The 288,358-nt window shown below is 41.0% G+C and overlaps 4 protein-coding genes and 1 pseudogene across 11 annotated transcripts; 2 read left to right on the top strand and 3 right to left on the bottom strand.

The window, feature by feature from the left end:
* Positions 1-30,195: 30,195 nt before the first annotated feature.
* Positions 30,196-33,674, top strand: TMEM177 (transmembrane protein 177). Of its 2 annotated transcripts, none has more exons than XM_061612973.1 (2): positions 30,196-30,443; positions 32,569-33,674. In XM_061612973.1, exon 2 carries the CDS (start codon positions 32,583-32,585, stop codon positions 33,522-33,524), a length of 942 nt encoding a protein of 313 aa, XP_061468957.1. In that variant the 5' UTR covers positions 30,196-30,443; positions 32,569-32,582; the 3' UTR covers positions 33,525-33,674. The 2 variants fall into 2 exon arrangements, with proteins under 2 accessions (XP_061468957.1, XP_061468958.1); XM_061612974.1 differs by lacking the exon at positions 30,196-30,443 and adding an exon at positions 30,459-30,596.
* Positions 33,675-35,233: 1,559 nt separating this feature from the next.
* On the bottom strand, positions 35,234-41,640 carry LOC133378187 (fibrinogen-like protein 1-like protein). The gene is made up of 3 exons (XM_061612972.1): positions 41,567-41,640; positions 41,280-41,481; positions 35,234-36,123 (listed from the first exon to the last, which is right to left on the bottom strand). The coding sequence occupies exons 2-3, from the start codon at positions 41,464-41,466 to the stop codon at positions 35,471-35,473; spliced, it is 840 nt and encodes a 279-aa protein (XP_061468956.1). The 5' UTR covers positions 41,467-41,481; positions 41,567-41,640; the 3' UTR covers positions 35,234-35,470.
* Positions 41,641-64,009: 22,369 nt separating this feature from the next.
* On the bottom strand, positions 64,010-97,945 carry LOC133378186 (fibrinogen-like protein 1-like protein). Of its 3 annotated transcripts, XM_061612968.1 has the most exons (5): positions 97,801-97,945; positions 95,884-95,964; positions 70,356-70,411; positions 67,373-67,538; positions 64,010-64,928 (listed from the first exon to the last, which is right to left on the bottom strand). In XM_061612968.1, exons 1-5 carry the CDS (start codon positions 97,823-97,825, stop codon positions 64,267-64,269), a joined length of 990 nt encoding a protein of 329 aa, XP_061468952.1. In that variant the 5' UTR covers positions 97,826-97,945; the 3' UTR covers positions 64,010-64,266. The 3 variants fall into 3 exon arrangements, with proteins under 3 accessions (XP_061468952.1, XP_061468954.1, XP_061468955.1); XM_061612970.1 differs by lacking the exon at positions 95,884-95,964; XM_061612971.1 differs by lacking the exons at positions 70,356-70,411; positions 95,884-95,964.
* On the bottom strand, positions 81,343-81,461 carry LOC133378480 (5S ribosomal RNA; annotated as a pseudogene).
* Positions 97,946-98,127: 182 nt separating the features above from the next.
* Positions 98,128-270,683, top strand: PTPN4 (protein tyrosine phosphatase non-receptor type 4). Of its 5 annotated transcripts, none has more exons than XM_061609185.1 (27): positions 98,128-98,849; positions 145,526-145,680; positions 149,893-150,000; positions 160,137-160,179; positions 160,287-160,365; positions 170,212-170,256; positions 170,891-170,943; positions 172,579-172,699; positions 173,159-173,246; positions 176,372-176,460; positions 182,750-182,813; positions 189,808-189,980; positions 193,373-193,441; positions 198,077-198,211; positions 201,327-201,485; positions 213,105-213,267; positions 214,551-214,634; positions 214,717-214,773; positions 217,187-217,343; positions 225,668-225,834; positions 227,082-227,172; positions 227,263-227,324; positions 236,295-236,441; positions 243,096-243,224; positions 244,486-244,634; positions 248,496-248,631; positions 255,266-255,552. In XM_061609185.1, exons 2-27 carry the CDS (start codon positions 145,543-145,545, stop codon positions 255,530-255,532), a joined length of 2,973 nt encoding a protein of 990 aa, XP_061465169.1. In that variant the 5' UTR covers positions 98,128-98,849; positions 145,526-145,542; the 3' UTR covers positions 255,533-255,552. The 5 variants fall into 5 exon arrangements, with proteins under 5 accessions (XP_061465169.1, XP_061465171.1, XP_061465170.1 ...); XM_061609187.1 differs by lacking the exon at positions 255,266-255,552 and adding an exon at positions 266,721-270,683 and having other exon boundaries at positions 98,130-98,849; XM_061609186.1 differs by lacking the exon at positions 98,128-98,849 and adding an exon at positions 115,294-115,315.
* The last annotated feature ends 17,675 nt before the right edge of the window (positions 270,684-288,358 follow it).

Genomic DNA, 288,358 nt, shown 5'->3' with positions numbered 1-288,358 from the left:
CTCTCTTCACCACCTATTTCCAACAGGTCAGCAAAGGCACATGTACCTGTAGGGTGCTGATGTAGCACCCTCTCCTTCAAGCCTACTTTACTTCAGCTTGACTTCTGGAAAAGAACAAATATTTAACTGAAAGCCCCATAAAAAAAAAACCCTAAGGTAAGGGATGGCAATTCATCATGTGCTCTTAAGTCTGTCATAGGGCTAGGGGTACTTCCTATTGTGATATACTGTCAAGCTGTATATGTTCAATATGCTTTCTCTGCCTTTCCCTAGAAATGCTTTGCTTCTCATGTATTTACAGGGCTTGAAATTGTTTCAATGTGTTTGCTTGTTTAAAAAACTGGAAGTCATCCATGTCTAACTGCTAGGTCTCAAGGCATTGTAACGGCATCCTCTGCTGTGCATTCTACAGGCTTCTTTGAAATGATGGGGATTTTGTTCTTTTGCTTTGGAAGAGTATCCCACACTCTAATAGATCAATCTGAAAAACTCTCCTTAAACCTGAATTTCTACAATAGCAACTAGTAGCTTAATTAATAGCAACTAGGCTTAATGGACAATATAAAAACTGACAAATCACCGGGCCCGGATGGCATCCACCCGAGAGTTCTCAAAGAACTCAAAGGTGAAATTGCTGATCTGCTAACTAAAATATGTAACTTGTCCCTTGGGTCCTCCTCCATGCCTGAGGACTGGAAAGTGGCAAATGTAACGCCAATATTCAAAAAGGGATCCAGAGGGGATCCCAGAAATTACAGGCCAGTTAGCTTAACTTCTGTCCCTGGAAAACTGGTAGAAAGTATTATTAAAGCTAGATTAACTAAGCACATAGAAGAACAAGCCTTGCTGAAGCAGAGCCAGCATGGCTACTGCGAGGGAAAGTCCTGTCTCAGTAACCTATTAGCAGAGCTTGGAAAGGTTACTTTTTTTGAACTACAACTCCCATCAGCCCCAGCCAGCATGGCCACTGGATTGGGCTGATGGGAGTTGTAGTTCGGAGGGGTAACTTTTCCAAGCTCTGCCTATTAGAATTCTTTGAGAGTGTCAACAAGCATATAGATAGAGGTGGTCCAGTGGACATAGTGTACTTAGACTTTCAAAAAGCGTTTGACAAGGTACCTCACCAAAGACTTCTGAGGAAGCTTAGCAGTCATGGAATAAGAGGAGAGGTCCTCTTGTGGATAAGGAATTGGTTGAGAAGCAGAAAGCAGAGAGTAGGAATAAACGGACAGTTCTCCCAATGGAGGGCTGTAGAAAGTGGAGTCCCTCAAGGATCAGTATTGGGACCTGTACTTTTCAATTTGTTCATTAATGAGCAGAATTAGGAGAGAGCAGTGAAGTGGCCAAGTTTGCTGACGACACTAAATTGTTCAGGGTTGTTAAAACAAAAAGGGATTGCAAAGAGCTCCAAAAAGACCTCTCCAAACTGAGTGAATGGGCGGAAAAATGGCAAATGCAATTCAATATAAACAAGTGTAAAATTATGCATATTGGAGCAAAAACTTCATTTCACATATACGCTCATGGGGTCTGAACTGGCGGTGACCGACCAGGAGAGAGACCTCGGAGTTGTAGTGGACAGCACGATGAAAATGTCGACCCAGTGTGCGGCAGCTGTGAAAAAGGCAAATTCCATGCTAGGGATAATTAGGAATGGTATTGAAAATAAAACAGCCGATATCATCATGCCGTTGTATAAATCTATGGTGCGGCCGCATTTGGAATACTGTGTACAGTTCTGGTCGCCTCATCTCAAAAAGGATATTATAGAGTTGGAAAAGGTTCAGAAGAGGGCAACCAGAATGATCAAGGGGATGGAGCGACTCCCTTACGAGGAAAGGTTGCAGCATTTGGGGCTTTTTAGTTTAGAGAAAAGGCGGGTCAGAAGAGACATGATAGAAGTGTATAAAATTATGCATGGCATTGAGAAAGTGGATAGAGAAAAGTTCTTCTCCCTCTCTCATAATACTAGGACTCGCGGACATTCAAAGAAGCCGAATGTTGGAAGATTCAGGACAGACAAAAGGAAGTACTTCTTTACTCAGCGCATAGTCAAACTATGGAATTTGCTCCCACAAGATGCAGTAATGGCCACCAGCTTGGATGGCTTTAAAAGAAGATTAGACAAATTCATGGAGGACAGGGCTATCAATGGCTACTAGCCATGATGGCTGTGCTGTGCCACCCTAGTCAGAGGCAGCATGCTTCTGAAAACCAGTTGCTGGAAGCCTCAGGAGGGGAGAGTGTTCTTGCACTCGGGTCCTGCTTGCGGGCTTCCCCCAGGCACCTGGTTGGCCACTGTGAGAACAGGATGCTGGACTAGATGGACCACTGGCCTGATCCAGCAGGCTCTTCTTATGTTCTTATGTTCTTATGTTCTTATGTTCTTAGGAGAGATAACTATTGAAAGGTTTCTGCAGGTGCTATTTAAATACTAGGAGTCTTTCTCATTTGATAATGCTACAGTTAAAGATACACTAATACAGGCTCCATGGAGAGCCCTTTAATTTAAAAATGATTCCTCCAAAAAGGAGGTGCATAGCTTAAAAAGCATAGCATTCTATGGGCACTCCAATCCCACAAACTTGCTTAACCTGCAGTGGTGCGAGAAGTGAATCAAATCGTGAAGCACTTCCAGAGTGTTGTTATCTTCAGGTGGGATTCAATCACATACTGACAAATTCAGGTTGCACAATTATAATTGATTGTGCGGTCTTGCACAACAAACCTGCTTCCACAAAAGATAAGACTTTTTGCAATAAGGAAAATGATCTGAAAATGTGGGCAGTGTTTTGATGCAATGTCATCTAACTTCTCAGACAAATCAGAATGAATGCTCACTAAATAGCCAATGTCATCTAATCTCCCTGCAAACAAATCAGGATAAATGCTCTTTAAAAAAAAAAAAAGTCATCTGGAAGTATCCACAGTTAGATTAAAGGCACAGAAACTGTGTAAGTGATAGATCCAAAAAAATGTTAAACAGACCAAGAGTATGGGAAGGGGGGTGCATAACAGGTTAAGCTAGATAGCCCCCTATGAGCTTTTTTACCTCAGATTATGTTTTGTGAAAGGATTTCTGAGGGTTTGAGAACATACTCAAATTGGTCTTGTTTTTGTACAACAGTTCTCCAAAAACTGTACGTTTTCAACATTTCTGATCCTTGCAGCCCTGTCATTCAAGCTTCTTCCATTACCACCTGCTCTTGTCAGCATGCTTCTTATGGTGACCATGTGCTATACACTTCTTGACCAGTCACAAAACTGGTAGCTTCCTTTACTTCCCTTTTCAGTCACATACTACATGGCTCAAGGTACAGCAGAGGAAGTTGATGTTGGGCCCTTCACACAAATAACTGAGCTGGATCAGAGACATTTCCCCAGAGTATAGACTCATAGAATAGTAGAGTTGGAAGGGGCCTATAAGCAGAGCTTGGGAAAGTTACTTTTTTGAACTACAATTCCCATCAGCCCAATGAACTGGCCATGCTGGCTGGGGCTGATGGGAGTTGTAGTTCAAAAAAGTAACTTTTCCAAGCTCTGCCTATAAGGCCATTGAGTCCAACCCGCTGCTCAGTGCAGGAATCCAAATTAAAGCATACGTGACAGATGGCTGTCCAGCTGCCTCTTGAATAACTCCAGTGTTGGAGAGTCCATCATGTCCATAGGAAATTGGTTCCATTGCTGTACTGCTCTAACCGTTAGGAAGTTTTTCCTGATGTTCAGCTGAAATCTTGCTTCTTGTAACTTGAGCTCATTATTCTGTGTCCAGCACTCCGGGATGATCAAGAAGAGATCCTGGCTCTCCTCTGTGTGATAACCTTTCAACAGTACTATCCTATCTCCCCTCAGTCTTGTCTTCTCCAGGCCCACTTCTTTCAGTCTCTTCTCATAGGGTTTTGTTTCCTGTCCCCTGATAATCCTTTTTGCCTTTCTCTGCACTTGTTCAAGTTTGTCTGCATCTTAAAGCACAGTACTCAAGATGAGGCCTAACCAGTGCAGCCACATCACACTATTGGCTCATATTCAGCTTCTGATCAGCAATTCCAAGATCCTTCTTGTGTGTGGTATTGCTGAGCCTATCTTATAACTGTGATTTTGGTTTCTTTTTTTAGGTGTGGAACTTTGCATCATTCTGTTGTTTTCAGTCCAGTGCTCCAGTCCATCAAGATCACTTTGAATTTTGTTTCTGGCTTCCAGGGTATTACCCATCCCATCAAATTTTTTGTCAGCTGCAAATTTGATAAGCATCCCCTGCACCTCCTCATCCAAGTCATTAATAAATATGTTGAAGAGCACTGGGTCTAGAATCGAGCCCTGTGGCACCCTGCTCATTACCTCCCTCCCCCCCAGTTTGAGAAGGAACCTTTGATAAGCTCTCTTTGAGTATGATTCTGTAGCCAAGTGTGGATCCACCTGATAGGTGTTCCATCCAGTCCACATTTAGCTAGCTTGCTAATCAGAATATCATGGGGCACGTTGTCAAAGCTTTGCTCAAGTCAAGAAGTCCACGGCATTCCCAAACTCTGTCAGGGAGGTTACTCAATCAAAAAATGAGATAAGATTAGTCTGGCAGGATTTGTTCTTGACAAATCCATGCTGGCTTCTAGTAATCACTGCATTGTTTTCAAAGTGTTTACAGAATGACCACTTTATAATCTGCTCCAGAATTTTCCCAGGGATTGATGACAGACTGACTGGTCTTTAGTTTCCAGGTTCTTCCTTTTTACCCCTTCTGATGATAGGGACAACATTATTTCTATGAATATGTGAAGTACAGCAACACTTTGCAAAATTTACACTAAAAAACTCCAAACATAATTGTGGAATAATGGCACTGACTTCTGCAGAATAGTCTCCAGTGGACCTCAGAAGTGTCTCAATTTGCACAAGATAAAACAGTGTGAGGTGAAATATATTCTAGCAAAATTCTAGGTGTGCTCTATGTTTTTAATTGATTGTGAACACCTTGCCTTAAATAAAGTGGTTTAAACATAGCAGGCTGAAAACATGCATCCTCTTTTTTCCAACAGCTAGAGTCATTGATTTTACATCAAACTGCAGTTTCAGATTCAACTGTTAATGCACCCAAAATAGAAATAGAATATAACCTCCAATTTGAAACACAAAAGGCTGTCTTCACCATCATATGACATTGACCAGTAAAAAGACTTTGAAATTAATGAAAATAAATTTGACACAGATTTCTAGGATGAATAATGAGGGAAATAAAATTTTCTAGTTTAGATTCTCTGTAGAAACATTAGTAACACAGGAAAGAAGCAAAGTAAGAAGAACACCAACAAACATACAAAAATATAATTCTCCATCTTTGGAGATGGCAGGTGTTGCCACCACTCACCATATGCTCAGAGGCACATGTTACCAAATTCTTGCAAGCTACACAGCAAGTGGATTGGACTGTGGAAGACCAACCCAAATTGTGTTTGCATTTTGACAAATTGTAGGGCAGTACAATATCTCAGAGAGGAGGTCAGGTCTCCTGCTCCCCTGGTGCATTCACTATAGCTGCCCAATTTCCCTGCTTTTTAAAATTTGATAGAAATATCTGTGGGCAATAGGTACGTTCTTAAACCACAAAGTTTTTTGCCTATTAGTGAATCTTCAGTGTGGGCATGAAATGTTGAGTGTCTGTCAGAGAGAACACACACAAAACTGGAGGTCAGGAATGGAGAATTACTCTGGACAGTGTTTTTTGTGATGGAACTCACAGACATGGAGAACCAACACTTTTTTCTTTTGGCTCCCCATGCTGGCACCCACAACATTTTGCTTCATTTTTTACAACAATAACAACAACAAAGCCCTGCTTCTGGAGGATAGCATAGCTGACTGGCTGGAACAGCACTAGAGGTTGCAAGATTTTGCTGCCAGTACTACTTGTTCCTTCCAATGGAAAATTTTATGACCCCATGTTGTTCAGTATGGTAGTGAAAAGAAGCTACACAAAGGCAATGTAAAAATGTATGCATACGTAGATGATTCTTTGGGCATGCAGAAAATCATTACTTGATTATGAAGAACAAAAAGTAGCCAACCCCTACCCTCCTCTCAAAAAACCTGCTGGTAAGGGCTGAACAAAATGCCTGGGACTTCTGTAGAAGGATTTTTAGAAACAGCTAAAAGGCCTTACAGTGACATGAGCCTCATGAAAAAAGAACTCTTCAAGACAGATTGGGAAAAGTGGGAATTGACCCTCTGTGTTCCTCAAGTTGGGGTCTGAGTATACAGCTGGCTATGCAGCCGGTCCCAAAATGTCTCCTCGTCCTTTGATCTACATTACTAAAGCACTCAGGTTCAGGGACAGCTGCACATCAAGATCCAAACAGAACAGGAAAGGAGGGTAACCCTCTACATGTGATGTACCACTTTAAAACAGGGGCAGAGAATATGTGGTCCTCCAGATGTTATTGGTCTCCAATTCCCATCAGTCCCAGTCAACATGGCCAATATGCTCAGTGATGATGGCAATTGTAATCTGAATATCTGGAGGGCCAGAGGTTCCCCAATTCAGGTCTAAATCCTTCTTCTTATACTGTACTATTAAGGTTAATTGCTACACCACTATCCTTCCCACCACCACTTCCAACAATCACTTTAGGATTGAGTCCCCCCCAAAGATCCTTGTGGGCTGCTAATTTCCACCTACTTATGCAAGTTTTTGACCCAAGAGTCTATTGCCCTGGCGATATGAATACCATAACCACATGATAGCACCACAGGAAAGCATTGACTCCTACACAGTTCTCTCTCTCTCTCTCTCTCTCTCTCTCTCTCTGTGTGTGTGTGTGTGTAAAAAGAAGATACACTTTACACAGTATCCTGAGTCCACCAATGTTTGTCATAGTAAGCACATGAAGTATGAATGGGAGATTAAAGTTTTCACTTTCACAATGGACATGTAAGAGGCAGATGCATGTGATTGTTCTCTCATGCACAATCATCCCTGAATGTTTGGGACAGTATACTTCCTCCTCCCTCAAGAAACAGTATTGGAACACTGGTTGACTTGAATTGCCATGTAAAGTGTGAAATGGCTATAAGATCAAAACCATGGGAGGGTCAGGACTGCTGTTGATTCTGTTATGACTCACCACTGAAACTGAACTGCAAATGACAAGCTGTGCACTTGGACTAATACCCATTGCTTTCATCCCAATTGAACTGTAGCCACGAAATATTACTGGCCCACACTGTTTATATATATTATTCCTGGGAAGGGGTGAATGAAAGCATATTTTCTTTTACTTCTTTACTGGCTTTTATTACAACTGCCACTTTACTAGATGGGCTCATGTAGTGGCAAATTTAACATCTACAGATTCAGAGTATTTATGTGCTCCAATGTAGCTTTATTTCTACTTTTGTGGGCATTAATTCATTAAGTGTGGGTGTATCTCCATTTTTCTCTGCACACACACCTTTTTTGTGTATACAATTGCTCAGTGTTTAAATATTGCTCCATGGCTAACTAAATGCCATTTCTCATGTAATTTGGAGTCTCATGCATTGTTCCTGTTGCTCAGTTCTACATCGGCACATTACTTGCTACAATCCACTCAACAATTATCTACCAGTTCATGCTGAATGTAATGTTGAGTAACAGAAGGTGGCAGTGGATACTATTCAGGACCATATTTTGAGGGCTAGCTGTGTTTTCTGTATGAGTATAGAGCCAAGAAACACCAGAGGTAAAGCCTCTGTCCTCACCACCTTGGAAGATGGACCAGTGCACTGGTGGGTCTACTCCTCAAACTGCTATTGGTGGGAGCAGTTTGTGCTCAGAATCTGGGACAATAAAAACTGGATGGACCACTTCCAGATGAACAGAGGCACCCTTTTTGAAATTGCAGGAGGCAGAGAATCATTATGCAGGAAGCCCTGTCCATTGAGAAATGTGTGGTTATAGTTGTATAACTGATTTTCGAACTGAAAAGACTACAGTTCAGAATCACTCACAGGGTCCACAGTGGTACAGTGGTGATCCTGGGTGGCCATCTCCTGAGCAATGCATTTAAAAGGTCTACTTTCCAGTGGCTGCTGTAGTGCTCGTCCTGTGACATTATAGTAATACAGCTTGACCCTCCAGAATATCGCCACAATTGGCAAAACCACACACCCCTGAAAAGATAGGAGAATAGTGCTATGGACTATCTGTACCTTTGAAGCTTCTCTTCCAGCTTTAAAAAAGTTGGAATTTCTGCAGTGTTCTTTTTTTTAATGGAAGATTTCAAGAGTGTATTTGGGAGGTGGCCCAGGAAACCTGAGGCCCTTTTGAGCTGGGTATCAGATCTTCTGCCCTTTTCCCTCCCTTTTAAAAAACTTTAAACGTTGTTTATGGGACAGCAGGGCACACTGCAAAGAGCGATGCTGGTGAGATCCCAAATACATGCTCTCTTAATTTGCCCAGACAGAGAGACAGAGAGATCTGATATGCAAATTTTATACAAATTTGTATCATGGGTCTGTGCCTCAAGTCCTTTTTAAGTACCTTTTAAAGTTTCTCTGGCTGAGAAAACTTGGGAAGATGACAGCAATGTGCTAACCTTTGTAAAATACATGAATGAGACATAGAAATTCCATATTAAACAGCTAGTGAGAAAGCAGCCAAGTCTATGCCCTTCAGTGTGATGTCACAAATGAATGAAAATGGATAGGGTGAGGACTTGAAAAAGCCATTAGGAGCAGCATATTGTCCTCTAGTGTGTATTAAATATCTCCAAGGGCATTTCAGACACCAGTTGGTGCAGTTTTGCAACTTATCCTGAGTATTGCCCTTGATTATTACTCCAGTCTACTCTGTAGCATCTTTAGGACAAACCAATTTAGGCTGCAATCCTATACACACTAAGGCTGCTGTCCTATGAATACCTACCATTGATCTTGGTGGGGCTTACTTCTGAGTAAATATTTGTGGGATTAGCTGTGAGATGGCCCCTTTAATGCCCCCCCCCCAAAAAAACAGAAGTCTCCTTTCCTCCTCATCAGCCTGGTTATAGAGAGGGGTAAAACCAATAAAAGATTTCCAGGATGTAAACCATGTTGCTTACCTGCAAGTAAGCACCACAGAGAATACAGACTTTTTGAATAAAGGTGTACAGAATCAAACTTCCAAGGTTGCAGTCCTGTGCACATCTACCATTGGTCTTGGTGGGGCTTCTGACTAAAATGTACATGAGATCATGTGAATTATGAAGTTTGGGGAGAAAAAAAGAGACAATACTCTGATTATGTTTGGGAGGGAAAGGGCGAAAAAATCGTTAAGAGGTCAGCCAAGATCCTCAGCAGTTTTCAAGTGGTCCGGGGGGGGGGGGGAATTGGGAACCACTGACCTAAAGGTTGTTCTACATTACAACCTTCCTACACAGAGAATCTCCATAGATGAAAATAAGTGTGAAGTACAGCACAAATATCTCTTCCATTTTGAGTATGTTTATCAAGCAGCCAATGCATACAGCAGTTGCCCAGTCCATGGATTTGTCAGTTTTCAAATGTGGAGGTTTGGCACAGGTGCCTTCTATTTTATTATTTAGTAAAAAGGGAAGGCCAGAAGAAAAAGAGCCACTTGTGTATGTGTGGGATTGTTTTTTGGGGGGTGGATCCAAAAAGGAAACAAAACACAACAAAGAGAGGTCCCTATAAAGAGAACCGAGTTGAGTGCTGGAGAATGAAAAATATTCCAAATGGACAATGAGATTCATTGTACCAAAAGAGACTCACACAGCCAAAGGTTTCCAATCTCATCATTTGAAAGAGCCAGCACTTTGGCTCTTTACAGCAGTCAACAAAGCCCTATGCAGAAAGAACAGACTGAAGAAACAATTGAAGATCAGGTATAATCCTAGATTGACTTTTCTGTCAGTTAACACATCAAAATATTTTTTTCACTAAATGAATAGCATAGAGAGCATGTCCTATAGCACCACCTAGCAGGCTGAATGAAAAGTTAATTATGCACCCTGACCAACAATCAGTAATGTTAAAACACTGTTAGATTTAGCATATCACAGTTTGTTTATATAAATCTTTGGTACAGCTGCATTTGGAGCCCTGTGCATAGTTTATTTCATTTCAGTGTTTACCCCACTTTCCTATCTGGAAGGAAGCCCAAAGCAGCAAGAGCAAACAATAATATGAAACTACAATCAAACAATATGAAATCAAACAATACGAAAAGTTTATAGTAAAAATGCTGCAGTAATCTCTAAAGTTTAAATTCAGTGCAATGTAAGAGTTCTTGTCAGTCCATCTAAAAAAAAGAAAAGAATATGGTAGAGCTAGAAAAGTGCAACCAAAATGATCAGTGAGTTGAAGCACCATCCCGAGGACTTTTTGGATGAACAAAAAGCTTGAGAGGGAACATTAGGAAAAATTATAAAATTAATCATCTAATATCGAACAAATGGTTTATTGATTCACATATTTATTGAAGCTGTAAGATCTCTGTGAAATTTCTATACACACACACAGAGAGAGAGAGAGAGAGAGAGAGAGAGAGAGAGAGAGAGAGAGAGAGAGAGCTTGGAAGATTACTTTTAAAAAGTAATAAATTACAGTTACAGTTACATGGCCCCAAAAAGTAGTAATTATCATTACAATTGCCGTGCTTTTGGCGCTCCTTACTCTGCTGGTAAGAGAGGGAGGCAGAAGCCACTGCTCAAGCTTTCTGTACCAAACACACACACACACACACACACTTTGCATGCCAAACACACACACACTTTGCGTGCCAAACACACACACATCATTGTCTCTCACCTCCGCAGCCAGGTCTTCATGTCCATTTTGCCACTGCCTCCTTGCCCTCCGGCTCTTTTCTCCCTCCACTCCCATCCATTTTTAAACAATTGTTTTCTCCACTCCACCCCATCTCACTCTCTACCTCCTCCCTCGTTGCCTTTTATAGAGCACGAGGGAAGAGCGATGCTGCACAGAAGCCCAATTTGAAGCACATGATTTTTATCCACCAATGAGAGGATCAGAAGACGTCCCCTGCTCCCCCCCAAGTAATGCCCAAAAGTAACACTGGAAACATTAAAGTTACAGCTTAAAAGTAATCAAATTATACCTCATTCTATTACAAGCAAAATGTAATGCAATTACCCACTTGTTACTCATAAAAGTAATAAATTACAAGTAATTCGTTATTTGTAACAAGTTACTTCCAATCTCTGTGTGTGTGTGTGTGTGTCTCTCTATCTATCTATCTATCTATCTATCTATCTATCTATCTATCTATCTATCTATCTATCTATCTATCTATCTATCTATCTATCTATCTATCTATCTATAAACGTAATTGTGATTAACCAAACAGAGGTTTTTATTGTATTAACAAAATGTTTCAGCTTCCGCCTTCATCAGCTGCTAACATACAAATGCTGTTACCAAGGTGGCAGTTATAGAGCTTTGAGGATGGAATGCTCAGAGGGGCTTCATTTGCAGAAGCTAAGTAGTGGTGGTACTGTCCTCCAGGTTCAGGCCATGTGGTGCCAATGTGTCCAGAGAGTATATCCAATAGTTCTCCCTTTTGGTCAATGCTGCTGGATCTGCTGGCATCTCTATCGCTGTAATGGAAAAGTCCAACAGGCTGTGACCCTCGATGTTAAAATGCTTTGCAACTGGTTGCTCCACTTTTTTTGTCAAAATTGCCGACTTGTGGTTCCTGAAGCGCATGCATAGTCAGTTGTGGTCTTTCCTACGTATTGGATATGACATCCTGGTCTTTTGCACTCAATGATGTAAACTATATTGCAGGACCTGCAGGTGATGTTCTGTTTGATGTAATATGTCCTGCCTGTCCTAGTGCTTGTAAAAGTGGCTGTCTCCCTGAGGTACACACAGGTGATACAGCGTTTGGAGTGACAAGGATGAGACCCTGGATTGGTGATAGGTGGCTTAAGCACAGCTCTCACCAACAGTCTGCGCAAATTAGGAGGTTGGCGAAATGCTATAACAGGAGGCCTGCTGATGGCTCTGGTAAGATGTTCAGAGTTTGCCAGCAATGGGTAGCTCTCCTTGATTGCTCGGTGATAGTTAGGAGATGCTGGATGGAAATCTACCACAAATGGAATCCGTTGCTCACTGCACTTTGACACCTCAGTATGATGGAGGAGGTTTTCTCTGGACAGAATGGAGGCTCAGTGGATGTTGCAATTCATAATATGTGGAGAATATCCTGTTTGAAGAAGGTGTTCTTTAAGTTCACTGATCCTTCTCTGGTATTTATCTTCAGTGTTGCAAACAAGTTTGATTCTCAGAGCTAAGCTATACACAATGTTCTTCTTTATATGCCTAGGATGGCAGGATTTCCAGTTTAAATAGGTGTGGGCATCAGTGGGTTTGCTGTAGAGATCAGTGGCTATTTTGTTGTTTTCAATGGTAAGAAGGACATCCAGAAAAGGAATGTGCGGATTGTCATTTGTACTATTAAATGTAAACTTAATAGAGGGATGGACAGAGTTGATGTAATTTTTAAATTGTTCCAAACTCTCTTTACCATTCGTCCAGACCATAAAGATGTCGTCAATGTATCGCCACCATATAAGTGGTTTGTTGATGGCCTTTTTGAGGATCTCCTGTTCCAGTTTACCCATAAAGAGATTTGCATATGATGGAGCCATGCGAGTCCCCATAGCTGTGCCTTGTAGTTGCAGGTAGTGTTCTCCATTGAATGTAAAGTTGTTACAAGTCAGGACTGAATCCCATCATTATGTGGTATATTGGTGTAAAGAGATGTGACATCTAAAGTAGCTAGTACAGTATTGTTGTGGAATTGATACTGCTTGTTTAAAGACTCAATTTTAAGCAAGAAGTCCTTGGTGTTTTTGATATACGATGGGAGGTTTTGCATCAAGTTTTGTAAATTTAAGTCAATGTACAGAGAAATCCTTTCAGTAGCTGTGTTGTTACCTGAGACAATTGGGCGACCAGGATTGTTGGCTTTGTGGATTTTAGGCAGCATGTAAAACCTTCCAGGGGTGGGATTTGGATTAACAAGGAGATCAGCAGTTTCCTCTTTAAGAAGTTTCCTACTTGTAAGGTTTTGTATAGATGTAATGATACAAGTATTGAGATCTATGGTGATGTCTTTCTCAAGAAATTTATATGTTGTTTCATCCTTTAGTTGTCTTTGACCTTCTGCTATATAGTCTGTAGTGTTAAGTACCACAACAGCACCACCCTTATCTGCAGGCTTGATGACAATATCCCTTCTCATCTGAAGGTTCCTCAGGGCTATTCTTTCTTCTTCTGAAAGGTTGTCATGAGTAGGAGTTGGTGTGTGATTGTTGATGACTCTGTTTATTGATGAGAGAAAGGTTTCTAGGACTGGATTCCTGTTAATGTTCGGTGTCCATGTTTTAGGTGGCAGAAACTGTAGCAGAGGATCTCTATTGTAGAGGTCATTGTTGTTCTTAGAGTCATCTCCCTGTTCTTTGACTGCTGAGATGTGTTTATATACCTACCTCTAATTTGTTTTTAAAAAATTTGGTTTCTTATTTAAATTAAATTTCTTGTTCAAATGGTCTTATCTAGGGTGTCCAGGTGTTCGGTTTTCACCCAGAGACTCCTGTTTTTGGGGGTCCTCTCTGAGTCTCTAGGTGAGTCAACTTAATCTCTGGACTCTTAGCTTTCATTTAAAAAAAGTTTCTAGGAGATCTCGTTCAAAAGATATAAAACAAAATGTCACACACACACACACACACACACACACTTCTGCTAGTACTGGCTGCTCTAATCCCTGCCCTTTCACATTTTTAGCCAATAAGTGAAGTCATGGTTGTGACTAACAAAATTTGTTGACCCCTGACAATACCTAAACCACACTTCAAGTTCTGAGAACGGTTTCCTTTTCCTGCTTGTTTCACATCAGGAATTCAGTAAATTGATAAATTTATAAAATTTCAGCTATAAGTTTATACTTTATGTTTATACTGTACTGTACTTTCTCTGGACAGGATTGGGACTTGCTTCTGAGTAAATATGCATAGGATTGCACTACAATAGAAGATCAGAGAAAGATCTTGGTGGGCATACACAGTAAACAATTTTAATTATAATTACAATAAAAGCATGCATGCAGGGTTTTGTAAGTACTTGCAAAAATGGCAGATTATACATTTTATCTTTCAAATAATTTTTGAAGAGATGTTTTTAAAAGTGTACATGCTGCAGTGTTATACTTTTCTAATTAAGGAGTCAAACAAGTTTAAATTTTACTGGACTATTGAAGAGGGCAGCTTATTTGTCTTATTCATAACCTGTTTTGAAAACCTTCCCAATATGAAGCTTTCTGGGAGTAAAGCTGTGGTGCTAATTCCACATACCCAGGAGTTAACCCAATTGAATACAGTAGAACTTACTTTTGAGTAGACATGGTTAGGATTGCTGAAAATCAATGGGACCTTTGAGTGAACGTAGAAAAGGACTGTGTTGTAAATTTTTCTCTCCCCCTCCAATCCTTAAAAAAAAAAAGCAGGTAGCGCTTACTTAGGTGTCATTGCTTTTATTTGGCAGGAAACTAATACTTTTTAAACTATTATATGGGGTGTATGTATTTTTATATCTCCAGTGTGTGTGTATATGGAATATTTCCAACAACCCTGTGAGGTAGCCTTGGAAACCAAGGCAGCTCACAACAAGAAATAAAGCCATTTAAAATCCAATAACCATAAAACAAGTATAAAACAATTGCAAAACTGCTTAAAGTGGTATGATTCTGAATTTTGGATTGGGTGAGTGAAGTTCCTTATCACTGAATTCCAGTCCTGTGCATGCTTCCTTGTTTGAGTAAGCCCCATTTAATATATTGGGACTTGCTTCGGAGTACACATGCATATGACTGCACTATAAATATCTTTACAGGTTGTGTAAATAATAAATATATTTGACATTCATGCTTATATAAATATTTTCTCATACTATGTCTTGATATGTATATGATTTCACACTATGGTTGTACATTATTATTATTATTTGTTGTTGTTATGTGCCTTCAAGTCAATTACGACTTACGGCGACCCTATGAATCAGTGACCTTCCAAGAGCATCTGTCATGAACCACTCTGTTCAGATCTTGTAAGTTCAGGTCTGTGGCTTCCTTTATGGAATTAATCCATCTCTTCTTTGTCCTTCCTCTTTTTCTACTCCCTTCTGTTTTTCCAAGCATTATTGTCTTTTCTAGTGAATCATGTCTTCTCATGATGTGTCCAAAGTATGATAACCTCAGTTTCATCATTTTAGCTTCTAGTGACAGTTCTGGTTTAATTTGTTCTAACACCCAATTATTTGTCTTTTTCGGAGTCCATGGTATCCGCAAAGCTATCATCCAACACATATTTCAAATGAGTTGATTTTTCTCTTATCTGCTTTTTTCACTGTCCAATTTTCACATCCATACATAGAGATCGGGAAGACCATGGTCTGAATGATCCTGACATTACTGTTCAGTGATACATCTTTGCATTTGAGGATCTTTTCTAGTTCTCTCACAGCTGCCCTAGTCCTAGCCTTCATCTGATTTCTCGATTATTATCTCCATTTTGGTTAATGACTGTGCCAAGGGATTGATAATCCTTGACAAGATCAATGTTGTCATTGTCAACTTTAAAGTTACATAAATCTTCTGTTGTCATTACTTTAGTCTTCTTGATGTTCAGCTGTAGTCCTGCTTTTGTGCTTTCCTATTTAACTTTCATCAGCATTCTTTTCAAATCATTACTGGTTTCTGTTAGTAGTATGGTATCGTCTGCATGTCTTAAATTATTGATATTTCTCCCTCCAATTTTCACACCTCCTTCATCTTGGTCCAATCCCACTTTCCGTATGATATGTTCTGCATACAGATTAAACAAATTGGGTGATAAAATACACCCGTCTCACACCCTTTCCTATTTGGAACCAATCAGTTTCTCCATATTCTGTCTTTACAGTAGCCTCTTGTGCAGAGTATAGGTTGAGCATCAGGACAATCAGATGCTGTGGCACCCCAATTTCTTTTAAAGCATTCCATAGTTTTTCATGATCTACACAGTCAAAGGCTTTGCTGTAAGCTATAAAGCACAGGGTGATTTTCTTCTGAAATTCCTTGCTCCGTTCCATTATCCAACTTATGTTTGCGATATGATCTCTGGTGCCTCTTCCCTTTCTAAATCCAGCTTGGATGTCTGGCATTTCTCGCTCCATATATGGTAAGAGCCTTTGTTGTAGAATCTTGAGCATTGCTTTACTTGCATGGGATATTAAGGCAATAGTTTGATAATTACTGCATTCTCTGGGATACCCTTTCTTTGGAATTGGGATATATATTGAATGCTTTGTGTCTGTGGGCCATTGTTTAGTTTTCCATATTTGTTGAAATTTTTTTGTCAAACTTTGGACAGATTCAGTCTCAGTAGCTTGTAGCAATTTTATTGGTATGCCATCTGTTCCTGGTGATTTGTTTCTTCCAAGTATTTGAAGAGCAGCTCTTACCTCACATTCTAAAATTTCTGATTCGTCATCATATGTTTCCTCCGTGAATGAATCTCTCATCCTGGCATCTCTTTTATAGAGTTTTTCAGTGTATTACTTCCATCTGTCTTTTGTTTCATCTCGGTCAGTCAGTGTGTTCTCCTGTTGATTATTCAATATCCCTAGTCGCGGTTTAAATTTCCCTTTCATTTCTCTAATCTTTTGGAATAGGGCTCTTGTTCTTCCCTTTTTGTTGTCCTCTTCTGTTTCTATACAATAACTATTGTAATAGTTCTCTTTGTCCCTACGTACTAGTTGCTATATTGTTGCATTTAGGGTTCTAACCATGTTTCTATCTCCTTTTGCTTTTGCTTTCCTTCTCTCTTTAACCATTTTAAGAGTTTCTTCAGTCACCCATTAAGGTCTTTCTTTTTAGCTAGAGTTATTGTCTTTCTGCATTCTGCCCTGATAATGTCTCTTGCTTCACTCCATAGTTCTTCTGGTTCTCTGTCAACTAAGTTTAATGCCTCCTTATTTGATCTTTATATTCTTCTGGGGTGTTATTTAAATTGTATTTTGGCATGATGATTGCCTTGTTGTTCTTCTTTAACTTTACTCTGATTTTTGATATGACCAGTTCATGATCTGTACTGCAGTCTGCTCCTGGTCTTGTTTTTGCAGAAAGTATGGAAGTTCTCCATCTTCTATTACCAATTATATAATCAATTTCATTCCTATATTGGCCATCTGGTGATGTCCATGTGTACAGGCGTCTTTTTGGTTGCTCAAAAAATGTGTTTGCAAGAAACAAATTATTGGCTTCACAGAATTCAATAAGTCTTTCTCCTGCTTCATTTCTGTCTCCTAAGGCCCATTTTCCCACAATTCCTAGTTCTTCTCTGTTCCCTACTTTTGCATTCCAATCCCCCATGATTATCAGCACATCTTGTTTTGGTGTGTGATCAATTTCCTCCTGTACTTCTGCGTAAAATCTCTCCTTATGCATTTGCCATTGGAGCGTAGACTTGGATGATGGTTATGTTATTAGGTTTCCTGTTTAATCTAATTGGTATCACTCGCTCAGACCTTGCATTATAGCTCCTAATTGCTTTTGCTACATCACTTCTCACTATTAAAGCAACCCCGTTTCTTCTGAATTACTCATTTCCTGCATAAAATATTTTGTAGTTGCCTGATTGAAAATGTCCCATTCCCGTCCATTTTAATTCACTCACACCAAGTATAGTAATGTTGATACTTTCCATTTCTTGCTTGACAATTTCTAACTTTCCCTGGTTCATGCTTCTCACATTCCATGTTCCTATTGTGTACATCGTACAACTCTGGACTCTCCTTTCGCATCTGTGAGCATCAGCCTCTTGGCTTACTTTCGGCTTTGACCCAGCTGCGGCATTAGTCACAGCGCTACTCGTACTTTAAATTATTATTTACAAATTATTATTTCCTCTACATTTTAAGTCTGCCCTTCTTCCTTGAGGTGGTCATGGTCCCCCTGTTGTTTTCCCCGAGGGGCAGATTAGGATGAAAAATGGGGTGTAGCCTGTGGTCACCGAGTCAACTTTGTAGCTTATTTCCATTTTAAAATTTAATTAAAATAATTTATATGCAGGCAAAGTTTATGAAGTAATGGAGCTCCACATAATACATTTAAAGCATATCCCACTCGCATTTAAAGCACATGACTTCCCCCAAAGAATACTGGAAAGTGTAGTTTCCCCCTCACAATTATAGTTCCCACCACCCCGAACAAACTACAGTTCCCATGATTCTGTGATGGGATTCATGTGCTTCAAATGTATGTTGAATGTGCTTTAAATGAATGATGTGGATCTGCCCTAGTATGCTCTGCATTCATTAGTGATTTGAAAATAACAATTTTAAACGATACTTTTTAAAACAGGGCTATAGCTTGGTGGTAGGGCACATGCTTTGCATGCAAAGGTCCAAAATTCAATTTCTGGAAAAGACTACTGCCTGGAATCCTGGAGAGCCAATGCTAGTCCATATCATCAGTACTGAGCTAGATGATATCAAATGGCCTGATTTGGTATAAGGCAGATTCCTTTGTGCCTAAAACAGGAAAGAGACCCAAGGGCCACAGTTACTCTGAAATTTATTTATGTGTTTTATTTACAACATTTTACAACTTTATTCTAAAAAACCTCAGAGCAGTTTACAGAAAGAATTAAAACAATAAAATTATTGGCAAAAACAGTTAAAGGTATTTAAAAAAATTCAGAATGATAAAACCAACAATGAGCTAAAAACAGGTTTAAAAAATGCAATAGCTTCTACATGCCTGGGTAGGCTTGCCTAATCAAAAATGTTTTTAGCAGGTGCTGAAATGTGTAGAATGAATAGGCTGGGAGTTCCAAAGCGAGGTACTGCCACATAAAATGATCAATTTCTTACAAGAGCAGAACAAGTACTGTGTGGAACCTGTAACATAAAAAGCACATCTCGAACTTGGCCTGGTAGCAAATGGACAACCAGTGCAGATTTCAGGGCAGAGGTATTATGTGCTGATAGTCTCACTGATGTCAGCAATTGTGCCACAGCATTCTTTATTAACTACAGTCCCCAGGTCAGGTTGTGCTGCATGGGGATTTCTGTGACCTTGGCTGACTGGCTGCCAGTAATGTTTTAGTTTTGGTTAGGAACCCTGAGTGGTTGTGGGATGCTGAGTTTTTTGTCTTACTCATAACAATCTTGTTGTGGTTGGTATGGTATCGCATTTAGGAAATCATCACTGTCTGTCTTTTTCTTTTTCTATTTGCATTTCATTTACCTCTGCCCTTACTCCCTTACATCCATAGAAGCAACAACAGTGGTTCCATGGAGTCAGCTCAACCCCCTTAAACCCACTGATGATGCACCTTGTTATTTGCATCATGTTTTGTTTCTTGCCTAATAGTGGTAAAAGAGAATTCATATACTGGGAAGTGTGACTTCAATTGCTGATGTTCCCAAGCTACTCCATATGAAGGTAAACCAAATCATGTGTGTTTTCTTTCTGTCAATTATTACTCAGTGGAATTGGGTTGACTGTCAAATTGTGTTTATAGCAGCCCACAGAGAAGGCAGGAAAGAGTAGAAAATCTTCTTACCTCTTACTCATTTCTCAATGAGTCAGGGAGGGGGTGTTGCTGTGGTCTATAGGAGCTCCATCTCCCTCTGCAAGTACCCTGTCCATCTGACTACTGGTCTGGAGTGTTTGCACCTTATGTTGGGTCAGCGGGACAGACTGGGGATTCTGTTGGTGTACCACCTACCCCGCTGCCCAACAGACTCCCTAGCTGAGCTGATGGAGGTGGTCTCGGGTGTACTGTTGAGATTCCCCAGACTGTTGGTTCTGGGGGATGTCAACATCCATGCTGAGGCCACATTAACCCAGGGCGGCTCAGGATTTCATGGTCTGCATGACAACCATGGCACCGTCCCAATATGCCATTGGCCCAGCACATGTAGCAGGGCATACTCTAGACTTGGTTTTTGCATCTGGACATGGAGTTGGTGATCTGAAAGTCCCTCTGTCATGGACAGATCACTGCTTGCTGAAGTTTAGACTTACAGCGGCTTTTCCCCTCTGCAAGGGTGGGGGACCTATTAAGTTGGTCTGCCCCCAGAGACTAATGGATCCGGATGGTTTCCAAAGGGCTCTGGGGAGTTTTCCGGCTGATAGGGCTAGCGCTCCTGTCGAGACCCTGGTTGAACTGTGGAATACAGAAATGACCCGGGTGGTTGACATGATTGCTCCTGAGCACCCTCTCCTGTGTAGAGCTCGTATGGCTCCATGGTATACCCCAGAGCTGAGAGCAATTAAACAATATAGGAGACGGCTTGAGTGCAGATGGAGGCGAACTCCTAATGGATGCAATTATACACTGGTAAGTGCCTATGGTAAGCTGTATTTAGGGGCAGTGAGGACAGCAAAAAAACAATATTTTGCTGCCACTATCAAATCATCAATCTGCTGCCCAGCAGAGCTCTTCAGAATTGTCCGGGGGCTATTACACTCTGGCCCCAGGGACATGGTAGAACCATCTGAGGCCCGCTGTATGAATTTGCTAGGCACTTCCAGGATAAAATCTTTAGCATCCACCAGGACTTAGACTCTAGTGTTATAGCAGGTGAATCAAGCAAGGTATCCAGAGCACAGCCTTGTCCCAACTTCTTGGATGAGTTTCAGTTGGTGCAGCTTGAGGACATTGACAAGGTGCTTGGACAGGTTTGTGCAACCACTTCTGTACTGGATCCTTGCCCTTCTTGGCTAATAAAGCTAGCAGGGATGGAACAGCCGGCTGGGCCAGGGAAGTGATTAATGCCTCTCTGCGAGAGGGGGTGGTCCCTGGCTGCCTGAAAGAGGCAGTAGTGAGACCACTCCTGAAGAGGCCCTCCCAGGACCCAGAAAATCTTAATAACTATAGGCCGGTAGCAAATGTTCCTTTCCTGGGCAAGGTGCTGGAACGAGTGGTTGCAGGCCAGCTCCAGACACTCTTGGATGAGACTGATTATCTAGATCCATTTCAGTCGGGTTTCAGGCCTGGTTTTGGTATGGAAACAGCCTTGGTCGCCCTGTATGATGACCTTTGTTGGGAGAGAGACAGGGGGAGTGTGACTCTGTTGATTCTCCTTGATCTCTCAGCGGCTTTCGATACCATCGACCATGATATCCTTCTGGGGAGACTAGCTGAGTTGGGAGTGGGAGGTACTGCATTGCAGTGGTTCCACTCCTACTTGGTGGGTCGGCTCCAGAAGGTGGTGTTTGGGGAACATTGCTTGGCACCCTGGACTCTCCAATATGGGGTTCTGCAGGGGTCAGTTCTGTCCCCCATGCTGTTCAACATCTACATGAAACCATTGGGTGCGGTCATCCGGAGCTTTGGAGTGCATTGCCATCAGTATGCTGATGACACACAGCTCTATTTATCCTTTTCATCTTCTTCAGGTGAGGCTGTCAATGTGCTGAACCAGTGCCTGGCTGCGACAATGGACTGAATGAGGGCTAATAAACTGAGGCTCAATCCAGACAAGACTGAGATGCTGCTAGTGGGTGGTTCTTCTGACCGGATGGTGGATGTCCAACCTGTTCTGGATGGGGTTGCACTCCCCCTGAAGGAGCAGGTTCGTAGCTTGGGGGTTCTCCTAGAATCATCTCTGTCACTTGAGGCTCAGGTAGCCTCAGTGGCACAGAGTGCCTTCTACCAACTTCGGTTGGTGGCCCAACTACATCCCTATCTGGACAGGAATAACCTGGCTTCAGTTGTCCATGCTCTGGTAACCTCCAGATTAGATTACTACAATGCACTCTACGTGGGGATGCCTTTGAAGACGGTTCGTAAACTGCAGCTTGTGCAAAATGCAGCGGCCAGATTGGTAACAGGGACCAGACAGTCCGAACATATAAAACCGATTCTGGCCCGCTTGCATTGGCTTGCCTCTATGTTTCCGAGCTCGATTCAAGGTGCTGGTTTTAACCTATAAAGCCTTACACGGCTTGGGACCACAATACCTGATGGAACGTCTCTCCCAATAAGAACCCACCCGTACACTACGTTCAAGATCAAAGGTCCTCCTCCAGGTGCCTACTCCAAGGGAAGCTTGGAGGGTAGCAACAAGGGAGAGGGCCTTCTCAGTGGTGGCCCCCAAATTATGAAATGATTTTGCTGACGAGGTGCACCTGGCGCCAACACTGTTATCTTTTCGGCGCCAGGTCAAGACTTTCCTCTTCTCCCAGGCATTTTAGCATGTGTTTTTAAATTGTTTTTATATTGTTTTGAATTTTAAAATTGTGTTTTAAATTGTTTTTAAAATATGTTTTTAAATTGTGTATTTGTTTTAATGTGTTTGATTGCTGTAAACCACCCAGAGAGCTTCGGCTATGAGGCGGTATACAAGTGCAATAAATAAATAAACCTCTCTCTGCAGTGAAGGGTCAAGTCTGTAAAGAAGTTTGGAGCAGCCACATTAAAAGGTAGGCAGTGCATTCCAAGCAGGGGGTTGTCAACCCGGCTTTGATATGGATATCTTTGCAGAGAATCCCTAGTCAAGCCTTACCAACAGCACAATCCTAACAATATCTACTCAGAAGTAATTCCTGTTGATTTCTATGGGGCTTAGTCCCTTAGTAACTGTGTTTAGAATTGCAGCCTTTAGGGGCATCCATCTCTTGAGTGCTCCCATCTAACATCTCCACAACATTATGCTTTCTTCCTACAATGGCCTTCTGGTAACTGGCCTGGCCTGAGGACACTTAAACCCTTCTTGCCAGAAGCAAGTAGGCTAGATTCAAACTTTCTTACCCAGGCTGTCTAAGCAGGTGAGAAGGAATGATCCCGTCACTCCAGCTGGACCTGGACCTCATTTAGCTAAGATTTCTATCCTAATTTCTAATCAGAGAATTTGTTTTGAGTGGTATGCTCCAAGCAACTGTGGTTGATGCTGAATGTATCATGCTTAATGGCATCACTAGGGTCCACCCCATGACATCACTAGGACACGCCCCTGAAATCTCAGGATTTGGGATGCTTCTGACCTGGCAACCCTAGTCTTATCTGATTCTAAATTTGTATGACTACAGTGTGTAACCTGCCCTGGGGTCTTATGGTGCAGGGTAGGTAAGAAATCTTATGCTGAAAAAATAAAATACTAAACAGTCAAGCAAAGGGACCATTTGGTTAGATTTACAACTGTTACATACAGTTATTTACATAACATATAAAGCCCAAAAGGCAGGCCCTTTCTTTTGAGAAGAGATGTTGAAGAACATGGGGATCATAGGGGCTGCTACAGAAAATGGGCTCTCTTGAGCACCATTCCTGAACTTCTGAGGGCAGTGGAACCACCAAGAGTCCCCCGCCCCGCCAATTTTAAGAAAGGAGGCAATTTTTCAGGTATTTGGGGCCTAAGTCATTTAGAACTTTCTAACACTAATGTGAGCTCCTTGAATTGGGCCCTGAAACAAACTGACAACTGGTGAAGCTGTTTTAAAACAGGAGATATACACATTCTAAATGGAACCAGGGAGTTCTAAATGGGAGTTCTAAATGGCAGACCAAAGTTCAAATAGGAGACCAAGGCTAGGAAGAGGGACCTTGGGCCAATCACTGTCTCTCAGCCTAACATTACCCTACACATACAGGCCCCATCTGCAGTATACATGTAAAGCAGTATCATACCACCTTGCTTCCCTCAAAGAATTCTGGGAACTGTGTTTTGTTAAGGGAGCTGAGAGGACCCTCCTGCTTCCCTCACAGAGTTACAATTCCCAGAGTTGCCTGGCAAGAGGGATTAATGCAAATTGTAGTGCTGGGGGGGGGGAATAGAGGGCTCCAAACAACTCTCAGCACCCTTAACAAAACACAGTTCCCACAAGTCTTTGGGGGGGGGACCATGACTGTTTATAAAGTGGAATGATACTGCTTTAAATATATAGTGCAGATGGAGCCACAGTGTGATGCAATAATTCAGTCTGAAAGTTACCAAACATGGAGTACAATTCCCAAGTAATCTCTGTCCAACAGGGGCCATAGCTGGCGAACCAGCCATAGCTGGAAATAGGCACTCCTACCCACCATGGCCACTTGAGCCTCCAGTGATAATGGTGGAACAAGAAGTACCCCCAAGCTACAGACCTGCTTCTTCCAGCGGTGTAATCTCCATCCAGAACACACAGCCTCCCCACCTCTTGGAACCCAAAAACTCTATCTTACGAGGTTTCGGTTTCAGTGCATTGGTACACATCCAGCCTACCACCACCTCCAAGAATAGCAGTGCCAATAAATATAACTGTGCCAATAAAAATGTGTTTTCTTAAAAACCAAGAACTTGCTAGGGAATGCTGTGAGAAACTTGGGTAACAGTGAGAAACTTGCTCTTGATCATATAATAAAGCATACAGAGTTCTGTGTTCTATTACAGAACAGAGTGTGCATAGTTTTCACAGTATTTTGAATATATTCTCAAAGAAGATTCACATTACAGTACATAGGAGAAGGAAGGTTAATCTTGCTGTTCTTTCCAACTCCCCCCCCCCCAAACAGATCCAGCTTTCCACTGCTGGCTTTTGTTTTTGTTTAAAATGGCAAATATTACAAAATAGATATTCACAAAATAGTGCAGCTTTCTTCAACCCGATGCCCTCCAGATGTTAATGCTTTCTCTTCAGAAACAGTTCATTCATGAAGAAGGCAGTTGTAGCACAAATAACCACTTCAGGACATGGAATAATGGGCTCAAGTTAAAAAAAGCCAGATTTCGGCTGAACATTAGGAAAAACTTGCTGACTGTTAGAGTGGTACAACAATGGAACCAATTACCTAGGGAGGTGATGGGCTCTCCAACGGAGGCATTCAAGAGGCAGCTGGACAGGCACCTATCGGGTATGCTTTAACTTGGATTCCTGCATTGAGCAAGGTGTTGGAGTCAATGACTTTATAGGACACTTCCAATTCTATGATTCTATGTCAACCCAGACACAGTCTCAAAGGAGGCTGCAAACACCCCACAAAATTCTTCAGCAACCCTTCTGATGGGTAAAAGGAATGTAGTTGTGATTATTTTCTGAAGCGAATTGCCCTTATTGCATACCTGTACGCTCACTCACACACACCTTTTAATAATATTAATCCCATAACAAGGGGATATAACAAAGCAGAAGGCTTCAATAGGGCCTTCAGAGAGAGGGACACTCTCACAGAATACCCCTGCTGTTGGAGGTCTCTTCCAGCATGTCTATGATATATGGTTGTTCTCGCGGGTTGCACAGCTGTCGGTAGTAGGCAGTGGCAAGCCAATTTCCCAGTCAGCATCCCAAGCCAACTCTGCAGCTTCTAAGGCACAGTTAAATCAAACATGGATACACACCTTAATGTGGTGACAGGGTTTGAAGAGTGTAGAAGAAGCTGAGCAATGCTGTCAGGAGTCTAGACCAAGAGGCTAGACTCCTAGCAGGGGCACCCAAGGTGGAATGGTCAAAGCCATGACACCAAACTAAGATGCATCCAGACTCAGAGGAAGACAGTGGTAAACCACCCCTGAATACCTCTTACCATGAAAACCCTATGAATAGACTATCCAAAATGCAACATGAGATAATGCTGGAAGATGAGACCCCCAGGTCAGAAGGCACTCAATGAGCTACTGGGGAAGAACAACAGACAAGTACGAGTAGCGTTGTGACTATGGACACAGCTGGGTCAAAGCTGAAAGCAAACCCAGAGGCTGATGCACACAGATGCGAAAGGAGAGTCCAGAGTTGTACGGCGTACACAATAGGAACGTGAAATGTGAGAAGGATGAACCAGAGAAAGTTAGAAGTTGTCAAGCAAGAAATGGAACGTATCAACATTACTATACTTGGCGTTTGTGAATTAAAATGGATGGGAATGGGACATTTTCAATCAGGCAACTACAAAATATTTTATGCAGGAAATGAGAAATTCAGAAGAAACGGGGTTGCTTTAATACTGAGAAGTGATGTAGCAAAAGCAATTAGGAGCTATAATGCAAGGTCTGAGTGAGTGATATCAATGAGATTTAACAGGGAACCTATTAACATAACCATCATCCAAGTCTATGCTCCAAGGGCAAACAGAGAAGAGAAATTGGAGAGATATTACGCAGAAGTACAGGAAGAAATAGATCACACACCAAAGCAAGATGTGCTGATAAGCATGAGGGACCGGAATGCAAAAGCAGGGAACAGGGAAGAACTAGAAATTGTGGGAAAATGGGCCTTAGGAGTAGAAATTAAGCAGGAGAAAGACTTATTGAATTCTGTGAAGCCAATAATTTGTTTCCTGTAAACACATTTTTTGAGCAACCAAAAAGACGACTGTACACGTGGACATCACCAAAAGGTTAATATAGGAATAAAATTGATTATATAATTGGTAGCAGAAGATGGAGAAGTTCCATACTTTCTGCAAAAACAAGACCAGGAGCAGACTGCGGTACAGATCATGAACTGGTAATATCGGACATCAGAGTAAAGCTAAAGAAGAACAACAAGGCAATCATCATGCCAAAATACAATTTAAATAACATCCCAGAAGAAAATAAAGATCAAATAAGGAACAGATTTGAGGCATTAAACTTAGTTGACAGAGAACCAGAAGAACTATGCACTGAAGTCAGAAACATTATCAGAGAAGAATGCAAAAAGAAAGTTAAAAAGACCTCAGTGGATGACTGAAGAAACTCTTAAAATTTTTAAAGAGAGAAGGAAAGCAAAGGCAAAAGGAGATAGAAACATAATGCAACAATACAGTGACTAGTTGTAGGGACAAAGAGAACTATTACAATAGTTATTGTATAGAAATAGAAGAGGACAACAAAAAGGGAAGAACAAGAGCCCTATTCCAAAAGATTTAGAGAAATTAAAGGGAAATTTAAACTACAAGTAGGGATGTTGAATAATTAACAGGGGAACACACTGACTGACTGAGATAAAAAATAAAGAGAGATGGAAGCAATACACTGAAGAACTGTATAAAAGAGATGCCAGGATGACAGATGCATTCATGGAGGAACCGTTACGATGAAGAACCAGAAATTTTAGAATGTGAGGTGAAAGCTGCTCTTCAAATACTTGAAAGAAACAAATTATCAGGAACAGATGGCATACCAATAGAGTTGTTACAAGCTACTGACACTGAAAATGTCCAAAGTTTGACAAAAAAAATTCAACAAATATGGAAAACTAAACAATGGCCCACAGACGGAAAGCATTCAGTATATATCCGAATTCCAAAGAAAGGGGATCCTAGGGAACGCAGTAATTATAGAACTATTGCCTTAATATCCCATGCAAGTAAAGTAACGCTCAAGATTCTACAACAAAGGTTCTTACTGTATATGGAGTGAGAAGTGCCAGATGTCCAAGCTGGATTTAGAAAGAGAAAAGTTACCAGAGATCACACCGCAAACATACGTTGGATGATGGAACAGACCAAAGAATTTCAGAAGGAAAACACCCTGTATTTTTTGGATTACAGCAAAGCCTTTGACTGTGTAGATCATGAAAAACTATGGAATGCTTTAAAAGAAATGGGGGTGCCACAGCATCTGATGTCCTGATGCTCAACCTATACTCTGGACAAGAGGCTACTGTAAGGACAGAATATGGAGAAACCGACTGGTTCCCCATCGGAAAGGATGTGAGACAGAGGTGTATTTATCACCATATTTGTTTAACCTATACACAGAACACATCATACGGCAAGCGGGATTGGACCAACATGAAGGTGTGAAAATTGGAGGGAGAAATATCAATAATTTAAGATATGCAGTCGATACCATACTACTAGCAGAAACCAGTAATGATTTGAAAAGAATGCTGATGAAAGTTAAAGAAGAAAACACAAAAGCAGGACTACAGCTGAATGTCAAGAAGCCTAAAGTAATGACAACAGAAGAGTTATATAACTTTAAAGCTGACAACAAAGACACTGAACTTGTCAAGGATTATCAATCCCTTGGCACAGTCATTAACCAAAAGGGAGACCATAGTCAAGAAATCTGAAGAAGGCTAGGACTGGGGATGACAGCTATGAGAGAACTAGAAAAGGTCCTCAAATGTAAAGATGTATCACTGAACAGTAAAGTCAGGATCATTCAGACCATGGTATTCCCTATCTCTGTGTATGGATGTGAAAGTTGACACTTTGAGAGTGTCAACAAGCATATAGATAGAGGTGATCCAGTGGACATAGTGTACTTAGACTTTCAAAAAGCGTTTGACAAGGTACCTCACCAAAGACTTCTGAGGAAGCTTAGCAGTCATGGAATAAGAGGAGAGGTCCTCTTGTGGATAAGGAATTGGTTAAGAAGCAGAAAGCAGAGAGTAGGAATAAACGGACAGTTCTCCCAATGGAGGGCTGTAGAAAGTGTAGAAAGTGGAGTCCCTCAAGGATCGGTATTGGGACTTGTTCATTAATGACCTAGAATTAGGAGTGAGCAGTGAAGTGGCCAAGTTTGCTGACGACACTAAATTGTTCAGGGTTGTTAAAACAAAAAGGGATTGTGAAGAGCTCCAAAAAGATCTCTCCAAACTGAGTGAATGGGTGGAAAAATGGCAAATGCAATTCAATATAAACAAGTGTAAAATTATGCATATTGGAGCAAAAAATCTGAATTTAACATATACGCTTATGGGGTCTGAACTGGCGGTGACCGACCAGGAGAGAGACCTCGGGGTTGTAGTGGACAGCATAATGAAAATGTCGACCCAGCGTGCGGCAGCTGTGAAAAAGGCAAATTCCATGCTAGCGATAATTAGGAAAGGTATTGAAAATAAAACAGCCGATATCAGGTTGCAGCATTTGGGGCTTTTTAGTTTAGAGAAAAGGCGGGTCAGAGGAGACATGATAGAAGTGTATAAAATTATGCATGGCATTGAGAAAGTGGATAGAGAAAAGTTCTTCTCCCTCTCTCATAATACTAGAACTCGTGGACATTCAAAGAAGCTGAATGTTGGAAGATTCAGGACAGACAAAAGGAAGTACTTCTTTACTCAGCGCATAGTTAAACTATGGAATTTGCTCCCACAAGATGCAGTAATGGCCACCAGCTTGGACGGCTTTAAAAGAAGATTAGACAAATTCATGGAGGACAGGGCTATCAATGGCTACTAGCCGTGATGGCTGTGCTGTGCCACCCTAGTCAGAGGCAGCATGCTTCTGAAAACCAGTTGCCGGAAGCCTCAGGAGGGGAGAGTGTTCTTGCACTTGGGTCCTGCTTGCGGGCTTCCCCCAGGCACCTGGTTGGCCACTGTGAGAACAGGATGCTGGACTAGATGGGCCACTGGCCTGATCCAGCAGGCTCTTCTTATGTTCTTAAGTTCTTAAAGTTGGACAGTGAAAAAAGCGGATGAGAAAAATCAACTCATTTGAAATGTGGTGTTGGAGGAGAGCTTTGCGCATACCATGGACTGCAAAAAAGACAAATAATTGGGTGTTAGAACAGATTAAACCACAACTATCACAAGAAGCTAAAATAATGAAACTGAGGTTATACTTTGGACACATCATGAGAAGACATGATTCACTAGAAAAGACAATAATGCTTGGAAAAACAAAACGGAGTAAAAAAAGAGGAAGACCAAACAAGAGATGGATTGATTCCATCAAGGAATCCACAGACCTGAATTTACAAGAACTGAACAGGGTGGTTGAAAACTGATGCTATTGGAGGTCGCTGATTCATAGGGTCACCATAAATCGTAATCAGCCTGAAGGCATATAACAACAACAAACATATGTCTGCAGCTTGACAGAAACAGAGGGATTGGAGGCATGAGTCAAGACATTCCTCTTTATGGCCTACATAGAGTTAATTTATTTATTTAATTAATTTGTATCCCGCCCTTCCTCCCAGCAGGAGCCGCATATAAAACACCGCATATAAAACACAAAGAGGTTATCAGCGTAACCCTATGCTTGTTTACTCAAAAGTAAGCACTGCTGAATTCGATACAGCTTACTCGTGAGTAACAGCATAGGGTTGCAGTCTTAAAAGGAGAGGCGATCTCAAATTATTTCTACACAAATAATATCTGCAGGCATTTCCTTTCTTTTCTCTTCACCCCATTTTTTGCATTTCAGTTTTGCTAAATTAATCTCCGTTGTAGCTGCTGCGAGTCTTCTTTAAGTGTAATACACGTCTGTCTTTCTCTCCGCCCCATCCTCCTAACTAAGGATCTGCCTGTGGGCCAGAAAATGAGAATGGAAAGGGTTAAAAACTCTGAAAAGGGCCTACAAGGCCTCGGGGCTTTGAGCCCCATTTTAGCGACAAGCGTCCTCGTCGCCAACGCAGCCCTGAATTCCCGCTAGCCGCTTTCTCCCGGGGCCGTGGAGCACGCCGCTTTCACGACAGTTCACCTTCTTTACGGCACCCACGTGTGTTTTTTTCTTTCTGGGATGTATATGAAAGCTGCTGCTGGAGTGTGGGTAGGTTCCAGTGCGGTTAGAATTTAGGGTGTTGCTAAAAGAAGCTTTGGTCCGTTTGTGTTAGAAGGTTAGGGTCCCTATCTTTCATGTGTGCGTCTGTTTCAAGTGATAAAAGGGAGCTGGTGAAGCTTTTTTTTTAATGCACTTTTGCAGGTAATAGCGCTTTGCGTTGTGCTTCAGAAGAGTTGTCTCCAAAACGGAGGGGGGGCGCAAAGGAGCTGAGGCATGAATGTAGTTAGATACAAAATTAATTAATATTGGTGGAGTGGATCCTATAATTCCTATAAACTAGGAATAGTGTAGATTGCCTTTTTGCCTAATTGCCTGACCTTATTCTGGCAAATTAGTGTTTAAGGTAGCATCTATTTTATGATCTATTGGTGTCGCATTGTAAAAATATGACAGTTATAGTTGTACTGCAGGGACATTATACCAGCCTTATAAGCATGTACTGTTGTTACTTAGGTTCCTTCTAGTTGATCTGTTTATTGAGTATTCATTCTGATTTGTTTGTGAAGTGGTTATACAGTGTCACATCAAGCAATTGTTATCCCATTTCCCTTTTCATTTTTCAAAAAATCCAGTGGGGGAGGAATGGGTTTGTTGTGCAAGAGTCCAAAATCTGAATCTGTCAATTTGTTATCACTCCAAAATAGAAACAGTCTGGAAGTACTCTTAACATATTGTGCTTTCAGATGTTTGCACAAGAGGATAGTGTGTAAAGGCAGTAAATGGTGACTGTGCAAAGTGAAGTACTGTTGAAACTGTGGCCTGCCTACTTATATATTCCTTTGCAGCAACTGGTGTTTAGACATATTACCACTTTGCTACACTGCTATATGCTTGAAAGACCTATTTCTGCTGCAGCTGGTTGGTTTGCAAAAAGGAAAATAGATATCAACAATCTTTAGGTGACCTTTCTGATCTCTGAAGTCCTTACCTGGAACATGATATTACTGCTGGATACAGTCAGAAAACAAAGTTTATAGACAGAGTAATAAAATATGTTCAAATAAAACAGGCATTTCTACCATCATTATAACTTTATAAAAATTACTGGGCTTTGTTGTGTGTGCCAGTGTAGTGCAATGCTATATATATGTATTGACCAGCACTTCCTCCAAAGAGCTCATGACAGTGCATATATCATAGTTTTCTCACCACCAATTTTATATTCACAACAACCCTGTGAAGTAGATTTAGTGAGTTAGTGACTATTCCAAGTTAAACCAATGAACTTTATGGTTGAATAGGGATTTGAACCTGGATCTCCAAGTCCTAGTTTGACATCCATTAGACAATATGGGAGAGCCAGTGTGGTGTAGTGGTTAAGGTGTTGGACTACAACCTAGGAGACCAGGGTTTGAATCCCCACATAGCCATGAAGCCCACTGGATAACCTTGGGCCAGTCACTGCCTCTCAGCCTCATAAAAACCCTATTCATAGGCTCGCCATAAGTTAGAATCAACTTGAAGGCAGTACATTTCCATTTTACACAATATGGGCTCCTGAAACTAACTAGTGACAATGTATTTAGTATTCTACAAAACTAGGAAAACAAATAGTAAAGCTGGTTTTTTGAGATACCAAAGTCTCTGCCTTATAAAATGGAAGGTCCAGACAAAACAATAACCTTGGGAAATGGAGTCGATATTCTAGCAACTGACTTGGTGTTCTGGGGCCCAGACTCCAGCTCAGCCTTGTACACAGTTTCTTAGACAAGTTTTGTCTCACTGGTTTGCTTTCTTTGAAATGGGTTTTCAGTTTGCAGCAGGAACTCTGGGATTGAAGGAGTGGTTTCAAACCCCAGCGCTGCCTTTTACTCTGCGTTTTGAGTGAATAACTTGTCATTTCTGATTAGCCAGGCTCCCACTGCAGCTGTGATGAGCCATGGACTCATGGCAGCCATTTTGGTGGTGCCCACAACAGTTTTTCAAATGTCCAAATGTACTCATGAGCTCCAAAAGATTAGTGACCCCTCAACTTATAGTATAAGCAGCATTTGTCATGTGTTTCTGATTTCTGAATGTAAATTCCTCTGTATATTTAAATCAACAAGGTGTTTTGAGCAGGAATTGAGATTATATGCAAATATATTAATTCCTCTGTCTTGAACATGAACAGGTTGGAAGCTGAATATGGCAGTTCGATTCCTTTGGAAGACAATGGCCATTGTGGAGAGGCACAGGACTTGTTTTCTGGCAATTTCCTGTGCTGGACTTTTTGGTGCTAACCTGACTTTTCACATCTTACCTGACAAGACAGTCAAACCATTGTATCAGGCTTGGGCCAAGGGGAAACCAATGGAGCTTTCAGAAGAATTACAGATCCTCTTCAATGACACCCTCAGTGATGTCAGAGTGAAGTCGGCAAACAATTTTCAAGCCTTTGTGGCCTTCAGCTTCCATCCGGTGAGCGCTGGACTTCCATGGCTACCTGCAGGCTGTGTTGTGGGCATCCCTGCCAATTTCATTGGTGCAACCAATGATGATGATAGGATTAGCAATCACATTGTCATGGTTGAAGGCAAAAAAGTGGATTGGGAAAGCACAGAAGGCCTGGCTTTGCAGGAAGCCCTGACACTTTCTCCAGAGGCTCAAAAGTTTGCCATTGCAAGAGAGCTCATGTACTTGCAAAGCAATAGCTCCTTTGTATGTGCCGTTGTTGCCCCCATTTGTCTAGCTGGGACTTACATCTCAGGGATAGCCATAAAGCAGCTCTTGGGCTTGTATTCTGGTCCAGTGCTCTTACGAGGTCTTTACAACATAGCTGTTGTGGTGATTGGATTTGTGGGCTATTGCCTCTCGTATGATACTCTGAGTCGGGCAATTGATTATAGGACAGACAGAAATACAGCTTCCGTTTCCACCAGCTTTGCCAGAGGTGGGGTGGAGTTCTATAATAAAATCCTGTCCCAGAACAAGACTCTTCGTACACTCATGGGCAAACGAGGAGACCAGATATATGCCCCAAGTGGTAATCTTTTCCCAAGATGCTCATTCAGATTAAAACATGTGCCATACACTTCCAGAAGAGACTTGATTATCAATATTTTAAGCATGCCACAGGCAAAGGGGTGAGGGCATGATTTAATTTTAAGCTTGTAAATTATGCATTCTCTTTGGAACACTGCAGCAATTCCATTTTGGGGAAGAAATGACTTTATTTTATTTTTCTTTCTTTATTCATTTGATGCCTGTCTGAAAAAAATTAAAGACACGTCAAAGGTTCTGTGTCCTACGTGCCTCTAAATTCCATCTTGAAACTCTAAGGGAGTGTTACTTCCCAAGCACTGAGCTGGAAGAGCTAGCATTCCCTTTATTTTGCATATTACTTTGAAAGAACATAAAGTGCACAGGTCAGCATATAGGATGATGTGATCTTGTTAATATAAAGAGTGAATGGTGTGCAGTGGTGTGTATATTCTGCCAGGTATTTATTTATTTATTATTTGATTTATATCCTGCCCTGCCTCCCAGCAAGAGCCCAGGTATGTGCAAAACTGTTGTATAACTTGGGCCCCATCTGCACTATACATTTAATATATGGACTGCCTTCAAGTCGATCCCAACTTATGGCATACCTATGAATAGGGTTTTCATGGTAAGCGGTATTCAGAGGCGGTTTACCATTGCCTCCCTCTGAGGCTGAGAGGCAGTGACTGGCCCAGGGTCACCCAGTGAGCTTCATGGCCGTGTGGGGATTCAAACGCTGGTCTCCCAGGTTGCAGTCCAACACTCTAACCACTACACCACACTGGCTCAAAGCAGTGTTTAATTGATTGATTTAACAATCAGTCCCTCTTCCCAGGGAACTCTGGGAATTGTAGGTAAGGGTCTCCTAACAACTCTCAGTACCCTTAACAAACTATAGTTCCCAGAATTCTTTGGGGGAAACCGTGACTGTATAAAGTGGCAAAATCACATAAAGGCAGTGGGAAGTTTCTACCCTCATGAGTTGAGGAAAGTTGAATATGTGCTGCCCCCATGTGACAGTATCTCTGAAACTTTCAACACAGCTTATGATTGACCAAGGCAGTTAGGGCTGTGCATGGGTCTCTGTTGCCCCCCCCCCAGTGTATACCTGCATCTCATGTAAACTCTCTTCCTCCATTTCACTGCCTTCATGTTATTTATTATCCTAACCACTACCATAACATCCCATATTCTTCAAAAAAAAAAAAAAAGCATAATTCATCCCACAGGACAGAGTCCCCACAGTGAATTTGCTAAGCCCTTTCCCATAAGTTCCTGCCGCTGCATTGGCTCACAGCTAGGCATGTATTGTGCTGAGTGCACTGCATTATGCCTTCCTGCTACTGTGAGAGTGAGATCCTTCTGTGTCTCTTACAAAGGCCCAGTGCACAGCTTTCCATTGTGTTGCAGGAAGGCAGGTGTAGGGAACCTTTGGACATCCAGATGTTGCTGAACTACAACTCCTGCCATCCTTGGGATTAGCCATGCTTGCTAGGGCTGATGGCAGTTGTAGTTCAGCAATGTGTAGAGGCCCAAAGGTTCTCCACACTTGCAGTAAGCTCACAATCAGGCGGGGTGAATGGAGGCTCAATAAAATCCCTATGGGATGTCCTGTTGTGGATGTAGGAAGGAATGGATCATACCCCAAATCTTGCAAGAGTTATGCAAAGTTCAAAACAATGTACAGTTAATTGGCATAATGAAAGTTCTGGGTGCAGAATTTGTGTGAGCTTTCCTATGATTCTTTGACTGAGGTGATGATAAAATGAAGGATTCCCCCCCCCAAAAAAAAAGACATGGTCAGTTCTAGCTGAAGAACTATTTTAATAAAGAACTGGAAGAGTTTACAGTAATGCAATCAGAAAAAAAAGTTATACAGAAGTATTGGCTTGTAATTCTATCACAAATACATTCCCGCGTCACCAAGAGTTAGCAAAAGAAACCAATTTTTAAAGATCAAAAAGCAAAGGAATCTGCAGTTATACTGCTGTGTCCCCCATCCCCCCAATTCAACACTGCATCAGTTCATGACATTAGAGACTGAGCACATTCTAAACCCTGCTGCAATACATGTGGATGGGCTTTAGCATCATAACTGAGCTTCTACAATTCTCATCACATAATGTTTCCCAGTGAATCTGACCTTTGCGATTTAGTTGTGCATCAAAGCAGGAGTCATACCACCAGCACCCTCCGTGGACATCTGCACAATTTTCGAAGGTAGATCTGTCATTGTCTTTATCTTTACAAGAAAACTTCATGTTGTCATGCATGTTTTTGGTCCGGGAAGAACTAAGAGAGTCGCCTGCATTACCCTCATAGGTCCCTAACTTCAGCATATATTCTTTGTTCTCATTTCTCAGGACAAAGCTATCATATTCTGCATATCTATGGTTGCCATCAGCATCAGCTAAATTTATTCTGACTTTATACCATTTCTGCTGGCTAATGAGGGAAATGTACTCAGTGCCCAACCAGTGGTCTCCCACCAAGTTTCCAAACCCATACTGATAGGTTGTCCAGGTCTCTGACCATACGAGTTCAGTATTGTGGGTATTGTGTTGGATCACTGTCCACCCATTGCATCCATCCATGTGGCACCAGACCACAAGTTTGATGCTGTTCTCTGGACGTATTATATAAAGGCCGCTCTCCCGGTGGCCTGCTTGGAACATTTCATCACAGTCCCGCATGTAAGGAATAGCTAGGGAACAAAAGATTTTTTTTAGATAATCTGTTACAGCACACAACTAGATTCTGTGTTATGCATCACCTTAGAGCAGACCCATTGAAATTAACGAACCTGTTAAGCATGTCTATTAACTTCAATGGGTCTGTTCTGAGTAGGTCTAGCGTTGAATGTCACCCTATGTATATAAGCCTTGTGAGTTCAAATTCCCAGTCAAACAAGTACATCTATATCTGATGCTGAACTGTAAGAGTTTTGAAATCTTTTTTTCAGTCACCTGCATAATAATTATCAATCTGTGATAGAGGGAAGGAAGATAAATCACTATAAATGATTGCACTGGGATTTGTACTCAAATTTTCCAGATTGAATTTCAAAACATTTTCCCCTGAAGGCAAAGCAGCACATTACACTAGCTGCATGTAACATTAACCCAACACCATTCCACTCCAAAGCATTCTTCGAAGAAAGTGATTTGAAATGGTCCTTCTTCCATCACTTCATGGCCAATCTCCCAGTTCTGAGGATGCTTTTGAACACAGATGTGGACTTCCAGGTCCTGCAACCAATCCATTATATACGGTTTGCCTTGCCAAACTGTGGATGCAGCTTATAGCAGGGATGGGAAATCTATGGCCCTCTAGATGTTGGGCTCCACCTCCCATCAGCCCCAGCCAGCATGACCAGTAGGCAGGGGCAATGGTTTCTAGCAAAGGGCCAAAGGTTCCCCATCCCTTATTTAGAGAGAGATTCTTTCCTTTTGTCTTTGTAGGCCCTTTCTAGCCTATAAAGCCCCATTGCTTGGAAGCTGCTGGTTAGAACAGCCAACTTGTACCCCTTGCTTTCTGGCAACTCTGGAAGATAAAAAGATCTCAAAATGTTTATCCCCTATCCAGTATTGCTCAGGCCTTTCCCGTTTTAAAATAGGGGGACTAATTATTTTTCCTAGCAATGAAAATACTAGAAACCTAGATCAGTCCAGGGACCAGTACACTGCCTCACGTGGTGGCCTGCCTCATATCCTGAGTTTTGTTGTCTCAAGGTGCTTTCAGGCATGGATGATTTAGCAGCACCAAATTGTTGCTGTACTTCTTTAAGCAGGAAGTGGGATAGAAATGGTTAAATACACTCTCCCCCCCTTCACTGCACTCCAGATTATTATTCCCGACTTGCAATGGGGGGTGGGAGAAAAGATGCTCAGAAACAAAGGATTATGGGGAAAGTGTGAAGAACGATCATGAGAAAGAGGTAAAAACTGGAGAGGTAAGAGAAATGAGTTTGGCGGCAGCAGGTGTTGCGATGAGGTGAAGTGAAAACTCAGCTGGTATGGTTTTAGTTGCCAAAGCTGCCAGGAAAGCCTGTCCCCATGCTATTTCTCATTTGCATGAAATAACTTATTCAGAAATGTGTCAGATCTCATGGTTCTTTGCCTATTTTGGCAGCAAAACCAAATATGTGTGGTATCTGTCACGAAAAGAGCAAATCTTTAAAGCTTATGGTGTATAGATACCTTTAATGAATATCTAGAGCAGAATTTCCAGCGAAACATTCCTTAGTATAGTCCTAATACTGCCTGCCAACATATGTTCTCATCATCTGTCAGAGCACCTCACCAGGGGGAATAGTTTTCAGCCTCCTTCATAGCTCTTCTTGTTGTGTTTTGTAAATTCTCTTCTCTTTCTATTGACTCATGCAGCTTAAGCCATTCTATCCCACCAAAAGAAGGCTCAAACGTCCCTAGCTGAAACTGCAGCTAGTTTTGCCACCTCCTAAATACAAGCACTTGAAATATATACTACTCTATATAACAGCTACAGAATATTATTTATTTATATATTATTTGATTTATATCCCGTCATTCCTCCCAGCAGGAGCCCAGGGCAGCAATATCAATATTGAATTGATATTCAATATCTGAATATCAATTTCAGAATATCTATTTGGCAGGGTTACTAGCCATTCACTTAAATGGTACTCCTACTTTTTTCAAGACAAGGACAAAAGAAACTTTGGCCACTCTTTAATCGTGTGTGGTACCTGTTATTTAGGCCACTGGATTTAGCTATATTTGCTAAGCAAACCTTAGATCCATTTGAATTTGCACCATCATGCATGATTAAGGTTTTTAGAAATGACAACTGATGAATTACCTCACTCTGCATTTAAGAACCTAAGTATTGCTAAGAAATGTATAGTACACTGTGTGTGTGAGCGAGAGCGAGAGAGAGAGCTGCAACCTTGTAAACTCAATATACATAAATTAAGCAAATATAGACAATTTTCACAGTGAGCATATTATATTATTTGTTGCTCTTCTAAACCACCTTTTATTCAAACAAATCCCAAAGCAGTTTACAAATAAATAAAATAAAAATAAAAACGATTGATGAAGCAATTTTAAACAAAAAGAAGCTGTAAATACTGTGGTGAGGGGATATGCATCTGCAGACATTATACTCCCCAAATTCCAAAACCTTACATCTAATCAGTACCACCAAAAGCCTGAATGAACAAGTGTGTTTTGCTTGGAACTGGAAGCCGATCAGTGAAGAAGCTAACCACCTCCAGGGACTGGGGATTACAGAGAAGGTCTTATCCTGTGTCACTGTACAGCAAACCATCCCTGCCAACAGGATAAGAAGGACCTCGTCTGCCAATCTCAGGGTTCCAGTTGGCTGGTTAAGGGAAAGGCACTCCAACAGGTATTTTGTCCCAAGCCATTTTGGGCTTTGTATATATTAATGCCTTAAATTTCATCTGGTAACACATAGGAAACTAGTACAGACTACGCAAACAGGTCTAATATGATCCTGCATAGATGCTCTAGATAGCATCTTCGTGGCAGTGTTCTGCAGTAACTGAATTTTCCATACTGTCTTTAAAGGTAGCCCTGTGTAGATCACACAACAGTAATCCTGATGTAAGGTTACCAGAGCATGTAGTACTGTGCCTAGATTCTCCCTAGGAACAGCCAAAGTTGACAAACCAAACAGGGCTGATACATGGGACTCCTAGCCAGCAAAGCCACTTGGGCTTCCAGTGACAATTATGGATCAAAGGGTACCCAAGCTACAATGTCCTTCTTTGGGGGAACGTGACCCCATCTAGAACAGGCTGTTTACCCAGTTCCCAAACACAAGAACTGCCTATCAACCCTGCCTCTGTCTTGTCAAGATTCAGCAACAGTTTAATGGCCCTCATCCAACCCATAACTGCCTCCAAGGATTGGTTCAGTGTCATCACAGTTTCATCTGTTCAGATGGTATGGAGAGATATAACTGGGTGTGATCTGTCCACTGGTAACATCATGTCCCAAATTCCCTGTGGGCAAAAATATAAAAACAAAAAACATGGGAATGATCTCCTATACGTATTGGGCCCATGATGGACTCAGACAGCCATGGTTGTGATGGATGGCCATGAAGTGCTGAACTGGCCCTGATAAGGCAGCCTCATCCTGTTTGTTGAGGCTCCTCAGTAAAACTATCTGGGGTACTCCAGCACCACCTCTGAGACCACCTCAGCCAGGGAAGCTGTTAGGCAGTGAGGTCGGCATTACAGCAACAGAATCCTTGTTATATCTCTTTGGCCCAACACCAAAAGTAAATATTTTAATCGGTGCCCAGGCACATTGTTTTCCTAGCAAGAGAGATGGTATATTTATGAATGGTGGTGAATTATAAGGGAGGGTTTGTCATTTTACACAATTCAAACATTTTTCAAAAGTGGATTAGACACAGATTGGAACCCATGATATACTGGAGAGCATTCATGAATGGAGGCCAAGGACCAGAGCCTGCAAGTGGCAGTTTTCTGAGGGAATGCACCCACTCCTTTAACTATTCCACAACCCACCGTTCCCTAGTCAGGTGTCCTACAGATGCTTTGGGCTACATCTCCCATAATCACAGACTATTCGCCATTCTGACAGGGGCAGGACTTTTGAAGTTATAGCCCAAAATATCTGAAGGGTACCAGGGATGAGGAAGGCTGTCATAATCCTTGCATTTTTCCTCTGTCTTTACTCCTTTTGTAACTACAGCAGAGGCTATTAGATGGTGCCTCGTTTTAATAATAATGCTGTTTTTGCAACACTTTTTTTCTCCAGTAGCTGAACTACAAACATATATAAATATTGGAAACAAGAACAGAGGACAAATTCTTCTCTAGAAGGTGTTGTTTACCTCATAATTCTTGATCTTCAGTGACATGAACTTCTCTGTGATGATGTTATAAAAACATGTCATATAATTCTCAATGGATATCAACAAACCATATAGGGATATTTTATATGGTGAAGCTGCTGAAATCTCAGCATACAATTTGAAATGTGTTTTATAATTTTTCATTAATAATGGTTAGGAACTGTATCCATCTAAAGAACCACCATACATCCTTAATGTTTAGACATTTGCTAGGTACTTAGGAGTGACTGGAAATTGTAATCTGAAAATGGAGACCAATAATCCAAGAGATTATTTAGATATTTCTACAAAGATTATATTTTCAAGCTGTTTAGAAAATGTGAATTCAGGCAACATCATCTGGAAACTAAGAATAAAATTAAGGAAAAACCCAAACTGAAATTTAGACACAACATTTTGAAAATAGTTAATTCGTAAACCTACTGTAAATGGGGGAATGGAATATACCTTTGCAAAGAGTACTCCAACAGAACTGAGACTGGGTGTTCAAAGTCATCCACCCCCCTGTTGGCATTCAATAGTTACTGGAATTCACCAACTTAGAAAGGAGAAATAAATAAATCCAGGGGAGCATTACTAGGGGAAAATTAGGCAGACAGCAAGGCATTAGGAAAGGCATAACTTTACAATAGGGATGAGCAACCTCTGGCCCTCCAGATGTTGCTGGATTCCAACTCCCATCATCCACAGCCAACATAGCCAATGGTCAGGGAGGGTGGGAGTTTGAGTCTAGCAATATCTGGAGGGCCACAGGTTTCCTACTTTTGCTTTTCAGCATCTCAGCTATATTAGAAATAAAGGTTGCTCTTGTCTGCTTTTCCATAATGTGTTTCCAGTTCAGAATACCAGAGTTTTTAATCAATTTCTTTAGAAGTTATTTTAATTTTTTTAAAAACCTTAACAAAAACAAACACAATTGCATAACTAACAATCATGTAACATTACAAATAATTAAATATAAATTACCTTTTCTTCCCACAACAGTTTTCCAGTTCACAATTTCAGTGGCATTCTTGACCATACCTAAGTTGACAACTTCGCTGAGGTGTTTCCTCAATGAAGCATCATCCACTGGAACACCATCCATTGAACTTGTTAAATGGATCAGGAAAAGAAGAACAACTGTAGCAAGCAGGACATTTGGGGGATGCATTTTGCAGACAGAGATCTGAAAGAGGCCAGACACATGTTAATAAGTGGTATCTGCAAAAGGTTCTAACACCTCAGGTGCAACTGACAGCTTGATAACTTACAGTGCTTTTTTGGAGCTAAATTCAAATGGAGAAAGTGCAGGTTCCTCATTTATGTTTTATATCATGAAGATAAGATCCTGGATGACTAAACTTGTTACTGGTTAACTTTAGCATGCAATATTTGCCAATGCTGAAAACGATCACCATAACAGCTGCTACACTCTTCAGTGCTGTTGACTTTCCTGCCATAGTGCCTTGCTTGAATTGCAGTTTGTTTGATTATACTTTGTAAAATCAATATAACATGTTTCCCAGAAGCATCGTTAAGATGAGGCATTTTATAAGAATTAAATGGTCTTTGTAAGTTAAGACAGAAAGTCCCTGAAAGACAGAAACCATAGCTTTCAAATAAATATTCAGTTGTATATTAGCCCAGTGCTAATGAGGGAAGGTGTCAGGACCCCATCCAACTAGACCCTGAAGAGATCTTTTTGGAGGAAGAGACTTGGGACCCTACTTCAGCTGAAGACTGGAAGAACCCACAGTAGTCCAAAGACAGCCTGAAGAATCCCATCTCATGTTATGTTTGACCTGTCCCCCCTCCCACAGCAACCCATTTGACTCTATCCTAAGCCCTGCCTTGATCCCCAATTCTACTGCATTGGTCCCCAGGCCTCAGGTGCAAAGGTGGCTGACGATCCAATAAGCAGCATGTCATTGCTGAGTGTTCATTTTGCTGCCAGACATCTCTTGCTGGGGGTCTATGCAGGAGAAGGGAGACGACCCAGCTGTACGTAGTGACTTGGTAGAGGAGGAGTTGGCAGTGACTATCTGTCTCTTTCATTCTTCTGTGGACCCTGAACAACTCCTTTCTGAGCTCATTAATCGTCAGCTTTTTCTTAGCTAAACTTCTGCTCTGACTTCAGCCTCAGCACCATCTGTTGGTCATTGACATGAGGGTGCCCTCTGTGAATAAATACTGATACCAGTAATGAAAGAGCTAGTATAGCCATATAGCTCTTGGGCATGCCCAATGGGATCTGATTCCCTCCACTCCTTTGAACAATAGACATCCCTGCCATATAACAATCCATGTGAAAAATCTCCATTTGAGAAATAGAAGCTCAAAGTCCCCTTATATTTGCACAGTATTGGCTGTACAGTGGTTGTGTCCTTGCCTTGGTGTTTTGACAGGGTTCTCTAAGATTTGCACTGTGTCTGAACATGTCAAACACATCTCTCTGTCTGTGGCATCCTTTTGGGCTGGATTGTAAATATTGATCTGTGTGAAGTTGATGGATAGATGGGTTTTTTCCTCCAAAAGAATAAAGTCAAGGTACTAAATGAACATTGTGTATTTTTATAGCATAGATATGAAAGGATTTAAAAACCAGGAATAAATTTATGGCCTATGGTCCTTAGCATATACAATAATAACCAATCCTATGTGACTTCACAACACTGAAAAAACAATGTATATAATAACACATCAATGTATTTTAAAATACATAGCTGTGCTGACCCTAACCTTGCAAAGACTGAGTGAACTACAGCAATGAAATACTAAGATATGATTTCCCAAAACTTTGATCCTCTGTAGATGAAAATGAAGATGAATTTGATGTTTACAACAGATTATTACAGAAAACATGCCAGATACATTTTGACTTCCAAAGTTTTTTTCAGTGTCATATGGTTGGAAAGGGGCATCTCCTTGTAAATGAGCTCAGAGGGCAATTCATGTGATGTATTATGCTGCTGCAGAATTTTGTAGATTAAGAATAGTCTTACATGGTTTTTCCTTACAGCAAATGATTAGACTAGATGGTCCATCCATCTTCTTTTTGTTCCTTCCTTTTGGCTTTTGAGCTCCTTGCAACAGATTCAGTGGCTCTGTTTTGAGCTTCTGCCTCAAGAAGCAGTCAAGTTGCACATTAGAAAATCCATGCTCCTTTTAGCTCTCTGTAGACTGACTTCTGGTAGCTGAGCACTGATTTTAAAAAAAAAAAGATCAAGAAACATCAAATGCAAGTGACAGCTGGACCCTTTGTTCTGAACAATTAATATGCCAAAGCATTCAGATATCTTCATATGCCACCTGAGTAGGAAATGTCTGAGTTGCTCTCAGCAAATGTACATAAAATACATAGTATGGGTCCGTCCAGACACCCTTTTTAGTGTGTATTCATGATTTTTATATGTTTGTTTGTTTATGTTTATATTTGATTTATATTTGCGCTCATGATGTTATCTGGGCAGTTTATATATGATCCCACTTTCAATACTAATTCTGCATGCAAAAGTTTTGTGGCAGACATACTGCTTTGTTTCCAATTAGTGCATACCTGATAACTTCCTGCTCAAATCATGTAACTTTTCAAATATAAGTGTTCAGGGGAAAGGGAGGCGTTTTTCTGCATTTGTTGTCTATAGTGCAAGAGTGTAGTCCCCAATGAGGTGTCCACCGCAACATCTGCTGCAACTTCTTGAGAACGGTTTCAGTTGATGCGGCCTGATGATCTAGACCAGGTGCTTGTAATGATGCGGCCAGCAATGTCTCCTCTTGACCCTTCTTGGCTTATTAAAGCTTGCCGAGGGAGTTTAACCAAGTGGATCTAGGGTGTGGTCAACACATCGTTGTGGGAGGGAGTGGTTCCAGCTGCCCTGAAAGAGGCAGTGATCCGACCACTCTGGAAAAAGCCCACCCTGGACCCATTGGTCTGCAACAATTACTGACCGGTCGCAAATACCCCCTTCTTAGGGAAGGTGTTTGAGAGGGTTGTAGCGCAGCAATTGCAAGTACTCTTCAATGAAACAGATTATCTTGACCCGTTCCACTCTGGGTTCAGGCCTGGATATGGGACTGAATTGGCCTTGGTTGCCCTGATGGATGACCTTTATTGGGAGAAGGACAGGGGGAGTGTGACCCTGTTACTCTTACTTGATCTCTCAGCAGCTTTTGATGCCATTAACCATGATGTTGAGCCTCTGCTCACCCACGAGGGCTTGGGAGAGGGAAGACATGAGCTTCAGACTCCCCAGCTGCCAGAAGGCGTGGAAGACGCAGGAGTGGTGGAGTCTCAACAAGACTTTGGGAGGGAGTGTGAGGCTGAGTTCGGGTCAATTCCCACAGATGGTGCGATATCTAAAGAAAAGAGCGTGCCACCCCCAGACAGATCAGAGGAGCCGTTGGAGGTTGCCTCTGAGCGTGCATTAACTCCCTCTTCACCGAGCGGCTCAGAGGAGCCTCCAAGCGTGTTTCCACCCCCCGACCTAGAGCTTGTTGCTAAGGAGCCAGTTCTTTCAGATGAGCCGCTGGAGTCACGCCCCCCGTCACCCTGCTCGCGATGCCGTGAGAAACGGACAGGACAGAGGTCGGACTTCCGCAGGAGTCAGAGATTACGATCAGACTTTCCCTACTTAAGACTGCAGCTTTCCGGTTTAAGCTGCTGAGTCAACTTCCTACATATGTTGCAGAGCATGTCTAGAGTGTAGTTAGGGATTCTAGTGAGCTAGCGTAGAGATTCTTATGAAGCGCACTGCTTTTGATGTATCCATTACTTTAATAAAACAAGAGGTAATTGTACCTGTGTCTCAGCCTTGTGGATCCCGCTCTGAACGGGACACATAGTATCCTGGGCCGACTTGGTGAGATGGGTATTAGAGGCACTGTTTTACAGTGGTTCAGATCCTATCTCCAGGATCATTTTCAGATAACAGGATTGGGTGATTGTCTTTTGGCCCCCTGGCAGTTGTGCTGTGGGGTACCGCAGGGTACCATCTTGTCCTCCATGCTGTTTAACATCTATATGAAGCCCTTGGGAGCGGTCATCAGGAGATTTGAGGTGAGGTGTCAGCAGTATGCTGACAATACCAAGCTCTATTTCTCTGTAACATCTGAATCGGGAGAGGCCGAGCAAGCCCTGGACCACTGCCTGGACTCGGTGGTGGGCTGGATGAGGGCCAGTAAACTGAGTCTGGATCCTAGTAAGATGGAGGCTCTGTGGGTTGGTGATTCCCGAGTTCAGATAATTGATCAGTTGCCTGCTTTGGATGTGGTCATCCTCTGAAAGAGCAGGTCCATAGTCTCGGGGTGCTCCTGGATCCATCTTTGTCACTAGAGGCATGAATGTGTCAGTTTCAGTTTCTCATTTGTCCAGTCTTAAATTCACTTCTCCACATCTCTACATCAGTTTGCAATTTTTAAAGCCTTCATGAAAATTAATTTTTGTGCAAATTTCTCCTACTATACACATTTTATATTCAATTCTAGTATATACATTTTTTCCAAACCAGTTTTCCTAATATAATGTATTTTTGTATGTTATTTTCACCAATAAATGCATTTATATGCATACTTTACCATAGTATGGGCACTTTTGTACACATTACTTGGATGGAAGACTGCATTGCAAAATTCAGATGAATGCAAATTTCAAAGGATGGCTGTATTTTTGGGTTGTTTTGGAGAGTGCAGATTTGGTAAGTTCACCTTTAAATGCAAAGCGAATCAAAAATTTTCTCCATCCCTGGCTGTGACCCTCCACGTTGCTTCTCTGTCCTCCGCTGTTCAATGCATCTTTATGGCTACATTTCAGACATAATTTTTAACTTATTACATAACAGAATGAATTGGCACAGTTTCATTTGTAAAGTACTGGTCAGATACCCTAGGTCTGGATATTTTAATTACATGTATAATAGAGCTATTTTGAAATGTACGCTGAAGATTGTTAGAGCCATTTCTGCAACACATACATGACAGGTTTGTAAAGAGACTAGCATTACTTATGCATCTGATTAGGCTATAGTACAACTTGAGCTCAACACACACTCCCAAGAAAAACCGTGGTACTCAGACAAGAAAGTTTTCCTGTCAGGTTGCATTCCATGTTTGCTTACACATAATGCTCACTGACTTTTGGATCTATATTCTTATTACTGTGAACATCTCTCTCTTGCCTCCAGAGATAAAATGTGCCCAAGACAGTAGAAGGGAGGAAAACTGTCCAAGAAGTTATGTAAAAAGCTGCACGCTGAGTGCTAGCAAAAGGTCTGGTATTCCCTGCGTGTTGCCTGTTCATAATTACAAAACTCATAATAAAACAAAATGCAGCTAAAATTGTAAGAAATGACATAGCAGGACTCCCAAAAAAGAGGGCTGATTCAAAGAGCATTGGCTAGTCTGGAGAATAAATCATTCAGGATAAAAGAACATTAAAAAAAGCATAAGGAGTGTCCTGCCAGATCAAATAAAAGGTCCCATCAGATCCTGTCGACTGTTTTCAACAATGGCCAACCAGATGTTTTCAGGAAGGGTACCAGGAGGGAAAAGGCAATAGCTTTCTCTCATAGGTTGTTCTCCCACAGCTGCTATTTAGAGATGCACTGCCACTGAACTTGTAGATTCCATTAGATATCATGGCTGATCCACTTTTTCCACATCATTCATAATTTTATATCAGGACCACAGCAGGGCCAAAGGATTAAAGCCCTTCTCACTTCATGCCACAGCCCTGATCCAGCTTGGATCCCTCTGTGCCTACTACATGTGGGTTTTAAAAAAAAATCACACACGGCAAAATGACATGAATAATGTCACTGTTCACCTAAGGAACCTGACACAGTACAATAGATCATATAATAATTACTTTGATCCTCACTCTTTACCTAAGGGAGCTAATGCAACACAACAAATCATATGATCATTACGTTGATTATGCAGTCAGTATGATAATGCCAATTTGCCCTTATTAGATCCTGGTTTCAATTTATCAATGAAATTGGTTTGGTTAAACTTGACAGTATAATAATTGACATGACACTTCTTTGAGATTTAATTCCTGTTGTGATTATTGCAGAGTAGATTTTCATCTTGCTATAAGGAAGACAGACACTGCTGCAGGGTTTAAACTGGACTTTCACTTAACGACACCAGCCATTACTTGTTACAACAGAAAGAAGGGGGAAGGAGAAACTAAACTCACAACTCAGGAAGGCCACTTAACTTCCGGGGCCTGTATACATCAACCCTCTAGTGGCTGTTTCTCTCAGCACATTGGTATTAATTAAAGACTGTTGCTCTATTGCTTATTCCAACAATGATCAGTTTATTTTATTTTATCTGAAGTATTTATATGCTGCCTTTTAGGGCATAGCCCTCACAAAGAAAAATAAGTTCAAATTCGTAAAAGTGTGGAATATGATAAAAAGCATGTTATCTGCAGACGGTAACTGCATATATATATACACACACACACAACCTTACTAGCATGGCATAGTTCTTATAGCAACTGTGAATGTGTTTCATTTGTTAACTTGGCAAATGTATTGAGTCAGACTGATTCCAGGTACAGAACTAAATAAACAAATTTTAAAAAGCCATAAAAATTCCCACCATCATAATGAAGTTTTCATGAAAAATCAGCACCTACAATTATGATTAGATGGGTCTGTTTAGCTTTTGCTACACTCCCATCATAAATCCACAGTGAGCAAATAATTGTGCTATTAACATTCTTTCCAGCTGCACCTAGGCACCAGGAGTAAGGAAAATTGTCTATAGAAAACTTTGCATAGTTGGTTCAAGACAAGAGATTAACTGCCACCCGCATGATCAGCAGAACCATGTAGTGCTGCCCTTGCTCAACTTCAGATGGTGGATGGGGAACAAAATTTTGGAATACTCCTCATATAAAAAAAATGGATATATAGAAAACAGAAACAAATTCCGCTTGCACAGTGGAACCTCCCCCTTCCCCCTATGCACCTCTTAAATTTGTTCTGGGGGTTACCCCAACCACCCAGAAAGATTTGGGGATGGTCCAGCACATGCAGGGGGGAGTCCCATTGCGCAAGCGGAAGTTGTTCCATTTGCATAAGGATTTCATTAAATACTGCCCTATGATTAAAAATAAGCCAGTTGAAATCCAAGGATCAGGCTTTTCTTCACAAACTCATTAACTTGAGAGGTAGTGGGCTCTCCAACACTGGAGGCATTCAGGAGGCAACTGGACAGCCATTTGTCGGAAATGCTTTGATTTGGATTCCTGCATTGAGCAGGGACTTGATGGCCTTATAGGCCCCTTGCAACTCTACTATTCTATGATTCTATGAACTCATTTGCACTAGATTCCCTGCTGCCACCTTCCACAATGACTTAGTTTAATTTCACTACATATTCCTTAGCCCAGTGGTTCCCAACCTGGGGGCCAGGACCCCCAGGGGGGCCGTGAAGTAATCCAGAGGGGGCCGTGAACAGTAAAGAAATGAATTATTTATTATTATTTTTAAAAAGTCTTCACTCCTTTTACACTATCTGCTTTCCACTGCCACTGCAGGTGACGCCTCCCCCTTGCTCCAAACGAGAGTGGAGGCCTTTTGCTGAAGCGCCAGAGCTTCTTTCAGGCGCACTAAGGGCAGGCATCTGCCTATAAAATACATGGCAGATGCCAAAGGAGGCTGAGGATGGAGCTACCAGGAAGAAGAGGGGATTACTATCATTGATTCCCGTCTCCTTGCACTGTCGCTACTGGCAACGCCCTTACTTAGAATGAGAGGAGAGGGCTTTTTGTGAAGCAAAAAGAAGCAAGCCTGCAAAGAAAGGCTGCTTTCCCCCTTCCTTCCTGGCAGCCAGCCTGCCTCCCTGGGGGGAGGGGGTCACAAAAAAATTTCAGCTTATAAACGGGGTCCCATGCTCATAAAGGTTGGGAACCATTGCCTTAGTCCTTAAAAAGAAGACTTTATCTGTGGATTAGATTTTTTAAAAAAAACGGGAAAGGATTGTAGCTCAGTAGTACAGCATCTGTTTTGCATGCAGAAGGTCAGAGTTTCAATCCCATGCCTCTTCAGGTTGGACTGGGAGAGACTCCCTACCTGAAACCCTAGAGAGCCAATGCCAGTCAGTGTAGACAATACTGAGCTAGATGGACCAATGGTCTGACTCACTTTAAGGCAGCTTTCTATGTTCCTGGGATATTTGGTTTCAACTGTGCCATTTTCAGTGGAAACTTTGTGCTGTATATTTAAAGAGCGGGGCACTACCAGGCCTCACACACAGCATGTGCGTGGGTGTGATCTGTTTGTTCTTAAGATATCATATTTACAATAGGCATCAAGTTCTAGAAAGATAGCATACCTATACAGACATACAGACTATCTGACAGGACACATCATGTTGGCAAACACTGTAAATGAAGAATATTAACTCGAGGTTAGAGAGATAAGGAAACTGAGCAGCAGATCCGGAACCGAAATGCTCATTCTATACCCTCTTAGTCCTGTTTTATCTATCAGAATTGACAAATGACTAGGATACTGATATATAGACGACATAGATATATACATGTATATTCTCCCTGTAACAATGATGTCACAAGGAAAAAACCAAAGCTTGGAAGATTACTTTTAAAAAGTCATAAATTACAGTTACAATTACATGGCCCAAAAAAGTAGTGATTACCATTACAATTACAATTGCTGTTAAAGGAACTGATTACTTCCATTTTTTTCAAAAGTAATCACTACAATTACATTTCAGTTACTTTTTTAAAACAAATTGCCTACAGGGTGCTGGCCTTGGATGCTACACATCTAAGTAGCCTAAAACAACATTAAAAATAAACACACACATACAGAGGTAGTAGAATAATTATTTTTATCCATAATTTTTATCCATGGTGGTGTCTTGGCTGGTAAGGGAGGTGGGGAGGTATGCAGAGGCCACTACTCAGATCATTGCACATCAAACCAAGTGCAAGCCCCCCACCCACACTCAGCCAACAAGCATAATCTCTCTCGCTTAACCACCTGGACCCTGCTCTGCCATCAACTAAGAGACACCCACCCAAGCAAATATTTTCCCCTGAGATGCAAAAAAGTTAAAATGCTGCAAATTCAGCACAGTAGCCAGAAAGGGTGGTGGAGGCCATTTTGTGTGCCAATTGCAAACACAATATTCACATATACACACACATTGTCATCTTTCACCTCCACAGTTCCTTATCTCCATTCTGTTGCTGCCTCCTTCTCCTTTATCCATGTTAGAATCATAGAATCATAGAATAGTAGAGTTGGAAGGGGCCTATAAGGCCATTGAGTCCAACCCCCTGCTCAGTGCAGGAATCCAAATCAAAGCATTCCCGACAGTTGGCTGTCCAGCTGCCTCTTGAATGCCTCCAGTGTCGGAGAGCCCACTACCTCTCTAGGTAATTGGCAGAGCTTGGAAAAGTTACTTTTTGGAACTACAACTCCCATCAGCCCAATCCAGTGACCATGCTGGCTGGGGTTGATGGGAGTTCTGGTTTAAAAAAGTAAATTTTCCAAGCTCTGGTAATTGGTTCCATTGTCGTATGGCTCTAACAGTTAAGAAGTTTTTCCTGATGTCCAGTCGAAATCTGGCTTCCTGCAACTTGAACCCATTATTCCCTGTCCTGCACTCTGGGACGATCGAGATAAGATCCCGGCCCTCCTCTATGTGACAACCTTTCAAGTACTTGAAGAGTGCTATCATATCTCCCCTCAGTCTTCTCTTCTCCAGGCTAAACATGCCCAGTTCTTTCAGTCTCTCCTCATAGGGCTTTGTTTCCAGTCCCCTGATCATCTTTGTTGCCCTCCTCTGAACCCGTTCCAGTTTGTCTGCATCCTTCTTGAAGTGCGGAGACCAGAACTGGACGCAGTATTCAAGATGAGGCCTAACCAGTGCTGAATAGAGGGGAACTAGTACTTCACGCAATTTGGAAACTATACTTCTGTTAATGCAGCCTAATATAGCATTTGCCTTTTTTGCAGCCACATCACACTGATGGCTCATATTCAGCTTGTGATCAACGACAATTCCAAGATCCTTCTCACATGTCATACTGCTGAGCCAAGTATCCCCCATCTTATAACTGTGCATATGGTTTCTTTTTCCTAAGTGTAGAACTCTGCATTTATCCTTGTTGAATTTCATTCTGTTGTTTTCAGCCCAATGCTCCAGCCTATCAAGGTCCCTTTGAATTTTGTTTCTGTCTTCCACAGTATTAGCTATGCCCCCCAACTTTGTATCATCTGCAAATTTGATAGGCATGCTTTGTATCTCCTCATCCAAGTGGTTAATAAAAATGTGGAAGAGCACTGGGCCCAGGACCGAGCCCTGTGGTACCTCACTCGTTATGTCCACCCAATTTGAGAAGGGACCATTGATAAGCATTCTTTGAGTATGATTCTGTAGCCAGCTGTGGATCCACCTGACAGTTGTTCCATCCAGCCCACATTTAGCTAGCTTGGGGCACTTTGTCAAATATCATGGGGCGCTTTGTCAAAAGCTTTGCTGAAGTTGAGATATATTATGTCCACAGCATTCCGACAGTCTACAAGGGAGGTTACCCAATCAAAACATGAGATGAGATTAGGCAGGATTTATTCTTCATAAATCCAGGTTGGCTCCTAGTAATCACTGCATTGCTTTCAAGGTGCTTACAGACTGACTGCTTTATAATCTGCTCCAGAATTTTTCCAGGGATTGATGTTAGGCTGACTGGTCTGTAGTTTGCTGCTTCCTCCTTCTTGCCCTTTTTGAAGATAGGGACAACATTAGCTTTCCTCCAGTCATCCGGCACTTCACCAGTCCTCCATGATTTCGCAAAGATAATAGAGAGCGGTTCTGAGAGTTCTTCAGCCATTTCCTTCAATACTCTAGGATGCAGTTTATCAGGCCATGGAGATTTGAACTCATTCCAAGTGATTAGGTATTCCTTGACCATTTGTCTATCAATCTCAAGCTCCAATCCTGCCCCTTCTACTTTATGTTTCCCGGGAGGGTCATAGACCCTGTTTTGGGAGAAGACTGAGCCAAAGTAGGAATTAAGCACTTCTGCCTTTTCTTTGTCATCTGTTATCATTTTGCCATCCTCATTGAGTAGCTGTGCCACCATTTCTTTTCTCTGTCTTTTACTATGGACATACCTGAAGAAAGCTTTTTTGTTGCTTTTAGCATCCCTCGCTAGCCTCAGCCCATTCTCAGCTTTAGTCTTCCTGACACCATCTCGGCAATTCCATGATACCTGCCTGTACTTTTCCTTTGTAGCCTGGCCTTCTTTCCACTTCCTGTATGTGTCCATTTTTGTTTTCAGGTCATCTCTAAGCTTTTTGTGAAGCCACATTGGCTTCTTCTGCTGTTTCCCCCCTTTTTTCCTTGTTGGAATTGCTTGCCATTGCACTTTTAGAATTTCCTTTTTTAGAAACTCCCAGCCATCTTGGACTCCTTTTCTCATTAGGGTGGCTTGCCATGGAATGGTACTTACAATTGTTCTGAGTTTATTAAAATCAGCTTTCCTGAAGTCCAGGATGCGCGTATTGCTACTCTCAGCTTTTGCTTCTGTTAAAATCAAGAATTCAAATATGGTGTGGTCACTTTCCCCCAGAGTTCCAGTAACAGCCACTTCATCCACCAAGTCATCTCTATTGCTTAGAATCAAGTCCAGGATAGCTGATCCTCTAGTTGCTTCCTCCACTTTCTGTAGGAGGAAGTTATCTCCAACACAAGTCAGAAATTTCTTGGAGGGGCCATGTTTGGCAGAATTTGTCTCCCAACAGATATTGGGATAATTGAAATCCCCCATTAATACTACATCATGCCTCCTTGAAACACTGGCAATTTGCTTTTCAAAAGTTACATTCTCATCTTCTACTTAATTGGGTGGTCGGTAGTAGACTCCAAGCACCACATTCCCTTTATTACTTGCTCTATTAATTTTAATCCAGATACTCTCAGTGGAGCTACCAAGCTCATCTTCCTGTATTTCTGTGCAGGGATATATATTTAACATATAGCACAACTACACCTCCCTTTTTATTCCTTCTGTTCTTTTTGAACAAGTTGTATTCTTCAATTGCTGTATTCCAGTCATGGGAATCATCCCACCAAGTTTCAGTTATACCTATCAAGTCGTAATTGCTCTCCTGTATTAAAAGTTCAAGTTCGTCCTGCTTGTTTCCCATGCTCTGCGCATTAGTATACAGACATCGAAGACCATGTGATTTATGGCTTGGCTTCCTTACTACATTTTTCTGTGGACTGTTACTGGGCCCTATTAGAGCTGACCTCTCTGGTCCCGCTTCTGTGCATAAGCCTTCATCAGTCGTTACCACGAAGTTTACGTCTTCCTCCCCTTTAGGATTCAGTTTAAAGCCCTCCTGATGAACTTCTCCATGCTGTGGCCAAACACCTTCTTCCCAGTCCTTGTAAGATGCAACCCATCACTTGCCAGCAGTCCATCTTCCAGGAACCATAGCCCATGGTCCCAGAATCCAAATCTCTTCTTGCGCTCCGGCTCCTTTTCCCCTCCACTCCATTCTTCACCACCACCATCCATTTTTTTAAACAATTGTTTTCTCCACTCCACCCCATCTCACTCTCCACCTCCTCCCTTGTCGCCTCCTACCCACCCACAGAGCATGAGGGAAGAGCGACGCTGCACAGAAGCCAAGTCTGGGGCACATGATTTTCATCCACAAATCAGAGGAGCAGAAGACTTCCCCTGCTTCTCCCCCCCAAGTAATGCCCAAAAGTAATGCTGGAAACATTACAATTACTCCACAAAAGTAATAAAATTACTCCTAGTTTTATTACAATTAAAATGTAAAGGAATTACCCACTCATTCCTCAAAAAAGTAATCGATTACAAGTAATTCGTTACTTGTAACAAATTACTTTCAAGCTCTGGAAAAAAATCTTTCTACTTTTTATATTGTTAAGGTAATTTGAGGGAAGCACGTGAGATTGATGCATGTTGGGGGCTCGGCAGGGCATTTTTTAAAGCAATTGTTACTGAGTGTGTGTTTTTTCTTCATTTATATGGCTTGCACATGGAAGACCTTCTACCGTGTACAAGCCCTGACATTTTGACTGAGGCGAAAGTGGTTCGAATGGGAGAAAAGGGGAGTGAACACAACCTTGCAAATGCATTTACACAAGTTACTAGCCTAGCAAAATTCTTAATATCCTGCCCACCCACCAGTAATTACACAAATTTTAAATAATCATCATAATCATCATCGCTAAGACTCTAACTTCAGAACTTAGAAAAATTGGTTAAAAACAACTGTTCTAGTATTACAAAAAATATATATTTGGTAATTATTTTTAATAGTAAGAGTATTTAAAAAACTTGCATAGCACACAATAAAAAATACAAACCCTGAATCCTCTGATGCCAGAACTTTAAGATCACAGAAGAGTTGTTCTGGGATTAGACAGGACTGAAAAGAAAATTTGCTATTTCATTTTTATATTTTGTAGTAAAAGAGCAAGGCTTTATCTTTCTGCAAAGGAGGTTTTTTGCCCCCATCCCCCCGGCCCTCAACATCTATGTAGAATCCAATATGAATTTGTATTCTTGGTTCATTGATTAAATTTTATGTGTCCATTTGTGTCCACTGGGTGTCCAAAAGCTAGGACTGGGTGGACAACTATTACTTAAAAATGACTTGCTGCTGGGTACAAGTGTCTGCTCTTCAGATTGTTTAAATCAGGGATAGCAAACCTGTGGGCCTCCAGACTCCAACTCCCATGTGCCCCAGTCAGCATGGCCAATGATCAGGAAAGATGGAAGTTGTAGTTCTGCAACATCTGGAGGGCCACAGGTTAGTCAGCCCTTATTTAAATACAAAATTATTAGATCCAAATGCAGGGATAACCAACATGGTGCTGTTAGACTCCAACTCCCATCAGCCCTAGTCAGCATTGTCAATTGGACTTGTAGTCCAGCAACATCTGAAACGTCACCAGTTCCCCATCACTCTTCTAAGGTCTTTCTTCCTCCCGTTCCCATGCACACACCACAAGCCCTCATGACATGCAAGCTTATAAATATTGTTGCAAAGTTGGGGATTAGGGAGAGAATTAAGGGGCTAGAATTACTGTTGGAGACTACCTTCTTTGTTAGGGAAACTACAGGTAAATAGCCCACAGTCTAGGAAATACCTGAGAGCATCTTTGGAATATGACAGCCACTTAGATAAAAAGACATTACTTTCTCTTGCCCTTCCCCAAGTAAGGATGATATAATCTAAGTGTCTGTGAAGGAAACAAAGCCGCTGGTGATCTCTTAGAATTTCTTACTTCTCAGAGTATTGGTTTGTCTGTAACAATATTAAGTAATTTACTAATGCATCAAGGAGGGAAGAAGTAAGACATGTATTTGTGCTGATACTGTATCATAAACATGTTTATGGAAAAATAAGTCCAGCTGAAACTAGTGGGGTTTACCTCCAACTACCTGTGCTTAGGGGTTGCAAGAAGCTTTTGTCTGAATTCTCCTCATAGGGGTGACCATAGTATATCTCAGATCCTTTGATTTATTTGAATATTTAAATATCTGAAGCCTGGTGGAATGAGACTGATGACTGGGATATAAGAACTGAAAGGGATAAGATATTTAAAAGAAAAAGACTCAACAGGAAGTCAGAAGGTGTTGTATCACATGTAAAGGATGAATATACATGTGAGGAAATCCAGAAGCTAAAACAAGATCAGCACAGCGCATGTCTTGTTTCTGTTATTTGGTCTGATTGCAAGTGTTGCCACCACTCACCATATGCTCAAAGACACTTGTTACCAAAGTGGATTGGACTGTGAAAGACCAATCCAAATGGTGTTTACACTATTACAAATTTGTAGGACAGTACAATATCTCAGAGAGGTCTCCTGCTCCCGTGGTGCATTCACTATAGCTGCCCAATTCTCCTGCTTTTTAAAGTTTGATAGAAATGTCTGTTGGCTGATTGGGTGGGTGGGCACTGGGTAGAGGAAAAGCCCTTTCCTTTCCAAAAGGAAAATATTGTTAACAGTATTATTATTTTTGGTTCCTCCCCCCACCTTTTTATTCTACAGCAGACACATGTAGTTTCCCACACAAATTTAATTTAAAATTGTGCCTGACCACATCCACACCAGACCTTTATTCCACTTTAAACAGAGCTTATTTATTTCCCTCACAGAACTACAGTCATCAGAATTCTCTGTGAAGTGGGGCTGACTGTTAAACCACTCTGGTCACTGGAGCTCTGTCAGGGGAATAGGAGTCTCTTAACAACTCTCAGCACCCTTCACAAACTACACTTTCCAGGATTCTTGGAAGGAAGCCATGACTGTTTAAAGTGGAATAAAGGTCTGGCATGGGTGTGGCCCCTGATTAGCCAAGCCAAACAGGGGTTAGTCTGGCTTTTAGAACACTGACAGTTAGTTCTTACTGAGCATGACTGCACTTATTGTAGTCTCTAATGTTAATTTTCTTAATTCAGCAATGCATTTGTCATTTTTAAACTGCAGAAGATGAAGGCCAGAATTTGGGGCAAGGTCAGTAATAGGATTACAGGTACACTGTGAACATGGCTGATTTTTTAATTAATTTCAACAAATTATGAGACCACTGACAGAAAAAAGTCCAACAGAGGTTTGGATTTCTTTTACTCTTGCTTTAGACTTTGAACTCTCGATTCTCTCTGGGTGTTTTGTGTATTATCATGAAAACCTGGAGGGTTGTTAAGCAAGGATTTCTGAGTCTAGGACTATAAGTTTTGTAAGATTTAGTTTTGAAATGAGCTTATGGGAAGCAGCAGAATGGCATGGGGAATATTTTCAATTTAACATGGTGGAATGTGGAAAATCTATGCTGGCTATAGTATACGTATACACCCACTTTTGTGGCTGTATAATACTCAAGGATAAGAGAGTGCAAAATGGGTGGGAGCTTCTTAAAAGTGAGATATCAAATGCACAATTGCAAACCATTCCAATAAATAAGACAGAATAGGAAATATCTAAAGAAACCAGGGTGGCTAAATAAGGAGCTCTATGAGGAGTTCACATTTAAAAGGAACATGTATAGGAAATGGAAAGAGAGGGAACCCATCAAGAATAGCACTGGCCCTGTTACAACCCAGGGGAATCAGGGGAATGAGTAGCCAAAGCTTTTGGGGGAAATATCAGAAGGGCTAAACCTCAGATGAAATTGAAGCTTGCAAGAGATGACAAAACAACAAAAAGGCCTTTATGACTATATTTGGAGCAAGAGGAGGAGGAAGAAAATAATAAATAGCTACACTGACAGGAGATGGAGAAATGTTAGCAGGTAATGGAAAGAATGTGAAACTGCTCAGCTCCTGATTTGTTTCGATCTTCTGTCACAATGGAAACTGGCTACATATATTCCATACATTTTTTAAAATAACATTTTATTGAATTTTTAGCATTAACAGATGACCCTGTAAACCTCTCTGATGGAATGTTCAAGGAAACCAAAATCAACAATAAACAGTAATGGAGTACATTATATCACACCATACATGACATTGAATATAGCATACTTATTTCACTGATCAGTACCTTGCCCTCAAGAAAAATAATAGATACAAAAGCATAACCAAACTTTCATGATGAAGAATCCCTGTGAGAAGAGACATAACTTCTATAGGGAGACATGCGTTCAGGACCAGGACCAGGGGTATCTGGGCCCTTGGGCACCAGTCTGCCCTGGGCCTGCAGAACCGTAGCCCCAATACCCTCTCCCAATACAGGCAGTACAGGGCTTTAACAGGCTCACTCACCCCACCTACCCCCTGCTTCAGTGTGCACGGGCTGTGCATGCACACCTGCCATTACCCAAGATCACGGCAGGGGTGTCAACTGCTTAGCGATGCCCCTATCTTGAGTGATGGCAGGCATGAACACAGCATTTGGGGTGTGCACACTGATGCACTAATAAACCTGTATGGAGTGTGTGTCTCGGAGCTCTCATCTGTATGGGTGTGTGTGTGCCCGGGAGCTCCTCCTCCATGATTCACGGCAGTGTGAGGTTGTATGGCCCAACACTGCCATGGATTGCAGAACGGGAGCTCCACCCTTTCACCCTAAGGATTCCCCCCCCCCCAGGCTGCAGGTGCCATCAGCCAGGGCCCAACCTGGGCATGCACTGGCACGTTACTGGGGGTAATACAACATTCAAATAACACACTATACATTTAAAGCACATTATTTTACATAAATAATCCTGGGTACTGCAGTTTACACCTCACAGTTTACAAATTGTAGTTTACAATTGCCAGCACCTTTAACAAACTACAGTTCCCAGGATCCTTTGGAGAAATAATGTGCTTTCAATGTATGGTGTATATGCAGCCTGTGATCAGCCTGTCAAAAACAGCTCAGACAATTAAGAGCAATAGTTGTTGCCAAAGATAGGTAAAGAAATGGTATGGGAACAGCTGGGTACTCTAAATGAATTCACCTCTTAAGGGTCTGACAGATTGCATCCTAGGATACTTAAAAGAACTTTCAGAGATGCTCAAAGCCTGTGTGTATGTATGTGTGTGTGTATAAACTTGGAGAATTGGTGGAGGGTGCCTAGTTTGGAGAGAGGCAAATGTTGTCCCCATCTTGAAAAAGGAGAAAGAAGACAATTCAGACAACTCCCAAACGGTCATCTTGAATCTAGTACCTGAAAGGTTTTCAAACAGATCATTAAGCAGTCAGAATTTTTTTGGGGGGGCAGTATGTGATCTCAGAGAGCCAGCATGGGTTTCTTAAGAACAAATTGTGCCAGACCAACCTTATCTGCTTTTTATAGAGCTACTAGCCAGTGCCTGCACAAGATATTGTGCTGTCACATCCACTCCATCTTCCCTTTCTCCTATCTTCTCCTCCATTCGTCCTCCTCCTCTCATTTTTTTTAAAACTAAGTTGCAACAGAACTTGTAGCTCTGCAGCAGAGGCAGTTTCTCTCCCAGCCACCTTACCCAGAATGCCTTGGTTTAACACTCACACCTTGGTCTTTCCTCAGAGTGAGGAAGAGGGGGAGAGAGACAACTCTGCTGGGGTAATGGCAGCAGCAGAGCCAGCAAGTGGGTGGTGACACGAGTGAGCAGGAGGGCCAGAAGGAGCCAATTTGCAATTCTCCCAGACTTGCTGGCTGGAACAATTGTCTCAGTTTGCCTCAACATAGCATCAGCCCTGTTATGACCCTGGTAGATCAGGGGAATGCTTTGGACATAGTATATCTTGATTTTAGGGAGGTTTTTGATAAGGTCCCCCATTTTATTTTTGTTGGCAAACTGGTAAAATGTGGGCTAGAAGGTGTTACTGTTAGAGGGGTTTGTAGCTGGTGAATAAATACCAAAAGACTATTAATGGCTGCTCATCAACACTGAAAGACGTAGCAGGTGGGGTGCTGCAGGATTCTGTCCTGAGCTTGATGTTTAACATCTTTACAAATAACTTGGATGAAGGAGTGAAGAGGAGGCTTCTCAAATCTGCAGATGAGTCTAAAGTGGGTGGGATAGGAAATACCTTAGAAGATGGAAACAGGATACAGGACTTTGAGAAGATGGAGAAGTGGGCCAAAAAAAGAAAATGAATTTCTTCATTTAGCTAGGGAGAATCAGATGCATAAAAACAGGATGGGTGACACAAAACTTGACAGTAGTTCATGTGAAAAGCATCTCGGGTTTTAGTAGACAAAAGGCTAAAAATGAGGCAGCAGTGCAATGTGGTGGCAAACCAACAAACAGAAAAGGCTAATGCTCTTCTAGATTGCTTTAACACAAGTATAGTGTCCAGACTGTGAGAAGAAATAGTGGCAATTCTATTCTGATTTGGTCAGATCTCACCTAGAGTAATGGGTCTGGGCACTGCCATTTAAGAAGTATATCAACAAACTGGAGCATGTCCAGAAAATGGAGACAAAGATGGTGATGGGCATCAAGGCCAGGCCCTGTAAAGAAAGGTTGGAGGATATGGGTATGCTTGATCTTGAAATGGAACTATTAAGAGGCGATGTGACAGCCATCATCACTTATTTGGAGGCACTTATATGGCAGAGCAATTTTTTTTCTTGCTCCAGAGAACCTGAACAAATGGGTTTAAGTTACAAGGGAAAGTATTTAGACTAGATATTATGTAGATATTTCAGACCATACTGCTATTTGACAGTGGAAGAGACTGCCTAGAAAAGTGATGGATTCTTCTTCTTTAGAGGTTTTTAGGAAAGGGTTTATTTATTTATTTATTCCTTGATTTATATCCTGCCCTTCCTTCCAGCCCAGGGCAGCAAACAAAAGCACTAAAAAAAATCAAATCATCATAGAAACAGACTTTCAAATATATTAAAACAAAACATCTTAAAAAACATTTTTTTAAAAAAGCTTCAAGACATGTTTTTAAAAAAAGGTTAAAAACATATTGTATTAAAAAAGGATTAAAAACATATTAAAAAGTAACATATTAAAAAGCAAAACAGACACAGACACAGAGTGGGATAAGGTCTCTACTTAAAAGGCTTGTTGAAAGAGGAAGGTCTTCAATAGGCACTAAAAAGATAACAGAGATGGCGCTTGTCTAATATTTAAGGGGAGGGAGTTCAACAGGATAGGTGCCCCACACTAAAGGTCCGTTTCCTATGCTGTGTGGAATGGACCTCCTGATAAGATGGTATCTTGAGTAGACACTCACCTGCAGAGCTCAGTGATTGACTGGGTATATAAGGGATACAACAGTCTTTCAGGTATCCTGGTCCCAAGCTGTATATGGCTTTGTACACCAAAACTAGAACCTTGAACTTGGCCCGGTAGCAAATTGGCAGCCAGTGCAATTCTTTCAGCAGCGGGGTGACATGTTGGTGATACCCAGCCCCAGTGAGCAGTCTCGCCGCCTCATTTTTCACCACCTGCAACTTCCGGACCAACCATTACAGTAATCCATCCTGGAGGTTATCAGTGCGTGGACAACAGTGATCAGCTGTTAAAAGGCACTCCTAGCCACTGAGGTCACCTGGGCCTCTAGTGACAAAGATGGAGCAAAGATGGAGCACCCCCAGACTACGAACCTGCTCTTTCAGAGGGAGTATGACCTCATCCAAATCAGGCAACTGATCAATTATCTGAACTTGGGAATCACCAACCCACAGTGCCTCTGTCTTGCTAGGATTCAGACTCAGTTTATTGGCCCCCATCCAGCCCAGCACCAAGTCTAGGCAGTGGTCCAGGGCTTGCAAGACTCTCCTGATTCAGATGTTACAGAAATAGAGCTGGGTATTGTCAGCATACTGCTGACACCTCACCTCAAATCTCCTGATGACCACTCCCAAGGGCTTCATATAGATGTTAAACAGCGTGGGGACAAGATGGTACTCTGTAGCACCCCACTGCACAACTACCAGGGGGCCAAAAGACAATCACCCAATGCTATTCTCTGAAAACGGCCTTGGAGATAGGGTCTGAACCACTGTAAAACAGTGCCTCTAATACTCATCTCACCAAGTCAGCCCAGAAGGATACCATGGTCAATGGTATCAAAAGCTGCTGAGAGATTAAGAGTAACAGGGTCGCAGTCCTCCTGTCCTCCTTCCGATAAAGATAATCTATTAGGGCGACCAAGGGCGATTCAGTCCCATATCCAGGCCTGAACCCAGACTGGAATGGGTCAAGATAATCTATTTAATCCAAGAGTACTTGCGATTGCTGTGCCACAACCCTCTCAATCAGCTTACGTAAGAATGGGGTATTTGGAACCAGTTGGTAATTGTCACAGACCAATGGGTCCAGGGTGGGCTTTTTCAGAAGTGGTCAGATCACCGCCTCTTTCAGCATGGCTGGAACCACTCCCTCGCGCAATGATGCATTGACCACACCCTGGATCCACTCAGTCAAACCCCCATGGCAAGCTTTAATAAGCCAAGAAGGGCAAGGGTCGAGAGGACAGATTGCTGGCCGCATCATCGCAAGCAGCTTGTCTATGTCATCAGGCCGCATCAACTGAAACCATTCCCAAGAAGTTGCAGCAGACATTGCACTGGACACCTCATTGCAGACTACAGTAGATGTGGATGGAGGCGAGCAACTTTACCATCAAAGTGCCTTGCAAACAATTCACAGTCCCATTAACAAATCAAAAGAAATGCTCAATAAAGTCTGGATATAATCTAACCTCCATGTAAGCTTTGGGCAAGCAAATCCGGATGAAATGCTCAATAAAAAGGTTGTCTAGAATGGCCTTTACCCTGAGTCAGAACAGTGGTCCATCTAGCTCATTACCGTTTACACTGACTGTCAGTGGCTCTCCAGGATTTCACAGCACTACCTGAAAATGCCAGGGATTGAGCCTGGGATTTACAGCTCCTTTCCCATTCTTGTAAAGTGGTTCATAAGAAGGGAGGCGATGTTCTTCATAATCTGGAAGCTGAACACTCAGAATAGATACCTGGATAACATTTCCTTATAGCTCTTATCAGGTTATTCTTTTCTTCTGCAGAGGCAGAATTCCTACTAAGATTTTATGAGGGGAAGGAAAGAGAGTGAGAGTTCAGCGAGAAAGAGTGAAAGTTCAGCCAAAGAGACCATATAAGGTAGTTTTTTTTCTTTTTCGTTATGGACTGTCTTGTCAATATATCAGGAATTTTACCCATATAAAGTTAAAACTGTGTTACTTAGAGAAGCTAACTGTTGTCTTAAAAGAAGCAATATCCAAGAACAAGGGTTAATTTTACATGACTGATGAACCACATTGGAAGATTGATCACATTTGCAACAACTGATGTGTCAATATGACTTTTTTAAATATATTGCTCTCTTACTTCACATTCACGCAGGTTCTCCAAAAGAGACATTTCCCTTCAGCACAGAAAGGTTTGGCATATGTCTGTAAAAGGTGGAGGCAGAAATTTCCCAGGGAAAACACCCCAAATTGTAGAAGGTGCGTTTTTCCTGAGTGCCGATATATATTGCATTTATTTAATGCAGGACTGGCTAACCTTTTTAGACCTGAGGGCTGCATCACTCCCTCGCAACCCCACATGCTAATGGTGGGCACGGCCACCACAGCTGGCATGTGCATGTATGCACCGCACATGCATAACATAGACATACCTATGATCACCCAGTGAGCTTCACAGGTGAATGGGGATTCTAATCTAGCAATCCAGTCACTATACCATTGTTTTTTCTTTAAACCCTAAAGACAAAGTTTGTGTGGTGTAGTGGTTAGAGTGATGGGCTAGGGAGAACCAGGTTCAAATCCTCATCTAACTATGAATCTCACTGGATGATCTTTGGCTAGCCAGTAGCTCTCAGTTGAACCCACCTCACTTTGTTGAGAGGATAAAGAGAAGGAAGAAACAACTGTGTACACCATCTTGAGCTCCATAACTCCTATGAATAAAGGAGGCAGAGCTGTAAGCCCTTTAGCATGCTGTTTATCTTGTCCCTCTGATGTGATGAGGGGCTAGACTATCTGTAATATTTCATATTCACAAGTAGTAACCCATGACCCTCAAGAACATATTTTGCACCTCCAATATAGGAAATGGATAGTTAAATCTCATACATTTCTATACATATCCAATGAGATTTATTCACAGGTAAATATGTATAGGATTGTACTTAATCTCAGGTTTGAGAACAACTTTAAAATTAAATCATTCCCCACTTTTGTTTGTGCAGAGTTTATTTGACAATGAAACAATAGCCAGTTCTATTTTTTTATTGCAGGTATTTGTAAATCACAACGAATTTTTATGTTTTTCATTAAAAGCACAGAGATAAAAACATTTGAGCTCTGTATTAGCCTTCTGTTTTAAATAAGCCACTACCTTTTCACACTCAGAAAAGTGTAATAGACTGTTATGATTCTCTTCACTTCAGCACTGGTATATATACCAAGTCAAGATTGGGGCCAAAATATTTAATAGTTGTAGTGAGAGGAAGCCTTTTAAAGCAACAAGAAACAATTAATATCTTGAAGGTATGTTGCAGTTTTTTCCATTTGGTCTAATCATGATGGATGCTAATGTACAGGGCTTAGAGTCTGAACACAATCCCTTCCAGAAAATGTGACTGGTTAGGAGGCCTGAGTAGCAGTTATCATACCACCAGCCACCACCATTATCTAATGCACAGTTCGTACCAGCCCTCCGGTCATTATCCTGGTCTTGGGTGGAAAACCCCATGTTGTCATGGATTCCTGATTCACCTATAGTGGTCAGTGCATCTCCAGCATTCCCTGAATAGTTCCCTAGCCTCAGGGCATAACCACTATTTTCACTATCCACTTTAACACTCTGGTATTCGGCATACTTAGTTTCCCCATTACGATTGGTTATGACAAATCGTGCCGAGAAGGGGTTCTGGTTGGTTAAGAGGTGCATGTATTCATTGCCAAGCCAGTGGTTTCCCATCAGGTCCCCAAAGCCATATTTATAAGAACTCCATGTCTGTGACCAAGCTGTCTTTTGGTTGACATCGTTTCGGTGCAGGACTGTCCAGCCACCCCCATCATACTCCATTTCACAGTAGACGACCAGTAAGGGAGAGTATTTGGGGCGGATGACATACAGGCCACTTTGCTTCCTGCCACGGTGGTAAGCTGCCCTGCAGTCTCTTGCAAAATATTCTGAAACAGAGAAACCAGACTCCTTTTAGTTTCTTGCATGCACACACATGACAATTAAATTCAGAAGCAATTCAACAAACTGAAACTTTAGATGTGTCCACACTATGGCTTTTCAGTTCATTTAATTTTCTGCCATATCTTTCAGGGTTTTTGCCACTTTATTCTGATTTGTCCTGAAATCTCTGTTCGCAGCTTTCTTTCTCTCTCTGACTCTGGAATGTCACTATTGTGAGGGAGGGATTCAGACGCATACTGGAAATTTAGGTTTGCACAATTTGTGTGGATTAAAGCACTCCCTTGCCGTAGCACAACAAATCCCCACTTTTTTAAAAAAACACAAACGTTTTGCAGTTAGGAAAATAATGGGAAAATTCACTGAAAAGTGAGGGATGAATGAATGATTAATAGGAAGACATATACACACCCCATAAGCAAATGAGGATGAATGGTCATTGTCATATAACCTTCTTGCAAACAAATCAGAATGAATGCTTAATGAAGACTAGACATAATCTAACTTCCATGTAAGTTTTGTGCAAATCAGGATGAATTCTCAATAAACAGGTCACCTGGAGGGGCCTTTTCTTACTTTTCTCTCAGTATTTTCAGAAAGGCACCAATACTACTTTTGGGCAAAGAGATTTCTGATCATAATTGTTTGAAAAGGGAAACTGAGGGTTAGGACAGAAAACAAGTTTACGAGGAATAAGTTTTCTCAGAAGGCTCAGTAATAAAATTTCTCTAAGACACTCTCTGATTGGAGATAAAAGAGGCTGTGGGAGGAGCAGTGGGCACCCACTGTGGGATTTACACTATGTGAAATGTAGCATAACATCCATTGTTACTTTTAAAAGCAGAACTATAGATCATCAGGTCAGATTCCCTAAAGCCAGCCAGTTTGATAATTAGCACACTTTGGGGCTAGTCTAAGTTTTTCACAATCACATGATCATAGGAACATAAGCCCGGGGGGGGGGATTGCTCTTTTATGATTGCTGCCCTGGGCTCCTGCTGAGAGGAAGAGCGGGATATAAATCAAATAATAAAATAAATAAATAAATAAATATTATAGATTTGGGGTGGTGGTGTTAAAAATGAGGTGCTGTATCTTTAAAAGTACTGTGGGTGCCGACACAAAATGATTGACATGGGTAGCAAAAAAAGAGGTGACAGTAGCACTATAAGCCATACATGCTCAATGAGGTGTTTCTGTTCAGAGGGCCTTTGAAGTGTCTTCTTCATCTCAGTTACTGCTGTGGAAATCGGGCCTACCAGGAAAGAACTGAATCTTAAACCCTGAACAGTTTGGATTGAGTAAGTGAAACATTAATAAATCATAAGGGGTATGATGATTTATATGTTTGTTGAGCAGACAATTCTCTCAAGTGTTTGGGGGAGGGAGGGTTTGAAAAAATGTTTCAGGGTTTCTCCTTTCACATCTGTATCTCTTTGTACCGCTGTTTAGAGGAATGGAAGAAGATTTTCATTGTTCAATGGCGTAAAGTAGAAGAAAAATGGTATATAGATATAACACAGAGCACACCTTATTTTAAATGATAGTGAATTCTACTTTAAAGGAGCCACAACAGTGAAAGCCCACCAGAAGCAGGATGTTCAGTATGGTGGACCCTTTAATAAGGAATTTACTACCATTTAAGATAAGGCATACTCCAGCCATCTATGCTTTCAGATGCATACTTAAGGTCATTTTATTTAGCCAAGCCTTTTCTGAATAAATTTTTAAAAATTATTGTCTGCTCGTTATCTTCTGGCGTTGTCCTGTTACTTTAATTATATTATTTCTGGTGTGTATTTTAGACGTTTTTGGTTTTTGTGAATTACACTGCTTTAATACCTTATAATGTGAGTTGTTTATAAATCATTTTAATTTTTTTTAAAAATGACGCATTTACCACTCACTGGCAGTAGTGCCATCAGGGCCGGACTTCGGGACAGAGGTCCGTAGCCCCACTCAACGGAATAAGCAGGAGGGTCCACAGCAGGGCTGACTTACCACACAAGTGAAATAATACACCATTAAGACCAGAGTTTAAAATTATCTATGAGCACAATTGGCAGCTGGTCTATTGCTACATAAGAGTGTTCACCTAAGATGAAGATGCATATCCCCTCCCTTATCAGATGCATCTGTTAAGCTCAAAGGGGACTAGAAGCAATTCACAGTTAGTCTCACCATCACCGGTACATGATCATCATAAGTAAATGGGGAAGCTGCGGCTCTCCAGATGCTTTGGCCTACAACTCCTATCAGCATTAGTCAACACAGCCAATGGTATGGAATTATGAAAGTTGTCATCCAAGAACATTTGGAGAGTCCACAGGTTCCCCATCCCTGTATCATGTAGCAATGCAATGTTACCACATATATTCTCTGATTACATTTCCATATACCTTTTGGGTAATGTTTCAATGCTTTATGTTACCTGCATAAATCTGAGATTTTTGGGCATTTATCAGGGAGGCAGCATCCTTGTTTGTCACCATATGTTTGTTGCCAATTTTGGGGAGCAGCTCATCCTTAGTTGAAGCTGATGAGAAATAAATGAGAAAGCACAGACAAAAAACGGAGTAAAGTAGCATCTTTGGAACCTGGGGAGGAAGAAGATTAGACTATGAACATATAGAATCAACATCACTAAATTCCTTAGGAAACTACTATGAATAATTGCTCTCTGACAAAAAGCCTCTTTCAGTGGAGGAATGCATCATCGTTACAATCTGCAATCTAGTGGCCTTTTGTATTCTGTGAACATTTCCATATATATAACACCTTCTTATAATAATTTCTGCAACATGGAACCAAACAAAATATGGAATTAATGCAAAAAAATGAATAGGAAAGACTAAAAAAAACCCATACTTTAAGAATAAGCTAAGAATCAGATGTAGAGTCACCTGCATCCTTAGCCCCAATCCCTGAGATTTGTAATGGGATTATTTAAAAAATCCAAAAATGAATAAACACTGATAATAAATTGTCAATGTTGGGACTTTCCCCAATTACCTAAAATGGAGTGCTCTGTTACTCTGTGCAGATGATCATATGCCTGATCATTTCCACTTAGCGCTAATGGTTCAATAAAGCCTCAGTAGTTTGAATAAACTACTGGAATAAACGGACAGTTATCCCAATGGAGGGCTGTAGAAAGTGGAGTCCCTCAAGGATCGGTATTGGGACCTGTACTTTTCAACTTGTTCATTAATGACCTAGAATTAGGAGTGAGCAGTGAAGTGGCCAAGTTTGCTGATGACACTAAATTGTTCAGGGTTGTTAAAACAAAAAGGGATTGCGAAGAGCTCCAAAAAGACCTCTCCAAACTGAGTGAATGGGCAGAAAAATGGCATATGCAATTCAATATAAACAAGTGTAAAATTATGCATATTGGAGCAAAAAATCTGAATTTCACATATACGCTCATGGGGTCTGAACTGGCGGTGACCGACCAGGAGAGAGACCTCGGGGTTGTAGTGGACAGCACGATGAAAATGTCGACCCAGTGTGCGGCAGCTGTGAAAAAGGCAAATTCCATGCTAGCGATAATTAGGAAAGGTATTGAAAATAAAACAGCCGATATCATAATGCCGTTGTATAAATCTATGGTGCGGCCGCATTTGGAATACTGTGTACAGTTCTGGTCGTCTCATCTCAAAAAGGATATTATAGAGTTGGAAAAGGTTCAGAAGAGGGCAACCAGAATGATCAAGGGGATGGAGCGACTCCCTTACGAGGAAAGGTTGCAGCATTTGGGGCTTTTTAGTTTAGAGAAAAGGCGGGTCAGAGGAGACATGATAGAAGTGTATAAAATTATGCATGGCATTGAGAAAGTGGATAGAGAAAAGTTCTTCTCCCTCTCTCATAATACTAGAACTCGTGGACATTCAAAGAAGCTGAATGTTGGAAGATTCAGGACAGACAAAAGGAAGTACTTCTTTACTCAGCGCATAGTTAAACTATGGAATTTGCTCCCACAAGATGCAGTAATGGCCACCAGCTTGGATGGCTTTAAAAGAAGATTAGACAAATTCATGGAGGACAGGGCTATCAATGGCTACTAGCTGTGATGGCTGTGCTCTGCCACCCTAGTCAGAGGCAGCATGCTTCTGAAAACCAGTTGCCGGAAGCCTCAGGAGGGGAGAGTGTTCTTGCACTCGGGTCCTGCTTGCGGGCTTCCCCCAGGCACCTGGTTGGCCACTGTGAGAACAGGATGCTGGACTAGATGGGCCACTGGCCTGATCCAGCAGGCTCTTCTTATGTTCTTATGTTCTTATGATAACTGTAGAGATGTATTGGTTGAGGTTACAGCCTGGCTGCAGACCAGAAAGGCTATTCATTTTTGTGTCCTAATTCATAACTTCACTTATTTCCTAAGCTCCATACATGGCAACAGAATAGTAAAACGGACTGGATCAGCTTAGGTTCAACTAATTTAGAATGCATTCCAATACGTCTGCTCAGAAGTATGTCTCCTGGAAAAGTTACTTTTTTAAACTACAACTCCCATCAGCCCCAGACAGCATGGCCACTGGATTGGGCTGATGGGAGTTGTAGTTCAAAAAAGTAACTTTTCCAAGCTCTGCCTTTAGTTCTGTGGGGCTTACTTCTAGGTGAGTGCATATAAGACTCCAGTCTTACTTTGGATCTAATCCATCTATTGCCACAGAACCAATCAAATTTCTGAGGACTAGCTTTGGCTTACCCAGGGTAAAATCTGAAGTGCTTCAAACCAAAGTAATTAGAGATCATGATGGAACAGAAGAGCATGAAGATGTGTACCATGACAACTGTATAATGCCACCTATAATGTAAATTCAGTAGGACTTACTGTGCATAGTCTGCCCCAAAATTTAGCCAAAGGCACCATCACACTTACCCTGCCATTGCTACTGATCAAGTAAATCAGACAAAGACTGAGCCTGCAGCCCAGGTTTTAATTACCCAATAACTGCAGACTATCTAATGAAAAGTGGAGTCAGACTGAATGTAACCCTATCGGTATGGATGTAATTAATTTAAAAAGTTAAAACTGAACGATTGTTTCTTCATTTCTCTTGCTGTCTCTTCCTAACTTTGGGTTGTAAGATCTTTAGGTTAGGGACTTCTTTTAACTTCCCAAGTATTTGATACCCAGTAGGAAACTACTCTGACCAGCTAGAATGCTGGTTTTTTAAAACTTCACCAAGAATTTTAAAAGTAACACAGAAACCACACAAATAAATAATAATAATAAGGGCACAGTCTGACATATCATTGATCTTAAACATGGCAATTTTGTTCTTTATGACAAACAATAGGGGGAGTGGGGTTGTACATTGCCCTTATGTTTAATAGCATGCTAGAGTTATGTTTTGAAGAAAAATAATTAAGAAGCAAATATATGAAGGGTAGAAAATGGAGTTAGAGCTTACCTTGTTTGTTACTGCCTTCTTAGAGGCAAGATTGCATGGTCTGAAGAAGGCTCCTCCTGACAAAGCAAATGAAATTTATTTGGCTTAAATGCTAATATTTTATACTGGGATGGGCAGGCAAAGCAAATAGTTAATTATAGATGTTTGCACAAAGTGGTACTGGAGGCCTGGTCATGCACGAACAGCTTGTAAATGGGTAGTCCAACAGTATGGGATATAATCTGAAATAGTTCCTGCTGCTCTGAGGTGTGCCATATGAACTGTAAGTGCCATAAAGGATGTGTAAAGGATGAATTATGTTTGCCAAGTAATTTTATCTTTCTGTCAACAGAGTCAATGTGAACCGGGAACCTTTCTTGAAGATGAATGTCCACCTATGGCTTTAGTTCACATGAACAACCCAAACGTTTGCAGTCTGGGTGGAGGGCACACTAAACATTGTAGCTCTACAGTTGCACAGTTTGGGGAGGCATACTATTAAAAGGAAATCTTCGGGTGGTTTCCATCTGCCACATCATTCAACAATTAAAATTTAATTAAGAGGTTGTCCTCATACTCTTCAATGATAATTGATTATGATGTCAGTCCCTTACAAGACGTATGTGCCTGTGTACACAAGGTAAGCCTAAGATGAGAGAACCTAAGATCTTTTCTGTGCAGATATAAATCCTTACACAAACACATGCAGTAGTTTTTCTCTAACTCATCTCTTGACAGTTTCTGCAATGGTTTGGGGGTACATTTATAAAGAAAAGGCTGCTGGTAGACATTCCAGTTTAAGTTGGTTGAAAACAAACTAGAGTCCTCAAACGAAGCACATCTGGAAAAGTATGTATCGTAGTGGTGGAGCGGATGCTTTGCATGTCAAAGGTTCCAGTTCCAATTTGGTGACAACTCCACATAGGGCCGGGAAGGACACCCTGTCTGAAACCATGGAGAGCTCCTGCCAACCAGTGTAAACAAACCATAATGAGTTAGCTGCACCAGTGGTCTGATATGGTGGTATCATCATCATCATCAGTACTTCTTTTGGTAACAAAATGAGGCGCTAGAACTCATCTTGATGAAATAGCCATGGGTGCCAGCCTAAAACGTGTGCCACGGGCAATGAAAAAAGAGGTAGGAACTGTAGTTTTTTGGGGGGGGCTGCACATGGGCTTCTGACAACAATTTTTGGCATCTTGCCAAACTACAGTTAAAGGATTCTTTGGAGGATGCCATTTAAAGTGGTATAAAACAAATCTAATTGTAGCAAGAAGAACCAGTTTAAATCAAGGTGACTGAATCATTAAAAAAGGCTGATTTAAATCCTGTATGGAATCTTCTCCTCACTCCATCTTGGATCTAGATTCAGACTTTATGACTACAATATTAAGCTTTTTGTTGTTGTTGTCCTCCTCCACCTGTACTTCTGTGTTTGTTTTGTTTAACATTCATCCTGGTGAAGAATTCTAGAGAATTCTTACTCTGCCAGATGTCCAAACTGGATTTAGAAAGGGAAGAGTTACCAGAGATCATATTGCAAACATAAGTTGGATAATGGAACGGACCAAGGACTTTCGGAAGGAAATTACCCTGTGCTTTATAGATTACAGCAAGGTCAAATGCAAAGGGAGATACTTGGCTCAGTAATACTACATGTGAGAAGGATCTTGGAATTGTTGTTGATCACAAGCTTAATATGAGCCAACATTGCAAATGTGGCTGCAAAAAAGGCAAATGCTATTTTAGGCTGCATTAACAGAAGTATACTTTCCATGTGAAGTACTCGTTCCCCTCTACTTGGCACTGGTATTATCTATCCCAATTTTGTATCATATGCAAATTTGATAAGCATTCCTTGAACCTCCTCATCCCAGTCATTAATAAAAATGTTGAAGAGCACTGGGCCCAGGACTGAGCCCTGTGGTAATCCACTCATTACTTCCTTCTAGTTTGAGAAGGAACCATTGATAAGCACTCTTTGAATACAATTCTGTAGCCAGCTGTGGAGCTACCTGATAGTTGTTCCTCCAGCCCACATTTAGCTAGGTTGCTAATCAGAATATCATGGGCACTTTATCAAAAGCTTTGCTAAAGTCAAGATACATTATGCCCATGGTATTCCCATAGTCTACCAGAGAGGTTACCTGATTAAAACGCGGCAGCCAGGTTGTTGACGGGGACCCATTGGTTCGCGCATATAACACCTGTCCTAGCCCGCTTGCACTGGCTACCTATTTGTTTCCGAGCCAGATTCAAGGTGCTGGTTTTGACCTATAAAGCCTTACACGGTGTGGGACCGCAATATCTGATGGAACACCTCTCCCGCTATGAACCTACCCGTTCACTTCGTTCAGTATCTAAGGCCCTCCTCCGGGTACCAACCCATCAGGATGCCCGGAGGATTGTTATTAGATCCAGGGCCTTTTCTGTAGTGGCCCCCGAACTATGGAACAGCTTACCCAAGGAGATACGCCTGGCACCTACGGTACTTTCTTTTAGGCGCCAGGTTAAGACCTGGTTATACTCCCAGGCATTTTAACGTTCATGTTTTATATTCAATGTTTTTTACTCTACCTTGTTGTGACCTTGTATGTTTTATTGTAACTTTGTATTTTAACTCTGCTGTTCACCACCCAGAGAGCTATTCGCTATGGGCGGTCTATAAATAAATAAATAAATAAATAAAATGAGACAAGATTGGTCTTGCAGGATTTGTTCTTGACAAATCCATGCTGGCTTCTAGTTATCACTGCATTGTTTTCAAGGTGCTTATATACTGACTGCTTTATAGTCTCTCCAGAATTTCCCCAGGGATTGATGTCAGACTGACCCTGTAGTTCCCAGGTTCCTCTTTTTTGCCCTTTTTGAAGATAGGGACAACATTAGTCCTCCTCCAGTCATCTGTCACCCTCCATGAATTTGGGAAGATAATAAATAGTAGTTCTGAGAGTTCTCCAGTCAGTTCCTTCATTACTCTAGGATGCAGTTCATCAGGCCCTGGAGATTTGAACTCATGAAAATATTCGGCTGGCGCCTCCAGTCAATCCTAACCCCTTCCAGCCAGTGAATCTGAATGTTAGCATCACTTTGCCCCTTAGTTATATAAAAATAGGAATATATCTGATCACTCCGGTGGGTAGACTGAATGATCTTTCTAGTGACATATCCAGAATAACATCTCTTGGAGCTAGGGCTGGATTCCAAAGTCTGCAATGGTTTCCTATCTTCTGTCCCCCACTTTTAAATCCATAATAACACACACAAAATCACCTTTAAATATGTGGAGAGCCGCTCATTCAGTTTTTAAGAAGTATAATCATAAGTTTAAGAGGCTTTTGTTCAGTCAATTTTAAACAAGCTATTTTTAAAAAATGTGCACAATATTTTTTTAATAATAAATTTACCATCTGATTTAATATTTGTATTTAATAGTTAAATATTTGTTTTTAATAATCATCTTTTATCCATGCTGGTTTGTAGTGAAGATATTAGTGTGTATGTGTACCCACCAAACCAATTATCGCATAGCCTTCCACTAATCTGTTGGAGAGGAAAGGGTGGATGGTTTTAGTCCTCTTCCAAGCAGCTTGTTGAAAGTGACAAAGTATGTAATCCTACTAACCATTTGACTCAAGATATATATGCAGACTTAATTCGGCATATGCTCCATGTCAGTTCTTTCGCTTCAGCTCTGAATCATTTACACTGCTCACTTTGCTCTTACTAACGGATTCCATGGCAAAGATGTATTCTTTTTGGCTATACTGCACAGACCAAACCATAGACCAAACTAAAAGACACATTGCAGATCAGTTCTCCCATCTCTTTAATACTTTTTTCTTTTCTTTTTAAAAAGTGGGGAAATAAATTAGATTTGAGCCACAGCATTGGGAGAATGAGGTTAACCCTTCCCCCAAAACATTTTTGCCAGTCTAAATCAATTCCCCTTTCAGCTGCTTTTTAGAAAAAACCCAATCACTGATTTTCAATGTGTCTTGTAGTTTGGGCCTTAGAAATTAAGGACTTTTGCTGAGGCCTAATTCTGCAATTACATGAATTAGCTTTTGAGCTTCAGAAGAATATCTCTAGACCACACTGCCTCCTAGAGGCCCTCTTAAATCAGTGCACCACATCCTGCTGCTAAAATCAAATGGCAGCAAGTTTTCCAGTTATGGTGTAAGGAACACAATACTGGCTTTGCCATGGATAGCAGAAATTTTGTTTTCCAGGGCTTATTAATGCATCAGACAAATGCATCGTCATGGTCTAACAGTCAGACTATCTGCATAAACAAAGAATACCAAATCTCACCCAGTGACATTAGCTGTTCTATTTACTTCAAAAAGAAAATACTGTTAGATTCTGATCCACTAATTACATTTGACAGAACATTTTCCCTGGTTGAAGGAAAACAAGAACAGCCTTTAGTTTCTGTGTGGGAGCAGAAATAATCGTCTTATGGCACCATCTGATTGATTCTGTAGGTCTACCAGAACATGTTACAAATGCATAAAGAATTAGTTTATGGAGAGGGATAAGAGTTAAAAGAGATATAAGTAATATTACAACAGAATGGACAGGAATCTAATGCCTGATTCCTCCATTTATTTTTCTATTAGGCTAGGGTACCAAGTATGTGAACAATTAATGATCCTGTGCACTATGTATCTGTCAAATCCATGGTGGTCATTGTTAGATTGCTTTGTTTGGACATCTTGTGTTCTTCTGTCTGATCCTGGGAGGAGTCAGCACCATTTTGACCCTGCTATAGTTTTGTGACAGTTATCTCTCTTGATCATCTTGGAAGTTATCATGGAGATAATCTTGTCTAATCTCTTGCACCAAAGCAGGGTTCTCTAAAGGAAATTAATGTTGGCTAAAGATTTATTTGGTCCTCCTTGGAAGCCTCTACTAGGAGACCTTCTCTTACATCCATAGCCATTTTCCCCCCTCGACCAAGCACTTTTATAGTCCAAATACAAGAAGGCAGTGAGCTTACAACCTACAATTCTACACATGGAGGCAACAGAAAAGTGGAGAGAGAGGTTAACTGTTAACAGGAAAAGACTATGTGTTACAGTTATCTAAGTTTAGTTAGAAGGAGACTTTAGAGGTGTGAGTCAAAGGCCTCCTCTCACAGCGTCAGCTTTTGACATGTTCTACTGTATCAAAAGTCTGGCATGGAAAAGGTAGGTTTCAAGGAGTCTGAAAGAAACAAGAGAAGTAGAATCCTGCAGGTGTTATGAGAGGTAGTTCCAAGCATAAGGGTCAGCAAGGGGAATAGGACAGAGTTGTTTGAGGGAGCAGGATGAGGGTAGTAGAGTTGGAGAAATGAAGATCACAGGCAGGGACATCACGGGATATGAGAGAGGCAGGGAAAGGCAAGGGCAGAGAAGGCTTTAAAGATAAGGATGAAAAGTTTGCTCTGGATCTGGGAGCCAATGTAAGAATATAGGAAGGAATTGACTGGGAGTGTTGCCAGAGGGGAAGAAAGTAAGCCAAGTATCAAGGTCTGATAAACTCTCTACTTGATTGTACCATTGTCTCTAAGAGTGTGCAGAGTTCTTCAACCTTGGCTCCCCAGATGTTGTCAGACTACAACTCCCATCAACTCCAGCCAGCTTAGCTAATGACCAAGGATGATGGGTGTTGTAGTCCAACAACATCTAGGGACCCAAGGTTGAAGAACAGTGGTGAGAACTGTTTCTGTATACATTCTATCTATTTTTATTTATTTGTTTGTTTATTTGTTTATATCCCACCCTTCCTCCCAGCTGGAGCTCAGGGCAGCAAACAGAAGCGCTAAAAACACTTTAAAACATCATAAAAACAGACCTTAAAATACATTAAAACAAAACAATGCATTTTTTAAAAAAGCTTTAGAAACATCTTTAAAAACAAAGGGTTAAAAACATTATTTAAAAAACACATATTAATAAGCAATTTTAACACAGGCGCAGACTGGGATAGGTCTCAACTTAAAAGGCTTGTTGAAAGAGGAAAGTCTTCAAAAGGCGCAGAAAAGATAGCAGAGATGGTGACTGCCTAATATTCAAAGGGAGGGAATTCCACAGGGTAGGTGCCGCCACACTAAAGGTCTGTTTCCTATATTGTGCAGAACGAACCTCCTGATAAGATGGTATCTGCAGGAGGCCCTCACCTGCAGAGTGCAGTGATCGACTGGGTATATAAGGGGTAAGACGGTCTTTCAGGTATCCTGGTCCCACGATGTATAGGGCTTTGTACACCAAAACTAGAACCTTGAACTTGGCCCGGTAGCAAATGGGCACCCAGTGCAATTCTTTCAGCAGCAGAGTGACATGTTGGCGATACCCTATCCCAGTGAGCAGTCTCGCCGCTGCATTTTGCACCAGCTGCAGCTACCGGACCAACCTCAAGGGCAGCCCCACATAGAACACATGACAGTAATCCAGCCTGGATGTTACCAGTGCATGAACAACAGTGGTCAGGCTATCCCGGTCCAGAAACGGCATCTTGTTTGTGACGTTTTAATATCTATTCAAGTCCTTCCTTCCTTGAGCTTCTTTTCTTCAAACCAAACAAAGCTGGTTTCTTGAACTTGTCTTCACACAATGTACTTGCAAAACCTTATTTTTTATTTTATTTTATTTATTTATTTCTACCCCGCCTTTTGGCCAAAAGGCCCTCAAAGCGGCTTACAAAAAATAAACACAAATATAAAAATACATCAATAAAAACAATACAATTTACAAAAAGCAGCAGCTACAACTTCCAATAAAAGTACATTAACAAACCACAAAGCGAACATCAGAAGGGTAGCAGTGAACTTTGACCGAGTGCTCCTTGTGGTCTTTGCTGCTCTTAAACTCTTAAAAGTACGCTGACAGTCTTTTAGTAATATATACAATCTTCTCTCTAGTGCCAAACAAAGAGGAATTTGGTCCATGTTGGTTCTTAACCTGATGCTGCTCTACTGCTTTGCTTTTTATATGGCCTATATGTTAGTCTTTCAATTGTGTAAGTTGCTTTGTGTCCCCTACTCCCTTGTGCCATCTTTGTTATAGTCTTCAGTTTGTCTACACTTATTTATATATTTATTTATTGCATTTGTATACTGCCCCATAGCTGAAGCTCTCTGGGCGGTTTACAACAATTAAAAACATTAAAAACAAATATACAAATTTAAAAACACATTTTTAAAAAGCAATTTAAAACACATGCTAAAATGCCTGGGAGAAGAGGAAAGTCTTGACCTGGTGCCAAAAAGATAACAGTGTTGACACCAGGCGTACCTCGTCAGGAAGATCATTCCATAATTTGGGGGCCACCACTGAGGAGGCCCTCTCCCTTGTTGCCATCCTCCGAGCTTCCCTCGGAGTAGTACACTTGTCTTAGAGCAGTGGTTCCCAACCTTACGGAACCCACTTTAGAAGCTCAAATTTTTTTGTGATCCCCTCCCCCTAGGGAGGCAGGCTGGCTGCCAGGAAGGAAGGGGAAAGCAGTCTTTCCTTGCAACCTTGCTTCTTTTTGCTTCATAAAAAGCTCTCTCCTTTCATTCTGAGTAAGGGCATCGTCAGCAGCGGCAGTGCGAGAAGACTGGAGTCGGTGACAGTAATCCCCTCTTCTTCCGATATCTCCACCCTCAACTTCCTTTGGTGTCTGCCATGTATTTTATAGGCAGATGCCTGCCCTCGGTGCACCTGAAACACACTCTGGTGCTTCAGCAAAAGTCCTCCCCTCTCATTTGGAGCAAGGGGAAGGTGGAGCAAACAGTGTCCAGGCAGTCAAGACTTTTTTTAAAAAACATTAATTAATTCATTTCTTTACTGTTCATGGCCCCCTCTGGATTAATTCGTGGCCCCTCTGGGGGTCACGGCCCCCGGTTGGGAACCACTGTATTAGAGTATAGCAACAGAAAATAGATTTTTAATGTCTACCTATGTGTGCTATGAATGCCTATGATGCCATTATAATACACTGCTAAATCATGATCAGTTTGTCATCCATTACAGCAGTCAATCCTTCTCAGCAAGGAAGTTATCTAATATAGCCCATTTTAAATGTAATACTTTATTGTTAAATGCATATAGATACAAAAAATTATTACCAACGGCTTACAGTTGAGTAGTATAACAAAAGTCAAGAGGAACAGGGAAGGGAAGAGGAAAAACTAATGTAAAATCAATAAAGTGGTATAGTTAATAATAAATAAATAAATAGTATGCTAAATTCCTTTTCTTTCTTTACAAGGTACAATATAGTTCTCCAATTTAACAAGAATGTCTGGAATCTAAAACTTAGCCTGTAAAGGGCTTACAGCCTCTTCATTTTATTTTCATCTGCAAACTTTATGGGCATAATAGGGCTAAATCACAAACAAACAAGAATATACCCAAACCTAATCTCTTCAGGCCTGAACTGATGCTTCAATCTCAGAGTGGCTGTAAAGTTGCTGGTTCATAAAAAAAAAACATTGTTGACACAGATGTCCTTGCACAGAATTGCAGGCTGCTGCTTGTTCATGTGGTCCATGTTGCACATTCCAGGGCATTGCATTTGTTCTGGTCTGTATTATTGCAGAGAGGTAAAATGTTGTTGGCATAACCACAGATTCTGAACGACTAGGCCATTGTATTTTCATAGGCGCTGGTGTACTTTTCAAGGGCACTGCTGCCAGTTGGCACCCTCCGTGATGACATGATAGAAGAAAGCAGACAAAGGACAACAGCTGCAGCAAAATCAACATCAGCAACAGTTTGGTCAGTTTGCTGCTGTAGCCACTCTACTTTCTGAATAAGTGACAATTTACTCATCATGGCCTGACACAGTGTCAGGTGGTGGTTGGCATTCCTTAGAGAATAAATTCAAAGGATGTATGCTACATCCAAAAACTTCTTAAAGTATTGGCATTCTTTATGATGCAAAAATATTTGGGGTACAATACTAAATCACATTTTAAACTGTTTCATTGAAATCAATGGGATTTGGTTGCAAGTAACAGTTTTTAGGATTGGAGCACCATACTAAAATATCCAAACAGTTTAACTCAAGGGAAGTAATGTCTAAGTAGGTATGTAACTGCTGTCACGTGCCAGAAGTCTACAGTCTATTAATTTGGGGATAGAAGCCCGACATAATGAAGCCACTTCTCCAGTGGCCTGTCCAAATCGAAAGAAGGTAAATTTGCATCTACAGGTAGATCTCTGTATCATGCAAGGTAGATCAGCAATGATTTATGACTCTCAGTTGTTTAACAATGGCCACAATATGACTCACCCACCCCACCTCCAAAAATTATACTGTGAAATGAAAAAAAAAAAACTAGGTGGGTAACCAAAAATGGTTTTTTGTGTGGAAGGACTGTGAGCTCAGTTTAGTTCTGGTCCTCAAAACAAATCCCTGGGTTCAGAATTCTTAAATTCTAAGTGTATGCTTTTTGCACTGGTTAGTAAATTGTAGTAAAAAAACAAAGTGCATCTCGCAAGCCTTTCATCTGCCTTTCCCTGATCTAGATAGTGTGTGTTAAACAAGGCTCACTCAACCTGTAGCCACTCTCATAGCTCATGAGGACAGAATGGCATGTTCCACATCCACTGTGCATCTTCAAAGCCTAACTCTTGTTCCTCATTTGAAAAGTGGAGCCAGGAGGGCACAGTTTCCAGTGGAGGATCAGCAGGTGGAAGGAGAGTGCATAACCCTTCCCTACCCACTGTTTCCCCCCTCCAACTTATCCCTCTCTCTCCCTGCTTCCTCCTTCCCTGAGGGATTCCAGACCTAATGCATTAAACAGCTGGAGGAAAAATAGCTGGGGTGGGGAATCTTGGGCGGAAACAGTGAGGAAGGAACAGTTACGCACCTTTCTGCCTGCTGCTTCTGTATTGGAAATTGTCCTTATTTTAAGATATACTTGGCAAGGCCCATGCCCCAATAAGGGGAGAGCAAGGCCAACCCCTGGCTCTTCCTGTTGCTTCTGCTTCTTGCTCACCATTTCACCTACCCTCTGTTGAGTGAGCAGACACTGACAACGCAAGCAGAATGAGCAGTAACTCCAACATGCCTTGTCCTTTCCTTCAAGGAGGGGGTGCAGACTGGATCCAGAGGGGAGCTGGCATGCAAAGATGGGCAGTAGCAAGCATAGCAGAGGAGAAGATGAGAAAGGTGCCCACTGAGACGATCTTGCCCAAAGGTCTCTCCAAAACAGAAACCAGTATTGCTACTAAAGTCTGCTACAGACACATTTTGGTAGTATTACATTTGAGCTGCTTTTTTCATGGCCTTCCAAAGCAGGGATGGGCAACATGCAGGCCGGGGGGGGGGAGAAGACTAATTTTATGTGGGTAGCAAAGAAGGGAGGGAGCCAGTGTGGTGTAGTGGTTAAAGTGTTGGACTACGACCTGGGAGACCAGGGTTCGAATCCCCACACAGCCATGATCACTGGGTGATCTTGGGCCAGCCACTGCCTCCCAGCCTCAGAGGAAGGCAATGGTAAACCCTCTCTGAATACCGCTTACCATGAAAACCCTATTCATAGGGTTGCCATAAGTCAGGATTGACTTCAAGGCAGTCCATTTCTTTTTTTTTTCAGCAAGGAAAGGGGAAAACTGGGAAAGGGAGTGGCAGACAAAGAAAGAGGGACAAAATGAGTGGCAGAAAGACAGAGAAACAGGGGTGGCCTCATCTATTTTTGGTTCCAGCTCCATCCTCCACCGGTATGTGACAGTTGAGGGACTGTGGCCTTCAACAGAAAAAAAAAAAGATTGCTTACCCCTGTTTCCTCCATAAATTGGTCTAAATAAATTCCTTTTAAAAAAGCACCTAAGCTAGTATCCATCACTATATCCAGCAGGAGTGAATTCCATACATTAATTATATATTGTATTTTCATGTTCCAGATTGTCCGTTATACAGCCTTCTGCCCTTCCTCAGTAAAGTATTGTTGTTGTTATATGCCTTCAAATCAATTACATAGGGTTTTCATGGTAAGAGGTATTCAGAGGTGGTTTACCATTGCCTTCCTCTAAGCCTACGGCACCCAGTATTCCCAAGCGGTGTCCCATCCAAGTACTAACCAGGGCTGACCCTGCTTAGCTTCCAAGATCAGAAGAGATCAGGCTTGTTCAGGGTAGTATGGCCATAGGCCAATAAAGTATAAGCCAATGAAAAGGAGAACACAGAGCCTGGTGCACTGCAGTCAACAACCTCACTGTTGAAATTCTTTCGAGCAGTAGTTACGTCTCATCATATGAGACAAGAAAAAGACATGCCACTACATGCTACTTGACTGAATTCCCAACACACTTAATGACATTAAGAGTAAGATCAATGACAAGAAACAACATGTTATATGCTTGGGTAATTCTTCCCAATGAGTCAGGAATTCTTCAATCACCAAATCCAAATATTTCATCTATGTGCTTTGCATTCCCCACTCTAGTTGTAATTTTTTGGGGGGGGGTTTGAAACTTCCAGAAAAATGTGTATGTAACAGAGGGAATTTGGTCAGTAAGACCAAAGCCACAGAGAACAATTGGAATTTGCTCTATGTGAACCAAGTCCCAGCAGCTAACCACAGGAAGTTCAGTGAGATCATTTGTGTTTTGTAAGGCATTAGCAGGTTTTGGTCATCAAACAGAAACTTTATCTGGAACCTCAGAATGCTGTGCAACTGAGGATGGACACAGGCAACCATTTATCAAGTGATAATTGACCACTATATAATTTCTTTACCCAGATTCTTGCTTCCTCAAACTCTGCTGTTGCAAAATTCAGCTAACAGATTCAAGGCTATTGTGATAATAAAATCTTTAGGCAAAATATAATAATAGTCTTTTATTTTTCATTTTCAAAAATTGAGTCCTTGCTGCTGTTTCCATACATGCTTCCTATAGACAACATATACTGTATAAAAGCTAGTAAACATTTGCCATAGATTATTTATTATTATTATTTATTTATTAAATGTATATCCCACCCTTCCTCCCAGTAGAAGCCCAGATGACACAGACCAATGCCACATCTGTAAAAAAAAGTGTCATTTCCTTATACTGGACAAAAGTGTAATTATGTGTCTCTCATAAGGAGTGACTGTTGGGTTACAGTCAGCTCCCTGCCAATTAGCACTATATTTAATTGGTTAGCAGGTACACTTAATTTGTAATGATTTTCTTCAACTCCATTCCCAGCCTGCACTCTAAAGCTCTTAGAGCACATCAGAGGTTTTGCAGTCAATACTAACCAAGGTTAGTCTTTAAAAATCAGTTCAGGAGGAAAACCTAGATATTCCATTTCAAGCCCCCTGAGAAACTCATAACCCCTTTACATAACACAGGGCAGGTTCACTAATTTCCAGCCATCAGAATGGAACAAACTGTCCTTTGATTCATGACCTCCAGAAACCAAATAATGTGTAATGTAATTAGGGCATTAAGGTGGGAAAGTGTGCATCAGATCTTTGCTGGCAGAACTGTGATGCATTCAGCTATTTCTGCCTTCGTGGAAGGCTAAATGTGGGATAGCATTCCTGTGCCTTTAAGACATTCACAGAAAAGTACATATTGGTAAGTGCAGCTTCTCTCCTACTGTGTTAGTACGATAGGAAAAGCTGTACCTACAGTCTAGGTAGCTATTAAAGACAGAGGAGACTAGTTTCAAATGGAAACGTGGCAATTGACCACCCTGGTGTGCAGACAATTTCAGCATACTAAGAATAGGAAGAGAGTCCTGACCTTGGTAACCAGGGATACATGGAAAAATTAACTCCAGAAACATTCACAAATTGGAATGTATGCAGCATGTCCCCATTCATACTTGGCCACTGGCTAACCAGCAAAGATCAGTTAGTCCTTAGTTCAATCTGCATCCCTCAGAAGGCAGGCAATTGCATCCAGAATAACTTATTCATGTAAGTGAAAGCCACCATATGGAATTGGAGAGCAATACTCCTGCCTTGTGAGTGCTATTCTAAAAGAACTCAGTCTCCCAGCATGATTGCATGGGTCTGCAGTTGGCTGGCAGTGGTATTAAAAAGATACATCTGATGTCACCCTGAGCAAATATAGCCAAATATTGCATATTTGCCAAACTAGCATCTGCCCCGTAGTGCATAAAGCATTTGTTCTCTGCTCCATTTAATGGAGCACCACTTTCAGCTTCACTAAACAAATGTAGTCTCGAAAGATGGCCCACGATTGTCCTGTGGCTGCTGTTACATGGCTTAAGGATTGTTGCAATTTATGTCTAAGTTACCACAGCTTTCATACATGATAACTTTCCTATGTAGGGAAATCAAAATATAGCAAGTCAAGGAATTTCAGACTGTTTTTATTTAGTGTGTAAAACTGGCTACTTGGAGTTAGGTCAGCTCCAAGAAACATCACTGCAAGTATGATCCTCAGTTCTGACTGAAATGACTAATAGGGAAAGAACCTCGCCCCCGCCCCATTGCTTGTCCTTTACAAAATTGTAACTGGTTTTAGCAGACCAAGGATTTCCCCTTACTAAGAAGTGCCTGCAAATAAAAATATACACCAAATAAGGGGTTTGATTTCCCCTGCTTAATTGCATCTTTTCTTCTGGCTTTTGCATTTTAAATCCTGACTAGGCTTTGGGGCACTACAGCACCTCTACAACTCATACAAGAAAGAACTGATGATTCTCCAGTTCTATACCAAAGACATGGTCATTCAACTATGATCACCTTTTGATTGCACATTAAATATTAAAATGTTGCTATAAGTGCAGAAATATTACATCAGAAGCTCCAGCAGAAAAGTTATGCCAAAGAACAATAGAATCACTAATCTTCCCCCCCCCCAAAAAGCACACAAGCTTATCTGAAAATCTCCAGCAAGGCCACACCCTGAAGCATTTCTCTGAATAGTGTAGGTAAAATTATGCAACACTAATTGCAGAATATAATTTCCCTTGATCATTCATCTAATGTTGTCACAGGAGATTTCATTGAATGTACCTCCACTTAGTCATATACATAGCTTGCTCACTGATATGAGAAGTATAGGAAGGGCAGAATAAGTAACCCTTTGAATAGAGGAATGTTACATTCCATTGTAGTTATGGATATGGAGAAATAGGTCTTGACAAATTATTCCACATATCTGAGTGACATACAGCAAGCTTCCTTCGGACCACCTCTCATTACCATTAAATTTATAACGGCCCATTTGTTCAAGATATCTGACTGTTGTTTTGCATAGCATACAGGGCTAAGTTCAAGGTGTTGGTTTGGGTGTACAAAGCTCTGTGCAGCTTGGGACCAGGATACCTGAAATATCGTCTTACCCCTTATTTTCCTAGCCCGTCACTATGCTCTACAGGTGAGGGCTTCCTACAGATACCATCTCATCAGGAGATCTGTTCCACACAACATAGGAAGTGGACCTTTAGTGTGGTGGCACCTACCCTGTGGGATTCCCTCCCCTTAAATATTAGATACCATCTCTATCTTTTCGGCGCCTATTTCCTTCCTCTTTTAATAAGCCTTTTAAGTAGAGACCTTATCCCAGTCCACAACTGTGTTGAAACTGCTTTTAAAGACGTTTTGCGTTTGTTGTTGTTGTTGTTATGTGCCTTCAAGTCGATTATGACTTATGGAGACCCTATGAATCAGTGACCTCCAACAGCATCTGTCATGAACCACCCTGTTCAGATCTTGTAAGTTCAGGTCTGTGGCTTCCTTTATGGAATCAATCCATCTCTTGTGTGGCCTTCCTCTTTTTCTACTCCCTTCTGTTTTTCCTAGCATTATTGTCTTTTCTAGTGAATCATGTCTTCTCATGATGTGTCCAAAGTATGATAACCTCAGTTTCATCATTTTAGCTTCTACTGACAATTCTGGTTTAATTTGTTCTAACACCCAATTATTTGTCTTTTTTGCAGTCCATGGTATCCGCAAAGCTCTCCTCCAGCACCACATTTCTTTTTTTTTTTTTTTTCAATAATTTTTATTCAGATTTTCATAAAACATACAAGACAAAATCATAAAACATTCAAAGACAAAAAACAAAATCAAAAATAGTTAAACAAAAAGAAAAAAAGAAAAAAAAAAAAACAAAAATAAAAAATAAAGAGTAAAATATTGACTTCCCATTTGTCAAAGATCAAATCAGTTATAAGTCTATAATATATAACAATCCTGTCTCTTAAGTCATATTATAAAATCACTTTCCTCCAGTAGTTATCTTACTTAATCATCAAATCTCATAAACATTACTTTATTCTTTCCACAAAAAGTCAAAGAGAGGTTTCAATTCTTTAAGAAATATATCTATCAATTTTTTTTTCCAGATAAGCATATCGATTAATCCATCTCATTACTAATTATGATAATCTTATTGTCATAACCATAGTCAAAATAAACATTTCAATTAATCCATCACATCAGAATCTGTTAGGTTCAATAATTTCAGTAGCCATTGTTCTATTATCTCTATTAGTTCCATTTTCCATCTTCCATCTTCAGTAGTCTTGTTAAGTCCAGTAATTTCAATATCCAATCTTCCATTATCAGTATTCCATAATAATCTTGCTGTCAAAGCCATAGTCATATAGTAAGAGTCTGATGGGGATTACCTCTATCCCAAATATTTTCTTGCCATCCATTCTGAATAGGTTGCTGAAATACTGCTGTAAAATCATATCTCTGTTCTTTTTTTCAAAATACACTGGGTCATCTCTTAAAAGTTTTTCCATTGTCACATGGCTGCAGATAATTCCATAGATTTTCTCTATATTGGGCTCCATCACATCATTCCAGTCCAGAAGATTATCCATGCCATTGATAACTTTATCTCTAGAATCTTCATTCATTTCTTCAGAGATAACATTGAGTTCCAAACAATAGATTTTATTTCTAAAGTCCATAGACTCCAAATCTTGTTCCTGTTCCACGTTGGTTCCAATCTCCGGGATCTCCTCTCTCACAGGGACCCCTATTCCAGTCTCCAGGGTCGCCTCTCTCACAGGGACCCCTGTTCCAATCTCCGGGGTCTCCTCTCTCACAGGGACCCCTTCCAGGGTCACCTCTCTCACAGGGACCCTTATATCTTTAATCTCCTGCTTCATTTTACTCAATTCAATTTTCATTATCTCAATCTCATCCATTATTTTCTGAAACATAGTTATTTCCAGATTTTCAGCCACTTTCTTAATTGCCATTTTAAAAGAAAAATATAGGAAAACCACTTCTTATTTCAGCAACAATTGGGTTAATACTCCAAACTTGGTGACATCACAGTATAAACAGAGCAGACAGCCTTATCTCTCCAATAGTTAAGTAAACAAAATGCAGTTCCCAGGATCGAAACAATTAATGGCAATCGTCAAGAAACAGATTCGTCAAAATAAAATAGACCAAAAAGAGAGTAGTCTCAAAACAGTATAATATTTTTCAAAATAAAAATCTGGAATAGAAATCCCTCTTCTGTGTATATCTTTAGAATGCAAATCCAGGACAGCTTTTTGCAACAAAAACAGAGATAAGCTATTAATTAGTGCGTAGCAGAGAGAAGTTATGGCTCCCCAGTGAGATGTCAAAAACTGATCAATCTGGCAAATCTCTTTTAAACAGCAACAATTTAAGTCAAGTAAAAGAAAAATATAGAAAGAAGGGTGCTTGCCTGTTAATGCGTTCTCTCTTAGAAGATAAGGTGAACGTTCGCTTTATCAGATAGAGCTTGCTGTTAAAAATCCGTCCCACTTTCGTCGGCTGGACCTCGTCCCATAAATTAATGAGATCTGGTCGTCCCAACAAAAATAGGCTTTGAGGTTAATCTCTTCGTTTCTCCCTACCCGGGAGAAGTTTAATCAGTCAAAAAAAAAAAAGAAAAAACTGACTGATATATCTGAATAAGCTTCTTTTGAGGCAGGAGCCCGTCTCAAAAGCAGGCACAGGCTAAGTCACCCTTCCCGGAAGTCCTCCAGCACCACATTTCAAATGAGTTGATTTTTCTCTTATCCGCCTTTTTCACTGTCCAACTTTCATGTCCATACATAGAGATCAGGAATACCATGGTCTGAATGATCCTGACTTTGGTGTTCAGTGATACGTCTTTGCATTTGAGGACCTTTTCTAGTTCTGTCATAGCTGCCCTCCCCAATCCTAGCCTTCTTCTGATTTCTTGACTATTGTCTCCATTTTGGTTAATGGCTGTGCCGAGGTATTGATAATCCTTGACAAGTTCAATGTCCTCATTGTCAACTTTAAAGTTACATAAATCTTCTGTTGTCATTACTTTAGTCTTTTTCACGTTCAGCTGTAGTCCTGCTTTTGTGCTTTCCTCTTTAACTTTCATCAGCATTCGTTTCAAATCATTACTGGTTTGTGCTAAGAGTATGATATCGTCTGCATATCTTAAATTATTGATGTTTCTCCCTCCAATTTTCACACCTCCTTCATCTTGGTCCAATCCTGCTTTCCATATGATATGTTCTGTGTACAGATTAAACAAAGAGGGTGATAAAATACACCCCTGTATCACACCCTTTTCTCTTGGGAACCAATCAGTTTCTCTATATTCTGTCCTTACAGTAGCCTCTTGTGCAGAGTATAGGTTGCGCATCAGGACAATCAGATGCTGTGGCACCCCAATTTCTTTTAAAGTATTCCATAGTTTTTCATAATCTACACAAAGGCTTTGCTGTAATCTATAAAGCACAGGGTGATTTTCTTGTTGCATTTTAGCTACTCTGTTCATAGGGTTTTCGTGGTAAGAGGTATTCAGAGGTGGTTTACCATTGCATTCCTCTGAGTTTGGATGCATCTTAGTCTGGTGTCTCAGCTTTGACCAGTCTGCCTTGGGTGCCCCTGCTAAGAGTCTAGCCTCTTGGTCTAGACTCCTGATGGCATTGCTCTCAGCTTCTTCAACACTCTCAAACCCCCTCACCATGTTAAGGTGTGCATCCTAAAGGGTTTTTTTTTGCGTTTAATATGTTTTTTAAAGATGTTTTATGTTTTTAAGATGTTTTAAATATGTTTTTAGGGTTTTGTTGTTGGTTTGCAATCCTGGGCTCCTTCTGGGATGAAGGGTGGGTTATAAATTTAATAAATAATACTAATACTAATGTGGCCTTATACCAAGTCAAACCACTGGTATATCTAGCTCAGTACCATCTCCTCTGACTGGCAGTGGCTCTCTAAAGCAGGACTGAGGAACCTGTGGCCCTGCAGATGTTGTTGGACTACAACTCCCATCATTTTGAACTATTGGCCATGCTGCTTGAAGCTGATGGGAAGCAGAGTCCAACAGCATCCATCACTTGCTCATCCATGCTCTAAAGCCTCAGGAAAAGGTTTTCTCCAATATCCTTTGCTCTGCAGATGTCAGGAATTCATGTGCTCTACACACTCTAAAGCACAGGTGAGCAATCTCCAGACTCTCCCCGCCCCACATTTTATCCAATCCTTGTTGTCCCTTGAACCTGTCCCAGTTTTCTGTCCATCAGAGTTTCTGCTTGTTTCTTGCTAATATGTTATGGCTTTTAGAAGTTTCCCCCCACTTTTTCTATGCAGTTTAGAACACCTAGAAGGGACAATATATGATTTGATAAATACAAATGTATGTATTTCCTTGTTCCCTTTTTTTCCTTGTTGTATGTATGGCTTGAAGGAATGATTTTTTTCTCTCTAGCTGTCTTGAGTACAAATTGGTATGTATGAGACACTGAAGTCAGAAAGGAATTACTTTCCAGAGTGGCTGCTGTACAACTGCCATCCCACCTCCCCACATTTAAGAGTAACCCATTCAATTCCAGTGGGCTTACTTCTGATTTAACCTGCATAAGACTGGTAATCATTGTGAAAATGGAAGCAGTTGTCCTGTAGCCCTTAACTAACAGGCACACCTGCTTTTGTGCACTATCCAATTAATTACTTTGGTGTTGCAGCAACTGATCTGACTGACAAACATCTGGGAACCAGATCTACTGGAATACCAAAACCTTCTGTAGTTCCTAGGACCAAAAAAGAAAAGAAAAGAAAAGACAATGGCAGCTACATTTGCTAGCAAGAACTATCCTCCAGATTACACAGGCATTAACAAAAACCTGGTTGTTTATGGGAGAATTCAGATAAGAGATTTTGGCATTTCCAGCGCGCTAACATCCTATTGTTAGTGCCCTCCTCATCCAGAATTCCAGCCTCTTTTAAGACTCTGCCTCTTAATACATCCTTGATCTCATGTCCTTGTTTTTACATCCTTCATATATTCATCCGTCTTCTTTGGCTATGACCTTGCATATAAAAATGATTCTGAATATGTTAGGTGTACAGAGTATCTAGCATTAGGATCAGCCCAGTAAATGTGTAGAGGCCAGTAAATGTGTGCCTGTAAGGATATTATATTATTATTATTTGAAATCTTTAAATGCATAAAATACTCAGGATTGTATTCAACTAAGACCTACTCAGAGACGACCCATTGAAATGAATGAAACTAAATTAGTAATGTTTATTAACTTCAATGGGTCTACTCTGAGTAGGACTATCATTGAATATCACCCACTGGTCTGTGTGTTTAAACAACCACATACTTAAATTTATTCAGAACTGTTTGTTATTTTAAATGTACTCATATGACTTATTCCCATGTTATACTTCAGCACTGGAACAGCATCTCATAGTGTTTGTTATCTTATGTGATGGGCTTTTTCACATATCAAACACAAACATAACCTACGAACTACTGTCAAAAGGAAGTTATGAATGGTAGTAATAAATTCCCATCACCCTCTGACCGCATGACAACTTAACAGAGCAATCCAAACTAAAGGAATCCAATTTAAATTTTGTTGGGATGATTTATCCCAGTGTAATTTACCCCTATTCCAAACACTGTTGTGGAGTAAGGCTACTGCTGGCTGATTTTCATTACCACAAAATATTGTACCCTTCTTTTATTATTGTGCTGTAAATGAACTTAGGTGCACTGCTGGTTGGGAATTAGCCCCACTGAATATAAAGGGATTTACTTTCAAGAAAACAGGCATTGGATCAGAATTGTGCTGTATGATTACTATGTTGCATTCAAAACTGCTGTTAGTTACTAAGTACTGTCCTGCTCCAGTTGCTCAGATATATCTCATGGTGTTTGCTAATATTTTATAATCTCAGCATAGCATCTAGTGATGACTGTGTAAATCACAGAGATGAGTTATAAAAGCAAACAGGATATTCACAGTATTAGCATAAACTAGACAGTATTGTGAAATGCCATATTTGGTTGAAGATATACATTTTGAATTATTTTGGCAAAAAACCCCCAAAACCTGAAGGTCACTTGCAGGTGCTGCAAAGGTAGGGGATCATAGACAGAATGGATGACAAATCTAGCTGAAATTGAGCTCGAGAACCGGTTTGTGTCTGGCAATCATCAATAGTTTGAAAGTTAAGAGTCTCTTGAAGACATTCTTTTACCCCCTCCATATTCTCTTTCTCTCCTATGGATTGACAAGTGTTGCCATCTTGGCTTGCAACCAGCTTCTCCCTGTTTTCTGACTAAACTCCAGCAGCAGAGCAAATAACATCCAAAAAGAACACATTTTATTTTTGCAATTTCCTATTGATTCCAATTATGCCTCAGTGAGCCCTGCATGAGAAATACAATGGAAGACAGATCACAGGATTTGGCATGGACTGCATCTGGCAGAGGACCAGTATTGCATTCACCTCCAACAAGCCTAACAATGGAAATGGAAATGTTGGTGCATGAAAATTTGCGGATTTTTTTACTATAGGTCTTAGCTTTAAAAGTTGGCCCAGCCCTAAGGACAATTCCCTGCAGTATGCGCCACAGGTATGACCAAAATGACTAATTTTGGGGTGTGCCACTCAGTTGTCAGTATCTTACTACTGCATCTCTACAGCCTCTTCAAGAAAGCACTGATGCTTCTTCCAGCTCTATAAACAAAAACATGGCTGCTCAACTATGTCCCATAGTAGCCGTCAGAAAGGTGTATAAGTGCACAGATAGTATACTGAGACCTACAGCAATTAAAATACACACTGCCAGTCCTGAATTATCTCCACAGTCTTCTTGAATGAATGTGAAGTGATTAGATTTTGGCTGTAAACACAATAGTCGCCTGAGCAAAGTGTTTCCATTAGCCACAGGTGCAGAGGGAATGGGTTGATCTGCTGATCAGCTGCGAAATCTCATGGAAGCAGATTTGTTTAAAAAAAACACTCACTCAAGCTGCTCCCACCAGGTTTTACAGTAAAAAGGGGCAGGATTTCACTAGTGTCATGTGCCCATTTTCAAAAAAGAGAGGTGGAGATGCACTGGAATCTGCACAACAGTGAGTGTGTTTCTAGCCTTTGTATAGAAGGATTAAAAACACATTTCAGATGGGAATAACAGTTACACTGTTATAAAATTTTAAAGACAAATATTTATTGTTGTAAGACAAATAATTACTTTTAAAAATTATTGCCTGCTATGTAGCCAAATTGTTTTCATAATCATGAATCCTATCCTAATGCAGTCGTTTGATTTGCTCCAAATAAACGGTCATCACAAAAGAACAAAACATTATTCACCTTTGTTGCAAAATCTTTTTTAAACCATTGGTATCCAGTACAAAACACAGCATCTGATGGTATCCACTTTGTCATGGTTTTACATTATAGCAGATTGTGTTCAAATTTTTTGTTGTTATGTGCCTCCAAGTCGACTACGACTTATGGCGACCCTATGAATCAGTGACCTCCAACAGCATCTGTCATGAACCACCCTGTTCAGCTCTTGTAAGTTCAGGTCTGTGGCTTCCTTTATGGAATCAATCCATCTCTTCTTTGGGCTTCCTCTTTTTCTACTCCCTTCCGTTTTCCCCAGCATTATTGTCTTTTCTAATGAATCATGTCTTCTCATTATGTGTCAAAAGTATGATAACCTCAGTTTCACCATGTTAGCTTCTAGTGATAGTTCTGATTTAATTTGTTCTAACACCCAATTATTTGTCTTTTTTGCAGTCCATGGTATCCGCAAAGCTCTTCTCTAACACCACATTTCAAATGAGTTGATTTTTCTCTTATCTGCTTTTTTCACTGTCCAACTTTCACATCCATACATAGAGTTCGGAAATACCATGGTCTGAATGATCCTGACTTTAGTGTTCAGTGATACCCTGCCTATAGGTTTTGCAATACTCCAGCAAGAAATTGACTCCTAGTCTTGGATTCTGTCTCTTCTGTTTGCTGATGCGCTTCCGATCCAGCAGAGGGCCCTAATGGAAGAAGGGGGAGGGGAAGTTATTGTCACCAATTCTCTCCTTCCCTGCACACTGCTCTAGAGAGCCCCATCAATGCTCCACAGCAGATTATTTGGGGTACAAGAGGCTGCAGTGGGAAGGAGTAATCAGCAAAAAACTCCTCCTCCTCCTTTGAATTCTAGTGGCAAGAGCATCTTCTCAAGAGGAACTCTGGATTCAAATCATTATGAAAAAAACAGAGGAGGAGGGAGGTGAAACATCTGCTGGATGGGCCCCTCCCCATCACAGGACTATCCACCACCAACTGCCTGATGTGAAGAATCCCAGGAGAGAGAGGGAAGCGGGCCAAGCCTGGCTATGGTCCAGCCAACCTTGTTGCTAAGGTTGATGGGAGCGGCAGCTCAGCAATATCTGGAGGGCCAAAGGTTCCCTGCACCTATTTTATGGGCATATATGTTAAAATTGTTCATTTTATCAATATTGTGATCTGCTTTGTGGATATTAATTAACAAATGTCTTCTGCAGCTCCCTGTCAACATGTATACAACCACTGTCATATTCATATGAAATGGAAATGGACTGCCTTCAAGTCAATTCCAACTTATGGCTACTCTATGAATAGGGTTTTCATGGTAAGCGGTATTCAGAGGGGGTTTACCATTGCCTCCCTCTGAGCCAATCCTCCCCAGCTGGCTAGGGCCTGCTCAGCTTGCCACAGCTGCACCAGCCAGCCCCTTCCTTGTCCACAACTGCCAGCTGGGGGGGCAACTGGGCTCCTTGGGACTATGCAGCTTGCCCATGGCTGCACCGGTGGCAGGGCATGTAACCCCTGAGCCACTCACTGTGCGGTGATCTTTAGCTGGCCCTTGACATCCAGGAGACACCAGCAGGGATTTGAACTCACAGACTCTGGACTCCTAGCCAGGCTCTCCTCCCCACTGTGCTACACCAGCTGTTCATATTCATATACCTCCTGACAATATAAGCAAAATTGCATTATTTGAAAATGAAGTACCCTAAGCACCTCTCAGATAATGAAGCCATTTTGGTATAGCACAGTGGGGAGAGCCTAGCTGGGAGTCCAGAGTCTGTGAGTTAAAATCCCCGCTCGTGTCTCCTGGGTGTCAAGGGCCAGCTAAAGATCACCACACAGTGAGTGGCTCAGAGGTTACATGCCCTGCCACCTGTGCAGCTGTGGGCAGTTGCCCCCCAGCTGGCAGTTGTGGACAAGGAAGGGGCTGGCTTGTGCAGCTGTGGCAAGCCGAGCAGGTCCTAGCCAGCTGCGGAGGACTAGCCTCAGAGGGAGGCAATGGTAAACCCCCTCTGGATACCGCTTACCATGAAAACCCTATTCATAGGGTCGCCATAAATCAGGATCAACTTGAAGGCATTCCATTTCCATTTTTCCAATTAAGTTTTAAGTGCTTCATGTGAGTCTAATAATTCAATGCTGCCTCTTAGTTGCTGCAGAACCTATTTCAGCCATGCTGGAATTTTATTTTTTGTTGTGAGGAAATTTTTCCCCTTTTTTATTGTTATTATTACATTTATATCACGCACCCCTTTCCTCCAAGAAGCTTACGGTGAAATGTACATGGTTTTCCCCTCCCCACTTTATCCTCAGAACAACCTTGTTTGGTGGGTTAAGCCAAGAGGTGACTGGGCAACATTATCCAGTGGGCTTCATGGCTGGGTTGGGATTCGAACCCTGGTCTATCAAGGACTCAGTCCAATACTCTTGACTAGGGTTGCCAGGTTCAGAGCCTGATCCTGTATCTTTAGGAGAAGAGAAAGTCAGCCAAGTGCAGGTGTTCTTGCAACACTGTAATGGGAAAAACCACAAGGTAGAATTCTCCCTTCCCTAAAGATACAGAATCAGTATCTTCTCCTAAAGATACAGGATCAGTCTCAGGCTCTGAGCCTGGCAACCCTACTCTTGACTATTGCACCTCATTGGTGTAGGTCCTAAGCTTGATGAAGCTCATAGCCATGTCCGTTATAAGAAAGGTTTCTTTTTTTTTAAGTGCAGCTTCAAAAAGACAGCTCCCATGCAGAGATGCAGTTTCAGATGTCATTACCTCCAAAAGGTCCACCTTTTATAAATGTTTCTGTGCAAAACTGATATTGTCTCTTTGCTTATGAAACACCAGTGCAAAGTATTAAGGATAACTCATACTAAAGATGAGTATGACCATTCACAAAGCATAGTATGGACTGATTTCTTACCAGAAAATTATACTTCAGTTCGTTAAACTGTGGCTTTCATTGATGCCTATACTGTTATTTGTAAACATTTTATGTATTTGTAAACATTTAGTTAGAAGTGAAAATAGAGTGAATGATTGAACATTATTGGTAAAATTTGTATCCTAATGGAAAATAAATAAAACCAATTTCCCCAAATTCACCTACTGATATTCTTTCCTTAGCTCACTAGTAATAAGTAAGCTTAGTAAAAAGTACAATTCATGAAAAGTGTAGCTGTACAATTTTTCTACCAATCAAGTGGAAATGTTGCCTGTGGCTATTTTAATCATGTAACACTGTTGAGAAGTCAGCAAGCAGGTTGACATCTTGCAGAAAGCAAAAAAATAAATAAAAAAAATGTAGTGTTATATATAAAAAGACATCATACAATTATATCACAATGCAACAAAATATAGCTGCATGTGTTCTGGAGGTAGGGTGCATGAATATTCATATTTAAGTTTGCTATATTTGCACCCCACCTTTCTGCTAAGGAGCTTAGGCCATCTTTGATTTAGCCTCACAACAACCCTGCAGGACAGGTTCCCCAGACAAGACTCTCCTGGTGCCAACATTGCTTCATTTAGTTGAAAACCTTTTATTCTTTAGAGTTTTTTAAAACCTTGCTGACTGCTGTTCTTTCCTGCAATTTGTTTTTAAATTATGTAAGGCCAATTCAGGCATTCTACTTTACATAATAAACATAAACCATTCCCATTGATCTCCCTGAGTTGGAGGAATTAACTTCTGCAGCAGGGAGTCTGCTTTTGTGTGTGATTTAGAAGCCCAACAAATCAGAGTTCCTGTGTTACACAGGGAGCCCATATAAGTTTAAAAAGGTTCCATCTTGGAGTCCCTCCAACTCATGGAGGACGATGGGAACAGAGACCAGGGGTCAGAACTAGCACACTCATCCTTGCATGTTGATTTAAACCAGTAGGGTGCTGTGGTTTTATTTTTATTTTGATATCTTAATTTGATAACCAGCCTCGTTATCACTAATTCACTAAGTGAATTCCCTTTAGCCTCTGGCTGCACAATCTACAAAATCAATTCACACAAGGTGAATAGAGAACCATTAGCAGTGACTGACCTGCTGTAGAAAGAGAAATATAAGAATTGCCAGTTGTGCTCAGATCACAGTCTAGCCACCTGTCTCCAACAACAGCAAGCACTGTGAAAGAAACATGTAAGAGTGATTCATCCCTTGATTCACTTGCAGCTGTCAAACTTCGAAGGTTGAAAGGTACCCTACACACAAAAACCACATTTCATGGTCATATTGCTTATGCCAGTCATGGGGAACCGGCAGTCCTCCAGAAGTTGGTGGACCTCAGTTCTTATCATTCCTGAACATTGGCCAGAGTCTATCAACATCTAGAAGATCGCCCCATCCTGGCTTATAGATTCCAGTGCATAAGCAGAAAGGAGAATTACAAAACTTTAAACACATAAACCTACATTCATATAGATAGAGAGATTAGATAGATTAGACAGACAGACTCTTTTGAAAGCAACCAACAGAACTTCACCCAAGCTTGCTCTGGGTCCCTATAAGGATTCCGTTAATCACCTAAAAATATATGCACGTAATTGTGATTAACAAAACAAAGGTTTTTATTGTATTACCAAAATGTTTAGGCTTACAAATGCTGTTACCAAGGTGGCAGTTATAGAGCTTTGAGGATGGAACGCTCAGAGGGGCTTCATATGCAGAAGCTAAGTAATATTTGTACTGTCTTCCAGGTTCAGGCCATGTGGTGCCAATGTATTCAGAGAGTATATCCAAAAGTTCTCCCTTCTGTCAATGCTGCTGGATCTGCTGGCATCTCTACAGCTGTTATAGAAAAGTCCAACAGGCTGTGACCCTCAGTGTTGAAATGTTTTGCAACTGGTTGCTTCACTTTTTTTGTTAAGATTGCTGATTTGTGGTTTCTGAAGCATGTGTGTAGGTCAGTTGTGGTTTTTCCTACGTATTGGATATGACATCCTGGTCTTTTGCATTCAATGACATCATCCTGTTCAATGCAGCAAGCAGATAATCCTGTGGAGCTCTCTAAAACTTCATCCTAAAGCAGCTGAGTGCTTGAAGTCCATCAAACATAAATATGAAAATACAGCACATTTGTCCATTTGATTTATTATATAGCACACAACTGTTCTTGCATTATTTTAAAGCTGAACTTTTCATGATTTTATCAATTGGCCTCTCTTGATTCCAGAGTCAGCTTGTTATAAATGCTTGTTATAAATGCAGACCAGGACATAATGTACAGTAACATAAAACACCAGGCTCTCTTTCTATTTTTTAAATAGATGTTAACAGAAAAACTGCAGGTCCACTTTCACTGTTTGTACATGAAAGAACAACAAATGTTTCCTCTGCGTGGTTTCTCAGACGAAAGTCCTGCAGAGATGAATGGAGCTTATTTCCATATCAGCATGAGCATCATTACAGCCTATAAGCACATTCCTACATATGTTTACTCAGAAGCGGATCCTATTACGTTTTTATCAACAGGATACTTGGAATTAAGTGTGCATAGTGTTGCAGCCTAGCAGCTTAATCTTAAACATATCTACTCAGAAGTAAACCCACTGCATTCAACAGAACTTATTCCCAGGCAAGTACGTATAAAATTGCAGCTTTGCCCCAAAAGATATTAGGACAGGCACACTTCCCTCACTTTGGCAATTTATAGTTTCGCTTCTGCACTCCCATCTGCCACGAGAAGAAAAAGAAAGAAATCTATGCAAAGTTTTCAGCAATTACACGCTACAAACATGAAAACCAGCGAAAAACAACAGCCCCCCCCAAAAAAACCCAGGAAGATACGAGGATCAAAGGAGTGGAGCTGTCACTAACGATAATGATCAAAACAGAAGGACTAAAATGTGTTCCAACACCGTGGATCCAAAGTAAAAGCTGGTGTGAAACAAATACACAAGCCGCAATTCAAGGAACCGTACAAAAAAAACAACAGGGGAAAAATATCCGATATGAAATTACCAGCAGGTGTCACTACAGCTCTCATTCCAGCAGTCTCCTTCCCATATCTTTTGTAACAACCTCAAGAAATACTGCAAAAATACACCCTTGGTTGCTCTGAATGAAGCCTCAGCTTCGGGCAGAAGGGCGTTACTGCCGTGACGGCCGCAGCTGCTACCCTTGCAATGACTGACATTTCGACAAACCAATCATCTGTCTCAGAAAGGAAAATGGTGGACCTTAGCCTGGCGCATCCAATGCCGTTGCGATTTGAGGCAGAAACCTAGCCGCGAGAGAGAAGAGGCGTGCTCTAGTCTAGAAGTTTAGAGGGAGCGAGCTGGTAGGATTCGGGTGCTCTCGCGAGAGTTGTCATTTTCCACTTTTCACTGGGTGACTGCGCAGCTGCCATGTTGGTTGCTATGCTGCTGCCTGTCTGAAGGCAGGCAGGAGGGAAGGAAGGAGGGAGGCTCTGGGGAGGGGAGAAGGACGGAGGAGGAGGTGGTGGAGGTGGCTGCTGCTAGTCCTCGCCCTCCCCCCCGCACAGACAGGCAGAGCCCTGGTGTTTAACTACCGCTCCCCCCCCCCGGCTTCAGGAAAAGGAAGAGAGGAGAAAATCTCGTTGGGGGTGGGTGGAGGGAAAGGTCTGGGGAAGGCACCTTCCCTTCAGGCAGAGGAGTGACTGCTGAAACCTTCTCCCCCTCTGTTTCCCTCTCTTAATTGGGGGGTACCCAGTGGGTGGGGAGGGGGGAAGCTGTATTGCCTTCCCCCCTCCCTCCCTCTATCTGGCCACCCATCCTTGTCTGTCTGCATTAGGAATGTGGGGGGGCTTTGAGTTGAGAGTGGGGCGCTCACTGCAACGGCTGTTGGTGACTCCCCATCATTTTTGCTTGCTGCTGTTTGGGGGTACAAGAACTAAATTGAACTGAGCTCTGCTGCGGATTAAACAACGTTTTTTGAGGGGGTAGACTCCTTTCCCACCTCCACTTTACCTTTCGGCTTCTCTTATTCCCCTTTGGGTTGGCTATTTGTTCCATTATCATCCTCTGGGAGGACGTAGCTATTATATGAAGGTAAGAATACATTACTGTTTTTTTTTGTTTAAGTTTTCAAGTTAAATGGGAAACAGAAACATTGTTACATAGTTCTTTCTTCAAACGAAGGATGTGTAAGAATATAGGTGAGGATGTGAAATTAAAATTACCATTCCACTCCCTAGATTATGTGGGTCTGAGTGTTAACTGTGGGATGACCCAGTAGATGCAGGGGAATGTGTGGCAATGTTAAAGAAAGTGGTGGGTGAACGACTGTAAGAGTTGCCTGATCATAATTATCCAAAGTACTGGTTTGAGAAGCGGAGCATGGAGTTGTGGATTAGTTGAAATATAGGACGTGATGTCCATTAAAAAACATTGTGTCATATTTCAGTATGTTATTGGCTCTTGAAAGGGAGTTAAAGAAAGGGTAGTGTTAGTGTTCTTTTAGGTCAAGCTATTTTTCAGTCCAGTATTAGTTTGCGGAAGACTGTTAAGATTCTGAAGTAAAGAGATTCTGTCCCCCTGCCTTGTTTAGTGAAGCTGTTGTATTTACAGTAGCTACAGACTGGTAACATTTGTATAAATGGTTTCTGGAACCCAAAGGTTTAGTATGGCTGTCTGTGTTGTGTTTGCGTTCTGTTATGTTAGCTGAAGAAGCAGCAGGATTACGTTATATTTAGGGGGAGTGGAGAAATGACAAAATTAGGTTGCCTGAAGGGTCCTGGTCTGGGTCTGTTGGTCACAGAAAGGCTTTGCTATCAGTTGGTGATAGGTCACCAAAGCTTGAAAATAGGTTCTGAGATCAAAATGTTGCTATATTTATTCCATTAATTATTATGTAGAACTATGAGGTATTAAATGTTATGCTATGTTTGTGTGTTACAAAAACTGAAAAGTTATTTTAAGGTACGTTTTCTAAAATGTGCTCTGAGAGATCAAAAGTCAACCTAGAGTTAATGTTATATTGTGTTTTCAAAGTGCATGCGTAAATATGTGTGCATATTATGAATGATCATGTGTATATGTTGTGGCAGCACAGTTAAGGGTGCATAAGTGTCAATACATAACTGTATGTATGTACTAAATATGCAAGATAGTAACTTTGAAAATTAAGAAATTATCATGAAAGGGCATTGCAGTTTTGTGTTATTTTGCTGTGGTTCCAAATGATCTTAAGAACTTCTTTTAGGTGAATATGATACAGCACCTGACATACCTCATGCAAAACTCTTGCTTGTCGTCTTCCCCTTGAAAAAAAAATAACATGCCAAATCAAAAGCCAAGGTTTAAAATGGCTATATTTTAAATGCAGTATTGCTTGATATTATAAAACGAAGTAGTAATATTCATATAAAAATAAACACAATGAAATTTCATATCATTTTTAATTAATGGGAGGCTATATACATGTAATAAATAAATACAATTTGTAAAATTAGTATATTCAACCATTTTGTTGCTTTTTAAGTTTCTAAAATATTCATCTTCAGCATTGGCATTATTCCGTATTGTGAAAACTATAATTTAAAATAATTCTTTGATGAATACTGTTGAACATATTTTCTTCTTCTTCTTTGTTTTGTCTTTGGTTAAGGAATGCTTTGCAATGCAGGAGTCAATATTTTCTGAAACATGCAAGATGTTTGTAAGCCAGTAAGGGTACAAGCCAACTGTTATTTACTCTGGGCTGAGGGGAGCTGAATATGGCGGATCTACAGCTGAGCTGGTTGGGTCCTGCCACAGCTGGGCTGTGCCGGCATAAATCTCTCATCTGGAGAGCCTCTGGAAAAGCCCAGACTGGTGCAAGAGGAACCAGTGGAAGGCCTGACAAAGGAGCGTTCTGGGGGTGTTGGGTCAGGGGTTGGGGGGGCACTTGCACTACATCCTGGTCCTGTTTGGCTCCCTCAGGCAGCTCTCTGTCCTGGCAGCCAATATGCATTCCTGTCTCCGGCCATGAGAGGGTGACTTAATCCCACCATGTTATGTGTTCAGCATTTCTGAGAAACACCCTTCAGGTAAGGACACAGTCCTTTTTGTGGCCTGTACTAGGTAGGCTACAGATGGCCAACCTACAGCAAAGTCTAGCATGGCCTGTATGCCTGACTCTAGCATGTCAGGACTAAGTGCCTGCCTGCCTGCCTGTCCTGCGCTGCTTGTTCATCTGGCTCAGAGAAAACATAAGGGGCAAAATGACAAAGGCAAATCAAATTGCGTATGTACTATAGTATGTTCTAGGATAGCAATATATCATATTTTAAACTTGACTTGTGGCACTTATCAACACTAGTTGTATGATGATGTTATAGTATTAACAATTTGGATTTGGTAGTAGGAATGGATGTAAACTGGTGCTGTGTGTACATACTCTTGTCTCTGTGCAAAATCACATTTATTTCTACACACCCAAACACCTGGAACTGCAGAATCTTAGGGCTTCACATATTATATATTTTAGGTGCACTTGTAGACATATAACATGTTACTGCAACAAATGTGTGTCTTATGGATATACTCATCAAGAATACAAAGTGGACTGCAGCTTCCTCTTGTATACACATGGTGGCAAGCCGGTATATGGAATTTTGTTGTTGTTATATGCCTTCAAGTCGATTACGACTTATGGCGACCCTATGAATTTTTTTGGATGTATTCATAGGGTTTTCATGGTAAGAGGTATTCAGCGGTGGTTTACCACTGCATTCCTCTGAGCCTATGGCACTTGGTATTCCCAGGAAGTCTCCCATCCAAGTACTAACAGGGCCTGACCCTTCTTAGCTTCTGAAATCAGACAAGATCGGGCTTGTTCAGGGTAGTATGGCTGTAGACTGTATATGGAATAGTCCATGCCTAAAACAGTTAAAGTCATTCCATTCCAGTGTAGCCTATGGAAATGATGACTTAGACAAATGCGTGTTTTTATTCAAAATTCGAGCACTGCTGAAAGATCCCAGTAACTTGGAGTTGTCACCTATTATAGTAAATGGTAAACAGTATACAACAGTAAGAGCTGTACAGTACAATGTACATTTACTAGGGACTTAATGCTGAATAAATGGAATTTAATTCTGTGGGACCTTGTTTATAGCTGAAGAAAAACAATTCTGGTGTAGCTTATAGATGGTGATCATTGTATTTCAAGGGGGAGGAGCAATTCTTTATCTCTCAGAACACTTTGCTATAAATGATTGTTGCTGTATTGGTTCTTGGAACGAGGTGCACATTTAATCATATATGACACATGCTCTTCGACCAGTACATCAGTTTGCAGCACAATTGTGAGGCCCTGTTTGATGCTTTGGAATTTGCATCCTAAGCACTTACACTTTGATAAGGATTTGGGCTGTACAGTGTTTTGGGTACTAAAAGCTAGTTATGCCAGTAGCTAATAATTGTCCATTTTCTTTCTCGCTGATGAATATGTTTTATAACTGGGATACTTATAAATTGATCCAGTAAAGGACATTGTTTGACACTGGGGTGGATCCGGTTCCCACTTGCAGAAACTACCTAAGCCTGTTTTTCAGGGTTGCCCCCATCTCCCACAGTCCCTGTGCCACACTCCACTTTCTTCAGCAGAATTTGCAGACACCTAGGGGAGGTTTTTTAGTGGCTGCTAGGGGAGAGGGGAAAACAGCTCCATCCAGCCTCCTTATGTGTACTTTTTTTCTGAATCTAACATATTCTTATGTTAAATGTAAATTGCACTGTTTGAGGACTTTTTGGGGAAATCACTAACATTCATGTGGGGGTAAGATTTCTTTTACGCTGGCTGTTTGGCTAAGGAGCATTATCCGCTTTCGAAGCAGGGTGTGTAAATTAACAAATGACTTGGATAACTAAGTAATAGTGTGAATAATAGTTTGTAACCATTGATTTTAAGCTTATAAGATAAAATACTCATGACCTATTGTTGAGCTTTTCAATGACTGTTTTAGGCCATACTGCTTTTCACGCTGGTCCTGTTCTGATATTCAGATCTAATAATCATAAGCCTTTAGATTTTCTGTGCCACTTACTGGCCATGCCTCTTCCCCCCCCCCTTCAGCTATACACATGGGTGAACAAGCAAACCTTTCTGTAGAGGCTAACAACTGTTCTTTCTTCTGGTACCATGTGCATTCTGGTGCCATCACTGCTTACAAAGTGATGGAAAGTCATCACGGCTGGGAGGAAGGACGGGATATAAATCAAATAATAAATAAATAAATAAAAATTAGTTTCACTCTGCCTTTACTCAAACTGCTGTGAAATTATTATGAAGAGAAGTAGTAGTGCTGCAAGTGGGCAAAGAGAAACTGAAGAGAAAAGTGGACTGTGGTGTCATAGGAAGGGCCAGGGCCAGAAAGGAATGGAAATATAGTGCAAGTAAAATAACTGACTGGTATAGCATAGCTGCTGCTTGTCTCCTAACTCTATCTATATGTGATGACATATATAGCTACAATATATATGAAGCAGTGACTCATAAGCCACTTATAATAATGTAGTCTTACTGATTTCAGTGGGAGTGTGTCAGAGCAAATAGTCTGTATGTGCCAGGACAACCTGGTACTTTGGTAGTTCCTCAAAGATTTTAGAGTATAATATGGGTTTGGCCATTTGACTTGTAAAATTATTATAGTCAGCAGTTCAACCGGATACTGGTCAATTATGTTGAAATAGTTTCAAACAGTGGGCAAGTATTTAAAACATTAATTAGAACTGTAAAAGAAAAGCATGCTAATTACAAACATTTAATATCAATTGAAATATAAATGATTGCAACCTTATGAATGAAGTCCACAAGAGTTACTGGCCTGTGCACAAACAAAGCTAGCTAGCTTTGGAGACAAAGCTGGTGGAGGACAGACAGACAACTCAATTGTTCTTGCATTGACCCCCCTACTGCATTTTGTGTTTGGTGCAGTGGAGAGACCTTCCCTTCACTAGCAGCCCACTTGACCACTTTGTCCCACCTCTTGTAGCCTGCTCATTTACCAGCATGGCCTTGCTGCAAATGGCTACAATGCTAGAGCTTTTAACATGAGGATGAGCTATTGGCATTATTTAACTAATTATGCTTTAGAAATTTCTTTCTTTCTTTCTTTCCTTCTTTCCTTCTTTCCTTCTTTCTTTCTTTCTTTCTTTCTTTCTTTCTTTCTTTCTTTCTTTCTTTCTTTCTTTCTTTCTTTCTTTCTTTCTTTCTTTCTTTCCTTTCTTGAAGCTTAAAAGTACTTTGTGATTTTTATTATAAGAAGAGCCCCTGAAGCCTGTTAGTCCAGTGCACTGATTTACACAGTTGTCAACTAGATTTGAAGTAATCCTATACCAAGTGGCACACTGAGGGAAGATTCAAAAGCTGTTTGTGGTATGAATGCAGATCAGCTGCTCAGAAAAAGTCAGAAGTTCCTGTAAACTGGTGCAAACCCTGTGCATAAACCTAAGTGGTTCTTTTGATCCTAACTAGTATTCATAAGAGTGAGAACAGGATGCGGGACTAGATGAGCCATTGGCCTGATCCAGCATGCTGTTCTTGTGTTCTGCTAAGGCAGAGATGGTGAACTCCTTTTCCAGGGGCCTGATCCTTCCCACCAGCTTTTCACATTAGCTCATGAGCCCCAGGAGCAATTCATCACCAATACGAGTGCTAGAAAAACTGAAAGTGCCATCGGGGACTTCCCCTCGCTGCACACTGGGAAACACAAAGGCGCGTTCCAATCTGCTCCAATGTTTCCTGAGTGGTAGTCCTACTTGGCAGCCTTTGTCAGTACTCAGGGAAACGTTTTAGCAAATCAGACCACTCAGGAAATGGGAAGAAGTGCCTGAGAAAGAAGAGGAGCATTCGCAGTGGATTTCCTTACCACACCCTCACCTTTCCTAGTGACGTGAGGGAAGCCAACAACTTTGTATCAGCTGAGCAGAGTGGAGGGAGATGGCAAGCAGGGGAATTTCATCCTGGCATGGCAATATCTTTTCCCCTGGAAGAAGGGACTGTGATGATGGTGCATGTGTGAAAGTATGGGGTGGCCACACCCACCAGCAATATGTGGTTCATGGAGGTTTTCAACAAGGCAGTGTAGCTTTTGAGCCAAAAAAGTTAATTCCCTTAGTTAGTTTAAAGTTAGCACCATTTTCAAGACTATTCTTGTGTTCCCTGTTTCAGGTAACAAAGGCTTCAAAAAACTTGGCCAGCCATGAAAATTCACAGATGTTGCTGCTTTTCTTGATTGATACTGAAATTTTGAATTATTCTTCTTCTTAGTAGAGAAATTATAAGTCTAAATAATTATTGAATACGCCCTCCTCCCCCGTCCCTCAGGAACTTCAGATTAATTTTTTAAGCTGTAAATTCATGGCTGCGATGAAGAATGATCTATAGCTGATAGAGAAATCGGGGGTGGAGGAGGATTAGAACTCATGAGCCCTGTCTTGGAATACACTGTGAGATGCTTTCTTGCATCTCAGTGATTTTTTTTTTTTAAATCCACCCTGCCAAAAGGGTGATTAGAGATTGCAATAATAAAGCAAATAGGATTTTGTGGGTTGTATGTCATTAACTTGTACAGGTGTTGTTGGCAGGTCTCTTGATGTTTTCTCAGTGTATGAGGTATGTGTGTTCTAGAGTTCACTTCTCTCTGCATATCCCCCCCTCCCAATTAAATAGGAGAGGTGGCTTTATTCACTGCTTGGGTTGATTGCTAGCCTTGGGAGTTCTTGGCACAGTCTCCTAGTTCTTGAAAGGCCTTTTTGCTTTCTTACATTTAGTTTCCAAGTGCTTTATAACATCACTGCCCATTATTCCCTTTCTTTTTTTGTCTTTGACCTGCCTAACCTCTCAAACTAAAGCAATAGAAAACATGTTGTGATGTAACTCATCTTTATTGTGTTAGCACCCCAGTGTCTTCTTATAATTATTATTATTTACTGTCATAAGTAGGTATGATTAGGTAGCTGAGTTCTTTAATATTTTGCCTAAGGAATGGACTAGCCAGTTATGTTGTGGTTTCTAGGAATGTTATTTTCTGTTAACTTTTCTGCTACCTAGAAGATTGGTTGTACTCCCAAGTCACAACTGAAATGTTTGAATTCAATCTTCATTGAATAATCAGTGGGTTTTTAAGAGAAGGTACATCTCTGGAAGACTGTCAGGCTTATAAATATTTATGAGCTGGAGGGAAGGCACACTGGTTGTGCTTGTAATTTTTAATTGCTTCATTCTGTTCATAGTTTAAAGCGTCCTAATCTCCAGCTAGCCCGTTAGAATAAAACATTCTTGTGGAATACCTTCACTTCAAAATCTGGCAATGAGCTTTATTATTGCTAGACTCTGGTCCACTTCTAGTTTGTACCATGGTTGTTGTTCATATTCTGTTTTGAAGCACAGTCTTAGTGATTCCTCACTCAGATGGGAGATATCCAGTTGGTATCCCTCTGCTGATGGAAGGCATCCACTAGTTGCATGGGGAGGGAGACAATTTTTAACAATTCTTATCCCCCAATCTAAGATGAATTGTCACTTAACAGATGGGGAGAGGGGCACTGAACTGTAGGAAGTTGAATAATTGCTGAAAAAGTATCTTTTTTTCTTCTGCTCCCAGATGCTTTCCAGCAGCAGCAGAACATCAGTTGCCTCTGTAAACTTTTTCTCTTACTGTAAACCTTCTTGGGATAATAAATTGTGAATAGAAAAGTATAGAATGCTGATAGTTTGACTATAGAATGTTACTATTTGGCTGTAGTTTTAATTATTGGTTAAGTGGTTTGAACCTTGTTGTCTTTGGTACATTCAGGATACTTGTGTGTTAGGAGGAGCAGTTCTGATATAAATAGTGTAAAATACCCACATCTGTGTTTGACAGCATAAAAACTGATGTGTTAGAAATTTGCTGTGATATTAACCCATATGTGCACATCAGCATCTAGGTATCCTTCTCTTAAATGACTCAGACTGATTTCACCTTGAAAGATAAAATAAAGATAAGGTAAGAATAAAAATCCTCACAATGCATTTATTAATTCCTGATGTGGATTATACTAAAATATTACTTAAAATAAATCTTCAGGTAAAATGGCAGCTGGTATAATTTATTTATTCAATTTATAACCGTCTTTCAACCCAGCAGTTCCCAGCCAAAGCACTGTAATGGGATGTCTGACTGCACAATAGGGTTGCCAGGTCAGAAGTATCCCGAAACCTGAGATTTTAGGGGTGGGCCTGAGTGATGTCATGGGGTGGGCCTGAGTGATGTCACGGGGTGGGCCCGAGTGATGTAATTAAGCATGATACATTAAGCATCAATCACAGTTGCTTGGAGCGTACAATTAAAAAAAAATATCTGACTGGAAATTAAGCTAGACATCTTAGCTAAAAGATGGAGCCTGGGTAAGGAACATTTAATCTAGCCTACTTGCTTTCGGCAAGAAGGGTTTAAGTGCCTTCATGCCAGGCCAGTCACCAGAAGGCCACTGTAGGAAGAAAGGAGCCTAGTGTTGTGGAGATGTTAGATGGGAGCATTCAGGAGTAAAGATGGATGCCCCTGAAGGCTGCAATTCTAAACACACTTATCAAGCTCCATAGAACTCAACAGGACTTACTTCTGAGTAGATATAGTTTGGATTGTGCTGTTGGTAAAGCTTGACTAGGGATCCTCTGCAAAGACATCCATATCTGATGAGGTGCGCCTGGCGCCGACGCTACTATCTTTTCGGCGCCAGGTGAAAACCTTTTTATACTCCCAGGCATTTTAAAGTGTATTTTAACAGCATTTCTGTATTTTGGACGTTGTTTGGTTCTTTTGTTGTTTGTTTGTTTTGTTTCTTGATTTATTGTATTTATATATTGTGCTTTTTTTTATATTTTTGTACACCGCCCAGAGAGCCTTCGGGCTTAGGGCGGTATATAAATTAAATAAAATAAATAAAATAAATAAAATAAATCCAAGCAGGGTTGGCAACCCCCTGCCTGGAATGCCCTGCCTTTATCTTTTAATGTGGGTGCTGTGATGTTCCTCTATTAGTGTATATATGGTAAGTGCTGTTTGTATAGGAGATACATGGTAAGTGGAATGAAAGAGGAGGGGGGAGTGAATGGGCAGTAGAATGCTGGATGATTGGCTGAATGTTTAAAATGGCTGACAGTATAAATGGAAGGATGTCAGGTAAATCTGGGGGGATGTGAGGTGGAAGGTGGATGTGAGGTGGAGGGTGGACGTTAGAGGGTTGTTTGGTGGGTTTTGAGAGGAGATTGTGTGGAGAGTTGGTGGATGTGAGGAGAGGGTGGAGTTCGGATTAATACTAAGACCAGTACCTCAGGGATAGATGAAACCATATGCTTAAGTGCCTTTATAAAGAAATCTTGTTATCTCTGTTATTTAATAAATATATTTGGTTTACCAAAGGCCTGATCCTTGGCTGGGGTTTCACAGACCAGAAGGGAGGGTAAGGTAATGACCAAGGCTGAAGGGAAACTGTAACAATTGGTGGCAGCGGTGAAGGGAAATATAACACCACAAGTATTCAGAGCAAACCAGAATTACCAGCATTGATACAAAGGGATTGGGACAGCTTGAGCACGCAGTCACAGAGGTAACCTGATTGAGAGAGACTCAGGCAGAGTCTCTGGGAATACGGGTTATAGGACGTGACTGGTGGTGCTGCCTAGCAGGGGGATCTGGTGAGGTCTATGCTAGAGCAGGGAGAGAAACCATAAAAAAGGACAGTCTGGACTGGTGGAGTCCCTGGTGGTGCCTAGTGACAGGCAGTAACCACGAGCAGGTAGGAACCTGACAGGGAGAGCCAGGGAAGGACCGTCACAGCTGCTCCAAACTTCTTTACAGATTTGACCCTTCACTTCAGAAAGAGGTCTGAGAAATGAGTAAGAGTAAGAAGATTCTCTACCCTTTCTGTCTGCATAGATGCGCTCATCCTTCCCCTGTGCCCAGCAGAAGCTCTGGGCCAGGTGGGACGCAGTGGCATCTCATAAAAGACACCCTCCCCTTTCATGGGGTGTATGATTTGTCCTGGCCCAGAGCAGATTTTGGGGTGGACACCCCCAATTATTTTTTCCTGTATGTCTTTTTCTGCTTTGATTTTGTATAGATGCCCTCTTCTGTGCCCAGCAGAAGCTCTGGGCCAGGCAGGACACAGTGGCATCTCGTAAAGGACACCCTCCCGTTTCCTGGGGTATATGATTTGTGCTGTCCCAGAGCAGATTTTGAGGTGGGTACCCCCAGTTACTTATTTTTTTCTACGTGTTTTTGTCCATTTTGATTTTGCATTGATGCACCTGTGCGTGCCTGGTGCCCAGCAGAAGCTCTGGGCCGCACGGGATGCACTGGCATCTTGTAGAGGACACCCTCCCCTTTCCTGGGGTATATAATTTGTCCTGGCCCAGAGCAGATTTTGGGGTGGGCACCACCAGTTACTAATTTTTTTTATGTGTTTTTGTCTGCTTTGATTTTGCATAGATGCCCTCCTCCATGCCCTGCGCCCAGCAGAAGCTCTGGGCCAGGCGGGACGCAGTGGCATCTCATAGAGGACACCCTCCCCTTTCCTGGGGTATGTGATTTGTCCTATCCCAGAGCAGAGGTTGGGGTGGGCACCCCAGTTACTTATTTTTTATGATTTTTTGACATCATTATGTATTTATGATAATATCAGAAGCCTGATGATTTTGATTGCATAAATGTATTGTTATTCTTGACGGGGAGAGTACCCCGATCACAGTGATATATCATACAGGGTACCCCAACATATATTTTGGGGTTCAGAGACATGTTAAGTTTGGTTTGAAGTTGCTGCAGTTGTCAACTCTTCTTTTTTAGTGTTTTGAACTTTCAAGCAAATAAGGAACTGGGAACTAGGAACCAACTTCAGTGTCATATCAGTTAAATAGATTAAACAGTTGCGGGGTGGCGGCTGATGTTTTGGTGTATACTTCGGGAACCAGACCACCTAGAAACTTAATTTTTTTTAAAATTGAAGCTGAGAGTCTGGAGACTAAGGGGTGCTAGCCGGAGAGCCGGAGGGCCCCCCAAAAACTGGAGACTCCGGCCGAAAAACGGAGACCTGGTAACTCCACTGCACAATGAAGCTTCCCCTTAATGTGCATCTCTAAACTTCTGAGGGTTCCCCCAGCTCTCTGGAACAGATATGGGGTGTGTGAAGAGAGGGAGGAGAAGTTCCATTGTACAAATGGAAATTCTTGCACTAACAGAATTACAGTACAGGCATACCCCGCTTAACGTCGCTTCACTTAACATCGCCTGGCTATAACGTACATGCTCCATACGTCCCCATACCCCGCTTAACGTTCGCGCGCTTCGCAATAACGTACACTTTATTGGCATGACACCGCTGCCATCTAGCGGTGATTGCGTGCCGTACAAGTGAAGACAATTGCTTCAGTTAAAGTTTATTTTCGCTTAAAGTATACTCTCCGGTCCCATTGCGAATGTTAAAGCGGGGTATGCCTGTAATATCTCTGTGCACAAATTGTCCAGGAAAGAAGCTCCTTTTAACAAAGTCTTCTTTGGATGTGGGATGTGGGGGAGGCACACAGTCTGACATACTCAGAATGTGGCTCCTTGTCTACTGGATTGTGGTTGCTGCAGGTGGCTCTCGTGTGGCTGGAATAGCGCTCCTTGCCAGGTGGTGCAGGCACCTCTGCAGTAAACAGTGTGTCAAGTGCCCTGGAAGCAGTGTTTACTCCAGATGTGTCTGCTTGAGTGTAGAGGAGGATGGCAGAGAGACCGAGCACAGGGTGGTAGTGGTGGCTGCCTCTTACCTGCCTGCTCGAGTGTACGGAGGGGAGAAATGTGCTCAAAACTTTAGATTGCTATAGCAAGATGCTACATGACAAAAGCAAAAATGCAAGGCAGGCATCCCTGGATGCATTTTGGAATAAACCTTCAAGTGGTTTATGCAAGGGTTATCTGACCTGGTTGTTTCATTTCAGATATGCGTATTGTTAGTTTTGAATAAAAGGTTTGCTGAAATACGTTGAACTGCTCTTTTTTTGTGGTGTAAGGACCTATCCCTATTCTTTCCATGTTATTCCTACCTCTGGTACCAAAATTTATATTAAAAAAGTAATGTCCAGGAACACATGCACTTTGTTAACGAAGGTATTACTGTACTTTGTTGGATTCTGTCCAGTGGGATTGAATCCAGAGAATGGCAAGTACAGATAAGTGCAGTGGGGGTTTTCTGCCCCTTCCACTCCTCTGCATCCTGAAAATCTGCTCTTGATGGTGGAAATACTCTGGAATGATGAGTTGGGGCACAGAATGCAGCAGGAGGGAAGAACTGTCAGAATTCTAATGATGAAAGTCGTATTTTGGATCCAGCCCATTTTGTCTTAAATTCTGGCTTTGGTATTCATGTAAATCTTAAAAATATTAATAGATTTGTGTAAAAACGTGGTGCATTTTATTGAATTCAGATTGGTTTTAGAAAAATCATTGGCCTTTCTTCAACTGGTCACTCTCAGAAATGCAACTCTGTCCAGAAACAGTTGCCAGATATATAGCTACTATCTCTTATGCTTTAGAATTCATGCTAAAAAGTCAAGTTTCTTGTGTTTTATTCAGAAACGTTTTATTTAGACATGATGGGTGTGTTTGCCTTATTTGATCAAAAGCTTTGGGTAGGTGAGCAAGATATTTCTTAGAAATCTAAGAATTTTAGCTTCCATTTAAAAAAAACATCTACCTCTGAAGATTGAAGAGAAACTTGAAAACAGAATTAGTAGAAATATGAGGATGGCAAGTAGATCAGCTGAAGTAATGTTTTGGTTTATTGTAAGAAATAGGTTCTACGACTGGTAAAATTGCTAGTTGTAGATAGAGTTTTAATACATAGACTCTGTTTTGGCTATTTTATTTGTGTGAATTGATGCCAGCCAGTGCTTTTAGAACCGATGGACATAGAACAGTGTTTAGATGCAGTGGGTAAGTAATTCCCTTAGTATGCTGTCTAGCAAATAATGAAGTGCAAATCCAGAAGGTTTATACTTTTAACAGATTGAGACTATAACCTACCTGGTACGCTTTTGCCATCCTTGACCATTTGCCATGTTGGCTAGGGCTGTCTGGAGTTTCAGTCCAAAACATCTGGATGGCACTTGGTTGAGGAACATTACCAAGTTTTGACTAGGTGCATTATTTCTGTGTGTCTACTCTGACTAGTTGGATACAACCCACATAAAAGTAAATGTATTAACTAGCAAGGAATTAATACACAGTTGGACTACGACCTGGGAGATCAGGGTTCAAATCCCCACATAGCCATGAAGCTCACTGGGTGACCTTGGGCCCGTCACTGCCTCTCAGCCTCAGAGGGAGGCAATGGTAAACCCCCTCTGAATACCACTTACCATGAAAACCCTATTCATAGGGTCGCCATAAATTGGGATCAACTTGAAGGCAGTCCATTTCCATTGTTTAAATCTCCCTATCTAGCTTGCTAATACAAAAAGTGTATATGATGATTTATAATAGGCACTTTCTTAAAATGTTAGTGAGTAGACAGAATATTTTTTTTAAAAAAATCCTACATTTTGAGACTAGAGGAAATAGTGCATATGCCTTGAAATGTGTTAAACGACAGATTATTGGATCCTCTTGCAAGCATGCAAAATCATTGAAAAATTATGTTCAAAAAAACCAACATAAGTCAATCAATTATCCTCGCTTATTCTTAATTTTTTTTTAAAAAAATGCTGACTCTCACAGCTAATTATGACCAAGTTAGCTATAAGTTTATTTGAATCAATAAAACTAGTAGAGAGAAGAGTGTGCATGGGTGAAATCATTGAATGAAGCAAAATACTTTGGGAAGGCCAGAAATTCAGTTATGGTCTCTTTAGTGGCTGAAAAATCCAGAGACATCATGTCTTGTACAAGACATCAGTAACTCTTTTCTGCATTATACCTATGCCAGAATATTCAAAGTGGTTTTTCAGTATTTTCATATCTACCCAGAAGTAAGCTCCACTGAATTCAATGGGGTTTATTCCCATGTAAGCAGGAATAGAATTGCAGTCTCTGTTTTATTTAACATTTAAATTGTTCTATTCTGACTAACATTGGATACCCAGAAGATTTATTCATCTGGCCTGAGAATATATTGATATAAAGTCAATGAAATAATATAAGAACCTTTGAAACAAAGATGCAAACCTAGCACATTTTCTCTTGTTTGTTGTTCAAACCATAGTGTAGTGAATATTTTATTTTTTTTAGATGGGATGTTCTCAACTGCATTCTCTAAACTCTGTTGTTTCTACCCTGTTGGACTCTTAAACTCTACAAAAAAACTGAAAAAATAACTATAATTATAATTTGGGGTATTGTTCAGATGACTCCTTTCTCTCAGGTCTTAATCTCTTTTGTGGAATGAAGTTGCTACAAAATGTGTTTGGAGAGAAATAGTGTTAGAGCTATGACAGATAATGGTTGTGACTTTATTTTTATGAGGAAGAGAGAGAGTGAAATGTGAAATGTGATATATGATGGAGTAGATAGACCTTGGCCATGAAGAGGTTAGTAGTGAAAGTAGGTGACTATCATCTTGGATATGATTAGATTGCTATAGCTTGATTAAAATATAGTGGGACGTGGTGTTGCAAGAGAGATTTACAAACAATTAAGTTTCCTTTACAAGAAGTTGAAAATATTTAAATCTTGCATTTGAGTATGTTGTACATAAACTGCAAGGTTGTTCTTAGTAACCAGGAGTGTTGAGAAATCATCTTTAAAATGAGGGATTGGAGAGGTTTATACTGTTCCTGCCATGGAGTCAAGTACACACAATAAATATAGGTACACAGATGAAAATGTACAGGTCTATCCACTGCAGGTTCTGTACAGTTTCAAGAAGACAAATGTTTTTCATGCATTCATTTCTGCTTAGGTTTTGCTCCTGGTATCTTAATTGATCATGACGAAGAAAGCAAATTAGGGAGGGGGGAGTGACTAGAATATAGCGCCTGTAATCTAAGCACTTGGATATTTGATCTTAACTAAAGAAATTCCAAATTAGACAGAGACTTAAGAGTTTTATTGTGATCTTAACCAGTGTTTCAATTCACAGATGTATGTGATTCCATCCACACATTTACTTCACATGATGTATATACACAGCTATCCAATTCTGTTGGAGTTACTGCTGTCAAGTGATAGTGTTTGCTCAAGAATCTAGGGCATATGAACAAATTTATGTATTTGAAAAAGTCTTCAGGAGACTTTAGGATATGTGTGGAAATCTCATGGTTGGATTCTACCCCAGATTAAAAACAAAATAAAGCAAACAACCCTCTCCCATTCTACATAATCAAACATGCTAGTTTTTCTCTTGCAAGAGGTTTATATGGAGGGAGCTTTCAAGCATGTGTTTCACCTGATTTTAAAGTGATGATGGGTGAACCCTACTTGATTTGATTTGTAATTGAGATTGGCAAACTTCCATTGAAACTTGAAATAGCTAGTTCCTCTTCACCCTCGCCCCAATTCTGAAATCTGGATCTGCTCATGTTTCTTATCTTGGTGGTAGAAAACGTGGCACTGGATTTGTCCCATCTTTCCTGGCACCTTGCTTTAGTGGCAGTATCCCAAGTGTTTGTGAATCCTAGGAAATGTTTTACAGTGTGCCAGATCTCCAAGTTAAGGATTCAGGCACCCTGAAAACTACATTTCTTTGGGTCTTTAGTACTTGGCACAAATATAGAAAATGACACACAAGTAGGCTTCTGGTGGTGTCTCAGTGCCATTGCTGAGAAGCTGGATGAAATGCAAGTTTTGACAGTCTGTGTGAAACACAGTCAAGCATTGGCTTCTGATCGAGGCCCTAATAAAATTTTTGGTGATGCCAGTATTCTGAAGTTGTACTATCGCTGGAGAGTTGTACTACATACAACTTTTTCCTCCCTGAATATGGAGATTGGCCTTCAGCTGCTATATCTATGTCAGCCTGTCATTGGTAATTTTTGACCAAATACCAAAGCCTGCAGGGTATAGTAACAGATGGCTAATAATGCTGATGGGTCAAGCATGTCTGTACGGGTAGAGGAAATCTTAATTTGGGGGGGGGGATAATGATCTTATGAAAAATATCCCACAAGAAACATGGAGCTGGATGTGGAAACTCATCCCACATGCCACTATATGTATGAATCTTAAGGGGAATAAAAAAACAAACAATATTTAGGTGGCATTTGATTCCATTTAGTTTGAGTGACATATACATGCTTGTGGCAGGCAAATGCTGGAGATGTAATTCTAACATATTGCATATTTTATGGAATTGCCTTAAAATCACATATGATTGGGATCCCATAACTCCATAAAGTGGTTTACAAGACATATTGAACTGTACCTGCACCCCTACGCACAGCACAAAGCCTTTATGATTTTTCCTGCAGGACAGTTGATGGTAGACTACTCTGGAGGAGGGGAAAGTCAATCAGGAGCAAGCCCTGAGAAGACCTTCACCTGCCGCCTCCTCTCTCCTAGAATTGGCTAAAAGTAAGAGAGAGGAGACAATGAAATGTGTAATCTATTCATTATTGGAATGTTAGGGTATAGGATGTAGCACAACCATATTCTTCTTTAGGAGGCATCTTAATAGCTGTTCCTCCTCTCATCTTCTCTTTTATTTTCTTTAACTGTATTTAAGGATACTTATTATTTTTAGTTATTTATATGTTGCATGATTATTATAGAGCATATATTTATTTTTATTACCTTGTTTTAAATATATACATATATAAAAGTTGTTATTGTGTGTATTATAGTGTGTTCATACATCCTATATTGCTTAAAATTACCCAGAGATACTGCTAAGATTACCACCAGGATTTTGGTACTGGTTACACATGTCCTCTTACATGCTATGAAAAAATGGAAATGGACTGCCTTCAAGTCGATCCTGACTTATGGCCACCCTATGAATAGGGATTTCATCGTAAGCGGTATTCAGAGGGGGTTTACCATTGCTTCCCTCTGAGGCTAGTCCTCCCCAGCTGGCTAGGACCTGCTCAGCTTGACAGAGCTGCACAAGCCAGCCCCTTCCTTGTCCACAACTGCCAGCTGGGGGGCAACTGGGCTCCTTGGGACTATGCAGCTTGCCCACAGCTGCACAGGTGGCAGGGCATGTAACCCCTGAGCCACTCACTGTGGGGTGATCTTTAGCTGGCCCTTGACACCCAGGAGACACCAGCGGGGATTTGAACTCACAGACTCTGGACTCCCAGCCAGGCTCTCCTCCCCGCTGTGCTATACCAGCTATAACTGCATATTATTTGTGGTGCCATTTTCATGACACCTGTGCCATGCAGGCAGTTTGATTAATGATAATCCTCCTATTCTGAATTGTGAACATTATTGCTAAATAACCACTGTGGTGTTCAGGTGTGTATATGTTTCCTGCACAACTGGTAATGTGGCTCCCCTGAACAAAATCCAAAAACCTTTACCCAGGAGACTATTGTCAATGCAGAGAACTTATTTTTGTAGCAAATGCAGATGGTTGATCAATTAGATGGTTAATTCTAGCCATTACATTTTTACTTCTAAAGTTGTTTGGCACATTAATTTCAATTCTGCAAACATATTCTAAAGGAAAACAAAAGACTGAATATAAGTTAACTGGTTTGACAATCAATTCATTTTGGTAGAAAGAGAGTCATACTTAAGGCTGCTTCATACTAGAACAAATTCCAATCTTTCTGTTGAGAGTGTAAACTGACATGCATAGAGTTCTTTGTTGTACAACAAACTACATGATGTAGAATATTTTCCTCAAACATGAAACAATATAATATTGGGATCAAAATAGAAATGAAACACCTAAGAAATGTCTACCAAAACTTGATCCTGGTGAGCTTGAACAAAGAGGCAACTTCACCATATATTATGAAAAAGATTTGCCTGTACTATAGAATGTCTCCACAATTGAAATCAGTTTGGAGAAAACATCCTGTTTAATCTTACTGGAGTAAATACCGGCAAAATAAGTACATATTGGGTGGGATCCAAAGATTGCATGAGCAAAAAGCTAGTCTTGCAACCAGTCTTTCTGTCTCGCAATGTGTTATATGTGGGTCTGCATTTAAAATTATCTGGACCCACTTTTAAAGCTTTTTTTTAAAATCTTTTAAAGCCCTAAAGGACTTGAGGCTAGGTTATCTGAAAGCCTGCATTCTCCAATATGTAGTGAAACCTTAAGATCTGCTTTGGAAATCCATCACTGAGTGCCCCTGCCAAATGAAGTGAGACAGGTAACTACCAGGGAGAGGACCTTTTTGATATTTGCATCCTAGCTGTGGAATAGCCTTCACCTGGCACTATCCTTGTGCTCCTTTCAGTGCCACATGAAGGCCTTTCCCTTCACCAAAGCGATATCTAATCTGTGCCTTTCTGTTTGTGTTTTTAACTTTGTTTTATTGATTTATAAAAATATTTATATACTGCCAACTTGTATAAAATATCAAGGTGGTGTACAATATACATATGTACAATAAAACATAAAACACCATAAAGCAGTACAAAATAATCATTAAAATGACTGACTAATCAAGTAAGTTTAAATAGCTGCACAGGTCTGTCAACATAAAAAACTCTTCAGGAGGTGCCTGAAAATCAGTAGCGAGGATGCGTGCCAAATCTCTGCTGGAAGAGTGATCCACTGCATGGGACTGGTGATGCTAAATACCCAACTTCTAGCTGAAGCCAATCAGGCCTCTCTAACATGGGGATAACTGACAGTGCTGCGCCAAATGAAGAGAGGCTGCAATCCAAAACATGTCTACTCAGAAGTACGTTCCATTGGGTTCAGTGAGACTTACTCCCAGGTAAGAGAGTATTGAATTGCAGCCTACGTGATTGAAATTTGGAGGTGCAGTGAGTATTCTGTCTGTTTTGTTTCTGTTGCTTTTGATTTTCCAGTTTTGTCCCAGAGTGGTTTAACAATCAGTCCTTCTTCCCAAGGAACTCTGAGGACTGTAGCTCTGTGAGGGGAATAGGGCTCTCTTAACAACTCTTAGCATAAGAACATAAGAACATAAGAAGAGCCTGCTGGATCAGGCCAGTGGCCCATCTAGTCCAGCATCCTGTTCTCACAGTGGCCAACCAGGTGCCTGGGGGAAGCCCACAAGCAGGATCCGAGTGCAAGAACACTCTCCTCTCCTGAGGCTTCCGGCAACTGGTTTTCAGAAGCATGCTGCCTCTGACTAGGGTGGCACAGCACAGCCATCACGGCTAGTAGCCATTGATAGCCCTGTCCTCCATGAATTTGTCTAATCTTCTTTTAAAGCCATCCAAGCTGGTGGCCATTACTGCATCTTGTGGGAGCAAATTCCATAGTTTAACTATGCGCTGAGTAAAGAAGTACTTCCTTTTGTCTGTCCTGAATCTTCCAACATTCAGCTTCTTTGAATGTCCACGAGTTCTAGTATTATGAGAGAGGGAGAAGAACTTTTCTCTATCCACTTTCTTAATGCCATGCATAATTTTATACACTTCTGTCATGTCTTCTCTGACCCGCCTTTTCTCTAAACTAAAAAGCCCCAAATGCTGCAACCTTTCCTCGTAAGGGAGTCGCTCCATCCCCCTGATCATTCTGGTTGCCCTCTTCTGAACCTTTTCCAACTCTATAATATCCTTTTTGAGATGAGGCGACCAGAACTGTACACAGTATTCCAAATGCGGCCACACCATAGATTTATACAACGGCACCCTTAACAAACTACAGTTCCCAGGATTTTGGGGGGGAAGCCATGACTGTATAAAATGGTATAATGCTGCTTTCAGAGTAGCATACAAATTCAATAAATAAATTCCCCCTGCAGACCCCTGAGCCATCAAAATGTTTCTGTGAAAGTTTGGTGAACATTGAGCTGCTTTCCTGGCACAAGGTTCTGCAGCCCTTTTTAAAGTACATCTGTCCCCAAAGTAGCCCACATTGTTCAGGTACCCCTCCCCTCCCTCGAGAGGCTTTTGGGGAGGGCTGTAGAAGGGAGGAGGGGTGTAAGCACCCTTCTACTCACACAGTCTTTGAATTCAACTCATTGTGCTTCCCTAAGAAAAGACTCAGCAAAGAGTTCTGAATCGGCACAAAACTTGCTTCTCCCATTTGGAGGCACAGCAATTGACAGAACTTTGTAGAAAAGAGTGCAATCCTGTGCATATTTCTGCAGAAGCAAGTTCCACCGAGTTCAGCATTTATTCCCAAGCAAGTGTATGAAGGATTGCTGACTTAGATTTTTGACAGAATACCTCTGCTCGTTCTGGGAAATAAAGACCATAATAGCAGACTTTACTGTCCAGGCTAAATCTGTCTTTTATCACTACTGAAGCCAAACAATATTACTGACCTTAGTGTGGCTCTTAGGCTGCAATCCAGTGCATGTCTACTCAAAAGTAAGATCCATTGGGTTCCATGAGACTTATTCCCAGGTAGGTGTGCATTGGATTGCAGCCATAGATTTTTATAGTTAGTGATGAATTGCCTACTGGCTTGTTTTTTCTTCCCTGTCTTCAATTAAGATAGAGTATCTAGTGATATGTAGACATTTAATTGCTCAGATTTAAACAAAACTCTATTCTCATTCTGGGAAGTCTTCTGGCCTACCAACATAAATGAGAACCTTGTAATAATAACAGTTTAAGTTAGGAAATCTCCTTTCTCACTTGATCTCTGCATTTTGAACCCTAAACTTAACCCTTCCCAGATTAGTTCATTTAATAATTTTTGTCAACTTTCTTATATTGTGAGGAAGAGAAAAGAACAATAAAAAATTGTGGAGTGCTGATGTCTTTATGGTTGAAATTCTAGAATATCAAGATACCTGGAATCTTGTACTTTTCTTTAATTTTATGACCATGGCCCATAATTCACCTTAGCCCGTGGTACTTAGTTTTTTGCATGATTACTGGCACAAAAGGTAAGAAATTTCTTTTCTTTTCTTTTTTACAATAATTTTTATTCAAATTTTCATAAAACATACAAAACAAAATCATAAAACATTCAAAGACAAAAAATAAAACAAAACAAAAATAATTAGACAAAAAAAATAAAATATTGACTTCCCATTTGTCACAGATCAAATCAGTTATGGGTCTACAATATATAACAATCCTGTCTCTTAAATCATATTATAAAATTTCTATGGGTGGCTTTGTTTGCCTTCTGATCATGGAAGTATTTAGGGTATATTGCTACTAAAATTTTGAACACCTTTCCTTTAGAAGTCTTGAGTGATTTTTTAAAAATGAAAGTTGACATAGTTAGGATCTAAAAAGGGTTTGAACAAATGTTTTGAAAAACTGAAAGGGGGATTTGCATATGTCATGTGCCATGCACATTTGCAGATTTCTACCTTTCCTCCAAGGATCACAGGTGTTGGTTTCCAGTCTCATAACTCTGAAATTGATAAGACAGAGAGGTAATGACTTGCCCAAGGCCACCCACAGAGTTTTATACTCTTCAGGGATTTGAACTTAATGCTAACCACTATACCCCATGGTGTCTCAATATTCTATTGCTCAAAAGGAATAATTGAGTAGATTAAAAAGAAAAAAAAAATCACCCTTGACACAATTTCATAGAACAGGAACATTCAGTAGAGAGAACAATGTGCTTTAAGTATTTTAAAAATTCTGTTCATCTCATACTACATGTTTAATGGTTGCAACTAAAACTTAAAACAAACTTGTGTTCTTTATATCTTGTTTGTACTCCATTAGTACTTATGCTAGGACTCTCAGTTTGAATTTTGACATTTCTGTACTGGTTTTAGGTTGTTGTGTTGATGTTCCAAGTGAAAGTAATTCTGATGTAGGAAATTGGATTAATCCTATATGTCATCTGTCATTTGTGACACAGTGCATACATGTAAGAGCAAGCAGAAGGGATGACTGGCATTGGTTGTCTGTTATGTAAGTCTGGCAAGGAAGATGCAGAAGGCTATATCCAGTACTCTGCACACTTAGTTCTGCTGGTGCAACAGGGCTTTTGTTTTTTCTCATCCCTCTGTGTGTCCCCAAAATCTGCTTTGGAGGGTCCCCCAATCCTCTGGAGCTGAAGTTGATGGCACATGGGGGGGGGCTAGAGGGAACAGAGGAAGAACAACCTGCATTGCATGCATGGAAGTCCATTGCACCGGCGGAGCTGCATCTAACACAGAGGTAGCTAATGTGGTGTCCTCTGGACATTGTTTGACTACAACTACCATCCTCCCTGACCTTTGTCTATGCTGGCTGGGTCTAATGGGAGTTGGAATCCAACAACATCTGGAAGGCACCTCATTAGACACTTCTGATCTGATTGTGTTAAAGCAAACAAAATAAATGTTTGCACTGATCTTCAGTTAACACAGGAAGCTTTACATTAGTAATGGTTGTAATATCTACAGAAATAATTTCGTGTGTGTGTAATGTAATTTGTCCTGTAGTACAGGTTACTAATGTCCAGATATGGATGGCAGTTTACAGGACTACAGATTTTGACAGTAGCGATAATATAGGCAGATAAGCTGAAACAACATTTGTCTAGATTTTATTTATTTATTTATTTATTTTATTACATTTTTAGACCGCCCTATAGCAACAAGCTCTCAGGGTGGTGTACAACAGAGTAAAAACAGATTAAAATACATGTGGGTATGAGTACAATACAATAGAAAACTTTTTTAAAAACAAAATTAAGACAAAAGATTAAAATTAAAATAAATGAAAATTAAATTTAAAATGCCTGGGCAAAGAGGTAGGTCTTTACCTGGCGCCGAAAAGATAACAAAGAAGGCGCCAGGCGTATCTCGTCAGGGAGGGCGTTCCATAATTCGGGGGCCGCCACTGAGAAGGCCCTATCTCTAGTTATTGCGCTCCGGGCCTCCCTATGCGTTGGAACCTCCGCGGAGAAGGGCCTTCGACGTCGAGCGCAGTGACCGGGTAGGTACATAGCGGGAGAGACGTTCCGCCAGGTATTGCGGTCCGATGCCGTTAAGGGCTTTAATTGGTTTCAGGTTGCCCAAGTTGTTTCCTTTGCCTGTAGGATCCAGTAAACTCACAGTCTTCCCAAATCATTGACACTGTTTGATAGCCTCTGTAAACCAGATGCTAAATGGAAGAAGGGACTTATTTCTACCATTTATAGGTTTTTTACCTGATTCCGAACATGGAACTCTCTTTCGACACTCCCATTTCATATGCTGATTTGAATAGGATTCACTAATAGGCAAAAAACTTTGCGGTTTAAGAACATACCTATAGCCTATTTCTACCAAACTTTTAAAAGCAGGGAAATTGGGCAGCTATAGTGAATGCACCAGGGGAGCAGGAGACCTGAATCCACTTCCTGTATAGCTTGGAAGAATTTGGTAACATGTGCCTCTGAGCATATGGTGAGTGGTGGCAACACCTGCCATCTCCAAAGATGGAGAATTGTATTTTTGTATGTTTGTTGGTGGTGTTCTTATTTTGCTTCTTTCCTGTGTTACTAACGTTTCTACAGAGAATCTAATCTAGAAAATTTTATTTCTCTCATTTTTCATCCTAGAAATCTGTGACAATTTTTTTTTATTTCAAAGCCTTTTTATTGGTCAATGTCATATGATGGTGAAGACAGCTTTTTGTGTTTCAAATTGGAAGTTATGTTTCATTTCTATTTTGGGTGCATTAACAGTTGAATCTGAAAGTGCAGTTTGATGTAAAATCAGACTGATTGCAATATGTTGCTACTTAAGCAATGAGTCTAGCTGTTGGAAAAAAGAGGATGCATGTTTTTCAGGCTGTTATGTTTAAACCCCTTCATTTAAGGCTAGGTGGGCACGGTCAATTAAAAACATAGAGCACACCTAGAATTTTGATACAATATATTTCACGTCCCACTGTTTTATCTTGTGCAAATTGAGACACTCCTGATGTCCACTGGAGACTATTCTGCAGAATAGTCAGTGCCACTATTCCACAATTATGTTTGGAGTTTTTTAGTATAAATTTTGCACTAATGTTGCTGTACTTCACATATTTACAGAAATAGAAACAAAAGAAAATGATTTCCTGTAGGAAACTTCACTAAAATTGCAAAGTAAATCAGACGTATTTAAAGTGACCATCTGAACTATATCAACTGTCTTAATAATGTTGCTTCCTCCCGGCTAAAACAAGATCAGCACAGGACATGTCTTCTTTCTATTCTTTGGGCTGATTGCAGGTGTTGCCACCACTCACCATATGCTCAGAGGCACATGTTACCAAATTCTTTCAAGCTCCACAGGAAGTGGGTTGGACTGTGAAAGACCAACCCAAATTGTGTTTGCATTCTGACAAATTTTGGGGCAGTCCAATATCTCAGAGAGGAGGTCAGGTGTCCTACTCCCCTGGTGCATTCACTATAGCTGCCCCATTTCCCTTCTTTTTAGTTTGGTAGAAATATCTATGGGCTATAGGTATGTTCTTAAACCGCAAGGTTTTTTTTGCCTAATAGTGAATTTCTCTGCTTTTTAATCCAGCAGGTAAGAAATGGGATCCTGTGCAAATTTGCTCAGAATGGATTGGTCATTTGCCTGCTTATTGAGTTCAGTGGGATTTACTCCCCTGTAATCATGCTTCGGATAGGTGAAACTGACCACAGGGGAGGGGGAGGAGGAGGAGGGAGGGGAGGGGATGGGAGCAGGCAGGAGGGGGAGGGGAGAAGGACAGGTTTGATCATTTGCATGTTTATTGAGTTCAGTGGGATTTACTCCTGTGCAGTCATGCTTAGGATAAGTAAAACTGACCAGGGGGCAGGGAGGGCTGGAGTGGGCAGGGAGGGCTGGAATGGGCAGGGGAGGAGGCAGAAGGAAAAGGAGAGGGGAGGGGAGGAAGAAGGGAGAGGAGAAGGGAAGGAGGGGAAAGGCAGGTCTGATCATTTTCATGATTATTGAGTTCAGTGGGATTTACTCCTATGCAATCATGGTTAGGATAGGTAAAACTGACCATGGGGGATTAGGAAGGGAGGGGGAAGGTGAAGGAGCAGATTGGAAGGGGATGGGGATGGGTAGAGAGGGGCAAAGGAAGGGGGAGGGAAGAGGGAAGAGGTAGAGGATAGGAGGGAGGAGAAGGGAGGGTGGGTTTGATCAGTTGCATACTTTTTGAGTTCAATGACTGTCTCAAGTGAAATCAAAGTCTGGTGTGGGTGTGGCCCCCTGATTAGCCAAGCCAAGCAGCTGTGAGTCTGGCGTTTAGAACACTGACAGTTGGTTCTTACTGAGCATGCCGGACACTGTCATTGGGTTCAATGTAAAATTTCTTAAATTACAGGAATACCCCACATTAACGTATGCAATGGGTCCAGAGTGAGTACGTAAACCGAAAATGTACTTAAAGTGAAGCACTACCTTTTTTCACTTATCGATGCATGTACTGCACTGCAGTCGTCATATACGGGCATAACTGATGTAAATAATGCATTTATAACTAAAATAAACACAGTAGGCCTTATTTTAACAGTACGTACTGTACGCAAGTTTGTAGTTGGAAACTGATTGGGCGGTGGCGTCATGCCATTAAGTGTCCATTCTTGCGAAGCAAGCGTACGTAAACAGGGGAATGGTGCTACTGTAAATATGTCTGTACTCGCGAGTGTCATAAAGTGAAGGTCCATATAGTGGGGTATTCCTGTAATTAAAAATCAGCCAGGCATTTTTTTTAACTTTTAAAATGCAGAAGATGAAGGTCAGAGTATGGGGCAAGGTCAGTAATAGGATAACAGGTACTCTGTGAATATGGCTGATTTTTAATGAATTTCAACGGATTATGAGAACTCTGACAGAAAAAAGTCTAAAAGGGCTCTCGGGTTTTTTTCTCTCTTTTTACACTTTGAACTCTCTATTCTCTCTGACTGCTTTGTCTGTCATCATGAAAATTTACAGGGTTGTTAAGCAAGCGTTTCTGAGTTCAGGACTATAAGTTTTGTAAGGTTTTATTTTGAAATGAGTTTATGGGAAGCATCCAAATGGCATAGGGGTATTTTCAATTTAACATTGTGGAATGTGAAAAATCCATGCTGGCTATAGTATACAGCCACTCTTGTGGCTGTGTAATGTAGTCTGGTTACAATAGTAGAATTAGGGGCAAGTAGTTATGCCTTGGAATTACATGAATATATGCAGATATTGTGCTCAAAGACTGCAGTGTACAAACTTTTAAAACACTTCTATGATTTAGCAATTAATATAACTTCGATTTAGGCACATACATAATTTTGCCTTTAGTTACAGCGCCACTTCATTGTTGCTTGGTCCATTGATTTTATTTACAGGTTATAGTTGACAAAATTAATATACTAAAGCATACACAAAGCTGGCAAATAAAAATAGCTATAGAGACATATCTACGGAGTAGTTTAATAATAGAGCCTGACCCTTGGCAGCATGCATGGCAGCTTAGATCAGCATTGCACATTTTAGCCTTGAGATTCTCTCCTCAAGAGAAACCTTGAGCCATGTTGCATTACTTAACTGTTTTGCCCAAGGATAGAGCAGTCGTTAGAATCTTGAAATCTAGATTTCATTAAGTCATACCTCTGATGAAAAATCTCTTAATTTCAATATTAAAGACAGAAGAGGTCTGCTTGATTTTTTAAGGTGAATTTTGAAAGTGTTCAGTAAAAATTGAGTAACCAATCTTATATAAAGTTGCATCAGTAGAAATGAAAGTATGGTATATTAAGTTGTTACGTTGTGTCTCCTCTAATACGTCTAGAAACATTAATTCCGCTGTAACCATTTTAGTTGTAGGTATGTGAAAGACAGCCCCACAAATGTATATATTGATATTAAATATAGTGCCTTGCAAAAGTAATCAGACCTCCATTAACTTTAAAGTTGACAACGAAGACGTTGACGTCTAGGATTATCAATACCTTGGCACAGCCATTAACCAAAATGAAGACAATAGTCAAGAAATCAGAAGAAGGCTAGGACTGGGGAGGGCAGCTATGAGAGAACTAGAAAAGGTCCTCAAATGCAAAGATGTATCACTGAACACTAAAGTCAGGATCATTCAGACCATGGTATTTCCGATCTCTATGTATATTTATTTATTTATTTATTAAATTTATATACCGCCCGACTAGCAATAGCTCTCTGGGCGGTGAACATAAAACAGCATAAAAATACAATAAATAACAAAACAATACTAAAATACAAGCAACAATCCAACACAGTAAACATTTTTAAAATTAAATCAGTGTAACTTAAAATGCTTCAGAGAATAGGAAGGTTTTGACCTGGCGCCGGAAGGAGAGCAGAGTCGGCACCAGGCGTACTTCCTCAGGGAGACTGTTCCATAGTTCGGGGGCCACCACTGAGAAGGCCCTAGATCTTGTCATCACCCTCCGGGCCTCCCTGTGAGTTGGAACCCGGAGGAGGGCCTTCGTAGCAGAACGTAGTGCATGCGCCGGTTCATATCGGAAGAGGCGTTCCGCAAGGTATCGTGGTCCCGCACTGTATAAGGCTTTATAGGTTAATACCAACACTTTGAATCTAGCCCGGAAACATATTGGCAACCAGTGCAAGCTGGCCAGAACAGGTGTTATATGCTCGGACCGCTTGGTCCTTGTCAGCAATCTGGCCGCCGCATTTTGCACTAGTTGTAGCTTCCGAACTGTCTTCAAAGGTAGCCCTACGTAAAGCGCATTACAGTAATCCAAACGTGAGGTTACCAGAGCATGTACCACTGATGTAAGGTCCTCTTTACTCAAATAGGGACGTAGCTGGGCTACCAACCGAAGTTGGTAAAACGCATTCCTAACCACCGAGGCTACTTGAGCCTCAAGTGAGAGGGAAGAGTCTAAAAAGACTCCCAGACTACGAACCCGGTCCTTTAGGGGGAGTGTAACCCCGTCCAGGACAGGGTATATATCCACCATCCGATCAGAGAACCCGTCCACCAACAGCATCTCAGTCTTGTCTGGATTGAGCTTCAGTTTGTTAACTCTCATCCAGTCCATTGTCGAGGCCAGGCAACGGTTCAGCAAATCGACAGCCTCACCTGAAGAAGATGAAAAGGAGAAGTAGAGCTGCGTGTCATCAGCATACTGATGACAACGCACTCCAAAACTCCTGATGACCTCTCCCAACGGCTTCATGTAGATATTAAAAAGCAGGGGGGACAAAACTGACCCCTGCGGGACCCCATATTGGAGAGCCCGCGGTGTCGAGCAATGTTCCCCAAGCACTACCTTCTGGAGACGACCCGCCAAGTAGGAGCGGAACCACTGCCAAGCAGTACCTCCAACTCCCAACTCCGCGAGCCTCTCCAGAAGGATACCATGGTCGATGGTATCAAAAGCCGCTGAGAGATCAAGGAGAATCAACAGAGTTACACTCCCTCTGTCTCTTTCCCGACATAGGTCATCGTACAGGGCGACCAAGGCTGTCTCAGTGCCAAAACCGGGCCTAAAACCCGATTGAAATGGATCTAGATAATCGGTTTCATCCAATAGCGCCTGGAGCTGGCCAGCAACCACCCGTTCCAAGACCTTGCCCAGGAATGGAACATTCGCCACTGGCCTGTAGCTGTTAAAATTGTCTGGGTCCAAGGAAGGCTTTTTCAGGAGTGGTCTCACCACTGCCTCTTTCAGACAGCCCGGGACCACTCCCTCTCGTAAAGAGGCATTTATCACTTCCTTGGCCCAGCTACCTGTTCCATTCCTACTAGTTTTTATCAGCCAGGAGGGGCAAGGATCCAGTACCGAAGTGGTTGCACGTACCTGTCCAAGCACCTTGTCCACATCCTCGAGTTGAACCAACTGAAGCTCATCCAACAAAACAGGACAAGACTGTGCTCCAGACATCTCACTAGGATCTACTGCTATAACTTGAGAGTCTAGGTCCCTGCGGATACATGAGATCTTATTCTGGAAGTGATCGGCAAACTGATTACAGCGGGCCTCCGATGATTCCACCGTGTCCGGAGGGTTTGAATGGAGAAGCCCCCGGACAACTCGAAAGAGCTCCGCTGGGCGGCAAAGAGATGATTTAATAGTGGCAGCAAAATTATGTTTTTTAGCTGCCTTCACTGCTCCTACATAGAGCTTAGTCGAAGCACTAACCAGCGCATAATTGTATCCGTCGGGAGTTCGTCTCCATTTCCGCTCAAGCCTCCTCCTATCTTGCTTCATCGCTCTCAGCTCCGGAGTATACCATGGAGCTGTATGAGCTCTACACAGGAGAGGGCGTGCAGGAGCGATCGTGTTTACAGCCCGGGTCATCTCCGTATTCCACAGAGCGACCAGGGCTTCAGCAGGAGCGCCAGTCCTATCAGCCGGAATATCCCCCAGAGCCCTTTGAAAACCTTCAGGATCCATTAGTCTCCGGGGGCGGACCATTTTAATAAGTCCCCCACCCTTGCAGAGGGAAGAGGTTACTGAAAGTCTAAACTTCAGCAAGCAGTGGTCTGTCCATGACAAAGGGAGTGTTGTAAAACTCCCCACATCCAGATCACTTTCCCCATGCTCAGTAGCAAAAACAAGGTCTAGAGTGTGCCCCGATACATGTGTTGGACCACTAACATATTGAGACAGCCCCATGGCTGTCATGGAAGCCATGAGCCGCGCCAGACAAAGTGGTCTCAGCATGAATGTTGAAATCCCCCAGTACTATTAGTCTGGGGGACCTCAACAATATATCCGAGACCACTTCCGCCAGCTCAGTTAGGGAAGCCATTGGGCAGCAAGGTGGGCGGTACACCAAAAGGATTCCCAGCCTGTCCCTCTGGCCCAACACAAGGTGCAAACACTCCAGGCCAGTAACTGAATGAACATGGTGCTTGGTGAGTGAGATGGAACTCTTATAGACGACAGCAACCCCACCTCCCCGACCCTCAGATCTACCATGATGCTGAACCAAGTACCCCGGTGGGCAGAGCTGAGAGAGACCAACTCCTCCCTGCTCACCCACCCAGGTCTCGGTTATACATGCCAGATCGGCTGCCTCATCCACAATCAAATCGTGGACGAGGGAGGTTTTATTATATACCGATCTGGCATTTAATAACAGCAACTGGAGATCTGAGAGTTGGCTGATAGGACTACCAACGACCTTGCGGGTGTGGGAAGGACCGGAACAAGGCACAGCCACAACATGTCTGGACCACGTTCCCCTTACCTGGCACGTCCTTCTCACAACGCCATACCTTCCTTTGCCAGTCACTACGGTAATTGGGGCCCCCTCAAGTCTCCCCGCCTGATGGATAAAACTCTCTCCGAAGCACATAATACAACTAAAATATACAACAATTAAACGTATAAAAACAGCTATATATACAGCCATATATACAGCATATAAACATACACACTCACTCAGACATACATTCATATAATCAGGCACCCATTCATCTCAAATTGCATCAACACACCAACAAAAAAAAGTAAAAAAAAAAGAAAAAGAAAGCAGCAGCAGAAGCAGCAGCAGCAGCAGCAGCAGCACAGCAGCAGCAAGAGCAGCAGCCTCTCCTTCCCTTGGGCGATGGTCTCTTCCTCCTGCAGGCACTGGGTCTCCCAGGCCACCTCAGCCAGCCAGCTTATGTATCCCTCCAAAGAGGGACAGGTGGTAAGAATCAGTCCTGGCTGGCTGGGTACCTGGGGCCTGGTCCTGCCAGGCAGAAGTCCCTCAGGGAAGGGTGGTGGAGATGGTGGTCCCACAGTAGCAGCAGCAGCACAGCAGCAGCAGCACAGCAGCAGCAGCACAGCAGCAGCAGCAGCACAGCAGCAGCAGCAGCACAGCAGCAGCAGCAGCACAGCAGCAGCAGCAGCACAGCAGCAGCAGCAGCACAGCAGCAGCAGCAGCACAGCAGCAGCAGCAGCACAGCAGCAGCAGCAGCACAGCAGCAGCAGCAGCACAGCAGCAGCAGCAGCACAGCAGCAGCAGCCTCTCCTTCCCTTGGGGCGGTGCTTTCTTTCTCCTGCAGGGCCGTCGCCGCGCTTCCCCGCCATGTCCGGAGTGGTGCGGACCTTGAGCCGCTGCCTCTTGTCGGCCGACGCCGCCTCCAGCTGCGTATGGATGTGAAAGTTGGACAGTGAAAAAAGCAGATAAGAGAAAAATCAACTCATTTGAAATGTAGTGTTGGAGGAGAGCTTTGCGCATACGGTGGATTGCAAAAAAGACAAATTTGGGTGTTAGAAGAAATTAAACCAGAACTATCATTAGAAGCTAAAATGATGAAACTGAGGTTATCATACTTTGAACACATAATGAGCATACATGATGCACTAGAAAAGACAATAATGCTGGGAAGGGAGTAGAAAAAGAGGAAGGCCAAACAAGAGATGGATTGATTCCATATAGGAAGCCACAGACCTGAACTTGCAAGCTCTGAACAGGGTGGTTCATGACAGATGCTATTGAAGGTTGCTGATTCATAGGGTCACCATAAGTCGTAATCAACTTGAAGGCACATAACAACAACAAACAAACATTTCCCAACATAAAAACAATGTCACTTTACAATAATTGATTTTGAGTTTCAGTGTTTCAAAATAAAAGATCATACAGAACAAAATTACAATGTACCATTTGTAATTCAGTAATATGAGAGCATTGGTCAGGGGTTTGATTACTTTTGCAGGGACTGTAACTATCACATTCTGTAGGCTCAAGGCAAACTGTACCTGTAGTCTCCTGTTACATACATTTGCCTATTAACTTTGCTTTACAAAAGAGGGAACTCTCATTTTGCCATTTTTCTGTCATTAGTTTTTAATGGATCATTTAAAATGTAGTAGGACTTGTGTTTTAGAGCGCTATTACGAGAAGTGGTGAGAGGAGGCTAAGATCTATGCATTGAGTTTTTCCCTAACAATATAACCACTTTTTTTTTTTTTTAAAGTGAAGAAATATTTTCATCTTTAAACTATTGCTTGTATGGAATATGAAATGGGGTAGCTCCTCATGTAGTGCTTGTCTTTTTCCTGTTCTCACATCTAAATTTCATTTGTGGTGCATATTAAGTTCTTTTGAAGTGGCTTATAATGATGATCACTCTCATTTGATGGAGAAGGATCAAATTAAACTAATAACTCTTAAACTGGGATAAAAGTTTAGGATTTCACACATTGCTTACTGCTATACTTTTCAGAATTCTTTTGAACATTCTGTATGCTTCTTTCCTGTTCTTGACTTATTTTTTCCCCATTGGTAGTAGGCTTTCCTACACCCCTTACCCATTTCATTTTCTCTCTAGTCCACTCCCCCCAATTAAGCAATAAAACATCTGTTGATAGCTGTATAAGAGATGAAGACATACACATCTTTGGATCACCATTTTAATGGCAGAAAAATAAGTTAATTAGCTTTGAAGTCTGTATGCCCTTTGGCATAAATGCTATAACTATTCTAGATACCGTATATTCCGGCGTATAAGACGACTTTTTAACCCTGGAAAATCTTCTCCAAAGTCGGGGGTCGTCTTATACGCCGGGTGTCGTCTTATTAGGGTTGCCATATTGCCCGGATAGCCGGGTTTTACCCGGATTCTAAGCATGCCACCCGGCGCCCGGCTAGCCCCTTAGGTGGCCCGGATTCTCAGCTTTCATTTTAAAAAAAATTTAGTTTCTAGGTGGTGCAGTTCTTGAGATATATATAAAAACGTCAGGCACCCCCCCCCCGGTTAAATCTTTTTTTAAACTACTGTATAGCACTTCGTAGCTTTAACCCCGCCCGTTCAGGATTTCAGCCAATCAGTGAAGTGTTTGTTTGGTGGCAGTGTCTGCAAAACCTCATTGCGAGGCCAGAAAATGGTGGTTTCCCCTCCTGTTTATCTGAAAATCTCATAAATTGGGTAGGTATATACATTTCAGTTTTTCCCCCTGTTGTGTGTAGGAGTCAGATCCTGGGCAGTGTTTTGAAAACCTTCCCAATAGTTGCTTTTGGGGGTAAAAACAGTGCTAATCCCATATGTCCAGAGTAAATCCCATTGAATTCAATAGGATTTACTTTTGAGTAGACATGGTTATGAATGTGCTGAAAATCAATGGGACTTTGGAGTGAATGGAGCCGGGAACAGGGCTAGCCGCAGCGAAACTAACGTGCCGAGAAAAGCCTGTGAGGCAGAACCCTGGTAGGTTAAAAAAGGTTGGAGGGAGCCGCAGCCGCAGGCTCCCGACTCGGAGAGAACGGCAGCCGCGGTCTCTTCAAAGGCTCCACAGAGCGCGACTTGAGTAAAAGCAGAACCGCTACGGGAGAGAAAAGGCTGCGATCTCCCGAAGCTCAAAACGGCCAAAAAACACAGAACACCGCAGCCGCGGTCTCTGTGGGGGTCGCCAGACAAGCAGGAGAGAGAACGAAAATAAAATGTTAAAGCCAAATCAGGGAGAACCGCAACCGCGGTCTTTGAGGGAAAAAATCTCTAACAAGCAACAGAGGTAAGTGAAAGTAGGGAAAGAAGGACTGGGAAGACACACAAGCGACGCTGGGTTCGCACCCAGTCAAAACAAATAAACAAATACAAAAACAACTTAGCTAAATGCTACGCGATAGGATCTCAATGATAAGTTTTCCAATCTTGTTCGTACGAAGGCAAGAATGAACTGGAGAGTGGGAGGGGCCTGACGCCCCTAGTCTTGACTTCAAAGACATTCTTGCCTTCACACGATAGGTGGAGCTAACACCCGCTGTGATGGCCGGACTCATAGGGAAAATGGACCATTGGTCTCACCTGAAGTGTGATTTTCCTACGAATTGTGTTTGTGTTCTCTTTCTGCCCCCCCCAGTCCTATTTTAAAGCAAGAAGGCAGGGCTTACTTAGGTATTGCAGTTTTTATTCTGTAGGAAACTAATACTGATTTTTAAAAAATTAATACTGATTTTTCTGCAATGACCAATTGGTTTGACAATAAACTATTATATGGGCTGTATGTATTTATACATCTGCAGTGTGTGTGTGTGTGTGTGCGTGTATGGAGTGTTTCCAACACCCCTGTGAGGTAGGGTTGGAAACCAAGGCAGCTCACAACAAGAAATAAAGCCATTTAAAATCCAATAACCATAAAAACAAGTATAAACAGTTGCAAAACAGTGTAAAGTGGCATGATTCGGAATTTTGGGTTGTGTGAATGAAGTTGCTTATCACTTGAGGTTGCATTTCTGTCCCTGTTTGAGTAAGCCCCATTGAATACGCTGGGACTTGCTTCTGAATCAATAAATTTAGGATTGCACTATAAATATCTTTACAGTTTGTGTAAATAATAAATATATTTGATAGTTATGCTTATATAAATATTTCTTCATTTATCATATTTTTGGTTTTTGGTTAGGAATCCTGACTGGTTGTGAGATGCTTAGTTTTTTGCCTTATAGGAATCTTGTTGTGGTTGGTATGGTATTACATTTAGGAAAGTGTTACTGCCTTCTGTATTTTTTTTTCCTATTTGCATTTCACTTATCTTTAACCTCACTCCGTTACAGCCATAGAAGCAACAGCAGCATATGCAAGATAATTAACTCCCATTAGTGATAAGAACAAAAATTTATAATTATTATTTCAATTAAAACAAGAGGCTTATCAATACTTTGAAGAGGACCAGATATTTATTTTCTTTCTGAGCCCAGGACTGGGTCTTTCATGATGCCCGGGGAGCAGGAGAGTAGTCGATAAGACAGACATCCTGGCATTGATAATCGAATTAGCAAGGTATGTGTGGGGTTTGTTGTACACTTCCAGGCTCAGTTTCATTTTGAGTATGGAGGTGGAACCTGTGTAGATGTGGTTATCAAAGGGAGAAGAAATTTTGAGTTAAGCAAAACTCTGCTTTTATAAAACCTAAGAAACATACAGTACTTCGAATGTCTGAGTGCCTGCACCAGTGGAATACTGGAGGAACTTGTAAAACTTGCTGCAACAGTATTTAGAACTGAGCATGTGGTGTGAAAGACTCCTTTTCCTAACATTTTGGCTTGTTTTTCTCTGATTGTGTATTTTTATTGTTTTTACTATATTTGTAAGCTGTGCTGAGCCCTGTTTTTAACAGCAAAAGGGCAGGATATAAATTCTCTTAATCAATCAATAAATACTCCATAGTGTTGGAAACTAGAGTCTAGGCATTTAATGTTGCTTTTAAAAAAAAGATTTCTCACATCTTTCCCCAGTTTTTGGTGGTAATTCCTAGGCACAAAAACAAAACAACTGGACAATCCAAATATTAATATTTATAAGTTTATAAGTGACAGTTTTCCTGCTAAGTACCTGCATGTCATAAGCAGGGGTAGTCTTATACGGCGAGTATATCCCAAACTCTATATTTTAACTGGAAAAGTTGGGGGTCGTCTTATACGCCCAGTCGTCTTATACGCCGGAATATACGGTACTTGTTTTGTTTTTAAATAAAAGTGTATTTGGACATTCTAAGCAGTAGCAAGAGACCAAATTATTTCCTAGAGATATGTAGGAAAGAGAGACACACTTGAGTAGGCTCCTTTGTGTGGAAGGGTGGGATATAAATTTCATAAAGGCCTACATATTTTTGTGTTGTAGTTGTTAAGAGAACCCCCCTTGAGCACTGTGCACACAAAAAGGTAGTCATTTTGTCCTATAAGAAAAAAAATCAAAAGGCAGATTAGGCCAATTCCTTTATTAGGACCAACCAAAAATTTAGTAATAGGAAAATTTTGAGTTGTGTAAATCCTCTGTCAGGTAGGGTGTTAAACAAAGCTGGTGGTGGGATGAGGGGGAAGAAAAAAAAGTTGGCTTGGTGTTCATAACTCAGAGAATCATTTGTGACAGCAAAGGGGCAAGCATTACAAGTTTGTACAGACCATACGTTTCAGTTCAGATGCTGATTTGGTACTTCAAAAAACAGTCAGCCTCAGTCCAAGGAGCTTCTTAGTCTGCCCAATTCATCCAAGTCAGCTTCATTTTCCCTTGGCCATTCACTACGGGGAAATAAAAAATGGCTATAATTTTTTCCTCTTCTCAGAAAACGATGAAATTTGCAGGCATTCTAGCTTCCAGAGTAGATAAACCTTGCAAAACTATAGGCAAATAATTATAGGCAAGTTCAGGAGCTTTTGCGCTGGATACAGTTTAAAGTTTAATCCTTTTTTTAATAAAGGAAATTTCTAATTTTTGGATGGAATTGGATGACATTTGCAGGCAAGACCATCCCTTCTGAAGGCATGAATCACGCTGAATTTCAGAAGCATAACTGCTGTGGTTTCCTGGTACGGCAGCCATTATCGTTTTTAGGATGCATTTTTTTAAAAAGAACAAGGATTCTATCTTCTTTAGTGTTTTGTTGGACAACGGGTCTGAAAATTGCAGACATGAGAGGTGCCTGTATGTGAGAAACCTGCCACATTGTAGGCAAATAAGTTCAAGGGATTTTGTGCTAGACACATTTAAAGTTGGGGGAGAGAACTAAAAGGAATTCTGGGTAATTCCATGAAAATGTCAACCTATAGGCCTGTTTTTCATTTTCATATATAGCTAACATTTGCTGTCATTTTCAAGGTAAACATGTAGATTCCGACTTATGGCGAACCTATGAACAGGGTTTTCATGAAGCTGAGAGGCAGTGACTGGCCCAAGGTCACCCAGTGAGCTTCATGGCTATGTGGGGATTTGAACCCTGGTCTCCCAGATCATAGTCCCAACACCTTAACCACTACACCACACTGGCTAATTTCCCAAAATATCATTATCTGGCAACAGTTTTCAAAATGTCGTTTTCCACATGACAACCAGAATCATGTCAGGCAAGATGACTCATAATTTCTGTTTTTTCCCAATCTCCAGTTATATACGTCTCCAAGAAAAAATAGGTTAATGATCCTTTATTGTATTGATAATTTTGCTTTCTCATTTGGTAAAGTGAGAATAAATTTTATAGTAAGAGCAAAATCAGATGAGCTTGGGACAGTAAAACCTATGTTGGTTGAGCATGTTACGTCACAGAAACATACTTTTCCTCCTCAACAAATGAAAAGAAAGATCTGTACGTTTTAATTTTATTCTCTTCAAGTTTGTGAGCATTAAGAAACTATGAGATGTTGCCCTGGAGATTGGAACAAATGTGGAATTGGAAAAAGATCTGGAGTTTATGGATATTAGAAACAAAGTTTACTGTTTGGAATTCAATGTTGTCTCTGAAGAAATTAATGAAGATATTAGAGATAAAGTTATCAATGTCTTGGATAATTTTTTGGACTGGAATGATGTGATGGAGCTTGACATAGAAAAAATCTATGGAATTAACTACAGATATGTGACAATGGAAAAATTCTTAAGAGATGAGCCAGTGCATTTTGTAAAAAAGAATAGAGATATGACTTTACAACAATATTTCAGCAACATATTCAGAATTGATGGCAAGGAAATATTTGTGATAAAGGAAATTCCCATCAGACTCTTATTATATGACTATGGCTATGACAGCAAGATTAATATGGGATACTGATAATGGAAGAATGGATACTGAAATTACTGGACTGAACAGGACTATTGAAGATGGAAGATGGAATTAATATTGATAATGGAAGAATGGCTACTGAAATTACTGGACTTAACAGGATTATTGATAATGGAAGAATGGCTACTGAAATTATTGGACCTAACAGATTTGAACGAGATGGATTAATCGACATGTTTATTTGGAGAAAAATTGAAAGATATATCTCTCAAGGAACTGAAACCTCTCTTTGACTTTTTGTGGAAAGAATAAAGTAATGTTTATGAGATTTGATGATTAATTAAGATAACTACTGGAGGAAAGTGATTTTATAATATAATTTAGGAGACAGGATTGTTATATATTGTAGACTTATAACTGATCTGCGACAAATCGGAAGTCAACATTTTATTTTATTGTTTAATTATTTTTGTTTTGTTTTGTTTTTTGTCTTTGAAAATTTGAATAAAAATTAATGATAAAAAAAGAAACTATGAGATGTTAACTGAAATGTTTTACATGCAACAGTTCCTGTGACCAATATAACACTACAGTGTGCAACTTACTTAGCATAAATGTGTTGTCATGTGTGTCATTTAAATCCCTTCTTAGTACTGTCATAATTCTTCCCCTAATAATGCAATAATTATTAGTAGGGCACCTTACAGAGTTTTAACAAAAAAGAGAGATGTCCCTGCTCTCAAGAAGATTGCAATCAAGTGAGACAAGGGCAAAGGAGTACATACATTATTACTTTGCAGGGGAAAATATGTTAATATATTTAGGGTGCAATCCAACTAGCATTTGCACCAGGCTAGGGGGAATTGGTGTGGCGAACCCCCAGCTAAGCTGGCAGGCTCCCGACGCCTCCAGGCTCTGCTGGCAGAAGCCCCTCTTCCCATCTCAGCCGTGGCGCTCGGGGACAGTCAACCCAGCAGGTGGAGAGCTGATGGAAGGCCTGAAAAATGGGGATTTCCAGGGTCGTGATGGAGGAGGAGCCGGTGGGGACTTACGCATCCTCCTCATGCTCAGAGTGCTCCTGCGGGTCCCAATCCAGGTAAAATAATTTCCACGGTGGTCAGTGGGGAGTGCTTACTCCCCAGTAGGGTTATTTGCAGGAGCCAGCTTTTGCTTTTCGGACCCACACACATGGCTCCCGATTGACTGGCGTTCAGCTGGCCTGGCAGCTCCCGAATGGGAGTGGATGCTGCAGAGCTTTCTGCTGGCTTCTCCTCCATCGGCTTCTCCTCCCAACTACTCCCTACGATTTGGATTGCTCTGTTAGTACTTTGCTGCATAACTTTCTAGGAGGGCTAGAGTTGCTTTTTTAAATGAAAGCTCAGATTTTTGGTTGCCCGCTTGGCATGCCACTGAAGGCCTTTGAGAGTGCCCTGGCACCTATGGGTGATGGGTTGGCATCCCCCAGAAGGGGTCAGCTAAAGATACAAAAATTTACATCAGGAGCCGAAGGTTTCTTGCCTTGCATCAGAGAACAGTACAACCCTGCAGAAGGTTGAAGGCAGTCTTGAACAGAAATTAATTTTTCACATAATTTAAAATAAACATCACAAATACAGGGAATAATGCCCTTATGGGAAATGTGATTATCCTGCAAGAAAGTGCAGAAGCATCCATTGTGGCACCTATCAGTAAAGTCTAATTCATGTCTACTCAGAAGTAAGCTTCATTGCGCTCAGTGGGGCTTACTCCCAAGTAAGTGTGTATTGGATTGTAGCCTCAGTTATTGTTAAGTTTGAGACATGGAAATTGAAAAGAAAATTTGTTGTGAAAATTTGTTAGATAATTAACATTAAATCTTCTTTTAAAAAAGGACTTCTGTGACATTTATCTTCCCTGAAAATGATGATAAATGTTGGATTGAAAAGAAACAAATAATTAGGGTGTTGCCAGAGCCATGGGCTTTACACATTCCCACATGGACTTGATGCTGACCTGCAACTTGTGAATGCATAGTAAAGTGTGACATATGCACAAGGTCTTGCTTGGGGAAGCATTTGTTTGTTGGTGGCTGTCATTGAATTGTCACATGTTACACTGATCACAGGTCATTTGCTGAAAAACCCTTTTTTCCACAGTTACCAATAAACATTACCATAAGTTTGACAGTTGCCCATGAAACATTAGCTATTTATGTATATTGCTGCCAATGGAATTTATTTTTTTATTCATACTTTCAGAGAATCCAATTGTCTAAGTTACATATACATTCTTCAGGTTGCAAAACCATTACGTTTGTCACATCTTTTAAAATAAAATAAAGGAAATATGTGAACTACCTGTGGCATACTTCATGATTTATTTTTTTAGGGAAGATAAATCCTGTTAACAAGCACATAGTTTAATGTTAATTGGAGTTCAAATAATATTAGCTGAAACACAAAACGTGTGAAGAAGGTTAGAAATGTTAGGTTGGTCACTACGGAATTATCCTTCTGTTTCCAGGTAAGATCCTTCCCTCCGATTATAACCTTGACCTGTCACAATGGAGCTTTCTGTGCCTTTTCACTTTGGTGGTGTTTACTCTCCCTTCCTCAGTCATCCCTCCATATTGTTATGGTAAGCTTAGAGGGATTTCTTTCACTTTCACTGTCTGCAATATTTTGTTTTTACATCTTGGTCAACAAGGCATCACAAAGTGGTTCAGGTGTCCTTCAATTTGTGTCGCTTTGTAGAGATCCTACCTCACCTCTGACAACCCTTTGAGGCACCCTGCTTCCTTGTAATTCCAGATTTGTCTGAATTGGCGTACACCATTAGTGAACACCCAAAGGGGGAGCCTTTCCTTTGCACGCTTGCTACTTCGCAAACTATAAATGCTTCTCTAATCTCTTTTAGCAAGTAGGTAAGATAGTAATACTCTGCAAACAGGGTGCCAGCAGCTTAAACTGTTTTGAGGATGGATGGCATTCTATTTCTTGTTTCAAGCTAATGGCATTAGTTTACTTAATATCTGCAGTGCCAGTACCACAAAACTTAGTTTTTGGGGGTTTCTGCTTTGATAGTTATCAAAACATCTGTTGTTGTACACAATATATTTGTCATTGAAAATGAATAAAATGATGATGCCTCTGCAGTCATAATTTCCCTTTTTATCTGTGATTGCAGTTGGTGTGAGGAGAGCAGGGCTGTATATAGGAAGCATTGAACTAGCTATTTTAAAAATTCAACGTTGGCATTTCAAGGTCCTTTCACAGCAATGTAAAGTCCTTAAGAGTTCATAAACTAGGCAGTCAAAGTCAAAACAAACTTTCTTAGCAGGAGTAATTTTGGAAGATTAACCCTGTAGTGTGTATCAGCAGAAAGACATAAATGTAGTGGTACCAAAAGGACTTTGAGCATGATCAGTCATCATCTGCATTTTCGTTTCTTCATTGTACTTCTGCCTGCCCATGTAACCTTATCTGCATGTATTTTATATCTTTGAGGGAAAGATATGCTGTAGTGTATGTGAGGGAGAAGTATAAAACCTCCAAGAGTCATAATAAGAAGTAATGCAGTGAATGGTTTACATAATGGCAAGGTCCAGGTTTACAGATTGCATGGCTCAAGCCTACATAATTTGAGTTTTACATGTCTAGATTACTTTGCAAATATTTAAGTAAAAGTGTCTACAGTAGGTCTGGGCAGTGCCTTTGAAAATGGGGTAGCTTGATACAATCCTTCGTTGTACAAACAGTTTGACTACTGTTACGATGTTTCTAAAAATAACAAAACTGGTGCACATCAGTCAATTGTGTACACATGGAGATTCATGCAAGGCAAGGGTGGGCTGATCATAACTTCCATAGATATTTGACTACTGCTTCAGTATGGATTCAAAGTATGCTAAGAAAATAGGATGAGATAAAATGTCGAGTAAACTTAAGTTATGGATGATAGAGTACCAAAACAAATGGCTCAGTAAGATCCACCTTATTATGACATCTTAGTGTGTTTCTAACATCTGTCTGTCTTTCTCGTTGTTGGTATGTGATGGCTTTAACTTACTGTGGATATAACCCAGTTTGGGATGTGTTTTTTTGTAATTAAAAGCAGGCTAGAAATATTTTAAATAAAACTAAAAAAACATGCTCACTGGCTCAGTCCCAGTAAAGGCAGATTTCTGGTGTATTGTGCTCTCACTTTTCAGCATCCCTAGAAAGCACACCAGTGACTCATAACCTTCCTAATGTGTGTCTGCCTCTTCTGTTCTGTCACTGTGTCTGATCTCTACAGTGTAAATGGAGCAACTAGAATTGTTCTTGCTTCCTGATCAAATGGGTCAGAGGCCCCATGGCACTAAATAGCTTCCATTTGACAATTATTTATTATATGTTTTCTTTTCTCTTGTGTGGAAAATGATTGGAAGGGTGATCTTTCAGCTCGCGAGAGTAACAGTTTTATCCATTGCAAATAGGCCCAGGAGGAGGATGGGAGGTTGGCAACAGTTAAAGGCAAGGCCTTCCCATGTCAGCCTAGTGCTATTTACACCACTGCCTGATGTGACTCCAGGACTACTTGGCTTGTAAAGCAAGTGCTTGACAGCTTCATGCATGTTGCAAGATGCATATGCCACAATGTAGGCAGAGGGTAGGTGGTATTCAGTGGTAGTCCTACTCAGAGTAGACCCATTGAAGTTAATATACAAGACAAACTTAGGTTCATTCATTCCAGTGGATATGCTGTGAGCATGACTTAGTTGAATACCATCCAGAGCAACATATGCATTACAAATACAGCCTTAGCTGTGGTAACTTGTGTTTTTACCCCTTAAGTGGCTTTATAAAAGTATAATTAGGCATAGTATTTTTCTTTGTCTGTGGTACCACTAGTCTAGGAAAGGTCATTCAAACGTGGGGGGGGAGGGGGGAGAGGGAGGGACGGAGGTTTTTTTTAGCTCAGATTCATGGGACCATGTTGGAAGGTAGTCATGACTGAAAATCATATATATTTTGGCAAATGGTAGTTAGTGTGCAAGATACTTCATGAAAACTTATTGTAATATATTCAAATCCATAGCCTGTGTGCTCCATAACTTTTAACTCAATAAGAAAACAACACGTTTTGGTATATCAGACACTACACATTCAAATGAATTACATACAGGTCCAAGTTCATGATGTTCATTGCATGTGTATATGTAAGATGTTTCCATTTATGTAGCTGGGACATCAGTATTCTAGTCCTCTCTGACACAGCATTTATTTATTTACAGTATATACTGTTTCCTTATACAAATGTTTTTTGGGTTGCTAAGAACATAACTTGACATAAAAATAACAAAAATACAACTATAAAATAAAAAGCAGTTGAAAATGGAGTGGAGTGAGCATTTTCTTATGTACAAAATTAAATATAGCAGGAATAGAAGGTACAAATTGGTTGCAGAGCACTGGCGTTTAATGCAGTGCATCCTTTATTCCTTATTTGTATACCGCTACATAGCACCAGGCAAATGGAAGTTGCTGTACAAAATATTCTAGCTCCATGTAGTAAACTTTGCTCCTGCTGACTTTGTGATCACTCAAGTGTTGTGATCTGGAAAAAAGAATCAGCTCTTGGCCTTTAAACTGCTATCTTGCAGGTCCATGAAGAGAAAATAATTCTGCTGAATTTCAAAGGGGCTATAGTTCCCTGCCAGCTTGCTGAGTATTTACTTTTATTTATGTACAAGAAAAAGTGATGCATCTGTGTGTGTAAGAAAGAGTGTGTTAAAAGCATAATTAAAATGTGTATGAGATAATTTAGTTTTGGGCTGTATTAAACAAGCCAAAACAGAACTTCTAAATATATGAGTTTTCTGCTAGTATTTCTGAAATTAGGAGAAAATAGCTTTCAGCAAGTGCATTTGGGGGTACTTAATACATGCAGGGTACATAGAAACCCAAGGCTGCTGTTTTACACCTTGCTAATCTTATTTATTTAGATAGGCATAAGTATAGATCTAAAAAACTGCTCTAGTTATCTGCAGTGTATCTTTTTCTTCTTTGAACAACAGATCCACGTGCCACATCACAAAATTTCTTAGTTTACGTGAAATGGTTTCCCATTTGATATGGGAGACTGTTCCTTGAGCAACACAAACCTGAAGACCTGTTGTGCATGTTTAACTACTGCTGTGGTACTTTGGTCCTCACCCTTAATCTATAATTAGCAGGGAGTAAAACCCAGTCTCAGTTGCACAGACATTCTTTTAGCTTCATCTTCATTTAACTTGCTGGGGTATTGGTGAATCTTTAGTGAAAGTTCTTTCAGGAAAGCAAATAATGCACTTAACCAGAGCAAAAACTTTGATCTGCTATGTAAAACCTTTGATCTACTTTTGACTAGGGCTGTGTGGAGTTGGTATGCCAAACCTTCGACTCCGACTCCAACTCCTCTATTTTTCTACTGTCCGACTCCAACTCCACCCAAAATTGCTTCCAACTCCACAGCCCTAGAAAGGACTGTAAATGTCTTTTTAAATTGGAAGCTCTCATAGGAGCATTTTTATCGCTGCCTGAATATGCTCTGATCTTGGCATCACAGCATTTGTCTTCATCTGGGTCCTGTGTCATACACTGACACACAAAATGTTTTCCATCTTGAGTTATAGTGAAATGCTCAACTACAGCTGACTTCATGGGAAACTTCTTTGACATTTTGATTTTATATTTTTAAAAATTTGTCAATCAAAATTTATTTTGAAGTCGGAGTCAGAACATTTCTTCCACCTCCGACTCCACCCAAAATTGCTTCTGACTCCACGACTCTGATTCCGACTCCACAGCCCTGCTTTTGACTGTTGACTTAAAATATTTTGTTTAATTTTAAAGATTAATCTTAAACTAGCATGGTAAGCTTTGCTTATGTTTATATTTATATTGTTTATAGATTTAACATAACCTGCATTTCTGCAAGTTTTTTTTTACTCAAAGCAGTTTACTCTTTCAACACTATAAAACTGTAAATTTGAGTTCAAGCTTACTTGGATTGTGTTTAATGTACCAAAAAGACCAGACTTACGTATGCACTAACAGGCATTATCTTTCCATGTTTATCATGTTCAGTTAGTTTTCTGTCTTCCTCACTTTTAATAAGCCTACATGCTATAATAAAGCAGTTATTTGACAAACTGGGCCCTGTAAGTTTGCAAAAGAAATCCTAGGCATGGTTGGATCTTTTTCTCCATAGTAGTTGGAAATCTGGGTAAAATCCATGTCTTTAGAAAGGCCACTTCATAAATCACAGGTTTAAGTATTTGATGTCAAAGGTCTAACTTTAAAAAATGGAGGTGCTGACATTTAAGATTGCTTCACGCATTAATTTTCCTTTACGGACATTATTGACTTGGGGAAAATAATAAAGTGTGGAGTGGTTTTCATACTGTATTAATTTAAGTACACAATTGTAATTGCCATGAATCACTTTCTTTTGCAGTGAGTTAACATCCTTCATTATCTGTCTTAAACCGTGAAGGTGCTATAAAGTTGTTGTTCTAATTAATGAAGTACAGAAGATGTTTGAAGGAAGTCCATTGATGTAGTTGTTGCTGCTTAAACGTTGCTGCCTAAAACCAGCGTTGTGGAGTCAGAGTCGGAGTTGTGGAGTTGGAGTCGGAGTCAGAAGCAATTTTGGGTGGAGTCGGAGTCGGTAGAAATGTACCGACTCCGGCTTCAAAATAAAAACTTTCATAGGAAATTAGGAAAGTTTTCTTGTTCAGAAATTTTAATCAAATAAATATATTTTATGTTCTATCAGTCTAGCCTGATTTACATGGTGGTGATGAAATGCCTTGTGCTACCATTTTACTACAGTAAATTTGTTATTACTAGTTAATATACACTTGCCATTTATGAAGGAGTTGGAGTTGGACAGTAGAAAAATAGAAGAGTCAGAGTCAGAGTCGAAAGTTTGGCATACCGACTCCACAGCCCTGCCTAAAACAATCCAAAAAGTCAGTCTGTGTACATTATTTTGTCCATAATAAACTAGGAAGACCATCTCATGAAAATCTGACTTTGATTTGAAAGCTTGTGCATTTCCCTTCATATACTTAAGAAGCAATCAAATGTATTTGAACAATCTTGCTCTTCTGATGCTTTAATACTGTGTATCTTAAATGTCTAAATATCTTAATTATAGGATTGTTTTTTCATGTGATATTAATTTTTCATGGATATGTGCTCCTGAAAACAATTTTTTAGATCAGTCCATATGTACAAATGATTCAAAGATCAAGCCTATTATGTCTAGTAAGCTTGCCTCAAGATGGTCTGAGTTTAATATATCCCCAAAGTGCTAGGCTCCTTTTCGGAGGAATGGCAGGATATAAATTAATTAAATAAATATGTTGCTGCTTTTTAACACGGTGCAGAAAACAAACTTCCAAGATTTAAATCGTAGTGAAGCCACTGATCATGTGTGTTTTACAGAGAAAATATGAATAATCTGAACTGATGTTTGTCCTGTTGTTTCCAGGTAGATAGACCAGGTACATAGGCTGATTCTTCCTTAATGCTCTATCTTGCTGAGTCTCTGAACTTAAATGCTGTGACAGTCAAGAAATATAAAGTATTATAACATACAAAATTTTAAAAAGGGTAATTTATATCTTCAGATCGCTTCATATGTTAATGTAGGAAGATTGTCACCAAAAAAAATTTCATACAGCTATATGCAGTTGCCATAACACATGGTAACAATTCAACATGTGCTTTCATACAGTCTCCATGGCATTGTTAACAGCTCCCTCAAAGATGCTCTGCTGGCCCGACTTCACCATGGGTAGTGAGATACTTGTTTAAAGCATCAGCAAAGATCCTTTATCATGTGGATTCTTGGATTTTATACTACCCTTGTCACGTAAGAAGTGGGCCCCTCAGTCACACATTGAAGAACAACTAAAGATTCTACACAGATTGTCCAGTGACCCATATCTGTGCTTTGTTTAATTTAGCCTGCCTTTACTTCCACAACATTTGCATCTTTTTTTACAAAACTAGCACCCAATTCTCTAGACTGTAAAAAATAAATCTTGTAAATAATTTTATAATAAAAATTATTAAAAAAATAAGTTAAGAATGATCTTAGTGAGTAAATGTATATAATTATGGCTGTGAGATCAAGTTTTTGTATTGTTCTTTCCTAAATAAAAAGGGTCAAATTAAAGTTGGAGCTTAAGGATGGCAGAAGTTTGCTCAAAATGAAAGGAAGAATTTATGTATTCTGTAACTCTAAATAGAATATATTTAATGTAATAACTGAGATTAGATTTTCTTATTAAATCCAACTTCTAAATTCTTAATTATCTTTGTTCCTCCCCCCCCAAGACGTTGTGTGGACAGTAATGACCGCACGTTTCCGATTGCCTGCTGGCAGAACCTACAATGTACGAGCATCTGAGCTGGCACGAGACAGACAGCATACAGAGGTGGTCTGCAATATTCTTCTTCTGGATAATACTGTACAAGCTTTTAGAGTTAACGTAAGTACAATGTTTTGGGAAACTTGTATCTTATCTAGGATTGCCTCATGGTCAAGTTCTAGGCTTCAGAAGGCATGCGTTTGATTTCGCATATTGTTTAACCAATATTATATATTAGCCAACTATTTACTTACATTACCATGGTCATAAATAAAAAATATTATATAATTAAATACAGTATTAAAGCTGATTGAAATCTGATTTTCAGACATGGACTTTCTTGTCTGTTTTACCCTTATTGAGATCTGCTAAAATACTGTTAGCAATTAAGATGAGTTGTCAAAGACTCTGAGCTTGCTGAAATAAATAATACTTCAGTGTACATTTTATTGTTAAAGAATCAGTATGTTTGTTTTTAGTATTTTAATGTGATGAAATAGTGAGTAGGTATGAACTGTCCCTAATTTAAATTGCAGTTCAGCCACAAATTTGTGGAATGGCCTTAGGCAAGCCATTACTGCTTATCCTCGGACTGCATTTTCAATATGGGGAAGGTAATGTTGCTGATATACTGTATGTGAATAATTGTATAAAATTAAGTACTTTGTTCCTCTCACTATATAAATAGTAAGTATTTAGATGGTCTTGTTTTTACTTTCATTGAGGCTGTCATAAGGAGTATTTGGGACAAGGGGATTTTAAGATTCAGAGGGAGAGCATGAATATCTCTCTTGATTTTTCCAATGGATGTGTGGATTTCTTCCACACTGTCAGTATGTATTTAAGGGAGCTTTCTAAAAAGCCTGTGCTTAATTAATTTTATTTGGAACAACTAGTTTACAATGTTGCCACATTCACAAATGGAAGTCATACTGGTTTAAACTGGTGGTCATGGTCCTAATATGGTGTATTGAAAGATGCTTTCTGGCCTATTAGTTGTCAACAATCCTGCCCCTCTTCCTTTCCTTTTGTCCCCATTTACCAATCTAGCTGCACCATGCTGCTTTCTTAAGCGGCTCTGTTCATATGACTTACCATGCATGAGCCCAATTATGCCTGTTTCTTATTTTCCTGCTTGCACTGGCAGGAAACAAACCACAATCCCTGTCTTAGAGTTATGCCTGAACCAGGGATCGTGGTGTGCTTTGCTCCCAACAAAACATAACCTGTAGCCAAGATTTGTTCTTTGCTTACTGATCATGGTTTGTTGTTTTTGGCTTACTGGTTGTGTTTCATAGGAGCAAAACAAACCACAATTCCTGGTTTTGACATAATGCTAAAACAGGGATTATTGTTTGTTTCCTCTGTACACTAGTAGGGAGGAGAAACGCAGTATAGGTAGTTAATGGCTTACCATTATATGCAGATTGGGCCATTGTTTCTTTCCACTGCTGCTGCTCAAAGCTGCCTACATCAGTCTTTTATGTGAGGGGCATGTTAAATGTATATGACAGCTCATTTTTTATTTGTTTAGTATGTCAGGAGTTGTGCAACAAAATGAAACAGTTATTTTATCTTCACATATAAAATCAGAATCTCTCCAGAAATGAAGTGCAAGTGAGTTTTGCTTCTTTGGTAACATGCAAAGGGGAAATTTGCACATCTGTGCTGAGTGAAGATGTGTGCAGTGACAGCTTGAATATCTCTTCTTTATAGTAACATAAAAATTTGAGTAATTTGTACATATGGACTAGTCTAAGAAAGAGTTGTGATTTAATTTTGGCACATCCCAATACTGTGTAAAATCTCTGAGAAGTGTATGTGGATTAAAAGGATGAATGTCAACTATAATTGGTTACTAAGGCTGCAATCCAATGCACACTTACCTGGGAGGAAGTCCCATTGAACCCAATTGAACTTACTAATGGAAGGAACCCTTTTTGGATAGAAAGACTGCCATCCAAAAGCAATATTCTCTCTCTCACATACACATGCTCCATCTCCATCCCATACCTTTCCTGAAGGCCTGCTGGTTTTCAGGAATGGCTTCTCAGTGACAGATGGCCTGAGGAGAATATGGGGAATTCACCTTGGGTGAGTGCTGGTGCTGTATACCTCCTCTTCATGTACCTAGTGTTTAAAGACTTGTCACAACACATTATTTTAATAGGAACCTTTGCAACAAGTAATAAAGCTAAAAATGTTTTTTTCCAAAGTTGCTAACTTTCTCTTGTTATACCCTGGAAATGGTCCCTTGCTTAATTAAATATGATAGGGCCCAAATACAGTTGGATATTAAACTAAAATAAGAATTTGAATATTGTTTTTTAAAATATTTGTACATTTGTCACATTTTAGAAATTAAAACTAACTCCTTCTGACACTGCCCCCAAACCCTTTTTTAAAAAGACATTTGCAGTTCAGGTCTATGCAGATTTATTGAGAAGCAAGTTCCACTGTATTCAACAGGGCTTACACCCAGATAAGTTCACATATGCTTGCAGCTGTAATACCTCATTCTTATGATTACAATCGTGTTGAATAGATTCAAAGCAAAGGCATAAATAGCTATAAATAACTCAACATTAACGTTTTTATTTATGCTCCTTATGTTAAGAATCAAATGGAGAAACTATTCTGATATTTTTTTTCCTGAGTGCTGGATTCATGTGTATTTCAAGGTTGCTTCACAAATATGTTAAACTTTATGAGTATGCCAGCAGAAGCCAATAATTTAACCTGTCTGTTAGTAATAAACCTACAGAGATGACCTTGATCTTTGCTGACTGGAGGCAGCTTGTGACTGATTTGGGCCAATGATTAGTTTTACAGTGGAGAGGTATGAATCTTGAGAGTTTTATCAAAATGGTTGTCCAAATAGTGAATCTGTTTATAATGAACAGGCTATAGAAATCACAGGGATTTGTGAAAACCAAATGCTAAAAGGCTACTTAGGACACTTTTCAGACCCCTAAAATAAAAGGTAGCCGAGTGGGAAGAGAAAAAGGTATTGTGTAATTGCTCTTTCATGTAAAATGCTTCATCAGCTAGTTGGTCTTCAGCATATATTGTGCCCAGAAAGGAAGTTCTGTGTAAGTAACTTGGCCAACAGGCCAAAGCATGCAAGGTAGTGTGAAAGGAAGCACAGAGTCTGGAATGCATGAAGGAAACAAAGGAGTGGTTAAGAAGAAAACCTATGAGTATAGGAGGAAGAAACATTACCAAAGTGTTATGGGCAGGGGCAGACTTGCTGAGCATTTTTATGGTTGCAAGGCTGCATTGTAATTTAATGGAGGTAGATGTGACATCTGAATTTGAGACATAAAGGAACATGCAGTCATTTGAACAAGGCTAACTTTGCTATCACATTCAGTTATACTTTGCAAATGAAGATATGTTAAAAATATTTTGGAAAATACATGTTTTTTTTAAACTAGACGTAATAACTGCCCCCTTCTGTATGTATTCTTGGTCATTGAGTAGCTGACAAGATAAATTGTATGCGAATGTGGTCCTTTAACCTTAATGTCATCAAGAAATTCAATAAGGTGCCCTCCTTTCAGATGCTATGATTGATAAAACTTCAGTCAACCTTTTTCACAATTGCTTGCCTTGAAAGCTCCTTGCTTCACTGAGTTTGCAGCCACATAAGACAAGGTAGATTAAGCCTGTGCAACAAAAATATAACATGTTCCAGAATTAGAAGAAAAATCCATGCTTGTTTCAATATGCATATCTATTGTGATCATATGCCTGTTTTGGTTTGGATAAATGTCAGGCTTCAAAATCAATCTGTTAGCCGCTCTTCCTAAATTGCAGTCCTCTTATAAAGCTCATAAAACTTTCTTGGATAATAGGGTAGATGTCTTTGAGCTTAAACCATAGAAAACTGCCAGTATTTATTAAATATTACATTTATATCCCACCTTTCCGCCTAGGAGCTCAAGATGATCTAATAGTCTCTTTCCCTGCAATCTTGTTTACACAACAACCCTGTGAAATAGGTTAGGCTGAGAGAGAGTGACTGGGATAAGGTTACCTAGTGAGTATCATGACCCAGTGGTGGTCTCCCAGGCCCAGTCAAACACATAACCACTTGACCCATGGCTTGAAAGCTTGAACACAGATTTCCAGATTAAAGACAATAAAGTGTTAATTTTAAAAGTCTTAATCTTTTTTGGCAGTAGCTTTGAGACCTCTGTTCCTCCACTGCATGTATTAAAATTACTTTGCTAGGATGGAGAATGGTTAGAGGCAAGTATCGTGCTTTGTTGGTGATTTAAATTTTGCTCTCATTTGGAAACATTTTCATTCACACTTTTCCTCCTACAGAAACATGATCAAGGACAAGTTTTGTTGGATGTAGTTTTCAAGCATCTTGATCTGACAGAGAGAGACTATTTTGGTTTACAATTGGCTGATGATTCTACTGATAACCCGGTAAGCTGTGTCAGCTTTCTAAACAAATTCCTCTTAGCTGTTCTCTTCAAGTTGAAATTGTAAATTTACACTCCTAGACACTTAATTAACTAAGTTTAATTCAATAAGGGAGAGGCTGATGTTGTAGCAGCCATTTGTAGGATAGCTGTGTGGTGTATAAATCCCATCTCACTAATTGTTAGAGTTCTTTGAGAGTGTCAAAAACCATATAGACAGAGGTCACTCAGTCAACATAGTGTCCTTGGACTTTAAAAAAAAACCTTCGGCAAGGTATCTCATCAAAGGCTCCTAAGTAGGCTTAGCAGTTATTGAATAAAAGGAGAGGTCCTCTTGTGGATGAGGAATTTGCTAGGAAACAGAAGTAAAGTAGGAATAAATGGACAATTCTTCCAACAGAGAGATGTAGAAAGTGGAGTCCCTCAATATTGGTATTGGAACCTGTAATTTTTTCATAAACGATATAGAGTTTAGAGTGAGCAGTGAGGTTGCCAAGTTTGTTGATGATACTAAATTGTTCAGGGTTTCCAAAGCAAAAAGGGATTACGAAGAGCTCCAAAAGGACCTCTCCAAATTGAGTAATGGCAAATACAGTTCAGGGTAAATAACTGTAAAGTTATGCATCTTGGAGCAAAAACTCTTAATTTTCCATAGGAGGAATGCCATCAAGCGGGTAACATAGCCCCACCTATCGTCCGAAGGCAAGAATGTTTTTGAAGTCAAGACTAGAGGTGTCAGGCCCCTCCCACTCACCAGTTCATTCTTGCCTTCATACCGAACAAGTTTGAAATCAGTGATAGCGTAGCTTCTAGGAAAAGTCTTTTGCTTTTTCTGTGTTTTGTGTGACAGGGTGGGAGATTTGTGTGTTTGTTCCGTTCGTTCCCTTCCCTGTCTTGTCTTGTTTAAATATTTTGGAGGGGTCTCCTTCCTGTGTTTTTTCCCAGTAAGTTGCCCAACGGCGCTTTAGAGAGACGGTTGTACTGCGGCTCTCTCCTCTGTGGCGGCGGATCCAGTTTTCCACCCAGGAGCTTGTGGCTGCAGCTCCTTGCTCTGCTCCGCCGTTTTTTCTCGTGCCTTCACGGCCTTTCCCATATTTCAGGAGCCCGCTGTTGCGGCTCCTGTGCCTCTCAGTGCCTCGCTTGCTGCCCTCCCGGTTATGGCTGCGGCTTTTCTCTGAGACGGCTTTTTTAAAACCTCCCCTCCAGGAGCCTGCGGCTGCAGCTCTCGTTCCTACGTTGAGTGGCTCTAATTAGCGGTCTTGTTAGGGAGCTTGCGGCTGCAGCTCCCTGCCTACTCAAATGGCAATTTTGGGAGACCGCGGCTGTGGTTCTCCCGGCCTCAGTTGGCGTTCGCAAGCTCACCCCAGGAGCTTGCGGCTGCGTTCCTTCCCTTTCTGGCTGGACTGCCCCGCCTCCCCCGGCTTGTTCTGTGGCAGTTTAAATCTCGCTGCGACGGTCGCTAGCAGTCTTCGGCTGCGGATTACTACCAGTGTCCCTAACTCTGCCCAATTACTAGGGGATTTTGCTGGCCGTCTTGCCTCCGTGGCAGACTCTCTTTCCTGGCTTTTATAGCCGCGATCGCGCTTCTGAGCCCCGCGGCTCCAGAGCGTTTTTTTTATTTTTGGAGGCCAATTTTTCGGCTCGCTGGTGCTCCCCGGGGACCGCCATTGCTTCTTCATCACCCCAAGCCCTTCTGATTGGCCAATTTTCCCGCTTTTTTCATGGGCGCCATTTTGTTTGTCCCTCTTTTCCCACTCTTTCTGTTAAACCTATTCAGTACTGCAAAGGGGGGTCTCTATTTCAAGGGCTGTGGATAGCAGAGCCCAGGCTTTCAGTCAACTCCCACACCGTGATATACCCTTTGTGTGTGTGTTGCAGATAGGATCCTATAGTTCTTCACAGGTTCCTTTATTAAATCTGCTACTGCTGCTGGCTCTGGCAACTATTTGTTTACTGCAACTATCTGAACCAGTACAATCTGTGACTGTTTCATCAAGACTATTGCTACTGCACTGGCTGTGCACTAGGCTGATTGAACTGTACATTCTGCCCCATTCGTGACCGTGTACAAAGTCTGTTGATACTATACAAAGCTGTTTGGACTGTACATTCTGCTCCATCCATGGCCGTGTACAAAGGCTGTTGATACTATACAAAACCTGTTTAAACTGTACATTCTGCCCCACTCGTGGCCGTGTACTAAGGCTGTTGATACTATACAAAACCTGTTTGAACTGTACATTCTGCCCCACTCGTGGCCGTGTACCAAGGCTGTTGCTACTATACAAAACCTGTTTGAACTGTACATTCTGCCCCACTCGTGGCCGTGTACCAAGGCTGTTGATACTATACAAAACCTGTTTGAACTGTACATTCTGCCCCATCCGTGGCCGTGTACCAACCCTGTTAATTCGGTATATTCTGCCACCTCGCCATCTGAGCCAGTGCATTCTGCCCCATCCGTGGCCGTGTACTGAGCCTGTTTGGGTCTGTACATTCTGCCCCACCCGCAGCCGTGTGCTGAACCCCTTTGGAATATATGATGGCGGAACAGCCAGCGACAGCTCAGGCAACCAAGCCTAAACAGTCTAAGGCAACCAAGCACAAGCACGGCAAAGCGGTCGCCAAAACTAAGCATATATGCAGCCTTGGATCAACCAAGAGGGTGCGCTACATCTCCGTACCAGTGTCTGAGCATAAGCACGCTAAAGCCGTTGCCAAAATTAAACATCTTTCCAGCCACAGCTACCTCCTAGGCCTTATTCATCGTCACAGCCTGCTGAGCCACATCTACAAGAGCAACCTTCTACTTCGCCGGGGCTGCAGCTGTCTCATGAGTTCATATCACAACTACAAGGCATGCTGTCGTGTTTCACTCAAACACAGTCACCGCAAGTCCCCGCCATACCTCAGCACAGTATGGACCAATATGTATGCAATGAGCCTAATCCATCATGCTCCCCAAATCCTTTTGACATTGCCAGAGGCAGATTTATTGATGACGTTTCTTGTGGGGAGGAGTTACCATTTGCTGTGCAAGCCGAAGGAGACGAATGGAGTGATCATTCAGAACATGGGGAGGATACATCTTATCACCTGTTTGATGCCTCAGATTATCAGCCTCTTGCTCGCAGAGTATTGAACACCCTTGGTCTCCAAACTACACAACCGGCAGTTGCCGCTCCCGATATTAAAGGGGCCAGGGTCTTGAAATCGCCCGCCCCGGCAGAGCACTACCTTCCTGTGCCAGATCCCATCGCTGAACTGGCCAAGGACGAATGGTCTCACCCGTTACAATCTCGCCGCTTTAACGCACTTGCTGACAGACTTTACTCTCTGGCCCCGGACTTTACCAGTAGACTGGCCGTTCCTGGCATAGACGAGCCGATTTCGAGTCTAGTCTCTAGATCCCTTTTGCCGAGAGAAGGAGATTCCCATCTAAGGATGCCACTGAGCGCAGGCTGGACTTTGCCTTACGCAAGAATCATGAGGCCACCGCCTTTTCCATGCGAGCCTCTGCATCAGCTTCTATCTTCTCTAGGGCAGCGATGATGTGGTTGGATGACCTTTTAGAGGATGCTAATCCCGATCCTTTATCTCTGAGGAGATCACTGATAAAATTGCGCAAGACAGCGGCGTTTGTAGCTGATGCCACCTTGGACGCAAATCAACTGGGAGCACGAGCTATGGCAGCACAAGTAGTTGCTCGGTGGACCCTCTGTCTTCGTCACTGGCAAGCTGACTCTATAGCCAGAGTTAATCTATCATGGGCACCTTATTCCGGATCATTACTCTTCAGTGAGGAAGCCCTAAAGGCAGTGCTTGTGGACCCCAACGATGCTTGTAAGCCTGTCTTAGCCACTGTCCGGAACGCAGATCGCAGGCCTTTCAGACATTTCTCCTCGTATGGCACGGCCATGCCCTTTCAAGGAACGCGGCCCGGAGGACGAGGCAGCGATTTCTGAAACTATGGTTTCTGGCCCTCCAGGGGAGAAACAGACGTTTTCCAGGCAGAGACAGCCTTCAAGAAGGAGACTTCCTGGCTTCTATCGACCTAAAGGAAGAGTATCTCCATGTGACTATTTGCATAGCATTTTCAATATCAAGCGATGCCGTTCGGTCTCTCCTCTGCCCCGAGAGTATTTACCATACTAGCTACTCATACTAGTGGCTTACCTCCGGCTTCAAGGGGTCCGTTACTTGGATGATCTCTTACTAAGGGCGAGTTCCAAGGAGTTGGATCATCGCCATCTAACGCTCAAGCTCCATGTCCTGCAGGCCTATGGCCAGCTAGTCAATTTCGACAAAAGCCATCTCCAACCAACCCAACGCCTACAACATCTAGGGGCGATATTGGACACCTGACAGGCGACAGTGTTCCTGTCTCCAGACCGTATAAATGCTATCACAGACATCGCACGGTCTCTGATGCACCACACAACCGCAGATGTCATGCTTCTGGCCAGGGCTCTCAGAATGTTGGTGTCCGCCATGGGCTCGAGCTCATACGCGCCAGCTCCAGTGGGCTTTGCTAACGTTTTCAGTAGGACATTGCCACGTCAAACCATTGAGCAATTTCCCTGAGACCTGCACTGCGTCTTTCATTCCGCTGGTGGACGAGGGTCCAACATCTCACCCAGGGCACTCCGTTCAGAGAACCCCGCAGGACTGTTATCACTACAGATGTCAGTCTCCTCGGCTGGGGAGCCCACTGCAACTCTCAGTTCGTTCAGGGGGTTTGGAACACAGCAGAGCAGACTCAGTGTATCAATTGGCTAGAACTGAAGGCTGTCCACTTAGCTCTGCTCCATTTTCAGTCTCTGTTCCACTTGGTCCATGTTCTCATTCGAACGGACAACACGTGTGCCAAATCTCATTTAAACACACTAGGGGGGACCAGGTCCCGTCCTCTGCAGAACCTAGCTTCCCTCATCTTCGACTGGGCAGAGCAACATCCACGATCCCTAAAGGCAGAACATTTCAGAGGAATTTGGAAGGTGACAGCAGACTGACTCAGCAGACAACAGGTCTGTCCGAGAGAATGGAAACTTCATCTGACCATTTCCCATCTTCTCCAGTGTCGGTTCGGCGTTTTCTCAGTTGATCTATTTGCCGCCAGTCGCAATTGTCAGCTCCCCAGGTACTTTGCTCGATACCTGGATACGACAGCAGAAGCGGTGGATGCCCTATCGCTACCGTGGCCACATGGCCTCTTGTACGCCTTTCCTCCAATACCACTGTTAGCCAGAACTTTGAGAAAGGCGAGACGCGAGAGGGCCAAACTGGCTCTGATAGCCTCATACTGGCCCCGTCGACCATGGTTCTTGGAGATCCTCGCCATGTCAGTGACGGACCCTTGGACGCTCCAGGTCAGGCCAGACCTCTTATCCCAGGGCCCAGTATGGCATCACGACCCCACTTGGCTCAACCTAACAGCGTGGCTTTTGAACGGGGACATTTAAGGGCTGCTGGCCTTTCTGATGCTGTTATTGACATTATGTTGGCCTCGAGAAGACCATCCACTACTCGTATATACCAACATACTTGGGTGGCATTTTACAGGTGGTGTCGGTCCCAACACCTTGACCCTTCCCAGGCCACAATACAACAGATACTACAATTCCTTCATAGGGGCCTCCTGATGGGACTTAGACTACTCTGTCGTCCATTCTTCCAGTGTCCTCCTCTGGTGCTCCTATTGCCTCGCCCCCGTTCATCAAACATTTTCCGAGGGGAACCGCGTTTCGCTCACCGGCTGTAGTCCACCGTTTTCCCTCATGGAGTCTGTCAAAGGTCCTACAGGCTTTACAACGCCCTCCGTTCGAGCCCCTTAGGACTGTGCCTTTACGTCTGTTGTCATTCAAGGTCCTGTTTCTGCTCACGATCACCTCGGCAAGACGAGTTTCGGAACTGGGCACATTGTCTTCTGCCCGCCATCTCTGTGTCTTTCACAAGGACTCTGTTGTGCTGATAACTGATCCTTCCTTCCGTCCCAAGGTCAATTCAGTTTCCATTGCAACCAGGACATTGTGCTTCTTTCATTTTGTCCGAATCCTACTCATCCTCTAGAGAAGGCTTGGCATTCGTTGGATGTTCGGAGGGCTCTCAAGACCTACCTGTCTAAGACCCAGTATATACGACGATCAGAGTCTTTATTTGTATCCGTTAATCCACAGAGTCTTTATTTGTATCCTTTAATCTACGTTCTATGGGGCATAAAGTAGCTAATTCCACCTTATCCCGCTGGTTGTGGGCATGTATTGCCTTAGCTTATGAGTTTCTTAAGCTTCCAGTCCCAGCTAGTATAACAGCTAATTCCACTAGGTCAGCGGCTACTACGGCTGTTTTTGCTACCAACGCACCTGTTGCTGATATTTGTAGAGCTGCTGTTTGGTCTACCCCAATTCGTTTATAAGGCATTACAAAATAGATCGGTATGCCTCGGCCGATGCCTCTTTTGGCAGGCGAGTTTTGTAACAGGTTCTTAATGATGATTAGGATGTGGGTGGTCCCTCCCTGTTATGGGCTGCTTTGGTACATCCCGCTTGATGGCATTCCTCCTATGGAAAATGGACCATTGGTCTCACCTGAAGGGTGATTTTCATAGGAAGAATGCCATTACGACCCTCCCAGTTGGAGGATGCCTAGATATTTTTCTGGGGTTTTTATATATTCATGTTACGCTAGTATATTAAGACTTTCTAATGAAGTCAAGACTGATATTACTGTTATATAGCTATGTTAGAGTCATACTATTATAATTATTGCTATTGTGTTATGTCTTTGCTGGTAGGCCTGTTGGCCGTTTCTCCTGCATTTTTAGATTTCTCTCTTTCGACTCGCTGCGAATGAACTGGAGAGTGGGAGGGGCCTGACGCCCCTAGTCTTGACTTCAAAAACATTCTTGCCTTCGGACGATAGGTGGGGCTATGTTACCCGCTTGATGGCATTCCTCCTATGAAAATCATCCTTCAGGTGAGACCAATGGTCCATTTCACATATATGCTCATGGGATTTAAACTGGCAGGAACTGACCGGGAATGAGACCTTGAGATTGTCATGGATAGCTCAGTGAAGATGTTGACCCATTGTGCGAAAAGGGCTGTGGAAAAAGGAAAATTCAGTGTTAGGGATTTTTAAGAAAGGTATTGAAAAGTGTATCATTTTGGTCGCCTCACCTCAGAAAGGATATTGTAGAGCTAGAAAAGGTTCTGAAAAGGGCAACCAAAATGATCAAGGGGATGGAGCATCTCTCCTATGAGTGAAGGTTGCAGTATTTGGGGCTTTTTACTTTAGAGAAAAGGAGAATAAGAGGTGACATGATAGAAACATAAAATGATGCATAGCATGGAGAATGTGGATAAAGTTTTTCTCCCTCATAACACTAGAACTCATGGACCTTCAATGAAGCTGAATGTTGGAAGATTTAGAACAGACAAAAGAAAGCACTTCACACAGTGCATAGTTAAACCAATGGGATTTGCTCCCACAAGAGGCAGTGATGGCCACCAACTTGGACGACTTTCAAAGAGGATTAGACAAATTCATGGAGGATAAGGCATGGCTACTAGCGATGATGACTATGCTCTGCCTCCATAGTCAGAGGCAGCATCCTTCTGAATACCAGTTGCTGGAAACTGCAGGAGAGGCACTCAGGCCCTGCTGGCGGGCTTCCCATGGTGTTTGGTTGGCCACTGTGAGAACAGGATGGTGGACTAAATGGGCCACTGGCCTGATTCAGCAGGCTGTTCTTGTGTTTTTAGGTTCTTATTCACTTGCAAAGTACTTAGTAATATAAGATGATATGCACATAATGTCATACAGTATTGCCAAGTTGAATGACCACATTATTTATTATTTAATATTAAATTTATATCAATCCTTTCCTCAAAAAGGAGCCCAGGGCATTAGAGGCACTTATTAAAAAAAAAAATCAAGGCTGATTAAAAGCAGTTGATATCAAAGCAGGCGTCCTCTCCTCCAGTTGACTTAGTAGGATAAATAGCAAGTTTTTTTGAACACTTTACTAATACATCATATTATGTAAATGTTAAATATGTAAATGTACTGTTTTTGCAGTTTTGAATGTAGTTTTGCCCCATTAAGTCAGAGTTAAGAGAATCATGCTCAAGTTAAAACAATATGTGTGATGAGATTTCTAGAGTTAAAACAAAAAAAAATTAGAAAAATACCAAACGTTGTTGGCTTCATGCATTTATTTTGCATAGTACAAGACCCAAATTGTGTACCATAAGAAGTAAAATGCAGCATTGAGGTGAAATTGACCTTAGGCAGGAATATTCACTGTATTCTTTTTGGTGCCTGATTAAAACCTTTTTGTTTAGCCAAGCCTATCCGGACAAGCAGATACTGATGTGTTTTAATCTTTTTAGTCTGTTGGTATTTTAATTGTTTTTGATTACTTGTTCTTAAGTGTTTTATCGATAATTTTTTGTAAACTGCTTAGTTTTTTTTACATTCAAACGGTATATTAATTTTGATAAGTAAAATAAATAAACAAATAAGTATCTGACAACTGATTATATTCTAGCATTGTTCTTATAGTCCTGTGGCAGCTGTGTTACATTCCAGGGAGGTTAATGTCAGCTGAAAGGATTACAGTAGGGCCCCGCTTTACAGTGCTTCGCTTTACAGCGTTCCGCTAATGCAGCGGTTGTCAATTGCAGAAAGGCCCCACTCTTACAGCGCTTGTTCCACTTTTACAGTGTTTTTTTTTTGCTGTCGGGCACCATTTTGGTCAATGTTAGTCAATGGGATCCGCTTTACAGCGGGTTTCGCTTTACAGCGGGGGTCCGGAACGTAACCTGCTGTATGAGTGGGGCCCTACTGTAAATTGGAAATTGGTGGTGGTGGTAAAAGTAGGGCTGATCCCAGAATTGAAAGGGCCCTGGGCAAAGTGTGCTCTGGTGAGTCTCCTCTGCAGGTGGTGGGCCCTTTCGGTCTTACCTGGCAGTAGTGGGCAGCAGCAATGCTTTAAGCAGCATGCGGCACATCGATAGCATCAGGCACACTGGGACCCTGGCAGCTGCCCAAGACGACTAGGTGCTAATGCTTTCATTATAGGGAAAGGCATGTCCCCGATTTCTATTGCATATGGGTTCCCAAACACCCTGCAGAAGACATACCTTTTACCCTATTTGCAGATACAGTGCATTTTCAATCTTATCTGTTCCACCCATAGTGTTAGGAAAGCTTTTTTATTATTTTTTAAGGAAAGCTGAGGCTATCAAGATTCTCTGTGTTATATGAAATTCCCTGAGGGCTGCAGACTACAGCCCTGCTAGCTGACTTTAGTCTGATTCTTTTCAACACTCAAGGTTGCCATTGCACTTGGTAGGAACCAGATTTCTTATGTCTCCTTTCTTCCTGGCCTGCAGTTTTAGTCTTGTTTATTACCATGCCACATAAGGTAGGGTTTTAACAGGAATATTTTCCATGTCCCTGCTCCCTTTCCCCTTTGGAATTAGTGTTTGTCACGTCTATATGTATATGCCAAAATATGTTAATACTTAGCAATAGAATATATTAAAAGTTTCCCTGGAAACAGCTCAGTTTTCCTTTGTCACCTTGTGAGTGCTTCAAACTAAAGCACCTCCAAAAGAAAACTGTACTTTTTTAAATCCAGAAATTGGTAGGGAAAAATAGTGATATTTTGGAGTAGAAGAACAATGCCTCAAACAAGTAATTAGATAAATGGGATTTCTTTTTAAAGGGGTTATAATTAGGTGTAACATCTGAAATGATCTTGCCTTTCATAGGCTTATTTTATATGCTCCCTCCAGAGTTCAACTGCTTTTTTTATGGTTATGTGGCAGATTGGCCTTTAAAGTGGTTTTATGCAAGGATTACAGGAGTATCTTCACTGTTATTGGGTGGACCACCCAAAAATCTGTAGCACTCTAAATAGTAGTCTATAAAAATCTTCAGAGTCTCAGAACAGGTGCCAAAGAGCCTCCTTGGGTAGTCATCAAGGAAAAACGTGCTTTGTATCTAGCAATTGAGACAGAGAAAAAACGTACATGTATACATTTGTTATAGCATTGTTTTGTTAAGAGAGATGAGAATGCTTTTTATTACTTTGGAAAAACACATAATGAGGTAATCTTTTCTTTCCCTCAGAGGTGGGTAGATCCAAACAAGCCAATCAGGAAGCAGTTAAAGAGTGAGCAAAAATATTTTTATCTAATTTGAATAGAAATATTTATTAAATTATGAAAAATAATTATTTAAATGTATAAAAATCTAATAAGCTGTTTTGGTTACTTTTAGGAGGATCTCCTCACAGTTTGAACTTCAGAGTCAAGTTTTTTGTAAGCGATCCTAATAAGCTTCAAGAAGAATACACACGGTATCTGTCTCTAATAAGATACTTCAATGTTTGTTGCATAGGAGTGTGTACAATTGATATAAAATGTTATTCATTTTGATTGCATCTGAGGAACTCGGAGATTTCTTATTACCAATATATCCAAAATTGGAAAATTATTCATGTTTATATCGATTTAAATGTGTATTGTATATCTAAACACCCATAAAAACGATTTAGTTGTGTAGTTCGTACCTATATCTGTATTTAGGTCTTGTACATGATCCTGAACATGTCGCTCATATTTTGACAAAAAGGCACAGTGTTTTAAATTGTATTGTGTTAAATATAATCTGATTCTCATCCACCCATTACCCATTCCTCCCAACTATTTATTTTGTATATATTAGAGAGGACTGCTTTCTAAGGGACAAACCAGATGTGTGTATTATTAAACGTGGGCTTACCCATTCACTTATAAACCAGGGGTGGAGTGGTTAATTTTGTGTACAAAAAAGAGAGTGTTGGGGAAGTAGTGAAAATCCTCCCTCTCCATTTTACCTTATGGTGGTCTCCTGCTTTAAGCCATTCCCCTCAGTTCAACTCCAGCAGTGTAAATCAGCCAGCGGGGGGGGGGGGATCTTAAAGCTGTGAAGTGCAGCAGCATAGGACAGGTGGATTTAATTTTTTCCTTCCCACACTCCTCCTAACATGAAAAGCTAACCCCTTCTACTCCTGTACTTTATTTAAAATGGGCTTGTCCATTAAACTATAAACATGTATAAACATGTTTGCATCTGATTTGATCCTAAAATTGCAAATGAATTATTTTAGGGTAAATTAACATTGTCAAAAGGCCTTCTTTGCTGCTATACTCAAATGCCTTGCAAATTAAAATGATATTCTTACATTTGAATTAATCGGTTTTTAAAACACACTGAGACATGTAGATGAACGGTTGTTTTTATTAAACATTTTGTTCATTGAAGAGTTCAGAGAGCTATTGCAGCTATTTTAAAGAAGCTGCTTTTAAAATCAGTTGATTTTTCCAATGCAGAAGTGGTTTGCAATCTGTGTTGTAAAGGGAGTTCAGACAACAACTAATTAAGTTCCCTTTGAATTTGAAAACCCACAGTACTCTGTTCACTTCATCTGACCCTGTCTTGGTCTTGCTCTGCAAAAATATCTCTCAGGTAGCCATTCTTTCAGGTCTATTTGTGCAATTAAACTGAAGCCTACATAGAGAGCAGCTCTAAAATAAGTCCCTGTAAAAATTAATGCTTCACTAAAAAAAAAAAAAGGAGTGCTTTTTAAATTTATAGATGACTGGACTGAAAATGGAGAAGTGATATTGAAGGATACAGTTTGCATTTTTTATGCAACACAGAAATCAAACTCTGCAAATCAGTGCTGATATGTTGGGAAAAATTGGTGTAGAATTTCCACTGTTTAACTTTCATCACCAAATATGAAGTTAAGATCAGGGTATAACCTTTATTATTTTCATTTATATCCTGGGAAGTTTACAGTAATGCTGATATCGGGTGAACCAATTAATTTGTTACTAGAATAGTTATTGTGTAGAAATAGAAAAGGACAACAAAATGGGAAGAACAATAGCCCTATTCCAAAAGATTAGAGAAATGAAAGGGAAATTTAAACCACGAGTAGGGATGTTGAATAATCAACAGGGGAACACACTGCCTGACCGAGATGAAATGAAAGGAAAATGGAAGCAATACACTGAAGAACTCTACAAAAGAGATGCAAGGATGACAGATTCATTCACGGAGGAACCGTATGATGAAGAACCAGAAATTTTAGAATGTGAGGTGAAAGCTGCTCTTAAAATTCTTGGAAGAAACAAATCACCAGGAATAGATGGCATACCAATAGAGTTGCTACAAGCTACTGAGACTGAATCTGTCCAAATGTTGACAAAAATTTGTCAAGAAATATGGAAAACTAAACAATGGCCCACAGACTGGAAGCGTTCAATAGATATCCCAATTCCAAAGAAAGGGGATCCCAGGGAATGCAGTAATTACCGAACTATTGCCTTAATATCCCATGCAAGTAAAGTAATGCTCAAGATTCTACAACAAAGGCTCTTACCATATATGGAGTGAGAAATGCCAGACGTCCAAGCTGGATTTAGAAAGGAAAGAGGCACCAGAGATCATATCGCAAGCATACGTTGGATAATGGAACGGACCAAGGAATTTCAGAAGAAAATCACCCTGTGCTTTATAGATTACAGCAAAGCCTTCGACTGTGTAGATCATGAAAAACTATGGAATGCTTTAAAAGAAATAGGGGTGCCACAGCATCTGATTGTCCTGATGTGCAACCTATACTCTGCACAAGAGGCTACTGTAAGGGCAGAATATGGAGAAACCGATTGGTTCCCCATTGGAAAAGGTGTGAGACAGGGTTGTATTTTATCACCCTATTTGTTTAATCTGTACGCAGAATATATCATACGGAAAGTGGGATTGGACCAAGATGTAGGAGGTGTGAAAATTGGAGGGAGAAACATCAATAATTTAAGATATGCAGACGATACCATACTCTTAGCAGAAACCAGTAATGATTTGAAACGAATGCTGATGAAAGTTAAAGAGGAACGCATAAAAGCAGGATTACAGCTGAATGTCAAGACTAAAGTAATGACAACAGAAGTTTTATGTAACTTTAAAGTTGACAAAGAAGACATTGAACTTGTCAAGGATTACCAATACCTCGGCACAGCCATTAACCAAAATGGAGACAATAGTCAAGAAATCAGAAGAAGGCTAGGATTGGGGAGGGCAGCTATGACAGAACTAGAAAAGGTCCTCAAATGCAAAGATGTATCACTGAACACCAACATCAGGATCATTCAGACCATGGTATTCCCGATCTCTATGTATGGATGTGAAAGTTGGACAGTGAAAAAAGCAGATAAGAGAAAAATCAACTCATTTGAAATGTGGTGTTGGAGGAGAGCTTTGCGGATACCATGGACTGCAAAAAAGACAAATAATTAGGTGTTAGAACAAATTAAACCAGAACTGTCACTAGAAGCTAAAATGATGAAACTGAGGTTATCATACTTTGGACACATCATGAGAAGACATGATTCACTAGAAAAGACCATAATGCTGGGAAAAACAGCAGGGAGTAGAAAAAGAGGAAGGCCACACAAGAGATGGATTGATTCCATAAAGGAAGCCACAGACCTGAACTTACAAGATCTGAGCAGGGTGGTTCATGACAGATGCTCTTGGAGGTCGCTGATTCATAGGGTCGCCATAAGTCGTAATCGACTTGAAGGCACATAACAACAACAGAATGCTATTTTCATTGCTGGATACTACATAGGAAGATTTTTGTGGACCTCAGTTGCAACCTTACCATGCTGCTTTGTTAAGAAATGATTTGACATTTTCTTTGTCTACTCAAACTGGTTAGCACAGGCCACCTGCTTGCATGCCAAGCAAGTTGTTGGCAAGTAGGTTCAACTTGTCCTCACAGCTTTCCTCTGTTGAATTTCTAGGATAACATGCCTGCTCTGAACAGCAGTTTAAATGCAGTGCAGTCATAATTTATATTCTCACGGTCTATTGCAGGAATAGCTAATGTGGTGCACTCCATATGTTGTTGAATTCCCATCATCCCCATTCAGCATGGCCAATGGCCAGAGGTTAATGGAGTTGTAGTCACCAGCATCTGGAGAGCACCACGTTAGTTACCCCTGGTTGGTTGCTACTCAGCAAATAGATGTGTATATGAAAGAACAGTCAGTGTCAAGGCAGTGTCAACTGCTGGAGCAGTTTTCATGGGTCTGCATGGGGAAAATCACTAGAGTGTTCCATGAATGGAATTCTGCCCATGGGAATTCTGGAATCAATCCAATAAATGCTATATCCTGACCCTAAGCTCCTGTTCTGTAGAAATAAATTTAATTGCAGTGACGTCTGTACCAGTTTCCCCAGCTATACAGTATAAGTACTGACATTCAGAGTCTGATTCCTGTCCTGTTATTTAACTTTTTAATTTTGCTCTTCCTCCAAAGAGTGGCATACATCATCTCTTCTTCTGTCCTATTTTATCTTCATAACAAGTGTGTGAAGTAGATTAGGCTGAAATACATGATATCTCCAAAATGGGTATTAAATGTAACAAATGTGATTTATTGTAAGCAAGTTTAAAGTCATTCACATTGGGGCACAGAAAGACTAATTTTACATATACACTTATGACAGCCTTCATTTACCTAGTGCCCTCCAGATGTTTTATACTATAGTTCATATCAGCCACACTAAACATTATACCACACTAAGTGGTTCTGTTGTTCAGTAGAGTAGTTAATACTCTGTTTATAAGGTGAAAACTTTAAGCTAATTGAAAATCTTAGGTAAACTGAATATGATTTTGTTTACTGATGATTTGGCAAAAGGTTTTTACACAGCTTTAAAATTCATATATACTTTCATGAAAGTATTTAAATCCTGTCATTTGGTTGGAAAATGAAAATGAGAAGGAGGTGCTCTCAACTTCTTGTGGTTTTTCTTAGGATTAGTATATCTCTACATTAAAATCCTGCATGAAAAAAGATTCATGATGAGATTATTCCCAGGGCCTAGCATATCCTAAGGCAATGTTCTGCACATGAAAAGCATAGTGCTTTTTTGGTATTTGCTGTGTGAAAACTGTTACGTTCAGCATGACAGAGTAAAAAACTTATTGGAATTTATGGTTTATTAATAAATTATTTCCAATGGAAAATGGTTTTTGATAACAGTGCAGAGTCAGTTGAAATGCAGAAATGTTGAGTAACAAGTTTGACGTTTCCTGTTGCAGCATTTCTTCTCCAGGTACTTTCCCACCTTTCTTACAACTAATTTTGTTTCTTTAAACCACCACTTTGGTTTGTTATTTTGTTACATAGCCAGTTTGGTTTGTTCCTTTGTTATATAGTGTGTTCGTGTAACTATACACAGACTCAAAAGAAGCTGGTTACTTATTTAGCAACCTCCATTATTTTACTTCTGAGGTGAGGTGATACTTTTTGTCTGCATTGCAGTTATAAGGTTATGGGTATTGGGATAAATTATTTTAGCCTGACTAAACAGTAGAGTTGAAAGGGGCCTATAAGGCCTTTGAGTCCAACCCCCTGCTCAATGCAGAAGTCCAAAGCATACCTGACAGGTGGCTGCCCAGGTGCCTCCTGAATGTCTCCAGTGTTGGAGAGCCCACCACCTCCCTAGGTAATTGACTTCATTGTCATACTGCTCTCATTTAGGACATTTTTCTGATGTTTAGTTGAAATCTGGTTTCCTGTAACTTGAGTCCATTATTCCATGTCCTGTACTCTGGGATGATCAAGAAGAGATCCTGGGCCGCCTCTGTGTGACAGTCTTTCAAGTACTTGAAGAGTACTATCATATCTTCCCTCAGTCTTCTCTGGGCTAAACACTTCCAGTTCTTTCAGTCTCTCCTCATAGGGCTTTCTTTCTAGTCCCCAGATCGTCCTTGTTGCCCTCCTCTGAACCACTTCCATGTTGTTTGCAACCTTCTTAAAGTGTGGTGTCCAGAACTGGATGCAGTACTCAAGATGAGGCCCAATCAGTGCTGAATAGAGGGGAACTAATACTTCACATGATTTAGAAACTGTTCTTCTGTTAATGCAGCGTAAAACAGTATTTGCCTTTTTTGCAGCAACATCTGGAACTGTTTGCAATTGTGCCTTTAGAATTTCCCTTTTTTGGAAACTCCCACCCAATTTGGACTCCTTTTCTTATTAGGGTCACTTGCCATGGAACCTTATTTATCATTGTTCTGAGTTTGTTAAAATCTACTTTCCTGAAATCCAGGGTATGCATATGGCTTCTCTCAGCTTTTGCTTCCTTCAAAATCAAGAACTCAAGTATAGCATGGTCATTTTCTTCCAGAGTTTGCATAACTGCCACTTCATCCACCAAGTCATCTCTATTGGTTAGAATCAAGTCAGGGATAGCTGATCCTCTAGTTCCTTCCTCCATTTTCTGTCAGAGTACGTTATCAGCAACACTAGTCAGGAATTTCTTGGAGGGCCTATGTTCAGCAGAATTTGTCTCCCAACTGGTAACGGGGTAATTGATGTCCCCCATACTACTACATCATTCCTCCTTGAAACATTGGCAATTTGCTTTTCAAAGGTTTCATCCTTGTCTTCTCCTTGATTGGGTGGTCGGAAGTAGACTTCAACCACCATGTTCCTTTTATTCCTTGACCCATTTATTTTAATCTAATTATTCTTGGTGGGACTACCAAACTCAGTGGGGCTACTATATTTCTGTGCAGGGATATATATATATATATTAACATATAATATGATTCCATATCCCTTTCTATTCCTTCTGGGGTTTTTTTAACAAGTTATATCCTTCAATTACTGTATTCCAATCATGGGAGTCAACCCACCAAGTTTCAGTTATACCTATCAGATCCTGTTTACCCTCCAGTATTAAGAGTTTACATTCGTCCTGTTTGTTGCCCATATTCTGGGATTAATATACAAACACCAAAGACCACATGATTTATGGCATGGCTCCCTTCCTACATTTTTATAAAGACTATCATTGAGCCCCACTAAAGCTGTTCTCTCAGTTCCTGTTACTGTCCATCAGCCTTCACCAATCATCACCTCTCAAGTTTGTCTCCCTCCTCCTTAGGATTCAGTTTAAAGTCCTCCTGATGAAGTTCTCCATGCTGTGGCCAAACACATTCTTCCCAGTCCTTGTGAAGTGCAACCCTTCACTTGCCAGCAATCCATTTTCCAGGACATGTAGCCCATGGCCCCAGAATCCAAATCTCTTACATTGGCACTACCTTCATAGCTAGTCATTCACCCAGAGTATTTTTCTTTCCCTTTCTATTCTTCTTCTAAGTGCTGGAATAATAGGTGAGAAAACTATCTGGGCACCAAAGTCCTTGAGTTTCCTTCCCAGAGCTTCAAAGTCTAACATGATTTCTTCATAACTCTGCTTGCAGTATCATTCATTCCCACATGGATGAGAAGGGATACATCTCAGTGGGCTTTATGAATGTTGGCACATCTCTAATCCGTCTTCCAGGGAGACAGCATACTTGGGAAGTCCATGGGTCTTCTCAGCACGCTTGGGTTTGAATCCCATGCAACAGGGAGTCTCTCACTACTAAAACTCTTCTTGTTGTGTGGTGTGGTTTAATTTCCTCTGCTTGACTGACCTTCAGCCTCTCACACGCTGTCCTATTGGGTCTTCTGTAATTCTTCCTCTGCAGGCTGTCTGAAAGCAGTTCCATAGTTCCACTGGTGCAGGGTGTCTTCTAGCTCTTCTGCTCCTAACTGTCACCCTTTTCCATGGGTGACACTTCACTTCATTGTTCCTCTTCTCAACACTCTCCTCTTCTGCTTCAACTTGCTGTTCTTCCACCTCCTGTCCTTCTCTTTGCTATTGTTTTTCCAGCGTTCTAAGAAGTCTTCATCTTCTCTTATACTCTTGAGTGTAGACATGCTTAAATAGTCCTATATTAAATCTGTAAGTGGGCATGTAACATAATAATATTGATATGGGAAGCAGTATTTATTCAGTCTAAAGAAAAAAATGAGTTGATAAATATTTGGCATAAATGTTCAAAAGTTCAAATTTGTGCCTAGCAGCCGCAGTATTATTTTCCCCCAAAATGAACTTGAATCAAAACCAGGCACTGAACTAGCTAGGGGCACTTTTAAAATTTGATTATTTATTTATTTATTTATTTGATTTAGATCCCTCCCTTTCTCCCAGCAGGAACCCATAACATAAAGAGATTCAGAACAGATTATGTGGCTTTAATGCTGACATCTATCTTGGATAGATATGGCCTATTCACTACATATTTATGGTCAATTAGTAATATGTACCTGTGAATTCAAAAGGAAAAATTCCAGTCAAAGCTGGTAAAAGACACTGCTAACCAATGTGGGCCTCCAGTGATGGTCATGGCTCTATGAGCAGCTCAAAACTACACACATTTTGGCAGAGTATAACTCGATCCAGAACAAGTATGTCACCTAATTCCCAGATCCAGGAAATACATGCCTATGCGGCCTCCATTTTGTTGGGATTTGGCTTCAGTCTCTTGGCCCTCACCCAACCTATCACTATGTCTAGTCATCAGTCTGTTTTCCCCCAATGCCAGCTCTGAGCCAAAGTCTAGACTGTCATCCTGTACACATTTACCTGGTAGTTAGCCCCATTAAACACAAAGAGAGCTACTTCTGAGTAGAGATGGATATCATCATTCTGTAAGTTACTATACAATGAACTCTAATGAAACTTAAAAAAAAAAAAAAAAGCTTAGATCCGCACTTGTCAGGGGTGCCACTGAAGGCCTTCATGGGTACCATGGCACCTACTCTGTTGGAAAAACTGCTTTGCAGATTTCCTTTTCCCCTTTTTTCTGCTTCAAGCAAATACATAAAAAAATTAAGGGCAGGTATATTGTTCCTTTTCCAAGCCCTGTGAAAGAATCAGTGAGGGCGCTAGCGTAGGGCTTCTTAACTTAATGTTCCTGGAGTGGGCTTTGGCTCAGAGAATATTCTCTCTGACTACCTGCTATTTGTCATGCACACACAGCAAATCACCCTCATCCATGGTATCAGATGAGAGAAGAAAAGAAGAGAGCAGCCTGATTAGGACTGAGTGTATGCAACATCGGGAGTGGGGGAGAAAGACAAACCAGCTTTGGGAGGGAACAAGGGGCTGATGGATGCCACAGCTGTGAACAGAGGCAAAAAGAGCCCTAGGGAGTTGTCAGCAGCACTAGAGAGCATTGTCTGGTTTGGATAAAGTTCTGAAGACTTCCATAGTTGCCTGCAAAATGTGATGTCTTCATCATGATTTGATCAATATTTATTTGTTTAATATTTTTAGACTGTATATTATACACCCCTAAGCTGTTTACAAAGTAAAAACCATAAAAATCTAAGAATAGAATACAAATAAAATGAAAATGTCAGTAAAAATAAACAAAATTTTGAGTACTGTAACATAAACATTAAGTAAATGCCTGAACAAACATATTTTTAATACTTATCTAAAATATGTCAGTCTTGGCTTGCATGGAGAAGGATGTGCTAGGATCATCTTGTCTTTGGAAATAGAACCAAGTGTCTGTAAAGGCACATGAGCTAAAAACACTGCAGTGTTGTGCCAGAATGTTTGCTGCATGGAAGGAAAGTCATGCCTTTCAGGTTTCATTGGGGACTGGAAATTTTTAAAAGATAGATTGATTTAGAAATCCAATTTCAGGTGGTCACTTCAGGTAAGATATCTGAGATACAAAGGGCATAAAAGGCCCAGAATTGATCCATGCTCACCCACAAGGCCTGTCTGGTTGGAGGCACCTTTGAATGAGATTATTGGAGATATACCAGCTGCTCATGTTCCTTTGACATGGGTTAGAAATTGTAATATGGAATTTGTAACAAATGTTGCAATGGGTGGGCACAAGAAAATAACAATCAGAATTTAGATTTTCAATTTTTTTTAAATGTCATATGACATCAGCTTGCCTTTCAGAATATCAGACAAAACAGCATTTGCTATTTGATTTAAGTTGGTGTGTAAAATACAAGCATACATGAGTGTAATTAACAGAACTAGACTTGATTATGTAAGCTGTAATGTAAACTACATGTTTTACAATAGTAACAAAATATTGGATTGTTTATGTTTATATGACTTTGAAGTCAGTGTAATTTCTGTGTCTTGCTAGCCTGAAATAATGGCATATGGTGAAATGCAGATGCTGAAGTCAAAAGGTGATCTTAATTTTGTTAATTAAAAGTACCATAGTAACTTTGTCAACCTGTTGTACTATGTTTACTCTTTCTTCAAGGTATCAATATTTTTTGCAAATTAAACAAGACATTCTTACTGGAAGGTAAGATTTATTTGCCATGAAGGCTTGGGTACTTTTGTGGACAGTTATATAAATATAAAGTAATTCAAAGTGGGGATGGAGAGCATTACATAAACATGTGATCTAATGCCTCATTTAAGTGTTGGCAATATGACTCTGGCAGCTGACTCCCTGCATGCATCCCATGGTAATTGGAAAACCTATAATAAAACATACAACAAAACAGGATATAGATAGTGTTGCAGTGCCAGGGCTTATGTTCAATTTTTTATTAGTGAATCAGAAACTATACATGCTAAACAAAGTGTTGAATCTGCCTCATCTGTCTTAAATAGGTGACCACTGCAGTCAAAGCTGATGGTGTCAGCCATTTATGCAAGCTGCTGTGATCACATACCTGTAGGTTGGTCTCCAAATGGTTAAACCCCTTTTGGATACTAATCTACAATCATGATTTCCTTTTTAAAGCAAATATGTAAAGATGATAGATGTTGGGGTTTTTTTTAGGGGTGCCATTACATTATTGCCTGCTTTAAAAACTGAATCTGTCTATTTCATGTTCAGTTGTATTTTCTTGTGTAACTTAAATAAACTGGTAAAACCAATTGGCTGTAAATTTTACTGTAGTGAATTGTGTTGGCTTTTTTCTTTATAGATTGCCCTGCCCTTATAATACTGCTGCACTCTTGGCTTCCTATGCTGTTCAGTGTAAGTACAATATTTAATATACTAAAAAATATATATTTTTAATTCTGTTTTTAATTTTTCTGATATTATTATTTTGTGTTAAACACAAACGCTTCAGGAACAATATTTGAATAGACTGTATTGGGTAAAGTAGATAAATTTTAAAAAAACTGCTTTTATCTGTTTACTGTGCAGTCTTATACACACCTACTTAGAAGTAAGCACAATTGAGGCTTATTCCCAGCTAAGTAGGCATAGGATCACAACCATAATATGACCACTGAAATGTACATTAAAAGTGCGAAATAGTTCTTCAAAGCTAAGATGTAATATTTAAAATATATGGCAAGATAGATACATTGGTAGAGTTTGTCAAAATATCAGTCATCAAAGTATGTGGGACTGTTAATGTAAAGATGGAGTGGATTTTCAATTTCCTAAATTTGTAGTAATATGCTGGAGTGTCTTGAAATAAAGTTAAGATAAATGTATGTCATTTGAATAATTTCACTCTGAGATATTAGACTATCTCTGTCAAAATGACATGTTTTGTAAACTGTTCTTGCTAAGCTGGCAATTTAACAACCTCTAAAGCTACAATCCTGAAGAAAGAAGTTAGAACAGAAGCTGGTTGAACTGCCACATGTAGCACATTGCTGGACTCACACTGGCAGGATGGAAGTAAGAGCAAAACAGTGCTCTTGTGCTGTGTCTGTCTCTTTTTTTGCTTTAACAATTTCCCTTCCATTGAGAACAATGAAAGTTAAATTAACTATACCATTTCCAGGAGTGGTATCATTTCCTTCCTGAAATGGTGGCATGGTGGGATGCTTCCTTTTGGCCCTACCGATGTTGGAGCTCCAGTGTTGGTAGGGTAACGGCTGAGGAAGTTGCTGTGGTGGCAGGGAAGAGGCATCTGATGTTAGACCTCCTCCCCTCTCTTTCTGCTGTCGAAGAGTGAGATCCAGCACTTCTTAGATTCTCTGGGATGTTCTCCTAAGGACCATGGGATTTCTGGGTTAGGCCTCTTTGACCCTTTTCTTTAAAGAAGTGGTGCATGTTTTTACTTCTGAACAGTTGGTGAGAATATTTCTTATTTGAGATCCTTGACTGCCCCAAATACCTCTCTACAACCACTGAAGTGGCAACTTTCCACAATTTAGTAGGGATTTTTGGGGAAAGAACCCAAGAAATCTGGAGTACTGCTATGTTACCTTACCAAACATAATATTTTTTGTAGGAAATGTGTTACATCACATAAAAATATATCAACAGTACAAAAATAAGATGCCTCATTCAGACATAAATCACAACAATAAAAACATTATTGTTAAAGAATTACATTATATATGCTATAAGAAACTTAAGTCTCAGATCTTAATACCAGAAGGTTATATATCCAGCTAAGTTCTACCAAGAGTAGACCCATTGAAATTAATGAGCCTAAGTTAGTAATGTTTATGAACTAGCATTGGATACAACCCAGAGTACTTAAAGTTCATGCAAACAACATTAGATACTTTTGTACAGTTTTAGATTGAAGTTATTTCATTTGTAGAAATATTGGTGAATAAATGTTATTTTTATGTACCTTTTTTCATGGATTGCAAGGGGTTGAAATAGGACTGTTGCTAAACAGTTTCCCTTCACTTTCAGCTGAACTGGGAGACTACAGCCTTTCAGAGAACCTCCCAGGCTACCTCTCAGACTATTCTTTCATCCCTGGCCAGCCTCAAGACTTTGAAAAAGAAGTATCCAAACTACATCAGCAACATATGTAAGTATTAAAAGAAAATAGGGTTGCAGTCCAAAGAACTGTGTGACTACTTCCATTTACCCTGAACTGTTTGGTGTGTTTGCAAATCAAAAGTAGCTCCTTAGATTAGAGCCCAAATTAATTTATGATCTACAGGTAACTGCCTCAGAGATAACTAGTTGTGAAAGAGCACTAATACTGTTTAGGTATTATGCTTACATGAAGTGCATGCTTTCAATGTATAGGCATCTGAAAACATGCTTTTACAATCATATTTCTTGTATTTTGCATACTAAAATTATATTCCTGGAGAGATAGTGGGGCTGCTCTTTCCCAGCAAGAAAAAACCAGCCAAGAAGTCTTCCTTAACCTGATGTGCTACTTCTGTGAGCTCCCGAGAAAATGTTTTTAGATAAGGGTTCAGATTTTTTAAAATGTATTTTGAACTATTTTATGTTCTGTCTATTTTTATCATTATAGAGGTCTGTCTCCTGCTCAAGCAGAATTTAGTTATCTCAGTACAGCCCGAACCTTAGAATTCTATGGGGTTGAATTGCACTATGCAAGGGTAAGTTTGAACAGATGAGTACTAATCATACAAAAAAATCATAGCATAGTCTTATGATATCTATAAACCTCTTGTATATTTATTTAGCAATTTATTACATCGAATTAGCAATTTGTTTTAAAAAGGTATTGTAGTAATCAGCAAAATTAAAACCAATCTGATTCCTAAAATGTCACTTTAAAAACAGGTTCTTCATTTAATAAAGTACTTAATCACAAACAGGATCTAAAATCTTTAAGCACTTTATTTATTTATTAAATTTATTAGTCTCCCATCTGGCTGGCTGTCCAGCTACTCTGGGCGACGTACAAAATAATAAAGTCTTGGTCTGCAGTCCTGTATCCATGTATCTGTTTGTGCGTCCTATTGAACTCAATAGGGCTTACTGCTTAGTAGACATGTACAGGATTGTGCTGTTTTGATTTCAAAATGCTACTTGTCTGTTTTAAAAATAAATGTTCAAATATCTTTGTATGAATTGTGCATTTCAGGTTGCACCATATAGTTATAAGCAGGAGGAAAGCTTTTATCTGATATTCATGGAGTAGCTTTGAATTCATGGGGTAGCATCATGAAAACTCCATATATATTATTTGTTGTTATAATTTATTGAATTTATATTCATATCCTGCCCTTCCTCCCCAAGGAGCCCAGGGTGGCAAACATAGACAAAACAATTAAAAAGAAAAACTGATGACGCCATGCTCCAAATCCCTTGATGACAGCTCCAGATGGTTTCATATACATGGTAAATAGCATAGGAAACAGAGTGGACCCTTGTGGGACCCTATAGCCCAAAAACCATGGTGCTAAGCAACAGTCTCCTAGTACTATTTTCTGGTAGCAGCCCTGCAGATAGGAGCAGAACCACTGCATTCCAGTACCCCTAACTCTCCCTCCTTTAGCTGCGCCAGAAGTACACCATGGTCAGTGGTGTCAAAAGCTGCTTAAAGATCAAGGAGAACCATCAGGGTTGCATTGCCTCTGTCTTTCTCCTGATAAAGGTCATCAGTGAGGGCCACCTAGGCTGTTTCTGTGCTGAAACTAGGACAAGAGAAACACCTATATGAAGCTAGTTGTGATTTCATGGCCAAACTGTTTGAAGGTGTAGATTTGCCTGTCCGGCTAGATGGATTTTTTAAATCATCTTTCAGGATAAATTACCCTCACGGAGATTTACATGTCATGGAATTTAAATATTGCATGGGATGAAAGAGATTTTCTACACATTTAATCTCATGTCAGTGTTAAACTATTGAGTTTAGTCTGCAGTCAAATTATTGGATCAAAATCTTAATTCAGATTTTTGTTCTCTGCTGCATTTAGAATCTGATTCAATAAAACTTGACATTTTTATCTTCCCAAAATACAGTAGAATTTTTCAATATGCATTTTGTCTTAAAGAAGTAATTTTACTTTTCAGGGTTATTTAACCTTGGTACTATAGGTACTATAGAAGGTACTATAGAATGTTTATCCCCTTTTTTCAAGCAGGAAACTGAGGTTGACAATCCAAAGGTTTCTAATTGTGATTCCATCAATTGATTAAAATACTCTCCCTTAATCAGAATTATGGTCCAAATTAATTGAGCCCATTACTCCCTTCTCAGTTTTTCAGGCTCCATATATCATTTGGCTCAACCCTTCTTTCTCTTGCATTTTATTAATTGAACCTCCTGTGTGAACTTCCTCTGGTTCTTCACACTTTCAGCATTGTTGGGTGCTCAACTTAGTGCATGATCCAATACCGGCACATCACATCCTATTCAGCCCACCTGATGGGGGCAAGACAGTTTATCTGCTGAGCATCTATTGTCCTGGGAAGGTGGAGGTGAAGGACTCTTGCCCACTCGGCAGCCCTGATTGTGGCAGCTGCAGCTCTGCTTCTTCATTGTCATATTATATGTCTTTCTCACCACTCCCCCACAAATTCCATCCAATCAATAAATTTACTCAGGTGGAGAACAGCAGCTAAAGGCCAGTTGCTGGGTGATGGATGCCTGTGGGCGTACTGTAAGCAGTGACTGCCTACCGTTAGGAACCGGATACTATACTATAAAAACCAGGTGTGGGGAACCTTTGGCCCTCCAGCTATTGCTTTCTAAAGCTCCCGCCAGCCCCAAAAAGTATGACTAATTGCCAGGGATGGTGGGAGTTGTAGTTCAGCAACATCTGGAGGGCCAAAGGTTCTTCACACCTAATATAACCCTTGGTCTGTTCCAACAAGGCAATTCTTAGCAACGATAGGAAGAGAGGGTTTTATCCAATGTTACTATTTGGAATAAACCCATTGAAATCAGTGGGCATGACTAATGTAGGGGTCTCCTCTGAACATAATTTTGTTGGATACAACCCAGAGCCTTTGGAGAATGGCATATCTCTGAATACCAGTTGTTGAGCAGAAACAACAGAGGATGACAGAAACATAAAGCACATCTGATCCTGGAGAGGTATAGAATACCAAGTGTTCTTGTTCAATGTTATATTTTAAAGATAATGGAAAAATTGCTTTAAATGTACACATTTAATCAATAGACTTATAAATTAATCACATGTGCTGATTAATGAACTAAATAGGCATTGAACCTGCTGGAGGATGCAGCTTCAGTGTCCCAACATCAGGAAGAACCCATGTTTAAATAACTTCCAAATCAGGAGTTACCATGAATCTCTTCTATGTACAATGAGAAGAATAGGTGAACATCAGGCAAGCATGACAACAATTTCAGTAATGCTTTCAAACACATTCCTTAGTGTGTCTCACTTTAAGTTGCTTTGTTGCACAAGGTCACTGATGTCAGGGTACTCAGATAAGGGTCCACAAATACGAAGAGAAATCTTCAAATGGGTGGCTGCTACACTTAAGTGTCCACTTTTGAATGGCACTTTCTTTCTGTACTGAGAAGGAATTGTGGGAGGGCCTTAGGGACATTGGCAGAAGGATGAAGTTGTAGGGAGAAGCAATGTGATGTGACAGGATGTGATGACTGAGGCAACAAAGTTTCTTCACTGCAAACTTCCTATAGATACTAGAACTTCATGTTTACTGGCAATAAGATTTGCATGATGGCGACACAAGTGAGAGAACAGAAGTATTCATCTCTTTTTTCTGTTCTTTTTTATAGGATCAAAGTAACAATGAAATTATGATTGGAGTAATGTCAGGAGGCATACTAATTTATAAGAACAGGGTACGAATTAACATCTTTCCATGGTAAGGATGTGTTTAAGGAAACCTGTTTGTTTGCCACACACTTTCTTTAAATTGAATAGCTTCATCATAAATTAAGTGTACAGTGGCTCTAAATTAGTCATTTTAAAATGTACCTTTTTATATTTCCATTGGTGTACCTTGTGTGAAAATTACCTATTGAAAATGTGTCACATGATTGTAATGTACAACATAATACTGCTTTTGCTGTAGGATTTATTATATAGGCAGGCCCCACTTATACGGCAGGTTCCGTTCCGGACTGCCGCCATAAAGCGGAAATTGCCGTAAAGCGGAACCCATTGAGTATAATGGGGCGTGGCGCACGAAAGTGACGTGAAAATGACGCAAAAGCTCAAAAACGGCTTTAAAACGGGGAATTTCCCCTAATTGAAAGCCGCCGCATTAGCAGAATGCCAGAATGCGAAGCGCCAGTAAGCGGGGCCCTACTGTACTTAATTTTTATTCAAGTAGAACATATTGGACTAACTTTGATTACATTCCTGGAGTTACGATTCATTACTGTGATGGGACACCTTACTAGATCAACACAATCCATTATAGAAAGGTACTTATTAAACATATTCCTCAGTTGATTTTTGTGAAGTTCAGATCAGTATGTAGGGATAACAATAAAAAGACAATATTAAACATTTGGCTCCAAAGAGCTATGGGCAGGATTCTGCTCATGTAAAGGGCTTTCCTGCTGCAGCCCCTGCCTCCCCCAGAAGGCCACTTCTGAATGGTGGAAGTTAGCAGCCCACTCTCCAGGAATCACCTAATGTCTGAAACAATCACCTGAGATGGTTAGGAAGCCCAGAGAATGGCTGCTGAGGTGGATCTAAAAGTATTTTATCTATTTATTAAAAAAATTATATACCATCTTTTATTTATTAAATAATATCCCAACCTTCCTCCCCGAAGCTATCCTTCACACAGATATAAGATAAAGTTCCATAAAAATAGGGTAAAACAGCAGACTCTTAATCACTGTGCAGAAAAAAAAAATTGGGATCCTATAAATGCTTGAGGCCAGATCTTTTCCCTTTCCCTACCCCATACTGTGGGCCAGTCACAAATATGTAAGGTGATTGACACCTGTCAAAGTTCAAAGGAGGTTGTTGTAACCCAGCCTTTTTTCAGCTGATTGACACTGGGATTAGGCCTTGAAAGACACACCCTTTAACCAACAATCAGCCCCTTCGAAGTCTCTGCAGAGGGGGAACAGGAGCATTATCCCTTCTGCAGAGAAAATAGTTTGTATTCAAAGTGCTGGGGGAAATGCTTTGAATGTAAACGGCTTCTTTTGGGAAGAAAAAAATGGTCCATTTACAAATGGTGCATCTTTTTCTGCCCAAAGGAAGCTTACAAAGCCCCTTGTGCAGTGCGTCCCAAGTGCCCAAGAGTTTTCAGAAGTTTGGAAAGTGCTTTGCAGGGGGCTTTGCAAGTCTTGTACTTGACACTTCTGAAGAGCTATGCAAAGCACTCTTCAAACACCGATGTTTGGCAGTACCTGAAAACCTCTTTCACCCAAACTCTGCCTTTACTTGCCCCTCATCAGACATCATATAAGATGCCAGGTATAGGGCAGGTAGGTATGGCTTGGTTGAAACAGCCTCATGGTCAATTGGGGAGGCATGGCAAGCCTAATTTGGTCTCTAGGCCAGGGGTTCCCCATCCCTGTTTTAAATCAAGGATCACATTACTGGCTGGAGTGTAGCCTACTGTGCAAATGCAAGAATCATATATCTTGCTCCACAGATTTTATTTATTTATTTATTTTGGCCTCTGGTCCCTGTCTGTTATTAGTATATGCCCCCCGGAAAATTGCAAAGGAATATGGCCCCCGGCTCAAACAGGTTTCCCACCATCTATGGAAAAGAGAGAGATGGCTAAAGAATTAGCTAAGATGCATGACTGCAAAGAGGGGATCTTATACTGAGAATTTCTTATATGTGATCTACAGTGATCCATCTAACTTTCTGATACTTTCTTGCATGTCACAAACTTATTTTTTTGCCTAGACAGGAAAAAACGATCATGTATTCCCTTTAGAAGCTTCCTTGCTCAATGTTGTCCATGAACCAACAAAAACTGGAAAGTGCTTGTCTGAAGTTCAAAGTAATCATTAGCATACCAAGTTCCAGTTACACCCATGCATGCAATCCTGTTTAAGACATGGGGCTTGCAGATGTTTTGTTTATGTAATCATTTTAATGGGGTGTGGTCTATCTTGAACTTTGCTTGTTTAGAACCTCTGATGCGTTATTTTTATAACATGGCTAACAAAAAAACATATTCCTGGGCCCAAGGAGCTTACAATCTGGAATTTGATATGGAATAAGTCCTATGCAATCAGAGCAGTTGCATATACTTAAGCTTATTTTCATTTGAGGCCTGAGGTTGAGCCAAAAGTTCACAGAAAAGCTGAATTTTGGGAAAGTTTTGAAAGGAAGTAGAGACAGCAGCATCTAGGTTAGAGGCAGACAACTTTTTTTTTCTGTCAAGAGTCATATTTTACTATTGGGGCTGCATGCTGGCAGTGGGTGAAGCTAAAGCAAATGATGAGCAGATCCAGAAAGAAGAATGTGTTTTGAATTAATTAACTGGGAATTCAGTGTTCACTCTGACTACCTCAGCTTAGAATTTATTTTATTTTTGAATCACTTTCCATGAAACTTCTCTGAGCAATTTAAAAATAAAAACAATTTGTAGGTCATGGTAAAATATTGTTTATCATTGTATCTGAATCAATATGATTTATGAATTTATGAATAGTTAGGGCACATCACATGGATGCAATTCTCATTATATATTGCAGTTGTATGTCATTAAAGCAGGTGTCTAGGGAACTTTTGGTTGATATAATAAATGTTCCTGTTATGTTTTCCCCACCCTGACCATAAGTTCAACCAACTGAAGTTTATTGAACAATTAACAGAATTGATTAGGGATCACTAATAGACGTTTCCTGATTTTAAGGTCCCATATAATCATGGGAACTGCTGTAGAGGTATATCTGAATTTCTCTAATTAGATTTTGCATGGCTTGGAAACAGTAGTGGAGATGGCTTTATGATTCTTGCATCCCACTCCCCCAAGGACGTGCAAACGTTGCCCCCAGCCCTGTAGATAAGATCTCAGAAGCATCTTCAGTGCTGCTTGTGAGAACCCATGCATAAGAACCTTCAAGTTTGTATACTATGAATTCCCACCTTATTTAAGGATTCCCACCCTTTTGGAGTCTTGCAGCTGCAAAGTTAGTTGTTTTAATAGGAAGCTGCTATTCCTATTTTAGCACTGTATTTTACTCATTTAAAATGTTACTGCCATTGAACACTTCTATGGTACTATATTTCTTTATTCTTGGTTCTTAAGAGCGAAACTCTGTGTGTGCCATATAAAATTCAGAGTCATTTTAATTGATTGAAACAAATGGTACTAAATATTTTCACTTCTTTGTTATGCACAGAGCAGTGTGGCAATATAGTTTCTCCTTGGGAGGTTATAACTTTCCTTCAGGGTGGATTGGGTTTAGCCTACTTATTTTATCTGATGTCCCCAGGAACTGATACAATCTTACAAAGGAGTCAGTATTTGGATAGGTGTGAGGCTATCTGATCCGTTTGTCTTCCTAGCCACACATGAAGTTAGAGCAACTCTTGTTCACAATAGTCATTTGATATGTGCTGTCATAATAATATACCTAGCAAACTTGCTTAAAATAAGGAATGTCTAATACTTAAAACTTGATTCTATGGAGAACTTGATTCTGTATAATGCCCACCTGATTACATTTGCACCACTTGCACCAGCCATACTCCCCAGTATCTTTATCCTTGTGTGTTAACACCCAGCAGCACAATAAACATGTTAAAAGAAATGTGAGAGTAGTGACAATCACCTTTAATTCTCATGTTGCCCACAGACAACTCTCCTAGCTGCACGTGAATAGTGCCACTTGTCATATAGCAACATTACAGTTTCAGGACTGACGGTTTTTTATCAGGTCCTTGTACCCATTACAGAAGTTGCATTGTGCTACTCAAGGATCCTTGTATATGATCTTACCTTGTGCAAATGGTGTGCAGCAGGAGAAAAATTATTACTATAACACTTTTGGATGCCTACAGTCAGCTTCAGGCTGATCAAAGGCAGCCAGGTGCCAGTTTTGTAGCATTTTCTCATAAGTATTTATGGAATAACCTACGGTTATTATGTTTCAAGATCCCTTGCTGATTTGTAAATGTTATTATATGAAAATGTGATTTTTTTTTCCATTGGCCAGCACCAGGACTAGGCTTTATTTTATTTATTTATTAAATTATATCCCACCTTTCCTCCCAGAAGGAGCCCAGGGAGGTCCAAGCCAGATCACTAAGTGTGGACTTCACGCTTCTTCAATCACTTCATCAATTGTAGCTGTCATGTTGGGGGCATTAATGTTAAAGGAATATAACTTTTTGAAAGTTTTGCCTTTCTGGTGGCTGTTTTGGGGGACTTTGTCATGAGCAGAAATAACCCTTTCCCCCTCTTTCTGTCCCCCATGGGTCATTGTGACATTTTGCCTGGGAACAGCAGTGAGCTGCACTAGGAAATAAATGTTTGTTTTTCTTTAATTCTCTGAAGTGTTTCCTATGTTCAACATACTTGTATGAAGGAAATAACCCATGAACAGATAAATTGTGTGCCACACACAGACTTTCCTCGCCTCCTTCATGTTCTGTGGCCTAGGTAGTATGTAACATTAAACTATGGGTTAGTGCTACATCTATAACCAGGAAGGAACCCAAGTGAAGCCTCATGTGCTAACATGTCATCTATCGTCCCATGTGACTGGGAGAATGCCTTTACAGAATACAGTACAAAGCAAAGCATCCTATATAAACTCTGGTTATTAGAGCAAGCCAGCTTCCATAACCCCTCGTTAGAAATTGGCTTGTTTTGAGAGTCTTCACTCAGGCTTATTCCAGTTAATGCACATCATGCTGTACCATGGTTTAGCATTGCATGCAAACACAGCCTGTTTCCACTGCATTCTAATGATTTATGCAATAATTGTAACTCTGATTTACACTATAATTATATGCTTTTTCCAATACAAAAGTGCATCGTGTGCGGGAACTGTGCTAAAAGCATCCCCAGGCAGCTTTAAAAAATTGCTTTGCAGAACAGGTCAAATTTTAAAAACTAATGGCTGGTAGTTAGATTGGTTCTTAAGTTACATGCTATGTTGTGCTTCCCATGCTCCACATCTTGGGTCATTATCTTAGTTCAGCATGTATGTGTGTTTCGTAGGAGATGAAATGATCCTGAATTAATGACCTTTGAAGGAACGTTGGCTAGGAGATTTAAATTTCTGACTTCTGGAGGTTGTGCACGTATTCTTAATTAGTCTTTACAATTGTTTAATTAAAACCTTGAAAATATGCATGCATAAACAAAAGGAGTAGATTATTTAAGAGAGTTTAAAGTTGAAGACAGAAAATGAAGTTAAATACCATGCAATATTAAGGACTAACTGAAAGTTAATTATTATGAGATCACATTGAGATGTAAGAAAAGAGTGACTTGTTCTGGTAGTGCTAGATATTTATTTTTTTAAATTGTTTTCAAAAACATATGTATTGAAGCGTTTAAAGGTGGGTGTTGTCAGGCTATGCATTGTATGAAACACACATTATGGGTGGAATCCAAAGACCCTCACTTGCAAGCAAAAAGTTTTGCTATATATGGAAGAGGTTGCTGATGTTCCCTCACCTCAGCTGTATCCTTTCAAGTCACATTTCACACTGTTGCATATGGTCTTCTGACTCAGGAGTGGCTTTTGGTTGGGTATAAAGGTGGGAAGGAGGGCTGGAAAAGCCCCAAAGTGAGCATGGAATTTTGCACATGGCCCTCTGTGCCATGTCTGTGTTTTACTGAAGTAATTGACTGTCTTATGTTTATTTATTATTTATTTATTTATTTATTACATTTATACCCCGCCTTTCTTTTCATGATTGAAACCCAAGGCGGCTTACATATGGTTCCCAGGTGGTCTCCCATCCAGTCACTGACCAGATCTGACCCTGCTTTAGCACAGGGAGCTGGCCTTATGTGCCTTCAGACCGTAGCCTGTTCAGGCAGTTTGTGCTACAGTAATGGACCAACAGACTTTAGGTGTACCAACAGCCTTTTTTTTACACATTCAGCATAGAACTATTGGACACCAAATATAAGTGTTTTGGCAGATACTTTTTACATGCATTTTAGGGGAATATTACAGCATTCTGATTTTTGTTTCATTTAGGTTGAAGATCGTAAAAATTTCTTTTAAGTGCAAACAGTTTTTTATTCAGCTCAGAAAAGAATTGGTGAGTACTAATCTTAACATTTTTATCTGAAGTTGCAAATACTTTCATTGTTGTAAGAGATTGTCATGTAATTTATGTCTTTAGATGGTAACATGGTATTCCAGTAGTGTGTTGTTAATTCCATAATTATATGACAGATACTACCATTTAAACAGTTCCTTTTTTATGAAATTATGTTTAAGTGTTTTTATCAAATATATTTGATTGAGTTTCAATAAATGTACAAGAACAAGAGAAGTACAACAGAATTTTAAGTGTTAGGTATTTTTCATTTAGAGGTGTAGTCTGACTTAAATAGTTGCTTGTGTCTCCAGTGCAGAAGGACAAGGGTGTGTGTCATATATTACGTTGCTTATAACTTCCTAATACTATGGTGTTGCATAGGTAGAGATCCTCTGAAGTTGCACTCTGTGTGTGTTGCGGGGGGGTAGGAACCAGGGATGAAGGCTGCTGTGGCAGCAAATGCTGAGTTCCTTATTCTGCCCACCTTGATCAATCTGTGAGTGCGGCTTGGATGCCAGTATTGTGCATGTTCTTACCTGAATTGTTTGCTATGAAGAACACAAACCCCCTGGTACCTATTTGCCAGTCAGTTAAAACTGCTTCCCACCCCATCAGCCAGTGACTTAACAGGTTGTCTATGATAAAGACCAGTAATGAAATAATAAACTGCATGATGTAGGAAAGATAACAAGCTCAAAGAGCACTGGTCAATGCCTAACTTGGGCTCTACCAGGTATTATATTCTGAATTACTTTGCCTTAGCCAATCCTTCCCCTAAGGCTGAGAATTTAACTGAAAGCCATGGTATCAATCCTTATAGTAAACAAACAGTGGTTGTGCTGCTGCCCACTGCCCTGCATCCACCCTCCAATCTGCTTACCCCAAAGGCAATGTGGTAGGGCTGGATCTGTGTTTGGCAAGACAGTTTATAAAGCTTGCAAAACTATAGAGCCTGATAATCTAATTACGATCACCTAATTACAACTCTACACATTTCAATATGTCATAAGTTAATCACAAGATGCAGACATTGATGGCAGTGGGAGTGGGCTTGCATGTTCCAGTGAACCCTGTGAGTGATGCCGTCGGGAGTCATGTACTCCCAGCAGGGTCACTCATGGCGGTAAGGTCAAGGGAGAGGAACCAGACAAAGAACAATCCAGGAAAGTCCTCAACGGCAGAACAAGCGGAGGATAACAATGTATATGTTACAACGGCTGTAAAGGCGGATGAATGCTGCAGCAGATAAAAGACTTCCAATTGTCATGGTATCCATGCCATTGGATCAAAGCCTTTTTCTGTCAAGATTGTGTCTTGATCGTCGTGCACTGATCTCCCCACATAAAACAAATTCACGCAGAGGTGTCTTCCAACCAAACCAAAAGTCCCATGGTGATCGGTGAATGGCAATGGGGGCAGGACTGTGAAATCCAGAAGCCCCTAGTCATGGACAGGTACATGGGCGGTGGATACAGACTCAGTTGTCCTGGCTCAAGGACCGAGGCAGTTGAGTAGTTCGGCAGCTGTATCCACGACTGAGCAGTCCTATTTAGGATCCACTCTGCTCACCCCATATGTGGAGGGGGCTAGAAAAGGTACCCTAAACATAGTCTGCCTCATCTCTCTCCCTGACTAGATCACCGCATCCAGTGGGGTCACCACTTAGCGGTCGCAAAAGACAATTGAACTTTGGAATGTGGAATATACAGACATTGCTGGACAATACAGATAGTGAACATCCTGAACGCAGGACTGTCATCATTGCGAGGAAGTTGAGACGTTTTAATACTGATATAGCAGTGCTCCAAGAAACTTGAAGAGCAGGAGAGGGACAATTGAAGGAAGAAAAAGGAGGTTACACCTTCTTCTGGAAAGGACTGCCTGAACAAGAATGACAAAAATGATCTTGTGAAGCTCTTGTCAGAAGTTCCTACTGGCATTAATGAACGATTCTCAAATCTCTGATTAAAACTTGCCAAAAACCAGCAGGCAACTTATGCACCAACATTAGATGCTGATGAAGACATCAAGGAAAAATGTTATACCCAGCTGGACATCATCTTATCAGAGATACCTAAGGAGAATAAAATTATCCTCCTGGGCTATTTCAGTGCAAGAGTTGGGCGTGATTTTGATTTATGGCCAGAAACCATTGGGAAGGAGTTGGCAATAGCAACCTGAATGGAATTCTACTTCTGGCTAAATGTGCAGGGCATAATCTTGTTAATACAAACACACTCTTTCACCAGAAAGATAAATTTAAAACATCATGAAAGCACCCTCAGTCGAAGCACTGGCATCTCCTGGATTACTTAATTGTCCATGCCAGAGATTGTCGTGATGTACTCCTCACCAGGGCCATGACGAGCGCCGATGACTGCTGGACAGATCACCGATTTAATTTGATCCACTATGGCCATTAATATTGTTCCTCAACGTAGGCTCCAAGGAAGAAAACCAAGGCGTAAAATGAACATCCATGCCCTTCAAGATCCTATTAAGCGAGCTTGCTTTCAAACAACTCTCAAGAAATATCTACCTACGGAACTCCCTGAAAACGTTGAGGAACACTGGATTAAACTGAAGACTTCCATTATTGCAGCATGTGAACAAACTATTGGATACCAAACTAAGAAACATCAGGACTGGTTTGACCAGAATGATAGTGAGATTGAACATATCATTGGCAAGAAAAGGAAAGCCTTCCAGATATGGCAAAAAGACATTAACTGTGCTGCTAAGAAAAAAATCTATGCCATTGCAAAGGCTGAGGTCCAAAGAAGAACTAAAGAACTTAAGAATGCCTGGTGGATAAAGAAAGCTCAAGAAATTCAGCATTTTGCAGATGCTCATGATGCATGAGGCTTTTTTAATGCCACAAAGGCCATCTACGGACCAACAAATTATGGTACAAATCCCTTACGTTCAATAGATGGTACCAAACTTCTAAAGGACAAAGAGTCTATTGCACTGCTGCATTGAAAGAGCATTACCACGACCTCCTTAATCATAACTCTATTGTGGCTGATGAGGTATTTTCGCAAATCTCACAACAACAAATTAGAGATGAGCTTGCAGTATCCCCTAATTTGGATGAAGTCAGTAAAGCCATTAATCAAACAAAGAATAACAAAGTTAGTGGACCTGATCGGATTCCTGCTGAAGTCTTTAAAGAAGGTGGGCCTGAACTTACACAACAACTTCATAAGCTCATTGAAAAAATCTGGATGAGGGAGGAGATCCCGGAAGACTTTAGGGATGCCATAATTATCACTTTTTTCAAGAAAGAACAGATTGTGGGAACTACCGAGGCATCTTTTGTTCTAGCTACCACAGGTAAAATCCTTGCAAGGATCCTCACAAATCGCCTCCTACCTCTCTCAGAGGACATCCTCCCTGAATCCCAAAATGGTTTCCGTCCTTCCAGGGGGACAGTGGACATACCTAGAAAAGTAGTGCGCTCTCCGACACTGGAGGCATTCAAGAGGCAGCTGGACAGCCATCTGTCGGGAATACTTTGATTTGGATTCCTGCATTGAGCAGGGGGTTGGACTCGATGGGCTTGTAGGCCCCTTCCAACTCTACTATTCTATGATTCTATGATCTTCACTGCACAACAGCTTCAAGAAAAATGCAGGGAGCAAAACCGACCTCTGTATATGGCATTTATTGATCTGACTAAAGCCTTTGATACTGTAAATCGAACTGCTCTCTGGACCATCCTTTTGAAAATTGGATGCCCTGATAAATTTGTGAATATTTTGCGAGTCCTCCATGACAACATGACGGCGACAATTTTGGATAACAATGGCTCTCAAAGTGATCCATTCAAAGTGGGATCAGGCGTCAAACAGGGATGTGTCATTGCTCTGACTTTATTTGCTATTTTCATCGCCATGATTCTACACCTTGTTGAGGGGAAACTTCCCACTGGCGTGGAAATCACATATTGAACAGATGGAAAGCTTTTTAATCTCAGTAGGCTGAAAGCAAAAAGTAAGGTAATTACAATCTCTGTCATAGAACTTCAATATGCCGATGATAATGTAGTCTCCGCACATTCAGAGGAAGATCTTCAAACTATCCTAAATGTCTTTGCAGAAGCATATGAAAAGCTTGGCCTCTCGCTTAACATCAAAAAACCCAAAGTGCTTCATCACCAAGTGTGAACCAATCCCTCTGTAGCACCATCAATCCAGCTTAATGGTGCGACGCTGCAGAATGTTGATCATTTTTCTTATCTTGGCAGCCATCTCTTTGAAAAGCTGACATCGACACTGAAATTCAGCATCGTCTGAGCTCTGCGAGTGCCGCATTCTCCCAAATGAAGTGTAGAGTGTTTGAGGATCGGGATATTCCCAGTGAGACCAAAACACTTATTTACAAAGCCATTGTACTACCGACCTTACTGTACGCCTGTGAAACATGGACCATCTATAAATGCCACTCCCAACTTCTTGAAATATTCCACCAACGCTGCCTCCGGAAAATTCTGCAAATTATTTGGGAAGATAGGCGGACTAATGTTAGTGTATTGGAAGAAGCAAAGACTAAGAGTGTTGAAACAATGATCCTCCAACATCAACTTCGCTGGACCGGCCATGTTGTTCGAATGCCTGATCACCGTCTTCCAAAGCAGCTACTTTACTCCCAACTTAAGGATGGGAAACGGAATATTGGTGGACAGCAAAAGAAGCTTAAAGATGTTCTCAAAGCTAATCTAAAAAAATGTAACATGAGCATCAAGAACTGGGAAGCCTTGGCCCATGAGCATCCCAGTTGGAGGTCGGCCATTTTCAAAGGTGCTATGGACTTTGAAGAAGCACGAGTACAGGGCGAAAGGGGCAAACGAGCTAAGCGGAAGGCACATCAAGCAAATCCTCATCGTGACCATCTTCCAACTGGAAACCTATGTCCTCACTGTGGGAGGCTGTGTGGATCCAGAATTGGCCTCCACAGGCACTTGAGGACCCACCATTAACGACCTTACCTTGGAAGACAATCTTACTCTGCAACGAGTGATTGCCAATGAAAAATGATGAGGGAGAAGTTAAAAGACTGAGATGCTAACATAGATGTGTATTTGGTTAATAAAACAAGCTAATTTTTTTGTAGAAAAATGCCAGAGTAGATTAATGAGAAGCAGGGGACGTGGGGAACAGTCAGAACGTTAGGGGTTTAGGTGGAATGGGATGTCAGTATTTGGAAGGAAAGAGAGGCAATGAATAGACTACTAGAAACTAAAGGAGAAGAATGGCAGAGGTGTGGATTGGCCACAAGGTTTTAAAGAGATTGAGTAGTGAAGGAACCTGGCACGGGTTGGTTGCATATGAGAGGGCAAACTTAATTCTGGTAAGCACTGTTTGTTTGGAAGCTTGTCCAGAATTCCAAAAGAATATCAGCAATAGTGGACACATTTCTCTCTTCAGGGTAAATTGTCTACCGCTACTGATCTTCTCCTGTAACTATAGGCAAGTGTGCTTTAGAGGGCACATTCTCCATTGCCAGTAGAAAGAAGGTAAGCCCAATGGGTTTGACCAGTGCCCTGTGAATTAGTCTGAGCTACCTCATTCTAGTGAATGCACAGGATTGAGGGTTCACACAAGTTCCCTTTTAACCTTGTGGTCCTGCAGAGCTCCACTTGCCAAACATTGTGCTAACCTAAGCGCACACTGTCTCTGAACATTAGAGATATCCACAGGAGCAGATCAAAAGAGACATCCCACCAAAAATACTCTTAGGGCTAGGGATATATTAGCAAAATAATGGAACCTTCACAGTGGAATGACTAATAATGTTTATTTCATACACACTTAATTCTTAATTATGTCGGTAAAACACATTCCTGGCTCTAGCCAGTAAATAGAGTCAAATTCTCAAAGTAAAGCAATGCAATAGAATATGCCAGGCTGTTACACAAAGCCTGTTCAATTAAACATTTGTTAGCATTATTCAAGCTTTAAAACATACTTTTCTACAATGATATAGTCATTTAAGTCCAGACACCCTATAAAATATAAGTATCCAAAACTGCAAAAGAATGAATACTTCCTCATCTACTGAGTTCCAAGGCAAAGCAAGCCTTGAACTTCCAGCACTAATTGTCAGATGAGGGACCATGTCCAAAGGACTGGCCAATTGAAAAATTGAGGGACCATGTCAAAAAAGACTGATCAGTTAGGGGTCTTCAACAAACACCTCTTATAGGATAAATGAAGGACAGGTAACAGGGAATGACACATTACAAAGAGCAAATGATAAGGTATATGACACAGTACCCTGGGAATTTCTCACACTTATCAGTGTGGCCATCTCCAAAATTCACACGGAGATACCTCATCCAAGTGCTAAAGGCGTCAGCAATCGGCAGGAAAGGCCATATAAGGAACTGAAGCAGGAAAAGACGTAAACTGACTGTCAGCCTTATCTTGTTTATATTGCAAGCCTGGGAACTTGGCCGACTTCCCTGAATTGAATTAAAATACTGTACAGTTAAACTGGAGGAAGGAAGAATGGAAGAAGTGGCCTTGTTAAGCTCTGAGGCTTTTTCTTAAACATGCAGAACTCGGACGGGAAAATCTATCTCTAATCAATATTCTATAAGGGCAGCTGGCCCATACCATCTGTATGAACTGAGTATGTGTCTTGGAACACTCTTTCTCAGAAGACTATGCAATCTGTTATGACAGGTATGCAGGTGTTCCATGGCAAATAGGCTAGAATGAAAAAAACTTTCCTTATAGCAGAGGGTTTGAAAACCACTGTAGTAAAGAATATGGTTAGGAGTATGTTGAACAACAGGGAGTTGATCAGTACAGAGAAGGAACAGATCCCTTATTATAGTACTCCCTAGCTAGTTGGAAGGTTTTTTCTTGAAATGTTCACAGAGAGTACTTTGCATTCTTTATGAAGAAGAATCAGCATTTCATAAGAACTGAATATTTCTGAATATGAGACAAATTTTATTAAATGTATATCTTTTTTGTTCTAGCATGAATCTAGAGAAATGTTACTAGGATTCAACATGGTGAATTATCGAGCATGTAAGAACTTGTGGAAAGTTTGTGTAGAACACCACACCTTTTTCCGGCTAGACAGACCACTGCCGCCTCAGAAGAACTTTTTTGCACATTATTTTACTTTGGGTTCAAAGTACCGGTACTGGTAAGTTTGAGCCATTATTTGTGTTGATGTTAAAAGAGGAAAGGATATGTGCATACCATCAAACAGGCTTCTACAAATCTACTACCGTTCTCTTCATATCATACAGGTGTTTTATTCAGTAGAAGAATTCACCGGTAGGCCAGATCAAACACCTGTTTTTAAAATTCCATGCTATAGAGTTGCCTAAATAGATATCTGGTTAAATTAGTTTTCTTTCCACTGCACTGTACCAGTTTTATTTTGAAAATTATTTTTTTCTTCATAAAACTATACCCACCTCCTTTAATGAAAAAAAAAAGTTTAAAAAGGCTAAGATTGGCAGTATGTGAATGCAGCCACTCCATTCAGGTCCAGGTAGATATTATGTGGAAAGCATCCCAGAAGACATCTTCCTGGTGCACAACGAACGAGTAGTGAAACTGAAAAAAAGAAAGTAAGAGAACAGGATATAATAGTGAAGAAACAAAAGGGACTAAAGGGAAAAGCTCAGCATCTTCTAAAGTGCAGTGCTACTACCTGCATGTTCTCCCCTGTCCTTTGGCACAGCAAGGAAGAGATCAGATGATTCTACTGCCATTGTGCAGTGCCTTGTAAAAGTAATCAGACCCCTGACCAATGCTCTCATATTACTGAATTACAAATGGTACATTGTAATTTCGTTCTGTATGATCTTTTATTTTGAAACACTGAAACTCAACATCCATTATTGTAAGGTGACACTGGTTTTATGTTGGGAAATGTTTGTAAGAAACAAAAAAAATATGAACCATGTTGCTTACGTAAGTATTCAACCCCTGCACTGTGGAAGCGCCCAGTTTACTCAGATAAAAGAAATTGTCCTATTGAGGACACAATTACCTTACTGTTGGCCTCCACCTGTGAATCATTAAAGTTGCTGTCACATTGTCAGGATAAAAACCCTCTGTTGAAGGATCATTGGTCAAGCTGTGGATCTGAAGGAAAATGAAGACCAAAGAGCATGCTACAGAAGTGAGAGATAATGTAATACAAATGAATAGATTAGGAAAAGGGTACAAAATCATATCCAAGTGTTTGGATATCCCAGTGAGCACAGTTGGATCAATAGTCGGAAGTGGAAGCTGCATCACACCACCCAGGCACTGCCAAGAAAAGGCTGTCCCTCAAAACTCAGTGCTCGAATGAGACCTGTGAGAGCATCCACACAGAGGCCAACAATCACTTTGGATGAGCTACAGAGTTCAGTGGCTGGGAGTGGAGTTATGGTGCACCAGAACCATATCAAGAGCTCTGCATAACACTGGCCTGTTTGGGAGGGTGGCAGGAAAGAAGTCGTTACTCAAAAAGTACCATCTGATAGCACGTATTTGCCAGAAAGCATGAGAGTGCCCCAGCTACGATGTGGGGAAAAGGTTTTGTGGTCAGATGAGACCAAGATAGAACTTTGTGGCCAAAACTCAAACTCAGTCTGTGGTGCAAACCTAACACTGCCCATGCCTCAAGATACACCATCCCTACAGTGAAGTGTGGTGGCACCATCAAGCTGTGGGAATGCTTCTCATCAGCAGGGACTGGGCATCTTGTTAAAATTGAAGGAAGAATGGATGGAGCAAAATACAGGGAAATACTGCAAGAGAACCTGCCTTCAGTCCACTAAAAAACTGACACTTAGGAGGAAATTCATTTTTCAGCACGACAATGATCTCAGGCACAAGGCCAGAGCAACACTGGAGTAGCTCAAGAACAAAAAAGTGAATGTCCTACAGTGGCCCAGTCAAAGTCCTGATCTCAATCCCATTGAGAATCTGTAGCGCTCTTTTAAAATTGCGGTCCACAAGTGATGTCCAAACAACCTGGAACAAATCTGCCAAGAAGAATGGGCCAAAATCCCTCCGACACTGTGTGCAAAGCTGGTACATACCTACCCCAAAAGACTTAAAGCTGTTATTGCAGCGAAAGGTGGCTCTACCAAATATTAATGTGTGGGGGCTGAATACTTATACAAGCAACATGGTTCAGTTTTTTGTTTCTTACAAACATTTCCCAACATAAAACCAGTGTCACCTTACAATAATGGATGTTGAGTTTCAGTGTTTCAAAATCAAATATCATACAGAACGACATTACAATGTATCATTTGTAATTCAGTAATATGAGAGCATTGGTCAGGGGTCTGATTACTTCTGCAAGGCACTGTCTATTAACCACAGTTTAGCATTACATGAGACCCCTAAACTGTGGTTAATCTTAAGCATGGTTGATTGAAAAGAAGCCAGTTTCCAAAATTATGGTTGGAATTTGGCTTGTTTGCACTACCATAATTAAGAATAACTGCAGTTTGGGTTTCGATGTTGTAGCAAGCTGTGATTAGTCTAAAACATAAGCAAAAACTTCTGAATTCTTGTTTGTGGTGGTGTTGAAGGGGGACCATGTGAGTCCAAGGCTTTTAAGTAGCATTCAGTGGCTATTCACAAGGATGGTTATGTTTTACCCCCACTGTTGGAGGCAGTATCCCTCTGAATACCAGTTGCTGGTAATTACAAATGGGAAGACTGTTGTTGCATTTGATTGGTGAGATCAGGATTCTGCCCGCTTGGCGTGGACCCATGACAGGTCCTTTTCAGTGGCTGTGTCCCAAATGTGGAATGCCCTCCCTGATGAGGTGCAGCTGTCCCTCATTTTTGATTTTCAGGAGGAATTTTAAAACATTCCAATTTACTCAGACATTTGGTGGCTGAAAATGGGCTTTTTCAGGAGGAATAACGGGATATAAATTGGGAGGGGGAAATAACTAGATGGGCCTTCATCCTAATCCAGTAGGGCTTTTTTTCATGTACTCACAAGCTAGAAAATCTCAGGTAGAAATACTTGACTATAATGAGTATTTGTGCTGTTAGTATTCAACACTTTAATGACTAGGAGAACTTCAGTGGCCAATTAGTATCCTTCCTGTCTGATAATAGTATCAGTTCAGGTAAGAATTGTTTGGCAGTTAGTACATGGGTACTAGAATATGAAAAGCTATGGTTCACTTTAATAATACGAGCCCTTGGCTTTGTCAAATCTAATATTCATTCAATGTTGGTGCAAAGGTAATTATAAATTTACCTTTACCCCCCCTTTATAAAAACTCTTTGTATTTTCCCCTCTTTAGTCCCTTTTAATATATTCCCTATATTTCTTAATTGTATTGTAGGTATTTTTATCTGTTTTAATGTTTTTGTGTTGTTGGGCATGATTGTAGGGTAGAAGGGCAGAATATAAATGTTTTAAATAAATAAATATTTTTAAATAAAATAAATAAATTTACTGTTGGGCTTAGATACACCAGGGTGCTTGTATTAGGCAACTAAATATCTTCTGCACATAAACACCACCATTGTTTTCTTTACAATCTCAATATTTTCTTGCAGTGGGAGAACAGAAGTCCAGTCTATGCAGTATGGTAAAGAAAAGGCAAATAAGGACAGGGTATTTGCCAGGTAATCAATTTAAAGTTATTTGCATCCAGTGGATTGTTACAGTGGCTTATTTTACCTGTTAAAAGTTGTTAGGAGACTCTATTCCCCTGACAGAGGTCCAGTGGTCAGAGTGGTTTTACAGTCAGCTCCTCTTCTGGGGATTGTAGCTCTGAGGGGAATAGGGAGTCTCCTAAGCAACTCTCAGCACCCTTCACAAACTACACTTCCCAGGATTCCTTGGGGGAAGCAATGACCGTCTAAAGTGAAATAAAGATCTAGTTTGGATTGGCCAGGAACAGCTTTAGTTTAAATTTGGGTGGGAGACTACATGTCCCTGCTGTAGAATAAAAACCCTGAAAAACAATGATATTGTTCACAATCTATTCCCTTCTGCCCAGTGCCCACCCACCCAATCTCCTCCTGTCCCTCTCACCACCCCCTTCCTACCTCCCTGCCCCTTACCCGCCCTTACCCCTCTTCGCCTTCCCTGCTTCTCGCCCAAGTCAGTTTCACCTATCCTAAGCATGATTGTACAGGAGTAAATCCCACTGAACTCAAAAAGCGTGCAAATGAACAGACCTGCCTTCGCTGCTGCCTCCCTCCTATCCCTTCCCTCCCCTTCCAGTCCACTCTCCCCTCCCCTTCCAGTCCACTCTCCCCTCCCCCTTCTCCTCCTCTCCCATGGTCAGTTTCACCTATCCTAAGCACAATTGCACAGGAGTAAATCCCATTGAACTCAATAAGCATGCAAATCATCAAACCTACCCTTCCCTCCTTCTCTTCTCTTTCCTCCCCCCTCCCCTTCCAATCCCCTTCTCCTCCTCCCCGTGGTCAGTTTCACCTATCATTATCAGACCTGCCTTTCCCTCTCCTCTCCTTCTTCTCTCCTCTCCCCTCTTTTACCTTTCTCCCCTCCCGTCTTCCTTCTTCCTCCCTCCCTTTTCTCCTCCTCCCCCATGGTCAGTTTCACCTATCCTAAGCATGACTGCAGAGAAGTAAATTCCATTGAATGCAATAAACATGCAAATGATAAATCCATTCTGAGCAAATTTGCGCAGGATCCCTTTTCTTACCTCCTGGATTAAAAAGCAGAGAAATTCTCCAATAGGCAAAAAAAAAACCTTGCAGTTTAAGAATGTACCTGTAGCCAACAGATATTTCAATCAAACTATTAAAAGCAGGGAAAGTGGGCAGCTATAGTGAATACATTTAGATTTTGTACTGCCCTACAAATTTGTAAAAATACAAACATAATTTGGGTTGGTCTTTCACAGTCCAATCCACTTCCTGTGTAGCTTGGAAGAATTGAGTAACATGTGCCTCTGAGCATTTGGTAAGTTGTGGCAACACCTGCAATCAACCCAGATAACAGAAGCAAGACATGTGCTGTGCTGGTCTTGTTTTAGCATGGAGGAAGCAACAATATTAAGACAGATGATATAGTTCAGATGGTCACTTTAAATATGTTGATTTACTTTGCAATTTTAATGAAGTATTTTCTTTTCCTTCTGTTTCTGTGAATATGTGAAGTACAGCAACGCTTTGCCTAATTTACACTAAAAGAACTCCAAAAACAATTGTGGAATAATGACACTGACTATTCTGCAGAATAGTCTCCAGTGGACATGAGGAGTGTCTCAGGTTGTACAAGAGAAAACAGTGGGGGGTAAAATATATTCTCGCAAATTTCTAGGTGTGCTCTATGTTTTTAATTAAACATCCCCACCCTTCCTTAAGTGAAGTGGTTTAAGCATAGCAGGCTCAACACATGCATCTTGGGCAGGCCAAGTTTGTTTTTTCCAACAGAGTCATTGCTTAATTAGCAACATATTATAATCAGTCTAATTTTACATCAAACTGCAGTTTCAGATTCAACTGTTAATGAACCCAAAATAGAAATAAAACATAACCCCCAGTTTGTAACACAGAAGTCTGTCTTTGCCATCATATGACATTCACCAATAAAAAGGCTTTGAAATTAATAAGAAATGAATTTGACACAGATTTCTAGGATGAATAATGAGAGAAATATATTGTCTAGGTTAGATGCTAGGGTCCAGGACCTTACATGAGTAAGCTGTGGGCTGCAGGCACTACTAAATGCCTATCTAGTCTTCATACAAACCATGAATGCACAGTGCAGCCTAAAGCATGCTTTTGCAGCAGTCGGTGCCATTTGGGTTCAATGGGACTTATACGTGTTTAGGATTGCAAACTTGATAACTTAGCCTGAATGACAGCATGAACTTGCATCTCCAGTTCAAGCATTCTATTTTCTGTACCCTTGTAGCTTTTTGGTGCTTAAGGAAATGCCCTTCTCAGTCATTATGCTTTTGTAACAGAATGTAATCTGAAATGGCCACTAGGATGGGAAGAAAATGTGGCTTGGTACATATGTTTCATGCTATAGGTCAGAAGCTCAGACTAGGTGATTTCCTTTCCATTATTCTGATATTTGTACCTTAATCCTTGATGAGTAAAGCCATTTCTTAATTCAGTGTAGCGCTTCAGAAATAGTACACTTCCATTTTAAATCAGTTAATCCTCTAAAAAATATAGTTGAAATTTCAAAGCTAGTATTGGTGTCCTGAGTGGTTTGGAAAATTATCTTGTCCTGTGTACTTGTAAATAATTTTCCATAATCTAGTTAATGTGAGATGTTATTAAATTTAAATCTTTACAATGCTTTAAGTTGCCTAAAAGTAAACCAAAGAAACAAAGCAATTAGTAATTTTTCACATGGGCACCTATTAGAAGAGGAAACCATAGAGCTGTGGCCGTGGAAAGTATATTGCTGCAATGTGGTAACCGTTTCTTTGAAATTTCCACAAAGAACAGGAAGTTTTGGTAACAAGTATGAGTGGGTGGATCTCTGAGGGTAAAACAGTTAATAATCAAATGCTCAAAATATAGTTTGACAGTTAAGTGTTTTTGCCGTGTTGACTGCTGAGGGGCACTACTACAGATACAACTTTCTACTAGATAATTAAGGTGAGTCTTCCTAGGAGTTGCATTGTTCCTAAAAAGCGAATGTAAGCTCATTCAACCTACAGAAATCCCTTTTAAAAGGGTCAAATTTTAAGTTGCCAGCATGTGGATGTTAGCATACCTATACAGTAATTTGGATTAATACTTGTCAGAAATGCAATAAATACAGTTGCGAAAGTATTAGCTGAAGTTGTAATTCTGTTCCGAGAATTTTTTCTTTACAGTCCCATGAAAAGTTCACTGCATATTGCAACTATAAGCATTTTAGAACTTCAAATCATTTTGTCGTAAGCTAAAAATCATCTAGATAGGTCAGTGAAATTTCACATTGATCTGTCTGTCTGTCTGTCTGTCTGTCTGTCTGTCTGTCTGTCTGTCTGTCTCTCTCTCTCTCTCTCTCTCTCTCTCTCTCTCTCTCTCTCTCTCTCTCTCTCTCTCTCTCTCTCTCTCTCTCTCACTCACACACACACACACACACACACACACACACACACACACACACAAACACACACCACCTGTGTTGTAGAGATGCACACTTACTAGTTTTGTTAGGCTGGTTGGGCTCCTGTTTTGATAAAATCTGCATCTTAAGGCGACGGTTTGGTTTAATGTCGTTAGTTGTAGACTAGTACTTAACTGCTATGCTTTACGAATCGTGTGTAACAAAATCTGATTGCCACTTCTAAGAAAAAGTAGCTTTGGGAGGGGAATTACTTGGAGCAGAAAAGCAGCAAGGAAAGAGTGCTATGCTTAATTCTTTTTCTGCTTGCCTGTTTTCTACTGTAGTTCTGCTTCTGCAATGAGCTTCTACATACATGCACATGCAGTTCCAGATGTATTCCAACTGGAATCTTATGATCCTCTTTGTAGGCCCTGTTCTAGGTGTCTCTGCTAAGTGAAGTGAGGCAGGTGGCTACCAAAGAGAGGGACTTTCTCAGTATTGTCATCTTGGTTATTGGACAGCATCTCCGAAAAAGCTTATCTTCCCCCACCTTTATGGTATTTTTGAATACCATAAAGTGAAGAGCTTTTTATTAACCAGGCCTTTCAGCTGTGTTTACAGCCCAGATATAAAACAATGTTATACTGCCTCAATGCAAAAATGCTTTTGCTGTCTTTTATTGATTGTTGTTGATTTTCATTATATTGTATATTATGGTGATATTCAGTGCTGGTCCTACTCAGAGGAGACCCATTAAAGTTAATAGACATGACTAACTTTGGTTCATTAATTTTAATTGGTCTACTCTGAGTAGGACTTAGTTGACAACAACTCTGTTTTTAATGTTTTGTTGTAAGCTGCCCAGGAAATGTTTATTGATGTGTGGTTTTATAACTTGAATAATAATAATAATAAATAAAAATGTTGTATCTAACATCCTTACCAGTTCAGTATCATAGTGAGAAAGGCCATTATGGATTACTCAAGCTGTGTTTACCACAAAACAAGCTGTGATTTGGTTATTCTTTTTCATGAATTTATGCAGTGTTCTGCATGACATTACTTGAAGTGCTCTGCAAAACTTTTACACTCTTCGGAAGAAATATTTCAGTATCTTTTCCAAAATTGGCTAATGCTATCTTCCTTTTCACTTCAATTGCCAATTAATTTTTTCAGTGAACTTCCAGATGCATCATAGTGGGTTGTTGTTTTTTGTATTGTTTTAGATCTCCGAGTAAACCTCTGGCTCGCAGATTGATAAGTGGGATGGATTGGGAGGTTGTCAGCAGGAATTCATTGTCTGATGACAGGTTAGAAACGCAAAGTTTACCATCGCGCTCTCCACCCGGAACTCCTAATCAGTAAGTAATATTGAATAGTCCCTTTCATGTTTTGTCAAGGAAGGTGAAGTTAGTTAAGATTTTTTTTTTTTGAGGAATGTATGTGAAACCATTGTTATTTCTACAGTAACTTTTAAAAAAGAATTTCTGAGGCAGCACAGACGTGGGTTGACTTAAGGACCAAAATATGCAATTGATAATCACAATAATAAAAAATTCTTAAACTAATCACTTTTCTTTAGAAGAAAAAGCAGTTGTGAGACCTGATCAAGGATGTGTTCCTCATCCATATGGGGCCCCACACTGTTTTTTTGCCAAAAATCCTCGTCGCTGGCTACTATTTTCATTGCAGCAGAAACACAAGCTGAGTTCAGACATCATTCTGTTGAATGGAGCTGAATTGTCAGAGTGAGCCGTAGGCATTGCCATGAGGAAGAGATTGAAATCATCCATTTCCAAATGACAAACCATGGTCAGTTTAAGCTTTGGTTTATTGAAACAAGCTAGAATCAGAAATTGTATCTGATACTAATTTCTTAAACCATATGTTAAATTAATCGCAATTTCCAGTTCAGATGTAATACAAATTGTGATTAGTTTATATCAGGAAGTATATACTTTTACTTTTACTGCATTTGGAATACTGTGTACAGTTCTGGTCGCCTCATCTCAAAAAGGATATTATAGAGTTGGAAAAGGTTCAGAAGAGGGCAACCAGAATGATCAAGGGGATGGAGCGACTCCCTTACGCGGAAAGGTTGCAGCATTTGGGGCTTTTTAGTTTAGAGAAAAGGCGGGTCAGAGGAGACATGATAGAAGTGTATAAAATTATGCATGGCATTGAGAAAGTGGATAGAGAAAAGTTCTTCTCCCTCTCTCATAATACTAGAACTCGTGGACATTCAAAGAAGCTGAATGTTGGAAGATTCAGGACAGACAAAAGGAAGTACTTCTTTACTCAGCGCATAGTTAAACTACGGAATTTGCTCCCACAAGATGCAGTAATGGCCACCAGCTTGGATGGCTTTAAAAGAAGGTTAGACAAATTCATGGAGGACAGGGCTATCAATGGCTACTAGCCATGATTGTGCTCTGCCACCCTAGTCAGAGGCAGCATGCTTCTGAAAACCAGTTGCCGGAAGCCTCAGGAGGGGAGAGTGTTCTTGCACTCGGGTCCTGCTTGCGGGCTTCCCCCAGGCACCTGGTTGGCCACTGTGAGAACAGGATGCTGGACTAGATGGGCCACTGGCCTGATCCAGCAGTCTCTTCTTATGTTCTTATGTTCTTATGTATGTTTTTACTTGCAATCTTTGTGGTTGTACCGGAAGAAGAGGGGCAAGTGTGTGACACCAAGGCTTGAGCAGGCCATTCACACAGAACTAAATTATAGTTTAGTGCTAATATCTGAACCAGGTCTGTGTTACTATTGCAATACAACTTCTAGCCGCCTACAGTTTAACACGTGATTAAGAGACTAATGTGACCCAAATAAGAGGGAAGTGATGTTTCTGAGTTAGGTCCTTTGTGCATTGTGTTGCCTCCTCTGCAGTGGTACATCTGACGTCCTTCATAAAAGCTTAACCAGTATGGGGGAGGACCTCCTTCATCCTTGTGTGGCTTGATTGGTCTGTTCACATCCAGCTTTCCTCTTTTGTGGAAAGGAAGGAGAAGGCCAGGTAGTGTCAAGAGGAAACATTCTCCCCCCCCCCGGCATATACCAACCTCATGTCTCCATTTATGTTCAGTTTGCTGGGAACTTGCAGGAGGGGAAGAGAATGGGTTGTTGTTAATAATAATTTGGTTTATATCCTGCCCTGCCTCACAAAGGAGCCCAGGGCAGCAGACACATCAATGATAAAACATTGAAAACTCTCTCTCGAAACAGTTCAGCATTATCTCAACTAGTGATGTCAGGGATACCAGGAACAGTGTCTTTCAACCATCAAATGCAAGGTTAACAGGAATGTTTTAAAATTCTTTCTGAACATCAGTAATGAGGGAGACAGATGCTCCTCACCAGGGGGACAGTCCACAAATGTGAAACTGCCACTGAAAAGGCCCTGTCAAGGCAGCACCACCACCACCAAGGCATCACCTTCCTATTGAAGGGTCCAAGATGGTTGATATCCAGTGGTAGTCTACTCAGAGTAGACCCATTGAAGTTAATGGACCTGACTGTGGAGGAACTTTCCGTCTCATGGAGGATAATCCTATCAGTGGCTACTAACCATGATGGCTATGCTGCGCCTCCACAATTGGAGGCAGTATGTTTCCGAATTCTGGAAATCACAGGAGGGGAGAGTGCTCTTGTGCTTATGTCCTGCTTGCAGGCTTCCTGTGGGCATCTGGTTGGCCACTGTGAAAACAGGATGCTAGACTAGATTGGTCATTGGCCTGATTCAGCAAGCTCTTTTGTTCTTATGGATACAACCCAATTTTTATTTTTGGCTGTATGTTGGTGCTTGTGAAACTGTTCATAACACTCTTAATAGATTTTGCACAGTTTAAAAAGATGTACAACTGAAGTTTACATGTGGGAGCAATATTAGTAGTAGTGCCTGTAATGTAGATTAGGATTTGTGATGGTGGTCTATCCATTAATGGATGTTGTCCCTTCTCCCTTGGAAGTGTATAATAGATTTCCATGGTGTGTTGCTGGGTACTATAAACACAAATGGAGAATATATCCCATGTAAGTCAAAGGGAACAGTCAATTTCATGCATTTAGGATTGCAGACAGTGGCTTGGGTCTAAAATTAGCCTTCCCTTTCATGGAAGACTTTAGATCTAGTGAAGGATCCTGCTGACAGAAGGGAGGGAGAACAACTTATGCTAATTCTTCCCTCCCTCTGCAGACCTCCTCCACTGTTTAGAAGGGTCCCCTAACCCTTTAGATCAGATTTTCGAAGGATCCAAAGGCTGCAGAGGGAATAGGTGAAAACCACCCCACCCCCTTCTGCCTGTGATAGTATCCTCTAAACAAATTCCATTTGGGGGATGCTCCTGCCAGGAGTAGCAACTAGAATTTATCAGAATTCACTATATAAGTTTTAGAAGTTTTTTTTTAAAAAAAGCATAAGACATGTAAGTATTGACAAACTTCCCATTACTGAACTACTGTTCTTTCCCTGTTCAGTCGCAACTCTGCATTTACTCAAGAGGGAAACCGTTTACGGCCATCTTCAGTTGGACATCTAGTAGACCATGTAGTCCATACATCTCCGAGTGAGGTTTTTGCAAATCACCGATCCCCTTCTTCAACCCAGGCCAACAGTATTATTCTGGAGTCATCACCGTAAGTAGTTTTTATAATGCTTTATTTTATAATGATGATGATGATGATGATGATGATGGACTGCCTTCAAGTCGATCCCGACTTATAGCAACCCTACGAATGGGGTTTTCATGGTAGGCGGTATTCAGAGGGGGTTTACCATTGCCTCCCTCTGAGGCTGAGAGGCAGTGACTGGCCCAAGGTCACCCAGTGAGCTTCATGGCTGTGTGGGGATTTGAATTCTATTATTTTATAATCGAACAAAAAATTTAAATTTCTTCTATATAATCTTTTATAGGTTGACAGCCCCAACTGAAAACTGACATAGCACGTGTATCTTTTTAGGACAGGCAGAATATAAATAAATAGCATATAGGCTGAGACAGAGCTGTATGTCAGAAGTTAGACAAGTCCCCCCCCCGTGCCATAGCGCACACACGTCAGCTGCCCATTTGTAATATGGGAAGAATAATAGTAATCTGCCTTACGGGGGTGTGGTGAATATATGTGAAGCACTGTTCAAAGTACCACATACATATTGAATATGTGATGAGTAGCAGTTTTTGTTTTTAGACTTGGAGGTACCCCACTGTTCACTCCACTTGCCAATCCCATTCCCCCATGGTAACCCCCTAGACCTCCCCTTTTCTACCTGATCACTCTTCATTCTAATTCACTGCAGCAGTGGATTCACAGGCTGGCCAGCTGTTGCTTCAGGTTGCCCTCTTCTTCCTTGTGCTCTTCCTCCTGCTGCCCTGGTCGACTTTCCATTATAATGGGCAGCAGATTTCTTGGGTGGCCAGACTGGAGAAAGGCAGCTGGTAGCCAGCCAGCTTGGGGATCTGGATCCCGGGGTCAGCAGCCCTGAGGCTGGCAGGAAGAGGAGCCGGTGGGCCTGCTGCAGCCTGTTCTAGCTGCCCCTCTGTGACTTCCATGGGCTGTCCATCCACTGCTTCTCATTATACTGTAGTTTGCAGCACCATCTGTCTGTGGCTCTGCAAATTACAGCATGACAACATTTAGTGCAATTGTATTAATACTAGGGTCTACCGCCCCTGATCTTGTCATTTTGCTCACTCACCCACCCTACCACCTAACCCTCTTGCCCAATCCACCTCCCTCTCCTTAGAGGTCATCAAAAGCATTTTACAATCCTACCCCCCCGTTTCTTCTCCCACCCCATGTTGGAGGTGCAAAGGAGAATGGTAGGGAGGATTGCAAAAGGCTTAAACCGTGTTTCCACCTCATGCTGCCGCCCAGTTTATTAGAATAAAGAGACAGTCTGGCAGGAGGAGCAGCAGGGGAATGAGGAAAGTGGCTAGAGGCAGCTGTAGCAGCAGATTGCCAGGTGAGATGGCAGCATCCATCCTGTTGTGCTCCTCCTTCTGCACCAACTCTTCATCCTAATTGGCTGGGAAGCAGTGGCCAAAGCAGCAGCAATCCATATGTTGGCTGGGAGGCAGAGGCCCGAAGGCTGACAAGCCAACCAAGCTGGAGGTCTGCTGCAGCCTGTTTTGGTTGTCGCTGTGCAGATCGTCTGGGCCACCCATCTAATGCTTCTCGTAATACTGTAGTTCACTGCGGCACCTGTCTGTGATCAAGTTACTGCAGCATGACAACATTTTTAGATGTTTATGTAATATGAGACATAGAAATGGTTGTCCATCCTGACTATAGTCAAGTGAGCCATAGTCAAGATCTGTATGTTAGAAGGTCCCACGTTAATTCACTGGCATATCAAGTTAAAGGGACTTGAATTAGAGCATAGGATTTTTAATTTGAACCATGGCCGATGTGTGTAAATAGCTGTGTGGCCAGGCCCTACCTCACGGAATCTATCCATTTTAAATGATTTTTTGTCAGTAAGTATTGCAAGGTATCTGTACTTTTGCATCTCTATATTTTTATAGTGAAGGAAGCAGTAGGAAAAAACCATACGCTTGACAAAACAGTCCAAATGTATTTTTAAGAATCCATTTTTGGTCTGTCAAATATGAAACTGTGTTAATATATTACAAAACAGATCAGATATATGTAACACAAACATCTTATTAGAGTAAGGTGTTTTACTTTTTTATTTGATTATGGAAATTGCTGAATGCAGTAATACAGAGAGCTGCTTTGACTGCAAAATAGTCTGCTTTCACATCTATTGTATAAGCATTCATAAGGAAATTCAAAGCTGACTGGGCAAATATAAAGCAGGCAAGTTTTTGTTCAAAGCTTCATTCCTAGTTCTCACAATTCATTATGTTAATGCATTACAGTGTGTTACACTCACAACCACAGTATTACTTTACCTAGTCCAAATGGTAGCTTATTACTTCATATAGTCTGTTTCCACACAAAGGCATAAGCATGTAATACACTTCAAAATAGTTCCTCTATTGCATTTTGAAAAATAAATAACTTGAACATGACTTTGGTCATAAATAACAAGTGTGCTGGTCAGGAATTGGACAGACCACAAATGAAGTAGAAAGAGATATTGTCAGGTAACTATCACTTGTGCAAATGTGACAGGAGAACCATTAGTCATGTATCAAATTAGTTTCATATGTCTGTAGAGTTCATTATCCATGGAGGGGAGGAAAGTGCTCTGAAAATGGGGGCTGTCTCTTCTAACCCTGTGTCATGGTCAGATCACTACCTGGTGAATATGGACCTCTCAATGCCGCACACCCTCCGCAGGGGACAAGGACCTATTAGGATGGTCCGCCCCAGACGCCTGATGGAGCCTAAGGGATTCCTGAATGCGCTGGGTGATTTGGAGCTGACTGAAGGACGCCCGGTCGATACCCTGGTGGTGGAGTGGAACAGGGAGATCACTAGGGCAATAAACCGGGTGGCTCCGAAACGTCCTCTCCCTCTGAATAGAGCTCAGACAGCACCCTGGTATACACCACGGTTGCGGGATCTGAGACAGGAGGTGAGACGACTAGAACGCCGGTGGCGGAAATCTTGTGCCAAAGACGATCGGACACTTTTTAGAGCGGCAATAGCGGCCTACCAGGTGGTAACAAAGGCAGCAAAGAGGCAATTCATTGCTGCCTCTATTGCGTCGGCAGAGTGTTGTCCCAGGAGGTTGTTCCAAGCGGTCTGAAGCCTGGTCGGTCCAGTTGCTCAGGAACCCATGGAGCATTCCAAAGCCTCCTGTGACACATTTGCTAAACACTTTGCCGATAAAATCGAACGCCTGAAGAACATGATTCCGTACGCCGTGGATACAGGCAGTGGGCCAGAGTCGGCCAGTTGCATTCCGGTCTGCTGGGATCGGTTTCAGCCACTTCCCTCTGAGGAAGTGGACAAGGTGCTCTCTACTGTGAAGCCTTGATCCTTGCCCTTCGTGGCTCATTATGAGCTGCAAAGAGAGACTGGCCGAAGGGATCAAGGCAGTGGTAAATGCGTCCTTGGAAGAGGGTGCAATGCCATCAGCCCTCAAGGAGGCAGTGATAAAGCCCATCTTGAAAAAGTCCTCCTTGGATCCTCAAGAGTTGAATAACTTTCGCCCAGTCTGTAATTTACCATTCTTGGGCAAGGTGATTGAGCGAGTGGTGGCTAAACAGTTACAGACACGCTTGGATGAAGCAGATTATTTAGATCCTTTCCAATCGGGCTTCAGGGCTGGACATGGAACTGAAACAGCCTTGGTTGCTCTGGTGGATGATATGAGGAGGGCGTTGGATAGGGGAGAATACACATTCCTCGTCCTCCTGGATCTCTCAGCAGCTTTTGATACCGTTGACCTCGGTATCCTTTTAAACCGCCTGGAGGGATTAGGAATAGGGGGCACTGTTTTACGGTGGTTCCATTCCTATCTCTCCGATAGGCATCAACGGGTGGCATTGGGGGATGAGGTTTCAGACCCTTGGCCTCTCAATTGTGGAGTGCCACAGGGTTCTATCCTCTCCCCCATGCTATTCAACATCTATGTGAAACCGCTGGGAGCTATCATCAGGGGTTTTGGGCTGCAGTGTCACCAATATGCGGATGACACTCAGCTCTATCTCTCATTTAAGTCCTCACCAGAGTTGGCTGTGAATACCTTGTCCAAGTGCCTGGAGTCCGTAAGTGGATGGATGGGAGAGAACAGGCTGAAGCTAAACCCCGACAAGACCGAGATGTTGCTTGTGGGTGACAGAAGAAGGCTGGGAGACATTGACGTGGTGCTTAATGGGGTGAGATTACCCCTGAAGGACCAGTTCCGCAGCCTAGGGGTCATTCTCGACTCCCAGATGTCCATGGAGGCTCAGGTCTTGGCAGTGAGCCGGGCAGCTTGGTATCAATTACATCTGATACAGAGGCTGCGACCCTACCTTCCTGTACATCTGCTCCCACGAGTGATACATGCCCTGGTCTCCTCTTGCTTAGACTACTGTAATGCGCTCTACGTGGGGTTACCCTTGAAAACGGTCCGGAAATTGCAGCTGGTACAGAATGTGGCGGCACGCTTGATAAAGCAGAGCCGTCGCCGGGATCATATCACCCCAGTGTTGGTAGACCTACACTGGTTACCAGTTGTTTACCGGGCCCAATTCAAGGTGTTGGTGTTGACCTTTAAAACCCTATACGGTTTCGGCCCAGTTTATCTGAAGGAACGCCTCCAGTATCACTAATCATGCCGCCAGACAAGATCAGCCTCTCAAGACCTTCTCTCAGTCCCACCGGTCAAAACAGCTAGGCTGGTGCGGACCAGAGAGAGGGCATTTTCGATTGTGGCCCCCACCCTCTGGAACTCGCTTCCTTTTGACCTCCGACATGCCTCCTCCCTGACGGGTTTTCGCCGAGCCTTAAAGACCTGGCTATTCAGGCAGGCCTATGGGATTTTTGGGGTGGACTAGTTTTATGATGTATTAATTGAAGGATGGTTTTAGATTAATCGATGTTGTGGCTGTTGTTTGTATATTGATTTGTATATTGTATTTTGTATGTCGCCTAGAGTGTCCGTTAGTTCAGACAGATAGGCGACTAACAAATAAAATTTTATTTTATTATTTTATTATTATTATTAAAGAGTGAATTCATGCTGATTTGAAATGTTTGTAGTGATTCAGTGACAGGTGCAGGTATAATTTTTGATCTTGAATATGTCAGATTGTGAAAGCCACATAAAAATTTCCAGTTTTACAGTATGGATAAGTGAAAGTTCCTTGGGTCTTTAAATTTGCCAATGAAGTTCATGTACTGTAAGTTGATTATTCGTTTGAAGAAGTTACTGACCAGATGTGGCCTACAGACATGTCAAGTTACATGTATAATCAGGCCGCCTTTCAGCTTGTCCTTCATCAGAGCACTTGGTACAGATTGCTTTTAGTGTGCATGGATTGAAGCAAGTGCAAATGTTCAAACATGCAATAAAAAGGGGGTTCCTGAGAACCTCTTCCTTTTCTGATTACACTTATGGTACAATATAACATTTGTTCAACTAGCAAATGGGAGAGTTAAAATCTGAGAGTGAATTCCTTTATATAGGACTGTTGTGTATCTTTAAGAGAACCAAAAGCAACATATTGGTTTGTTGTGCTTACTTTTTATTGTAAGATTTAATTTAATGACCTTGTGAATTTAATACTTTTTCTTACATAAAAATATATTTTAAAGGAGGGGTGTGTAGGATTCTTTATACATTTTTACTATATAATAATAGCAAATTTATTCTCTTGAGTGTGGACCCTTAAGAACATAAGAACATAAGAAGAGCCTGCTGGATCAGGCCAGTGGCCCATCTAGTCCAGCATCCTGTTCTCACAGTGGCCAACCAGGTGCCTGGGGGAAGCCCGCAAGCAGGACCCGAGTGCAAGAACACTCTCCCCTCCTGAGGCTTCCGGCAACTGGTTTTCAGAAGCATGCTGCCTCTGACTAGGGTGGCAGAGCACAGCCATCATGGCTAGTAGCCATTGATAGCCCTGTCCTCCATGAATTTGTCTAATCTTCTTTTAAAGCCATCCAAGCTGGTGGCCATTACTGCATCTTGTGGGAGCAAATTCCATAGTTTAACTATGCGCTGAGTAAAGAAGTACTTCCTTTTGTCTGTCCTGAATCTTCCAACATTCAGCTTCTTTGAATGTCCACGAGTTCTAGTATTATGAGAGAGGGAGAAGAACTTTTCTCTATCCACTTTCTCAATGCCATGCATAATTTTATACACTTCTATCATGTCTCCTCTGACCCGCCTTTTCTCTAAACTAAAAAGCCCCAAATGCTGCAACCTTTCCTCGTAAGGGAGTCGCTCCATCCCCTTGATCATTCTGGTTGCCCTCTTCTGAACCTTTTCCAACTCTAGAATATCCTTTTTGAGATGAGGCGACCAGAACTGTACACAGTATTCCAAATGCGGCCGCACCATAGATTTATACAACGGCATTATGATATCGGCTGTTTTATTTTCAATACCTTTCCTAATTATCGCTAGCATGGAATTTGCCTTTTTCACAGCTGCCGCACACTGGGTTGACATTTTCATCGTGCTGTCCACTACAACCCCGAGGTCTCTCTCCTGGTCAGTCACCGCCAGTTCAGACCCCATGAGCGTATATGTGAAATTCAGATTTTTTGCTCCAATATGCATAATTTTACATTTGTTTATATTGAATTGCATTTGCCATTTTTCCGCCCATTCACTCAGTTTGGAGAGGTCTTTTTGGAGCTGTTCGCAATCCCTTTTTGTTTTAACAACCCTGAACAATTTAGTATTGTCAGCAAACTTGGCCACTTCACTGCTCACTCCTAATTCTAGGTCATTAATGAACAAGTTAAAAAGTACAGGTCCCAATACCGATCCTTGAGGGACTCCACTTTCTACAGCCCTCCATTGGGAGAACTGTCCGTTTATTCCTACTCTCTGCTTTCTGCTTAACCAATTCCTTATCCACAAGAGGACCTCTCCTCTTATTCCATGACTGCTAAGCTTCCTCAGAAGTCTTTGGTGAGGTACCTTGTCAAACGCTTTTTGAAAGTCTAAGTACACTATGTCCACTGGATCATCTCTATCTATATGCTCGTTGACACTCTCAAAGAATTCTAATAGGTTACTGAGACAGGACTTTCCCTTGCAGAAGCCATGCTGGCTCTGCTTCAGCAAGGCTTGTTCTTCTATGTGCTTAGTTAATCTAGCTTTAATAATACTTTCTACCAGTTTTCCAGGGACAGAAGTTAAGCTAACTGGCCTGTAATTTCCGGGATCCCCTCTGGATCCCTTTTTGAAGATTGGCGTTACATTTGCCACTTTCCAGTCCTCAGGCATGGAGGAGGACCCGAGGGACAAGTTACATATTTTAGTTAGCAGATCAGCAATTTCACATTTGAGTTCTTTGAGAACTCTCGGGTGGATGCCATCCGGGCCCGGTGATTTGTCAGTTTTTATATTGTCCATTAAGCCTAGAACTTCCTCTCTCGTTACCACTATTTGTCTCAGTTCCTCAGAATCCCTTCCTGCAAATGTTAGTTCAGGTTCAGGGATCTGCCCTATATCTTCCACTGTGAAGACAGATGCAAAGAATTCATTTAGCTTCTCTGCAATCTCCTTATCATTCTTTAGTTACACCTTTGACTCCCTTATCATCCAAGGGTCCAATTGCCTCCCTAGATGGTCTCCTGCTTTGAATGTATTTATAGAATTTTTTGTTGTTGGTTTTTATGTTCTTAGCAATGTGCTCCTCAAATTCTTTTTTAGCATCCCTTATTGTCTTCTTGTATTTCTTTTGCCAGAGTTTGTGTTCTTTTTTATTTTCTTCATTCGGACAAGACTTCCATTTTCTGAAGGAAGACTTTTTGCCTCTAAGAGCTTCCTTGACTTTGCTCGTTAACCATGCTGGCATCTTCTTGGCCCTGGCGGTACCTTTTCTGATCTGTGGTATGTACTCCAGTTGAGCTTCTAATATAGTGTTTTTAAACAACTTCCAAGCATTTTCGAGTGATGTGACCCTCTGGACTTTGTTTTTCAGCTTTCTTTTTACCAATCCCCTCCTTTTTGTGAAGTTGCCTCTTTTGAAGTCAAATGTGACTGTGTTGGATTTTCTTGGCAATTGGCCATTTACATGTATGTTTAATTTAATAGCACTGTGGTCACTGCTCCCAGTTGGTTCAACAACACTTACATCTCGCACCAGGTCCCGGTCCCCACTGAGGATTAAGTCCAGGGTTGCCATCCCTCTGGTCGGTTCCATGACCAACTGGTCTAGGGAATAGTCATTTAGAATATCTAGAAACTTTGCTTCTTTGTCATGACTGGAACACATATGTGGCCAGTCTATGTCCGGGAAGTTGAAGTCACCCATTACTACCACATTTCCTAGTTTGGATGCTTCCTCAATTTCATATCTCATCTCAAGGTCTCCCTGAGCATTTTGATCAGGGGGACGATAGATCGTTCCCAGTATTAAGTCCCTCTTGGGGCATGGTATCACCACCCACAACGATTCTGTGGAGGAGTCTGCCTCTTTTGGGGTTTCAAGCTTGCTGGATTCAATGCCTTCTTTCACGTATAGAGCGACTCCGCCACCAATACGTCCTTCCCTGTCCTTCCGATATAGTTTGTATCCAGGGATAACCGTATCCCACTGGTTTTCTCCATTCCACCAGGTCTCCGTTATGCTCACTATATCAATGCTCTCCTCTAAGACCAAGCACTCCAGTTCTCCCATCTTGGTTCGGAGGCTCCTAGCATTAGCGTACAGGCACTTGTAAGCAGTGTCTCTCTTCAAGTGTCTTTGGCACTTGTGGTTTGGCCTGTGGTAATTTTGCTCTTCTGAATTTATATGGTGTGCCCCTGCTCTCACAATGTCTACTTCTAGGCCTACCCCTTTTAAAATTTCATCATTTCTTTGGTTTTTATCCCAGGGGGGAGGTTTATTCCGAACCGGACCTTTCTCAGCTCCTGTCGGGTTTCCCCCCTCAGTCAGTTTAAAAGCTGCTCTGCTACCTTTTTAATTTTAAGTGCCAGCAGTCTGGTTCCATTCTGGTTCAAGTGCAGCCTGTCCCTTTTGTACAGGCCCGGCTTGTCCCAAAATGTTCCCCAGTGCCTAACAAATCCAAACCCTTCCACCCGACACCATCGTCTCATCCACGCATTGAGACTGCAAAGCTGGGCCTTTCTGGCTGGTCCTGCGCGTGGAACTGGTAGCATTTCAGAGAAAGCCACCTTGGAGGTCCTGGCTTTCAGCATCCTACCTGGCAACCTAAATTTTGCTTCCAGGACCTCACGGCTGCATTTCCCCATGTTGTTGGTGCCAACGTGCACCACGACCACTGACTCCTCCCCAGCACTGTCTACCAAACTATCTAAACGACGGGCAATATCCACAGCCTTCGCACCAGGCAGGCAAAACACCTTGCGGTCTACACGCCCATCACACACCCCACTGTCTATGTTCCTAATGATCAAATCACCCACTACAAGGATCCCTCCATCCCCTGGAGATATATCCTCGGCATGAGAGGATAGCTGCTCAGACCCCAAGGAATGGGTCCCTTCTAAGGGATCGTTTCCCTCTTCCTCAGCTGGATGCTCTCCTTCCCCGAGACCATCGTTCTCCATGATAGCAGGAGAGCTATCATCGTTGGAGTGGGACACAGCTATAACGTCCCTGAAGGCCTCCTCCACACACCTCTCTGCCTCTCTCCGCTTTTCCAGGTCCGCCACCTTGGCCTCAAGGAAATGAAGTCGTTCCCGGAGAGCCAGGAGCTCATTGCACCGAGAGCACACCCACGACTTCTGTCCAACAGGCAGATAGTCATACATGCTGCAGGCGGTGCAAAACACTGGAAAGCCCCCACACCCCTGCTGGCTTCTTACCTGCATAGTTTTGTTTAAGGTTTATTACGTCAATGGGTTGGAGACTGCGGTTTAGTTGAGGTCAGGGAACAGAAGGGCAGAGTGAGGGGCCCTGGCCTCCTCGCTCTGCTGCCGAACTCGCCCTGCTGCTTAACTCGCCTTGATGCTTCGTCAGCTGGGGCCCTGACGCTTCGTCAGCTGGGGCCCTGACGCTTCGTCAGCTGGGGCCCTGACGCTTCGTCAGCTGGGGCCCTGACGCTTCGTCAGCTGGGGCCCTGACGCTTCGTCAGCTGGGGCCCTGACGCTTCGTCAGCTGGGGCCCTGACGCTTCGTCAGCTGGGGCCCCCTCTAACTTGTGGAGCAGGCTCCCTTGCTAGGGTGCTCTGACTTTATATGTGTTGCTGGTTCCTCCCAGCTACTGCTGCCAGCCAGTGATGTGTTACTTGAGGCTGATGGCTCAACTATCAGCTGGGGCTTAACTCTTTAGTATTATCTCAGGCTTCCTTCCTTTGAAGGCAGGAAGGCAGGCTTCCTTCCTGAGCGAGGGGCGGGGCTGTTTAAGCTTTTGGCTGCTTTTAATCTAGGCAAGGGGCTGCGACTTCCAGGCAAGTCTTTTTTGTTTGTTGTTTTCCCACCTAGAACAGCGTGCCCTTTCTTTAATCTAGGGAAACAGAGCTTGTGGTTGTGTTTCAGGAAGGCTGTAGCTGCCCTTTTTAGCAAGGACTGAGCTGACTCTCTCCCTGTATGTGTCGGTGGAGTTTCCTTTTCCCCCTTCTCTCCGACTGGAATTTAGCCATGTTTACAGTGTCCCCTGAAGCTTTCCTGCTAGGGTGGTGTTGAACACTAGCTTTCTATAGGCTTCCTTCTCCTAGGATCTGTCTCCTAAGATATAGGTTCTTTCAGGATTTGGCTCCTAGCTCAGGGTGACCTTGGGCTGCCCTTATTACTTATTGCTCTGAGCTGTTTTAATTCAATTAAATAATGGAATAAATGGGAGCTACTTACCCTCTTTTCGCTCTGCTGCTTAACTCGCCTTGACCCTTATTTAGCCACAAGACACCATCCATGTAGAAGAGGGTGGTAGAAGCAGGCTAGGGGGAACCCAAACTTTTGCAGAAATACCTATAATTTTTAGAAGAAAAAGCCTTAAGGAAGGGTCAAAATAAAAAAGGCCCAATGAAGACTCTGTTTAGTGTGCACAGAATGCTGGTTGTTGGAAGGAAGTGGGAAGTGAAATAGAGTGGAGGAAGGAAGGAAGACGGAAGTAGAATGGAGTATCCTAGAAAAATGCATGGTTGAGTGTCTAGAGTAGCCTTTCGCAACCAGTGTGCCTCCAGATGTTGTTGGACCACAACTCCCATGTTTCCTGACCATTGGCAATGCTGGCTGAGGCTGATGGGAGTTGTGGTCCAACAATATCCGGAGGTACACTGGTTGGGAAAGGCTGGTCTAGAGCCCTGAACAGGAGCAATCTGCACTGCAACATTTTATTGCAGGTCCCTCGTATCATTTCTGGTTTTTCTGATTTTTTAATTTAAAAGTGGCTTTAAATAGTATAGCTACAGCATACAGAAATGCAGTAATCTCCTATTGCAGCACCCCATGTGCCAGGCCTTTCCTTAGGCTGTCCTAACACTACAGGAGAGGCTTTCGAAGGGGTTGCAATGAAGAAGAAGGGTTGGGAAAGCTCTTCAGTGCAAGTAAACCTCCCATTCATGCATACAGTTGTATATTCTGTTTCACATTGAACTATATTTTTCATTATTTGTACTATAATGTGCCACACACCAAAATAACAAAGTCCTTTTAGTGATATAGTCTCTTTATTTAGCATGCAGTTCAGAACTTTCTTTTTATTTTGCATGTAGATCTCAAGAGACCTCTGTAGATGGGCAACCACCTGCACTGCCACCTAAACAATCTAAAAAGAATAGTTGGAACCAAATTCATTATTCACATTCTCAACAGGAACTAGATAACCATATCAGTGAAACATATGATGATGATTCTTCATCTCCTGAAAAATCAACAGTAAGAGCTGCTTCAAATTTGTTGGTTTGGTTTGAATCAAGATCCTACTTTGAGGGAGGGGGGAAATCAATTGATCAGTGTCACTAGATTCATTTGAAAATATTGACATGTAAATATTTGAAAATATTGTTTATTTAACGTACATTTGAAAATATTGACATGTAAATAATATGTATATGTAGCTTACCTAATGTGTTTGTAGACTTTCATTGAAAATATTTTACAAAACTGTTAACTATTTGTAGGCTTCTTTCGCCATTCAACAGAATACTGTTCACAGCTCTGCAATCTGCATGAGACTTTACTGCTAAAAATGAATTCAGAAAAAAAAGATTCTGTAGGGTACTACAGAATGGAGTCCATAAAAAAAGAATATTCATATAAAAAGGAGATGGTTCTTGCCAGCTATAATTATTTCTTCTTTATTACTCACCTTAGTCCCATATAGTGCCTGCTGAGTTTTATGTGTAAGGAGCGCCGGATGTTGCTGGACTGCAACTCCTGTTATCCTTTACCATTTGCCACGGTGGCTGCGGCTGTAGGGAGTTGGAGCCCAACAACATCTGGAAAGCCACAGGTTTCCTACCCCAGTTTATATTCTTGGTAAAATAGAATCTGAGTCAATAAAATCCTTTTTTATATATTTCTTATTTTATGGGTAATGGAGCTAAAAGTATAGAAACAATATAAGGCCAATCCTAAGTTACATGTTTGTGGAGTAACTATGGGATATTTTATAAGCTATATTAATTTGTAATATTTTATTTATGAATCTCTTCCCATGAGGCATCCTGAAGCAATTGTTTTATAACTTATAAAAAAACTATATAAACATTTATAGTACACAATATAATTTCCTTATTTGCACACACCACATACCATTCAGTGAGTCACACAACTTCCATTAAACTTTGGGAAACCTAGATTATAAGTGCTTATAGTACATTTTCTGGCAATGCACTTCAGCCATTTTGGCATCAGAGAAGTCAATACTTAACAGCTTATACTTTCAAGAAAATTTCAAAGGGGATATAAAGAAATTTGGAACTTGGAAACATGTGCTTACATGCATACTGGTTTTCAAGTAAATGTTTTAGGATTAGATATAAGTTACCTTTCTTTCTGCCCCTCCACTCTCACCCTAAAACAGTTGTGCTCTCATTGTTACTTTAACTAGCTATATAATAGATCATGCATTATAGATCACTTTGGGATTAAATAGGCTCTCTCTAAAGAAATTCAGGTGTAGAGAGAGAATAATAATATAATGTTTTCATTTTCAGCCCAATGGTGGGATTCCCCATGACAATCTTGTTCTGATCAGAATGAGACCAGATGAAAATGGAAGGTTTGGTTTCAATGTAAAGGTATTAAAATCTGCTCTTTCATATAGCTTTGTATATACTTGGATGCTGTATGTTCTTTTAATTATTGACCTTTCTTTTAAAGGGTGGATATGATCAGAAGATGCCTGTCATAGTGTCCAGGGTGGCACCAGGAACTCCTGTAAGTTGTTAGAGAGTTTGCAGTGATTGCTGTTTAGTTATAGTCTCTCAGAGCTCTTTTCATTCACTTTGCTTATCTCCTGCCTGTATATCGCAATCTTATGTTCAAAACATGCCAGTATCATAAATAGTCTAATGGGAATCTAACAGAGAACCTCCAGTGCTGTGATGTAAAAGAATTCACAATTTGCTGTAGTATGTACCCGATCAAAGATAAAGTATCTTAAAGTATCCTATCACTCAGTGTTCTACTCTTACAAGATATGTAAATAATCCTCTGTGTGTGGGGTGTGTGTGCATGTGCTCTGCTTCCAAAAATGTGTATATCCCAGGCTATGGTCTGAAGGCACATGAGGCCGCCACCACTACCTTGCTGAAGCTAAGCAGGTCTGGGTCTGGTCAGTGCTTAGGAACATGTATGCCGCCTTGGGTTCCATGGTGAAAGAAAGGTGCAGGGTATGAATGTAATAAATAAATAAATAATAAATATATTGGTTTAAACCTGAAAATGAGAACTTGGGTTAAGCCAAGGTTCATAAACCATTAAACAGGTCTGAGTCTTTATTTTTTTCAGATATTCAGTCTCTGGGGATGAAATCTCCTAAACAAGATTTTGGATGTTACATTATGCCCTGATATTCATTTGTTTGAGATCCCTATTTGTTATACTCCTGTTTGATGCGAGTAAAATCATTTATAGCTGTATAAATTATAACATATATTGTAATAGGAGAAAGCTGTCAGTAGTTTTGATATAAAGAAAATGTATATAAATGTAATATAATGTATAAACCCAGATTATCTTGATTATAGTTATATCAACAGCCCCATTCCACTAGATTCAAAATTGTTGCAGGCTTTTAAAAACAGTGCAGTTCTAATTATTACTGCTCAGACGTAAGTTATGTTGAATTCGATGGGGCTTACTCACAAGTAAGTGGGTTAGTATTACAGCCAGAAGTTCTATTTGCCGTTATTACGTTTTGTGCTGTTATGGACCTCTGTACAGGGGCTGTTTGAAAATTATCCATTCTGTATATAGAAATATTTTCTTCATTTCTATGATTATTCCATTCACATTGCTTTCCTTCTGCCGCTATATTTCATTCTTACTTAGAGAAGATTATTTCTCCAGTGGGCACCAGGACACCCCCAAGTGGGTACTGTCTTCCTCTCCTGTTGCTTGAGACAGAAAACAATTAACTCTCCAAAGGGCTCTCATCTCAGTTCCTCCCATAGAGTGTTAGTTCATTTCAGCCTTACTAGGATAATAATAGGCCATAATTTAATGCGCAAGTAACTATCCTTCTGCTACTCCATTGCCAGTAATATTTTGTGATACTTCTATTCTAAGATTATTGAAATCAGATTCTTCAATGGCTGCATTCAGATGTAATACTAAAAAGAGGCTTAGCGTTATGTAAATGAGCCTAGCCTCCCACACTCCCAGCTCATATGGCAGTGAGATGCAAGAATCTCTAGAACAAGATGGTTTTCAAAAGTCTCTCTGATGGCATTCTGGAGAATCCTGAAAACCATCTTGTCCTGGAGCTCCTTTGTAGTTTTACCTCTTTGTTGTTGTTATGTGCCTTCAAGTCAATTATGACTTACGGCGATCCTATGAATCAGCGACCTCCAACAGCATCTGTCGTGAACCACCCTGTTCAGATCTTGTAAGTTCAGGTCTGTGGTTTCGGTGATGGAATCAATCCATCTCTTGTTTGGCCTTCCTCTTTTTCTACTCCCTTCTGTTTTTCCCAGCATTATTGTCTTTTCTAGTGAATCATGTCTTCTCATTATGTGTCCTCTTTAGTATCCATTTAATATCACTCCCCTAGATTTCTTAACTATTTTATATGTTTTTATCTATTTTAATGTTTTTTACCGTGTATGATTTTATTGTGAGCTGCCTTGAATGCCCTATCATAGGGCAGAAGGGAGGGATAGAAATATTTTAAATAAAAAAATAAAAATGAAGAATCTCTTCTGGTGAGGCAATGAGGAACAGTTGGAAGATTTCAGCTTCCATTTTGGACTAAGTGAAGTTTAGCTTATTGTCTGAATGCTAGACTGTGGTTAATCTTAACTATGGGTAGTGTAAACAAACCAGCTTTATAAACAATGGTTTGAAGTTGACTTGTCTCCCCAAATCATATTAAAGGCTAACTAAGTTTCTCTGGGTTCAGATGACACAGCAAGCTAATTTTAATTAAAAAAATGGAAGCAAAAGTTTCTGAACTTTTCATGGCTGTGCCTAGGGAAGGGCAGGCTCATAATGCTAAGCTGGTGTAAAAAGTTAAGTCAGCTTCACCCCCATATCTTGATACTGGGTTCTTTAAACAATTACTTAAAAATAAGACAGTAAACCCTTACGTATAATGCCTTCTGCATAAAACACTTGTTTCATGTTACAGGCAGATGTTTGTGTCCCTCGTTTGAATGAAGGAGATCAGGTTGTACTGATCAATGGCAGGGATATATCAGAACATACACATGATCAAGTTGTTATGTTTATTAAAGCTAGCTGTGAGCGGCACTCAGGGGAACTTGTGCTCCTAGTTCGACCCAATGGTGAGTAATTTTATCTGTAGAAAAATGTGTACTTTTCCCTGTGTTTTACCATGCTTCTTTCAGAACATTTGTTATGAAATGTCATGTCTCCTGCTGTCCTTAACTTGGCTACAGATTTAGACTACTGTCTAAAAATACCAGAGGGGGAGTTGTGTTAAATATCTCACAGCAAAAGCAATCAAAGCCTTGTGGCACCTTAAAGGCTAACATTTATCTTGGTATAAGCTTTTGTGGACGCAAGTCCACTCCATTGGATGCATGAAGAGAAATCTTAATTAGCAAATACATAAAGGAGAAAAATGTAAGGTGAGAGATGCAAAAAGTTAGTCAGTGCTAAAATACAAAGATTATTTGTACTATACTAACAACAAGAATAATTGTTCCTCATTTTCAGGTGTGCCATACTTTTTGCCCTCTCTTCATGCCCCCCTTTACCCATGCCCTTATCACTCTTCTTGCTACGTAATAGGGGCATTAAAGTTACATAGCCCCACGTTCCATAATAATAATAATAATAATAATTGTTTTTGTTGTACACCTCCCACCTGGAATGCAGGTCCTGAGGCAGATTACATAGATTAAAATTCTCTGTTCTGTTAGTTGATTCCTCTGAGTTTGGGGGGCAATTTGGGGACTTATCCTCACAGCTGCTAGTTGTTGTTGTTATTGTTATGTGCCTTCAAATCGATTACGACTTATGGCGACCCTATGAATCAGTGACCTCCAAGAGCATCTGTCATAAACCACCCTGTTCAGATCTTGTAAGTTCAGGTCTGTGGCTTCCTTTATGGAATCAATCCATCTTTTGTTTGGCCTTCCTCTTTTTCTACTCCCTGCTGTTTTTCCCAGCATTATTGTCTTTTGTAGTGAATCATGTCTTCTCATTATGTGTTCAAAGTATGATAACCTCAGTTTCATCATTTTAGCTTCTAGTGATAGTTCTGGTTTAATTTGTTCTAACACCTAATTATTTGTCTTTTTTGCAGTCCATGGTATCTGCAAAGCTCTCCTCCAACACCACATTTCAAATGAGTTGATTTTTCTCTTATCTGCTTTTTTCACTGTCCAGCTTTCACATCCATACATAGAGATCGGGAATACCATGGTCTGAATGATCCTGACTTTGGTGTTCAGTGATACATCTTTGCATTTGAGGACCTTTTCTAGTTCTGTCATAGCTGCCCTCCCCAATCCTAGCCTTCTTCTGATTTCTTGACTATTGTCTCCATTTTGGTTAATGACTCTGCCGAGGTATTGATAATCCTTGACAAGTTCAATGTCCTCATTGTCAACTTTAAAGTTACATAAATCTGGTGTCATTACTTTAGTCTTTTTGACATTCAGCTGTAATCCTTCTTTTGTGCTTTCCTCTTTAAATTTCATCAGCATTCATTTCAAATCATTACTGGTTTCTGCTAGTAGTATGGTATTGTCTGCATATCTTACATTATTGATAATTCTCCCTACAATTTTCACACTTCCTTCATATTGGTCCACTCCTTCTTTCTGTATGATATGTTCTGCGTACAGATTAAACAAATAGGGTGATAAAATACACCCCTGTCTTGCACCCTTTCCGATGGGGAACCAATCGGTTTCTCCATATTCTGTCCTTACAGTAGCCTCTTGTCCAGAGTGTAGGTTGCACATCAGGACAATCAGATGCTGTGGCACCCCCATTTCTTTTAAAGCATTCCATAGTTTTTCATGATCTACACAGTCGAAGGCTTTGCTGTAATCTATAAAGCACAGGGTGGTTTTCTTCTGAAATTCCTTGCTCTGTTCCATCATCCAACGTATGTTTACGATATGATCTCTGGTGCCTCTTCCCTTTCTAAATCCAGCTTCGATGTCTGGCATTTCTCGCTCCATATATGGTAAGAGCCTTTATTGTAGAATCTTGAGCATTACTTTACTTGCATGGGATATTAAGGCAATAGTTCGATAATTACTGCATTCCCTGGGATCCCCTTTCTTTGGAATTGGGATGTATATGGAACGCTTCCCGTCTGTGGGCCATTGTTTAATTTTCCATATTTCTTGACAGATTTTTGTCAAACGTTGGACAGATTCAGTCTCAGTAGCTTGTAGCAACTCTATCAGTATGCTGTCTATTCCTGGTGATTTGTTTCTTCCAAGAATTTTAAGAGCAGCTTTCACCTCACATTCTAAAATTTCTGATTCTTCATCATATGGTTCCTCCGCAAATGAATCTGTCATCCTGGCATCTCTTTTATAGAGTTCTTCAGTGTATTGCTTCCATCTTCCTTTTATTTCATCTCGGTCAGTCAGTGTGTTCCCCTGTTGATTATTCAACATCCCTACTCGTGGTTTAAATTTCCCTTTCATTTCTCTAATCTTTTGGAATAGGGCTCTTGTTCTTCCCTATTTGTTGTCCTCTTCTATTTCTATACAATAACTATTGTAATAGTTCCCTTTGTCCCTACGTACTAGTCGTTGTATTGTTGCATTTAGGGTTCTGACCGTGTTTCAGTCTCCTTTTGCTTTTGCTTTCCTTCTCTCTTAACCATTTTAAGAGTTTCTTCAGTCATCCATTGAGGTCTTTCTCTCTTTTTAACTAGTCTTTTTGTATTCTTCCCTGAGAATGTCTCTGACTTCATTCCATAGTTCTTCTGGTTCTCTGTCAACTAAGTTTAAAGCCTCCAATCTGTTCCTTATTTGATCTTTATAGTCTTCTGGGATGTTATTTAAATTGTATTTTGGAATTATGATTGCTTTGTTCGTCTTTAGCTTTATTCTGATTTTCGATACGACCAGTTCATGATCTGTACTGCAGTCTGCTCCTGGTCTTGTTTTTGCAGAAAGTATGGAACTTCTCCATCTTCTGTTGCCAATTATGGAATGATCTTGTTGACGAGGTGCGCTTGGCGCCAACACTGTTATCTTTTTGGCACCAGGTCAAGACTTTCCTCTTCTCCCAGGCATTTTAGCATGTCTTTTACATTGTTTTAAAATTTTAAATTGTGTTTTAAATTGTTTTTAAAAGATGTGTTTTTAAATTTGTATATTTGTTTTAATGTTTTTAGTTACTGTAAATCGCCCAGAGAGCTTCAGCTATGGGGCAGTATATAAGTACAGTAAATAAATAAATAAAATTATATAATCAATTTGATTCCTATATTGACCATCTGATGATGTCCTTGTGTACAGTTGTCTTTTTGGTTGCTCAAAAAATGTATTTGCAAGAACCAAATTATTGGCTTTACAGAATTCAATAAGTCTTTCTCCTGCTTCATTTCTATCTCCTAAGCCCCAATTTCCCACAACTTGTACTTCTTCTCTGTTCCCTACTTTTGCATTCCAGTCCCCCGTGATTATCAGCACATACTGTTTTGGTGTGTGATCAATTTCTTCCTGTACTTCTGTGTAAAATCTCTCCAATTCTTCTTCTTCTGCGTTTGCCATTGGAACATAGACTTGGATGATGGTTATGTTAATAGGCTTCCCTTCTAATCTCATTGATATCACTCGTTCAGACCTTGCGTTTTAGCTCCTAATTGCTCATCAGCCTCTGAGCTTCCTTTCGGCTTTGACCCAGCTGCATCATTAGTCACAGTGCTACTCGTACTTGTCCTTTCTTCCCCAGTAGCTTGGTGAGTGCCTTCTGACCTGGGGGTCTCATTTTCCAGCACTATCTTGTGTAGCATTTTGGATACTCTGTTCATAGGGTTTTCGTGGTAAGAGGTATTCAGAGGTGGTTTACGATTGCCTTCCTCTGAGTTTGGATGCATCTTAGTCTGGTGTCTCAGCTTTGACCATTCCGCCTTGAGTGCCCCTGCTAGGAATCTAGTCTCTTGGTCTAGACTCCTGACGGCATTGCTCTCAGCTTCTCCAACACTCTCAAACCCCCTCACCGCATTAAGATGTGCATCCTAAAAGGGGCAGCTGCTAGTAAGGATAACTTAATTATTCCTCTAAAAGGAGAGGTTTGTTTCCTCTTCTCTCTCTTTTTCTTTTGTATCATTTCACATAGACTGGAAGCTATTATGTTAAAGGGTAACTAGCTTTGAGTGTTTGATTGGAGGCTGATTTATAAAAGTAAACAAAAATAGCAAACGTATGTTTGATCCTATGTCTTGATCTATGCGTAAAAATATTTTTAAGTGTGGTGTGAACCGAACCTTAAGTAAGAACATAACAAGAGAGGGCTGCTGGATCAGACTAAGTGTCCATCATCCTATATCTAATAATTATCAGGAAGATGCTTTTGAGAAGGCATTCCCTATTGCTCCTTGGAAAACGGAATTGAACGACATACCTATATCTCTGAACATGGCCATTTAGCCTTCATGGTTAATAGGTTTTGATGGTTCTATCTTCCATGAATTTATCTAATACCCTTTTAAAGCCACCTAAACAGCAACCATCACAGCACCTTGCAGCAGCGAATTCTGTCAGTTAATTGCATGCTGTGTAAATAATTTAACTCTTATTTGCCTTTAATGAACTGTCAGTCAATTTCATTGTGTGACCTTAAGTTCTTGTAGTATAAAAGATGAACTAATATTTATCTGTCTGCTTTCTCCTTGCTATTCAGAGTTTTATATGTATCTTGTCATTTCTTTTTATTTATAAAAATATTTGTATACTGCAGTTTCATAAAAAAATATCAAAGTGTTTTACAGCAGTAATAATACAATAAAAACAATACAAAAATGTAAATGGATCACCAGCTGACTATTATGGAAAATGTTTTTCTTAATCCTCTGCATAAGCCTGACAGCAAAGAGAAGTTTTCAGCAAATGTTTGAAAGTTAATATAGAAGGCGCCTGCTGAATCTCTATTTTCTTAGTCACCTTTGTCCTAAACTAAAAAAAATCCCAATATTTTAGCCTTTCCTCATGCAGACTAAAAAAAATCCCAATATTTTAGCCTTTCCTCATGCAGAAGCTGTTTCAGTATCACTGATCATCTTGTTTCCTTTTCTGTTTCTTTTCTAATTCTTTGATATCATTTGAGGTGCATGGCCAGAACTGTACACAGTATTCCAAATGCAGCCACAGTGTGGATTTATAATACTGGTGGCTTTATTTTCAGTCTTTCCTAAATTTCATTACTTTGCTATTTTCATTGCTACTGCATGTTGGGTTGACTTTTATTGTGCTCTACACATTAACCTCACAGTCTCTTTCCTGGTTATTCCCTAACATTTCACGCTTCATCAGTGTATATGAGGGTAGGATTCCTTGCCCCCACAAACACATTCATAATTCTTTTTACCTTGAACCTTATTTGCCAGCTTGTTCCTTAATCAACCAATTTACAGGGATTTTTCTGGAGTAATTCTCAATCTGCTTGGGTTTTCACCAGTCCTGAATAACTTGAAGTTATCCACAGATTTGGCCACCATGGTGCTTGCCCCATTTTCAAATAATTTTTCAAGAGGTTAAATAGTACCAGTACCAGTACAAATTACTGAGACCCCCCCCACACAGTTTTCCTCTACTGTGAAAACATCCTGTTCATGAATTTTACTTGCAACTCTTTAACTAGTTACAGATCCATAAGAGGAATTGTCCTCTTATCGTGTGTCTTATAAGTTTACTCAGGACTCTTTGGTGAGTAACTTTAGGGAAAAAGTTGTTTGGAAGTTTAAATATATATTGTCTACGAGATCACCCCCCACCTAATATTTGTTTGGCACACTCAAAACATTCTAAAAACTTGGTGAAGCAGAAGTGTTTTGTGGAAGTCAAAGTTACTCTGAATTAGCAAGGTTTGTTCTTCTGTATGTGTTATAATTCTAGCTCTAATACTGGCTTCCACCAATTTATATTGGACAGATTAAGCTAATGTACCTGTAATTTCCTGGGTTTCAATATGTTGGCATAGTTGCTGATTTTAGTGAGTAGCATATTTTTTCTCATTCTTCTGTAGAACCCTTACATCACCCACACCCAGTGACTGGTTGTTTTTTATTATTCAATTAGCTGTAGAGCTTTTCACCTTTTATTTGACTTAGTTCTTTAGATGCCCCCCCCCCAAACAACCAATGATTTGGGTATGTCCATCTAACTCTAACTTCTTCACATTGCAGAACAATGTAAAGAGTTCATTTAGCTTCTGCAGTCTTTCTGTCCTCTCCTTAAGAAATTATTTCACACCTTGTCATATAATGGTCTGACTTCCTCCCTTGCTAATTTCCTGCTTCTGATGTTTTTAAAGGATTTCTTGTGTGTGTTTTTGTAGCAAAATGTTCTTCAAAATATTTTTGCTTGTCTTATCAACGTCAGTTATTCTTATCAAAGTTTGTGCTCCATTTAATTTTTCTCATTTGGGCAAAACGTCCAGTTTTTAAAGGAAGCCTATGTTAAATATAATTTCTTTTGGCCCTTAGCGTTAACTAGTGGTCTAGAATTAAGTCTGCAGGCCTATGCCTGCTTCATTGGAAATAAATCTCATTTAACTTAATGGGATTTAAACTAACAAGGAAACTGAATTGGATCTGGCTGCAAGTATCTTAGTTTTAGCTTTCTTATGAAGTCTCTCACCTGCGGGTTGGGCAACCCTGTTTAATGGAGTGGGCTATGGAACAGGGGGCTGAGGGGGAAGGAGTGCCTTCTGTGCTCATGGAGGGTGCCAAAAATCAGACGGAGGTGTGTTCTGTGTTTATGAAAAATGTCTCTGCCTGATTTTCAGGGATTTCATCTGGCCCTTAGGAGATACTTTCTGGAGGGCTGCTGGGGGGGGGAGGAGAGGACAGGAATGTCATATTTAAACTACCCCTACTGTGGGGTAGTGCTGAGGATCCAATTCAGATATATTCTGGCATGCTGTCAGTAATCTATGAGGTATTTAATTTTTGTTCACTGCGTATGTATAACTTAAGAACTATGTAGCCAAAAAGAAATAAAAGATCTTCAAACAGAACAGTTGAAAATGGCAAGAGATACTTAGTTCATTCAGTTATTCCTGTCAATTTATGTAATTATTTGAGTTCACATTCTTTACTGCATCATAGTCACGGAAAATAAGTTAGGTAGGTGTTTTGATTTAACTTGCCAAGCTAATAGTCTCTCTGTGTTGATTGCAGTATTAGCTTAAATAAAAGACCTTGAAATGTAGAATTTAGTGAAAAGCCATAATTTCCTCCTCCACACTTTTTGCAGATTCATTTTAGTTCCAAGCTTTACTAATAAAATATGCTTGTATTCGGCAAACACTGTCTAGCACGTTTGTGTATAGCACATGTTGTTTCCAGGCAGGAAATGTATACAGAGTGATTGTTAAGTGATAACAGCATGCATTCTAGTAAAATTAGGCCTTTTCTGTCCTTAATTAACCCTCTCACCTCTGGTTAATGAAATGCAAAGCTGAAAAGTTTACCAGATAGTTGCACAAAGGAGTGGGTAACCAGAGCTTTTATTTGGGTTTAAATGTGTGGTTTGACATTACATAAACAAATTCAATCTAATCAATTTTAATCAAATTTGATAAACCTTTTGTGAATATTGTGCCTAGTCTTGAGTTCTGTTTCTCTGCTGCAGGGTGTTTGACAAGAGTTCCCTTGTCATGATGTGATTCCACAGAAGTGGAAGAAGGAAGCAACCACATGGATCAGTTGCCTGGATCTTTTGCAGTCTAGCACACCTATTGTGTAGAAATGGTCCATGCATTTGTGTGTTCCTTCATATGATCTTCCAGTTGTGTGATTCACTACAGATGCAGATGTGGCTCCCATGCTAATGTATGTGAAGGAGCCCAACTTGCGGAAAGCCCTGAAACTCTGTGCTTAATGGTGGGCACTGCAGACTTTGGATACCATGAGGGATCTGATCTTCAGGCCCCTCAGCTGCATCAGCTTTGAGCTGGTGCAACAAAAAATCTGTGAGAAACTTCCTCCACCTTCCACCATGGCTGATTTAAAAACTAGGACTAGTTTTAGTGGTGGATATTCTGCTCCTAGCCAGGGATTTGGATTGATCTGTAAATAGATTTTGTAGTATCTCACTATAAATATTACTACAGTTAATATTTGGAAGTATACTTTACTGAAGCTAACATTTTTTCTTAACTGTTCGTATGCATATCGTAAACAGAGTTCTTCAGATGTACCATCACTGCTGACCACGTATTTGTACAGAACAGCACACAGTAGTTGATAACTCAATCTTCTTGTGATGTTGGTTGTCTATACCATACTATAAAAATCTGTATTTAAAAAAAAATCTCTAAAGTTCCTTATTCACAAATAACATATTAATTGCCTTTGAATGGATGAGTTTTCACTGAAGCAACAGTCCACAGTTTTGTACAGTTCTCCCCCTTCCTCGGTTGTTATGCTACTTCTGGTTTCTTGTAGCTGTTTATGATGTGGTAGAAGAAAAGTTGGAGAGTGAGCCAGATTTCCAGTACATCCCTGAGAAGTCTCCGCTAGATGGTGCCCACCAGGATGATAATGCTCTGAGGGAATCAGTGTTTCAGCTGGCAGAGGGGCTAATCACTGGAACTGTCCTGGCTCAGTTTGATGTAAGTCATGCATTTCCTGGGGATTATGTGCATCATGATGTGCCTTCCAGCTGAGAATCCTTTACCCTTGGGGCTAGCAGATAACCTATAGCTAGATCAACAAAATTAGTTTTATGAGGGCAAGCAATATGTTACAAAGTTTGCATCCGTCCCCCCTCCCCTTTCTCCCTTTCTTCACAAACATTTGTGGGCCCTTGTTAGATCTTGTTAGATCTTTCAAAACCAGGTTTTTGGGTTTTTTAAAAAAATTATGATTATCTAATGCCTGTTTTTTCAGAGTGAAGGTGAGCCTCTCTTAATTGCTACAGGCAAGTACCTCTGAGTGCTTCCTGGCTAACTGTTGCATCTGTTTTTTATGGGTTAAGTAGCAGAATGTAATCCAAAACATTCCACAGTCATCCCCCAGAACTATATGCATAGGTTCTATTCATAAAATTCATGTAGTGTTAAGCATGCAGCCAGAGTTATGCCCCCTAATGGCACCAGTCATCTATTGACAATGCTGCTCTTCTTCAATATTCATGAATGGGCTATTGGTACAGTCAGAGATGGTACTGACCATCTGCTCAGTTGTCAGTGTGATGCCTCCAGATATTTTGGAGTACAACTTCCACCAGTCCCAGACATCATGGTCGTGTTGGCTGAGACTGATAGGGTTATAGTCCAAAACATCTGGAGAGCACCAGATTGGTGAAGGTTCTCCAATGGCAGGGATGGGGAACCTCCAGCCTATGGGCCTAGATTGGCCCACAAGGCCATTTCCCCAAAATTTCAGCACCTGTCAATCAGCTGACGGCACTCTTGATGGGCAGGTGATGTCAGCTGATGGGCAGAGGGATGGGGTTCAATTCTGCATTTGCTGCACCTACCAGTTCCCCATAGGGAATAAAGCCAAAGCAGCAGAATTTAACTCCTCACTCATCTGCTGATTAGCAAGGTTAAATCCTGCTCAGTCTGCTACAGAGAGCAGGTTTGAAGTCTCCACTCGTCAATAGGTAAACTGAGAGTTTGATCTTGCTGGGTGCTGCTTTGCTAGCAGGTGTCTCCTCCAACCCCTGTAGGCCTACTTGCCCATCTTGTCAGTCACCTGATAACAGATGATTGAATGCATCAGGTACATTTTATTTAGAATCATGTTTGCAAGCAGAAAAAAGTGTGTTCATGATAAATGTACTTTTTTGTATGCCATGTCTCACGATTACTCAGATTCCGTTTGTTGCTGTCTTGACATTTTTGTTTCTGTTTAGCAACTTTATAGGAAGAAACCTGGGATGACAATGTCTTGTGCCAAATTACCTCAAAACATTTCCAAAAATAGATACAGAGACATTTCGCCTTGTAAGTGCTTGCATAGATGTGAGTTAACACATTTCATCATTTACCATTTAGATAATTTTACATAAGTTTTTATTATCTTTTTTTTTCCAGATGATGCTACACGGGTTATTTTAAAGAGTAATGATGATTACATCAATGCAAATTATATAAATGTGAGTTGGAGATTAGTTTTTTTATGTAAATTCCATGTTGTAGCATTGACAGTGAAAAAATAGCCTTTTGGATTTAAAAGCTACATTTTAAAATGTCATTTGAAATTGCTTAGATATATGCTAGTTGGTTACCACAGTTCTAATATTGATGGGGAGAATCCTGTACACGTAGTTCTACATATGTGCTGGGAACAGAAAAGTTAAAGAGCTTTTGTGACAATTTCTTTTCCCCAGGTAGCATACCATCAGGTGGGTAGAAGCGCCGCCTAGTGTCCAAAGACAGGAATGCACGAGAGTCAAGTCTGTGGCTGTTCCTTCCGGCTTGACCCCATTGCATTCCATTCCTGCCTTTGTCCTATGGGGATTCTTTAGCCTTTGCTCCCTGTCAGTGAGTCTGTTCTTTATCATTGCCTTGTCTTGCTCTTATTTTTTTCTCTTCTGTTTAGTGTGCTATTTTTCTAGTCTTCTCTGTTTCTTTTTTAAAAAATATCATTTTTTCTCTGGTAAGGGCTTCTCTTTCTGTTCCTTTTTCTGGGGTTGCTACTTGGGGTGGCCTTTTACAGGGGCTGAAGTTTGGTGGACTGACTGCCTTTCTGTCCTGTTCCCCCCTCCCCATTTCCTGTGGCTCCAACTGTCACTGGCCAAGCTCTTCCCCTTTGGTTGAAGCTTGTGGTTATGGCTCCAGCTTCAACTATCCTCTTTCTGCCTGTCTTCCCTTTGCGGCAGTGGCTCCCGCATGCTTTGGAGTTTGCAGCTGTGGCTTCATCTGCCTGCGGCTGCAGCTCCATCTCCTGTCCACCATTCTTTCGTGGTGGTGGCTCCCGCCTGCTTTGGAGCTCATGGCTGCGGCTCCATCTCCTGCCCGCTGCCCTTTCACAGCAGCAGCTTCCTCCATTTCCTGCCCATCGCCCTTTTGTGGCGGCGGCTCCCTCCTGCTTCAGACCTCGTGGCTGTGGCTCCATCTCCTGCTCACTGCCCTTTTGAAGCAGTGGCTCCTGCCTGCTTCAGAGCTTACAGCTTTGGCTTCCTCTCCTGCCTGCCGCCCACCACTCTTGCAAGTGACAGCTTCCCTTCTTCCTCCCCAGACTGCCTTCTAATAATTGTCCATGCTGCTGAGGGGGCTCCCGCCATTGCATGTCCTCTCCCTCATAGGCGCTACAGAGCTGCCATTTTGCAGTTCCTGCCATTTTTTGCCCTGTCTTCTTCTTCATAGGTGCTATAGAACCACCATTTTGTGTTGTTTTTTCCCCACTCTTTCCTCCACCTGCCATTTTTGGCTGTCATTTCCCCACCTTTTCTCTTCTCCCCCAGTGCCTGTCTGTCACTAGTACCTATCTGTCCCTGGCCTCCTCCTGGGACAAGCAATAGAGTGGAAACTGCAGAAGTAATAAGCAATTTAAAGGGACAAACATTGAAACGGAGACAACACAGAAGTAATAAAGAGGGAAGAGTATTAAGGAGTATATATTTTACAAAAGAGAGCCAGTGTGGTATGGTGGTTAGAGTGTTGGACTACGACCTGGGAGACCAGGGTTTGAATCCCCACACAGCCATGAAGCTCACTGGGTGACTTGGGCCAGTCACTGCCTCTCAGCCAGAGGAAGGCAATGGTAAACCCCCTCTGAATACCGCTTACCATGAAAACCCTATTCATAGGGTCACCATAAGTCAGAAGTGACTTGAAGGCAGCCCATTTCCATTTCATTTTACAAAAATAAAATAAGGGAAGAAAGAAGAGGAGAAAGGAAGGTGTTGGCTGCTTTGAGGTTATACCACTCCCCTCTACTGTGGGCGTGTTCTGCTGGCCTCCCTCAATCCTTTGCACCCCTCTACTTGTGCATGTGCTGAAAGAAGAATGAAAAAAGGAGTTGGCTGCTTTGAGGTCATACTGCACTTCCGTCTACTGTGGGTGTGTTTCTACTGGCCTCCCTCAATCCACTACACCCCTCTACCTCTGTGTGTGTTGATTGGTTTTCCACTGCACCTTGAAGTCTGTGCATGTGTGACATGATTTGACTATTTATATCTTGCCTGATACCACTCCCCTGTGCATGTTTACCATGGCTGAGCTATCTTCCGCTGCACCTAGAGAATCAAGTACAGAACCACAACTCATTGGTGATGTGCAGCCGCTAGTCCCTTCGCAGCCACCATCAACTCGGGCCATGCCTAAGGCCAAGTCATCCAAACATGCCCCCCTACAAATGTACCAAGAAGTCACTTCTTTCTGCTAAACAGATGGCTAACAATCTCATTATATCAGTCTTACGTCTTCATGAAGTGTTTCTGTCAACAGTCACCAGACACTGGAAGCCACTTTCCATTTGTCTGCTCAGTCTTCAGAGGAAGAATCTGAAGCCTTCCCAGACCAGCCGCCAGTGGTGCCTCCTTGGCAGGGAGATTTTCTCTCACAAGCCCAGACCCCCACACATGAGCAGCCGGGACCTTCCACAGCTTTACCACAGCCTCAGTTGCCCTTGGATCCTCTGGCATTTGTGACCCCCTTGCAAAGTCTGCTCTTGAATCAAACATCCGGTTTTTCCGGAGCAGCAATGGGCCTTGTCTCCTAATCCCTTTGACTCCTCTGGAGGCAGGGTCCGACATTCCCTTGAGGATGAGGATGATCCACTCAATCGCTTCATCACCCCAGAGGGTGAGGAAGTGGAGTGGAGTCGGAAGGAGAGGAGCAGAGCTCGCATCGTCTGACTCTTCAGATTATCTTGCCTTATTCCTCAAATCCTTATGTACTTTGGGACTTGATGGGCCAGTAGTTGAACTCTCATCGGCTCTAGTCAAGGAAGAGAAAGTATTGAAAGCTCCCACGTTGTCAGTTCATTCCTTCACAGTGCCTGACCCTCTCAATAAAAAGACGGAAGAATGGGGTCACACTCTTCAGGCATGTTGTGTGACAGCATTTGCTAACAAGTTTTATTCACTAGACCCTGACTTCATGAATTTTTTGAAAGTTTCTTCAGTGGATGGGCCCATCTCCACTCTTGTTTCCAGATCTTCCCAAGGAAGGTGATTCGCAATTCAAAGACCATCTGAGCAGCGGTTGGACTTCGCTCTTCAAAGAACCCACAACGTTTCGGTGTATGCAGTTCAAGCTTCCTGCGTGGCTTCCCTAATTACCAGAGCCTCAGTGATGTGGCTTGATGAATTACCCAACAACCTAGAGCCTGAACAGGCTAGTTTACGCAGGACCCTAGTCAAGCTACACAAGGTCTCAGCATTTGTGGTAGATGCATTGCCTGATGTAATGCAATTTGCCGCTAGGGGTGGTAGCTTGCCACACCCTTTGGCTATGCCACTGGGATGCTGACAACACCGCTCGTATCAACCTTGCCATAGCCCCCTACTCTGGCTTCCTCTTGTTTGGGGATGAGGCCCTCAAGGCGGCGCTCGTCGGCTCCAAGGAGAAGAAGCCCATGTTAGCCATTACTAAATGAGACAACTGCAGAGCTGCTCACAGATTGTCATCTTATCCATACCAGCAGTCCTTTCAGGCTTCACAGCCCATAGGTAGGGGCTGCGATTTTTGGTCTTCAAGAAGCTGCTGGGAATGGACAGCGATCCTTCGGCCACAACCAGAATCAGTTCTCCAGACACCAGAGGCATACTCCACCTGCTGGCCATGGAGGGCATGAGCGGCACCGATACTGACACCATTCCAGTAGGTGGTAGACGTCTGCATTTTGCCTGAGCTTGGAGACGCGTAACAATGGATGCATGGGTGCAAGATACTGTGACTCCAGGTTACTCAATAGAGTTCTGGGAGTATCCTTCTCAAAGGTTCCTACCATCCTCCCTCTCTGCCTCTCCCAAGAGGCAGGCAGTGATGAAAGAGGCCATAATCTACCTGCTGTCTATAGTCGCAATAGAGCAGGTGGATCCTGCCAAATTTTATTCAGGTGTCTACTCCATTCACTTCGCAATGCCCAAAAAAGATTTTTCATGGAGGGTAATCCTGGATCTCAAATTTCTCAACACCTTTGTCAGGCATCGGCATTTCAAGATGGAGTCCCTGGTGTTCATTGTGGAGGCACCTCAGGAGGGGAACTTCTTGGCTTCTATAGATTTGAAGGAAGCCTACCTGCATGTTCCCATCTGGCCAAACCATTGACAATTCCTGAGGTGTACGTACGACTGGGCTCACTTCCAGTATTGGGCCCTCCTGTTTGGTCTCTTGTTGGCTCTGAGGGTGTTCACAAAATTGATGGTTGCTCTTCAGCTCCAGGGGATCCACATCTACCTCTACCTGGACAACCTCCATACTCCATGTCTCGGGCATCCATCCACGTAAGTCTCACTCTCTGTACCTTGAGGGACCACGGCTTTCTCATGAACTTAGAGAAGAGCCACCTGATTCTGACACAGCATCTTCAGCACCTGGGTGCCATTTTGGACACAACTTGTGTAAGGTGTTTCTGTCCCCAGAGAGAATAACTGCCACCATTCACACTGCTCGCCATCTGGTGACTAGAAGGATGGAGGATGTGTTGATTCTAGCCAAGGCCGTGGGACTCCTCATATTTATTTATTTATTTATTATATTTCTATACCGCCCAATAGCCGTAGCTCTCTGGGCGGTGCACATTGTCCCTTGGGCTCTACACCATACCCGACCACTCCAGTGGGCTTTGCTACCTTTTCAGCTGGACACTGCCAATTCCAGACACAGGAGGGTACACCTTTCACCTCAACTGAGAACATCATTTTGTTAGTGGACGGTGGCCAGAAACCTGCAGAAAGGAACTCCTTTAAGAGAACCCGAGAGGATTCTGATCACGACTGATACCAGTCTCCTGGGGTGGAGTGCCCATTGCAGTTCCCTCTTCTTTCAGGGCCAGTGGACAGCCTCCGAGCAATGCCTCAACATAAATTTGCTGGAGTTGCGAGCAGTACGCCTGGTCCTCCTCCACTTTCATCAAAAGCTGCATCTGACCGATGTTGCACTGTCGATTCGGTCCCTTCACCCTGATTTCTTCACTTCATCTCAAAATGCCCAACTTCTGAGGTTCTTCGTCTGATATCATCAACAGGGCACCAAAGCAACCGATGCATTGTCAACTCCTTGGCCAAGAGGAATACTCTATGCCTTCTCCTCCAGTTCTGCTACTGGAACGCGTGATCAGAAAGATTTGTCAGGAATGTGCTCGAATTGTTCTCCTGGACACGCATGCCATGGTTTTCAGATCTGCTGGCTCTCTCGACCCAGGAACCATGGCATCTACCATTGTCATCAGACCTGCTATCTCAGGGCCCAGTTCGCCATCTGAACCCTGGCTGGCTGAGTCTGACAGCCTGGGTGTTGAGCGGTCTTACTTGAGGCATTTGAGGTTCTCTAAGGATGTTGTGGCTACTATTTTTGCCTCTAGAAGGCCTTCCATGGTCCGCATATATCAAGCCATGTGGCCAGCTTCTGCTGCATAGTGTTTTAAACAGCAAATCCATCCCTCCAGGGCTACGGGTTAATCACCTACTTGATTTTCTTCAGGCAGGTCTCTCAATAGGTCTGAAGCCTAATACTCTGCACAGGCAGGCCTCAGCGATCTCATCCATATTGTCCACATGATCTGACCAGCCTGCTCTTGGAACACACCCCTTGGTCAAGCATTTCTTGAGGGGGGCTTCTATTCTCTCACTGTCTGTATTTCATTGTTTTCCTTCTTGGAGCCTCCCAAAAGTCCTTCAGGCATTGCAGTGTCCTCCTTTTGAGCCTCTTAAGTCTGCATCGTTACATTTGCTCTCATACAAAGTCCTGTTTCTCGTAGCAGTTACTTCAGGCTGGAGGATATTGGATCTGGCAGCTTTGTCCATTGCCCGCGAACTGTGTGTCTTCCACAAGGACTCTGTGATCTTGCATCCAGATCCAGCTTTTCGACCTAAGGTTTCTTTCTTCCTTTCACTGCAGTCAGGATATTGTCTTGCCTTCCTTTTGCCCTCAGCTGATTCATCCCCTCGAGAAGGCCTGGCACTCCCTGGATGTACACAGAGCCCTGAAAGCCTACTTGACCAGGACCTGGGACATTTAATGGGGAATTTTATATATCCACACATATATAATCATAGATATTAAGAAGGCATATTTTTTTTTAAATCATAAAGAGTTAAGCATTGAACTTCAGGCCTATTAGGCCCCTGAGATTCAGGCTGTCAGAGAATCCTGAATCTTAGCATTTAATTCAGAGCTGTAAGCAAAGCCTGTTGCAATGGCAACAGGTCACAGCAATCTCCTGTTTCCTTGCCAAATTCAGCCGGTGCCAAGACCTGGCCAGTGCTTGATTGACAGAGAATTGATTACTCTATTGTTTGGAATCAAGGAGCGTTTAAATTGTGAGAGAAGCTGTGATTGATGTAATAAGTAGGAATTGCCAATATTTGATTCTTTGGTAAAGATATAATGCCACCTAGGGGAAAAATCTTTAATGAAGAGCAATAGTGAGATTTTACAATGATTTTACAACTTTATAAGTGTGTTTTCATTAAGAAAAAGGTGGTGTTTTCATTAAGAAAGAGGGGGTGGCCTGCCTCCTCTATATATTTCTGAGTCTGAAAGATACTAGTTAGCCAGAGTCACCCAGTTTTCTTTTGTCTGTGTGGTTTCACAATGTAGCTCAGGGGTTTAAACAAAATCTTTTATGAATTCTGTATTTCATAAGTAAGGCAATGGGATTTCTGAGAAAGTATAAGGACATAAGAATCCCTATGGCAAAGGAATAGAACTGGGGGTGCTCATATATTTCCAAACACCCTGAGTTGAGGCAAACTTAACTCAGGGAACTTGTCCAAATATTTTCAGGTGTACCTGGGTCAGCCTGACTGATCAGGAAACAACGGCATATGGAATGTACCAAGTATGCTTGAAAACATATTCACAATAGTAATTGTTCCAACTAGTCCCAAAATTCATTAGTCTTGAAAGAAAGTAGGACAATGGAGACGTGAATGAGATTGACAGAATCTTGGAATCACCACTGGAGTTACCTAATACTTTCTGATTGGTTTGGAACAATTGTAGAGAGGAGGAACTGTGATGTTGGGTGGGTAGGAACTCATGATATTGGTGAAATCCTTGTCACATGCTGTAACTACTCTATAAAAGAGCTTGCACACAGTGCTTCAGTGCAGTCTCTCCTGGATGTTTCTGGGGGGCTGACCCTGCATGTGCATATGCATATGCTTGTAAACAATAAACACCTACCTTTTTGCTTCAAGCCTGTGTCCTCAAATATTTTTTTTAAGGACCCCCAGTAAAAGATCCCAATGGAGAAAGAATTCTCCAACACATTCATCTGTCTGAGTCTCTTTTCGTCTCATTTCATCCGAGGACATTGGGAAAAAAGGTCACCAGTTCAATGCTGTCTCGTTGGCTGCAGGCTTGCATTACCCTGGCCTATGAGTCTCTGTGGATACCATTGCCTCAGAACATCACAGCCCATTCTACGAGGTTGCCTGCCACTATGGCTGCCTTTGCAACCAATGCACCCATTGCAGATATTTGTAAGGCTGCTGTGTGGTCCACACCAAATTCCTTTATTAGACACTATAAGGTAGATTGTTACACTTCGGCACATGCCTCATTTTGGAGGCGAGTTCTACAACAGATATCATCATCATCTTAGGCAGCCTGGGCCCACCCTAGTGGGACTGCTTTGGTACATCCCACCTGATGGTATGCTACATGGGGAAAACAGACTGTTGGTCTCACCTGAAAGGTGGTTTTCCCAGGTATTATACCATCAGGGACCTCCCTGTTGAGGGGGCTGCCTAGCTTTTTCTGGTGTTAATTTTGTCCATTGTTTAATAACTCTTCCACTTGTTTCAAATAAATACAGTTTATTTTAAATTATATTACATTTACTGCTAAGGCTGTTCTTGCTGGATTTACAGTTGTTCACTGTTTGTGCATATTTTCTGTACGGAGTCAAGCTGTGTTTTACTGTGTTTGCTGCTCCTTTTATTACTGTTTGCCTCTTTATATTAATGTCCGGCTGAGAGTGTTCTGTCTGTGGAGAGATGTGTGGATCCAGCATACAGTTAATCTGGAATGGAATGGGGTCAGGTTGGAAGCCGATATCTTGACTCTCATGCATTCCTGCCTTTGGACGCTAGGTGGCGCAATTACCCACCTGATGGTATGATACCTGGGAAAACCACTTTTCAGGTGAGACCAGCGGTTCCCATGGGTCTTAAAAAGGCTTTGAACGGACTTCCATTTAAAATAGGAGAGATGCCCAGTTGTATATGAGTGACCCCAAATACAATCCCTAGTCATTTTCAGTGGTGTAGTCCTGTCACGTTATGATGAGTCATGTTACTTTTTTGGCAGCCAGGGCCCAGTCAAGCCCTATATCTCCAGTGTCCTATGAACCAATCAGCACGAAAGCGGAGATGTTAGCTACTGAGAACAGTTTTCTCACTTGGCTCCTTGTCCTTTCATGCTGATTAGAGCCAATCAGAGTAGAAGGGGGTGAATCAGCCATTGAGAAGACCACACACTTTCCCTTTCATGCTAATCCATCCACATTTACTGTGTAGTAGAATCTGCAGAAAATAACTTACAAGGAGCACCTGATGTCAAATGGAGGTTACAAGCAAACAGATGCCACTAGCCAAGGGAAAACAGCAGCTCTTTAGGACCCCAGGGATTCCTGGTATACAAACAACTCAAGTTATCCATCATGGAGACTGAAAGCTTATTTTTATTGTATAATCTTAGAAGCGGGCATAGTATGACTATCATGAAGGCACCCTGCACGTCCAAATTTGCCACTACACTACTGGATTATAGATTACTTTTTGTAATAGTTGGGGGGGGATGACATTAATATTTGGTCACAAGTTTTTATGGTAGCTGATGATAGTTAATTATGCAGTAATTCAGTTTACTAGCCAATTGAGATTAACCAAGCACGCACAAAGTTGTGAAGTTACTAAACATATTCTGCAATTTTATTTTACTTTCAGATGGAAATCCCTTCTTCCAGTATAATAAATAAATACATTGCTTGCCAGGGTCCTTTACCAAACACTTGCCCTGATTTTTGGCAAATGACTTGGGAACAAGGCTCATCTATGGTTGTAATGTTAACCACTCAAGTGGAACGGGGAAGAGTAAGTTAGTCTGTAATTTTAACTCATAAACACTAATAAATGGAATGCTGTGCACAGGGAAGAAATTTGTTTGGCTCATGTTTTAACCTGAACCTACCTATTTCCTGAACCAATAGGTGAACTGAAATGCAACTATTATTCAAAATTTACATTTCTCCAAATTTTGTGATCCAGTTCTCCAATCAAACAAGCATACAAAAATATAATTATATTGGGAGACGTTGCTTGCAAAGAAATGTAAATTTCTGTAAGAAAAAATTGTGTAAGAAAAAATCCATATATTAGGAGAAATGTGCACAAAAATGCATTATATGAATTTATGCTGATTTTTTTAATAAAAGTAATTTACAAAACAAAATTTCAAATAGAGTGAACTGAACATAAACTTAGAAAAATGAAGAACTGTGAATAGCCAAAATTAACATTTCTCCATCCCTACCCAGTGCAAGTGAATAACTTTGCCTTATAGCTGTATTTGTATTCATATGCTATTAGGGTGGTGCTTGGGTTCAGTATTAATCATGGGTTATATCCAAGAAAGCTATCTCACATGTGCAATGGAATTTCCCCTTCCTCTTCTCCCCCCACACGTCCCCAATTTATTCTGGAAGTCTCTTCAACTCTCTGTAACAGATTAATGGGGCGTGGGGAAGTTCCACTGGCACAAGCAGAAATCCTTGTGCTAATGGGACAACTTTGTTGGATACAACCCTATATTTCCAAGGTATTAAAATTATAATTTTAAAGAAATGCATCAGGAAAATACCCTACCTGGCTAAATTTTGGCACCTACAATGGTAAATCCTTTTTTAATTGGAAAAGCTAAAGCATGGGCAACTGAAATGCAGTCTGTTTTAAGATCAGTATACAAAATATAGATCAGATCTTATAGCTAGAACTATGGTGATCTGGTATAAGTCCCTACTGAAAATAAAATCTGATAATATGTTAACATGCTCATATATAATAATAGCCTTATTCTCACATCTCTGAGAGGCATGCACAAATCTACCTTTAGAAACTTTCACTGCTGTGGCAAGATTATTCAAGAGGATTGTCAATCCAGTTCAAAGGACAACACTATTCATAGACTAAGCTGTACTAGTATCTGCCAAGTGAACTGGAAAGAAAAACTTGGTTGTGCTGAGAGAGTCCCTATTTAATGACTCTAGCAGTCCAAGTTTAGATAAGATTTTTTAGTGGAACATATATTGTAAATGTATTTATTTTATTGTATTTACATACTATCTTTCTGGTAAGGCACTCAAGATGGTTTACAAATTTTAAAGTACTTAAGTAAATGTTATGAAATAAAAAACAGTTTTCTCAAGCTAATTGATGATCCATTTAGGAGCTGATGGCACAAGAAAACTCTTAAGACCTCCCCTTTCCCCCCTCAAATACAAGAGTAATTATCTTAGTGATAGCTAGTATATTATTATTCATGGTAAGTGGTATTTCTGGCCAAACTCTGTTTTCCACACACACACACAAACTTTAGTATTAAATTTATTAACGTCCAAGAACGTGATTGTACCACTGGGTGGATTTTTATGGAAATCTAAAGGATCTGAAAAACACCCTAGATTGTTGTTTATAAATTTCAGTTAGTCAGTTTCATCTACATTGCTTAAATACAGAATTAAAGATCTTCAAACTTCAATAAATAGGTTATTACTTCAACACCTACACCTTACCTTCGAAGAGCATCCTGAATCTTCAGTTGTTATAAAATGTGGCAGTTATGCTCTTGAAAATTATACAAAGGGTTCAAAATCACACCTAGCCTTGTGCTGTGTTAATTACCAATTTGTTTGTGGGCTCAAAGTACTGGTATTACCCTGCACCCAAGTTGTTTAAGGCTTTAAGGTATCTACTCCTTGTACCTTAAGATAATCAAACGAGGCTTTGCTTTCCATTCTGTCTTTCAGAAAGCATGTTTACAGTTGACGATCTCATGCATTTTCAATAGTGACATAGACACCCTGTCTCTGGAATTCCCTTCCCTAAGAACTGTGTTAGGTAGTTTTCTCATGACATTTAGAAATATGGTAAAGGTGGCCTATTTTTAATAGCTTTTGGAGAGAACTGGGAGCTATTGTGGCTTTTGTCTCTCTCTGATCTTGTTTTGAGGGTTTGATATCTAAGTAAGTCATATTTGGAGTAGACCCATTGAAATCAATGGACATTAGTTTTAAAAATCATGTTTTGGGAGGCTGTAAGTGCATTACCAATACAGTAAAAATAAAACATTAATAAGTGTTGCAATTCAGCACTTGTGGATTACACTTAAGATTGCAGAAACACAAACAGGATTGAAAGCATACATGTTAATATATGTGCTATTAAACTTGAGAGAATTGCTGCTTAATTTGTCTGCCTTGCTGCCAAGCAGTCTCCCTTCCTGAGCTGACAGAGATGGTATTGAGGAATCCCAAACTGTTGGCACGGAGGACATCCATGCTAAGACCATTAATTCTGGGATGTCTCAGGACTAATGGGGCTGGCCCAACATGTCATTGGCCCAACTCTGGATCTGGTTTTCTCAACTGGACAGGAAGAGAGTAATCTCAGAATTGGTGAAAACATCAGTTCCTTGTCATGGTGATGTGGTGAGATTTAGGCTTTCAGCAGTTTTTCCTCTCCGCAGAGATAGGAGACCTGAGGGATTCAGTTGGTTTCCAGATGGCTCTTGGGTTTTTCCAGCTGATATGACTGGCATTCCTACCATAGCCCTGGCTGATTTGTGAAATATGTGAATGGCCTACGTAATTTACACTGTCAACCCTGAGTGGCCTCTCTCGCTTTATAGAACTTGCTTATACTCTGGTCTATACCCAGGAGGCAGGCGATAAAACAAGCTTGTAGACAGCTTGAATACAAATGGTGGAAAACTCCAGATGAATGCATTTGAACACTGGTGAGTGCTCATTATTGAGCCTACCCAGTGACAGTGAAGATGGGAAAGAAGACGTACTTTGCTGCTTCCATTGCATCCCCATTATGTTGTACAGATGTTTTTCAGGTAGTACAAAGCATTTTACAGTCTGGCCTGAAGGAGATGGTAGAACTGACAGTGGCTGGCTGTGACTTGTTCGCATGCATTTTGAGGAATAAAATCACTTGCATTCACCGGGACCTTGACTCTTGAAGCAGATGAATCTTAAGATTCACTTTAAGATAAGAACACTTATCTAGTTCTGTTATGTTGAATCCGTGTCTGTTAGTGAGGCTGGAGGAGATGGACGAGGTGCTTGGTTCAGTCTAAGTGACCCCCTGTGCTCTTGCCTCTCATTGCTTGTAAAAACTAGCAGGCGGGACAGCTTAATGCCTCCCTACAAGACGGGGTTAAAGGAGGCAGTAGTAAGACCACACCTTAAGAAACCCTCTCTGGATTCAGAAAATCTAAATGATCAACTGGTCACCAGTGTCTCCTTCTTGGGCAGAGTTCTTGAGTGGGTGGTTGTGAGCCAGATCCAGGCTTTCTTGGATACAACCAATTTTATAAATACACTTCAATTGGGGTTTAGGTCTGGGTTTGGCATGGAAACTGACTTGGTCACCCTGTATTAGGACCTGAGGCAGGGGGAGTATGCCCCTGTTAATTCTTCTTGAGCTCTCATTGGCTTTCAATACCATTGGCCATGATATTCTTCTGGAGCGGCTGTCTGAGTTGGGAGTGGGCAGCACTTCTCTGCGGTGGTTCTGATTCTATTTGCATGGTTATTTACAGAGGGTGGAGTTTGAGTATTGTTCAGCCCCATGGAACCTTCATTATTGGGTTGAGTTTTATCTGCCATGATGTTTAACATCTAAATGAAACCACTGAGTGGGGTCATCTGGAATTTTGGAGTATGTTGTCAGCAATATACTGACCACACAGCTCTACTTCTCCTTTCCAGATGCAGGTGTTGCAGTGGATGTGCTAGACCACTGTCTTGCCTCTGTAACAGACTGGATGAGAGCCAATAAACCAGGAACCGCCAACCTTTTTGGACCAGAGGGCACATTTCAAGTTTTGAGAAAGTGCTGGGGGTACCAGTCTCAAAATGGCTGCCATGAAGGAATGGCATAACACAAAATTAAAGTAGTCATGGTGAAGTTTTTCCCATAATTGTAATTCCATACTAGAAAAAGGCTTGACTGGTTGAATTTCTGCCTGCTATATAGCGAAAGGCACAAGAACCCCATTTTTTCCCAATGCCAACCCTAAACGTATAGCTAGGCTGCCATTTTGTACCCACTTACCTGGAAGTAAGCCCATTAAACACAAAGACTTACTTCTGAGAAAGCATGTATATTATTGTACTGTAAGTTTATGCAGTGAATTTTTAATGAATCTCTCAGATCTTTCAGTCCTGTAAAGCAGAAGAAACTCCTAAGCCTCTGCAAATTCTGGAAATATTTTGAGTGTTGTAATAGATTAAACTGTAAAATTGCTTATAATTTTAAATCACCAGACATATATCTCCTTAGGGCCCCTTGCACTTACAATACCAGTATCTATCTTGTGCTGTAAATTATATGAACAAAGAAAGTTTTCTAGCTGAAATCTTCATTTGACAGTTTAGAAAATGACTATTAGCCATTGGAGTGTTTTCTTGTTACAGTTGTACAAGAAGTTAATTATCTTATGTATGTTTCAGATAGCAGTCAGAAGTAGATATAAGAAATTAAGCAAAATGTAACTTGGAATTATTTATTTATTTATTTATTTATTAAATTTTTATACCGCCCCACTAGCATAGCTCTCTGGGCGGTGCACAACAAAGAAATACAAAAATATACAATAAAATCCCATAATAAAGTACAACACAAATATAAGAGAGTAAAAAACTAAAAACAGTTACAGCACATGTTAAAACTAGATTAAATTAAATTAAAATGCCTTGGAAAAGAGGAAGGCTTTGACTTGGCGCCGAAAAGATAGTAACGTCGGCGCCAAGCGGAGACTGTTCCACAGTTCGGGGGCCACCACCGCGAAGGCCCTAGTTCTTGTTACCACCCTCCGAGCTTCTCTATGAGTCGGAACTCGGAGGAGGGCCTTCGATGTAGAACGTAGTGTACGGGCAGGTTCATATCGGGAGAGGCGTTCCAGCAGGTACTGTGGTCCCATGCAGTATAAGGCTTTATAGGTTAAAACCAGCACTTTGAATCTGGCCCGGAAGCATATTGGAAGCCAGTGCAAGCGAGCCAGAACAGGTGTTATATGTTCGGACCGCTTGGTCCACGTTATCAGTCTGGCCGCCACGTTTTGCATGAGCTGTAGCTTCCGAACTGTCTTCAGAGGCAGCCCTATGTAGAGCGCATTGCAGTAATCCAATCGCGAGGTTACCAGAGCATGTACAACTGATGTGAGGTCCTCTCTGGTCAAGTAGGGACGTAGCTGGGCTACCAACCGAAGTTGGTAGAACGCGTTCCGTGCCACCGAGGCTACTTGAGCCTCAAGTGACAGGGAAGGATCTAAAAAGACTCCCAGACTATGAACCCGTTCCTTTAGGGGGAGTGTAACCCCGTCCAGGACAGGGTGTATATCCACCACCTGATCAGAGAAACCACGCACCAGCAGCATCTCAGTCTTGTCTGGATTGAGCCTCAGTTTGTTAACTCTCATCCATTATCATGGCCAGGCAACGGTCCAGCACATTGACAGCCTCACCTGAAGAAGATGAAAAGGAGAAGTAGAGTTGCGTGTCATCAGCGTACTGATGGCAATGCACTCCAAAACTCCTGATGACTGCACCCAACGGCTTCATGTAGATGTTGAAAAGTATGGGAGACAGAACTGACCCCTGTGGGACTCCACATTGGAGAACCCACGGTGTCGAGCAGTGTTCCCCAAGCACTACCTTCTGGAGACGACCCGCCAAGTAGGAGCAGAACCACTGCCAAGCAGTACCTCCAACTCCCAACTCCGCGAGCCTCTCCAGAAGGATACCATGGTCAATGGTATCAAAAGCCACTGAGAGATCAAGGAGAATCAACAGAGTTACACTTCCTCCATCCCTCTCCCGACATAGGTCATCGTACAGGGCGACCAAGGCTGTCTCGGTGCCGAAACGGGGCCTAAAACCCGATTGAAATGGATCTAGATAATCGGTTTCATCCAACAGCGCCTGGAGCTGGCTAGCAACCACTCGTTCCAAGATCTTGCCCAGGAATGGAACATTCGCTACTGGTCTGTAGCTGTTGAAATTTTCTGGGTCCAAGGAAGGTTTTTTCAGAAGTGGTCTCACTGCCGCCTCTTTCAGACGGCCAGGGACCACTCCCTCTCATAAAGAGGCATTTATCACTTCCCTGGCCCAACCAGCTGTTCCATCCCTGCTAGTTTTTATAAGCCAGGAGGGGCAAGGATCTAGTACCGAAGTGGTTGCACGCACCTGTCCAAGCACCCTGTCCACGTCCTCGAGCTGAACCAACTGAAACTCATCCAATAAAACATGACAAGACTGTGCTCCGGACACCTCATTAGGATCAACTGCTATAAACTGGGAGTCTAAGTCCCGGCGGATGCATAAGATCTTATTCTGGAAGTGTCCAGCAAACTCATCACAGCAGGCCACCAATGACTCTACCATGTCCTGAGGGCCAGAATGCAGTATATTAAGGAATATTAAGCTGAAACTTTTTTTAAAAAAACCCTGTTGACCTTAGGTAAAATGCCATCAGTACTGGCCAGAGCCCAGTGGAAGCTCTTTATATGGAAATTTCCAGATCACTTGCCATTCAGAAGAAGGAAATCCTGCTTATGTCTTCAGAGAGATGACACTGTCCAACCTGGAGGTGAGAGACACAATTCAATGGTAATTTATCAAATTCTGTGAAACTCTACAACTAAAACCATCTCACTGCAAAAGTTCATTGTGACATCATTATTTTGACTAGCTTTTTAGACTCCTTGCAGAGATGACTCGTGTCATTATTTCTTACCATTTGTTCAAAACAACGGTGTAATAATGTCAGAGATCCAGTTTTTATTGCAAACTATTAGATCCAAAGTGTTGAGCTTGGAGGTATGCAGGGAGATCAGTAAGGCTATATGTTAATTAGCAATCATATATACTTTGTTTTAGGTCATCAAATAAATGTTCTTTTTATATATTTATGAATTTATGAATCTCCTTTCTCATGAATCTCAGTATGATTTACAAACATACCAAAGAACAACTAAAAATACTTTATAGCGTAGCTTTTATCACTGTAATGAATATTTTATCTCATAATTTTTCTTAGAGCTAATATTGGTGCCCTTTAGTAACTGTTGATTCTCCACAGACTTATTTGTGTTAAACATAAAAAGAACAACATAGTCTTGTGGTAGTTTAAAGTCTTAACAAATTCATTATAGTATTAGCTTTTGTAGACTAGAGCATACTTCATGCATCCGATGAAGTGGACTCTGGTTCATGACACTTACACCATAATAAATTTCTTAAGTCATTAAAGGTGCCACAAGACTTTGTTGTTTTTGCTGCAACAGACTAATATGGCTACCCCTATAGAAATAAAGATACAAGACAAAAACAAGAAAAATGGTAGATTGGTGTTTTTCTTGAGGAAACAATCTTGTATATGTTTACATCTACCTAAGATAGCTCAATAAAAGATGTCACTGTTTTATATCTTTAAAGCCAGGGTTGGGGAACCTGTGGCCCTTCAGATGATGATGGACTCCAACTCTCCTACTGCCCAGTAGCACCAACGATCAGGAATGATGTGAGCTGTAGCCAGCAGCATCTGGAGGGCCACAGGTTTCCCCATGCCTGTTTTAAGAGTACTAATGAAGGGTTATCTCACATTTAACCTGAAATCAACACAGCATATGACCCATTGTTCTGTAAATCCATGGTAACCAAGTAATCCCAATCGTATCCCTTTGTAATGATTTTGCACTTCATTTAATTGACACAAAACATCTGAATGCTGAGCTTGTGACGTGCAAGTAAGAACTTAAAACTGAAAGGCGGTTTACTTTGACAGTTAAACATGTTATAGGAAAACACTGAAATGTTCAAATATGTTTGACCAATTTTTGTCTTGCTAGAAAAATGAGAACCGGCAACTTACTCAAATCCAGTACATAGCATGGCCTGATCATGGGGTTCCTGATGATTCCAGTGACTTCCTGGATTTTGTGTGTCTCGTAAGGAAAAAAAGAGCTGGCAGAGAAGAGCCAGTTATTGTTCACTGCAGGTATTTAATTCATTGGAAAAACTCACTGTGTGTCCTTTCCCAAGGTTCTAACTGATAGCTTTGTTTCACTTTGTAGTGTTCTTCATTTCCAATTCCATGTATCTAATTTTTTGTTTCTGTTAAATTAAAAGAAACAGTTACTTGCTGTTTCCTTTGACCTTCTGAGTTTGAATGAGAATAGCTTTGCCTAATTGTCTGGAAACATGTTTTCATGCTTCATAAAAGTATAATGTCTTTTTGTACTAGGACTGGGAAGGAAACTTACTTAGGAAGCAGTACTAAACATCCATAGGAATTGTGATGCTAAAAAAAAATAACTGTCTTAAAGAAGAGGGCCAGCTAGCAATATATGTAGTAATATTGTTTCATACAGGGGATCACTTCACCAGCTGCATGCATGGCTTCCTTATTCTTTCTTCCAGCCTACGAGACAGCTGTTCTTTAGTTTCTCTGGCTTTTTTATTCTTATAGCAGCTGCATGGAGGCAGTTGTCCTCAGGACAGGTGAATAGGCTAGTGCTCAATTTTAAGAGTTATATGAAATAAGGATCAGCTGCTGGATTCTCTCATTGTACAATATCTCAAAAGCAGATGCCAGTCTAGAGTTTGGTTCCTAAATCCTTGTTCTGTTTTTTTCATGTTCAGCTTTGTATTTTAACTTTGCTATAAGGTTTGAGGTATAAAATAGTTAATATCAAGTCATGTTTCATTTGGAAAATGAAATGTATTGAAATTCCTGTTGGAAGCCATATTGTCTTGTCCAGGTTCTTTTGCTCCTCTTCCTATGTCGGTTGCCTTTCATTATTCTTGATTAACTGACAGTGATCCTTTTATCTGCCTGAGATAAAGTCACATAAAATCTTACATTCCATTGTTAAATATCAAAATTTTAGAGTATTCCTACAAAGTAATTATAGCTATGTTTAGAATAGGTGTTGCAAATTAGCTGGAAAATCATCCTTATTTAGAAGGCAGTACTCATTCAGAAAACTATATATTCTGTTTCTGAGCTATGAAATGGCAATCTGGGTTGATAACCCTAGGAATTATGCCCTATTTTTTTTCTTATCTAATCCTGGATGTTTGCTACCAGCCAGGGTAAAAAATTGCATAGAATCTCAAGGGCCTATGCTTGCTTCAAAACTTCTCTTCAGCTTCCCCATTTTTATATATATTTCATCTTTTGTCATAACCTTTCCTTCTTCTCCAAATATATGGATACTTTAAAAATGACTTGTGTTCAAAGTTAGATGAACATTCCTTTTTTTCTTGTTAACTAAGGAATTGGCTTTAATTGTGCTGTGGGAAATATTGAAACTTTGTCTTCCTTGTTGAGAGAGTTAGGACAAGAAAGTCTGGACTACCAAGTAGAACTGAGGGTTTTCAACATTCAAAAACTTATTTGCATGTCTCCTTTGAGCTAATTATTCTTTCTTATAAACTTTTGAAGTTTTTGGAATAGTTGTGGAGAAAACCTTTTGGGTGTAAAGATAACAGTAGGTAAATTTAGCAAAGATGTCCTGTGATTTCCGTTCTAGTACTTTAGTTATAGGCTATTGGGGATCAGGGTCCCTTCTTGTCACTTTCCCCTCTTACCTTGGGTTAACAGGAACTGCCAGTTAGGAATTGAATGTTGTTGTTTAACATGTACAACAACACAATGGATGTTTGTTGATGGCTTTTGCTTATGCTCTGACCTATTAGTCTTTTTTCCACAGATAAGATGGGAGCAGTAGAAATCCTTTTGTGTTTGTGTTTTAACATTTTATTCTTCAGCTTTCCCTGTAGAATTCTTTGGCCTTCTTACTTGTGTCTTCAGTAGGTATTTGTTCTGAAGTGCACCTGCTCTCTGTTTGCAGCATGGTCTAATTGTAAAGATTGATCTGTATTTATTTTATTGTAGAGACTGGTAGATGAATGGCCCTGCCTTTCAGCAGGTGAATAGACTGGATGGCTTTTGGTTCCCTTCTTGCTTTGTAATTCTCTTCATTATATAATGATAAATCATTTTCAAACTACCCTTTTTGATGCCACCTTCTGGACAAAAAATATAACCTATATCCAAATGGCAACTCCTAACAAAACTTCCTGTTTGTGTGTTGTAACTTGAGTGTTAAATTAATAAAATGAGTTTTTATGTGGAGGAACATCTGGGTAATTGGCCGCTTGGCAAGAAACACAAAGTAGAATCATCTACGATGCAGAATTCTGAAGCAAGCAAGTGATGGGGACTCTGCCCTCAGGTTTTTTCCGCAGATATCTTTGGGTGATAATGCTTTATTAAGCTTTGAAATATCCCAGAGAAAGATAGGCTCAAGCAAGGATGGGCCAAAAGTACACCTCCAGTTGCTAGGATTCTTGTAAAGAAGGTTAAAATAGGTGGACCATGCTCTGATCTAGCAAGAGGGTACTTGTATTCAAAAGCAATAAAGCATAGTCAGGATCACTTAGTATAGATTATTTATAGATATCCAAGCTGGTCATGGGCAGCAGCCTGAGGTGAGCCTGAAGCCAGTGGACAAGCCACCAGTCAGGACTAAAGGGAAACTAGAAGGCATGTTCGTGAAGCAAGCCAGAGATCAGGACTGGAGAGCAAGGATTGAGGAACAAACTAAGGCCCAAAGAATAAGGATACAGTAACACATCAAAACTCAGAAAGATCTTCTCAAGCAAAGCTTGGTGGAGTCAGAAGGTGCTTTATTGAGAAGCTGCCACTAGCATTTCAATGGTTCTCCAATGGGGGGGGGAGTTGCACACGGGTGCAACTCCTGAGAATTCCTTAACTGTTAAGAGATCTTGAATATGTACAATTGCTCTTTACATTTTAAACATGTTGGTGGATCACATGTTTTAGTAAACAGCAGGACTACAGCTGAACATCAAAAAGACTAAAGTAATGACAACAGAAGATTTATGTAACTTTAAAGTTGACAATGACATTGAACTTGTCAAGGATTATCAATATCAGTTGGCACAGTCATTAACCAAAATGGAGGCAATAGTCAAGAAATCAGAAGAAGGCTAGAACTGGGGAGGGCAGCTATGAGAGAACTAGAAAAGGTCCTCAAATGCAAAGATGTATCACTCAACACCAAAGTCTGGATCATTCAGACCATGGTATTCCCAATCTCTATGTATGGATGTGAAAGTTGGAGAGTGAAAAAAGCAGATAAGAGAAAAGTCAACTCATTTGAAATGTGGTGTTGGAGGAGAGCTTTGTGCATACCATGGACTACAAAAAAGAAAAATAATTGAGTGTTAGAACAAATTAAACCAGAACTATCACTAGAAACTAAAATGATGAAACTGAGGTTATCTTACTTTGGACACACCATGAGAAGACATGATTCACTAGGAAAGACAATAGTGTTGGGAAAAACAGAAGGGAGTAGAAAAAGAGGAAGACCAAACGAGATGGATTGATTCCATCAAGGAAACCACAGACCTGAACTTACAAGATCTGAACAGGGTGGTTTATAACAGATGCTCCTGGAGGTTGCTGTTTCTTAGGGTCGCCATAAGTCATAATCAACTTGAAGGTACATAACACACACAGCCACCACAAAAAGTCTAGGCTAACCTTAAGTTAGCCTAACCCTACTCTAAAGCACTGCATGAAGGGTTTCCTTACAACTGCAAGCTCAGCTGTTCGCCTATTTCTGTGATGTGGATGTTTCCTAAAGAACAGTTATAAATAAGCAACTTTTGTTTTCCATTAAATCCACTATCCTTAATATGAAAAAAGATCCTTCAGTGGGAAACTCTGATACTTTATAAGTAAGGTAACTCAGAAAATGTTTGAAATTTTGACTGATGGTAAAATATTAAATGTGATAAACTTGTAGCCTTTTTTATTTTACAGTGCTGGGATTGGACGAACAGGAGTTCTTATCACTATGGAAACAGCTATGTGTCTCATTGAGTGCAGTCAGCCTGTTTATCCCTTGGATATTGTGAGAACCATGAGAGATCAAAGGGCTATGATGATCCAAACTCCTGTAAGTTATTGATACAATAGAACAGTGTCCAGTAACACAAATGCCTAGCCTGTTTAAAATGGCAGTATTATTGCAGTGTATGATGACAAAGGATTTTCTGTATATGAGAGATGCAGTGTTTAATGTGGGACTGTAATTTCTATAGTATTTTGATATTTATACTCAATGCAGATGTAACATTAGCTTCCTGTAAACCATGGTTTTCAAATTGGAAGCCAGGCTATTGAGGTAATGTATGCCTCTAAACCTCTCTCTTTTCCCCACCCTCACCCTCTCTAGTTTGCCAGGAGTCAGAATTACATCTGCACCAGCCCTTATTTCATAAGTTTAAAAAAGGTTATTGTGGTTAAACAACTATAATTTCAGGAATAGCAGTATTCTCACATTTAGATTACTATATTGTGTAATGAAATTATAGTAATTTTAATAATTGCTCTTTTAAAAACTACGAATGCAGCCAGAAGTTGTGGTAGTTTGGGGACCCTCCAGAACAGCAAGGGAGATGGTCTGAGGCTGCAGGGGCGATTGGCAAAAACTGGTCCCCCATCCTACTCCAGCAGGAACATTTGCTGGATCCTTCTTCCTTCTGTTTGCACCCTTCTGTTTGCAGAAGGGAAGTCTGGATCCTGCCCATTGATTTTTAACAAAATGATTGTTCCTGCCTTTCAGTATTATTAGCCAATGAGTGAAATCAGAGCCAATGAGTGAGTTGTTTGGCCACCAGGCAATAGGAATCTGTGGGGCCCTAAAGAACTGTTGTTTTCCCATCCCCTTTAGTACACGTTCCCTACTTCTGTCTCATTTTCTAGACCATGGAATCTCCATAGTTTGCCCTTCCTTTTTTTCTAGTAACCAGAATGCATCTTTCCTGTGGTGGGTCTATAAATTCTACTACACAAAGTGTGGATGGATGTTATCCATACTTAATGTGTAGTAGTATTTGCAGAAAATAACTCCTAGGGAGTACCTGATCTCAAATGAACCTCCTCACTCCAATGGCAAATGCAAAATGTGAGAAATTGCAAAGAGGCTTCGGCATGTCTCCTGATCTGCAAAAGCTAAATATCAGGCACACATTAAGAATTCACTGTACAGTTAAATTAGAGTACAATGGTATACATGTCTACTCAGAAGTAAGACTCTGTGTTTAATGGGGATTACTCTCGGGTAAGTGGGTTTAGGATTGCAGCCTAGACTTTGCTTTAGGGTTGGTATTGGAAGAAAGCAGGATTCTTGTGCCTTTAACAGCTTTGGGGCAGGCAGAAAGTCAACAAGTTAAGCCTTTCCTCGTATGGAAAGACAATGATGGGGAAAGCTTCACTTGTGTGTAATCACCAATTTATTTTTGGGCCCTCCACCTGCGAAAGAGGACACCAATTTTCATATGACCCAAAGCATATACAAATCTGTGTCTTCTTTTGCAAGTGGATCAGAGGGCCCAATCAACATTTACTGTACTGGGCCCAGAAAATCCTGTTGGCGCGCTTGCATAAGTGGAATGCTGCTTGCATTTCTCCAGATCTAATCCAGGGGGGAGGGCATTTGTGAAGTTAAGGAATTTCTGTTTAATTTTGTGTTCTTATCTAAAGATGTTAAGCAAGACCATTCATTTGAAGACAGATGTCACAACAGAGTATAGGACTTAAGTACATACTGAATTGTGGTCCAAGTACCTAGAACTTCCTGGAAGTAAGAGTGGTAGCTACCAGGCAAAATACTGTTTTCTGTATGATATAGAAAGTATATCTGAATACCTTTAGACATAAATACTCATAAATTTCATATAAAAACCATATCTGTAATATTTACCTTTGGAGTCAAATATCCCCTTCCCATGTCTTCCCCCCCCCCTTAAATAGAAAAGTAGGTTTTAATTCAGAGGATTTGATAGGAGTTTCTTGAATTTTAAGGATAAGGATATGTTTAGATTTCATTTTAAAAGTGACTTCTAAAAATATGACACTTAAATTAACTGGTTTTTTTAAAAAAAAAAACACAATCCTGTCTAAAAAAAACTTTAAAAGTATTGATTTATAGATACCTTGTAGCATTCCCTTTGCCAAACAGATACTGTTTTCTCCAGTACCACCCAACAAGTATTAAACAATTATGAGAAGTGTGCACATGCTCAAGCTATGAAGGAGCTTTTTGGCCATACATATAACCCCTTTGCACAAGTGAGTATCCTGCCCGAGGTTGAAAGACTCAGTCGCAGTCGTTACTGTGATTTTCTCTCTTTTTATTAAAGTTATAGATCCATCAAAAGCTTTGCGGCTCATTAACCTCTCTATGCTTTCTAGGAACTTTTGCCCTGAACTAACACTGACTAAGCATGTCTTCGCAGCTCTCAGATGTTGACTCAGCAACTATTCCCTTCCCTGAGTTAACTCAATAAGGCTTGGCTTTCATGTGTAAACAAAGGCTCCTTCTCAACTCCATCCATTGAACTTCCCGCCTCTGAAGCCTCCAAACGCGGGATGATGGAGGTTGGATTTCAGCTTCCCCCTCCAACTGGTGGGGCTATCTGTCTGCTCAAGCATGGGAAGTTGTGGGGTGCTCGGCTGGGGAACGTCAGGTTGACAAGGTAGTGCCTCTGGTGCATGTCTAATGGAGCAGTCTCTAATATGGCAGCCTCTGACAGTTCAGGGTGCACTCCAGCCGGGAGGCCAGGATCGGGGGGAGTTAAACTGACAGGGACAGGGGTCTGGGCACACTGTGAGCTCTCCTCACTGCTAGTCCCTTCCTCCAGCTCTTTGACCCAGTCCTCAGATTCTGTGTCACCCTGGTCAATGCCCCTCCTCTGAACCTGGGTCACAGCATCATCCCCCCCTCCCATGCCAATTCCCACTCCACCCCAGGGGTTTGGGCTTATCCGGGTAAGTTTCATGGAACTCTCATCAAATCTGGCACGTGGACATTGGCCGCTGCCTCCCACAATCTTTCATCCAAACCGAACACCATCCAATGGATCAGATACTGAAACTTTCCCCGGCACCAGTGGGAGTTAAGTATCTCTCCACTGCAAACTCCTCCTGACCATCGATCAATGGAGGTGGAGCCTTGAGTGCTTGATGGGGGTCTGGCGGCTTCACTGGTGTTAACAGGGATCAATGAAAGATGGGATGGATCTTTAAAGAAGCAGAGAGATGTAGACGAAATGCCACCAGGTTGATTTGAGCCTCTATTTCAAAAGGTCCCAGCCTGTGAACCTCTAGTTTATGGCTGGGAACTCATGTGGGCAAATATCATGTGGAAAGCCACACTTTGCCACCAGCCTATATCTCTGGGCCAGGCTTGCAGTGTTGGTCCGCCACCCGTTTATAGTCAGCTTTTGTCTGTGAGAGTTGCTCTTGCAGCATCTCCTGCATTGCCTGCAGTTCTTGTACAAACTCACTGCTCGGACAGACGGATTAGAGCCGGGGGTGGCAAAAGTGTTCGGGTAGTATCCAAAGTTGGCAAAGAACAGTGTCTGCTGAGTAGAGCGTGCACAGAATTATTGTAGGCAAAATCAGCCAGGCGTAGTAAGGACACCCAGTTGTCCTGCTGGTAGTTTACGTAACAGCGGAGATACTGCTCCAAAAGGGCGTTCACTTTTTTCTGTCTGCCCATCTGTCTGGGGGTAATGCAAAGACGACAGCCTTAGTTCGCTTTGTAGCAGCTGCTGTAATGCACACCAGAATCGAGCTGTGAACTGGGTTCCCTGGTCCAAGACCAAACTGGTGGGGAGTCCATGCAACCAAAAAACGTGTTCCACAAACAGTTGAGTGGTCTCTTGGGCCTGCACAGGGAATGAAGTGAGCCATCTTACTGAAAGCATCCATGACCACCAAAACAGTCATCTTCCCCTGGGAAGTGGGTAAGTCTGTGATGAAATCTAGTGTAACCATCCATCAGGGACCTTCGGGCATGGGAGGGGGCTCCACCAAACCCACAGGTCGCCCCAGGGCATGTTTTGCCCTCATGCACGCAGGGCAGGATTGTACATATCTTTCTACGTCATGCTTAATCCTTGGCCACCAAAAGTCCCATGTGACTGCTTGAAAAGTTTTCAAACCCCCCAAATGTCCTGCAGCATCATGACATGGGTGGAGGACCATGGCTCGCAACTCTCCTGGAGGCATATATAGCATCTCATAGTGATAGAGTATCCCTTCTCTTTGAGAGAAGCCGGGTGCACAGACTTGCAATGGTTGCCCCAATTCTCACACCCACTCCTGAGCAAAAAGTTCTTGCTCTTGGGCTCTGCATAAATCCTTGAACTAAGGATCGGGGCAGCTGGCAGCAACCATTTTTTCTAAAGGTATGGTGTGACATAGTTGTGTTGATGGCTGGGCTTCCTTGTACTCTGGCTTGCAGGACAAGGCATCAGCCCGGCAGTTCTGTGCCTGGTGAATATAATTAATGTCGAAGTGGAATTTGGCAAAGAACTGTGCCCACCACACTTGCCACTGATTCAGTTTTCAGGCTGTCTGTAGGCTCTCTACGTTTTGGTGGTCAGTATGAACTTCCCCTGTGTGCCACGCCCCTTCCAACAGATGATGCCAGATCTCGAACTCATCATGACTGGCCAGTAGTTCTTTCTCCCAAACCATGTCGTTTCTGTCAGCCCTTGACAGCTTTCTGAAGGAGTCAGCACAGGGTTGTAAGCCTCCTCCCTTTTTGGCTGGCTGTGATAACACCGTTCCAATGGCTACGTCCAACACATCACTTTCCACAATGAAAGGTTGCTGGGGGTCTGCATTGCTGGAGTACAGGCTCTGAGGAAAACAGCTGCTTCAGCTCCTCAAACGCTTGTTGAGCTGCTTCAGACCAATGAAAGGGTCCAGGGTCTTTCAGACAGTCAGTAAGGGGGGCTGTCAGGTTCGAGAAGGCTGCGATGAAGCACCAGTAATAGTTAGCAAATCCCAGAAAATGCTGAAGGTCCTTCTTGGTTTTGGGTGTGTGTGCCAAGACAGTACGCAGCACACCTTCTCTAGGTCCATCTCGATTCCTGTGGGAGAGATGCAGTAACCCAGGAAATCCAGAGTAGTCAAGTCAAACCTGCATTTTTTCAGCTTGGCGTACAAGTGGTGTTCTCTCAGTCTCTGCAACACCGCCTTCACATGCGCCTCGTGCTGTTCAGGAGAGTCAGAGTAAATAAGGATATCATCCAAATAAACTATCATGAAGCAATCTAGATAGTCCCGGAAAATATCATTCATAAAATTTTGGAAGACACCTGGCATGTGTGACAACCCAAATGGCATGATCAGATATTTGAAGTGTCCATAGTGGGTCTTGAAGGCAGTTTTCCACTCATCCCCCTCCCTGATTCTGACTAGATTGTAAGCTCTGCATAAGTCCAACTTGGTGTATATTTTAGCTGAACATAGGCGCTCTAACATCTCATTAATGAGGGGCAGGGGGTAGCTGTTGGGGATGGTGATCTGGTTTAGCTCCCTGTAATCATGGCAAGGATGTAACTACACATTTTTCTTCTTAACAAACACTAACAGGGCTCTAGCAGGGAATTTGGATAGCCATATGAACCCTTTCTATAATTTAGTGTCCAGGAACTCCCTCAGCGCCACCAGCTCTTGCGCTGACAGGGAATAGATGCTCCCTGAAGAGATGCTAGCCCCCAGCATTAAGTCTGTGGCACAGTCATAAGGGCGATGGGGGGGAAAGCTGGTCATCTTCCTTTTTGTTAAACATGTCTTTAAAGTCCTTGTACGTTACAGGAAGACACGTCTCCTCAGGCGGGGACATAGCTGCCAGCATTAAAGGGATGGATTTTTAGGAGGGGCTGGCAGTAGTCCGATTGAGATGTCATGGTAGCCTCCTTCCAAGAGATGACTGGATCATGCTGTGCCAGCCAGGTCATGCCCAACACCACAGTGAAGCAAGATGGCTAGATAGGACATCCATTCCATGTTGCTCAGTACCTCCATCCTCTGTGGGATAGTGGCCCTGGCAACAACCCCAGACTTCAGTGACCATCCACCTATGGTCTCCATGGACAGCAGCTACTCAAGCTCAATGACTGTTATGTCTTTCAGCAAAGTCCAGGTCCATAAAGTTGCTAGATGCACCAAAATCCACCATCACACACACCTGGACTTCTTGCCCTGTAGGCAATTCTAGTCAGACTGACAAATGTAAGGCAGACTTCAGCAGGAGAGGTTTATGTTGAGGTCACAGGCTTACAGTTGATCCCAGCTTGTGGAGCTCTACAGGGGCTGGGATTTGAAGTTTTCCTGCACCGAAGCCTTTTCCGACTTAGAGGGACATGCCTTGGTCAGGTGTCCAGCCTTCCCACAATATAGACACAGTCCCTCTTTTCTACGCTTCTTCCCTGCCTCTGTGAAATATGAGCATGCCCCCTATCTGCCTGGGCTCCACCCCTGATGGTGTCAAGGTTCCCAGGCCGGGCGGAATGCATTTTGAGCTCCTGGCATTGCCCCTCTAGCTGTCTGTCTGTAAGCACAGCTGGACTAGCACTTAGCTGATGGGCATGCGCCAACACTTCCAGCACTTCTGAATTGAGCCCATTGTGATACAAGAACATTAACCCAAAGTCATTAAAGTCCATTTTCTGGGCCAGGATACAAAAGGTATTAGTGTATGTCCCCACAGAGTTCTTTCCTTGTTGTAGGTTTCCCAGTTGGCAGGACACAGTCTCTCTCCTCTGGGGTTCCCAAAAGATCTCGGCCATGGCGTCTACAAAAGTGGTATACTGGTTCAAGACTGGGTCATGGCTGCGCAAGGCTTGATTCTCGGCTCGAAGAGACTGGGTTTTGGGTCGAAGGCTCTGGACTTCGGTTATCAAGGTTTCAACGGCTCTGTGAATGTCCTTCCCTGTTCTGCCACTCATTTCCATTATTTCTGTCATGGGGGGTTGGTTGGAGGTGGTGGTGGCTGAGTCAAACTGTCCTGCCAGAAGTCGAAAGACTCGGTCATAGTCGCGTCTGTGATTTTCTCTTTGTTATTATTAAACTTATAGATACATCAAAAGCTTTGTGGCTCATTAACCTTTCTATGCTTTCTAGAAACTTTTGCCCTGAACTAACATTGACTAAGCATGTCTTCACAGCTCTCAGATGTTGACTCAGCAACTATTCCCTCCCCTGAGTCAACTCAAATAGGCTTGGCATTTGTGTGTAAACAAAAGCTTCTCAACTCCATCCGTTGAATTTCCTGCCTCTGAAGCCTCCATGGGCAGGACAATGAAGGTTGGATCTCAGCTTCCCCCTCCGACTGGTGGGGGTTATCTGTCTGCTGGAGCATGAGAAGTTGTAGGGGGCTGGGCTGGGGAATGTCAGGTTGACAAGGTAGTTCCTCTGGCGCAGATGAGGGGGGCATGTCTAATGGAGCAGTCTCTAATTGGGTCAGCCTCTGACAGTTCTGGTTGCGCTCCAGCAGGGGGGCCAGGATCGGGAGGAGTTCTACTGACAAGGACAGGGATCTGGGCACACTGTGAGCTCTCCTTGTTGATAGTCCCCTCCCCCAGCTCTTTGACCCAGTCCTCAGAGTCTGTGACACCCTTGTCGATGCCTCCCCTCCCAACTTGGGTCACAACAGTGAGCAAACAATCCAGGATGTCTTCCGCTAATTATAGTTTCTCATATCCTGCATTGCTAGGGTGCCACAGTTAAAACCAACATTTGAGGTTGGCTCAATATCCTAGTGTGTTCTGAAGCTGTTAACCATATTTTGGACAAAATGGAAAACTATAGTTAATAGAAGAATTCCTGAATTGAACCATTTATAAACCTGAAGGGTGTTTCTCATGGGGCACTAGGATACCACCAAGTGGGTAATGAGTTCCTTCTATTGCATGAGGCAAGAAAAAGTTAACAGTCCACAGGAAACTCTCTGGTACCTCTCCCCTGGAGTGTCACTTTGCTGTCTGGTCAATCCTAGAAGTTAAACAAATATTCAACAAGAAACAACAAAGAGATAACAAAATAATGTAACCAACAAACAATGTTTGTGTTTGTGTTCACTCTCTGGACTGCCACTGTTAACCCATGTGTTTACTTATTTATTTATTTATTATTTAATTTGTATCCCGCCCTTCCTCCCAACAGGAGCCCAGGGCGGCAAACAAAGCGCTAAAAACACTTTAAAACATCATAAAAACAGATCTTAAAATACATTAAAACAAAACAGTGTTAAAAACATTGTTAAAAAACTTTAAAAGAGGGTTAAAAACATTATTAAAAACATTAGACAATTCTAACACAGACACAGACTGGGATAGGTCTCAACTTAAAAGGCTTGTTGAAAGAGGAAAGTCTTCAAAAGGCACTGAAAAGATAGCAGAGATGGCGCCTGCCTAATATTCAATGGGAGGGAATTCCACAGGGTAGGTGCTGCCACACTAAAGGTCCGTTTCCTATATTGTGCAGAACGAACCTCCTGATAAGATGGTATCTGCAGGAGGCCCTCACCTGCAGAGCACAGTGATCGACTGGTTATATAAGGGGTAAGACGGTCTTTCAGGTATCCTGGTCCCAAGCTGTATAGGGCTTTATACTGATATGCAGCCCAGGGTGGGATTTAGTGGTGTCCTAGTGCCTGAGAAACACCTTCAGTTGAGTAAAATGGTTCCTTCTCCATTGGGCACCAGGACACCCCCAAGTGGAGTTTTCTATAGCTGACCCAATCTGTGGACGGATATCAGCTGCTTAATGAGTTGATAGGACCTGCTGGAGTACTTGCCTCCCAAATGCAGCTTCTGAAGAAGCGTAAATATCAACTTTGTAATGCTTGGTAAACATGTCAGGATTTGCCGAAGTAGTTGCAAACCTCCTGAAGAGGTGCATTCATTGAATATACTGCAGAAGTGGTAGCTGCTCTTGTCGAATGAGCCACAACACAAGTTGGTGGAGAATGATGTAAAGTATTGTGTGGTAAATAAATAGAAGCTTTTATCCACTTAGTTGACAACACGTTTCTCCCTAAACTACTTGAACAGAATGACACAAACAATGAATGTGTTTGTATGTGAATGTGCTTGTCATGTTTATATATACTTTCAGTGCCCTGTGGACTTCCAGATAAGAGAATGTGTGCTCCATAGGATGAGAGGGAGATGGACACCAATTCCTGTTGACAGTGAAAGGCTACATTCACTTTCAGAATAAATGCAGGATCAGTTTGAAGTACTAGTCTGCCCTTGTAAAACACACAAAGATGTTTTGCAACAGACAGTGCTCCCAGTTCTGATATTCTTCTAATATTCTTCTCGTAGATACTATGGTTATTAAGAAGCACATTTTGTACTACATAATTTGTAATGGAACAGACTTTAACAGCTCAAAAGGTGGTTTATAAAACGCGGACTGAACTTTATGCAAATCTGGTGTTGGAAACCAATGCTGAACAACGCTGCCCATCTCAGAAATTGTTTTAGGTGTAGATAAGTACCAAGGGATTCAGATAGTAACTTTGATAGAGCTCATGCTTTAGCTGAAGCCTGTCTACATCTCAAACCCTGCTTTAGGCCATCCTGCAGAAAAGATAGATCTCCTATGCCTGCTTTCTGAGGCATCAGATGATGCTTGCTGCACCAGCCCAAAAAAGCTGCCCAAGTATACTGGTACTTCCTTATCATCGCTGGATGATTCAAAGCCAATATTGTGTTGATGACCTGTTGTGGCAAACCTGCTGGCAACAACTTTCTCCTCTCAACCTTCAAGTGGTTAGGTTCAGCCATTCTGGGTCCAGATGAACTAGAGGGCCCTGCAACAACAGGTCTGGACAAAATGGTAGGCCATCGTGGCTCCATCACTAAGTTCACCAGATCTGAAAACCACAGCCAGTATTGGGCCAGGAGAATAACATGGGCCTTCTCCAACCTCACTGTCTTTAACACGCCAGTGGTGGAGTTGGCAGAAAAATGTACAGGACCCCAGTTGGCCATGGACAATTGAGGGTATCTCTGCCTTCAGCTATTAGTGATGGAAACCTTGTGAAATATCTCCAAAGCTGATGATCCATATCGGATCCACATCCATCTTCCCAAAAGCACCAAAGCTGAAAGATGTCCTTGTTAAACACCACATATTGACAGCTCAGCCAATTTGTTTGCACATTGTACACCTCCTAAACATGCTGTTCTACAAGTGATTTCAAAGTTACCTCTGCCCAGGTTAACAGTAGTGTCACCTGCTGATGAAGATGGGATTTTTGAACTTCCTCGTTAATTTATGTGAGCCTTCACAGTATTGTTGTCTGTCTTCAATATCACCTGCATCAGTCCCAAAAGGGGCACAGTGTTGTAGAGCGAATCTTTCTGTTCTTAATTCTAGCCAGTTTATATTTTGTTTTGCTTCTTTCATTTTCTTCTACTGCTCCCCTGCACTGTGCCCCCCTGACCACCGGATTTGCATCCTTTGTCACAACCTCCCATGGTGGATCTTCTTCCCTTACACAAATTGCACTCCTTCATCCACAGTTGTAGAGAGGTTCATAGATATCTGCTCGGATGAACTTGCACGTGCTGGGAATTTGCAGTTTGTAATAGATAAGGTAGAAGCATCAACAGCAGAGACCGAGTATGGAATCTGGCCAATGGTGTCAACTGAATGGCAGATACTAACATTCCTAACAACATCACCAATGACATAAGATACGCCAATGTTTTTCTGAACAGAGGAGAAACAGCCACCTTTGTTTTGGTCACTTGTTTCTCTGATAAGAATATTGTCTCCTAACTTGTCTCTGTTGTTGCTCCCAAGTGCTGCAACCTTTGTGTGGGAATCAGATGGCTCTTTGATACATTTACTAAGAACCCATGATATTTCAGAGCTGTGAAGATCTCTTGTGTTTCTTTGTATGCAGACTGTATTGTTGCCATATGAATTAGTAGGTCATGTAAATAAGTATAAAGGTGAATTCCTTTCTGATGTAGATAAGCCCCAAGAGTCACCATTATCTTCATAAAGACCCTAGGGGCTGATGCTAAGCCGAAAGGCATTGCTCATATTGGTAATACTTGTTTGCATAGGCAAAGCAAAGGAACCTGTGGTGCTCTGGATAAATTGGCACAGGGAGGTAGACCCAGGTTAGATCTGGAGAACAAATATTCTTAAGGGTGTGACGCTTCCCATATGGAAATGACTGTTTCCATGCAAAATCCGTGGTACTTCACAAATCTGTTCAGAAACTTCAGATCTACTACAGCCCTCCAAGCACCCCCTTTCTTCAGAATGATGAAGAGCAGAGAATAGACACCTGATAATGTCTGGCTGGACTTGTTTGATTGCAGCTATCTACAGAAAATGAACTATCACTTCCTGAACCAGTCTGCATTTATCTGGATTTGATGCAACTGGAGATGCTACAAAATAGCTTGGAGGTGGAGTCTGAAATTTTATTCAATATCTGTGAAGCACTGCATCTACTCAGTGGTCAGATGCTGCTGCTTCCCACTGTTGATCAAAGTGCGTGGAGCAATCTGCCAGCCCCTTGAATCTGTGGAGAGTTAGAACTGGCTTTGTTGTCTTCCGCCTCTGATGGTGGCAGAAATCTGCAACATCCCCAGGCATATCGATTGGGACGAAAATCCTATTCTCGGTCACTGAATCTCATGGCATGAAAGATTTAGTGGTATGGTTGGTATTGATGAAAAGACCACTGTTCATCTCTTCTCTTAGTTGTTACTGGCATTGCCTTCTTCTTGTCCTTTGTCTCCACTAATGTCTTTTAAAACATCTTCACCAAACAGCTTCTTACCAACATAAGCCTCTGTTGCCAACACCAGATGTGAAGCTGCATTAGTATCCCAGTAATGAAGCCACACAGTACATCTACCCGCTGCTTTTGCACCCATAGTTCTAGGTGCAAATGGCATTGCATTCACAATATAGGATCCCACTTGAGAGATCTTCAGAAAAGTCTTCTAGAGTCTGTCTGGATCTTGAGCCAGGTTGTCAAGTATATAATCTAATCAGAGGACAGCTGCCCTTAAAAAAAACATGCTGTGCAAGAAGCCCATATGGCCAGTGCAGCCATCTCATGAACCTTCTTGAGGGCTAAATCTGGAAGATCCCTCAGCTGGGCATCTCTATCCTTTGACAGAAAATTCTTGAAGATCAAAGCTGAAATTGGTGCATCAATAGCTGGAGTCATCAGTTGTTTCATGAACTCAGGGTCTAAAAGATAAAGATTGGTGTTCCACTTCTGAGCCATCATTCCATTCAGCAATCTCCCCCTGCAAAATAATTGAGTTATAATAATGAAGTTGTTGTACATCATTATTTGGTCTGTATGGCCTCTGTGCATTTTAAGGTGTCTTTGCTTTGTCCCTAAGAGCACCACGTGGGTCAGGTGATTTGCATGGTTGTACTTGAAGCATCATTGACAACTGATTATTAAACACTGGCTGACCCAGATTAGCCATTAGCTGTGTTTATGCAGTATTTGTCTGAATTGTCTAATCGCTGCCAATTCTGATGAAATGTCAACCATTGTTGTTGTTGTTGTTGTTGTTATGTGCCTTCAAATCAATTACGACTTATGGCGACCCTATGAATCAGCGACCTCCAAGAGCATCTGTCATGAACCACCCTGCTCAGATCTTGTAAGTTCAGGTCTGTGGTTTCCTTTATGGAATCAATCCATCTCTTGTGTGGCCTTCCTCTTTTTCTACTCCCTACTGTTTTTCCCAGCATTATGGTCTTTTCTGGTGAATCATGTCTTCTCATGATGTGTCCAAAGTATGATAACCTCAGTTTCATCATTTTAGCTTCTAGTTACAATTCTGGTTTAATTTGTTCTAACATCCAAGTATTTGTCTTTTTCGCAGTCCATGGTATGTGCAAAGCTCTCCTCCAGCACCACATTTCAAATGAGTTGATTTTTCTCTTATCTGCTTTTTTCACTGTCCAGCTTTCACATCCATACATAGAGATCGGGAATACCATGGTCTGAATGATCCTGACTTTGGTGTTCAGTGATACATCTTTGCATTTGAGGACCTTTTCTAGTTCTCTCACAGCTGCCCTTCCCAGTTCTAGCCTTCTTCTGATTTCTTGACTATTGTCTCCATTTTGGTTAATGACTGTGCCGAGGTATTGATAATCCTTGACAAGTTCAATGTCTTCATTGTCAACTTTAAAGTTACATAAATCTTCTGTTGTCATTACTTTAGTCTTTTTGACGTTCAGCTGTAGTCCTGCTTTTGTGCTTTCCTCTTTAACTTTCACCAGCATTCGTTTCAAATCACTACTGGTTTCTGCTAAGAGTATGGTATCGTCTGCATATCTTAATTTATTGATGTTTCTCCCTCCAATTTTCACACCTCCTTCATCTTGGTCCAATCCCGCTTTCCGTATGATATGTTCTGCATACAGATTAAACAAATAGGGTGATAAAATACAACCCTGTCTCACACCTTTTCCAATGGGGAACCAATCGGTTTCTCCATATTCTGTTCTTACAGTAGCCTCTTGTGCAGAGTATAGGTTGCGCATCAGGACAATCAGATGCTGTGGCACCCCCATTTCTTTTAAAGCATTCCATAGTTTTTCATGATCTACACAGTCAAAGGCTTTGTTGTAATCTATAAAGCACAGGGTGATTTTCTTCTGAAATTCCTTGCTGCGTTCCATTATGCAATGTATGTTTGCGATAGGATCTCTGGTGCCTCTTCTCTTTCTAAATCCAGCTTGGACATCTGGCATTTCTCGCTCCATATATGGTAAGAGCCTTTGTTGTAGAATCTTGAGCATTACTTTACTTGCATGGGATATTAAGGCAATAGTTTGGTAATTACTGCATTCCCTGGGATCCCCTTTCTTTGGAAGTGGGATATATATTGAACGCTTCCAGTCTGTGGTCTATTGTTTAGTTTTCCATATTTCTTGACAAATGTTTGTCAAACTTTGGACAGATTCAGTCTCAGTAGCTTGTAGCAACTCTGTTGGTATGCCGTCTATTCCTGGTGATTTGTTTCTTCCAAGAATTTTAAGAGCAGCTTTCACCTCACATTCTAAAATTTCTGATTCTTCATCATATGGTTCCTCCGTGAATGAATCTGTCATCCTGGCATCTCTTTTATAGAATTCTTCAGTGTATTGCTTCCATCTTCCTTTTATTTCATCTCGGTCAGTCAGTGTGTTCTCCTGTTGATTATTCAACATCCCTACTCATGGTTTAAATTTTCCTTTCATTTCTCTAATCTTTTGGAATAGGGCTCTTGTTCTTCCCGTTTTGTTGTCCTTTTCTATTTCTGTACAATAACTATTGTAATAGTTTTCTTTGTCCCTACGTACTAGTCATTGTATAGTTGCATTGAGGGTTCTGACCGTGTTTCTATCTCCTTTTGGTTTTGCTTTCCTTCTCTCTTTAACCATTTTAAGAGTTTCTTCAGTCATCCATTGAGGTCTTTCTCTCTTTTTAACAAGAGGTATCGTCTTTTTGCATTCTTCCCTGATAATGTCCCTGACTTCAGTCCATAGTTCTTCTGGTTCACTGTCAACTAAGTTTAAAGCCTCAAACCTGTTCCTTATTTGATCTTTATATTCTTCTGGGATGTTATTTAAATTGTATTTTGGCATTATGAGTGCTTTGTTGTTCTTTAGCTTTACTCTGATTTTCGATATGATCAGTTCATGATCTGTACTGCAGTCTGCTCCTGGTCTTGTTTTTGCAGAAAGTATGGAACTTCTCCATTTCTGTTTCCAATTATATAATCAATTTGATTCCTATATTGACCATCTGCTGATGTCCACGTGTACAGTCTTTTTGGTTGCTCAAAAAATGTGTTGGTAAGAAACAAATTATTGGCTTCATAGAATTCAATAAGTCTCCTGCTTCATTTCTGTCACCTAAGCCCCATTTCCCCACAATTCCTAGTTCTTCTCTGTTCCCTACTTTTGCATTCCAGTCCGCCATGATTATCATCATATCTTGTTTTGGTGTGTGATCAATTTCCTCCTGTACTTCTGCGTAAAATCTCTCCAATTCTTTTTCTTCTGCGTTTGATGTTGGAGTGTAGACTTGGATGATGGTTATGTTAATAGGTTTCCCGTTTAATCTCATTTATGTATTTATTATTTGATTTATATCCCACCCTTCCTCCCAGCAGGAACCCAGGGTTAAAACAACAGTATTAATGGTCCAGAAGTAACTTAATACTGTTCCTGATTTTGACTAGAGGGAGTAGCAGAGGTCATATTTAAAGCAATAGCATTTAATGGTAAAGATGTTACTTGCTGCTGTATCCAGTTTTGAACAGAGGGGACAGCAGAGCCCATCATTTGTTTATCCTGCAAATGCTCTGTAGCTACAAGAGAAACTGATTGAAAATCAACTAATTCATTCTGACTAGAATTTGAATTAAAAAGAAGCTCTGGGTCTGAAATTTGCCGAGTACCCCCTTCGTCCTCTGATAGAAGCTGTTTGTGTATCACCACAACTTCTGAATCTACTTTCTGACGTATGTGACTTTTCTGCATGCCAACTTTTCCACTGGAAAGGAGGACTCTTTTCTCTTTCCGGTTCAGAAGCACTGCAGGGCTGATCATGCTTTGCACAGTCTTGCTGTCCATTGCCACCTCAACTGTGGGGCAACTGGGCAATATTTTGCATTCTTCTTGCCACTGCACTTCTCAAAATGGCAGCAGTCTGTGTGCGCCAAAGCAGCTTGAAGAAAGAGCTGCCTTTCACCTCTCAGAACATGCCATCAGTGCTGCCGCATCTGCTGTTATTACCAAACTTCACACCTCTTTAGAGGGCACAGAAGTTTCCTTCTGTAAATAGCTAGGCATTGTGCTGTAAGCAGGGGCCAGCAATTTAATCAAGTGATTAATGTAATAGAAGAAAGGGGAAAGGAATGATGAAGGCAAAATTGAGAAGGCAGAAGAAACGTTTTATTAAAAAAATGTTCAAATCATGAAGAAAGTAAAAATTTCAGAGTTAAAAGGTGGAATTAAGCAGGTAATTAGGGATAGATAACATACTGAGGGAGATTGCAAACAGACTGGACTAACTGAATGCCCAGTCACCAAACACACACACTCAGTCTTTTTCTTCAGTTAATTATTGTTAATTGTGAAATCACTTGACAATCTCACACTAAAGACAAATACATTTCACTAGAAAAACCAAGATAGATAGTGAGGATTAATTTAAAAAAGGCCAGAACTGAAGAGCTAGGTGAAACCAGTACTGCACAAGCAGCAAAAATTAACTGATACACCAGAGCAGGGGTACCAGAGTGCTTCCTGTTGAGTGCTAAATGTTTTCATGCCTAAAGCAGTAGGAAGCATACATTAACCGCTTGAGGGTATCCTAGTGCCCACTAGATAATGTTCTTCACTAGTGCAAAAGGAAGAGTGAAGGGGCTATATGTGCAACTAAAAGGCTTGTTTATATTGGCTTATGTTAGTATGAACACATCCATTGTGTTTGGGGTCCAGCACCTGTTTTCTCCTCCCTCTGTCGAAAAGCAAGAGACATTCAGCAAGATCAGAATTGCTGCTATTGATCCTCTGTGCACACAGTATGGGAATACCATTTGTGGACTCCAGATGTTTCTCCATAACATACTTACATGCATGGAGTGGGAGAAATCTATGGACAAAAATGTGTTTCTGCTTACATACATCTTTTTCTGGATCAGGGTGCTCATACTTGATGCAGAGCAAGCAATTTACCATATGTCAGTATAGTCAGAGACCATAAAATTCAAAAAGGAAATTGAAACACATACAGGAAAAGCGAGTTAGCTCTGTTGTCTCTATCATAAAACTGAAATCTGAATCAGTTCAATTTCTCCTATAAGCTTTCATACTTCCACATGTTGTCCACAAGATGGCATTGTCCTATTTTTCATTTTTCATGTTTTAAATGGGAATACTGATTCAGTTTTCTCAACTCATCCCACTATATTAAAAATCAAACAGCCATCATCTTGTGTGCACAAATTTTATTTTAGATTTTTGTTTCTCTGGATGTAGTAAAAATTGTGATCATATGCTTAACAAAACCTGAAAAATTAGGCTTGTGCTATCACATAGCACTCATTAAAACCATCAGAAGTTCTATAGGGCCACTATTTTTTTAATGGAAAAGAAGGCTAAATACACACATTTCTGAATTGTGAATCAGAGAATAAAAAAGGTTAACCAAAATAATCATTACTTATTATGCTTGCACAACAGGACCCAATGCCCCAAAAAATCCTCTGGGAGGCTGGGGATCCTCCAGAGCAGATTTTTGTTAGGGGTGGTACTGCAGGTGCAAGGAGAGGAAAGGGGCACTTTGTCACGTCTGTTGTGGATATCCTTGAATAATGAAACTTGAATTCCTGTTTATTCTAATAATTGGAATAAGCCACTTAAACAATATTTAAAGTATATAAGTAGAATCAGACGGACAGACTGCCTTCAAGTCAATCCTGACTTATGGTGACCCTATGAATAGGGTTTTCATGGTAAGCAGTATTCAGAGGTGGTTTACCATTGTGAGGCTGAGAGGCAGTGACTGGCCCAAGGTCACCCAGTGAGCTTCATGGCTGTGTGGGGATTTGAACCCTGGTCTCCAAATGTCAAGGCTGGTACCGAAATATAAATTCTACATTCAATCTTTACTTTTTAAATTAGCAGGCCTCCCTTGGGATGGAAGTTCATATATTTTTATATTAAAACTTTCAAACTGTTGTTTCCAATAGTGTCACTCAAGGACTGAAATCTTTCATCAGTAGAATGGAGAAGGAAGCAATTTTCAGTGATTCCCCCTTTGCCCTGCAAAATCTGTTTCACAGGGTTGGGTGACCTTCTAGAGCAGATGGGGGGGAGTGGAAAATGCTAAAAATTGCTTCCCTCCCTCTTCTGCTGATGAAAGTATCAGCATCAGCTGATCCATAGGATTGGATCCAGATAAAAGCACATGGAAGGATGCTAGTAGAAACTGGTTTCTTCTGCCCATTTACCCTGGCCCCTGAAAAGCTTCTTCTGCAGCATGCCTTTCTCTGGATCCAACCTGTAGTAATTAAGCACAATATTCTTACAAGTATTTCAGTTTATTCTGATAGCTCATTGTTAGTCTCTCAAATTCTGTTTTCTGTGACTTATACATTATTTTACTATTCTTTCTAGAGTCAATACAGATTCGTTTGTGAGGCTATTTTGAAGGTGTATGAAGAAGAACTTGTTAGACCTTTAACAACTTCGCTGCATTAACAGTAAACAAAATATACCTTTCAGAAGAATGCATATAAATTACTGGTGTGCCATAACATCACTTGCAAGATATGGCGTCTGAAAACAATGAAGAACTGAAAAGGACTTGGAAAAACTTCAGCACTACTGCACTTTATGTTGAAACTGAAAATTGGTCTCTAAAACACTATGATTTTTCTGTGTTGGAAGACTCTCTCTTCGTGCTTTGCTTTGAACAAACCACAGACTTACTGAACTCCATGTGTTCCAGATGACTTTCCAGACATCATTGTAGTGCCATATAGTCCCTTTTTGTTTGAACTGCTACAAAAAAGGCTTGGAACTATTTCACTCTTTGTTTGACACCTATGTCTTTTTAAAGCAACAACAATACACACAAAGCCATTTCTTCCAATGCTAAAGTGTTAAGATTCTTGTTTTTATTTTGGTGAAACATTAGCAATATTACTACTATTACTAGACACACTGCCTACTGAAGCAGCACATTTTGCCCTATGCCCTCCTAGAATCTAACCTGATTAATAATGGAAAGCTACATTCTCTTTGAACCCAGCAGTAACTGCATAAAGGCCCATTTACCCAGCATCTTGTTTAGGCTGGAATAGGAAGAACATTTATTTTTGAACTGGTAGCTCTGTTTCTCAGCATGTCATAACATTGGTGTGTTTTGAAACATTTGATTATATTGCATAATGGGAATGAATGCATGCATTTTGTCTTAACCCCTTAAGTGCCTTGAGACTTGCAGTGTATGTCGTAACGACAAGGCACTTGTATTGGCCCTAAAGGGGAAGTATCATCATTGTATTTATTTTAGCGGGTTCACACTTTAAACCATGGCCCTTGGTGCTTAGAATATGGTACTCAGAATATGATAGGTGGTTACAGAAATACCATTCCTTCTCTTTCTGCAAGTACCTGCATGCTACTATGGGTAGCAAAAGCACCACAGCCTATTAACAATTGTTTACTGCAATGAAATGAAGTGGGAAATCTGACACATTCCTTTCAACTGGTAAAATGTTTGCAACATCAAATGAAAAGCTTGTAGATTGTTTTAGAATTTGTTTCTTTCCCCCTTTCACTGAGAGATAACCTTGTAACTTGAGTAGGATATAGCTTTTTGATAGTTCTGATAACTATCAACCTTCAAATCCAAGAGCTTTCCCCACGTCCTACTTGCCAGTTACTTTTCCTGAGCAGTTCTTTCTCAAGTCATGTTTATACTGTACTGCATTTTAAAAAGGAAAAAAGGGCGAGTGCGAGTAAAATGCCCTCAATTTGTTCCCAAAACATCTAGGGTTTCTACACGTTCTTTGGGATCTCCATGTTTTTTGTGCAAAGAATTTTTGTATGCGTGCCTCCTTTTTGAAGCCATTAGCATGTATGCAGTTAATTGATACAGTATCTGAACTCATTCTAGCACTATGTAAAAGTTGTTGGCTCCTTTTTTTAATGTCTAGAACAGGTGAAGCCAACTGGCTAGTGAGGATATCCAGCTTCTTGCACAATAAGTTTTGGGATGTGGTTGTTTCTGTCTGAAAACCTAATCTGACCTATATTTAAATAGTTTTGAAAAATTACTGAATGATTTTTAAAGCAGAATATGCAGACTATACATGACAATATGGAGTAATGAGTTTAGCTTTTTTTAGTAATTTATTCTCTTTTAGATATACTGGGAGGGGCTACAGATCTGCTATACTGTATAAAGTGTATTCCCAATGCAATGAAATTGTGTGGTGCAAAATTGTAGCAACCTTTCACCATAATGCCAAATGAAAGAGAACATCTTTATAGGTTTTTTTAAAAAAAACTTGTCAGCTGGCCTGTTTGCTTATTTGCAGAGCAAATCCAGTATGTGGTTCTGGATTTGAAATTACTGCATTATTATTCTTTTAATATAACATCTTTGTCACATCAGTGTAAACATGAATACAACTGTCAATGAATTCCTTTTATCCAAATTGAAGTTTTGTTAGTATAAGGTATAATGGGCATCTAAAACGCTACCCTTAACTTCATAGTTGTCCAATATTGTAGGAATACATTTTTGTCTGTTTTCTGTTTGAATGAGTGCTTAATATCTACTTTTGACAGCTGTAAAAGTGAAGGGGATAGTGGGATCAATGTTCTATATGAAATGATAACTGAAGAATCCAGTGGCTTTTAATAGTTGGTTGCTGTTCAGCCAAAAAAAAATGGAAGGCTGAAATGCATTTTTGTTATGCTAAGGACAGTTTCAGATGACCCAGCACAATGTAGGTAACTGCTTAGAATATGCTTTGCAATCTGAACCATCCTAAGATGCCAGTGTAAGCAATGTAAAATCCCTTTTATTGAAAGCCTGTAGTAGATCTTACCAACCAGTGAGATGACAACTAGAAAGAGAAGTTATGCTAAACATACTGCATACACATGTTCTGTTTTTAAATGCTTGCTTCAAAAATGGTTTAATACCTGGAGAAAGTTTTCCTGCTTTTGATTTGGATATTCTATCCCATGGTGTTGGTTATTTGCAGGGCTAATTTGAGTATTTGTAGCATGTTAAAGTAAATATTAAACTATTGCTCCATTCTAATGAAGCAACAATATGTTTCTATTGCCAATATAAAATGAAAACAGCATTGCCCTTTTTATAAACTTATACAAGGGAAATTATTAGAAGGTTGTATGTCATTGGTATTTTATATATGTTGATACTCTAATGTGAGATTGCCAAAGCAATTTGAATCCATGAGAAACATTTATACCAGTTTTGTTCGGGTATATTTTTGGTACTTAGGATATTGATCTGACAAATAGGCAGAAACATTAGCTGCCTTAAAGCCTCCATTTCCACTGATATAAACTGATTTAGGGCTTACTGGTCAGTAGTAATGAAGAAATATTGAAAGAGATTAGTTTGGCAGGGTAACAAACTAATCTACAAACTAAATTTCCCTTTAATGCACACATAGTAAAAGTAGGATAGTAAATCAAAGCATGATCATGCCATAAAAGCGGATTTTCACAAAATGCATTTTTCCATAGTGGTATAAATAGCCTTTTACTAATATTTTTATATAGCCTAAAAGTTAATACCGTTAATTACTTTGCATTGGGTTATGAAGATCTGTGTCAAGCTAAAAAGGAAAAATATTTTTTGTATGTGTTTTCATTCTGTACAATACATGAATGTATGTTTCAGGCATAATGACATATAAAGTGATGGGTGTTATGGATGTGGAATTTTATGAATAATTATTTTCTTACTATTTGCTAGAAAAATGGGGAGAAAAAAATTGTAACACTTCCTGTTGGTGGGTTTTTTTAAAAAAGAAATCAAGTTGTTTTAATTGTAAATAAGAGCCATAGGGTAATAGTTCTGTGCCAATGTATGATACAAATGTCTGTTTTTGTGTTTTCATTTTTTATCTTAAGGATTGAAAACTATGATTATTTAAAGTATGTTTGAAGGTTTGTCTAATGCAGAAATCTAGGACTTGAGACTTCTGAAAATTGCTTCTTTCCTTTTTTAGGTGTGTGGCTTTGGGAGTGGTAGGAATAAACTTTAGAGAGTTAAATATGAAGTACCCACAGTGTCAGTCATTCTCTGAGGAACATGACTTTAAGTGCCCTGGCCAATCATACCACTTAAGAGCATGGTCCCTCCAAATCTTCAAAGTAGATATCCATCTTCAGTGCTGCAGTAATGTATCCCTACAACCTTAGCATAAGAACAGGACTCCTGGTTGTCCTTGGTGGTAGCTATTTGTTTTTTCTATTCCCAAATGTACGTCCATTAGGTCATAAATTTAGCATTAGGCCATAAATTATGTCTAAAACTTTAGACACCTTCACTGAAGTAATAAAGTATACCACATTAATACTCTGTAATCCAGGCTATTGTACTGAATTGATTTACAAGAAAAACTATTCATGTTGCAACATTCATTGGTAGTTAGGTTCCCCCAGGACTTCATGAATAAATTGTACTCATAAAATAACTTACAGTTGGCAAATCCCACAGAGTAGCATTATCCCATCGTTCCAATTTGGAAGTGCTGTCCTCTTATCGCAGAAAGCACAAAATGCAAGTGAAGAGAGCCGGGGAGAGGTTTTTGATGGAATCTTACCATGTGCAATATGCAGATTTAGTATTGCAGCATCTGTGGAAGGTTGAAAGCAGCAGAAATGTTTCAGTTGCAGCTGTACAGGAAGGCAAAGAAGTGGAAAAGTCATACATAGAATCTCAGCAGTTTTTGCTTCTGGTGGAGCAGAACTCTGCTAGATTTTTGAGAATGGTATGCTTGATAGGTTGCAGAATTACACAAGTATGACCAGGTGTAGGCAATGGATGGTTCTTCATCCCCCTGAAAGTCTTGTAGGAGTTCTAGTCCATATGCTATATTGTGCTGGTGCCCTTCCTCAGTCTTAGACTCGGCTGTTGAAAAGGAGTGGAGGCATATGGTACCATCTGCAGTTTTTTCATTAACTGGTCTTAAACTTGCCTGTAAGTTAGTGATTCACAAATAACTTAAATCTGTATATGCTGTGCAAGGGAAAGTTCTGCATATTATGCAAGTCTCTCCTATCTATGTTTCAACATGATGTATAGAATCCTGATATCTGCATGTCTATTCCACCAATGTGTGCAAACATACTGAATCCATAGCATTGTAAATATTCATGCACAGAAAGTGTGGGAGAGAGACAGCACAAGAAAGTAGTGTGAGGCTGGACAAGGGAAGAGTTCACATTGCACTGTTATTAAAATAAGCTTCTGGATTTTAATAGGAGGGAAATAATGGACCAGCAGAATGTTACTTCCCTCTCTGCTAGCCCTTGGACTGTTTAAATAATGCTCTAAATTGACAAGAGGATTCGGTGAAATGTGTCTCCTTTTCTTTTTGCAGTGCCATTGCAAGCAGTTGGTCTTCACTGCAGTCCTGCATACACTTTAGTGTGCTTAGATGCTGATTATTTGGAGGGGGGAGGGTAATTAGCTGAGTTGTCAGTTGGATTTGCTTCAATTGAGTGACGTAATGCAGGTGCCTTATACAAATATGACTCGGATCAAAAGGCGTTCTTGCATAGGTGGAAAGCACATCTGCTTGCAGAAGCTGACTCCCCACTTTCTGCTGATTTTCCTACTACTACTACAGACCCTGCACCAGGTTACATCCCATGCTACAGGGTCCCCTGACCCTCAGGAGTAAAATTTGGGGGCTTAAAGTGAAGAGGAATGGCGAGAAAGCCCATATCTTTAGATGCAAGTTGCTAATTTAGATAACTTGTGACTTATGATCTGGGAATCAAATTTCAAATTTTGTGTCCTAGATTTCCTGCAGATATACTTTGGGGCACCTGTAGTAGATTGTGTGTGTATTCGCATGCTCTTCCTAATTTTAATATCTAGCTGCCTTTTTAAAAAACCTCTTTTTCATCAGCATGCAACACTAACTTTTCAGTTTGTGCCATTGCCACTTGTAACAGAGGAAAAGCATTTTGGGAACAGATGCTAAATCATACTCAGCGAGTTCATTGTACTGTATAACAAAGCAGTATATTGATTTGTTAAAATTGTAGAGATATGTATGGTAATACTGCAAGTGATGTAAGGGAAAATTAATATATTTGCTTTAATTTAGTCGATACAGCCGAGCTAGAAATACAAACCAAAGCTAAAAAGGGTGCTTCTCAATCTTCTGAATGGTATAGTAAAAAGATGAGAAATTCACGGTTGTGCAGGACCTTTGCCTATCTGGAACTTTGGGTGCTTAATTTTAACAATCCATAGGCTTTAAATGTTTTCTCCACATCAATTACAATTTGAATTGAGAGAGGATTTAAGACAGCTAGGAAATACTAGTTTTCAATTATCAGTGGATAAATGGTGAAATTGTGTCATCTTTAAACCAGTAGTGGCTAACCTGTGGCCCTCACAGATGTTGTTGGGACTCCCAGATCGAAACAACTCCAGCAAGTAGGCCAATAGAGATGTTGGGAGTCGTAGTTGCACAACATGTAGAAGGCAACAGGCTAGCTGCCCCTGTCTTAAACCAAATGCTCCTGGGATATGGTTCATTCATACAGGGAGATTTGAAGACCACTATGTTAATACTTTAGAAATGGTTCTTTGGAAACAGTGTTAATACTATGGAAATGGAGAGACCTTGACTGACATAATGTGATGGAATTACTTGATATTTAACACATTTTGAAATATTTACCTTTTGCCTAAATTTCTTGAATTTCAAATAGTAGCACTTTATCTAATGCTTTACTACTGAGAGAGGTTTTGGACAAAGGAAAATTTACTATCAGGTTGAAGAGAGAGATTTAACTGATTCCTCTGCAGAGTTGATTGGGATTGTTCCTAATATGAATTATTTCATCAGTGTGCTATCTTTCTAGCTTGTCTCCATCTGTTTTAAAACACATTTTGGTAATTCCAAAGTCCTACCACACTCCATATGAATCCTAAATATTAATGCCTGTGTACCAATCTGTACTGCTAGTACAGCATCATATTTTATGGTGGTATAGCAGTACAACTGTTGATATGTTAAACATTTTTTCTGATCTAGATTTTAAAACTGTGATCATAATAATGATGCTAAAAATAATTCCCACAATATAGCTAGTTACAAGTTCCTTTCAATTGGTTTTTCTCAGTGTGTCCCGCCTCATTTAGCCACATATAAACAGCTCACTATGGCTAGGATCTACTGGGCTGTACAGAGAGCTTTCCTATGTGCATCTTGGGCCTGTCCTTGTTACTTGGGCCACTATACAGGCTGCTTCCAAATTTTAAAGACCTTCTGGAATAACCTTTGATGAATTATAAGGAGCTATGGTCAGTGGGAAAAAGGGCGGAAGCATCACTGCACACTTGGAAGTGCTGATATGTATCCAGGAAGCTCCTTGAATCCTAGCTTATGTATATTCCTGCTTAGCATTATTAATATTTGCATAAAATTCTGGAAATCAGTGGGGGGAAATTATTTTAAGTTGTAAATTATAAGTAAAGAACAGATAATGCACAAAAATAGTTTTAAAGGAAAAGATGCAATTCCTTACACAGAGACTATAATGCAATTATCTCCAAATTAAAAGTTAACATTAATTCACATGGCTTATAAAATCAATGATCTGGTTGTCCTAGAAAATGCTGAAAAGATATTTGTGTTTGTGCAGGGTTTTTTTTCTGTCATAGGTGCTATAGTATATATGTAAATATGAAGGGTGAAAAACCTAATCTTGTATCTGGATCATATTCACAGTCCTATGGGTGGCAATATTTATTGATTTTTGTTGCTAGGGGAAATGACTTTTTTTCTCTGTGACTTTGCATTGTCCAGTTCAACTGGGTGTTGTGCTGCTCAGTGGACTGGCTTTGAGCATCTCAGCAGGTCATCTCTAAAGCCCAGTATAATTGTGCATTTTATGTTTAGCATTCAAGTTTATCCTATATAGATTTATATTTGAACTTGTGTGTTTATTTTATTTTTTTAAACAAAAGCTATTTAGCTAAGGACCTCTATGCTAAGCAGTAGGAAATGTGCTCAGTTGAAAATAATATGCACTTGAATTGGGTCAACACTGGACAATGAAAAGAATTCAGTGTTCATCACTGCAGCTACTGTATGCTTTAAAAGGGCCTTATGTATCTTGCCTGCATTGAGGTAAAAGAGTTCTTTTCATTAATAAGGTACACTAATGTTCTGCATACTATACCAGCAGCTCCCCAGAGATAAGAGAAATTTAACATTTAACAAATCTTGCTTTTAGTCTTAAGATCAACTTCATTCTATTAATGTGAAATATATGCTGTTATATATATTTTGTGGATATATTTAATTTCAATTGACAAATAGTTGTCTAGGTACAGACTTGAAGAAAAACATAGTTTACTTGTGGATCTTAATTGTTTAATTGCAAAATAAAGATGTGCTTTAGTAATTTAAAGTTTGGATTTTTTTATCACTAAGAACTAGTTGTAGGTATGTTGCATTGCTTATAATAATCAAGGGTTTTTTGGAGGGGGGTCTTTGGACAAAAACAATGTTTACACATAAAACCATGAGGCAATTGCTGGTCCATCTCTTCCTTTACTAGTAATATAACAGTCTCCTGGATATCATGCTCCTGCTGAGCACTTCTACTCTGTTTCATCATGCGCTTTCTCCTAATGAGAAATGGCAATACTGTTGTGGTATATCACAGATATATACTCAGTTTGTTGATGATACTAAATTGTTCAGGATTGTTAAAACAAAAAGGGATTGTGAAGAGCTCCAAAAGGACTTCTCCAAACTGAGTGAATGGGCAGTATAATGGCAAATGCAATTCAATGTAAACAATTGTAAAGTTATGCATATTGCAAAAAAAAATATCTTAATTTCACATATATACTAATAGGGTCAGAAATGGTGGCGACTGACCAGTAATGAGACCTTGGAATCATAGTGGATAGCTTGATGGAGGTGTCGACCCAGTGTGTGGCGGCTGTGAAAAAAGGCAAATCTCATGCTAGGAGTAATTGGGAAAGGTATTGAAAATAAACCTGCCAATATCATAATGCTGTTATACAAATCTATGGTGCAGCCGCATTTGGAATACTGGGTACAGTTCTTGTCGCCTCAGCTAAGAAACGATACTGTAGAGCTGGAAAAGGTTCAGAAAAGGGAAACCAACATGATCATGGGTCTTGAGTGTCTCCCGTATGAGGAAAGGTTGCAGTGTTTGGGGCTTTTTAGTTTAGAGAAAAGGCAAGTCAGTGGTGACATGATAGAAGTGTATAAAATTATGCATGGCCTGGAGAAAGTGGACAGACGGTCTTCCTCTTGTAACACTGGAACTCATGGACGTCCAGTGAAGATGAATGTTGGAAGAATCAGGACAGACAAAAGTTCTTTACACAGTGCATAGTATAAAGAAGTCACTCCCACAAGAGGCAACAATGGCTACAAACCTGGATGGCTTTAAAAGGAATAGATAAATTCATGAAGGATAAGACTATCAGTGGCTACTAGCCATGATAGCTATGCTCTGCCTCCATAGACAGGTTTCCGCCTATCAGTTGCGGGAAATGCAGGAGGGGAGAGTGTGCTTGCATTCAGGTCCTGCTTTGTGGGCTTCCCATGGGCAACTGGTTGGACACTGTGAGAACAGGATGTTGCACTGGATGGACCATTGGCCTGATCCAGCAGGCTCTTGCATACTTACATAGTTAAGACTAGGTTGAAAGTGCTTGTTTCACAATTGTGAAAAGACAAGTATGTTAACAAGATAGGAGCAGCCTTATACAGAGTCAGACCATTGGCTCATTTAGCGCAGTATTGTCTATGTGACTGGCAGTGGCTGTCCAGGTTTTCAGGCAAGGGTCTCTCCCTGCCCTATTTAAGATGCCAGGGATTGAACCTGGGACCTTCTGCATGCAAAGCAGATGCTCTACCACTGAGCTTCAGTTTAGCAAACCTGTACTGTGCATTAACTCTAGAGGAATAAGCGCTTTTCTTGATTCTTACCAGGAGGACAACTGCACAGTTCTGTTCTGGTTGTTCTTGTTGTTCATAATTGGCTATTACAATTAAAGAAAAATCTGCTAAGCAAGGCCAAACTATGTGACAAATATGTCTAGTTTGTATGCTGCAAACCTTAAGAAATTTCTGCTTTGGGTAATTGGTGAAATATTGGAGGTGGGGGCTGTTGTTCTCCATTAACTGACTTGGATAATTATTTTGTGTACATTACCAATTCTTTTGGCCTAACACTTCAAGAAAAATCATCTTAATCTCTTATCCAGTTATCTACTTCTACACATCTTAATTCTATACTTTCTCAATATGAATAGGTTCAATGAAATCTACTCCTGCAATAGTTTCAAACAGTTCTTCCAGATATTCTGCTAAGTCAGTACCTTTAACCTTTTCTTTATTCCTATTTTTCTCTTTGTCAGCCAATTCTTCAATCCTTTCTTGTATGTCTTTTAATTTTCATTTCCTACTACCAAAGCTTCAGATTCCCACTCTAGCCTTTCTTACTCGTATGCCCATCAAATTCTTTTAATAAATGTTTAATTCTTTATTTTATTTTATTTCTTTCATTGTATTTACAGTGCGCAGAACTAGTTCAGAATACACTTTGCAATTCTGCACCTTTTTATTATCTAAATTGGGGTGAGCAATCTTTTTCAGTCCAAGGTCCAGATTCCCTTGTGGGGGGAATTTTGTGGGGTCACATGCCAGGGGAGGGCATGGTCAGAGGTAAATGTGGATGCAACTAGAAGGAAAAAGTGGACAGAGCAATGGATTTACCTTTTACTTTTTGTACAGCAGGTAACATTCCAGACATGCAAAAGTTAAAGGTTTCTACAGACAGCAACATTTTATCATCCTGGCAAGCAAGAGACATTATCACGGTTCCAGGACACATCCCAGCAAGGCAAAAGCACTCAAGGAGAGCATGGATCAGGACCGGTGAGGGAGTATGTTGAGGACAGATTGATAGGAAAAATCACAACATTTTAGAAAAAGGGAAGAAAGAGGTGACCTGATAGAAGTGGTAAAAGAAGTGATAAAATTATGCATGGCTTGGGAAAAGTGGATAGGGAAAAGTTTTTCTCCCACATAACACTAGAACTTCTGGACATCCAGTGAAGCTGAAGGTTGGAAGATGGAGGACAGACAAAAGAAAGTACTACTTACACATAGCACATAGTTAAACTGGAATTCGCTCCCACAGAAGGCAGTGGTAGCCATCAACTTGACTGGCTTTAAACAGGGTTCAACAAATACATGGAGGATAGGGCTGTCATGAACCGCTGGTTCAGTCTCAGGACTCAATTCCCAAACCCAGAGCAATTGATCCTGGCCAGGCACAACTTGTGCCTCCCTTAACAGGGCTGAGTAAACCAACAACAACCCTGCAAGGTAGGTAGACTGCCACCACCCCTTAATCCTGGTCACCCACTCTGAGCCAAGGGGAAACCCAAAGTGCCAGAAAAAGACCTGCTAAGGATTCCAAAGACAAGAGCCAAAAGGTACACTCCTTGTTCTGGAAACTTTAGGTAAAATACCCAAATATCCGGTAGTCTGTGGCTAAATGGTCAAGGCGCTGCTCAGAGCCAAATCTCCCCTGCAATGAATACACACTGATAAATAAAAAGTAGCTTTATTAAATAAAATATAAAGTGCACAAGTATAGCAGCAAAATAATTCCTTAAAACCCACACTGTGACGCCCTTCCCTGGCTCTCCCTGTCAGGTTCCTACCTGCTCGTGGCTACTGCCTGTCACTAGGCACCACCAGGGACTCCACCAGTCCGGACTGTCCTTTTTTATGGTTTCTCTCTCCGCTCTAGCACAGACCTCACCAGATCCCCCTGCTAGGCAGCACCACCAGTTACGTCCTATAACCAGTATTCCCAGAGACTCTGCCTGAGTCTCTCTCAATCAGGTTACCTCTGTGACTGCGTGCTTAAGCTGTCCCAATCCCTTTGATCTATATAGAATGCATATAATTCTGGTTTGCTCTGGATACTTGTGGTGTTATATTCTTCCCTTCACCGCTGCCACCAATTGTTACAGTTTCCCTTCAGCCTTGGTAAGTACCTTGCCCTCCCCTCTGGTCTGTATATTCCCCAGCCAAGGATCAGGCCTCCGGTAAACCAAAATAGTGTTTATTAAATATTAGAAATAACAAGATTACTTTATAAAGGCACATAAGCATATGGTTTCATCTATTCCTGTGATACTTGTCTTAGTATTAATCCGAACTCCACACTCTCCCTACATCCACCAACTCTCCACACAATCTCCTCTCAAAAACCCCACCAAACACCTCTCAAACAACCCACTAACATCCACCAACGTCCACCCAGATTCAACTGTCATTCTTCCTTTTATACTTTCAGCCATTCAGACACTCAGCCAATCATCCAGCATTCTCCTGCTCATTTATTCCCCCCTCCTCTTTCACTCCACTTACCACATATCTTCTATACAAACAGCACTTACCATATTTACATTAATACAGGAACATCACATTTCCCCCCCCCTTAAAAATAACGGCAGAGTATTATTCCTGCTCTAGGATTTATACGTCGCGTTACCAATATAACAAGTCTCTATGGGGAAAATGTCTTTCTTTGTTCCTCCGTCTGGTCACGTCACTGCAGTCCCAGCCACCTGCCTTGACAGTCCATCGGCCAATACATTGTCCTTGCCTTTGATGAACTGGAAGTCCACTTGATAGTCTTGTAGGGCCCATGACCACCTCTGCAGCATAGTATTATGGTTTTTCATAGTCTGTAACCATAACAAGGCCCGATGATCCGTTGTTACCGTAAATCTTCATCCCCACACGTATGGGCACAACTTATTCAGTCCCCACACGACCGCTAGGCACTCCTTTTGGACCGACGAATAGTTTTTCTCCCTCGGCGTCAGCTTGCGACTCAGATACACCACTGGATGTCTGGTCCCTTCTCTCTCCTGCAGCAAGACGACTCCCAGCGCCAGGTCCGACGCATCTGTAGCCACGATGAATGGTTGCTCATAGTCTGGTGCTATTAATATAGGTCCTTGGCACAAGGCTTGCTTCAGCAGATCAAAAGCCTTCTGACATTCATCCGTCCATACCACACGCTCAGAACACTTTTTCTTTGTCAACTCATGCAAGGGGGTTGCGATTTCCCCAAAACCTTTCACAAACTTTCTATAAAAACCAGCCACACCTAGAAATGCCCTCACTTGTTTTTTGGTTAAGGGGATAGGCCATGATTGTATTGCCTCCACCTTGCTCCATAAGGGGGTGATTTTCCCACTCCCCACCTTATGTCCTAAATAGACCACCTCCTTCAACCCAAACTGGCATTTCTTAGCTTTTATTGTGAGGCCTGCCTTTTTTAATGCCTCTAATACTGTTGTCAGGTGTTGCACATGCTCAGGCACCGACTTGCTAAAAATGGCCACGTCATCTATATAGGCCACTGCAAAATCTGACATGCCTCGCAACACAGTATTGATTAGCCTCTGAAACGAACTTGGTGAGTTCCTTAGTCCCATGGGTAAGGTCACAAACTCATATAACCCATCTGGTGTACTGAAGGCAGTTTTGGCTCTGGATTGCTCGTCTAGTTCCATTTGCCAAAATCCTTTACAGAGGTGTAACGTAGAGATAATGGTTGCTGCCCCCAACAACTCTAACATTGCGTCCACCCTAGGCATAGGATAAGCATCTGGGACAGTAATTTTATTGATTAGCCGATAATCAATGCAAAATCTTGTCGTTCCATCTTTTTTCGGAACCAGGAAAATACTTGAGGCCCAGGGACTGATGGATTCCCTGATCACTCCTAATTCCAGCATATCTTCGACCTCCTTTTTAATCTCACTCAAAACTTTCCTATTCACACGGTACGGAACAGATCTGATTGGGGCATGATTTCCAGTATCAATAGAATGTTTGGCTATACTGGTTCGGCCAGGTCTATTGCTGAAGAGATTCCCATAGTTTTTCAAAACTCTCAGAATCTCTTCCTTTACTTCCTCCTTCACCTCCTCTGACCATTCCACTTGATCTACCCCTCCTTTGTCTTTGCTTTCCTGTACCAAATCCGGAAGTTCAGGCCCACTTCCCTCAGGGAATAAGGTAACTTGCAACACCTTTGCATCCCTGGTATGGTAAGGCTTTAACATATTTACATGAACCACTTTGTTTTTGTTTAAATGGTCTGTGGTAATTACATACGTCACTGTGTCAAGCTTTTCTCTTATGGTATAGGGTCCCTCCCAGTTAGCTTGTAATTTGTCATGTTTCCTGGGTATGAATGCCATAACCATATCTCCCACATCATACACACGTTCTCTGGCTGTTCTGTCATACCAGTAACTTTGCTTCTCCTGTGCTTGACTCAAATTCTCTTTCACAACTTCCATCATTTGTTTCACTGGTTCACATTCATCCTTTTTCTCAGCAGGCATCCACAGTCTATATAAAATCCCATTCTCACACACAACTTGATTCCTCAGCTTGTCAGTAAAAGGAATCTGTTGGGTCAGGGCTTGCTCCTTTATTTGCCTCACACTTGTATCTTTATTCAGTTCTTCTCTGAAATGCTCTGTCTCTTCACTAGAGACCACTTGATACAAGTTGTTTCTTTCAGCAGGCTTTCCAGGGGTTGCTATGGTGACCTGAGGCTCGATAACGATTCCACCCTGTTTTCTTCAGCCTGTGTTAACATGGCTTCTGCTTCTTTGCCAAGTTGCTGTCTGGTCACCACATATATTTTCCCTTGTGCCCCCATAACATATCTTCCCAGTATCACTGGTTCTTGTTGTTGGGCATTAATACCGACTTTATATTTTCCCTCTTTATTTCTCCATTTCATTTTCACTAGGGCTATGTGTAAACTTTCTGGTTCTCCCCTCACTCCTTGGATAGTCACTGTTTCCTGAGGTAATATTTCCTCAGATTTTATTAAATCTGGCCTCAGTAATGTCTGAGCGGCACCAGTATCAAGCAATGCCCAATAATTTGCCCCTTGTACACTCACTTCCTCTCTCAGACTTGAATCCAAGTCTTTTACTTCTGTCCAGTTTATCTGGCAGAACTGAACCTTTTTCGTTGTTAGATCTTTTGGTTCTGTTTTTACTGCCCTTGCCTGAGCAGGATTACTAATGGGGTTGGCAACCTCACATTGAAAACGTAGGTGCCCCGGTCTACCACATTTATAGCATAATTTCTCCTCCATTTTAGGGTACACAGATCCACTCTGGGGTGTCCTGTGCCCTTCAGATTTTACTGGAGGACTCACTCGCTGTGGTACTACATCCTTTCTGCCAGCATTATATGGTCTGGGTTTAAACTCTCTTGATGTTTTCCCCACCCAGCCAGTTCTATTGGAGGCAAAGTGATCCGCCATCTCTGCGGCCTCCTGCACTGATGTAGGGGAACAGTCTTTGACAAGGAGCCTTATTTCTGGTGGTAACTGATGGAATAATTGATCCAGTATCATGAGGCTTTTCGCCTCTTCCACTGACTGAGCTTTGGCACTACTCATCCACTTTCCAAATATATCCATCAACTTTGCTCCCAGTTCAACAAAAGACCTCCCTGCTTGGATCTGACAGTTTCGGAATAACTTTCTAAAATAGTCAGGTCCCAGTCTGAATCTCTTGTATACTGCCTCTTTAAACTCAGCATAGGTGATGGGCCTGTTTGAGGGGAAATATTGGTATACCTCTGCCAATTCCCCTTTGATCAGGTTTGATAAATATTGCATATATTTATTCTCTGGTAGCCCCCACAATTGAGCTGCTTTTTCAAAAGTGCTGAGGTAAATTTGTGGATCTTGTCCAGGCTCAAACACAGCAAAGTCTTTTGGTGTAACCTTTATCTTTGTTTCATTTCTGTCCTTTCTTGTTTCATCAGAATGAAACTTCTCTCGTTCAAATTTTAACTTTTCCACCTGTAATTCAGCATCCACTCTCATTCTCTCAAATTCCAACTCCCTCTGCTTATCTTTTTCCTCAGCCTCGCTCCTCAATCTCTCAGTTTCCATCCTCAACTTCTCAGTTTCTAATTCTCACTGTTTATCTTTCCCATCAGCTTCCATCCTCAATCTCTCAGTTTCCAACTCATGCTCCCATCTTAACTTCTCTCTCAAATACTCTATATAAGCGGGATTGCTTGAGTATCCTTCTGGGGTCTCTCCTCTGACAGGTTGTTTTTGCTGGGCAGTTGCAAATCCTATTTGTGCTACCCTCAATTCATCTACCCCTTTACCCTCGTGAGGTAAATTGAATGTTATGCACTTCTCCACCAGCTCCTCTCTTTTCATCTTTATATATTCAGCCATGGTGTTTGAGTTCACTCACTCTTTGCCAGTCACTCTTTGCCAGTCACTCCCACAAGTAATCTTTATTTGTTATTTCTGTTTGCCACACCACTGTTAGGGATTCGCTAGTATTCGTATCTGGACTCTCTTGCCAACACCTGTGTTCGTATTCTCTGTTGTTCGTATCCCACCGCTACTGACACCACGTGTGACGCCCTTCCCTGGCTCTCCCTGTCAGGTTCCTACCTGCTCGTGACTACTGCCTGTCACTAGGCACCACCAGGGACTCCACCAGTCCGGACTGTCCTTTTTTATGGTTTCTCTCTCCGCTCTAGCACAGACCTCACCAGATCCCCCTGCTAGGCAGCACCACCAGTCACGTCCTATAACCAGTATTCCCAGAGACTCTGCCTGAGTCTCTCTCAATCAGGTTACCTCTGTGACTGCGTGCTTAAGCTGTCCCAATCCCTTTGATCTATATAGAATGCATATAATTCTGGTTTGCTCTGGATACTTGTGGTGTTATATTCTTCCCTTCACCGCTGCCACCAATTGTTACAGTTTCCCTTCAGCCTTGGTAAGTACCTTGCCCTCCCCTCTGGTCTGTATATTCCCCAGCCAAGGATCAGGCCTCCGGTAAACCAAAATAGTGTTTATTAAATATTAGAAATAACAAGATTACTTTATAAAGGCACATAAGCATATGGTTTCATCTATTCCTGTGATACTTGTCTTAGTATTAATCCGAACTCCACACTCTCCCCACATCCACCAACTCTCCACACAATCTCCTCTCAAAACCCCCACCAAACACCTCTCAAACAACCCACTAACGTCCACCAACGTCCACCCAGATTCAACTGTCATTCTTCCTTTTATACTTTCAGCCATTCAAACACTCAGCCAATCATCCAGCATTCTCCTGCTCATTTACTCCCCCCTCCTCTTTCACTCCACTTACCACATATCTTCTATACAAACAGCACTTACCATATTTACATTAATACAGGAACATCACACACACCCCTGAGGGCTAGTTAAAATACAGAGAGTTAACAATGAGACAAAAATAACAAAACTAGCTAGCCTAATCTATACTTGCAATAGAGATAAATAGCAAGATAACTTCATGATTCCACATCTTCCCAGAGATGTATAGCCTGGATAGCAGATGGAAGATAGAACCGCAACATCAAGAACATTGAGGAGCAAAGGCCTGAATCCTATTCTTATGGGAAGAAGCCCAGCAACAGCCAGGAATTAATTAGCCAATCGGGGCTTCTAATGATGAAACCTTCTGGAGCTTTCATGCCTAACGGTCATGCACTTACCAACCTTCCCAGGCCGATTGGCCTTGAAGTACCAGTCTCAACTGATAAGCATGTGTTCTTGCTTGTAGCCTAATTAACTAGCTTCAGCTGTGAGAACTTCAATCTCATGGCCTCTCGGAGGCCTCATTTCAGGCAAGATGTCCCCCCACACACAATTTCTTGCCACAGAACCATTTTAGTTTTTAACTTGTCAAACCAGGCATTCTTGACAAGGGTTATCAATGGCTACTAACCATGATAGCTGTGCTCTGACCGCACAGTCAGAGGCAGCATGCTTCTGGATACCATTTGCTGGAAACTGCAGGAAGGGAGTGTGCCCTTGTGCTCAGTCCTGCTTGTGGGCTTCCCATAAGGCATCTGGTTGGCCTCTGAGAATGGGATGCTGGATTAGATGGACCATTTGTCTGATCCATCAGGCTGCTCTTATGAGAGGCCTCATATTCTTATGAGAGGCCAGAGTACTCTCCCCTCCTGCAGTTTCCAGCAACTGGCATTTAGAAGCATGCTGCCTTTGACTATGGGGTCAGAGCCAGATTTGGATCCTGGGCCTGAGGTTCCCCATCCTGCTTTAAATTCTCCTTTAGGTGTAGGAATATAGAACTGGTGCATGTCTTTGGCATGTGTGAGGGCCATTCTACACCATACATAGCAGTGAACCCATATTTAGCACTGAATGTACACTCAAAGGGAAGGTACAGCCAATCCTTAAGTCTCCGGGTAATCAGGGATGGGGAACTTGGGGCACCTCCAAATGATGATGGACTACAACTCATTCCAGACTGCTGCCTAGGGTTAATGGGAGTTGGACTCCAACAGAATGTGGACCCACAGGTTCCCCATCCCTGGACTATATTATATACACTTGTCCTACTGCATTTCTAGGTGTAAAGTATGAATTAAAGAATAACGTTTAAGAGCCTTCTTCCATCAGGTGTGCCATATGAGATCTTCGTAAGTGTTGTAGAACAATTCAGAAGTTTCCTGAGAAGTTTTGCAAAAAGCAATTGTCATTCCATAAATGCATGAGAGTGATTACTTTTCATAGACCCGGACATGGCAAAAATAATGTTTACTGAATTAATTCTATTTAATTAAATGAGACTTACTCCAACATAAGTGTGTATAGAAGTGCAGCCATCATATCTTAAGTGTATTGTGAGCATATATAAAATATAAATTTATTTTGTCACTTTGAATATTCAGTTAGAAAACTAGGATACAAATTACAAAAACAAGGAAGTACACCACATACACAAAACAAGCTTCATTGTTAATCTACAATGAAAATGGAAATGGACTGCCTTCAAGTCGATTCTGACTTAGGGTGACCCTATGAATAGGGGTTTCATGGTAAGCAGTATTCAGAGGTGGTTTTACCATTGCTTTCCTCCAAGGCTGAGAGGCAGTGACCGGCCCAAGGTCACCCAGTGGGCTTCATGGCTGTGTGGGGATTCGAATCCTGGTCTCCCAGGTAGTACTCCAACACTCTAACAATCTTACAAAATTCTATGCATTTCTGCTTAGAAGTAAGTATCTTACTCCAACTACACCTTCAAAATTTCTGATGGGGATAGCCTCCCCAACTTCATTCCTAATGACCCATTCACAGGAGAATGTCATTGGTGATGAGTCCTCACAGGTGAAGAAAGTCACAAGCGATGAGTACCACAATTTGTTTTATCTTTCTAGATTGCTTCCAGACAACTGGTTTATTGAACATTAATCCTGATTTGTTTACAAAAAGTTTGCATGGAGCTTATTTGATATCTATTTATTGAGTATTGATTCTGATTTATTTACGGAGAAGCTATACAATGTCATGCTAAGCAATTTTTTTTAAGTGGGTTTGTTGCATACAGTACTGAATCTACTCGCATTGTTGTTAGGAGTGCTTGGCTAACCTCCACTTTGGTTCATTTGAAGTCGAAGGGGTGGCAAGACCCTGGAGTATTCTGGACCACAACCCTGTTGTTCAAAGAGAGCATTAGAAAGGAGAACTAGTTTTTCTGAATGTCAGCAAGAAATACATACACAACACAAGATCACCTCATACCAAGACTCCTTTTCATGTTGATTTGTAAGAGGCAAAGTGTATTTAAGAGCAGGTTTTGAGACCCAAGATGGCAGTCTGAGCTCCAGCATGTAACTACGCTTTCAAAGAACACAGCGCAGGACTGCAGGCCGCAGATCAGGAAGGGAGTCTGTGTCTCAGTGTAAACCTTGAGGCAAAACTATTGCTTCCTGCTTTGGGGTGAGAGCTCCTTCACATCTCTTCAGCTGTATTCCACTGCCCACTCCTGCTACCTGTCATTCCTTATCGCAGTAGGTACCTTTTATCTCTCTAGTTTATACAGCCACAAGAGTGGTTGTATACTATAACCAGAGTGGATTTTTCACATTCTGCAATGTTAAATTGAAAATACCCCCATGCCATTCTGATGCTTCCCATAAGTTCATTTCAAAACAAAACCTTACAAAACTTATAGTCCTGAACTCAGAAATGCTTGCTTAATAACCCTCTCAATTTTCATGGCGATACACAAAACAGAGAATAGAGAGTTCAAAGTCTAAAAAGGGAGAGAGAAAACCCAGAGCCCTTTTGGACTTTTTTCTGTCAGAGTTCTCATAATCTGTTGAAATTCATTAAAAATCAGCCATGTTCACGGAGCACCTGTAATCCTATTACCGACCTTGCCCCATACCCTGACCTTCATCTTCTGCAGTTTAAAAGTGAAAAAAAAATGTGTGGCTGATTTTTAATTAATTTAATAAATTTTGGCTTGAACTCGATAATATCAGGCATGCTCAGTAAGAACTAACTGTCAGTGTTCTAAAAGCCAGTCTCACTGCTGCTGGGCTTGGCTAATCAGGGGGCCACACTCACACCAGACTTTGATTTAACTTAAGACACTCATGGCTTTCCCCCAAACAATCCTGGGAAGTGTGGTTTGTGAAGGGTGCATAGAGGAGACTCCTATTCAACTGACAGAGCTCCAGTGGCCAGGCTGGTTCAACAGTCAGCCACTCTGATTGAAGCTCTGTGAGGGGAACAGGGTGTCTCCTAACAACTCTCAGCACCCTTCACTAACTACACTTCCCAGGATTCTTTGAGAGAAGCCATGACTGTCCAAAGTGAAATAAAGGCCTGGTGTGGATATGGCCAGGGACAGCTTTGGTTTAAATTTGGGTGGGAGGCTACATTTGCCTGCTGTAGAAAAAAAAGGTGGAGGAAACACTGAAAAACAATGATACTGTTCACAATGTTTTCCTTTTGGAAAGGAAAGGGGCTTCCCCTCTGCCCACTACCCACCCACCCAATCTCCTCCCCTCGCTGCCCTTCCCCTGGGTCAGTGTTGGACTATGACCTGGGAGTCCAGGGTTTGAATCCCCACACAGCCATGAAGCTCACTGGGTGACCTTGGGCCAGTCACTGCCTGTCAGTCTCATGAAAACCAGCCCTCCCGCCCCGATCCTAAGCATGATTGCATGGGAATAAATCCCAATGAACTCAATAAACATGCAAATGATCAAACCTGCCCTTCTCCTCCCCTTCCCTCCTGCCTGCTCCCATCCCCCTCCTCCCCCTCCTCCCCCTCCTCCCCGTCCTCCCCCTCCCCACCTTCCCCTTCCCTCCCCCATCCCCTGTGGTCAGTTTCCCCTATCCTAAGCATGATTGCAGGGGAGTAAATCCCACTGAACTCAATAAGCATGCAAATGATCAATCCATTCTCAGCAAATGTGGACAGGATCCCATTTCTTACCTCCCGGATTAAAAAGTAGAGAAATCCACTAATAAGCAAAAAACCCTTGCAATTTAAGAAAGTACCTGTAGCCCAGTGATTCTCAAACGGTGCACCCAGGCACACTGGTGCGCCTTAAGAGGTGGCTAGGTGTGCCTCAAATATTATGAAAGTATATTTTAAAAATGAGAAGAAACCCATTTGTATAGGGTAGGTAATAGTTTTCTATAGTTTATTTTCATTCATAGTTTAAAATATATTAATATATTTTAATTTTGTACACAAAGTGCACCAGAAAATTTTTATATGTTTTATAGTGTGCCGCAAACCAAAAATGTTTGAGAACCACTGCTGTAGCCCATAGATATTTCTATCAGTTTAAAAAGCAGGGAAATTCGGCAGCTATAGTGAATACACTTGGGGAGCAGGAGACCTGACCTCCTGTTTGAGATATTGTACTGCCCCACAAATTTGTCAAAATGCAAACACAATTTGAGTTGGTCTTTCACAATCCAATCCACTTCCTGTGGAGCTTGGAAGAATTTGGTAACGTGCCTCTGAGCATATGGTGAGTATCAGCCCAAATAATAGAAACAAGACATGTGTTGTTCTGATCATGTTTTAGCATGGAGGAAGCAACATTATTAAGACAGTT

This window comes from Rhineura floridana, chromosome 2, assembly GCF_030035675.1.
Source record: "Rhineura floridana isolate rRhiFlo1 chromosome 2, rRhiFlo1.hap2, whole genome shotgun sequence".
Taxonomy (NCBI): domain Eukaryota; kingdom Metazoa; phylum Chordata; class Lepidosauria; order Squamata; family Rhineuridae; genus Rhineura; species Rhineura floridana.
This window is presented reverse-complemented; position numbering and strand designations above follow the sequence as displayed.

Bases quoted from the DNA above. Each gene is read 5' to 3' on its own strand.
- TMEM177 (XM_061612973.1), top strand. From the start codon at position 32,583: ATGGCAGTTCGATTCCTTTGGAAGACAATGGCCATTGTGGAGAGGCAC.
- LOC133378187 (XM_061612972.1), bottom strand. From the start codon at position 41,466: ATGCATCCCCCAAATGTCCTGCTTGCTACAGTTGTTCTTCTTTTCCTG. The intron at 36,124-41,279 runs GTAATTTATATT...TTTGTTCCCTAG, and splicing joins AACTGTTGTGGGAAGAAAAG to CTATTCCTTACATGCGGGAC.
- LOC133378186 (XM_061612968.1), bottom strand. From the start codon at position 97,825: ATGAGAGCTGTAGTGACACCTGCTG. The intron at 95,965-97,800 runs GTAATTTCATAT...TTTCTTTCACAG, and splicing joins AGCTGTAGTGACACCTGCTG to TGCTTGCTGTTGTTGGAGAC. The intron at 70,412-95,883 runs GTCAGTCACTGC...TTGCTTTGTCAG, and splicing joins TATTTCTCTTTCTACAGCAG to GAGGAGCCTTCTTCAGACCA.
- PTPN4 (XM_061609185.1), top strand. From the start codon at position 145,543: ATGACCGCACGTTTCCGATTGCCTGCTGGCAGAACCTACAATGTACGA. The intron at 160,366-170,211 runs GTATCTGTCTCT...TCTTTCTTCAAG, and splicing joins CTTCAAGAAGAATACACACG to GTATCAATATTTTTTGCAAA. The intron at 176,461-182,749 runs GTAAGGATGTGT...TGTTTCATTTAG, and splicing joins CGAATTAACATCTTTCCATG to GTTGAAGATCGTAAAAATTT.